Source organism: Bubalus kerabau, chromosome 16, assembly GCF_029407905.1.
Source record: "Bubalus kerabau isolate K-KA32 ecotype Philippines breed swamp buffalo chromosome 16, PCC_UOA_SB_1v2, whole genome shotgun sequence".
Taxonomy (NCBI): domain Eukaryota; kingdom Metazoa; phylum Chordata; class Mammalia; order Artiodactyla; family Bovidae; genus Bubalus; species Bubalus kerabau.
The window spans coordinates 578,040-866,397 of NC_073639.1; positions in this window are offsets into that span (position 1 = coordinate 578,040).

Below are 288,358 nucleotides of genomic sequence, written 5' to 3' on the forward strand. Positions count from 1 at the left end.
AACTCGAAAGGCAAGGGGAAATCCATTCCTCCACAGAAGACGAGGCGTGACTCTCTTCTCCATACTCTGCAGGTACCCTGCGACCCGAGTCAGAAATGGAGAGGACCCCTGAGGTTCCTGCCTCCATTTGAGATGAGGCCCTCTTCGATTGCACCAAACCCAGTTGAGTAACGAAGGGCCCCTCCCAAATCCACAGTGTCCCTGACTTCTCAGAGGCACCCTTAGAAGTTGCCTGAGGTCACCGACACAAATCAAGGGAACCCAGGGTTCGCTGCCGCAACCCGAGAAAGACCTCAAGAGTCCTTCTTCAATGCGTCTTGAGGCCCGATTCGCCTACTATGACTCGAGAGCAATCACGCACTCCCCTTCACCACACGCACGGAGACCTGACGTCCCTAGCACCACACGAGAGGCTCTCTGAGCTCCCCGTTGTACCTCGTGAGAAATCTGATACTGGCGCCGCAGCTGGAGAAAACCCACGAGATGCCCCCGTCATCGCGAGATGAGGGCCTTTTTTCCTGCATGGCCAGGAAAACAATCCCGAGTCATCTCCAAACTCCATAGGAGGCTTCACTCCCTTTACGCCACGCAGTGGGCTCCAAGAGATACCCGTCGCGACTCGACAGGAGAGCGGAGTCCGTTTTTTCCCCTCAAGACGAGGCCTGACTCTCCGGGTGAGTCGAGAATGCAACCCTGAGATCCCTGTTGGCCCAGTAGTGGAACACTAGGTCCTGGACACAAGCGTAGATGAGGTCTATTTTGCCCTGCAGTGACTGGAGAGCAATCCCCAGTTCTAACTTGCAACTCGAATGGAATACTGGATTTTCCTGGCACCACACAAGAGGCTCCCTGAGATCCCCGTGGTACTTCATGAGACACCCCACACTGGCGCCGCAGCTCGAGAAAACCCACGAGACGCCACCGTCATCTCGAGATGAGGGCCATCTTTTCCTGCATGGCCTGGAGTCCAATCCCGAGTCCTCTCTCCAAACTCCACAGGAGGCTTGACTCCCTTTAGTACACACATTGGGCTCCAAGAGATACCCATCGCGACTCGAGACGAGAGCGGAATTCTTTGCTTACCCTCGAGGTGAGAACTGACTCCCCGGATGAGTCTGGAATGCAAACCCGAGATCCCTGTCGCCCCTGGAGAGCAACGTTAGATCCCGGACACAAGCCTAGATTAGGTCTCTTTTGCCCTGCAGTGACTCTAGCGCAATCCCCATCTCCACCTCGCAACCCGAATGGAAGATTGGATTTCAAGGCCAACAAGAGGAAGCCTAAATTCCCGGTCATAACTCGAGAATCCCGCCGCAACTCGAGCAAAACCACGTGGTTCTCCCGTCATCGCAAGATGAGGCCCTTGCCCGCTACAGCATTTCAAAAGATGTCCCAGGTTCCGTCTTGAAATGCGAAACGGTACTTGGCACCCTTGATGCGACACCAAAAGTCCCCCAACACGCCGGTCTCACTCAAGGGAAACACCGAGGTTCCCGGCACCACTTCATTTAAGCCCCTTCTCCCCTCCTGATCGTGACCGGTGGGTCGATTCCCCTGCTTTGTCTGCAAGGGGGCCCGACCTTCCCTGCACAACTCAGGATGAGGCCGGTCTCATGGGGAAATTCGATACGTAGCTTTGTGGGTGGTGCCACTTGCTGAAAGACTCCAATTTCCCGGTCCGCTCTTGATAAGAATCCGATGCTCGGACACCTCTTGGAAGGCAGCCTTGAGTATGAAGGTACAACACGAAGGGGCACTAACACACCTGTGCATCATCCGGAAAAACAGGCAGGTTACACACACAGCTCGACAAGTGCCCTGTCACCTCGAGAACAACTCGAGAGGCAAGAGGAGTCCCATCCTCCAGAAAAGACGAGGCCTGACTCTCCTGTACCAACATGCAGGGACCTTGCGATCTGAGTCAGAAATGGAGAGGAACACTGAGGTTCCTGCTTCAACTCGAGATGAGTCCCTCTTACATTCCACCAAATGCAGAGGAGTCTCGAGAGGCCCCTCTAAACTGCACAGTATCCCTGACTTCTCAGAGGCACTCTGAGAAGCTCCCTGAGGTCGCAGGCAAAAGTCAAGGGAACCCTGGGTTTTATGCAGTGACCCGAGAAAGACCTCGAGAGTCCTTCTTCAACCCGTCTTGAGGCCCGATTACCCTACCATTACTCGAGAGCAATGACGAACTCCCCCTAGCAATCTCATGGGGACCTGACTTCCCTGGCGCCACACGAGAGGCTCCCTGAGCTCCCTCTCGTACCTCGTCAGAAACCCGGCACTAGCGCGGAAGTCTAGAAAACCCACAAGAGGCCTCCGTCATCGCGAGATGAGGGCCTTCTTTTCCTGCATGGCCTGGAGAGCAATCACGGGTCCTCTCTCCAAACGGAAGAGGAGGCTGGACTCCCTTGAGGCCGCTCAGGGGGCTCCAAGAGACCCGCGTCGCGACTCGAGAGGAGAGCGGAGTCCTTGGCTTCCCCACGAGACGAGGCCTGACTCCCCGGGGGAGCCTGGAATGCAACCCCGAGATCCCTGCCTTCCCTGGAGAGGAATATTAGGTCCCGGACACACGCCTAGGTGAGGTCTCTTCGGCCCTGCAGTGACTCGAGCGCAACCCCCAGCTTTCCCTCGCAACCCGAGGGGAAGATTGGGCTTCCCAGGGCCAACCCAAGGGGAAGGCTGAGATCCCCTTCTTAAATCGAGAATGCCGCCGCAACTCGAGAAAAACCACGGGGTTCCCACCTCTTGGCAAGATGAGGCCCTTGCCCGCGACGGCGTCTCAAGGGAAGTCCCCTGTTCCGCCCTGAAGGGCGAAACGGTCCCTGACAGCCTTCCTGCGACCCCCAAAAGTCCCCCGACACGCCGGGGTCCCCCGAGGGGAACACCGAGGGTCCCGGCACCGCTTCCTCTGAGCCCCTTCTCCCCTCCTGATCGCGACAGGAGAGGCGATTCCCCTGCGTGGTCTGGAAGGGGTTCCCGGCCTTCCCGGCGCACCTCAGGATGAGGCCGGTCTCACGAGGAAATTCGAGGCGAGCCACGTGGGTGGGGCCACAGGCCGAACGCCCCCGATTCCCCGGTCCGCTCTTGAGAAGGACCCGAGGCCCGGACCCATCTTCAAAGGCAACCCTGTGGGTGAAGGCACAACACGAAGGGGCACTGCCACCCCCGTGCATCGTCCGCAATGACCCACGGGTTCCACACACAGCTCGACGAGGGGCCTGAGACCCCCTGAGCAACTCGAGAGGCCAGCGGGGTTCCCTTCCTCAGACAAGACGAGGCCTGACTCTCCTGTCCCAACTCTGCAGGGACCCTGCGGTCGGAGTCCGAAACGCAGAGGAAGCCTGAGGTGCCTGCCTCCCCTCGAGGTGAGGCCCTCTTCCGTTGCGCCAGACCCAGCGGAGTCCCGAGGGGCCCCGCCACCTCCACAGGATCCCTCGCCTCTCAGAGGCACCCTGGGAAGTTCCCTAAGGTCCCCGGCAGAAGGCGAGGGAAACGAGGGTTTCCCGCCGCCCCCCGAGAAAGACCTCGAGAGTCCTTCTTCAACGCGTCTCGAGGCCCTAGTCCCCTCCCGTGACTCGAGAGCCAGGACGCGCTCCCCCTCGCCACGCGCATGGAGACCTGACTTCCCTGGCGCCGCACGAGAGGCTCCCTGAGATCCTCGTTGTGCCTCGGGAGAAAACCCCCACGGGCGCCGCAGCTCGAGGAAAGCCCTGAGACGCCCCCGTCCTCGCGAGCTGAGGGCCTTCTTTTCCTGCATGGCCTGGAGAGCAATCCCGGGTCCTCTCTCCAAACGGAAGAGGAGGCTGGACTCCCTTGAGGCCGCTCAGGGGGCTCCAAGAGACCCGCGTCGCGACTCGAGAGGAGAGTGGAGTCCTTGGCTTCCCCTCGAGACGAGGCCTGACTCCCCGGGGGAGCCTGGAATGCAACCCCGAGATCCCTGCCTTCCCTGGAGAGGAATATTAGGTCCCGGACACACGCCTAGGTGAGGTCTCTTCGGCCCTGCAGTGACCCGAACGCAACCCCCAGCTTTCCCTCGCAACTCGAGGGGAAGATTGGGCTTCCCAGGGCCAACCCAAGAGGAAGGCTGAGATCCCCGTCGTAACCCGAGAATCCCGCCGCAACAATAGAAAAACCACGTGGTTCCATCGTCTTCGCAGCATGAGGCCCTTGCCCGCGACGGCGTCTCAAGGGAAGTCCCACGTTCCGACTGAAGTGCAAAACGGTACTTGGCACCCATGATGGCACCCCCAAAGTTCCCCAACATACAGGCCTCTCTCTCGAGGGGAACACCCATGTTCCCCACACCACATCATTTGAGTCCCTTCTCCCCTCCTGATTGCAACAGTAGTGTCTATTCTCCTGCTTTGTCTGGAAGGGGTTACCGATCTTCCCAACGCACCTCAGGATGAGGCCGGTCTCACGAGGAAATTGGAGATGTAGCCTCTTGGTTGGTGCCACATGCGGAAAGACCGCATTTCCCGGTCAGCTATTAATAAGAATCCGATGCCTGTACACTTCTTCGAATGCATCCTGTTGGATGAAGGCACAACAAGGAGGGGCCCTGCACACCCGTGCATCTTTTGAAAATTCTGCAGGTTCCACATACAGCTCGGCAATTGACCTGTTACCTCGTGAAGAACTCGAGAGGCAAGCTAAGTTTCATTTCTCCACAGAATACGAGGCCTGACTCTCCTGTCCCAACTCTGCAGGAATCCTGAGATCGGAGTCTGAAATGGAGAGGAACCCTGAGTTTCCTTCCTCAACACGAGATGAGGCCCTCTTGCATTATACCACACCCAGTGGAGTCCCTAGAGGCCCCTCCCAACTCCACAGAATCCCTGACTTCTCAGAGGCACCATGTTAAACTCCCTGAGGTCACCAGAACAAGTCGAGAAAAACCAGGATTTCCTGCCACAACCGGAGAAAGACCTTGAGAGTCGTTCTTCAACGCCTCTTGAGGCCCGATGCCCCTGCCATGACTCAAGTGCAATGACGCGCTCCCCCTCCACACGTCCATGGAGACCTGACTTTCCTGTCACCACACGAGAGACTCCCTGAGCTCCCCATCGTATCTTGTGAGAAACCCCATCCTGGCACTGCACCTCGAGCAAACACACAAGACGCCCCCGTCATCACGATATGAGGGCCTTCTTTTCCTGCATGGCCTGGAGAGCAATCCCGAGTCCTCTCTCCAATCTCCACAGGAGGCTTGACTCCCTTTAGGCCACACAATGGGCTCTAAGAGATACCCGTCGCGACTCAAGAGGAGAGGGATGTCCATTCATTACCCTCGTGAAGAGGCCTGACTCCTCGAGAGGATCTGGAATGCAACTCCGAGATCCCTGTTGCCCCTTGAAAGGAACATTAGGTCCTAGACACAAGCCTAGATGAGGTCTCTTTTGCCCTGCAATAACTCGAACCAACCCCCAGCTCTAGCTCTCAACTCGTATGGAAATTTGGACTTCCCTGGGCCAACACAAGAGGAAGCCTGAATTCCCTGCCGCAACTCGAGAAAAACCACGTGGTTCCCCCGTCATCACAAGATGGGGCCCGTGCTCGCTACAGCGTCTCAAGAGAAGTCCCACGTTCCGTGTTGAAGTGCGAAATGTTACTTGGCACCCTTAATGCAACCCCAAATGTTCCCCGACACACCGGTTTCATTTGAGGGGAACACCGAGGTTCCCGGCACCACTTGTTTTGAGCCCCTTCTCCCCTCCTGATAGCGACAAGGGGGTCGATTCCCCTGCTTTGACTTAAAGGGGTTCCCGACATTCATGGCGCACCTCAGGATGAAGCTGGACTCATGGGAAATTTCGAGACGTGGCCTCGTGGGGGGTGCCACATGCTGAAAGACCCCAATTTCCCAGTACACTCTTGAGAAGAACCCGATGACCAGACACCTCTTTGAAGACAACCCTGTGGATGAAGGTACAACAAAAGGGGCACTGACACCCCTGTGCATCGTCCGGGAAAACCCTCAAGTTCCACATACAGCTCTACAAGAGGCCTGTCACCCCGTGAACAACTCGAGATGCAAGCGGATTTCCATTCCTCCACACAAGATGAGTCCTGACTCTCCTCTCCCAACTCTGCAGGAACATGCGATCCGAGTCAGAAATGAAGAGGAAACCTGATGTTCCTGCTTTATCTAAAGATGAGGCCTTTTTCCGTTTCACCAAACCCAGTGGGGTTCCGAGAGGTCACTCCCAACTCCACAGTATCCCTGATTTCTCAGAGGCACCTGAGAAGCTCCCTGACGTAACATGCATGAGTCGAGGGAACCCATGGTTTCCTGCCACAACCTGAGAAAGACCTTGAGAGTCCTTCTTCAATGCATCTTGAGGTCCAAATCCCCTATCATGACAAGAGAGCAATGACGCACTCCCCCTCGCCACGCGCATGGAGACCTGACTTCCCTGGCGCCACACATGATGCTCCCTGAGCTCCCAGCCTTACCACGTGGGAAACACCACACTTGTGCCTCAGCTCGAGAAAACCCACGAGATGCCCCTGTCATCGCGAGATGAGGGCCTTCTTTTTCTGCATGGCCTGGAGAGCAATACCGAGTCCTCTCTCCAAAATCCACAGGAAGCTTGGTTCCCTGTAGGCCACTCAGTGGGCTCCAAGAGATATCCGTCGCGACTCGAGAGGAGAGTGGAGTCATTTGCTTCCCCTCGAGACGAGGCCTGACTCCCCGGGTGAGTCTGGAATGCAACCCCGAGATCCCTGTCGCCCCTGGAGAGGAACATTAGATCCTGGACACAAGCCAAGATGAGGTCTTTTTTTCCCTACAGTGACTCGTGGGCAATCCCCAGCTCTCCCTCGCAACTCGAATTGAAGATTAGACTTCCCTGGGCCAACACAAGAGGAAGCCTGAAATCCCCGTCGTAACTCGAGAATCCCGCCGTAACTCGAGAAAAACCAAGTAGTTCCCCCATCATCGCAATATGAGGCACTTTCACGCTACAGCGTCTCAAGAGTAGTCCCACGTTCCATCTTGAAGTGCGAAACAGTACTTGGCACCCTTGATGTGACCCCAAAAGTTCCCCAACATACCGGTCTCACTTGAGGGGAACACCAAAGTTCCCGGCACCATTTCTTTTGAGCGCCTTCTCCCCTCCTGATCACGACAGGAGGATCGATTCCCCTGCTTTGTCTGCAAGGGTTTCCCGACCTTAACGGCGCACCTCAGGATGATGCCGGTCTCACGAGGAAGTTCGAGACGTAGCCTCGTGGGTGGTGCCACATGCCGAAAGACTCCGATTGCCCGGTCCGCTCTTGATAAGAACCCGATGCCTGGACACCCCTTAGAAGGCAATCCTGTGGATGAAGGCACAACACGAAGGGGCACAGACACACCCGTGCATCGTCCGGAAAAACCTACAGGTTCCACACACAGCTCTACCCGTGGTCTGTCACCCCGTGCACAACTCAAGAGGCAAGCTGAGTTCCATTCTCCACACAGGACAAGGCCTGACTCTCCTGTCCCAAATCTGCTGGGACCCTGTAATCCGAATCAGAAATGGAGAGGAACCCTGAGGTTCCTGCCTCAACTCGAGATGAGGCCCTCTTCCATAGCACCAAAACCACTGGAGTCCCAAGAGGTCCCTCCAACCCACAGTGTCCCTGACTTCTCAGAGGCACCCTGACAAGCTCCCTGAGATCTCCAGCACAAGTTGATGGAACCCAGGGTTTCCTGCCACAACCCGAGAAAGACTGGATAGTCCTTCTTTGATGTGTCTTGAGGCCCGATTCCCCTACCATGTCTCAAGATCAATGAAGCGCTCCCAGTACCCACGCGCATGGAGACTTAACTTCCCTGGCACCTCACGAGAGGCTCCCTGAGGTCCCCGTCGTACCTCGTGAGAAACCCCACACTGGCGCCGCAGCTCCAGAAAAAACACGAGACTCCCCCGACATCGCGAGATGAGGGCCTTCTTTTCGTGCATGGCCTGGAGAGCAATCCCGCGTGCTCTCTCCAAACTCTACAAGAGAGGAGCCAAGATTGCTGAAGAGTAGGATGGGGAGAACTCTTCCCCCCTCAAACAATTTCATCAAAAGAGCATTTAAACGTCGAGTAAATTCCGCAATACAACTTATGAATGCTGCCAGAGGACATCAGGCACCCAGAAAAGCAACCCAACTCTTGGAAAGTAGGTAGGAAAAAGTATAAAAGACAAAAAAAGAGACAAAAGAGGGAGGGAGGGATTTCCGTCCCGGGAAGATAGTCTTAAAAAGAGAAAAGTTTCCAAACACCAGAAAAGCTTTTCACTGCCAAATCTTTGCCAAGCTTTGGAAGCACAAAGGGCAACATAAGGGGGATAAAAATAAATAAACAATTAAAACTCGCAGATTGCAAGCCCTACGGTAACTCCCCCAGCCGCGAAGCAGTGCAGACGCCTGCTCACACCATTAGCAAGCAGGGGCTGGGCAGGGAGGCGCGGCACGGGCTGCATCGCTTAGAGTAAGAATCTGGCCTGAATACCATGAGCGCTATCTGAACGAAATAACTTGGGCTAGCAAACCAGACTCTGGGATATCTACCACGCAAAAAGCCAGCCCTAACCTAAGACACCGCCAGGCCCGGGCACGGAACAAAGGACTGAACAGAGGTAGCCGGCTGCAGACCTTCCCCCTCTGGTGACAGGCAGCCAGAGCCGGAAGGGGGCAATCGCAGCCCCAGAGAGACATTATCTATAAAACTGTAAGCAGGCTTCTTTGCTAACTAAAACTTCTTGGGGATCTGGACGGTCAACATCTGCCTGAGAAGGTGCGCCTGTTTTACACCCAGATAACCGAGTGGCAGGGAGGCGATAAGTCACAACATTGGCGCTCGCCAAACATCTCATCACCTGAGCTGCTCGGACCTGGGAAGAGCACAAAACGCAGGCCCAACTGAGCCTGTGCCTCTGAGGACTACCCGAGTGCCTGAACCTGAGTGGCTTGGACCTGGGAGGTGCATGCAGCCCAGGGCCAGCCTCGGATTGTTCCCGGTGGAACAACCTAGAGCCAGAGCAGTGTGGGCAGGGAGGCTACACGCGCCGTGAGCGGGGGCAGACCCAGTGTGGCTGAGGCACTGTGACCGCACGCCAGTGTTATTTGTTTGCAGCATCCCTCCCTCCCTCCCCACAGTGCAACTGAACAAGTGAGCCTAAAAAAAAAAGTGTCCTCCACCGTCCCCTTTGTGTCAGGGCGTAAACCAGACACTGAAGAGACCAGCAAACAAAAGAAGCTATAACAGAGGGAAACGCCTTGGAAGCTACAGGCAATAGATTAAAACCCTGTGGTTACTAGGACTACATAGGAAGGTGCCTATAGATCTTGAGAAATATAAGCCGGACCAAGGAACTAGCCAAAAATGAACTGAACCCACGATACTCACAACAAAACCAGAGAAAGTCCTAGATATATTTTTATGATCATTCTTTCTTTTTTTTAATTTTATTAATTTTAAGTCCTCTATTGTTCCTTTAATTTTCACTTTTATAACCTATTACTTTGCAAAAAAAAGACCCTATTTTTTTCTTCTTCAGCAAACTTCATATATATATATATATATATATATATATATATATATATATATATAATAATTTTTTGACCTTGTTTTTTTGTTTTGTTTTTTTTTTTCTTCTTTTAACATTGTATTTTTGAAATTCCAAGCTGTACTCTAGATTTTTAATTTATGCTTTTTGATATTTGATATCAATTTTGTACCTGTAGTTTCTTTATAATTTTTGTGACATTGCTTGTTTTTGTTTGTTTGTTTTCTCTTTAGTTTTCTTCTTCCTTTTTTTTAACATTGTATTTTTGAAATTCCAAATTCTACTCTAGATTTTTAATTTTTGCTTTTTGATATTAGTTATCAATTTTGTACCTGTATTTTCTTGATAATTTTTGCGACCTTGTTTGTTTTTCTTTGTTCGTTTTTTCTCTCTTTCTTTTCCTTCTTCTTTTCTTTAACATCGTATTTTTGAAATTCCAAACTCTACTCTAGATTTTTAATTTTTGCTTTTATGTATTTGTTACCAATTTTGTACCTTTAAGAACCCAATCTTCAGTACCCATTTTTCACTAGGGAGCGAGATTACTGGCTTGACTGCTCTCTCTCCCTTTGGACTCTCCTTTTTCTCCACCAGGTCGTCTGTGTCTCCTCCCTAACCCCTCTCTACTCTACCCAACTCTGTGAATTTCTGTGTATTCCAGACGGTGGAGAACACTTAGGGAACTGATTACTGGCTGGATCTGTCTCCCTCCTTTTCATTCCCCCCTTTTATCCTTCTGGCCACCTCTGTCTCCTTCCTCCTTCTTCTCGTCTCTGTATAACTCTGTGAACATCTCTGAGCGGTCCAGTTGTGGAGTGCACATAAGGAAGTGACTACTGGCCAGCCCACTCTCTCCACTATTGATTCCACCTGATCTCATTTGGGTCACCTCTAACTCCCTCCTCCCTCTTCTCTTCTCCATGTAACGCTGTGAACCTTTCTGAGTGACCCTCACAGTAGAGAAACTTTTCTTCTTTAACGTAGATGTTTTATCAATGGTGCTGTATAGAAGGAGAAGTTTTGAAACTACTGTAAAAGTAAGACAGATAACTGGAAGCAGGAGGCTTATGTCCAAACCCTGACTCCAGGGAACTCCTGACTCCAAGGAACATTAATTGACAGGAGCTCATCAAATGCCTCCATACCGACACTGAAATCAAGCACCACACAAGAGCCAACAAGTTCCAGGGCAAGACATACCAAGCAAATTCTCCAGCAACAAAGGAACACAGGAACATAGCCTTGAGCTTCAAGATACAGGCTGCCCAAAGTCACCCCAAAACCACAGACATCTCATAACTCATTACTGGACACTTCATTGCACTCGAGAGAGAAGAAATACAGCTCCACCCACCAGAACACGGACACAAGCTTCCCTAACCAGGAAACCTTGACAAGACACCTGTACAAACCCACACACAGCGAGGAAATGCCACAGTAAAGAACTCCACAAACTGCCAGAATACAGAAAGGACACCCCAAACTCAGCAATTTAAACAAGATGAGACAGAGGAATACCCAGCAGATAAAGGAACAGGATAAATGCCCACCAAACCAAACAAAAGAGGAAGAGATAGGGAATCTACCTGATAAAGAATTCCGAGTAAGGATAGTGAAATGGATCTAAAATCTTGAAATTAAAATGGAATCACAGATAAATAGCCTGGAGACAAGGATTGAGAAGATGCAAGAAAGGTTTAACAAGGACCTAGAAGAAAAAAAAAGAGTCAATATATAACGAATAATGCAATAAATGAAATTAAAAACACTCTGGAGGCAACAAATAGTAGAATAACAGAGGCAGAAGATAGGATTAGTGAATTCGAAGATAGAATGGTAGAAATAAATGAATCAGAGAGGATAAATGAAAAACGAATTAAAAGAAATGAGCACAATCTCAGAGACCTCCAGGACAATATTAAACGCTACAACATTCGAATCATAGGGGTCCCAGAAGAAGAAGACAAAAAGAAAGACCGTGAGAAAATACTTGAGGAGATAATAGTTGAAAACTTCCCTAAAATGGGGAAGGAAATACTCACTCAAGTCCAAGAAACCCAGAGAGTCCCAAACAGGATACAGCCAAGGCGAAACCCCCCAAGACACATATTAATCACATTAACAAAAATCAAACACAAAGAACAAATATGAAAAGCAGCAAGGGAAAAACAACAAATAACACACAAGGGAATTGCCATAAGGATAACAGCTGATCTTTCAATAGAAACTCTTCAAGCAAGGAGGGAATGGCAAGACATACTTAAAATGATGAAAGAAAATAACCTACAGCCCAGATTATTGTACCCAGCAAGGATCTCATTCAAGTATGAATGAGAAATCAAAAGCTTTTCAGACAAGCAAAAGCTGAGAGAATTCTGCACCACCAAACCAGCTCTCCAACAAATACTAAACAGGAAACACAAAAACGGTGTATAAATTCGAACCCCAAACAATAAAGTAAATGGCAATGGGATCATACTTATCAGTAATTACCTTAAACGTAAATGGGTTGAATGCTCCAACCAAAAGACAAAGACTGGCTGAATGGATACAAAAACAAGACCCCTACATATGTTGTCTACAAGAGACCCAACTCAAAACAGGGGATACATACAGACTGAAAGTGAAGGGCTGGAAAAAGATTTTCCATGCAAATAGGGACCAAAAGAAAGCAGGAGTAGCGATACTCATATCAGATAAAACAGACTTTAAAACAAAGGCTGTGAAAAGAGACAAAGAAGGTCACTACATAATGATCAAAGGATCAATCCAAGAAGAAGATATAACAATTATAAATATATATGCACCCAACGCGGGAGCACCACAGTATGTAAGACAAATGCTAACAAGTATGAAAGGAGAAATTAACACTAACACAATAATAGTTGGAGATTTTAATACCCCACTCACACCTATGGATAGATCAACTAAACAGAAATTTAACAAGGAAACACAAACTTTAAACGATACAATAGACCAGTTAGACCTAATTGATATCTATAGGACATTTCATCCCAAAACAATGAATTTCACCTTTTTCTAAAGTGCACATGGAACCTTCTCCAGGATAGATCACATCCTGGGCCATAAAGCTAGCCTTGGTAAATTCAAAAAAATAGAAATCATTCCAAGCATCTTTTCTGACCACAATGCAGTAAGATTAGATCTCAATTACAGGAGAAAAACTATTAAAAATTCCAACATATGGAGGCTGAACAACACGCTGCTGAATAACCAACAAATCACAGAAGAAATCAAAAAAGAAATCAAAATTTGCATAGAAACGGATGAAAATGAAAACACAACAACCCAAAACCTGTGGGACACGGTAAAAGCAGTCCTAAGGGGAAAGTTCATAGAAATACAGGCACACCTCAAGAAACAAGAAAAAAGTCAAATAAGTAACCTAACTCTACACCTAAAGCAACTAGAAAAGGAAGAAATGAAGAACCCCAGGGTTAGTAGAAGGAAAGAAATCTTAAAAATTAGAGCAGAAATAAATGCAAAAGAAACAAAAGAGACCATAGCAAAAATCAACAAAACCAAAAGCTGGTTCTTTGAAACGATAAATAAAATTGGCAAACCATTAGCCAGACTCATCAAGAAACAAAGGGAGAAAAATCAAATCAATACAATTAGAAATGAAAATGGAGAGATCACAACAGAAAACACAGAAATACAAAGGATCATAAGAGACTACTATCAACAATTATATGCCAATAAAATGGACAACGTGGAAGAAATGGACAAATTCTTAGAAAAGTACAACTTTCCAAAACTGGACCAGGGAAGAAATAGAAAATCTTAACAGACCCATCACAAGCACGGAAATTGAAACTGTAATCAAAAATCTTCCAGCCAACAAAAGCCCAGGTCCAGACGGCTTCACAGCTGAATTCTACGAAAAATTTAGAGAAGAGCTAACACCTATCCTGCTCAAACTCTTCCAGAAAATTGCAGAGGAAGGTAAACTTCCAAACTCATTCTATGAGGCCACCATCAGCCTAATACCAAAACCTGCCAAAGATCCCACAAAAAAAGAAAACTACAGGCCAATATCACTGATGAACATAGATGCAAAAATCCTTAACAAAATTCTAGCAATCAGAATCCAACAACACATTAAAAAGATCATACACCATGACCAAGTGGGCTTTATCCCAGGGATGCAAGGATTCTTCAGTATCCACAAATCAATCAATGTAATACACCACCTTAACAAATTGAAAAATAAAAACCATATGATTTTCTCAATAGATGCAGAGAAAGCCTTTGACAAAATTCAACGTCCATTTATGATAAAAACTCTCCAGAAAGCAGGAATAGAAGGAACATACCTCAACATAATAAAAGCTGTATATGACAAACCCACAGCAAACATTATCCTCAATGGTGAATAATTGGAAGCATTTCCTCTAAAGTCAGGAACAAGACAAGGGTGCCCACTTTCACCATTACTATTCAACATAGCTTTGGAAGTTTTGGCCACAGCAATCAGAGCAGGAAAAGAAACAAAAGGAATCCAAATTGGAAAAGAAGAAGTAAAACTCTCACTGTTTGCAGATGACATGATCCTCTACATAGAAAACCCTAAAGACTCCACCAGAAAATTACTAGAACTAGTCAATGACTATAGTAAAGTTGCAGGATATAAAATCAACACACAGAAATCCCTTGCATTCCTATACACTAATAATGAGAAAACAGAAAGTGAAATTAAGGAAACAATTTCATTCACCATTGCAACGGAAAGAATAAAATACTTAGGAATATACCTACCTAAAGAAACTAAAGACCTATATATAGAAAACTATAAAACACTGGTGAAAGAAATCAAAGAGGACACTAATAGATGGAGAAATATACCATGTTCATGGATTGGAAGAATCAATATAGTGAAAATGAGTATACGACCCAAGGCAATTTATAGATTCAATGCAATCCCTATCAAGCTACCAAAAGTATTCTTCACAGAGCTAGAACAAATAATTTCACAATTTGTATGGAAATACAAAAAACCTCGAATAGCCAAAGCAAACTTGAGAAAGAAGAATGGAACTGGAGGAATCAACCTACCTGATTTCAGGCTCCACTACAAAGCCACAGTTATCAAGACAGTATGGTACTGGCACAAAGACAGAAATATAGATTAGTGGAACAAAATAGAAAGCCCAGAGATAAATCCACACACATATGGACACCTTATCTTTGACAAAGGAGGCAAAAATATACAATGGATTAAAGACAATCTCTTTAACAAGTGGTGCTGGGAAATCTGGTCAACCATTTGTAAAAGAATGAAACTAGAACACTTTCTAACACAATACACAAAAATAAACTCAAAATGGATTAAAGATCTAAACGTAAGACCAGAAACTATAAAACTCCTAGAGGAGAACATAGGCAAAACACTCTCTGAAATACATCACAGCAGGATCCTCTATGACCCACCTCCCAGAATATTGGAAATAAAAACAAAAATAAACAAATGGGACCTAATTAACCTTAAAAGCTTCTGCACATCAAAGCAAACTATTAGCAAGGTGAAAAGACAGCCTTCAGAATGGGAGAAAATAATAGGAAATGAAGCAACTGACAAACAACTAATCTCAAAAATGTACAAGCAACTCCTACAGCTCAACTCCAGAAAAATAGATGACCCAATCAAAAAATGGGCCAAAGAACTAAATAGACATTTCTCCAAAGAAGACATACAGATGGCTAACAAACACATGAAAAGATGCTCAAAATCACTCATTATCATAGAAATGCAAATCAAAACCACTATGAGGTACCATTTCACGCCAGTCAGAATGGCTGCAATCCAAAAGTCTACAAATAATAAATGCTGGAGAGGGTGTGGAGAAAAGGGAACCCTCTTACACTGTTGGTGGGAATGCAAACTAGTACAGCCACTATGGAGAACAGTGTGGAGATTCCTTAAACAACTGGAAATAGAACTGCCTTATGATCCAGCAATCCCACTGCTGGGCATACACACTGAGGAAACCAGAAGGGAAAGAGACACGTGTACCCCAATGTTCATCGCAGCACTGTTTCTAATAGCCAGGACATGGAAGCAACCTAGATGTCCATCAGCAGATGAATGGATAAGAAAGCTGTGGTACATATACACAATGGAGTATTACTCCGCCATTAAAAAGAATAGAATGAATCAGTTCTAATGAGGTGGATGAAACTGGAGCCTATTATACAGAGTGAAGTAAGCCAGAAAGAAAAACACCAGTACAGTATACTAACGCATATATATGGAACTTTGAAAGACGGTAACAATAACCCTGAGTACGAGACAGCAAAAGAGACACTGATGTATAGAAGAGTCTTATGGACTCTGTGGGAGAGGGAGAAGGTGGGAAGATTTGGGAGAATGGCATTGAAACATGTAAAATATCATGTATGAAAAGAGTTGCCAGTCCAGGTTTGATGCATGACACTGGATGCTTGGGGCTAGTGCACTGGGACGACCCAGAGGGATGCTATGGGGGGGAGGAGGGAGGAGGGTTCAGGATGGGGAGCACATGTATACCTGAGGCGGATTCATTTTGATATTTGGAAAAACTAATACAATTATGTAAAGTTTAAAAATGAAATAAAATTTAAAAAAAATCCACAGGAGGCTTGACTCCCTTTAGGCCACTCAGTGGTCTCCAAGAAATATCCGTCGGGACTCGAGAGCAGAGCAGAGTCCTTTCCTTCCTCTCGAGATGAGGCCTGACTCCTCGGGTGCGTCTAAAATGCAACCCCGAGATCTCTGTCGCCCCTGGAGAGGAACATTAGGTCCTGGACACAAGCTTAGATGAGGTCTCTTTTGCCCTGAAGTGACTCGAGAGCAATCCCTAGCTCTCTCACGCAACTCGAATGGAAGATTGGACTTCCCTGGGCCAACACAAGAGGAAGCCTGAATTCCCCATCGTAACTCGAGAATCCCGCCGAAACTCGAGAAAAACCACATGGTTACCCCGTCATCGCAAGATGAGGCCCTTGCCCGCTACAGCGTCTAAAGAGAAGTCCCACGTTTCTTCTTGAAGTGTTTTCACACTTCAAGTGTGAAAACTCGGCACCCTTGATGTGATTCCAAAAGTTCCCCGACACCCTGGTCTCTCTCGAGGGGAACACCAAGGTTCCCGGTACGACTTCATCTGAGTCACTTCTCCCCTCCTGATTGCGACTGGAGGGTCGACTCCCGTGCTTTGTCTGGAAGGGGTTCCCAACCTTCCCGGCGCACCTCAGGATGAGGCCGGTCTAACGAGAATATTTGAGACGTAGCTTCATGGGTGGTAACACATGCCGAAAGACCCCGATTCCCCGGTCCGCTCTTGATAAGAACCCGATGCCCGGACACCTCTTCAAAGGCAACCCTGTGGAAGAAGGCACAACACGAAGGGGCACTGACACCATCGTGCATCGTCCGGAAAAACCCGCAGATTCCAAACACAGTTCGACAAGTTGCCTGTCACCGCGTGAATAACTCGAGAGGCAAGCGTAGTTCCATTCCTCCTTACAAGACGAGGCCTGACTCTCCTGTCCCAACTCTTCAGGGACCCTGCGATCAGAGTCAGAAATGGAGACGAACCCTGAGGTTCCTGCCTCCACTCGAGATGAGGCCCTCTTCTATTGCACCAAACCCAGTGGAGTCCCGAGAGGGCCCTCCCAACTCCAGGGTATCCCTGACTTCTCAGAAGCACACTGAGAAGCTCCCTGAGGCCACCGGCACTAGTCGAGGGAACCCAGGGTTTACTGCCGTGACCCAAGAAACACCTTGAAAGTCCTTCTTTAACGGTTCTTGAGGCCCGATACACCTACCATGACTCTAGAGCAATGACGCGCTCCCCCTCGCAATGCGCATGGAGACCTGACTTCCCAAGCGCCACATGAGAGGCTCCCTGAGCTCCCCGTAGTACCTCATGAGAAACCCCACACTGGCGCTGCAGCTCGAGAAAACCCATGAGACGCCCCCTTCATCGCGAGATGATGGCCTTCTTTTCCTGCATGGGCTGGAGAGCAATCCCGAGTCCTTTCTCCAAACTCCACAGGAGGCTTGAATCCCTTTAGGCCACTCAGTGGGCTCCAAGAGATACCCGTCGCAACTCGAGAGGAGAGCCGAGTCCTTTGCTTCCCCTCGAGACAAGGACTGACTCCCCGGGTGCATCAGGAAAGCAACCCCGAGATCCCTGTCCCCCCTGGAGACGAACATTATGTCCTGGACACAAGCCTAGATAAGGTCTCTTTTGCCCTGCAGTGACTCAAGCGCAATCCCTAGCTCTCCCTCGCAACTCGAATGGAAGACTGGACTTCCCTGGGCCAACACAAGAGGAAGCCTGAATTTCCTGACCTAACTCGAGAATCCCGCCACAACTCGAGAAAAACGACGTGGTTAACCCGTCACCACAAGATGAGGCCCTTGCCAGCTACAGCATCTCAAGAGAAATCTCACGTTCCGTCTTGAAGTTTGAAACGGTACTTAGCACCTTTGATGCGACCCCAAAAGTTCCCCGACATCCCAGTTTTACTCGAGGGGAACATCGAGGTTCCCGGCACCACTTCATCTGAGCCCCTTCTCCCCTCCTGATCGGGACAAGAGGGTCGATTCACTTGCTTTGTCTGAAAGGGTTACCGACCTTCCTGGTGCACCTCAGGTTGAGGTCCGTCTCAAGAAGAAATTCGAGACGTAGGCTTGTGGGTGGTGCCACATGCCGAAAGACCCTGATTTCCTGGTCTGCTCTTGATAAGAACCTGAAGGCTGGATACCTCTTCGAAGGCAACCCTGTGTATGAAGGCAAAAAACAAAGGGGAACTGACACCCCCATGCATCGTCCGGATAAAACCGCAGGTTCCACACACAGCTCGACAAGTGGCCTGTTATCCGGTGAACAACTCGAGAGTCCAGCGGAGTTCCATTCCTCCACACAAGACGAGGCCTGACTCTCCTGTCCTAACTCTGTAGGGACTCTGTGTTCAGAGTCAGAAATGGAGAGCAACCCTGAGGTTCCTGCTTCAAATCGAGATGAGGCCCTCTTCTGACAAGGTCCAGCCTCGGCTGGTCCAGGGTTTTTGAAGGGGAGACAGAGTAGGCGACCTATTGATTTATTTATCAAAGATATAAAGAGTAATAGAATGAGGATAGCTCAGTAGGAAAATTTAGTGGAGAAAAGAAGCTGAGTAGCTTGGTTTATGCGGAAAATCAGTATAACCCGTGACACCAGGTTAGCTCTGACCAAGGAGGCCGCAGGCTCCCTCTCGAATAGCGAAAAGTGCCCCACTTTAGACACCTTCTCAAGTGGTCATCGAAGCCCAGGCAAATAAATGGTCGCAGAGGATATCCGCGCTCCAGATGGACACTCATCTGAAAATTGAGGGGAAGAATGACATTAGGAGACTAAGCATTGGCAATCAAGGCCCGTAGCTTTATTTTCAACAGGGTTTTTTTTACCCTAAGTTACACATAGAGGATAATGGGGATGCAAAGTCAGCAGCCGTTGATCCTTATCAAAAACCAGGGTTTCTTTCCTGCAAATGTATCGTATACAAATGGTTTAGGTGATTTACATCATCTTCTAGCCAGAAGGCCTATTAACATTTTATGACTCTTGACAAAGACTTATCAACCGTAAGACTTATTTTCTCTAAGAGTAATTATTTTAAGGTTTGGCCCCATCTTTCGAAGATAAAATTGCATTCCTATAGGGCAGATGTGTAATGGGTTTACAACAAAGGAAAGAATTTATTACCTTAAGGGTCTAAAGTTAGTAACACAAAGGCCACTACTTATTTCTTCTACATACCAACTATATTAATTAATACACATTCAAGGATACAATTCAGGGGATGTGGAAACTTGGCAACAAGCATTGGTTCATCAATGAAATCTTTTACTAGTTTTATTCTGACAGTTTCTAACTCTCTGAGAGGCTCTAAGCTATTTGAATATCTTAAGCTTCCCGTGCCTCTCGAGGCTCGGAGACTGTAAACAATTGTATGCATTGCTGTAGGAGACCGGGTAAACTTGTCAGGCGAGTTAGAGAGCCATCTGACGTGTTTGGATTTAAACACTCCTAATTGCCCAGGAACTTTATTTAATTGGAGCTGTAAGTTAGCTCTTTGACAGAGAGAGTGAGATGGTGGTGGGGGACAGCCCCCAGTAAAGTCAGAGGTGAGAGCACAAAGCAATAAAGTAGGCAGACTCTGGTTTTGGGGGGTAGATGCTCAAGAATATCCGGGAGGACTCCCGAGGCTCGATCCCGCCTTTGTGTATGCCCAGCCTCCTTCCTCATGACCTTTGTCACGAGTGGAATGTCTCTTGACAGCTCCCGGCATCTCCCCATTTTTTATTTCTTAAAACAGCCAGATGTAGCTCAGTCGCAAGCCTCTGAATACTCTGCTGAAGAATCCTGACAATACAAGGAAGAATGATTATGAGAAGCAGAATTAAAGCAGCCACCCCAGCATAGCTAAAGACATTAGACAGAATATTCTTTCCTGAGATGTAGTTAGGGAAAGTATGGAAGAAATCATTTGCTGTTCCAGCAGCAGTAAAATCTAATCGGGAGTGCTCCATGGTTGCTATTTGATAGTGAAGTTTCCCTACGTCTCAAACAATGTCAGAGCTGTTCCAGATACCTGAAATATGGTTTTTAATCTTTTCCCATTCAAAATCTGTCTCATTTACTTTCAGGGGTGTTACACATATCCACCGATAGTCAGCATGACAAGACAATGTCATTTTCACCTTTAAAGCCTGCAATTCAGTCCCAATATGTATTACTGCTTCCTCTAGGGCGTCTACCCACATTTCTAATTTTCTCTCTATAGCTTTCTGTGTTGCCAATGTTAAAGAAACATTTTTGGACATAGAATCAACATATTGAGCAGTATGTACTTGTTGAGTCAATGATATTGCTGCCACAGTAACAGAAGTGATTGCACTTATCAAAGCTGCTGTTCCCAAGATAAGTAAGCCCACAAACCGTCGTGTTTGCATTAAATCCTGTAGTTGTTGTAATACAGCAAGACCATAATTCAATAAGTGGTTACATCATAAGATAAGGTGGATGTTGTAGCATTACAAAGGAGCAAACATTATATTGAGGGTTTAAACAAGATGAACCAGGGAGCAGCTGTAGGCGTCAGCCCAGGGGAGCAGTGTCCCCAGCATCAGGAGGCAGAATGCGAGCGGCAGGCTGTGGGCCAAGGCGCCTATGGCGGGCGGATGGGCAGGGTTCGTGGTTTAGGGCTAGCCGCCACCGCTTGGGCTCAAGGCGGTCCCCTCTTGCCAGTGGGGCCACGCTGGTCTGGATGGCACTCCGCGGGCGCGCTTTCCTCTCTGGCCCTCACTCGCTGCACAGACTTCTTTGCTCTAGGTCACGGGGTGCAGCGAGGAGGGTGCGAGGCGCTGCTGGTGGCACGGAGGCGAGAGCTGGCTGGGGGAGGGGGAGCCAGTGAGTGCACACGCCGCGAACCTGGTCTTTGGGGAATGTGACATGACGAATTTGTCTGAGATCCAAACCGGAGAATCTGCATTCTGTAGAAATATACAAGCATACCCTCTCCCACAAGTTAGCAACACATCTGGCTTTTTCACTCTCCCGTAAGGAGGCCTTTTTACTTGACCAGGGGCCGAGTCGTAGCCTGTAATTCAGGCATCTAGTGTCTCATCATTGTAGTCTGCCCCTGTGTGTTTACGTTTAAGTGATTAATTACAATTGGAACATAACTTCACTATTTGTCTAGCTGTTTCCCTATGGATATGTTAATTTAGGTCTACTGTTTAGATTAGGTCTCTGTATAAATTAAAGTAATAAATGTATAACCTCCTTATCTCATTTTGGTATACAGGTATACAGATATACCTAAATGCAAAATGCATTTATATATGTATTTATATATGGCAACAAGTATAAAGTTATTGACATATAATATATATAAATCAATATACTTGAATTAATCTTTATAATTAATATATTAATTAATATATATTACAGCAATACAACACATACACAGCTAATACCAACCAACGCAAACCAATATACTGTAATAATACATGTCACACATTTATAATTATACAGTATATAGAACATATATCATCACAGCACATCAATCCATACCAATTAATATCAGCCACACACACATTATATTACTGCCATATATATTTAATTATACAGTATATATATATGTGTGTGTATATAGTATACATATTAATTTATATACAAATTAATTAAGTATAGATCTATAAATAGAATTAGGTATACCTTTATTATATTTTATTTATACCCATACCTAATTAGGCAAACTGTAATTAGGCAAATATATTTATATTATGTATTTATAACAATATATAAAGTATTGTTAAATGTACCACCTGTACAGCATCTCCACCCCACATACCACTTTCTCTAATCCCACCAACTCATTTTCAGTATTATGTGTTGGCCAGGAGCTGGGCCAGTCTTTCCCAGCAATGTTAAGAGACGTCTGTTCCTGTGTCTAATAGCCCTGGCGTTTTATTCTCTTGAATTAAAAGATCTTTTAAAGGCCTTGGAACTGTAATTTCCTGCACCCAAAAGGCTAGATCACTAGATCCAAATGTTTTGTGGCTCTTAGCTTGAGAAGTCAAGTTTTTCCTTGTTTGATAGTAAGGTAAAAGTAAAAGCTGTGTTACTCTTTGACCTTTATTAATTTCTACAGTTTTGATAGGCAGTGAGATCAAGACTTTAATTTCTCAATATCATCAGAATCTACTACACCATGCACCAGCGAAATTTCTTTTCTTTCTTTTTTTTTTTTTTTTTAATTTTTTTTTTAAAAGAAAGCGAGCTACGCCCCAGGACAAATCTTACAATGTCCTCAGATAGGGGGCCAGCCACTCCGGTTGGAAATGGAGTAAGTGGCACATCAGGGGTTAATATTGTTATTAAATCTCCTTGCCTTTTCGCTTTTCTCCTAGCCTGGGTGAGACCCCCCTGAGGGAGTTTTCTCCAAGGAGCACGCTCTGAATATTGTGTACTAAAAGCTCCTTTGTTTAAAAAACTTTTTATCTTCCTCCGTCTTAGGCAACACTTTGGGAGGCTTTGGGGGCAAAGTGGGGAACTCCTGGGTCCTGGGAGGCACAATCGAAGGCGGTGGCGGTCACCTTAAATCAGAAAGTGGTGGATAAGTTTTTTAAAGGTTTGCGCAGAGGGGGAGGGAGCTCGCCAGGGCTCTCGGCCGCAGCGTCCTGTAAGCCCTCTCCTTCCTCGGGAGGTAGACCACTTTCTCCCTCCTTTTTTTTTTTTTTCAATGGCAGAAAATATGATCTGTGCAGTAAATGGAGACTCACCACCATCCACCTCTATAGCCTCCCCCATAGGCTATTTAACAGCCTCGTGACGGAGGTCCAGGACATTTCTAATCATATTCCACAGTCAATAAATATTTGTCTATTCTTTGATGCAGAGAAATCCATTTTTATTTTTTTTTTTAATTTTAGAGAATATTTTTATTTATTTTGTAACCTCTTTACCCTGGCTAAACTGCAGAGGGGACTAGAAAAGAAGCCTCAAGGTGAGGATCAAGTTCATCCTTGGGACTAGAGAAAATCCTTCTCCGGGAAACTCCTAGCGGTGGCCCTTTACCCTGACATGGAGGAGGAGGCATAGGGGGATGGGAGCATCCCGAAGTTTTCCTCTTCTCTTCCGGAGATCCTTTAACTGTTTGGTAACTAAATCTTACGAACTGTCTGATCGGGGATGTTTCCCTCAACCTCCTAGGAGCGGATGGTCTGATTAGGGATGTTTTCTTAAACTTTTAGGAGCATCTTTAGCTAAAAAAAACCCAATCCTCATCAGAATGGCATCGAGCTGCTGTTTCCTCTAAACCTTTTTCAAATTGAGGGGAGAGCTGATCTTTCTTTACATCCCTATCTTTTACATGCTCATTGGCAGTCATAGCGGCTAGCCATTCATTTAGCTGTCGATAGCTAGGTATAGCCTCTTCATTTTCACTTTTCTTTATAACAGGTACCTTTTCAGATTTGCTTTTTTGTTTAACAGGTACTTTTCCAACTTTACTTTCCTCTTTAACAGGTACCTTTTCAAATTCATGAGCTGGATCTAAAACATCTCTAGTCATATTCCACAGAGGAAAGGTGTAAGTAGGGATTTTTTCCAAACCTTGCTGAGCACAATAAGCTCTTAGCTGTCTTCCTAGTTTTTTCAAGATACCTAGGTTAACAGTGCCTTGTTGTAGAAACCAAGGGCAGTGGTCTTGTACAAATGTAAAAAATGATTGAATGGAAGATGTTTTAACCTTGATTCTTCTTTTACTTAATAACTGTAAAATTACTCCTATAAAGAGCTGTCTTTCATTTGATTCAGTGTTGCCCATGTCAGAAACTTAAGGATAGTAAAAGATTTTGCTTTTAGCTATCTAAAGATTAGGCCTTTTTTGTCAGCCTTTTTAGAAACCGTTTTTTCTCTCTAACTCTTCAACACTTCCCACTCCTCTCGCCCTGTCTATTCTACAGGGGGATCTGCAGCCCCCTAAGTGGGATCCTATCTGTCCCGAAAACTGAACACTGGGGGAATGGGGTTGGGGATTTACCTTCGAAATGCCTGTCTCGGGCGCCACCTGCAGAGGTCCAGCCCCAGCTGATCCAGGGTATTCGAAGGGAAGATGGAGTAGGCGACCTATTTATATATTTATTTATTCATCAAAGATATAAAGAGTAATAGAATGAGGATAGCTCAGTAGGAAAATTCAGTGGAGAAAAGCAGCTGAGTAGCTTGGTTTACGAGGAAAATCAATATAACCCGTGACACCAGGTTAGCTCTGACCACGGAGGCTGCAAGTGCCCTCTAGAATAGAGGAAGGTGCCCCACCTTAGACACCTTATCGAGTGGGTCTTCGAAGCCCAGGCAAATAAATGGTCGCAGAGGATATCCGCGCTCCAGATGGACACTCATCTGAAAATTGAGGGGAATAATGACATGGGGAGACCAAGCGTTGGCGAGCAAGGCCCGTAGCTTTATTTTCAACAAAGGTTTTAATACCCTAAGTTACACATAGAGGATAATAGGGGATGCAGAGTCAGCAGTCTTTAATCCTTATCAAAAACCAGGGTTTCTTTTCTGCAGATTTATCGTATAAAAATGGTTTAGATGATTTACATCATCTTCTGGCCAGAAGACCTATTAACATTTTATGACTCTTGACAAAGACTTATCAACCATAAGAGTTATTTTCTCTAAGAGTAATTGTTTAAGGTTTGGCGCCATCTTTCGAAGATAAAATTGCATTCCTATAGGGCGGATGTGTAATGGGTTTACAACAAAGAAAAAAATTTATTACCTTAAGGGTCTAAAGTTACCAACATCAAGGCCACTACTTATTTTTTCTACATACCAACTATATTAATTAACACACATTCAAGGATACAATTCAGGGGATGCGGAAACTTGGCAAAAAGCATTGGTTCATCAATGAAATCTTTTACTAGTTTTATTCTGACAGTTTCTAACTCTCTGAGAGGCTCTAAGCTATTTGAATATCTTAAACTTCCCGTGCATCTCGAGGCTGGGAGACTGTACACAATCGTATGCATAGCTGTAGGAGACCGGGTAAACTTGTCAGGCGAGTTAGAAAACCATCTGAGGGGTTTGGATTTAAACACTACTAATTGCACAGGAACATTATTAGTTGGAGCTGTAAGTTAGCTCTTTGACAGAGAGAGTGAGATGGTGGTGGGAGACATCCCCAGTAATGTCAGAGGTGAGAGAACAAAGCAATAAAGAAGGCAGACTTTGGTTTTGGGGGGTAGATGCTGAAGAATATACGGGGGAACTCCCGGAGGCTCGATCCCGCCTTTGCGTATGCCGAGACTCTTTCCTCATGACATTTGTCACGAGTGGAATGTCTCTCGCTGGCTCCCGGCAATCTTCCATTGCACCAAACGCAGTGGAGTCCCGAGAGGCCCCTCCCAACACCACAGTATCAGTGTCTTCTCAGAGGCACCCTGAGCAACTCCCTGAGGTCACCGGCACAAGTCGAGGGAACACAGGGTATCCTGCCGCAACCCGAGAAAGACCTCAAGAGTCCGTCTTCAACGCGTCTTGAGGCCAGATTCCCCTACCATGACTCGAGAGCAATGACACGCTCCCCCTCGCCATGCGCATGGACACCTGACTTCCCTGGCGCCACATGAGAGGCTCCCTGAGCTCCCCGTCATACCTCGTGAGAAACCCCACACTGGCGCCGCAGCTCAGGAAAACCCACGAGACGCCACCGTCATCGCGAGATTGGGGACTTCTTTTCCTGCCTGACCTGGAGAGCAATCCCTGGTCTTTTCTCCAAACTTCACAGGAGGCTTTACTCCCTTTAGGCCACTCAATGGGCTCCAAGAGATACCTGTCGCGACTTGAGAGGAGAGCAGAGTACTTTGTTTCCCCTCGAGACGAGGCCTGACTCCCTGGGTGAGTCTGGAATGCAACCCCGAGATCCCTGTTGCCCCTGGAGAGGAACATTATGTCCTGGACAAAAGCCTAGATGAGGTCTATTTTGCCCTACAGTGACTCGAGAGCAACACCCATCTCTCCCTCGCAATTCGAATGGAAGATTGGTCTTCATTGGGCCAACACAAGAGGAAGTCGGAATTTCCCGTTGTAACTCGAGAATCCCGCCGCAACTCTTAAAAACCACGTGGTTGCCCATTCATCGCAATATGAGGCCTTTGCCCGCTACAGAATCTCAAGAGAAGTCCCATGTTTCGTCATAAAGTTCGAAATGCTACTTGGCACCCTTGATGCGACCCCAAAAGTTCCCCAATATACCGGTCTCACTCCAAGGGAACACCGAAGTCCCTGGCACCACTTCATTTGAGCCCCTTCTCCCCTCCTGATCACGGCAGGAAGGTCGATTCCCCTGCTTTGTCTAGAAGGCGTTCACAATCTTCATGGCGCACCTCAGGATGAGGCCAGTCTCACGAAGAAATTCGAGACGTAGCCTCGTGTTGGTGCCACGTGCCGAAAGACCCCGATTTCTCGGTCTTGCTCTTGATAAGAACCCGATGCCCGGACACCTCTTCTTAGGCAACCCTGTGGATGAAGGCACTACATGAGGGGGCACTGGCAACCCTGTTCATCGTCCGGAAAACCCCACAGGATCCACATACAGCTCCACAACTGGCCTGTCACCCCTTAAACAACGAGAGAGGCAAGCGGAGTTCCCTTCCTCAGACAAGACGAGGCCTGAGTATCCAATCCCAACTCTGCAGGCACGCTTCGATCTGAGTCAGAAATGGAGAGGAAACCTGAGGTTCCTGCCTCAACCCGAGATGAGGCCCTCTTCCATTAAAACAAACCCAGTGGAGTCCCGAGAGGCCCCTCCCATCTCCACAGTATCCCTGACTTCTCCTAGGCATTCTGAGAAGCTCCTTGAGGCCACCGGCAAACGTCGAGGGAAATAAGGGTTCCCTGCCGCAACCCGAGAAAGACCTCAAGAGTCCTTCTTCAATGCGTCTTGAGGTCAGATTCCCCTACCATGGCTCGAGAGCAATAACCCGCTCCCCCTCACCATGCACATGGAGACCTGACTTCCCTGGCTCCACACGAGATGCTCCCTGAGCTCCCTGTTGTACCTCGTGTGAAACCCCACACTGGCGCCGCAGCTCGAGAAAACCCACAAGACCCCTCCGTCATCGCGAGATGAGGGCCATCTTTTCCTGTATGGCCTGGAGAGCAGTCCCAAGTCCTCTCTCCAAACTTCACAGGAGGCTTGACTCCCTTTAGGCCACAAAGTGGGTTCCAAGAGGTGCCCGTCGCGACTCGAAAGGAGAGCGGAGTCCTTTGCTTCCCTTCGACACGAGGCCTGACTCCCTGGGTGAGTCTGGAATGCAAACCTGAGATCCCTGTGGCCCTTGGAGAGGAACATTAGGTCCTGGACACAAGCCTAGATGAGGTCTCCTTTGCCCTGCAGTGACTCGAGCGCAACCCCCAGCTCTCCCTCGCAACTCGGATGGATGATTGGACTTCCCTGGCCCAACATAAGAGGAAGCCTGAAATCCCCGTGTAACTCGAGAATCCCACCGCAACTCGAGAAAAACCACGTGGCTCCCCCGTCATCGCAAGATGAGGCCCTTGGCCGCTACAGCGTATCAAGAGAAGTCCCACGTTCCATCCTGAAGTACAAAACGGTACTTGGCACCCTTGATGCGACCCCCAAAGTTCCCTGACATACCAGTCTCACTCGAGGGAAACACCAAAGTTCACGGCACCACTTCCTGTGAGCCCCTTCACCCCTCCTGATCGCGACAGAAGGGTCGATTCCCATGCTTTGTCTGCAAGGGGTTCCCGACGTTCCCCGCGAACCTCCGGATGAGGCTGGTCTCATGAGGAAATTCGAAAAGTAGCCTCATGGTTGGTGCCACATGCTGAAAGATCCCGAATTCCCGGTCCACTCTAGATAAGAACCTGAGGCCCGGACATCTCTTCGAAGGCAACCCTGTGGATGAAGGCACAACACGAAGGGACACTGACATCCCCATGCATCGTCTGGAAAAACCCGCAGATTCCACTCATAGCTCCAAATGTGGACTCTCACCCCGTGAACAACTCGAGAGGCAAGTGAAGTTGCATTCCTTCACACAAGACGAGGCCTTACTCTCCTGTCCCAACTCTTCAGGGACCCTGCGATCGGAGTCAGAAATGGAAAGGAACCCTGAGATTCCTGCCTCAACTAGAGAAGAGGCCCTCTTCCATTGAACCAAACTCAGTGGTGTCCCGAGAGGCCCCTCCCAACACCACAGTATCCCTGAATTCTCAGAGGCTCCCTGAGAAGCTACCTGAGGTCACTGGCACAAGTCGAGGGAACCCAGAGTTTCCTGAAGTAACCCGAGAAAGACTTGGAGAGTCCTTTTTCAACGTCTCTTGATGCCCGATTCCCCTACCATGACTCCAGAGCAAGGACGCGCTCCCCTCGCCACAAGCAGGAAAACTGACTTCCCTAGTACCACACAAGAGGCTCCCTGAGTACCCCATCGTACCTCGTGAGAAAACCCACAGTGGCGCCGCAGTTCGAGAAAAACCACAAGATGCCCCCGTCAAGGAGAGATGGGGGCCTTCTTTTCCTGCCTGACCTGGAGAGCAATCCCTGGTCCTCTCTCCAAACTTCACAGGAGGATTGACTCCCTTTAGGCCACTCAGTTGGGTCCAAGAAATACCCGGTGCGACTCGAGAGGAGAGCGGAGTCCTTTGCTTCCCTCGAGACGAGGCCTGACTCCCCGGGTGAGTTTGGAATGCAACCCCGAGATCCCTGTCGCCCCTGGAGTGGAACATTATGTCCTAGACACAAGCCTAGATGAGGTCTATTTTGCCCTACAGTGACTCGAGAGCAACCTCCATCTCTCCCTCACAATTTGAATGGAAGATTGGTCTTCCCACGGTCAACACAAGAGGAAGTCTGAATTTCCCATCCTAATTCGAGAATTCAGCCTCAAATCTTAAAAACCATGTGGTTCCCCCTTCATCGCAATATGAGGCCATTGCCAGCTAGAGTCTCAAGAGAAGTCCCACGTTCCATCTTAAAGTTCGAAATGCTACTTGGCACCCTTGATGCGACCCCAAAGTTCCCCAACATACAGGTCTCAATCCAGGGGAAAACCAAAGTTCCTGGCGTCTCCAGGAAAGTCCCATGTTCCGTCCTTACGTGCTAAACGGTACTTGACAACCTTGATGCGACCGCAAAAGTTCCCCGACACGCTGGGTTCCCTCGAGGGGAACACTGAGGGTCCCGGCACCACTTCATCTGAGCCCCTTCTCCCCTCCTGATCGCGACAGGAGAGTCGATTCCCCTGTTTTCTCTGGAAGGGGTTCCCGGCCTTCCTGGTGCACCTCAGGATGAGGCCGGTCTCAGGAGGAAATTCGAGACTAGCCACGTGTGAGGTGCCACGTGCCAAACGACCCCGATCTTCCAGTCCGCTCTTGATAAGAACCCGATGCACGGACACCTCTTCGAAGGCAACCCTGTGGATGAAGGCACAACACGAAGGGGCACTGACACCCCCGTGCATCATCCGGAAAAACCCGCAGGGTCTACACACAGCTCGACAAGGGGCCTGAGACTCCCGGAACAACTCGAGAGGCAACCAGAATTCTATTCCTCAGACAAGACTAGGCATGACTCTCCTGTCCCAACACTGCAGGGACCGTGCAGTCAGAGTCAGAATCGGAGAGGAATCCTGAGGTGCCTGCCTCCCCTCGAGATGAGGCCCTCTTCCATTGCGCTGAACCCAGCAGAGTCCCGAGAGGCCCTGCCAACTCCACAGGATCCCTCACCTCTCAGAGGCACCCTGGGAATTTCCGTAAGGTCCCCTGCAGAAGTCGAGGGAAACGAGGGTTTCCCGCCGCAACCCGAGAAAGACCTCGAGAGTCCTTTTTCAACGCGTCTTGAGGCCCTAGTCGCTTCCCATGACTCGAGAGTGATGACCAGCTCCCCCTCGTCATGCGCATGGAGACCTGACTTCCCTGGCGCCGCACGAGAGGCTCCCTGAGGTCCTCGTCGTGCCTCGTGAGAAAACCCCCACCGGCGCCGCAGCCTGAGGAAACACATGAGACCCCCTGTCATCGCGAGATGAGGGCCTTCTTTTCCTGCCTGGCCTGGAGAGCAATCCCGAGTCCTCTCTCCAAACGGAAGAGGAGGCTCGACACCCTTGAGTGCACTCAGTGGGCTCCAAGAGATCCGTGTCTCGACTTGAGAGGAAAGCGGAGTCATTTGCTTCCCCTCCAGGCGAGGCCTGACTCCCCGGGGGAGTCTGGAATGGAAACCCGAGATCCCTGTCTTCCATTGAGAAGAATATTAGGTCCTGGACACACGCCTCGATGAGGTCTCTTTGGCCCTGTAGTGACTCGAGCAGAACCCCCAGCTTTCCATCGCAACTCGAATTGAAGATTGGGCTTCCCAGGGCCAACCCAAGAGGAAGCCTGAAATCCCCGTCGTTTTCGAGAATCCCGACGCAACTCGAGAAAAAAGACGTGGTTCCAACGTCTTCACAGGATGAGGCCGTTGCCTGCTACAGCGTCTCCAAGGAAGTCCCATGTTCCGCCCTGAAGTGTGAAACGGCACGTGACACCCTTCATGCGACCCCCAAAAGTTCCCCGACACGCCAGGTTCCCTCGAGGGGAACACCGAGGGTCCCGGCACCACTTCATCTGAGCCCCATCTCTCCGCCTGATAGCGACAGGAGAGTCGATTCCCCTGCTTTGTGTGGAAGGTGTTCCTGGCCTTCCCGGCGCACCTCAGGATGATGCTGGTCTCACGAGGAAATTCGAGATGAGCCACGTGGGTGGTGCCACATGCCAAACGACCCCGATTTCCCGGTCCGCTCTTGAAATGAACCCAATGCCCGGACACCTCTTTGAAGGCAACCCTGTGGGGGAAGGCACAAAACGAAGGGGCACTGACTCCCCCATGCATCTTCTGGAAACACCCGCAGGTTCCACACACAGCTCGACAAGGGGCCTGAGACCCCCTGAATGACTCGAGAGGCAAGCAGAGTTTCATTACTCAGACAAGACGAGGCCTGACTCTCCTGTCCCAACTCTGCAGGGACCCTGCGGTCGGAGTCAGAAATTTAGAGCAAGCCTGAGGTTCCTGTCTCCAATCGAGATGAGGCCCTCTTTCATTTCGTCAAACCTAGCGGAGTCCCGAGAGGCCCCTCTAACTCCTCAGTATCCCTCACCACTCAGAGGCACCTGGAAAGTTCCCTAAGGTCCCCGGTAGAGGTCGAGGGAAACGAGTGTTTCCCGCCCCAACCCAAGAAAAACCTGGAGAGTCCTTCTTAAATGCGTCTTGAGGCCCTAGTCCCTCCCATGACTCGAGAGCAATGACGCGATCTGCCTGGCCACACGCATGGAGGCCTGACTTCTCTGGCGCTGCACGAGAGGCTCCCTGAGCTCCCCATCATATATCCGGAGAAACCACACACTGGCGCTGCAGCTCGAGAAAACCCATGAGATGCCCCCGTCATCACAAGAGGAGGGCCATCTTTAACTGCATGGTATGCAGATCAAGCGTGAACCTTCTGTCCAAGCTACACAGGACGCTTGAATCCCTTTAGGCCACTCATATGGCTCCAAGAGTTGCGCGTCGGGACTCGAGAGGATAGTGGAGTCCTTTGCTTCCACTCGAGACGAGGCGTGACCCACCGGGTGAGACTGGAATGCGACCCCGATATCCCTGTCGCCCCTGGAGAGGAACATTACGTCCTGGACCCAAGCCTAGATGAGGACTCTTTGCCCTGAAGTGACTCGAGAGCAACCCCCAGCTCTCTCTGACAAGTTGAATGGAAGATTGGACTTCCTGGGCCAACACAAGAGGAAGCCTGAATTCCCCGTCGTAACTCGAGAATCCCGCCTCAACTCGAGAAAAACCACGTGTTTCCCTCGTCATCGCAATATGAGGCCCTTGCCCGCTACAGCATCTCCAGAGAATTCCCACGTTCCATCTTGAAGTGCGAATCTGTACTTGGCACCCTTGATGCGACCTCAAAAGTGCCGTGACATACCGGTCTCACTCGAGGGGACCACCGAGGTTCCCGGCACCACTTCATCTGAGCCCCTTCTCCCCTTCTGATCGCGAGCGGTGGGTCGATTCCCCTGCTTTGTCTGCAAGGGGTTCCCAACCTTCCCGGCGCACCTCAGGATGAGGCCGGTCTCCCGAGGAAATTCGAGACATAGCCTCGTGGGTGGTACCACATGCTGAAAGACCCCAATTTTCCGGTACGCTCTTGAAAAGAACCCGATGCCCGGACACCTCTTTGAAGGCAACCCTTTGGATGAAGGCACAACACGAAGGGGCACTGACACCCCCGTGCATCGTCCGGAAAAACCCGCAGGTTCCACACACAGCTCAACAAGTGGCCTGTCACTCCGTGAACAACTCGAAAGGCAAGCGGAGATCCATTCCTCCACAGAAGACGAGGCGTGACTCTCTTGTCCATACTCGGCAGGTAGCCTGCGACCCGAGTCAGAAATGGAGAGGACCCCTGAGGTTCCGGCCTCCATTCGAGATGAGGTCCTCTTCGATTGCACCAAACCCAGTTGAGTAACGAAAGGCCCCTTCCAAATCCACAGTGTCCCTGACTTCTCAGAGGCACCCTTAGAAGTTGCCTGAGGTCACCGACACAAATCAAGGGAACCCAGGGTTCCCTGCCGCAACCCGAGAAAGACATCGAGAGTCCTTCTTCAATGCGTCTTGAGGCCCGATTCGCCTACTATGACTCGAGAGCAATCACGCACTCCTCTTCACCACACGCACGGAGACCTGACGTCCCTAGCACCACACGAGAGGCTCTCTGAACTCCCCGTCGTACCTCGTGAGAAATCTGATACTGGCGCCACAGCTGGAGAAAACCCACGAGACGCCCCCGTCATTGCGAGATGAGGGCCTTTTTTCCTGCATGGCCAGGAAAACAATCCCGAGTCATCTCTCCAAACTCCATAGGAGGCTTCACTCCCTTTACGCCACGCAGTGGGCTCCAAGAGATACCCGTCGCGACTCGACAGGAGAGTGGAGTCCTTTTTTTCCCCTCAAGACGAGGCCTGACTCTCCGGGAGAGTCGAGAATGCAACCCTGAGATCCCTGTCGGCCCAGTAGTGGAACACTAGGTCCTGGACACAAGCGTAGATGAGGTCTATTTTGCCCTGCAGTGACTGGAGAGCAATCCCCAGTTCTAACTCGCAACTCGAATGGAATACTGGATTTTCCTGGCGCCACACAAGAGGCTCCCTGAGATCCCCGTGGTACTTCATGAGACACCCCACACTGGCGCCGCAGCTCGAGAAAACCCACGAGACGCCACCGTCATCTCGAGATGAGGGCCTTCTTTTCCTGCATGGCCTGGAGTCCAATCCCGAGTCCTCTCTCCAAACTCCACAGGAGGCTTGACTCCCTTTAGTACACACAGTGGGCTCCAAGAGATACCCATCGTGACTCGAGACGAGAGTGGAATTCTTTGCTTACCCTCGAGGTGAGAACTGACTCCCCGGATGAGTCTGGAATGCAAACCCGAGATCCCTGTCGCCCCTGGAGAGCAACATTAGATCCTGGACACAAGCCTAGATTAGGTCTCTTTTACCCTGCAGTGACTCTAACGCAATCCCCAGCTCCCCCTCGCAACCCGAATGGAAGATTGGATTTCAAGGCCAACAAGAGGAAGCCTAAATTCCCGGTCATAACTCGAGAATCCTGCCGCAACTCGAGCAAAACCACGTGGTTCTCCCGTCATCGCAAGATGAGGCCCTTGCCCGCTACAGCGTTTCAAAAGATGTCCCAGGTTCCGTCTTAAAATGCGAAACGGTACTTGGCACCCTTGATGCGACCCCAAAAGTCCCCCAACACGCCAGTCTCACTCAAGGGGAACACCGAAGTTCCCGGCACCACTTCATTTAAGCCCCTTCTCCCCTCTTGATCGTGACCGGTGGGTCGATTCGCCTGCTTTGTCTGCAAGGGGACCCGACCTTCCCTGCACAACTCAGGATGAGGCCGGTCTCATGGGGAAATTCGATACGTAGCTTTGTGGGTGGTGCCACTTGCTGAAAGACTCCAATTTCCCGGTCCGCTCTTGATAAGAATCCGATGTTCAGACACCTCTTGGAAGGCAGCCTTGAGTATGAAGGTACAACACGAAGGGGCACTAACACACCTGTGCATAATCCGGAAAAACGGGCAGGTTACATACACAGCTCGACAAGTGGCCTGTCACCTCGAGAACAACTCGAGAGGCAAGAGGAGTCCCATCCTCCAGAAAAGATGAGGCCTGACTCTCCTGTACCAACATGCAGGGACCTTGCGATCTGAGTCAGAAATGGAGAGGAACACTGAGGTTCCTGCTTCAACTCGAGATGAGTCCCTCTTACATTCCACCAAATGCAGAGGAGTCTCGAGAGGCCCCTCCAAACTGCACAGTATCCCTGACTTCTCAGAGGCACTCTGAGAAGCTCCCTGAGGTCGCAGGCACAAGTCAAGGGAACCCTGGGTTTTATGCAGTGACCCGAGAAAGACCTTGAGAGTCCTTCTTCAACCCGTCTTGAGGCCTGATTACCCTACCATGACTCGAGAGCAATGACGAACTCCCCCTAGCCATCTCATGGGGACCTGACTTCCCTGGCGCCACACGAGAGGCTCCCTGAGCTCCCTCTCGTACCTCGTCAGAAACCCGGCACTAGCGCGGCAGTCTAGAAAACCCACGAGACGCCGCCGTCATCGCGAGATGAGGGCCTTCTTTTCCTGCATGGCCTGGAGAGGAATCCCGAGTCCTCTATCCAAACAGCACAGGAGGCTTGACTCCCTTTAGGGCACACAGTGGGCTCCAAGAGATACCCATCGCGACTCAAAAGGACAGCGGAGTTCTTTGCTTCCCCTCGAGACGAGGCCTGATTCCCCGGGTGAATCTGGTATGCAAGCCCGAGATCCCTGTCGCCCCTAGGGATGAACATTAAGTCCTGGACACAAGTCTAGATGAGGTCTATTTTGCCCTGCAGTGACTCGAGGGCAATCCCCAGCTCTCCCTTGAAACTCAAATGGAAGATAGGACTTCCCTGGGCCAACACATGAGGAAGACTGTATTCCCCGTCGAAACTCGAGAATCCCGCCACAACTCGAGAAACGCTACGTGGTTCCCCCGTCATCGCAAGATGAGGCCCTTGCCCCCTACAGTGTCTCAAGAGAAGTCCCACGTTCCGTCTTGAAGTGCGAAACGGTATTGGCACCCTTGATGCGACCTCAAAAGTTCCTCAACACACCGGTCTGACTCGAGGAGAAAACCGAGGTTCCCGGCACCACTACATCTGGGCCCCTTCTCCCCTCCTGATCGTGACAGGAGGGTCGATTCCCCTGTTTTGTCTTGAAGGGGTTCCCACTTTCCCGGTGCATCTCAGGATGAGGCCGGTCTCACGAGGATATTCGAGACATAGCCTCGTGGATGGTGACACATGCCGAAAGACCCCGATTTCCCAGTTCGCTCTTGATAAGATCCCAATGCCCGGACACCTCTTTGAAGATAACCCTTTTGATGAAGGCACAACACGAAGGGCCACTGACACCCCTGGGTGTCATCCGGAGAAACCCGCAGGTACCACACACAGCTCGAGAAGTGACCTGTCACCCCGTGAACAACTGGAGAGGCAAGCAGAGTTCCATTCCTCCACACAAGACGAGGCCTGACTCTCCTGTTCGAACTCTGCAGCGAAACTGTGATCCGAGTCAGATCTGGCCCAGGGGAAGTCAGGAGAGGAAACATGAGTTTCCTGCCTCCACTCGAGATGAGGCCCTCTTCCATTGCACCGAACCCAGTGGAGTCCCGAGAGACCCCTCCCAACTGCACAGTATCCCTGACTTCTCAGAGGCACCCTTAGACCTTCCTGAGATCATCGGCACAAGTCGAGGGAACCAAGGGTTTCCTGCCCCAACCCGTAAAAGACCTCGAGAGTCCTTCTTCAACGCGTCTTGAGGTGCGATTCCCCTACCATGACTCGAGAGCAATGACGCGCTCCCCCTAGCCACGCGCATAGAAACCTGACTTCCCTGGCGCCACAGGAGAGGCTCCCTGAGCTCCCCATTATACCTCGTGAGCAACACCACACTGGAGCCGCAGCTCGAGAATACCCACGAGACGCCCCAGTCCTCACGAGATGAGGGCCTTCTTTTGCTGTATGGCCTGGAGAGCAATCCTGAGTCCTCTCTCCAAACTCCACAGGAGACTTGACTCATTTTAGGCCACACAGTGAGCTCCAAGATATACCCGTCGCGACTCGACAGGAGAGTGGTGTCCTTGGCTTCCCCTCGAGACAAGGCCTGATTCCCAGGGTGAGTCGAGAATGCAATGCCGAGATCGCTGTCGCCCCAGCAGAGGAACATTAGGTCCTGGACACAAGCCTAGATGAGGTCTATTTGGCCCTGCAGTGTCTCGAGAGCAATCCCCAGTTCTAACTCGCAATTCGAATGAAAACTGGACTTCCCTGGGCCAGTTGAAGAGGAAGCCTGAATTCCCCGTCGTAACTCGAGAATCCCGCCGCAACTCAAGAAAAACCACGTGGTTCCCCCGTCATCGAAAGATGAGGCCCTTGCCCGCTACAGCGTCTCAAGAGAAGTCCCATGTTCCTTATTGAAGAGCGAAAAGTTACTTGGAACCCTTGATGCGACCCCAAAATTTCCCCGACATACCAGTCTCACTTGAGGAGAACACCGAGGTTCCCGGCACCACTTCATCTGAGACTCTTCTCCCCTCTTGATCGCGACAGGAGGTTCGATTCCCCTGCTTTGTCTGGAATGCGTTCCCGACCTTCCTGGCGCACATCAAGATGAGGCCAGTCTCACGAGGAAATTTGAGACATAGCCTCGTGGGTGGTGCAGCATGACAAAAGACCCCAATTCCCTGGTCCGCTCTTGATAAGAACCCGATGGCAGAACCCAACTCGAAGGCAATCCTGTGGAACAAGGCACAACACGAAGGGGCAGTGACACCCCGGTGCATTGTCCAGAAAAAACCGCAAGTTCCACATACAAATCGACAAGTGGCCTGTCACCCCATGAACAACGCGAGAGTCAAGCGGAGATCCATTCCTCCACACAAGATGAGGCCTGACTCTCCTGTCCCAACTCTGCAGGGACTCTGCGATCCGAGTCAGATCGGGCGCATTTGAAGCCAGGAGAGGAACCCTGTGGTTCCTGCCTCAACTTGTCATGAGGCCCTCTTCCATTGCAGCAAACCCAGTGGAGTTCCGAGAGGCCCCTCCCAACTCCACAGTGACCCTGACTTCTCAGAGGCACGCTGAGAAGCTTCCTGAGGTCACTGGCACAAGTTGATGGAACCCAGGGTTTCCGGCTGCAACCCAAGAAAGACCTTGAGAGTCCTTCTTTAACACGTCTTCAGGCCCAATTCCCCTACCATGACTCGAGAACAATGACGGGCTCCCTCTCACCACGTGCATAGAGACCTGACTGCCCTGGCACCACGTGAGAGGCTCACTGAGCTCCCAGTCTTACTTCGTGAGAAACCCCACACTAGCGCCACAGCTCGAGAAAACCTACAAGACGCCCCAGTCATCGGGAGATGAGGGCCTTCATTTCATGCATTGCCTGGAGAGCAATCCCGTGTCCTCCCTCCAAACACCAGAGGAGGTTTGACTCCCTTTAAGCCACTCAGTGGGCTCCAAGACATACCCGTCCGACTCGAGAGGAGAGCAGAGTCCTTTGCTTCCCCTCGAGACGAGGCCTGACTCCAAGGTGAGTCTGGAATGCAACCCCGAGATTTCTGTGGAGTCTTGACATGAACATTAGGTCCTGCACACAAGCCTTGGTGGGGTCTCTTTTGCCTTCAGTGACTAGAGCGCACCTCCAGCTCTTCCTCGAATCTCGAATGGAAGATAAGACTTTTGTGGGCCAACACAAGAGGAAGCATGAATTCACTGTGGTAACTCAAATATCCCACCGCAACTCGAGAAAAATCAAGTGGTTCCGCAGTCATTCCAAGATGAGGCCCTTGCCCGCTGGAGCACCCCAAGAGAAGTCCAACGTTCCATTTTGAAGAGGGAAACGGTACTTGGAACGCTTTATGCGACCCCAAAAGTTACCCGACATACCTGTCTCACTTGAGGGAAACACCGAGGTTCCCAGCAGCACTTCATCTGAGCCACTTCTCCCCTCCTGATCGCCACAGGAGGGTCGATTCCTCTGCTTTGTCTGGAAGAGTTTCATGACCTTCGCGGCACACCTCAGGATGAGGCCGGTTTCATGAGGAAATTCGAGACAACCCACGTGGGTGCTGCCAAATGCTGAACGAACCCGATTTCCCAGTCCTCTCTTCATAAGAACCCGATGCCCGGACACCTCTTCGAAGGCAACCCTGTGGATGAAGGCACAAATCGAAGGGTCAGTGACACCACCGTGCATCATCTGGAAAAACCTGCAGATTCCAAACACAGTTTGACAAGGGGCCTGAAACCCCATGAACAACTCGAGAGGCAAGCGGAGTTCCATTCCTCAGAAAAGACGTAGCCTGACTCTCCTGTCCCAACTCTCCAGGGACCCTGATGTCGGAGTCCGAAACAGAGAGGAAGACTGAGGTTCCTGCCTCCCCTCGAGATGAGGCCCTCTTCCATTGCGACAAACCCAGCGGAGTCCCGAGAGGCCCCACCAACTCCACAGTATCCATCAACTCTCAGAGACACCCTGGGAAGTCCCCTAAGGTCCCCGGCTGAAGGCGAGGGAAACGACTTTTCCCGCCACAACCCGAGAAAGACCTCGAGAGTCCCTATTCAACGCGTCTCGAGGCCCTAGTCCCCTCCCGTGACTCGAGAGCCATGACACGCTCCCCCTCGCCACGCGCAGGGAGACCTGACTTCCCTGGCGCCGCACGAGAGGCTCCCTGAGATCCTCGTCGTGCCTCGCGAGAAAACCCCCAAGGGCGCAGCAGCTCGAGGAAACCCCTGAGACGCCCCCGTCCTCACGAGGTGAAGGGCCTTCTTTTCCTGCATGGCCTGGAGAACAATCCCGAGCCCTCTCTCGAAATTGAAGAGGAGGCTTGACTTCATTGAGGCCACTAGGGGGCTCCAAGAGATCCGCGTCGCGACTCGGGAGGACAGCGGAGTCCTTTGCTTCCCCTCGAGACGAGGCCTGACACCCCAGGGGATCCTGGAATGCAACCCCGAGATCCCTGCCTTCCCTGGAGAGGAACATTAGGTCCTGGACACACGCCTAGATGAGGTCTCTTTGGCCCTGCAGTGACTCGAGCGCAGCCCCCAGCTTTCCCTCGCCACTCGAATGGAAGACTGGGCTTCCCAGGGCCAACAGAGGAGGAAGCCTGTAATCCCCGTCGTCACTCGAGAATCCCGCCGCAAATCGAGAAAAAACACGTGGTTCCAACGTCTTCGCAAGATGAGGCCCTTGCCCACTACGGCGTCTCAAGGGAAGTCCCATGTTCCGCCCTGAAGTGCGAAACGGTACCTGACACCCTTCGTGCGACACCCAAAAGTTCCCCGACACGCCGGGTTCCCTCGAGGGGAACACCGACAGTCCCGGCACAGCTTCATCTGATCTCCTTCTACCCTCCTGATCGCGACAGGAGAGTCGATTCCCCTGCGTGGTCCAGAAGGGGTTCCCGGCCTTCCCAGCGCACCTCAGGATGAGGCCGGTCTCACGGGGAAATTCGAGACGAGCCACGTGGGTGGTGCCACATGCCGAACGCCCCTGATTCCCCGGTCCGCTCTTGAGAAGGACCCGAGGCCCGGACCCCTCTTCGAAGGCAACCCTGTGGGTGAAGGTACCACTCGAAAGGGCACTGACACCCCCGTGAGTCGTCCGGAAAAACCCACGGTTTCCACACACAGCTCGACGAGGTGCGTGAGACACCCTGAGCAATTCGAGAGGCAAGCGGAGTTCCCTTCCTCAGACAAGACGAGGCCTGACTCTCCTGTCCCAACTCTGCAGGGACCCTGTGGTTGGAGTCCGAAAGGAGAGGAAGCCTAAGTTTCCTGTCTCCCCTCGAGATGAGGCCCTCTTCCATTGCGCCAAGCCCAGCGGAGTCCCGAGAGGCCCTGCCAACTCCACAGCATCCCTCACCTATCAGAGGCACCATGGGAAGTTCCCTCAGGTCCCCGGCAGAAGTCGAGGGAAATGAGGCTTTCCCGCCGCAACCCCAGAAAGACCTCGAGTGTCCTTCTTCAACGCGTCTGGAGGCCCTAGTCCTCTCCCATGACTCGAGAGCCATGACGCGCTCCCCCTCGCCACGCGCACAAAGACCTGACTTCCCTGGCACCGCATGAGAGGCTCCCTGAGATCCTCGTCTTGCCTCGTGAGAAAACCCCCACGGGCGCCGCAGCTCGAGGAAACCCCTGAGAAGCCCCCATCCTCGCGAGGTGAGGGCCTTCTTTTCCTGCCTGACCCAGAGCGCAATCCCGAGTCCTCTCTCCAAACTGAAGAGAAGGCCTGACTCCCTTGAGGCCACTCAGTGGGCTCCAAGAGATCTGCGTCGCGACTTGAGAGGAGAGCGGAATCCTTTGCTTGCCCTCGAGGCTAGGCCTGACTCCCCGGGGGAGTCTGGAACGCCACCCTGAGATCCCTGTCTTCCCTTGAGAGGAACGTTAAGTCCCGGACACAGGCCTAGATGAGGTCTCTTTGGCCCTGCAGTGACTCGAGTGCAACCCCAAGCTTTCCCTCGCAACTCGAATGGAAGATTAGGCTTCCTGGGGCCAACACAAGAGGAAGCCTGAAATCCCTGTCGTAACTCTAGAATCCCGCCGCAACTCGAGAAAATCCACATGGTTCCAACGTCTTCGCAAGATGAGGCCCTTGCCCGCTACGGCGTCTCAAGGGAAGTCCCAGGTTCTGTCCTGAAGTGCGAAACGGTACCTGACTCCTTTCATGCAACCCCCAAAAGTCCCCCACACGCCGGTTTCCCTCGAGGGTAACACCGAGGGTTCCGGCCCCACTTCATCTGAGCCCCTTCTCCCCTCCTGATGGCGACAGGAGAGTCGATCCCCCTGCGTTGTCTGGAAGGGTCCCCGGCCTTCCCGGCACACGTCAGGATGAAGCCGGCCTCACTAGGAAATTTGAGACTAGCCCCGTGGGTGGTCCTACATGCCGAAAGACCCCGATTTCCTTGTCCGCTCTTGAAAAGAACCCGAGGCCCAGACACCTCTTCGAAGGCAACCCAGTGGGTGAAGGCACAACACGAAGGGGCACTGTCACCATCGTGCATTTCCGGAAATACCCGCAGGTTCCACACACAGCTCAACAAGGGGCCTGAGACCCCCTGAGCACCTCGAGAGGCAAGCGGAGTTCCCTTCCTCAGACAAGACGATTCCTGACTCTCCTGTCCCAACTCTGCAGGGACCCTGCAGTCGGAGTCCGAAACGGAGAGGAAGACTGAGGTTCCTGCCTTCCCTGGAGATGAGGCCCTCTTCCATTGCGCCAAACCCAGCAGAGTCCTGAGAGGCCCCACCAACTCCTCAGCATCCCTGATCTGTCAGAAGCACACTGGGAAGTTCCCTAAGGTCACCGGTAAACTTTTATTGCACAAGGTCCCCATGAAAAGGCCCACGCAGCAGGACAGCCACAGATTCTGTCTGCCATTAAAGGGCAGTAAGGTGCCCTCCCCCCTTCTTTGCTGCCTCGGCGGCCACCAGGGTGCAATTCGCGTACCCTTCCCTTTCCCATCCTAGCAGGTGCTCCAGGGCCCGCTGGCCTACAAAGTGCCAGAAGCAGGGCTGGGCCAGCCGGCTAGAATTCAGGGTTCTGTCCCTTGGACTTCCAGCGGACACTAGGCTGCTTGGGAAAACCGCGCAGACTCTGAGGTTTTTCAGCAGAGGGGTGGAGCGGTAAAGGCCTTGACCCCAAAGACGAGGCCTTCCTGCGACTGCCAGGTTGGGGAGCTCTGAGACTGTGACAACACAGGGCGGAATACATGGTTCCCTGCTCCACGCAGTCCCCGTTCCCTTACCTGTGTTCCGCACCCCTCCGCTGTGGCCGATGGATGCCGATCCTTGGGGATCCAGGAGTTCACGAAATGGGCATTCCCAGCCGCAATGGCGACCCCCAACAGCACATCTGGAAAGCCCTCCCCCACCCCGGCCAGGAGCCGACCCCCACTGCGAACGGAACCCCACCCCGCCCCGCGCCGCCAGGTTTCGCCCCGGCCCTGCCGGGCTCCCGGCGGGTTCCCAGCCACATTGGCGACCCGCGGGAGCACAACAGGGACCGACCCCCCACCCACAGCGAGCGGAATCTCGACCTGTGCAGCCCAGGTTTACCCCACCCTGGCTGCGCTCCCGGCGCATTTCCAGCCGCAGTGGCCATCTCCGAGAGCACAACTGGGAAGCCCTCCCCTACCCCCGCCAGGAGCCGACACCCGCCCTGTGCCGCCCGGGTTCGCCCCGCCCCTGCCGCGCTCCAGGGGCGCTGCCCACCTTCACCAGCGGCTCTCGGTGAGCCCCGTCCCCACGCCCGGTTCCAGGAGAGGCTCTCGGACCTCGCTGCTGCCACCAGGTCAAACATGAGGACAATACATACACCCCACAGAGACAATCCAAGCTGTCTATGATTTAGGGATAAAACGAGGACTACAGAAAGGCAAGATGACCTGACCTAGGAGGGCCATGATATTCTATAGAACCAGACAAAGTTGGTTACCAAGGAAACTTTTTTCCTTGGAACCCGGAAAGCTGGTTCTTTGCATATGCAATGACCAACAATTAGCTTGTTACCCAAGCCTGCCTTACTGCCACCCCCATCCCCGCACTCCCCAGAAGACTGGCTCAAAGAAATATTTTAAATCTCAGGCGGAAACCTGGAAGATGTCTTGTCTGTCTGTTTGGATTAAGGTATGTGTCAGTGTGAGCCTTGTGTTTTTTGATAATATTGCTCAAGTTCTGTGTTCTGATTTCAGTGGTCTCAAGGCAAGACAGCCCTTCCAAATCAAACTGCTGGAAATACAAGAAAACATTGACCTAAATGAGTGTCAGAGTCCCGTGAACTGGGAACTAGTCAATATTAAATATCTAGTATTTTTGGTTTTGCTCCTCCATTATAGACATGTCTAAGAGTCAACAACATTAAGCACAACATGTTCATAGTGCCTAGGTTTCTTTTGAGGTAAAAATTGCTCTATTGTTATATGTGTCACAAGCTTGTCAGCAAGAAACTACCTGGAAACGACAACAACAAAAGTAAAAAATGTAAATGTGATATGAGCTTTTAGACAAACTCTTTACAATAATTATACTCTAAAATATCTGCCTCTCATAGTCTTGATTGAAGGCAGAGGAGAAGGGGATGACAGAGGATACGATGGTTGGATGGCATCACTGACTCGATGGACATGAGTTTGAGCAAGCCCCTGGAGCTGGTGACGGACACGGAAGCGTGGCGTCCTTCAGGCCACGGGGTCCCAAAGAGTCAGACACGACTGAGCAACTGAACTGAACTGAACTAACAAACGTTTCTCCAGGTGTTTTGGTTACCCGAGTTTCTATCCTTGTGACGACAGTGTATTGAATAGCTAGGTCATTTCCAAATAAATCAAAGTTCTGAAACATTCACGACTTGAAAGGACCTCCCTTTTACACAGAAACAAAAGAGATTTTTGACTCTCCATGAATAGTGTCTGGCACCATCCTGACATGTTAAATGTAAGAAAGGTTTTGTTTTGTTTTGTTCTGTTCTTGGGGATGGGGGGAGGGGGGCGGGCTATAGCCAATGCCAATATAAAAGTCAGTTCTTGGTTGCTGAAGGGAAATGTATGACTTGTTATATCAAGAAAGTATGTGGAATGCAATGGCACTTGAGGAAGGAAAACGAAGTAGTTCTGTCTTACAGGTGGCCGTTTCAGGATGGGAGAAGCAAAGGAATGGGTACAGAATGGGATAAGGAGGTTGTAGGGAAAGTGGACCCCCAGAAAAGAGTTCTGTGCCTAGCACAAGTTTTCTTGAGATGTCGAACTGCCTTTGCTAATGGAGTTTAAGTTTCTTTACCTCTTAAGTGATCTCTTCTAGGTTGACCTAGAACAGAAATCTTTGGTTAGCTTTGGCTAAGTGGAGAAGTAGTGTTTCACGGTGACATATGTGATCCTTCCTGACTGTTTGCAGCCCTTTTGATATCGATGCACTGCTTCTGCTGCTGCTGCCGCCGCTGCTGCTGCTAAGTCGTTTCAGTCGTGTCCGACTTTGTGCGACCCCATAGACGGCAGCCCACGAGGCCCCGCAGTCCCTGGGGTTCTCTAGGCAAGAACACTGGAGTGGGTTGCCATTTCCTCCTCCCATGCATGAAAGTGAAAAGTGAACGTGAAGTCGCTCAGTGGTGTCCGACTCTTAGCGACCCCATGGACTGCAGCCTACCAGGCTCCTCCATCCATGGGATTTTCCACGCAAGAGTACTGGAGTGGGGTGCCATTGCCTTCTCCCTTATCTATGCACAAGCCTGCCTAAATAATTGACTTCTAGCTAGCTTTGGGATGCCAATGACCATCCACCCTTACCAGGCAACAGAGAAGAGAAAAACACTTACCACAGGAGGTCCTGGTAAGGAACAAGGAACTAACAAGCTCCCGCCAACCAGGATTCTGCAGAGGTCAACAAGAGGTCAGTAAGAGATAGAAGACTGCAGTCCAGAGGTCCTAGCAACTTCCATCTTGCAGCAGAGACCCAGCATAGTCAAAACGAATTCAATGTTGCAAAAAATAAGTAAACAAATAAAGGACAGAAGTTCTTTGAACACATGACTGAGATTAGGGGTGAGGCAGTACATGTACGGTGCCCGGAAAATCTTAAAGTATGAGAAAGGAAAGAAATTAAAGATAACTATCAAGCTGTCTGAACTGATAAAAACGAAAGATTACACAGTTTTTTCTGTATATATTACCAGATAATAATCTGAAAAGGAATTAAAAAAAATTCCCTTTCAATAATGTCAACATGAATACAACACTTTGCCATGGATGTAACGAGGATGACAAGACTGGCACACTGGAAATTATACACCCTGGCTGAAAACTATCCTGAATACATGGACAGATATTCCATAACAATGGAAAGACTTAAGATGGCAATACCATGGAATGCATCTTCAATCTGAAATGAAGATTTGATATGATTTGATCGCTCAGAGCTTTTGTGTCATCAATTGTTATTAAAGTATAAATGAGATAGAGAAAGCTGCTGACTTAGATTTGAGGCGGGGTGTACGCCCTGCTGGTCTCTAGCCAGATATTCTACAGGCACTAGCAGTCAGCTAAGGAAAGAAAGGCACTGTCTCAGGGAATGGCACCAGGCCCCTCCCCCACGACATGCCTTGAGGTCACATTGGCAGCAGATGAGTCATCCTGGGCCAAAAACTGATTGACATGAATCTTGAAGAAAGGCAGTATTCCAGGCAAATATATCATTTCCTTAACATAGATTAGGAGAACAAGGTACGAGGAAAACATACTGTTTTGTTCAAGTCGCTTCTGAGGCTATTGGGGGAACCGACCTGAATCCAGAGTCCAGCAGATATACATAGGATATTTACATCGCTTAAGACAAACATTTCCTCAGGAACAAATGCATTGCTTAGCTCAAGGTTTGTCTGCGAAATTCTTACACATCAGGAGATGGCTCCGAGCTGGGTTTCTACACACAAGAACATGAATGCAAAGGACAAGCCTGCACAGCCCATCTGCCCCCCTCCCCCACAGCCAGCAGCATTTCCAAGTGACCTCCTAAGGCCTTCCCCAAAATACAGGGGCACCTCTGGGTTTCCTGTTTCCCTCACTTCAAACACTTTTCTTAAAAAAAAAAAAAATCCTGCACACTTCTTGATAGAATGCCACAGTGCAAGGAAAACAGGCCTTCAATACTTAAACCTCCCTGTGCCAAACACTTGGGGCTTGGTTTTGTTTTGTTTTGTTTTTTAATTACACCACCACATAATTTAAACTTTTTACAATTTCTAATTATTCAGTACCAAAACACCAAACTTTTATTGCACAAGGTCCCCATGAAAAGGCCCACGCGTCAGGACAGCCACAGATTCTGCCATGAAAGGGCAGCAAGGTGCCCTCCCCACTTCTTTGCTGCCTGGGCGGCCACCAGGGTTTGAAATCCATGCACCCTACTAACTTTCTAGGGTGCAATTCGCGGACCCTTCCCTTTCTCATCCTAGCAGGTGCTCCAGGGCCCGCTGGCCTACAAAGTGCCAGAAGCAGGGCTGGGCCAGCCGGCCAGAGTTCAGGGTTCTGTCCCTTGGACTTCCAGGGGACACTAGGCTGCTTGGGAAAACCGTGCAGACTGAGATTTTTCAGCAAAGGGGTGGAGCGGTAAAGGCCTTGACACCAAGGGCGAGGCCTTTCTGCAACTGCCAGGTTGGGGAGCTCCGAGAATGTGCCAACAGAGGGCGGAATACGTGGTTCCCTGCTCCAAGCAGTCCCAGTTCCCTGACCTGTGGCCCGCAGCCCTCCGCTGCACCCACTAGATGTGGATCCTTGGGGACACAGGAGCGTAGGAAATGGGCGTTCCTAGCCGCAGTGGCGACCCCCGAGAGCACAACTGGGACCGAACCCCCACCCACAGCCATCTAAATCTCGACCCGCGCAGCCCAGGTTTACCCCGCCCCGGGTGCGCTCCCGGCGCGTTTCCAGCCTCAGTGGCCACCACCGAGAGCACAACTGGGAAGCCCTCCCCCACCCCCGCCAGGAGCCGAACCCCGCCCCGCGCCACCCGGGTTCACCCCGCCCCTGCCGCACTCCCAGCGCGTTTCCAGCTGCAGTGGGGACCCCCGAGAGCACAACTGTTACCGCCCCTCACCCCCTCCCGACCAGAACCCCGACCCGCGCCGCCCGGGATCGCCCCGCCCCTGGCGCGCTCCCGGCGCGTTGCCCACTTCCACCAGGGGCTCCCGGTGAGCCCCGTCCCCACGCCCGGTTCCAGGAGAGGCTCTCGGACCTCGCTACTGCCACCAGGTCAAACACGAGGACAATACATCCACCCCACAGAGACAATCCAAGCTGTCTATGATTTAGGGATAAAACGAGGACTACAGAAAGGAAAGATGTCCTGACCTAGGAGGGCCATGAGAGTCTATAGATCCAAAAAAAATTGGGTACCAAGGAAACTTTTTTCCTTGGAACCCGGAAAGCTGGTTCTTTGCATATGCAATGACCAACAATTAGCTTGTTACCCAAGCCTGCCTCGCTGCCACCCCCACTCCCCCCCCCCCACTTCCCAGGAAAACGGCTCAAAGAAATATTTTAAATTTCAGGCGGAAAACTGGAAGATGTCTTGTCTGTCTGTCTGGATTAAGGTATGTGTCAGTGTGAGCCTTGTGTTTTTTGATAATATTGCTCAAGTTCTGTGTTCTGATTTCAATGGTCTCAAGACAAGGCAGCCCTTCCAAATCAAACTGCTGGAAATACAAGAAAACATTGACCTAAATGAATGTCAGAGTCCCGTGAACTGGGAACTAGTCAATATTAAATATCTAGTATTTTTGGTTTTGCTCCTCCACTATAGACATGTCTAAGAGTCAACAACATTAAGCACAACATGTTCATAGTGCCTAGGTTTCTTTTGAGGTAAAAATTGCTCTATTGTTATATGTGTCACAAGCTTGTCAGCAAGAAAGTACCTGGAAACAGCAACAACCAATGTAAAAAATGTAAATGTGATATGAGCTTTTAGATAAACTCTTAACAATAATTATACTCTAAAATATCTGCCTCTCATAGTCTTGATTGAAGGCAGAGGAGAAGGGGATGACAGAGGATAAGATGGTTGGATGGCATCACTGACTCGATGGACATGAGTTTGAGCAAGCCCCTGGAGTTGGTGATGGACACGGAAGCCTGGCGTCCTGCAGGCCAGGGGGTCCCAAAGAGTCAAACTCGACTGAGCAACTGAACTGAACTGAACTTACAATCGTTCCTCCAGGTGTTTTGGTTACCTGAGTTTCTATCCTGGTGCTAAACTAAGTGACGACAGTGTATTGAATAGCTAGGTCACTTCCAAATAAATGAAACTTCTTTAACATTCACGACTTGAAAGGACCTCCCTTTTACACAGAAACAAAAGAGATTTTTGACTCTGCATGAATAGTGACTGGCACCATCCGAACATATTAAATGTAAGAAAGCAATTTTTTTGTTTTGTTTTGTTTTGTTTTGTTCTGTTCTTGCAGGAAGCAGGGTGGGCGCTATTATCACTGATAGGTATGCTCACCAATCTATCAAATGCCAATATAAGAGTGAGTTCTTGGTTGCTGAAGGGAAATGTATGACTTGTTATTACAAGAATGTATGGAATGCAATCACACTTTAAGAAGGAAAACGAAGTAGTTCTGTCTTACAGGTGGCATTTTCAGGACGGGAGAAGCAAAGGAATGGGTACAGAATGGGATAAGGAGGTTGTAGGGAAAGTAGGCCCCCAGAAAAGAGTTTTGTGCCTAGCACAAGTTTTCTTGAGATGTTGAACTGCCTTTGCTAATGGAGTTTAAGTTTCTTTACCTCTTAAGTGATCTCTTCTAGGTTGACCTAGAACAGAAATCTTTCGTTAGCTTTGGCTAAGAGGAGAAGTATTGTTTCACGATGACATATGTGATCCTACCTGACTGTTCGCATCCCCTTTGATATCTATGCACTGCTGCTGCTGCTGCTGCAGCTGCTAAGTGGTTCAGTTGAGGCCGACCCTGTGCCACCCCATAGATGGCAGCTCACCAGGCCCCGCAGTCCCTGGGGTTCTCTAGGCAAGAACACTGGAGTGGGTTGCCATTTCCTCCTCCTATGCATGAAAGTGAAAAGTGAAAATGAAGTCACTCAGTGGTGTCCGACTCTTAGCCACCCCATGGACTGCAGTCTACCAGGCTCCTCCGTCCTTGGGATTTTCCAGGAGTGGGGTGCCATTGCCTTCTCCCATATCTATGCACAAGCCTGCCTAAATAATTGACTTCTAGCCAACTTTGGGATGCCCATGACCACCCACCCTTACCAGGCAACAGAGAAGAGAAAAACACTTACCACAGGAGGTTCTGATAAGGAACAAGGAACTAACAAGCTCCCACCTACCAGGAATCTGCAGAGGTCAACAAGAGGTCAGCAAGAGATGAGAGACTGCAGTCTAGAGGTCCTAGCTACTTCCATCTAGCAACAAACACCCAGCATAGTCAAAACGATTTCAATGTTAAAGAATAAATAAATAAATAAAAGGACAGAAGTTCTTTGAACACATGTCTGAATTTAGGGGTGAGGCATTACATATGTGTCCCAGGATAATCTTAAAGTGTCAGAAAGTAAAGAAATTAAAGACAACTATCAAGCTGTCCAAACTGATAAAAATGAATGATTACACAGTTTTATCTGTATACATTAGCATATAATAATCTGAAAAGGAATTTTAAAAAATTCCCTTTCAATAATATCAACATGAATAAAACACTTTGCCATGGATGTAAAGAGGATGACAAGACTGGCACACTGGAAATTATACACCCTGGCTGAAAACTATCCTGAATACATGGACAGATATTCCATAACGATGGAAAGACTTAAGATGGCAATACCATGGAATGCATCTTCAATCTGAAATGAAGATTTGATATGATTTGATCGCTCAGAGCTTTTGTGTCATCAAGGGTTATTAAAGTATTAAAGAGATAGAGAAAGCTGCTGACTTAGACTCGAGGCGGGGTGGGGGGGGTAGTAAGAGTACCCCCTGCTGGTCTTTAGCCAGATATTCTACAGGCACTAGCAGTCAGCTAAGGAAAGAAAGGAACTGTTTCAGGGAATGGCACCAGGCCTCTCCCCCACGACATGCATTGAGATAATATTGGCAGCAGGTGAGTCATCCCGGGCCAAAACTTGATTGACATGAATCTTGAAGAAAGGCAGTATTCCAGGCAAATATATCATTTCCTTAACATAGATAAGGAGAACAAGCTAGGAGGAAAACATGCTGTTTTGTTCAAATCGCTTCTGAGCCTTTTGGGGGAACCGACCTGAAGCCAGAGTCTAGCGGAAATACATAGGATATTTACATCGCTTAAGACAAACATTTTCTTAGGAAAAAATGCATTGCTTAGCTCAAGGTTTGTCTGCGAAATTCTTACACATCAGGAGATGGCTCCGAGCTGGGTTTCCACACACAAGAACATCCATGCAAAGGACAAGCCTGCACAGCCCATCTGCCCCCCTCCCAAACAGCCAGCAGCATTTCCAAGTGACCTCCTAAGGCTTTCCCCAAAATACAGGGGCACCTCTGGGTTTCCTGTTTCCCTCACTTCGAACACTTTTCTTAAAAAAAAAAAAATCCTGCACACTTCTTGATAGAATGCCACAGTGCAAGGAATACAGTCCTTCAATATTTAAACCTCCATTTGCAAAACACTTGGAGCTTGGTTTTGTTTTGTTTTGTTTTTTAATTACACCACCACATAATTTAAAGCTTTTACACGTTCTAATTATTCAGTTCCAAAACACCAAACTTTTATTGCACAGGGTCCTCATGAAAAGGCCCACGCAGCTGGACAACCACAGATTCTGCCATGATAGGGCAGCAAGGTGCCCTCCCCCCTTCTTTGCTGCCTGGGCGGCCACCAGGGTTTGAAATCCATGCACCCTACTAAGTTTCTAGGGTGCAATCCATGGACCCTTCCCTTTCCCATCCCAGCAGGTGCTCAAGGGCCCGCTGGCTTACAAAGTGCCAGAAGCATGGCTGGGCCAGATGGCCAGAGTTCAGTGTTCTGTCCCTTGGACTTCCAGCGGACACTAGGCTGCTTGGAAAAACCGCGCAGACTCAGATTTTTCAGCAGAGGGGTGGAGCGGTAAAGGCCTTGACCCCAAAGGCAAGGCCTTTCTGCGACCGCCAGGTTGGGGAGCTCCGAGAATGTGCCAACAGACGGCGGAATACTTGGTTCCCTGCTCCACGCAGTCCCAGTTCCCTTACCTGTGGTCCGCAGCCCTCCACTGCACCCACGGGATGGCGATCCTTGGGGACCCAGGAGCGGACGAAATGGGCGTTCCCAGCCGCAGTTGCAACCCCCGAGAGCGCAACTGGGAACCCCTCCCCATCCCCCCGTGAGCCGACCCCGCCCCGCTCCGCCAGGGTTAGCCCCGCCCCTGCCGCGCTCCCCGCGCGTTCCCAGCCGCAGTGGCGACCCCCGGGAGCACAACTGGGACCGACCCCCACCCAAAGCCATCTGAATCTCGACCCCCGCAGCCCGGGTTTACCCAGTCCCGGGTGCGCTCCCGGCGCGTTTTCAGCCTCAGTGTCCACCTCCGAGAGCACAACTGGGAAGCCCGCCCCCACCCCCGCCAGAAGCCGACCCCCGCCCCACGCCGCCCGCGTTCGCCCCGCCCCTGCACGGTCCAGGTACCTTCCCAGCTTCTAGCGTTCACGCCCGGGTAGGAGCAGGATGTAGGAGTATGGGAGATGTGTCTGGAGCCTGACAGCCTCAGCTCCGCTCTGGCCTGCCCTTTGGACCTAGGAGCCAGGCCAACTTGCAGAGGGCTTAGGGCCCCATTGTATGCAAACTACCAAGGCCTACCGCAAGGAGAGCTCTGTCCGAGGGAAGGGAAGCGCCCCAGGCTGCGTTCCCAATCTGTTGCTTGGCAATGCAGACTCAGCGGTAAACGGAGGGAATCAGGCTCTCTGTAGCCGCAGCTTCACACACAGGTGTGTCTCCGTAGGAATCAAGAAAGATCCTGACAGAGTGAGGTTCATTAGAGCTATACTAAAGAGCAAAGGCTTGTCCATGTGGTCTTGCCTTCCCCTGTGCCTTTGGGTCTCCAGGCTCGGCCCCAGCTCCGTGGAAACAACCCCTGAGAAAATATCTTCAAGATCCACTTTTCCCAGTGTCTGGGAACCGGGGTTCGTAGGAGGAGAGAAAAGCACGCCTCCATCGGGAACAAAAAGGCAGCCCACCTGCCTCTGTTTTGAAGCCTCTATTTGGAAGGAATGGGTTAGCTTCTCCTAAAGGAGACCTCCAGATCTGCTCAGAAGTCGGTAATTCCAGAGGCAGGGTACTGGTTCCTGACTGCCCTTTGCTAGCCTTGCAAAGATATTCCTAGATTCTAGAGTTATTTTCCATGAAGGAGCAGGCTTCGGGAATGTGTCAGACGGGACTGGCTCCTTATTGACCTCAGCTCAGCTATTGCCTTTCCATTCAAACTAGGACAAGGCCCTACTTTATGAAGGGTAAGGGTCTTCTTCTTTGCAAACTGCCAAGGGCTACAGCAATGAGACCTCTGTCAAGGTGAGGGAAGCCTAAGAGGATGGATTCTCAAGCAGGTGCTTTGCCACAAAGCATCAGCACCCCACGGAGAGAATCAAGCTCCCTGTGCACCAATGTTGGGAGTGTAGCTTCACACACAGAGTTGTCTCTACAGGAGCCAAGAATGTTCCTGAGAGATTAGGTTCACTAAACCTCTCCTACAGAGCATAGACCTGTCAATGTGGTTTTGCCTTCCCCTGTGAGTTGGGTCCCCGAGGTCCGCCACACCTCCGGGGAAACTGTCCCTGAGAAAAGATCTCCAGGAACCGCTTCGCCGAGGCTGGGAAATGCTGTTCACAGGAAGTAAGGCAAGCGAATCTCCTGCAGAGTAAAAGAGGCCTTACAGTCCCTGGAGTAGCAGGCTGCCAGAATGTGTGAAACCTGACTGTTGCCTTACTGGCCTCAGCTCCGCCATTGCCTGTTCATCCGAGCTAGCACCCAGGCCTACTTGGAAAAGCGTTTGGGTGCAGATTTCTACAAAGTGCCAAGGGCTACAGCAGTGAGAATTCTCTCGGTGGTAAGGGAGAGCATTTTATGGATTCTCAAGCTGTTTTCTGAAAGTCAGCGTCAAAATGAACAGAGAGAATCAGGCTCTCCATGCCCCTATGTTAGGTACGCAGCTTCACACACAGAGGTGTCTCTATAGGAGCCAAGAATGCTCCTGAGAGATGAGGTTCACTAGAGGTCTGCTACAGAGCATAGACCTGTCCATGTGGTCTTGCCTTCCCCTGTGCCTTTGGGCCCCGGGCTCGGCCCCAGCTCCGTGGAAACAACCCCTGAGAAAATATCTTCAAGATACGCTTTTCCCAGAGGCTGGGAACTGGAGTTCATAGGAGGAGAGGAAAGCAAGCCTCCTTCGGGCACGAAAGGCAGCCAACCTGCCTGTGTTTTGAAGCCTCTATTTGGAAGGAATGGGTTAGCTTCTCCTAAAGGAGACTTCCAGATCTGCTCAGAAGTCGGTAATTCCAGAGGCAGGGTGCTGGTTCCTGACTGCCCTTTGCCAGCCTTTCAAAGACATTCCAAGATTCTAGAGTTATATTCCATGAAGGAGCAGGCTTCGCGAATGTGTCAGAGGGGACTGGCTCCTTATTGGCCTCAGCTCAGCTATTGCCTTTCCATTCAAACTAGGACAAGGGCCTACTTTATGAAGGGTAAGTGTCTTCTTCTTTGCAAACTGCCAAGGGCTACAGCAATGAGACCTCTGTCAAGGCGAGCGAAGCATAAGAGGACGGATTCTCAAGCAGGTGCTTTACTACAAAGCATCAGCACCCCACGGAGAGAACCAAGATCACTGTTCCCCAATGTTGGGAGTGTAGCTTCACACACAGAGTTGTCCCTATAGGAGCCAAGAATGTTCCTGAGAGATTAGGTTCACTAAACCTCTCCTACAGAGCATAGACCTGTCCATGTGGTTTTTCCTTCCCCTGTGAGTTGGGTCCCCGAGGTCCGCCACACCTCCGGGGAAACTGTCCCTGAGAAAAGATCTCCAGGAACCGCTTCACTGAGGCTGGGAAACGCTGTTCACAGGAAGTAAGGCAAGCGAATCTCCTGCAGAGAAAAATAGTCCTTACTGTCCCTGGAGGAGCAGGCTGCCAGAGTGTGTGAAACCTGACTGTTGCCTTGCTGGCCTCAGTTCCACCATTGCCTGTTCCTCCGAACTAGGACCCAGGCCTATTTGGAGAAGCATTTGGGTGCGGATTTCTACAAAGTGCCTAGGGCTACAGCAGTGAGAATTCTCTCAGCGGTAAGGGAGAGCATTTTATGGATTCTCAAGCTGTTTTCTGAACGACAGGGTCAAAATGAACTGAGAAAATCAGGCTCTCTGTGCCCCTATGTTAGGTACGCAGCTTCACACACAGAAGTGTCTCTATAGGAGCCAAGAATGTTCCTGAGAGATGAGGTTCACTAGAAGTCTGCTACAGAGCATAGACCTGTCCATATGGTTTTGCCTTGCCCTGTGAGTTGGGTCCCTGAGGTCCGCCCCAGCTCAGGGGAAGGAGGCCCTGAGAAAAGATCTCCAGGGACCGCTATTCCCTCAGGCTGGCAAACGCAGTTCACAGGAGGTAACACAAGCGAGCCTCCTGCAAGGCACAACAGGCCTTAGTGTCCCTGGACGATCAGGCTGCCAGAGTGTGTGAGACCTGACTGGTGCCTTACTGGCCTCAGCTCCGCCATTGCATGTTCCTCCGAACTAGGACCCAGGCCTACTAGGAGAAGGGTTTGGGTATGGATTTCTAAATACTGCCAAGGGGTATAGCAATGAGAACTGTGTCACGGGTAAGGAAGAGCATTGTATGGATTTTCAAGCTGTTGTTTGAACGACAGCTTCAAAGCTGCACAGAGAGAATCAGACTCTGTGTCTCCATGTTCGGTACACAGCTTCACAGACAGGGGTGTCTCCATAGGAAACAAGAACGTTCCTGACAGAGTGAGGTTCACTAGAGCTCTCCTAGAGAGCAAAGACTTGTCCATGTGGTTTTTCTTCCCCTGTGCGTTTGGGGCTCCAGGCTCGGCCCCAGCTCCGTGGAAACAACCCCTGAGAAAAGATCTTCAAGATCCGCTTTTCCCAGAGGCTGGGATGTGGGGTTCATAGGAGGCGGGAAAAGCAGGCATCCTTCAGAGAGCAAGAGGCAGCCAAGCGGCCTGCGTTTGGAAGCCTCTATTTGGAAGAATGGGTTAGCTTCCCCTAAGGGAGACCTCCAGATCTGTTCAGAAGTCGGTAATTCCAGAGGCAGTGTGCAGGGTGCTGACTGCCCTTTGCCAGCCTTGCAAAGACATTCCTAGATTCTACAGTTATCTTCCTGAAGAAGCAGGCTTTGGGAATATGTCAGACTTGACTGGCGCCTTATTGGCCTCAGCTCAGCTATTGCCTTTCCATTCAAAGTAGGACAAGGCCCTACTTTATGAAGGGTAAGGGTCTTCTTCTTTCCAAACTGCCGAGGGCTACAGCAATGAGACCTCCGTAAATGCGAGGGAAGCATAAGCGGATGGATTATCAGGAAGGTTCTTTGCCACCAAGCATCAGCACCCCACGGAGAGAATCAGGCTCCCTTTGCCCCTATGTGGGGTGTGTAGATTCACAAACAGTGGTGTCTCTACAGGAGCCAAGAATGTTCCTGAGAGATGAGGCTCACAAGAGCTCTCCTACAGAGTGCTCACCTGTACATGTGGTTTCGCCTTCCCCTGTGAGTTGGGTGCCCGAGGTCCGCCCCAGCTCCGAGAAAACAGCCTCTGAGAAAAGATCTCCAGGAACCGCTTTTCGCCCAGGCTGGGAAAAGCTGTTCACAGGAAGTAAGGCAAGTGAGCCTCCTGCAGAGAAAAAGAAGCCTTACTGTCCCTGGAGGAGCAGGCTGCCAGAGTGTGTGAAAACTGACTGGTGCCATACTGGTCTTAGCTCCGCCATTGCTTGTTCCTCCGAACTGGGACTCAGGCCTACTTGGAGAAGGGTTTAGGTGCAGATTTCTACAAACTGCCAAGGGCTACTGCAATGAGAACTCTCTCAGAGGTAAGGGCGAGAATTGTATGGATTCTCAAGCTGTTTTCTGAACGACAGCATTAAACCTGCACAGAGAGAATCAGGCTCTCTGCCGCCATGTTGGGTACGCAGTTTCACACACAGAGGTGTCCGCATAGGAGCCAAGAACGTTCGTCAAAGACTGAGGTTCACTAGAGCTCTCTTAGAAAGCAAAGACTTGTTCATGTGGTTTTGCCTTCCCCTGTATGTGTGGGTCTCTGGGCACAACCCCAGCTCCGTGGAAACAACCCCTGAGCAAAGATCTCCAAGATCTGCTTTTCCCCCATGCTGGGAACCAGGGATCATAGGAGGCAGGAAAAGCAAGCCTCCTTCAGGCAAGAAGAGGCAGCCAACCGGCCTGTTTAGAAGCCTCTATTTGCAAGGAATGGGTTAGCTTCTCCAGAAGGAGACCTCCAGATCTGCTCAGAAGATAGAAATTCCAGAGGCAGGGTCGAGGTTCCTGACTGCCCTTTGCCAGCCTTGCAAAGACATTCCTAGATTCTAGCAATATTTTCCATGAAGGAGCAGGCATCGGGATTATGTCAGAGTTGACGGGTGCCTTACTGGCCTCAGCTCAGCTATTGCCTTTCCTTTCAAACTAGGATCAGGGCCTACTTGGTGAAGGGTAAGGGTCTACTTCTTTCCCAACTGCCAAGAGACACAGCAATGAGACCTCTGTCAAGGCGAGGGAAGCGTAAGCGGATGGATTCTCAAACAGGTGCTTTGCCACAAAGCATCAGTACCCCACGGAGAGAATCAGGCTCCCTGTGCCCCTATGTTCGGTGTGTAGCTTTACACACAGAGGTGTCTCTGTACGAGCCAAGAATGTTCCTAAGAGATGAGACACACTAACGTCTCCTACAGAGCATAGACCTGTCCATGTGGTTTTTCCTTCCCCTGTGAGATGGGTCCCCGAGGTCCACCCCAGCTCTGGGGATAGAGCCCCTGAGAAAAGGTCTCCAGGAACCGCTTTTTGCCCAGGCTGGGAAACGCAGTTCACAGGAGGCAAGGCAAGCGAGCCTCCTGCAGGGAAAAATAGGCCTTACTGTCCCTGGAGGAGCAGGCTGCCAGAGTGTGTGACACCTGACTGGTGCCTTACTGACCTCAGCTCCGCCATTGCATGGCCATCCAAACCAGGACCCAGGCCTACTTGGAGAAGGGTTTGGGTGCGGATTTGTAAAAACTGCCAAAGGCTACAGCAATGAGAAGTCTCTCAGAGGTAAGGGAGAGCATTCTATGGATTCTCAAGCTGTTGTTTGAACGACAGCTTCAAAGCTGCAAAGAGAGAATCAGGCCCTGTGTGCCCCCTTGTTGGGTACGCAGCTTCACACACAGGGGTGTCTCCATAGGAGTCAAGAATGTTCCTGACACAGTAAGTTTCACTTAGAGGTCTCCTGGAGAGCAAAGACTTGTCCATGTGGTTTTCCTTCCCCTGTGCGATTGGGTCTCTGGTCTCGGCCCCAGCTCCATGGAAACAACCCCTGAGAAAATATCTTCAAGATCCGCTTTTCCCAGAGGCTGGGAACAGGGCTTCATAGGATGCGAGAAAAGCAGGCCTCCTTCGGGCGCGAAGAGGCAGCCAACTGGCCTGTTTGGAAGCCTCTATTTGGAAAGAATGGGTTAGCTTCTCCTAAAGGAGACCTCCAGATCTGCTCAGAAGTCGGTAATTCCAGAGGCAGGGTGCTGGTTCCTGACTGCCCTTTGCCAGCCTTGCAAAGACATTCCCAGATTCTAGAGTTATTTTCCATGAAGGTGAAGGCTACGGGAGTATGTCAGACTTGGCAGGCACCTTATTGGCCTCAGCTCAGCTATTACCTTTCCATTCAAACTAGGACAAAGGCCTACTTTATGAAGGGTAAGGGTCTTCTTCTTTCCAAACTGCCAAGGGCTACAGCAATGGGACCTCTGTCAAGGCGAGGGAAGCCTAAGTGGATGGATTATCAAGCAGGTGCTTTGCCACAAAGCATCAGCACCCCACGGGGAGAATCAGGCTCCATTTGCCCCTATGTTGGGTGTGTAGCTTCACATACAGAGGTGTCTCTATAGGAGGCCAGAATGTTCCTGAGAGATGAGGTTCACTAGAGCTCTCCTACGGAGCATAGACCTGTCCATGTGCTTTTGCCTTCCCCTGTGAGTTGGGTCCTCGAGGTCCTCCCCAGCTCCGGGGAAGGAGCCCCTGAGAAAAGATCTCCAGGGACCTCTTTTCCCCCAGGCTGGGAAATGCAGCTCACAGGAGGGAAGTCAAGTGAGCCTCCTGCAGGGAAAAAGAGGGCTTACTGTCCCTGGACGATCAGGCTGCAAGAGTGTGTGAGACCTGACTGGTGCCTTACTGGCCTCAGCTCCGCCATTGCATGTTCCTCCGAACTAGGACCCAGGACTACTTGGAGAAGGGTTTGGGTGCGGATTTCTAAAAACTGCCAAGGGCTACAGCAATGAGAACTCTGTCACGGGTAAGGAAGAGCATTGTATGGATTTTCAAGGTGTTTTTTGAACGACATCTTTAAAGCTACACAGAGAGAATCAGGCTCTCTGTGCCCCCATGTTGGGTACGCACCTTCGCACACAGGGGTGTCTCCATATGAATCAAGAATGTTCGTGACAGAGTGAAGTTCACTAGGGCTCTCCTAGAGAGCAAAGACTTGTCCATGTGGTTTTTCTTCCCCTGTTAGTTTGGGTCTCCAGGCTTAGCCCCAGCTCCGTGGAAACAACCCCTGAGAAAAGATCTTCAAGATCCGCTTTTCCCAGAGCCTGGGAAGCTGGGTTCATAGGAGGCAGGAAAATCAAGCCTCCTTCGGGCACGAAGAGGCAGCCGACCGGCCTGTTTTTGGAAGTCTCAATATGGAAGGAATGAGTTAGATTCTCCTAAAGGAGACCTCCAGATCTGCTCAGAAATCGGTAATTCCAGAGGCAGGGTGCAGGCACCTGACTGCCCTTTGCCAGCCTTGCAGAGACATTCCTAGATTCCAGCGTTATTTTCCATGAAGGAGCAGGCTTCGGGAATATGTCAGACTTGACTGGCGCCTTATTGGCCTCAGCTCAGCTCTTGCCTTTCCTTTCAAACTAGGACAAGGGCCCACTTTATGAAAGGTAAGGGTCCTCTTCTTTCCAAACTGCCAAGGGCTACAGCAATGAGACCTCTGTCAAGGCGAGGGAAGCGTAAGCTGATGGATTCTCAAGCAGGTGCTTTGCCACAAAGCATCAGCACCCCACGGAAAGAATCTGGCTCCCTTTGCCCCTACGTTGCGTGTGTAGCTACACACACAGAGGTGTCTCGATAGGAGCCAAAAATGTTCCTGAGAGAGGAGGTTCACTGTTGGGGGCCAGAGTGAGACACTCTGCCCATGGCAAAGGTCATGAGGAAGGAGGCTCGACATATGCAAAGGTGGGATCAAGCCTCAGGAGTCCCCCTGGAAATCCTCGAGCATCTACCCCCATAACCAGAGCCTGCCTACCTTACTACTTTGTGCTCTCACCTACACCTCTGACTTTACGGGGGGCTGTCCCCCACCACCTCTTTCGGAGAAGGAGTTAACCTAGAGCTCCAGTTGATAAAAACCCCTGGGTGTGACAAGAGTGTTTTAACCTACAAACTCCTCTGAAGGTTCTCTAGCCTGCCTGACAGGCTTGTCCGGCCACATGTGATTGCTCACAGCCTCCCAACCATGAGAAGCACCAGATGCTTTAAACCTTCTAAAAACAGGTTCCTTAGAAAAGTTAGAAAATTATTAGTATAAGTATAATGGGCTGATTAGAAATCATATTGGTGAAGGGTTTTTCATTTGTTGAGCTGATGTTTACTGCTAAGTCTCCACATCCCCTGCCCTTATACACATTAATGAATATATAGAAGAAATAAGTATTAACCTTTGATATAAATCACGTTAGACCTTAGGCTAAGTAAATTCTTTCCTTAACTAAAACCCACTACACCCTCACCCTATAGGAATGTAACTTTATTTGGGTGGCGTCTGTTTTAAGAATAATCACCCCTGGAGAAATAAGTGTCCTGGTTGACTGACCGCTGTCACAAGGAGAGGGTCGTAAATTGTCAGCAGGCCCCCCGGCCAGAAGATGATGTAACACCCCTAAGACCTCTGTATACTTTTGTATGAAGCACCTGACTTTGATAAAAGTCAGGACTGCTGACCCCACGTGACTTTTGCATAACATCTCAGTGTATAAAAGTAGACCATGGAAAATAAAGAATTGGGATCAGTTTCTCGAAATACTGGTCTCCCCATGTCTCTCTCTCTCTCTCACTCTGGTTGAGTCTCCATCTGGAGCGCGGAACCCACCAAGCTTACTAATTTTGCCTGGGCTTCTAAGATCCGACCGGGGAGGCCTCAGTGTCTCCTCTCCTTCGGGAGAACGGAAGGACGCCTGCGGCCTACGTAAGTGGTGCAAGCTTCTTGTCTTGAAGTTTTATTGGTCCCCCGCGTAAACCAAGCTACTCAGCCTCTTTTCTCCACTGAATTTTCCTACTGAGCTATCCTCATTTTATTACTCTTTATATCCTTAATTAACGTTTAATTAAGCAGTTGTTCCCTGACCCTCGCCTACGCCGTCTCTGCTTCGAATACCCTGGATCAGCTGGGGCTGGACCCCGGCAGTTCACTAGAGATCTCCTACAGAGCATAGACCTGTCCATTTGGTTTTGCCTTCCCCTGTGAGTTGGGTCCCCGAGGTCCGCCCCAACTCCGGGGAAACAGCCCCTGAGAAAAGATCTCCAGGAACTGCTTTCCGCCCAGGCTGGGAAACGCTGTTCACAGGAAGTAAGGCAAGCGAGCCTCCTGAAGGGAAATAGAGGCCTTACTGTCCCTGGAGGAGCAGGCTGCCAGAGTGTGTGACACCTGACTGGTGCCTTACTGGCCTCAGCTCTGCTATTGCATGTTCATCTGAACTTGAACCCAGGCCTACTTGGAGAAGTGTTTGTGTGCCGATTTCCAGAAACTGTGAAGGGCTACAGCAATGATAACTCTCTCAGTGGTAAGGGAGAGCATTGTGTGGATTCTCAATTTGTTGTTTGAACGACAGCGTCAAAGCTGCACAGAGAGAATCAGGTCTCTGTGTCTCTATGTTGGCTATGCAGCTTCCCACACAGAGATGTCCCCGTTGGAGCCAAGAACATTCCGCATAGACTGAGGTTCACTAGAGCACTCCTAGAGAGCAAAGACTTATCCATGCGGTTTTCCCTTCCCCTGTGCGTGTGGGTCTCCGGGATCGGCCCCTGCTCCGTGGAAACAGCCTCTGAGAAAAGATCTCCAAGAACCTCTTATCCCCCAGGCTGGGAAGCGGAGTTCGCAGGAGGTGGGATAAGCAAGCTTCCTTCGGCAAGAAGAGACAGCCAACCGGCCTGTGTTTGGAAGCCTATATTTGCAAGGAATGGGTTAGTTTCTCCTGACCGAGACCGCCAGATGTGCTGAGAAGATAGAAATTCCAGAGGCAGGGTCGAGGTTCCTGACTGCCCTTTGCCAGCCTTGCAAAGACATTCCCAGATTCTAACGTTATTTTCCATGAAGGAGCAGGCATCGGGAATATGTCAGACTTGACTGGCGCCTTACTGGCCTCAGCTCAGCTACTGCCTTTCCATTCAAACATGGACAAGGGCCTACTTGGTGAAGGGTAAGGGTCTGCTTCTTTCCAAACTGCCAAGGACTACAGCAATGAGACCTCTGTCAAGGTGAGGGAAGCCTATGCGGATGGATTCTTAGCAGGTGCTTTGCCATAAAGCATCAGCACCCATGGAGAGAATCAGACTCCCTTTGCCACTATGTTGGGTGTGTAGCTTCATGCACAGAGGTGTCTCTGTAGAAGCCAAGAATGTTCCTGAGAGATGAGGTTCACTAGAGCTCTCCTACAGAGCATAGACCTGTCCATGTGGTTTTGTCTTCCCCTGTGAGTTGGGCCCCCGAAATCCGACCCAGCTCCAGGGAAACAGCCCCTGAGAAAAAATCTCCAGGAACAGCTTTGCGCCCAGGCTGGGAAATGCAGTTCACAGGAGGCAAGGCAAGCGAGCCTCCTGCAGCAAAAAAGAGGCCTTACTGCTCCTGGACGATCAGGCTGCAAGAGTGTGTGAGACCTCACTTGTGCCTTACTGGCCTCAGCTCCGCCGTTGCCTGTTGTTCCGAGCTAGGACCCAGGCCTACTTGGAGAAGGGTTAGGGTGCGGATTTCTACAAACTGTCAAGGACGACAGCAATGAGAATTCTCTTAGCAGTAAGGGAGAGCATTGTATGGATTCTCAAGCTGTTGTTTGAATGACAGCTTCAAAGCTACACAGAGAGAATCAGGCTCTCTGTTCCCCTATTTTGGCTGTGCAGCTTCACACACAGAATTTGACTCTGTTGGAGCCAGAAATATTCCTGAAAGATTTAGGCTCACCAAAGCTGTCCTCCAGAGCAAAGACATTGGATGTGGTTTTGCCTTCCCTTGTCAGTATGGGTCCCCTAGCTTGGCCCCAGCTCCGGGGATACAGCCTCTGAAAAAAATCTCCCAAGAAGCGATTTTTCCTCCAGGCTGTTAAGCAGAATTCGCAGTTTGCAAGTTAAGGAAGCCTGCTTCGTGGAAGAGCAAGCAGCCAACTGGCCCTGTGTTAGGAAGCCTGTATTTGAAAGGAATGGGTTAGCTTCTACAGCGGGAGAACCTCAGATCTGCTCAGGGGGCTGAAATACTAGAGTCAGGGTCGAGGTTCTCCCTTGTCCTTTGCGCACCTTGCAAAGACATTCCTAGCTTCTAGCGTTAGTGTCCCTGTAGTAGCAGGCTGCAGGAGCGTGTGATAAATGACTGCCGCGTTCCTGTCCTCAGCTCCGCTATTGACTTTCTATTCGAACTAGAACCCAGGCCTACTTTGAGAGGGGTTAGAGTCCAGTGTTTCCAAACTGCCAAGGGCTACGGCAATGCGAGCTCTGTCAGAGGTAAGAAAAGAGCAATTGGTTGGATTCTTCAGCTGCTGCGTGGCTGCACAGCTTCCGAGCCGCATGGAGAGCATGAGGCTCCTTGTGGCCCTATTTTGGGTACGCAGCAACATGCACACAGAGTGTCTGTGTTCACTTATGTACAGGCTTATGTACAATAGAGCTCTCCTACAGAGCAAAGACCACTCAGTGGGCTCCAAGAGATACCTGTCGCGACTCGAGAAGAGAGTGGAGTCCTTTGCTTCCCCTCGAGATGAGGCCTGACTCCCCGGGTGAGTATGGAATGCAACCCCAAATCCCTGTCGCCTATGGAGAGGAACATTAAGTCCTGGATACAGCCTAGATGAGGTCTAGTTTGCCCTTCAGTGAAAGGAGCCCAACCCCCAGCTCTCCCTGGCAACTCGAATGGAAGATTGGACTTCCTGGGCCAACACAAGAGGAAGCCTGAATTCCCCGTCGTAACTCGAGAATCCCACCGCAACTCGAGAAAAACCACGTGCTTCCCTCGTCATCGCAAAATGAGGCCCTTTGTCCGCTACAGCATCTCAAGAGAAGTCCCGCGTTCCATCCTGAAGTGCGAAACGGTACTTGGCACCCTTGATGCGACCCCAAAAGTTCCGCGACATACCAGACTCACTCAAGGGGAACACCGAGGTTCCCGGCACCACTTCATCTGAGCCCCTTCTCCTCTCCTGATTGCGACAGGAGGGTCGACTCCCCTTCTCTGTCTGCAAGGGGTTCCCGACCTTCCGGGCACACCTCAGGATGAGGCCGGTCTCATGAGGAAGTTCGAGACGTAGCCTCGTGGGTGGTGCCACATGCCGAAAGACCCCAATTTCACGGTCCACTCTTGAAAAGAACCCAATGCCAGCACACCTCTTTGAAGGAAAACCTGTCGATGAAGGCACAACACGAAGGGGCACTGACACCCGCGTGCATCGTCCAGAAAAACCCGCAGGTCCCACAGACATTTCGAAAAGTGGCGTGTCACCCTGTAAACAACTCGAAAGGCAAACGAAGGTCCATTCCTCAACAGAAGACTAGGTGTGACTCTCTTGTCCCTACTCTGCAGGGACCATGGGATCCGAGTCAGAAATGGAGAGGAAGCCTGAGGTTCCTGCGTCCACTCGAGATGAGGCCCTCTTCCATTGCACCACACCCAGTGGAGTCCCGAGAGGCCAATACCAACTCCACAGTATCCCTGAGTTGTCAGAGGCACAATGAGAAGCTCCCTGAGGTCACAGGCACAAGTCGAGGGAACCCTGGGTTTTCTGCCGCGACTCGAGAAAGACCTCGAGAGTGCTTCAAAATGTCTTGAGTCGCGATTCCCCTACAATGACTCGAGCGCCATGACACGCTCCCCCTCGCCATGCGCATGGAGACCTGACTAACCTGGCACTGCACGAGAGGCTCTCTGAGATCCTCATCGTACCTCGTGAGGAAATCCACAGTGGTGCGGCAGCTCGAGGAAACACATGAGACACCCCGGTCATCGCGAGATGAGGGCCTTATTTTCCTGCATGGTCTGGAGACCAATCACGACTCCACTCTCCAAACTGAAGAGGAGGCTGGACTCCCTTGAGGCCGCTCAGCAGGCTCCAAGAGATCCGCGTCATGACTCGAGAGGAGAGCGGAGTCCTTGGCTTCCCCTCGAGAAAAGGCCTGACTCCCCAGGGGAGCCTGGAATGCAACCCCGAGATCACTGCCTTCCATGGAGAGGAATATTAGGTCCCGGACACACGCCTAGGTGAGGTCTCTTCGGCCCTGCAGTGACTCGAGCGCAACCCCCAGCTTTCCCTCGAAATTCGAGGGGAAGATTGGGCTTCCCAGGGCCAACCCAAGAGGAAGCCTGAGATCCCCGTCGAAACTCGAGAATCCAGCCGCAACTCGAGAAAAACCACGTGGTTCCCAACACTTCGCAAGATGAGGCCCTTGCACGCGACGGCGTCTCAAGGGAAGTCCCCTGTTCCGCCCTGAAGGGCGAAACGGTACCTGCCAGCCTTCATGCGACTCCCAAAAAGTCCCTGACACGCCGGGTTCCCTCGAGGGGAACAGCGAGGGTCCCGGCACTGCTTCATCTGAGCCCCTTCTCCCCTCCTGATCGCCACAGGAGAGTCGATTCCCCTGCGTGGTCTGGAAGGGTTTCCCGGCCTTCCAGGCGCACCGCAGGAGGAGACCGGTCTCACGAGGAAATTCGAGACGAGCCACATGGGTAGTGCCACATGCCGAACGCCCCCGATTGCCCGGCCCGCTCTTGATAAGGACCCGTGGCCCGACTCCTCTTCGAAGGCAACCCTGTGGGTGAAGGCACAACACGAAGGGGCACTGCCACCCCCGTGCATCGTCCGCAAAGACCCGCGGGTTCCACACAGAGCTCCACGAGGGGCCTGAAGCCCCCTGAGCAACTCGAGAGGCAAGCGGGGTTCCCGTCCTCAGACACGACGAGGCCTGACTCTCCTGTCCCAACTCTGCAGGGACCCTGCGGTCGCAGTCCGAAACGGAGAGGAAGCCTGAGGTTCCTGCCTCCCTTCGAGGTGAGACCCTCTTCCGTTGCGCCAGACCCAGCGGAGTGCGGAGGGGCCCCGCCACCTCCACAGGATCCCTCGCCTCTCAGAGGCACCCTGGGAAGTTCCCTAAGGTCCCCGACAGAAGGCGAGGGAAACGAGGGTTTCCCGCCGCCCCCCGACAAAGACCTCGAGAGTCCTTCTTCAATGCGTCTCGAGGCCATAGTCCCCTCCTGTGACTCGAGAGCCATGACGCGCTCCCCCTCGCCACGCGCATGGAGACCTGACTTCCCTGGCGCCGCACGGGAGGCTCCCTGAGATCCTCGTCGTGCCTCGGGAGAAAACCCCCACGGGCGCCACAGCTCGAGGAAACCCCTGAGACGCCCCCGTCCTCGCGAGCTGAGGGCCTTCTTTTCCTGCATGGCCTGGAGAGCAATACCGGGTGCTCTCTCCAAACGGAAGAGGAGGCTGCACTCCCTTGAGGCCGCTCAGGGGGCTCCAAGAGACCCGCGCCGCGACTCGAGAGGAGAGCGGAGTCCTTGGCTTCCCCACGAGACGAGGCCTGACTCCCCGGGGGAGCCTGGAATGCAACCCCGAGATCCCTGCCTTCCCTGGAGAGGAATATTAGGTCCCGGACACACGCCTAGGTGACGTCTCTTCGGCCCTGCAGTGACCCGAGCGCAACCCCCAGCTTTCCCTCGCAACTCGAGGGGAAGATTGGGCATCCCAGGGCCAACCCAAGAGGAAGCCGGAGATCCCCGTCGTAACTCGAGAATCCCGCCGCAACTCGAGAAAAACAACGTGGTTCCCACGTCTTGGCAAGATGAGGCCCTTGCCCGCGACGGCGTCTCAAGGGAAGTCCCCTGTTCAGCCCTGAAGTGCGAAACGGTCCCTGACAGCCTTCCTGCGACCCCCAAAAGTTCCCCGACACGCCGGGTTCCCTCGAGGGGAACACCGAGGGTCCCGGCACCGCTTCATCTGAGCCCCTTCTCCCCTCCTGATCGCGACAGGAGAGGCGATTCCCCTGCGTGGTCTGGAAGGGGTTCCCGGCCTTTCAGGGGCACCTAAGGAGGAGGCCGGTCTCACGAGGAAATTCGAGACGAGCCACGTGGGTGGGGCCACATGCCGAACGCCCCCGATTCCCCGGTCCGCCCTTGAGAAGGACCCGAGGCCCGGACCCCTCTTCGAAGGCAACCCTGTGGGTGAAGGCACAACACGAAGGGGCGCTGCCACCCCCGTGCATCGTCCGCAAAGACCCGCGGGTTCCACACACAGCTCGACGAGGGGCCTGAGACCCCCTGAGCAACTCGAGAGGCCAGCGGGGTTCCCTTCCTCAGACAAGACGAGGCCTGACTCTCCTGTCCCAACTCTGCAGGGACCCTGCGGTCGGAGTCCGAAACGGAGAGGAAGCCTGAGGTTCCTGCCTCCCCTCGAGGTGAGGCCCTCTTCCGTTGCGCCAGACCCAGCGGAGTCCCGAGGGGCCCCGCCACCTCCACAGGATCCCTCGCCTCTCAGAGGCACCCTGGGAAGTTCCCTAAGGTCCCCGGCAGAAGGCGAGGGACACGAGGGTTTCCCGCCGCCCCCCGAGAGTCCTTCTTCGACGCGTCTCGAGGCCCTAGTCCCCTCCCTTTACTTGAGAGCCAGGACGCGCTCCCCCTCGCCACGCGCATGGAGACCTGACTTCCCTGGCGCCGCACGAGAGGCTCCCTGAGATCCTCGTCGTGCCTCGGGAGAAAACCCCCACGGGCGCCGCAGCTCGAGGAAACCCCTGAGACGCCCCCGTCCTCGCGAGCTCAGGGCCTTCTTTTCCTGCATGGCCTGGAGAGCAATCCCGGGTCCTCTCTCCAAACGGAAGAGGAGGATGGACTCCCTTGAGGCCGCTCAGGGGGCTCCAAGAACCCCGCGTCGCGACTCGAGAGGAGAGCAGAGTCCTTGGCTTCCCCTCGAGACGAGGCCTGACTCCCCGGGGGAGCCTGGAATGCAACCCCGAGATCCCTACCTTCCCTGGAGAGGAATATTAGGTCCCGGACACACGCCTAGGTGAGGTCTCTTCGGCCCTGCAGTGACTCGAGCGCAACCCCCAGCTTTCCCTCGCAACCCGAGGGGAAGATTGGGCTTCCCAGGGCCAACCCAAGGGGAAGGCTGAGATCCCCGTCGTAACTCGAGAATCCCGCCGCAACTCGAGAAAAACCACGTGGTTCCAACCTCTTGGCAAGATGAGGCCCTTGCCCACCATGGCGTCTCAAGGGAAGTCCCCTGTTCCGCCCTGAAGGGCGAAACGGTCCCTGACAGCCTTCCTGCGACCCCCAAAAGTCCCCCGACACGCCGGGTTCCCTCGAGGGGAACACCGAGGGTCCCGGCACCGCTTCCTCTAAGCCCCTTCTCCCCTCCTGATCGCGACAGGAGAGGCGATTCCCCTGCGTGGTCTGGAAGGGGTTCCCGGCCTTCCCTGCGCACCTCAGGATGAGGCCGGACTCACGAGGAAATTCGAGACGAGCCACGTGGTTGGGGCCACATGCCGAACGCCCCCGATTCCCCGGTCCGCCCTTGAGAAGGACCCGAGGCCCGGACCCCTCTTCGAAGGCAACCCTGTGGGTGAAGGCACAACACGAAGGGGCGCTGCCACCCCCGTGCATCGTCCGCAAAGACCCGCGGGTTCCACACACAGCTCGACGAGGGGCCTGAGACCCCCTGAGCAGCTCGAGAGGCCAGCGGGGTTCCCTTCCTCAGACAAGACGAGGCCTGACTCTCCTGTCCCAACTCTGCAGGGACCCTGCGGTCGGAGTCCGAAACACAGAGGAAGCCTGAGGTTCCTGCCTCCCCTCGAGGTGAGGCCCTCTTCCGTTGCGCCAGACCCAGCGGAGTCCCGAGGGGCCCCGCCACCTCCACAGGATCCCTCGCCTCTCAGAGGCACCCTGGGAAGTTCCCTAAGGTCCTCGGCAGAAGGCGAGGGAAACGATGGTTTCCCGCCGCCCCCCGAGGAAGACCTCGAGAGTCCTTCTTCAACGCGTCTCGAGGCCCTAGTCCCCTCCCGTGACTCGAGAGCCAGGATGCGCTCCCCCTCGCCACGCGCATGGAGACCTGACTTCCCTGGCGCCGCACGAGAGGCTCCCTGAGATCCTCGTCGTGCCTCGGGAGAAAACCCCCACGGGCGCCGCAGCTCGAGGAAAGCCCTGAGACGCCCCCGTCCTTGCGAGCTGAGGGCCTTCTTTTCCTGCATGGCCTGGAGAGCAATCCCGGGTCCTCTCTCCAAACGGAAGAGGAGGCTGGACTCCCTTGAGGCCGCTCAGAGGGCTCCAAGAGACCCGCGTCGCGACTCGGGAGGAGAGCGGAGTCCTTGGCTTCCCCTCGAGACGAGGCCTGACTCCCCGGGGGAGCCTGGAGTGCAACCCCGAGATCCCTGCCTTCCCTGGAGAGGAATATGAGGTCCCGGACACACGCCTAGGTGAGGTCTCTTCGGCCCCGAAGTGACTCGAGCGCAACCCCCAGCTTTCCCTCGCAACCCGAGGAGAAGCTTGGGCTTCCCAGGGCCAACCCAAGGGGAAGGCTGAGATCCCCGTCGTAACTCGAGAATGCCGCCGCAACTCGAGAAAAACCACGTGGTTCCCACTCTTGGCAAGATGAGGCCCTTGCCCGCCACGGCGTCTCAAGGGAAGTCCCCTGTTCCGCCCTGAAGGGCGAAACGGTCCCTGACAGCCTTCCTGCGACCCCCAAAAGTCCCCCGACACGCCGGGTTCCCTCGAGGGGAACACCGAGGGTCCCGGCACCGCTTCCTCTGAGCCCCTTCTCCCCTCCTGATCGCGACAGGAGAGGCGATTCCCCTGCGTGGTCTGGAAGGGGTTCCCGGCCTTCCCGGCGCACCTCAGGAGGAGGCCGGTCTCACGAGGAAATTCGAGACGAGCCACGTGGGTGGGGCCACATGCCGAACGCCCCCGATTCCCCGGTCCGCCCTTGAGAAGGACCCGAGGCCCGGACCCCTCTTCGAAGGCAACCCTGTGGGTGAAGGCACAACACGAAGGGGCACTGCCACCCCCGTGCATCGTCCGCAAAGACCCGCGGGTTCCACACACAGCTCGACGAGAGGCCTGAGACCCCCTGAGCAACTCGAGAGGCCAGCGGGGTTCCCTTCCTCAGACAAGACGAGGCCTGACTCTCCTGTCCCAACTCTGCAGGGACCCTGCGGTCGGAGTCCGAAACGGAGAGGAAGCCTGAGGTTCCTGCCTCCCCTCGAGGTGAGGCCCTCTTCCGTTGCGCCAGACCCAGCGGAGTCCCGAGAGGCCCCGCCACCTCCACAGGATCCCTCGCCTCTCAGAGGCACCCTGGGAAGTTCCCTAAGGTCCCCGGCAGAAGGCGAGGGACACGAGGGTTTCCCGCCAACCCCCGAGGAAGACCTCGAGAGTCCTTCTTCAACGCGTGTCGAGGCCCTAGTCCCCTCCCGTGACTCGAGAGCCAGGACGCGCTCCCCCTCGCCACGCGCATAGAGACCTGACTTCCCTGGCGCCGCACGAGAGGCTCCCTGAGATCCTCGTCGTGCCTAGGGAGAAAACCCCCACGGGCGCCGCAGCTCGAGGAAACCCCTGAGACGCCCCCGTCCTCGCGAGCTGAGGGCCTTCTTTTCCTGCATGGCCTGGAGAGCAATCCCGTGTCCTCTTTCCAAACGGAAGAGGAGCTGGACTCCCTTGAGGCCGCTCAGGGGGCTCCAAGAGACCCGCGTCGCGACTCGAGAGGAGAGCGGAGTCCTTGGCTTCCCCTCGAGACGAGGCCTGACTCCCCGGGGGAGCCTGGAATGCAACCCCGAGATCCCTGCCTTCCCTGGAGAGGAATATGAGGTCCCGGACACACGACTAGGTGAGGTCTCTTCGGCCCTGCAGTGACTCGAGCGCAACCCCCAGCTTTCCCTCGCAACCCGAGGGGAAGCTTGGGCTTCCCAGGGCCAACCCAAGGGGAAGGCTGAGATCCCCGTCGGAACTCGAGAATCCCGCCGCAACTCGAGAAAAACCACGTGGTTCCCACCTCTTGGCAAGATGAGGCCCTTGCCCGCCACGGCGTCTCAAGGGAAGTCCCCTGTTCCGCGCTGAAGGGCGAAACGGTCCCTGACAGCCTTCCTGCGACCCCCAAATGTCCCCCGACACGCCGGGTTCCCTCGAGGGCAACACCGAGGGTCCCGGCACCGCTTCCTCTGAGCCCCTTCTCCCCTCCTGATCGCGACAGGAGAGGCGATTCCCCTGCGTGGTCTGGAAGGGGTTCCCGGCCTTCCCGGCGCACCTCAGGAGGAGGCCGGTCTCACGAGGAAATTCGAGACGAGCCACGTGAGTGGGGCCACATGCCGAACGGCCCCGATTCCCCGGTCCGCCCTTGAGAAGGACCCGAGGCCCGGACCCCTCTTCGAAGGCAACCCTGTGGGTGAATGCACAACACGAAGGGGCACTGCCACCACCGTGCATCGTCCGCAAAGTCCCGCGGGTTTCACACACAGCTCGACGAGGGGCCTGAGACCCCCTGAGCAACTCGAGAGGCCAGCGGGGTTCCCTTCCTCAGACAAGACGAGGCCTGACTCTCCTGTCTCAACTCTGCAGGGACCCTGCGGTCGGAGTCCGAAACGGAGAGGAAGCCTGAGGTTCCTGCCTCCCCTCGAGGTGAGGCCCTCTTCCGTTGCGCCAGACCCAGCGGAGTCCCGAGGGGCCCCGCCACCTCCACAGGATCCCTTGCCTCTCAGAGGCACCCTGGGAAGTTCCCTAAGGTCCCCGGCAGAAGGCGAGGGAAACGAGGGTTTCCCGCCGCCCCCCGAGGAAGACCTCGAGAGTCCTTCTTCAACGCGTCTCGAGGCCCTAGTCCCCTCCCGTGACTCGAGAGCCAGGACGCGCTCCCCCTCGCCACGCGCATGGAGACCTGACTTCCCTGGCGCCGCACGAGAGGCTCCCTGAGATCCTTGTCGTGCCTCGGGAGAAAACCCCCACGGGCGCCGCAGCTCGAGGAAACCCCTGAGACGCCCCCGTCCTCGCGAGCTGAGGGCCTTCTTTTCCTGCATGGCCTGGAGAGCAATCGCGGGTCCTCTCTCCAAACGGAAGAGGAGGCTGGACTCCCTTGAGGCCGCTCAGGGGGCTCCAAGAGACCCGCGTCGCGACTCGAGAGGAGAGCGGAGTCCTTGGCTTCCCCTCGAGACGAGGCCTGACTCCCCGGGGGAGCCTGGAATGCAACCCCGAGATCCCTGCCTTCCCTGGAGAGGAATATCAGGTCTCGGACACACGCCTAGGTGAGGTCTCTTCGGGCCTGCAGTGACTCGAGCGCAACCCCCAGCTTTCCCTCGAAACCCGAGGGGAAGATTGGGCTTCCCAGGGCCAACCCAAGGGGAAGGCTGAGATCCCCGTCGGAACTCGAGAATCCCGCCGCAACTCGAGAAAACGAACGTGGTTCCCACCTCTTGGCAAGATGAGGCCCTTGCCCGCGACGGCGTCTCAAGGGAAGTCCCCTGTTCCGCCCTGAAGGGCGAAACGGTCCCTGACAGCCTTCCTGCGACCCCCAAAAGTCACCCGACACGCCGGGTTCCCTCGAGGGAAACACCGAGGGTCCCGACACCACTTCATCTGAGCCCCTTCTCCCCTCCTGATGGCGACAGGAGTGTCGATTCCCCTGCGTGGTCTCGAAGGGATTCCTGGCCTTCCCGGCGCATCTCAGGATGAGGCCGTCCGCACGAGGAAATTCGAGATGAGCCACGGGGGTGGTGCCACATGCCGATCGACCTCGATTTCCCTGTCCACTCTTGAGAAGAACCCGTTGCACGGACACCTCTTCGAAGGCAACCCTGTGGGTGAAGGCACAACACGAAGGGGCACTGACACTCCCGTGCATCGTCCAGAAACACCCGTGGGTTCCACACACAGCTCGAAGAGGGGCCTGAGACCCCCTGAGCAACTCGAGAGGCAAGCGGAGTTCCCTTCCTCAGACAAGACGAGGCCTAACTCTCCGCTCCCAACTCTGCAGGGACCCTGAGGTCGGAGGGTCGGAGTCAGAAACAGAGAGGAAGCCTGAGGTTCCTGCCTCCCCTCGAGATGAGGCCCTCTTCCATTGCGCCAACCCCAGTGGAGTCCCGAGAGGCCCCGCTAACTCCACAGCATCCCTCACCTCTCAGAGGCACCCTGGGAAGTTCCCTCAGGTCCCAGGCAGAAGTCGAGGGAAATAAGGGTTTCCTGCCGCCACTCGAGAAAGACCTCGATAGTCCTTCTTCAAAGTGTCTTGAGGCCCTTGTCCCCTCTCTGGACTAGAGAGCAATGATGGGCTCCGCTCGCCTCGCGCATGCAGACCTGGCTTCCCTGGCGCTGCACGAGAGGCTCCCTGAGATCCTCGTCGTGCCTCGGGAGAAAACCCCCACGGGCGCCGCAGCTCGAGGAAACCCCTGAGACGCCCCCGTCCTCGCGAGCTGAGGGCCTTCTTTTCCTTCCTGGCCTGGAGAGTAATCCCGAGCCTCTCTCCAAACTGAAGAGTAGGATGGATTCCCTTGAGGCGACTCAGTGGGCTCCAAGAGATCCGCGTCGCGGCTCGAGAGGAGATCACAGTCCCTTGCTTCCCCTCGAGGCGAGGCCTGAATCCCCGGGGGAGTCTGGAGTGCAATCCCGAGATCCTTGTCTTCCCTTGAGAGGACTATTAGGTCCTGGACACACGCCTAGATGACGTCTCTTTGGCCTTGCAGTGATTAGAGCACAACATCCAGCTTTCCCTCGCAACTCGAAGGGAAGTTTGGGCTTCCCAGGGCTAACACAAGAGGAAGCCTGAAATCCCCGTCGTAACTCGAGAATCCCGCCGCAACTCGAAAAAAACCACGTGGTTCCATCGTCTTCGCAGCATGAGGCCCTTGCCCGCCACAGCGTCTCAGGAGAAGTCCCACGTTCCTACTGAAGTGCAAAACGGTACTTGGCACCCATGATGGCACCCCCAAAGTTCCCCAACATACAGGCCTCACTCGAGGGTAACACCCATGTTCCCCGCACCACATCATTTGAGCCCCTTCTCCCCTCCTGATTGCAACAGGAGTGTCTTTTCTCCTGCTTTGTGTGGAAGGGGTTACCGATCTTCCCAGCGCACATCAGGATGAGGCCTGTCTCACGAGGAAATTGGAGATGTAGCCTCGTGGGTGGTGCCACATGCGGAAAGACCCCATTTCCCGGTCAGCTATTAATAAGAACCCGATGCCCGTACACTTCTTGGAATGCATCCCGTAGGATGAAGGCACAACAAGGAGGGACCCTGAACACCCGTGCATCTTTGGAAAATTCTGCAGGTTCCACATACAGCTCGACAAGTGACCTGTTACCTCGTGAACAACTCGAGAGGCAAGCTAAGTTTCATTTCTCCACAGAATACGAGGCCTGACTCTCCTGTCCCAACTCTGCAGGAATCCTGAGATCGGAGTCTGAAATGGAGAGGAACCCTGAGGTTCCTTCCTCAACACGAGATGAGGCCCTCTTGTATTATACCACACCCAGTGGAGTCCCTAGAGGCCCCTCCCAACTCCACAGTATCAGTGTCTTCTCAGAGGCACCCTGAGCAACTCCCTGAGGTCACCGGCACAAGTCGAGGGAACACAGGGTATCCTGCCGCAACCCGAGAAAGACCTCAAGAGTCCGTCTTCAACGCGTCTTGAGGCCGGATTCCCCTACCATGACTCGAGAGCAATGACACGCTCCCCCTCGCCATGCGCATGGACACCTGACTTCCCTGGCGCCACATGAGAGGCTCCCTGAGCTCCCCGTCATACCTCGTGAGAAACCCCACACTGGCGCCGCAGCTCGGGAAAACCCACCGTCATCGCGAGATTGGGGACTTCTTTTCCTGCCTGACCTGGAGAGCAATCCCTGGTCTTTTCTCCAAACTTCACAGGAGGCTTTACTCCCTTTAGGCCACTCAATGGGCTCCAAGAGATACCTGTCGCGACTTGAGAGGAGAGCAGAGTACTTTGTTTCCCCTCGAGACGAGGCCTGACTCCCTGGGTGAGTCTGGAATGCAACCCCGAGATCCCTGTTGCCCCTGGAGAGGAACATTATGTCCTGGACAAAAGCCTAGATGAGGTCTATTTTGCCCTACAGTGACTCGAGAGCAACACCCATCTCTCCCTCGCAATTCGAATGGAAGATTGGTCTTCATTGGGCCAACACAAGAGGAAGTCTGAATTTCCCGTTGTAACTCGAGAATCCCGCCGCAACACTTAAAAACCACGTGGTTCCCCATTCATCGCAATATGAGGCCTTTGCCCGCTACAGAGTCTCAAGAGAAGTCCCATGTTTCGTCATAAAGTTCGAAATGCTACTTGGCACCCTTGATGCGACCCCAAAAGTTCCCCAATATACCGGTCTCACTCCAAGGGAACACCGAAGTTCCTGGCACCACTTCATTTGAGCCCCTTCTCCGCTCCTGATCACGGCAGGAAGGTCGATCCCCCTGCTTTGTCTAGAAGGGGTTCCCGACCTTCATGGCACACCTCAGGATGAGGCCAGTCTCACGAAGAAATTCGAGACGTAGCCTCGTGTTGGTGCCACGTGCCGAAAGACCCCGATTTCTCGGTCTTGCTCTTGATAAGAACCCGATGCCCGGACACCTCTTCTAAGGCAACCCTGTGGATGAAGGCATTACACGAGGGGGCACTGGCAACCCTGTTCATCGTCCGGAAAAACCCGCAGGATCCACATACAGCTCCACAACTGGCCTGTCACCCCTTAAACAATGAGAGAGGAAAGCGGAGTTCCCTTCCTCAGACAAGACGAGGCCTGAGTATCCAATCCCAACTCTGCAGGCACGCTTCGATCTGAGTCAGAAATGGAGAGGAAACCTGAGGTTCCTGCCTCAACCTGAGATGAGGCCCTCTTCCATTAAAACAAACCCAGTGGAGTCCCGAGAGGCCCCTCCCATCTCCACAGTATCCCTGACTTCTCATAGGCATTCTGAGAAGCTCCTTGAGGCCACCGGCAAAAGTCGAGGGAAATAAGGGTTTCCTGCCACAACCGAAGAAAGACCTCGAGAGTCCTTCTTCAATGTGTCTTGAGGTCAGATTCCCCTACCATAGCTCGAGAGCAATAATGCGCTCCCCCTCGCCACGCACATGGAGACCTGACTTCCCTGGCGCCACACGAGAGGCTCCCTGAGCTCCCCGTCGTACCTCGTGTGAAACCCCACACTGGCGCCGCAGCTCGAGAAAACACACAAGATCCCTCCGTCATCGCGAGATGAGGGCCATCTTTTCCTGCATGGCCTGGAGAGCAGTCCCAAGTCCTCTCTCCAAACTTCACAGGAGGCTTGACTCCCTTTAGGCCACAAAGTGGGCTCCAAGAGGTGCCCGTCGTGACTCGAAAGGAGAGCGGAGTCCTTTGCTTCCCTTCGACATGAGGCCTGACTCCCTGGGTGAGTCTGGAATGCAAACCTGAGATCCCTGTGGCCCTTGGAGAGGAACATTAGGTCCTGGACACAAGCCTAGATGAGGTCTCCTTTGCCCTGCAGTGACTCGAGCGCAACACCCAGCTCTCCCTCGCAACTTGAATGGATGACTGGACTTCCCTGGCCCAACACAAGAGGAAGCCTGAAATCCCCGTCGTAACTCGAGAATCCCGCCGCAGCTCGAGAAAAACCACGTGGCTCCCCCGTCATCGCAAGATGAGGCCCTTGGCCGCTACAGCATATCAAGAGAAGTCCCACATTCCATCCTGAAGTACAAAACGGAACTTGGCACCCTTGATGCGACCCACAAAGATCCCTGACATACCGGTCTCACTCGAGGGAAACACCAAAGTTCACGGCACCACTTCCTGTGAGCCCCTTCACCCCTCCTGATCGCGACAGAAGGGTCGATTCCCATGTTTTGTCTGCAAGGGGTTCCCGATGTTCCCCGCGAACCTCCGGATGAGGCCGGTCTCATGAGGAAATTCGAAAAGTAGCCTCATGGTTGGTGCCATATGCTGAAAGATCCCGAATTCCCGGTCCACTCTAGATAAGAACCTGAGGCCCGGACATCTCTTCGAAGGCAACCCTGTGGATGAAGGCACAACACGAAGGGACACTGACATCCCCATGCATCGTCTGGAAAAACCCGCAGATTCCACTCACAGCTCCAAATGTGGACTGTCACCTCGTGAACAACTCGAGAGGCAAGTGAAGTTGCATTCCTTCACACAAGACGAGGCCTTACTCTCCTGTCCCAACTCTTCAGGGACCCTGCAATTGGAGTCAGAAATGGAGAGGAACCCTGAGATTCCTGCCTCAACTAGAGAAGAGGCCCTCTTCCATTGAACCAAACTCAGTGGTGTCCCGAGAGGCCCCTCCCAACACCACAGTATCACTGAATTCTCAGAGGCTCCCTGAGAAGCTACCTGAGGTCACTGGCACAAGTCGAGGGAACCCAGAGTTTCCTGAAGTAACCCGAGAAAGACTTGGAGAGTCCTTTTTCAACGTCTCTTGATGCCCGATTCCCCTACCATGACTCCAGAGCAAGGACGCGCTCCCCTCGCCACAAGCAGGAAAACTGACTTCCCTAGTACCACACAAGAGGCTCCCTGAGTACCCCATCGTACCTCGTGAGAAAACCCACAGTGGCGCCGCAGTTCGAGAAAAACCACGAGATGCCCCCGTCAAGGAGAGGTGGGGGCCTTCTTTTCCTGCCTGACCTGGAGAGCAATTCCTGGTCCTCTCTCCAAACTTCATAGGAGTATTGACTCCCTTTAGGCCACTCAGTTGGGTCCAAGAAATACCCGGTGCGACTCGAGAGGAGAGTGGAGTCCTTTGCTTCCCTGGAGACGAGGCCTGACTCCCCGGGTGAGTTTGGAATGCAACCCCGAGATCCCTGTCGCCCCTGGAGTGGAACATTATGTCCTAGACACAAGCCTAGATGAGGTCTATTTTGCCCTACAGTGACTCGAGAGCAACCTCCATCTCTCCCTCACAATTTGAATGGAAGATTGGTCTTCCCACGGTCAACACAAGAGGAAGTCTGAATTTCCCATCGTAATTCGAGAATTCAGCCTCAAGTCTTAAAAACCATGTGGTTCCCCCTTCATCGCAATATGAGGCCCTTGCCAGCTAGAGTCTCAAGAGAAGTCCCACGTTCCATCTTAAAGTTCGAAATGCTACTTGGCACCCTTGATGCGACCCCAAAGTTCCCCAACATACTGGTCTCACTCCAGGGGAACACCGAAGTTCCCGGTGTCTCCAGGGAAGACCCATGTTCCGCCCTGAAGGGCGAAACGGTACTTGACACCCTTGATGCGACCGCAAAAGTTCCCCGACACGCTGGGTTCCTTCGAGGGGAATACCGAGGGTCCAGGCACTACTTCATCTGAGCCCCTTCTCCCCTCCTGATCGCGACAGGAGAGTCGATTCCCCTGCTTTGTCTGGAAGGGGTTCCCGGCCTTCCTGGCGCGCCTCAGGATGAGGCCGGTCTCAGGAGGAAATTCGAGACTAGCCACGTGTGAGGTGCCACGTGCCGAACGACTCCGATTTTCCGGTCCACTCTTGATAAGAACCCGATGCCCGGACACCTCTTCGAAGGCAACCCTGTGAGTGAAGGCACAACACGAAGGGGCACTGACACCCCCGTGCATCATCCGGAAAAACCCGCAGGGTCTACACACAGCTCGACAAGGGGCCTGAGACTCCCGGAACAACTCGAGAGGCAACCAGAATTCCATTCCTCAGACAAGACGAGGCATGACTCTCCTGTCCCAACACTGCAGGGACCGTGTAGTCGGAGTCCGAAACCGAGAGGAAGCCTGAGGTTCCTGCCTCCCCTCGAGATGAGGCCCTCTTCCATTGCGCCGAACCCAGCAGAGTCCCGAGAGGCCCTGCCAACTACACAGCATCCCTCACCTCTCAGAGGCACCGTGGGAAGTTCCCTAAGGTCCCCTGCAGAAGTCGAGGGAAACGAGGGTTTCCCGCCGCAATCCGAGAAAGACCTCGAGAGTCCTTCTTCAACGCCTCTTGAGGACCTAGCCGTTTCCCATGACTCGAGAGTGATGACCAGCTCCCCCTCGCCATGCGCATGGAGACCTGACTTCCCTGGCGCCGCACGAGAGGCTCTCTGAGGTCCTCGTCGTGCCTCGTGTGAAAACCCCCATGGGCGCAGCAGCCTGAGGAAACCCATGAGGCGCCCCCGTCATCGCGAGCCGAGGGCCTTCTTTTCCTGCCTGGCCTGGAGAGCAATCCCGAGTCCTCTCTCCAAACTGAAGAGGAGGCTCGACACCCTTGAATCCACTCAGTGGGCTCCAAGAGATCCGTGTCGCGACTTGAGAGGAAAGCGGAGTCCTTTGCTTCCCCTCCAGGCGAGTCCTGACCCCCCGGGGGAGTCTGGAATGGAAACCCGTGATCCCTGTCTTCCCTTGAGAGGAATATTAGGTCCTGGACACACGCCTCGATGAGGTCTCTTTGGCCCTGTAGTGACTCGAGCAGAACCCCCAGCTTTCCATCGCAACTTGAATTGATGATTGGGCTTCCCAGGGCCAACCCAAGAGGAAGCCTGAAATTCCTGTCGTTTTCGAGAATCCCGATGCAACTCGAGAAAAACGACGTGGTTCCAACGTCTTCACAGGATGAGGCCCTTGCCCGCTACAGCGTCTCCAGGGAAGTCCCATGTTCCGTCCTGAAGTGGGAAACGGTACTTGGCTCCCTTGATGCGACCCCTAAAGTTCCCTGAAACGCCGGGTTCCCTCGAGTGGAACACCGAAGGTCCCGGCACCACTTCATCTGAGCCCCATCTCCCCTCCTGATAGCCACAGGAGAATCGATTCCCCTACTTTGTGTGGAAGGTGTTCCCGGCCTTCCCGGCGCACCTCAGGATGATACTGGTCTCACGAGGAAATTCAATATGAGCCACGTGGGTGGTGCCACATGCCGAATGACCCCGATTTCCCGGTCCGCTCTTGAAATGAACCCGATGCCCGGACACCTCTTTGAAGGAAACCCTGTGGGTGAAGGCACAAAACGAAGGGGCTCTGACACCCCCATGCATCTTTTGGAAACACCCGCAGGTTCCACACACAGCTTGTCAAGGGCCCTGAGACCCCCTGAACGACTCGAGAGGCAAGCAGAGTTCCGTTACTCAGACAAGACGAGGCCTGACTCTCCTGTCCCAACCCTGCAGGGACCCTGCGGTCGGAGTCAGAAATGGAGAGGAAGCCTGAGGTTCCTGCCTCCAATCGAGATGAGGCCCTCTTTCATTTCGTCAAACCTAGTGGAGTCCCGAGAGGTCCCTCTAACTCCTCAGTATCCCTCACCTCTCAGAGGCACCTGGGAAGTTCCCTAAGGTCCCCGGTAGAGGTCGAGGGAAACGAGTGTTTCCCGCCCCAACCCAAGAAAGACCTTGAGAGTCCTTCTTAAATGCCTCTTGAGGCCCTAGTCCCTCCCATGACTCGAGAGCAATGACGCGATCTGCCTGGCCACACGCATGGAGTCAGGCTTCTCTGGCGCCGCACGAGAGGCTCCCTGAACTCCCCATCATATCTCGTGAGAAACCCCACACTGGCGCCGCAGCTCGAGAAAACCCATGAGACGCCCCCGTCATCACGAGAGGAGGGCCATCTTTAACTGCATGGTATGCAGATCAAGTGTGAACCTTCTGTCCAAGCTACACAGGACGCTTGACTCCCTTTAGGCCACTCATTGGGCTCCAAGAGTTACGCGTCCCGACTCGAGAGGACAGTGGAGTCCTTTGCTTCCACTCGAGACGAGGCGTGACCCACCAGGTGAGACTGGAATGCGACCCCGATATCCCTGTCGCCCCTGGAGAGGAACATTACGTCCTGGACCCAAGCCTAGATGAGGACTCTTTGCCCTGAAGTGACTCGAGAGCAACCCCCAGCTCTCTCTGACAAGTTGAATGGAAGACTGGACTTCCTGGGCCAACACAAGAGGAAGCCTGAATTCCCCGTTGTAACTCGAGAATCCCGCCTCAACTCGAGAAAAACCACGTGTTTCCCTCGTCATCGCAATATGAGGCCCTTGCCCGCTACAGCATCTCCAGAGAATTCCCACGTTCCATCTTGAAGTGCGAATCTGTACTTGGCACCCTTGATGCGACCTCAAAAGTGCCGTGACATACCGGTCTCACTCGAGGGGACCACCGAGGTTCCCGGCACCACTTCATCTGAGCCCCTTCTCCCCTTCTGATCGCGAGCGGTGGGTCGATTCCCCTGCTTTGTCTGCAAGGGGTTCCCGACCTTCCCAGCGCACCTCAGGATGAGGCCGGTATCCCGAGGAAATTCAAGACGTAGCCTCGTGGGTGGTACCACATGCTGAAAGACCCCAATTTTCCGGTACACTCTTGAAAAGAACCCGATGCCTGGAAACGTCTTTGAAGGCAACCCTGTGGATGAAGGCACAACACGAAGGGGCACTGACACCCCCGTGCATTGTCCGGAAAAACCCGCAGGTTCCACACTCAGCTCAACAAGTGGCCTGTCACTCCGTGAACAACTCGAAAGGCAAGGGGAAATCCATTCCTCCACAGAAGACGAGGCGTGACTCTCTTCTCCATACTCTGCAGGTACCCTGCGACCCGAGTCAGAAATGGAGAGGACCCCTGAGGTTCCTGCCTCCATTCGAGATGAGGCCCTCTTCGATTGCACCAAACCCAGTTGAGTAACGAAGGGCCCCTCCCAAATCCACAGTGTCCCTGACTTCTCAGAGGCACCCTTAGAAGTTGCCTGAGGTCACCGACACAAATCAAGGGAACCCAGGGTTCGCTGCCGCAACCCGAGAAAGACCTCAAGAGTCCTTCTTCAATGCGTCTTGAGGCCCGATTCGCCTACTATGACTCGAGAGCAATCACGCACTCCCCTTCACCACACGCACGGAGACCTGACGTCCCTAGCACCACACGAGAGGCTCTCTGAGCTCCCCGTTGTACCTCGTGAGAAATCTGATACTGGCGCCGCAGCTGGAGAAAACCCACGAGATGCCCCCGTCATCGCGAGATGAGGGCCTTTTTTCCTGCATGGCCAGGAAAACAATCCCGAGTCATCTCCAAACTCCATAGGAGGCTTCACTCCCTTTACGCCACGCAGTGGGCTCCAAGAGATACCCGTCGCGACTCGACAGGAGAGCGGAGTCCGTTTTTTCCCCTCAAGACGAGGCCTGACTCTCCGGGTGAGTCGAGAATGCAACCCTGAGATCCCTGTTGGCCCAGTAGTGGAACACTAGGTCCTGGACACAAGCGTAGATGAGGTCTATTTTGCCCTGCAGTGACTGGAGAGCAATCCCCAGTTCTAACTTGAAACTCGAATGGAATACTGGATTTTCCTGGCGCCATACAAGAGGCTCCCTGAGATCCCCGTGGTACTTCATGAGACACCCCACACTGGCGCCGCAGCTCGAGAAAACCCACGAGACGCCACCGTCATCTCGAGATGAGGGCCATCTTTTCCTGCATGGCCTGGAGTCCAATCCCGAGTCCTCTCTCCAAACTCCACAGGAGGCTTGACTCCCTTTAGTACACACAGTGGGCTCCAAGAGATACCCATCGCGACTCAAGACGAGAGCGGAATTCTTTGCTTACCCTCGAGGTGAGAACTGACTCCCCGGATGAGTCTGGAATGCAAACCCGAGATCCCTGTCGCCCCTGGAGAGCAACGTTAGATCCCGGACACAAGCCTAGATTAGGTCTCTTTTGCCCTGCAGTGACTCTAGCGCAATCCCCATCTCCGCCTCGCAACCCGAATGGAAGATTGGATTTCAAGGCCAACAAGAGGAAGCCTAAATTCCCGGTCATAACTCGAGAATCCCGCCGCAACTCGAGCAAAACCACGTGGTTCTCCCTTCATCGCAAGATGAGGCCCTTGCCCGCTACAGCATTTCAAAAGATGTCCCAGGTTCCGTCTTGAAATGCGAAACGGTACTTGGCACCCTTGATGCGACCCCAAAAGTCCCCCAACACGCCGGTCTCACTCAAGGGAAACACCGAGGTTCCCGGCACCACTTCATTTAAGCCCCTTCTCCCCTCCTGATCGTGACCGGTGGGTCGATTCCCCTGCTTTGTCTGCAAGGGGGCCCGACCTTCCCTGCACAACTCAGGATGAGGCCGGTCTCATGGGGAAATTCGATACGTAGCTTTGTGGGTGGTGCCACTTGCTGAAAGACTCCAATTTCCCGGTCCGCTCTTGATAAGAATCCGATGCTCGGACACCTCTTGGAAGGCAGCCTTGAGTATGAAGGTACAACACGAAGGGGCACTAACACACCTGTGCATCATCCGGAAAAACAGGCAGGTTACACACACAGCTCGACAAGTGCCCTGTCACCTCGAGAACAACTCGAGAGGCAAGAGGAGTCCCATCCTCCAGAAAAGACGAGGCCTGACTCTCCTGTACCAACATGCAGGGACCTTGCGATCTGAGTCAGAAATGGAGAGGAACACTGAGGTTCCTGCTTCAACTCGAGATGAGTCCCTCTTACATTCCACCAAATGCAGAGGAGTCTCGAGAGGCCCCTCCAAACTGCACAGTATCCCTGACTTCTCAGAGGCACTCTGAGAAGCTCGCTGAGGTCGCAGGCACAAGTCAAGGGAACCCTGGGTTTTATGCAGTGACCCGAGAAAGACCTCGAGAGTCCTTCTTCAACCCGTCTTGAGGCCCGATTACCCTACCATTACTCGAGAGCAATGACGAACTCCCCCTAGCAATCTCATGGGGACCTGACTTCCCTGGCGCCACACGAGAGGCTCCCTGAGCTCCCTCTCGTACCTCGTCAGAAACCCGGCACTAGCGCGGAAGTCTAGAAAACCCACAAGAGGCCTCCGTCATCGCGAGATGAGGGCCTTCTTTTCCTGCATGGCCTGGAGAGCAATCACGGGTCCTCTCTCCAAACGGAAGAGGAGGCTGGACTCCCTTGAGGCCGCTCAGGGGGCTCCAAGAGACCCGCGTCGCGACTCGAGAGGAGAGCGGAGTCCTTGGCTTCCCCACGAGACGAGGCCTGACTCCCCGGGGGAGCCTGGAATGCAACCCCGAGATCCCTGCCTTCCCTGGAGAGGAATATTAGGTCCCGGACACACGCCTAGGTGAGGTCTCTTCGGCCCTGCAGTGACTCGAGCGCAACCCCCAGCTTTCCCTCGCAACCCGAGGGGAAGATTGGGCTTCCCAGGGCCAACCCAAGGGGAAGGCTGAGATCCCCTTCTTAAATCGAGAATGCCGCCGCAACTCGAGAAAAACCACGGGGTTCCCACCTCTTGGCAAGATGAGGCCCTTGCCCGCGACGGCGTCACAAGGGAAGTCCCCTGTTCCGCCCTGAAGGGCGAAACGGTCCCTGACAGCCTTCCTGCGACCCCCAAAAGTCCCCCGACACGCCGGGGTCCCCCGAGGGGAACACCGAGGGTCCCGGCACCGCTTCCTCTGAGCCCCTTCTCCCCTCCTGATCGCGACAGGAGAGGCGATTCCCCTGCGTGGTCTGGAAGGGGTTCCCGGCCTTCCCGGCGCACCTCAGGATGAGGCCGGTCTCACGAGGAAATTCGAGGCGAGCCACGTGGGTGGGGCCACATGCCAAACGCCCCCGATTCCCCGGTCCGCTCTTGAGAAGGACCCGAGGCCCGGACCCATCTTCAAAGGCAACCCTGTGGGTGAAGGCACAACACGAAGGGGCACTGCCACCCCCGTGCATCGTCTGCAATGACCCACGGGTTCCACACACAGCTCGACGAGGGGCCTGAGACCCCCTGAGCAACTCGAGAGGCCAGCGGGGTTCCCTTCCTCAGACAAGACGAGGCCTGACTCTCCTGTCCCAACTCTGCAGGGACCCTGCGGTCGGAGTCCGAAACGCAGAGGAAGCCTGAGGTGCCTGCCTCCCCTCGAGGTGAGGCCCTCTTCCGTTGCGCCAGACCCAGCGGAGTCCCGAGGGGCCCCGCCACCTCCACAGGATCCCTCGCCTCTCAGAGGCACCCTGGGAAGTTCCCTAAGGTCCCCGGCAGAAGGCGAGGGAAACGAGGGTTTCCCGCCGCCCCCCGACAAAGACCTCGAGAGTCCTTCTTCAACGCGTCTCGAGGCCCTAGTCCCCTCCCGTGACTCGAGAGCCAGGACGCGCTCCCCCTTGCCACGCGCATGGAGACCTGACTTCCCTGGCGCCGCACGAGAGGCTCCCTGAGATCCTCGTTGTGCCTCGGGAGAAAACCCCCACGGGCGCCGCAGCTCGAGGAAAGCCCTGAGACGCCCCCGTCCTCGCGAGCTGAGGGCCTTCTTTTCCTGCATGGCCTGGAGAGAAATCCCGGGTCCTCTCTCCAAACGGAGGAGGAGGCTGGACTCCCTTGAGGCCGCTCAGGGGGCTCCAAGAGACCCGCGTCGCGACTCGAGAGGAGAGCGGAGTCCTTGGCTTCCCCTCGAGACGAGGCCTGACTCCCCGGGGGAGCCTGGAATGCAACCCCGAGGTCCCTGCCTTCCCTGGAGAGGAATATTAGGTCCCGGACACACGCCTAGGTGAGGTCTCTTCGGCCCTGCAGTGACTCGAGCGCAACCCCCAGCTTTCCCTCGCAACCCGAGGGGAAGATTGGGCTTCCCAGGGCCAACCCAAGGGGAAGGCTCAGATCCCCTTCTTAAATCGAGAATGCCGCCACAACTCGAGAAAAACCACGTGGTTCCCACCTCTTGGCAAGATGAGGCCCTTGCCCGCGACGGCGTCTCAAGGGAAGTCCCCTGTTCCGCCCTGAAGGGCGAAACGGTCCCTGACAGCCTTCCTGCGACCCCCAAAAGTCCCCCGACACGCCGGGGTCCCCCGAGGGGAACACCGAGGGTCCCGGCACCGCTTCCTCTGAGCCCCTTCTCCCCTCCTGATCGCGACAGGAGAGGCGATTCCCCTGCGTGGTCTGGAAGGGGTTCCCGGCCTTCCCGGCGCACCTCAGGATGAGGCCGGTCTCACGAGGAAATTCGAGGCGAGCCACGTGGGTGGGGCCACATGCCAAACGCCCCCGATTCCCCGGTCCGCTCTTGAGAAGGACCCGAGGCCCGGACCCATCTTCAAAGGCAACCCTGTGGGTGAAGGCATAACACGAAGGGGAACTGCCACCCCCGTGCATCGTCCGCAATGACCCACGGGTTCCACACACAGCTCGACGAGGGGCCTGAGACCCCCTGAGCAAGTCGAGAGGCCAGCGGGGTTCCCTTCCTCAGACAAGACGAGGCCTGACTCTCCTGTCCCAACTCTGCAGGGACCCTGCGGTCGCAGTCCGAAACGGAGAAGAAGCCTGAGGTTCCTGCCTCCCCTCGAGGTGAGGCCCTCTTCCGTTGCGCCAGACCCAGCGGAGTCCCGAGGGGCCCCGCCACCTCCACAGGATCCCTCGCCTCTCAGAGGCACCCTGGGAAGTTCCCTAAGGTCCCCGACAGAAGGCGAGGGAAACGAGGGTTTCCCGCCGCCCCCCGAGAAAGACCTCGAGAGTCCTTCTTCAACGCGTCTCGAGGCCCTAGTCCCCTCCCGTGACTCGAGAGCCAGGACGCGCTCCCCCTCGCCACGCGCATGGAGACCTGACTTCCCTGCGCCGCACGAGAGGCTCCCTGAGATCCTCGTTGTGCCTCGGGAGAAAACCCCCACGGGCGCCGCAGCTCGAGGAAAGCCCTGAGACGCCCCCGTCCTCGCGAGCTGAGGGCCTTCTTTTCCTGCATGGCCTGGAGAGCAATCCCCGGTCCTCTCTCCAAATGGAAGAGGAGGCTGGACTCCCTTGAGGCCGCTCAGGGGGCTCCAAGAGACCCGCGTCGCGACTCGAGAGGAGAGCGGAGTCCTTGGCTTCCCCTCGAGACGAGGCCTGACTCCCCGGGGGAGCCTGGAATGCAACCCCGAGATCCCTGCCTTCCCTGGAGAGGAATATGAGGTCCCGGACACACGCCTAGGTGAGGTCTCTTCGGCCCTGCAGTGACCCGAACGCAACCCCCAGCTTTCCCTCGCAACTCGAGGGGAAGATTGGGCTTCCCAGGGCCAACCCAAGAGGAAGGCTGAGATCCCCGTCGTAACCCGAGAATCCCGCCGCAACAATAGAAAAACCACGTGGTTCCATCGTCTTCGCAGCATGAGGCCCTTGCCCGCGACGGCGTCTCAAGGGAAGTCCCACGTTCCGACTGAAGTGCAAAACGGTACTTGGCACCCATGATGGCACCCCCAAAGTTCCCCAACATACAGGCCTCTCTCGAGGGGAACACCCATGTTCCCCACACCACATCATTTGAGTCCCTTCTCCCCTCCTGATTTCAACAGTAGTGTCTATTCTCCTGCTTTGTCTGGAAGGGGTTACCGATCTTCCCAACGCACCTCAGGATGAGGCCGGTCTCACGAGGAAATTGGAGATGTAGCCTCTTGGTTGGTGCCACATGCGGAAAGACCGCATTTCCCGGTCAGCTATTAATAAGAATCCGATGCCTGTACACTTCTTCGAATGCATCCTGTTGGATGAAGGCACAACAAGGAGGGGCCCTGCACACCCGTGCATCTTTTGAAAATTCTGCAGGTTCCACATACAGCTCGGCAATTGACCTGTTACCTCGTGAAGAACTCGAGAGGCAAGCTAAGTTTCATTTCTCCACAGAATACGAGGCCTGACTCTCCTGTCCCAACTCTGCAGGAATCCTGAGATCGGAGTCTGAAATGGAGAGGAACCCTGAGGTTCCTTCCTCAACACGAGATGAGGCCCTCTTGCATTATACCACACCCAGTGGAGTCCCTAGAGGCCCCTCCCAACTCCACAGAATCCCTGACTTCTCAGAGGCACCATGTTAAACTCCCTGAGGTCACCAGAACAAGTCGAGAAAAACCAGGATTTCCTGCCACAACCGGAGAAAGACCTTGAGAGTCGTTCTTCAACGCCTCTTGAGGCCCGATGCCCCTGCCATGACTCAAGTGCAATGACGCGCTCCCCCTCCACACGTCCATGGAGACCTGACTTTCCTGTCACCACACGAGAGACTCCCTGAGCTCCCCATCGTATCTTGTGAGAAACCCCATCCTGGCACTGCACCTCGAGCAAACACACAAGACGCCCCCGTCATCACGATATGAGGGCCTTCTTTTCCTGCATGGCCTGGAGAGCAATCCCGAGTCCTCTCTCCAATCTCCACAGGAGGCTTGACTCCCTTTAGGCCACACAATGGGCTCTAAGAGATACCCGTCGCGACTCAAGAGGAGAGGGATGTCCATTCATTACCCTCGTGAAGAGGCCTGACTCCTCGAGAGGATCTGGAATGCAACTCCGAGATCCCTGTTGCCCCTTGAAAGGAACATTAGGTCCTAGACACAAGCCTAGATGAGGTCTCTTTTGCCCTGCAATAACTCGAACCAACCCCCAGCTCTAGCTCTCAACTCGTATGGAAATTTGGACTTCCCTGGGCCAACACAAGAGGAAGCCTGAATTCCCTGCCGCAACTCGAGAAAAACCACGTGGTTCCCCCGTCATCACAAGATGGGGCCCGTGCTCGCTACAGCGTCTCAAGAGAAGTCCCACGTTCCGTGTTGAAGTGCGAAATGTTACTTGGCACCCTTAATGCAACCCCAAATGTTCCCCGACACACCGGTTTCATTTGAGGGGAACACCGAGGTTCCCGGCACCACTTGTTTTGAGCCCCTTCTCCCCTCCTGATAGCGACAAGGGGGTCGATTCCCCTGCTTTGACTTAAAGGGGTTCCCGACATTCATGGCGCACCTCAGGATGAAGCTGGACTCATGGGAAATTTCGAGACGTGGCCTCGTGGGGGGTGCCACATGCTGAAAGACCCCAATTTCCCAGTACACTCTTGAGAAGAACCCGATGACCAGACACCTCTTTGAAGACAACCCTGTGGATGAAGGTACAACAAAAGGGGCACTGACACCCCTGTGCATCGTCCGGGAAAACCCTCAAGTTCCACATACAGCTCTACAAGAGGCCTGTCACCCCGTGAACAACTCGAGATGCAAGCGGATTTCCATTCCTCCACACAAGATGAGTCCTGACTCTCCTCTCCCAACTCTGCAGGAACATGCGATCCGAGTCAGAAATGAAGAGGAAACCTGATGTTCCTGCTTTATCTAAAGATGAGGCCTTTTTCCGTTTCACCAAACCCAGTGGGGTTCCGAGAGGTCACTCCCAACTCCACAGTATCCCTGATTTCTCAGAGGCACCTGAGAAGCTCCCTGACGTAACATGCATGAGTCGAGGGAACCCATGGTTTCCTGCCACAACCTGAGAAAGACCTTGAGAGTCCTTCTTCAATGCATCTTGAGGTCCAAATCCCCTATCATGACAAGAGAGCAATGACGCACTCCCCCTCGCCACGCGCATGGAGACCTGACTTCCCTGGCGCCACACATGATGCTCCCTGAGCTCCCAGCCTTACCACGTGGGAAACACCACACTTGTGCCTCAGCTCGAGAAAACCCACGAGATGCCCCTGTCATCGCGAGATGAGGGCCTTCTTTTTCTGCATGGCCTGGAGAGCAATACCGAGTCCTCTCTCCAAAATCCACAGGAAGCTTGGTTCCCTGTAGGCCACTCAGTGGGCTCCAAGAGATATCCGTCGCGACTCGAGAGGAGAGTGGAGTCATTTGCTTCCCCTCGAGACGAGGCCTGACTCCCCGGGTGAGTCTGGAATGCAACCCCGAGATCCCTGTCGCCCCTGGAGAGGAACATTAGATCCTGGACACAAGCCAAGATGAGGTCTTTTTTTCCCTACAGTGACTCGTGGGCAATCCCCAGCTCTCCCTCGCAACTCGAATTGAAGATTGGACTTCCCTGGGCCAACACAAGAGGAAGCCTGAAATCCCCGTCGTAACTCGAGAATCCCGCCGTAACTCGAGAAAAACCAAGTGGTTCCCCCATCATCGCAATATGAGGCACTTTCACGCTACAGCGTCTCAAGAGTAGTCCCACGTTCCATCTTGAAGTGCGAAACAGTACTTGGCACCCTTGATGTGACCCCAAAAGTTCCCCAACATACCGGTCTCACTTGAGGGGAACACCAAAGTTCCCGGCACCATTTCTTTTGAGCGCCTTCTCCCCTCCTGATCACGACAGGAGGATCGATTCCCCTGCTTTGTCTGCAAGGGTTTCCCGACCTTAACGGCGCACCTCAGGATGATGCCGGTCTCACGAGGAAGTTCGAGACGTAGCCTCGTGGGTGGTGCCACATGCCGAAAGACTCCGATTGCCCGGTCCGCTCTTGATAAGAACCCGATGCCTGGACACCCCTTAGAAGGCAATCCTGTGGATGAAGGCACAACACGAAGGGGCACAGACACACCCGTGCATCGTCCGGAAAAACCTACAGGTTCCACACACAGCTCTACCCGTGGTCTGTCACCCCGTGCACAACTCAAGAGGCAAGCTGAGTTCCATTCTCCACACAGGACGAGGCCTGACTCTCCTGTCCCAAATCTGCTGGGACCCTGTAATCCGAATCAGAAATGGAGAGGAACCCTGAGGTTCCTGCCTCAACTCGAGATGAGGCCCTCTTCCATAGCACCAAAACCACTGGAGTCCCAAGAGGTCCCTCCAACCCACAGTGTCCCTGACTTCTCAGAGGCACCCTGACAAGCTCCCTGAGATCTCCAGCACAAGTTGATGGAACCCAGGGTTTCCTGCCACAACCCGAGAAAGACTGGATAGTCCTTCTTTGATGTGTCTTGAGGCCCGATTCCCCTACCATGTCTCAAGATCAATGAAGCGCTCCCAGTACCCACGCGCATGGAGACTTAACTTCCCTGGCACCTCACGAGAGGCTCCCTGAGGTCCCCGTCGTACCTCGTGAGAAACCCCACACTGGCGCCGCAGCTCCAGAAAAACCACGAGACTCCCCCGACATCGCGAGATGAGGGCCTTCTTTTCCTGCATGGCCTGGAGAGCAATCCCGCGTGCTCTCTCCAAACTCTACAAGAGAGGAGCCAAGATTGCTGAGGAGTAGGATGGGGAGAACTCTTCCCCCCCCAAACAATTTCATCAAAAGAGCATTTAAACGTCGAGTAAATTCCGCAATACAACTTATGAATGCTGCCAGAGGACATCAGGCACCCAGAAAAGCAACCCAACTCTTGGAAAGTAGGTAGGAAAAAGTATAAAAGACAAAAAAAGAGACAAAAGAGGGAGGGAGGGATTTCCGTCCCGGGAAGATAGTCTTAAAAAGAGAAAAGTTTCCAAACACCAGGAAAGCTTTTCACTGCCAAATCTTTGCCAAGCTTTGGAAGCACAAAGGGCAACATAAGGGGGATAAAAATAAATAAACAATTAAAACTCGCAGATTGCAAGCCCTACGGTAACTCCCCCAGCCGCGAAGCAGTGCAGACGCCTGCTCACACCATTAGCAAGCAGGGGCTGGGCAGGGAGGCGCGGCACGGGCTGCATCGCTTAGAGTAAGAATCTGGCCTGAATACCATGAGCGCTATCTGAACGAAATAACTTGGGCTAGCAAACCAGACTCTGGGATATCTACCACGCAAAAAGCCAGCCCTAACCTAAGACACCGCCAGGCCCGCGCACGGAACAAAGGACTGAACAGAGGTAGCCGGCTGCAGACCTTCCCCCTCTGGTGACAGGCAGCCAGAGCCGGAAGGGGGCAATCGCAGCCCCAGAGAGACATTATCTATAAAACTGTAAGCAGGCTTCTTTGCTAACTAAAACTTCTTGGGGATCTGGACGGTCAACATCTGCCTGAGAAGGTGCGCCTGTTTTACACCCAGATAACCGAGTGGCAGGGAGGCGATAAGTCACAACATTGGCGCTCGCCAAACATCTCATCACCTGAGCTGCTTGGACCTGGGAAGAGCACAAAACGCAGGCCCAACTGAGCCTGTGCCTCTGAGGACTACCCGAGTGCCTGAACCTGAGTGGCTTGGACCTGGGAGGTGCATGCAGCCCAGGGCCAGCCTCGGATTGTTCCCGGTGGAACAACCTAGAGCCAGAGCAGTGTGGGCAGGGAGGCTACACGCGCCGTGAGCGGGGGCAGACCCAGTGTGGCTGAGGCACTGTGACCGCACGCCAGTGTTATTTGTTTGCAGCATCCCTCCCTCCCTCCCCACAGTGCAACTGAACAAGTGAGCCTAAAAAAAAAAGTGTCCTCCACCGTCCCCTTTGTGTCAGGGCGTAAACCAGACACTGAAGAGACCAGCAAACAAAAGAAGCTATAACAGAGGGAAACGCCTTGGAAGCTACAGGCAATAGATTAAAACCCTGTGGTTACTAGGACTACATAGGAAGGTGCCTATAGATCTTGAGAAATATAAGTCGGACCAAGGAACTAGCCAAAAATGAACTGAACCCACGATACTCACAACAAAACCAGAGAAAGTCCTAGATATATTTTTATGATCATTCTTTCTTTTTTTTAATTTTATTAATTTTAAGTCCTCTATTGTTCCTTTAATTTTCACTTTTATAACCTATTACTTTGCAAAAAAAAGACCCTATTTTTTTCTTCTTCAGCAAACTTCATATATATATATATATATATATATATATATATATAATAATTTTTTGACCTTGTTTTTTTGTTTTGTTTTTTTTTTTCTTCTTTTAACATTGTATTTTTGAAATTCCAAGCTGTACTCTAGATTTTTAATTTATGCTTTTTGATATTTGATATCAATTTTGTACCTGTAGTTTCTTTATAATTTTTGTGACATTGCTTGTTTTTGTTTGTTTGTTTTCTCTTTAGTTTTCTTCTTCCTTTTTTTTAACATTGTATTTTTGAAATTCCAAATTCTACTCTAGATTTTTAATTTTGGCTTTTTGATATTAGTTATCAATTTTGTACCTGTATTTTCTTGATAATTTTTGCAACCTTGTTTGTTTTTCTTTGTTCGTTTTTTCTCTCTTTCTTTTCCTTCTTCTTTTCTTTAACATCGTATTTTTGAAATTCCAAACTCTACTCTAGATTTTTAATTTTTGCTTTTATGTATTTGTTACCAATTTTGTACCTTTAAGAACCCAATCTTCAGTACCCATTTTTCACTAGGGAGCGAGATTACTGGCTTGACTGCTCTCTCTCCCTTTGGACTCTCCTTTTTCTCCACCAGGTCGCCTGTGTCTCCTCCCTAACCCCTCTCTACTCTACCCAACTCTGTGAATTTCTGTGTATTCCAGACGGTGGAGAACACTTAGGGAACTGATTACTGGCTGGATCTGTCTCCCTCCTTTTCATTCCCCCCTTTTATCCTTCTGGCCACCTCTGTCTCCTTCCTCCTTCTTCTCGTCTCTGTATAACTCTGTGAACATCTCTGAGCGGTCCAGTTGTGGAGTGCACATAAGGAAGTGACTACTGGCCAGCCCACTCTCTCCACTATTGATTCCACCTGATCTCATTTGGGTCACCTCTAACTCCCTCCTCCCTCTTCTCTTCTCCATGTAACGCTGTGAACCTTTCTGAGTGACCCTCACAGTAGAGAAACTTTTCTTCTTTAACGTAGATGTTTTATCAATGGTGCTGTATAGAAGGAGAAGTTTTGAAACTACTGTAAAAGTAAGACAGATAACTGGAAGCAGGAGGCTTATGTCCAAACCCTGACTCCAGGGAACTCCTGACTCCAAGGAACATTAATTGACAGGAGCTCATCAAATGCCTCCATACCGACACTGAAATCAAGCACCACACAAGAGCCAACAAGTTCCAGGGCAAGACATACCAAGCAAATTCTCCAGCAACAAAGGAACACAGGAACATAGCCTTGAGCTTCAAGATACAGGCTGCCCAAAGTCACCCCAAAACCACAGACATCTCATAACTCATTACTGGACACTTCATTGCACTCGAGAGAGAAGAAATACAGCTCCACCCACCAGAACACGGACACAAGCTTCCCTAACCAGGAAACCTTGACAAGACACCTGTACAAACCCACACACAGCGAGGAAATGCCACAGTAAAGAACTCCACAAACTGCCAGAATACAGAAAGGACACCCCAAACTCAGCAATTTAAACAAGATGAGACAGAGGAATACCCAGGAGGTAAAGGAACAGGATAAATGCCCACCAAACCAAACAAAAGAGGAAGAGATAGGGAATATACCTGATAAAGAATTCCGAATAAGGATAGTGAAATGGATCTAAAATCTTGAAATTAAAATGGAATCACAGATAAATAGCCTGGAGACAAGGATTGAGAAGATGCAAGAAAGGTTTAACAAGGACCTAGAAGAAAAAAAAAGAGTCAATATATAACGAATAATGCAATAAATGAAATTAAAAACACTCTGGAGGCAACAAATAGTAGAATAACAGAGGCAGAAGATAGGATTAGTGAATTCGAAGATAGAATGGTAGAAATAAATTAATCAGAGAGGATAAATGAAAAACGAATTAAAAGAAATGAGCACAATCTCAGAGACCTCCAGGACAATATTAAACGCTACAACATTCGAATCATAGGGGTCCCAGAAGAAGAAGACAAAAAGAAAGACCGTGAGAAAATACTTGAGGAGATAATAGTTGAAAACTTCCCTAAAATGGGGAAGGAAATACTCACTCAAGTCCAAGAAACCCAGAGAGTCCCAAACAGGATACAGCCAAGGCGAAACCCCCCAAGACACATATTAATCACATTAACAAAAATCAAACACAAAGAACAAATATGAAAAGCAGCAAGGGAAAAACAACAAATAACACACAAGGGAATTGCCATAAGGATAACAGCTGATCTTTCAATAGAAACTCTTCAAGCAAGGAGGGAATGGCAAGACATACTTAAAATGATGAAAGAAAATAACCTACAGCCCAGATTATTGTACCCAGCAAGGATCTCATTCAAGTATGAATGAGAAATCAAAAGCTTTTCAGACAAGCAAAAGCTGAGAGAATTCTGCACCACCAAACCAGCTCTCCAACAAATACTAAACAGGAAACACAAAAACGGTGTATAAATTCGAACCCCAAACAATAAAGTAAATGGCAATGGGATCATACTTATCAGTAATTACCTTAAACGTAAATGGGTTGAATGCTCCAACCAAAAGACAAAGACTGGCTGAATGGATACAAAAACAAGACCCCTACATATGTTGTCTACAAGAGACCCAACTCAAAACAGGGGATACATACAGACTGAAAGTGAAGGGCTGGAAAAAGATTTTCCATGCAAATAGGGACCAAAAGAAAGCAGGAGTAGCGATACTCATATCAGATAAAACAGACTTTAAAACAAAGGCTGTGAAAAGAGACAAAGAAGGTCACTACATAATGATCAAAGGATCAATCCAAGAAGAAGATATAACAATTATAAATATATATGCACCCAACGCGGGAGCACCACAGTATGTAAGACAAATGCTAACAAGTATGAAAGGAGAAATTAACACTAACACAATAATAGTTGGAGATTTTAATACCCCACTCACACCTATGGATAGATCAACTAAACAGAAATTTAACAAGGAAACACAAACTTTAAACGATACAATAGACCAGTTAGACCTAATTGATATCTATAGGACATTTCATCCCAAAACAATGAATTTCACCTTTTTCTAAAGTGCACATGGAACCTTCTCCAGGATAGATCACATCCTGGGCCATAAAGCTAGCCTTGGTAAATTCAAAAAAATAGAAATCATTCCAAGCATCTTTTCTGACCACAATGCAGTAAGATTAGATCTCAATTACAGGAGAAAAACTATTAAAAATTCCAACATATGGAGGCTGAACAACACGCTGCTGAATAACCAACAAATCACAGAAGAAATCAAAAAAGAAATCAAAATTTGCATAGAAACGGATGAAAATGAAAACACAACAACCCAAAACCTGTGGGACACGGTAAAAGCAGTCCTAAGGGGAAAGTTCATAGAAATACAGGCACACCTCAAGAAACAAGAAAAAAGTCAAATAAGTAACCTAACTCTACACCTAAAGCAACTAGAAAAGGAAGAAATGAAGAACCCCAGGGTTAGTAGAAGGAAAGAAATCTTAAAAATTAGAGCAGAAATAAATGCAAAAGAAACAAAAGAGACCATAGCAAAAATCAACAAAACCAAAAGCTGGTTCTTTGAAACGATAAATAAAATTGGCAAACCATTAGCCAGACTCATCAAGAAACAAAGGGAGAAAAATCAAATCAATACAATTAGAAATGAAAATGGAGAGATCACAACAGAAAACACAGAAATACAAAGGATCATAAGAGACTACTATCAACAATTATATGCCAATAAAATGGACAACGTGGAAGAAATGGACAAATTCTTAGAAAAGTACAACTTTCCAAAACTGGACCAGGGAAGAACTAGAAAATCTTAACAGACCCATCACAAGCACGGAAATTGAAACTGTAATCAAAAATCTTCCAGCCAACAAAAGCCCAGGTCCAGACGGCTTCACAGCTGAATTCTACGAAAAATTTAGAGAAGAGCTAACACCTATCCTGCTCAAACTCTTCCAGAAAATTGCAGAGGAAGGTAAACTTCCAAACTCATTCTATGAGGCCACCATCAGCCTAATACCAAAACCTGCCAAAGATCCCACAAAAAAAGAAAACTACAGGCCAATATCACTGATGAACATAGATGCAAAAATCCTTAACAAAATTCTAGCAATCAGAATCCAACAACACATTAAAAAGATCATACACCATGACCAAGTGGGCTTTATCCCAGGGATGCAAGGATTCTTCAGTATCCACAAATCAATCAATGTAATACACCACCTTAACAAATTGAAAAATAAAAACCATATGATTTTCTCAATAGATGCAGAGAAAGCCTTTGACAAAATTCAACATCCATTTATGATAAAAACTCTCCAGAAAGCAGGAATAGAAGGAACATACCTCAACATAATAAAAGCTGTATATGACAAACCCACAGCAAACATTATCCTCAATGGTGAATAATTGGAAGCATTTCCTCTAAAGTCAGGAACAAGACAAGGGTGCCCACTTTCACCATTACTATTCAACATAGCTTTGGAAGTTTTGGCCACAGCAATCAGAGCAGGAAAAGAAACAAAAGGAATCCAAATTGGAAAAGAAGAAGTAAAACTCTCACTGTTTGCAGATGACATGATCCTCTACATAGAAAACCCTAAAGACTCCACCAGAAAATTACTAGAACTAGTCAATGACTATAGTAAAGTTGCAGGATATAAAATCAACACACAGAAATCCCTTGCATTCCTATACACTAATAATGAGAAAACAGAAAGTGAAATTAAGGAAACAATTTCATTCACCATTGCAACGGAAAGAATAAAATACTTAGGAATATACCTACCTAAAGAAACTAAAGACCTATATATAGAAAACTATAAAACACTGGTGAAAGAAATCAAAGAGGACACTAATAGATGGAGAAATATACCATGTTCATGGATTGGAAGAATCAATATAGTGAAAATGAGTATACTACCCAAGGCAATTTATAGATTCAATGCAATCCCTATCAAGCTACCAAAAGTATTCTTCACAGAGCTAGAACAAATAATTTCACAATTTGTATGGAAATACAAAAAATCTCGAATAGCCAAAGCAAACTTGAGAAAGAAGAATGGAACTGGAGGAATCAACCTACCTGATTTCAGGCTCCACTACAAAGCCACAGTTATCAAGACAGTATGGTACTGGCACAAAGACAGAAATATAGATTAGTGGAACAAAATAGAAAGCCCAGAGATAAATCCACACACATATGGACACCTTATCTTTGACAAAGGAGGCAAAAATATACAATGGATTAAAGACAATCTCTTTAACAAGTGGTGCTGGGAAATCTGGTCAACCACTTGTAAAAGAATGAAACTAGAACACTTTCGAACACAATACACAAAAATAAACTCAAAATGGATTAAAGATCTAAACGTAAGACCAGAAACTATAAAACTCCTAGAGGAGAACATAGGCAAAACACTCTCTGAAATACATCACAGCAGGATCCTCTATGACCCACCTCCCAGAATATTGGAAATAAAAACAAAAATAAACAAATGGGACCTAATTAACCTTAAAAGCTTCTGCACATCAAAGCAAACTATTAGCAAGGTGAAAAGACAGCCTTCGGAATGGGAGAAAATAATAGGAAATGAAGCAACTGACAAACAACTAATCTCAAAAATATACAAGCAACACCTACAGCTCAACTCCAGAAAAATAGATGACCCAATCAAAAAATGGGCCAAAGAACTAAATAGACATTTCTCCAAAGAAGACATACAGATGGCTAACAAACACATGAAAAGATGCTCAAAATCACTCATTATCATAGAAATGCAAATCAAAACCACTATGAGGTACCATTTCACGCCAGTCAGAATGGCTGCAATCCAAAAGTCTACAAATAATAAATGCTGGAGAGGGTGTGGAGAAAAGGGAACCCTCTTACACTGTTGGTGGGAATGCAAACTAGTACAGCCACTATGGAGAACAGTGTGGAGATTCCTTAAACAACTGGAAATAGAACTGCCTTATGATCCAGCAATCCCACTGCTGGGCATACACACTGAGGAAACCAGAAGGGAAAGAGACACGTGTACCCCAATGTTCATCGCAGCACTGTTTCTAATAGCCAGGACATGGAAGCAACCTAGATGTCCATCAGCAGATGAATGGATAAGAAAGCTGTGGTACATATACACAATGGAGTATTACTCCGCCATTAAAAAGAATAGAATCAATCAGTTCTAATGAGGTGGATGAAACTGCAGCCTATTATACAGAGTGAAGTAAGCCAGAAAGAAAAACACCAGTACAGTATACTAACGCATATATATGGAACTTTGAAAGACGGTAACAATAACCCTGAGTACGAGACAGCAAAAGAGACACTGATGTATAGAAGATTCTTATGGACTCTGTGGGAGAGGGAGAAGGTGGGAAGATTTGGGAGAATGGCATTGAAACATGTAAAATATCATGTATGAAAAGAGTTGCCAGTCCAGGTTTGATGCATGACACTGGATGCTTGGGGCTAGTGCACTGGGACGACCCAGAGGGATGCTATGGGGGGGAGGAGGGAGGAGGGTTCAGGATGGGGAGCACATGTATACCTGAGGCGGATTCATTTTGATATTTGGAAAAACTAATACAATTATGTAAAGTTTAAAAATGAAATAAAATTTAAAAAAAATCCACAGGAGGCTTGACTCCCTTTAGGCCACTCAGTGGTCTCCAAGAAATATCCGTCGGGACTCGAGAGCAGAGCAGAGTCCTTTCCTTCCTCTCGAGATGAGGCCTGACTCCTCGGGTGCGTCTAAAATGCAACCCCGAGATCTCTGTCGCCCCTGGAGAGGAACATTAGGTCCTGGACACAAGCTTAGATGAGGTCTCTTTTGCCCTGAAGTGACTCGAGAGCAATCCCTAGCTCTCTCTCGCAACTCGAATGGAAGATTGGACTTCCCTGGGCCAACACAAGAGGAAGCCTGAATTCCCCATCGTAACTCGAGAATCCCGCCGAAACTCGAGAAAAACCACATGGTTACCCCGTCATCGCAAGATGAGGCCCTTGCCCGCTACAGCGTCTAAAGAGAAGTCCCACGTTTCTTCTTGAAGTGTTTTCACACTTCAAGTGTGAAAACTCGGCACCCTTGATGTGATTCCAAAAGTTCCCCGACACCCTGGTCTCTCTCGAGGGGAACACCAAGGTTCCCGGTACGACTTCATCTGAGTCACTTCTCCCCTCCTGATTGCGACTGGAGGGTCGACTCCCGTGCTTTGTCTGGAAGGGGTTCCCAACCTTCCCGGCGCACCTCAGGATGAGGCCGGTCTAACGAGAATATTTGAGACGTAGCTTCATGGGTGGTAACACATGCCGAAAGACCCCGATTCCCCGGTCCGCTCTTGATAAGAACCTGATGCCCGGACACCTCTTCAAAGGCAACCCTGTGGAAGAAGGCACAACACGAAGGGGCACTGACACCCTCGTGCATCGTCCGGAAAAACCTGCAGATTCCAAACACAGTTCGACAAGTTGCCTGTCACCGCGTGAATAACTCGAGAGGCAAGCGTAGTTCCATTCCTCCTTACAAGACGAGGCCTGACTCTCCTGTCCCAACTCTTCAGGGACCCTGCGATCAGAGTCAGAAATGGAGACGAACCCTGAGGTTCCTGCCTCCACTCGAGATGAGGCCCTCTTCTATTGCACCAAACCCAGTGGAGTCCCGAGAGGGCCCTCCCAACTCCAGGGTATCCCTGACTTCTCAGAAGCACACTGAGAAGCTCCCTGAGGCCACCGGCACTAGTCGAGGGAACCCAGGGTTTACTGCCGTGACCCAAGAAACACCTTGAAAGTCCTTCTTTAACGGTTCTTGAGGCCCGATACACCTACCATGACTCTAGAGCAATGACGCGCTCCCCCTCGCAATGCGCATGGAGACCTGACTTCCCAAGCGCCACATGAGAGGCTCCCTGAGCTCCCCGTAGTACCTCATGAGAAACCCCACACTGGCGCTGCAGCTCGAGAAAACCCATGAGACGCCCCCTTCATCGCGAGATGATGGCCTTCTTTTCCTGCATGGGCTGGAGAGCAATCCCGAGTCCTTTCTCCAAACTCCACAGGAGGCTTGAATCCCTTTAGGCCACTCAGTGGGCTCCAAGAGATACCCGTCGCAACTCGAGAGGAGAGCCGAGTCCTTTGCTTCCCCTCGAGACAAGGACTGACTCCCCGGGTGCATCAGGAAAGCAACCCCGAGATCCCTGTCCCCCCTGGAGACGAACATTATGTCCTGGACACAAGCCTAGATAAGGTCTCTTTTGCCCTGCAGTGACTCAAGCGCAATCCCTAGCTCTCCCTCGCAACTCGAATGGAAGACTGGACTTCCCTGGGCCAACACAAGAGGAAGCCTGAATTTCCTGACCTAACTCGAGAATCCCGCCACAACTCGAGAAAAACGACGTGGTTAACCCGTCACCACAAGATGAGGCCCTTGCCAGCTACAGCATCTCAAGAGAAATCTCACGTTCCGTCTTGAAGTTTGAAACGGTACTTAGCACCTTTGATGCGACCCCAAAAGTTCCCCGACATCCCAGTTTTACTCGAGGGGAACATCGAGGTTCCCGGCACCACTTCATCTGAGCCCCTTCTCCCCTCCTGATCGGGACAAGAGGGTCGATTCACTTGCTTTGTCTGAAAGGGTTACCGACCTTCCTGGTGCACCTCAGGTTGAGGTCCGTCTCAAGAAGAAATTTGAGACGTAGGCTTGTGGGTGGTGCCACATGCCGAAAGACCCTGATTTCCTGGTCTGCTCTTGATAAGAACCTGAAGGCTGGATACCTCTTCGAAGGCAACCCTGTGTATGAAGGCAAAAAACAAAGGGGAACTGACACCCCCATGCATCGTCCGGATAAAACCGCAGGTTCCACACACAGCTCGACAAGTGGCCTGTTATCCGGTGAACAACTCGAGAGTCCAGCGGAGTTCCATTCCTCCACACAAGACGAGGCCTGACTCTCCTGTCCTAACTCTGTAGGGACTCTGTGTTCAGAGTCAGAAATGGAGAGCAACCCTGAGGTTCCTGCTTCAAATCGAGATGAGGCCCTCTTCTGACAAGGTCCAGCCTCGGCTGGTCCAGGGTTTTTGAAGGGGAGACAGAGTAGGCGACCTATTGATTTATTTATCAAAGATATAAAGAGTAATAGAATGAGGATAGCTCAGTAGGAAAATTTAGTGGAGAAAAGAAGCTGAGTAGCTTGGTTTATGCGGAAAATCAGTATAACCCGTGACACCAGGTTAGCTCTGACCAAGGAGGCCGCAGGCTCCCTCTCGAATAGTGAAAAGTGCCCCACTTTAGACACCTTCTCAAGTGGTCATCGAAGCCCAGGCAAATAAATGGTCGCAGAGGATATCCGCGCTCCAGATGGACACTCATCTGAAAATTGAGGGGAAGAATGACATTAGGAGACTAAGCATTGGCAATCAAGGCCCGTAGCTTTATTTTCAACAGGGTTTTTTTTACCCTAAGTTACACATAGAGGATAATGGGGATGCAAAGTCAGCAGCCGTTGATCCTTATCAAAAACCAGGGTTTCTTTCCTGCAAATGTATCGTATACAAATGGTTTAGGTGATTTACATCATCTTCTAGCCAGAAGGCCTATTAACATTTTATGACTCTTGACAAAGACTTATCAACCGTAAGACTTATTTTCTCTAAGAGTAATTATTTTAAGGTTTGGCCCCATCTTTCGAAGATAAAATTGCATTCCTATAGGGCAGATGTGTAATGGGTTTACAACAAAGGAAAGAATTTATTACCTTAAGGGTCTAAAGTTAGTAACACAAAGGCCACTACTTATTTCTTCTACATACCAACTATATTAATTAATACACATTCAAGGATACAATTCAGGGGATGTGGAAACTTGGCAACAAGCATTGGTTCATCAATGAAATCTTTTACTAGTTTTATTCTGACAGTTTCTAACTCTCTGAGAGGCTCTAAGCTATTTGAATATCTTAAGCTTCCCGTGCCTCTCGAGGCTCGGAGACTGTAAACAATTGTATGCATTGCTGTAGGAGACCGGGTAAACTTGTCAGGCGAGTTAGAGAGCCATCTGACGTGTTTGGATTTAAACACTCCTAATTGCCCAGGAACTTTATTTAATTGGAGCTGTAAGTTAGCTCTTTGACAGAGAGAGTGAGATGGTGGTGGGGGACAGCCCCCAGTAAAGTCAGAGGTGAGAGCACAAAGCAATAAAGTAGGCAGACTCTGGTTTTGGGGGGTAGATGCTCAAGAATATCCGGGAGGACTCCCGAGGCTCGATCCCGCCTTTGTGTATGCCCAGCCTCCTTCCTCATGACCTTTGTCACGAGTGGAATGTCTCTCGACAGCTCCCGGCATCTCCCCATTTTTTATTTCTTAAAACAGCCAGATGTAGCTCAGTCGCAAGCCTCTGAATACTCTGCTGAAGAATCCTGACAATACAAGGAAGAATGATTATGAGAAGCAGAATTAAAGCAGCCACCCCAGCATAGCTAAAGACATTAGACAGAATATTCTTTCCTGAGATGTAGTTAGGGAAAGTATGGAAGAAATCATTTGCTGTTCCAGCAGCAGTAAAATCTAATCGGGAGTGCTCCATGGTTGCTATTTGATAGTGAAGTTTCCCTACGTCTCAAACAATGTCAGAGCTGTTCCAGATACCTGAAATATGGTTTTTAATCTTTTCCCATTCAAAATCTGTCTCATTTACTTTCAGGGGTGTTACACATATCCACCGATAGTCAGCATGACAAGACAATGTCATTTTCACCTTTAAAGCCTGCAATTCAGTCCCAATATGTATTACTGCTTCCTCTAGGGCGTCTACCCACATTTCTAATTTTCTCTCTATAGCTTTCTGTGTTGCCAATGTTAAAGAAACATTTTTGGACATAGAATCAACATATTGAGCAGTATGTACTTGTTGAGTCAATGATATTGCTGCCACAGTAACAGAAGTGATTGCACTTATCAAAGCTGCTGTTCCCAAGATAAGTAAGCCCACAAACCGTCGTGTTTGCATTAAATCCTGTAGTTGTTGTAATACAGCAAGACCATAATTCAATAAGTGGTTACATCATAAGATAAGGTGGATGTTGTAGCATTACAAAGGAGCAAACATTATATTGAGGGTTTAAACAAGATGAACCAGGGAGCAGCTGTAGGCGTCAGCCCAGGGGAGCAGTGTCCCCAGCATCAGGAGGCAGAATGCGAGCGGCAGGCTGTGGGCCAAGGCGCCTATGGCGGGCGGATGGGCAGGGTTCGTGGTTTAGGGCTAGCCGCCACCGCTTGGGCTCAAGGCGGTCCCCTCTTGCCAGTGGGGCCACGCTGGTCTGGATGGCACTCCGCGGGCGCGCTTTCCTCTCTGGCCCTCACTCGCTGCACAGACTTCTTTGCTCTAGGTCACGGGGTGCAGCGAGGAGGGTGCGAGGCGCTGCTGGTGGCACGGAGGCGAGAGCTGGCTGGGGGAGGGGGAGCCAGTGAGTGCGCACGCCGCGAACCTGGTCTTTGGGGAATGTGACATGACGAATTTGTCTGAGATCCAAACCGGAGAATCTGCATTCTGTAGAAATATACAAGCATACCCTCTCCCACAAGTTAGCAACACATCTGGCTTTTTCACTCTCCCGTAAGGAGGCCTTTTTACTTGACCAGGGGCCGAGTCGTAGCCTGTAATTCAGGCATCTAGTGTCTCATCATTGTAGTCTGCCCCTGTGTGTTTACGTTTAAGTGATTAATTACAATTGGAACATAACTTCACTATTTGTCTAGCTGTTTCCCTATGGATATGTTAATTTAGGTCTACTGTTTAGATTAGGTCTCTGTATAAATTAAAGTAATAAATGTATAACCTCCTTATCTCATTTTGGTATACAGGTATACAGATATACCTAAATGCAAAATGCATTTATATATGTATTTATATATGGCAACAAGTATAAAGTTATTGACATATAATATATATAAATCAATATACTTGAATTAATCTTTATAATTAATATATTAATTAATATATATTACAGCAATACAACACATACACAGCTAATACCAACCAACGCAAACCAATATACTGTAATAATACATGTCACACATTTATAATTATACAGTATATAGAACATATATCATCACAGCACATCAATCCATACCAATTAATATCAGCCACACACACATTATATTACTGCCATATATATTTAATTATACAGTATATATATATGTGTGTGTATATAGTATACATATTAATTTATATACAAATTAATTAAGTATAGATCTATAAATAGAATTAGGTATACCTTTATTATATTTTATTTATACCCATACCTAATTAGGCAAACTGTAATTAGGCAAATATATTTATATTATGTATTTATAACAATATATAAAGTATTGTTAAATGTACCACCTGTACAGCATCTCCACCCCACATACCACTTTCTCTAATCCCACCAACTCATTTTCAGTATTATGTGTTGGCCAGGAGCTGGGCCAGTCTTTCCCAGCAATGTTAAGAGACGTCTGTTCCTGTGTCTAATAGCCCTGGCGTTTTATTCTCTTGAATTAAAAGATCTTTTAAAGGCCTTGGAACTGTAATTTCCTGCACCCAAAAGGCTAGATCACTAGATCCAAATGTTTTGTGGCTCTTAGCTTGAGAAGTCAAGTTTTTCCTTGTTTGATAGTAAGGTAAAAGTAAAAGCTGTGTTACTCTTTGACCTTTATTAATTTCTACAGTTTTGATAGGCAGTGAGATCAAGACTTTAATTTCTCAATATCATCAGAATCTACTACACCATGCACCAGCGAAATTTCTTTTCTTTCTTTTTTTTTTTTTTTTAATTTTTTTTTTAAAAGAAAGCGAGCTACGCCCCAGGACAAATCTTACAATGTCCTCAGATAGGGGGCCAGCCACTCCGGTTGGAAATGGAGTAAGTGGCACATCAGGGGTTAATATTGTTATTAAATCTCCTTGCCTTTTCGCTTTTCTCCTAGCCTGGGTGAGACCCCCCTGAGGGAGTTTTCTCCAAGGAGCACGCTCTGAATATTGTGTACTAAAAGCTCCTTTGTTTAAAAAACTTTTTATCTTCCTCCGTCTTAGGCAACACTTTGGGAGGCTTTGGGGGCAAAGTGGGGAACTCCTGGGTCCTGGGAGGCACAATCGAAGGCGGTGGCGGTCACCTTAAATCAGAAAGTGGTGGATAAGTTTTTTAAAGGTTTGCGCAGAGGGGGAGGGAGCTCGCCAGGGCTCTCGGCCGCAGCGTCCTGTAAGCCCTCTCCTTCCTCGGGAGGTAGACCACTTTCTCCCTCCTTTTTTTTTTTTTTCAATGGCAGAAAATATGATCTGTGCAGTAAATGGAGACTCACCACCATCCACCTCTATAGCCTCCCCCATAGGCTATTTAACAGCCTCGTGACGGAGGTCCAGGACATTTCTAATCATATTCCACAGTCAATAAATATTTGTCTATTCTTTGATGCAGAGAAATCCATTTTTATTTTTTTTTTTAATTTTAGAGAATATTTTTATTTATTTTGTAACCTCTTTACCCTGGCTAAACTGCAGAGGGGACTAGAAAAGAAGCCTCAAGGTGAGGATCAAGTTCATCCTTGGGACTAGAGAAAATCCTTCTCCGGGAAACTCCTAGCGGTGGCCCTTTACCCTGACATGGAGGAGGAGGCATAGGGGGATGGGAGCATCCCGAAGTTTTCCTCTTCTCTTCCGGAGATCCTTTAACTGTTTGGTAACTAAATCTTACGAACTGTCTGATCGGGGATGTTTCCCTCAACCTCCTAGGAGCGGATGGTCTGATTAGGGATGTTTTCTTAAACTTTTAGGAGCATCTTTAGCTAAAAAAAACCCAATCCTCATCAGAATGGCATCGAGCTGCTGTTTCCTCTAAACCTTTTTCAAATTGAGGGGAGAGCTGATCTTTCTTTTCATCCCTATCTTTTACATGCTCATTGGCAGTCATAGCGGCTAGCCATTCATTTAGCTGTCGATAGCTAGGTATAGCCTCTTCATTTTCACTTTTCTTTATAACAGGTACCTTTTCAGATTTGCTTTTTTGTTTAACAGGTACTTTTCCAACTTTACTTTCCTCTTTAACAGGTACCTTTTCAAATTCATGAGCTGGATCTAAAACATCTCTAGTCATATTCCACAGAGGAAAGGTGTAAGTAGGGATTTTTTCCAAACCTTGCTGAGCACAATAAGCTCTTAGCTGTCTTCCTAGTTTTTTCAAGATACCTAGGTTAACAGTGCCTTGTTGTAGAAACCAAGGGCAGTGGTCTTGTACAAATGTAAAAAATGATTGAATGGAAGATGTTTTAACCTTGATTCTTCTTTTACTTAATAACTGTAAAATTACTCCTATAAAGAGCTGTCTTTCATTTGATTCAGTGTTGCCCATGTCAGAAAATTAAGGATAGTAAAAGATTTTGCTTTTAGCTATCTAAAGATTAGGCCTTTTTTGTCAGCCTTTTTAGAAACCGTTTTTTCTCTCTAACTCTTCAACACTTCCCACTCCTCTCGCCCTGTCTATTCTACAGGGGGATCTGCAGCCCCCTAAGTGGGATCCTATCTGTCCCGAAAACTGAACACTGGGGGAGTGGGGTTGGGGATTTACCTTCGAAATGCCTGTCTCGGGCGCCACCTGCAGAGGTCCAGCCCCAGCTGATCCAGGGTATTCGAAGGGAAGATGGAGTAGGCGACCTATTTATATATTTATTTATTCATCAAAGATATAAAGAGTAATAGAATGAGGATAGCTCAGTAGGAAAATTCAGTGGAGAAAAGCAGCTGAGTAGCTTGGTTTACGCGGAAAATCAATATAACCCGTGACACCAGGTTAGCTCTGACCACGGAGGCTGCAAGTGCCCTCTAGAATAGAGGAAGGTGCCCCACCTTAGACACCTTATCGAGTGGGTCTTCGAAGCCCAGGCAAATAAATGGTCGCAGAGGATATCCGCGCTCCAGATGGACACTCATCTGAAAATTGAGGGGAATAATGACATGGGGAGACCAAGCGTTGGCGAGCAAGGCCCGTAGCTTTATTTTCAACACAGGTTTTAATACCCTAAGTTACACATAGAGGATAATAGGGGATGCAAAGTCAGCAGTCTTTAATCCTTATCAAAAACCAGGGTTTCTTTTCTGCAGATTTATCGTATAAAAATGGTTTAGATGATTTACATCATCTTCTGGCCAGAAGACCTATTAACATTTTATGACTCTTGACAAAGACTTATCAACCATAAGAGTTATTTTCTCTAAGAGTAATTGTTTAAGGTTTGGCGCCATCTTTCGAAGATAAAATTGCATTCCTATAGGGCGGATGTGTAATGGGTTTACAACAAAGAAAAGAATTTATTACCTTAAGGGTCTAAAGTTACCAACATCAAGGCCACTACTTATTTTTTCTACATACCAACTATATTAATTAACACACATTCAAGGATACAATTCAGGGGATGCGGAAACTTGGCAAAAAGCATTGGTTCATCAATGAAATCTTTTACTAGTTTTATTCTGACAGTTTCTAACTCTCTGAGAGGCTCTAAGCTATTTGAATATCTTAAACTTCCCGTGGGTCTCGAGGCTGGGAGACTGTACACAATCGTATGCATAGCTGTAGGAGACCGGGTAAACTTGTCAGGCGAGTTAGAAAACCATCTGAGGGGTTTGGATTTAAACACTACTATTTGCACAGGAACATTATTAGTTGGAGCTGTAAGTTAGCTCTTTGACAGAGAGAGTGAGATGGTGGTGGGAGACATCCCCAGTAATGTCAGAGGTGAGAGAACAAAGCAATAAAGAAGGCAGACTTTGGTTTTGGGGGGTAGATGCTGAAGAATATACGGGGGAACTCCCGGAGGCTCGATCCCGCCTTTGCGTATGCCGAGACTCTTTCCTCATGACATTTGTCACGAGTGGAATGTCTCTCGCTGGCTCCCGGCAATCTTCCATTGCACCAAACGCAGTGGAGTCCCGAGAGGCCCCTCCCAACACCACAGTATCAGTGTCTTCTCAGAGGCACCCTGAGCAACTCCCTGAGGTCACCGGCACAAGTCGAGGGAACACAGGGTATCCTGCCGCAACCCGAGAAAGACCTCAAGAGTCCGTCTTCAACGCGTCTTGAGGCCAGATTCCCCTACCATGACTCGAGAGCAATGACACGCTCCCCCTCGCAATGCGCATGGACACCTGACTTCCCTGGCGCCACATGAGAGGCTCCCTGAGCTCCCCGTCATACCTCGTGAGAAACCCCACACTGGCGCCGCAGCTCAGGAAAACCCACGAGACGCCACCGTCATCGCGAGATTGGGGACTTCTTTTCCTGCCTGACCTGGAGAGCAATCCCTGGTCTTTTCTCCAAACTTCACAGGAGGCTTTACTCCCTTTAGGCCACTCAATGGGCTCCAAGAGATACCTGTCGCGACTTGAGAGGAGAGCAGAGTACTTTGTTTCCCCTCGAGACGAGGCCTTACCTCGGGTGAGTCTGGAATGCAACCCCGAGATCCCTGTTGCCCCTGGAGAGGAACATTATGTCCTGGACAAAAGCCTAGATGAGGTCTATTTTGCCCTACAGTGACTCGAGAGCAACACCCATCTCTCCCTCGCAATTCGAATGGAAGATTGGTCTTCATTGGGCCAACACAAGAGGAAGTCGGAATTTCCCGTTGTAACTCGAGAATCCCGCCACAACTCTTAAAAACCACGTGGTTGCCCATTCATCGCAATATGAGGCCTTTGCCCGCTACAGAATCTCAAGAGAAGTCCCATGTTTCGTCATAAAGTTCGAAATGCTACTTGGCACCCTTGATGCGACCCCAAAAGTTCCCCAATATACCGGTCTCACTCCAAGGGAACACCGAAGTTCCTGGCACCACTTCATTTGAGCCCCTTCTCCCCTCCTGATCACGGCAGGAAGGTCGATTCCCCTGCTTTGTCTAGAAGGGGTTCACAACCTTCATGGCGCACCTCAGGATGAGGCCAGTCTCACGAAGAAATTCGAGACGTAGCCTCGTGTTGGTGCCACGTGCCGAAAGACCCCGATTTCTCGGTCTTGCTCTTGATAAGAACCCGATGCCCGGACACCTCTTCTAAGGCAACCCTGTGGATGAAGGCACTACACGAGGGGGCACTGGCAACCCTGTTCATCGTCCGGAAAACCCCACAGGATCCACATACAGCTCCACAACTGGCCTGTCACCCCTTAAACAACGAGAGAGGCAAGCGGAGTTCCCTTCCTCAGACAAGACGAGGCCTGAGTATCCAATCCCAACTCTGCAGGCACGCTTCGATCTGAGTCAGAAATGGAGAGGAAACCTGAGGTTCCTGCCTCAACCCGAGATGAGGCCCTCTTCCATTAAAACAAACCCAGTGGAGTCCCGAGAGGCCCCTCCCATCTCCACAGTATCCCTGACTTCTCCTAGGCATTCTGAGAAGCTCCTTGAGGCCACCAGCAAACGTCGAGGGAAATAAGGGTTCCCTGCCGCAACCCGAGAAAGACCTCAAGAGTCCTTCTTCAATGCGTCTTGAGGTCAGATTCCCCTACCATGGCTCGAGAGCAATAACCCGCTCCCCCTCACCATGCACATGGAGACCTGACTTCCCTGGCTCCACACGAGATGCTCCCTGAGCTCCCTGTTGTACCTCGTGTGAAACCCCACACTAGCGCCGCAGCTCGAGAAAACCCACAAGACCCCTCCGTCATCGCGAGATGAGGGCCATCTTTTCCTGTATGGCCTGGAGAGCAGTCCCAAGTCCTCTCTCCAAACTTCACAGGAGGCTTGACTCCCTTTAGGCCACAAAGTGGGTTCCAAGAGGTGCCCGTCGCGACTCGAAAGGAGAGCGGAGTCCTTTGCTTCCCTTCGACACGAGGCCTGACTCCCTGGGTGAGTCTGGAATGCAAACCTGAGATCCCTGTGGCCCTTGGAGAGGAACATTAAGTCCTGGACACAAGCCTAGATGAGGTCTCCTTTGCCCTGCAGTGACTCGAGCGCAACCCCCAGCTCTCCCTCGCAACTCGAATGGATGATTGGACTTCCCTGGCCCAACATAAGAGGAAGCCTGAAATCCCCGTCGTAACTCGAGAATCCCACCGCAACTCGAGAAAAACCACGTGGCTCCCCCGTCATCGCAAGATGAGGCCCTTGGCCGCTACAGCGTATCAAGAGAAGTCCCACGTTCCATCCTGAAGTACAAAACGGTACTTGGCACCCTTGATGCGACCCACAAAGATCCCTGACATACCAGTCTCACTCGAGGGAAACACCAAAGTTCACGGCACCACTTCCTGTGAGCCCCTTCACCCCTCCTGATCGCGACAGAAGGGTCGATTCCCATGCTTTCTCTGCAAGGGGTTCCCGACGTTCCCCGCGAACCTCCGGATGAGGCTGGTCTCATGAGGAAATTCGAAAAGTAGCCTCATGGTTGGTGCCACATGCTGAAAGATCCCGAATTCCCGGTCCACTCTAGATAAGAACCTGACGCCCGGACATCTCTTCGAAGGCAACCCTGTGGATGAAGGCACAACACGAAGGGACACTGACATCCCCATGCATCGTCTGGAAAAACCCGCAGATTCCACTCATAGCTCCAAATGTGGACTCTCACCCCGTGAACAACTCGAGAGGCAAGTGAAGTTGCATTCCTTCACACAAGACGAGGCCTTACTCTCCTGTCCCAACTCTTCAGGGACCCTGCGATCGGAGTCAGAAATGGAAAGGAACCCTGAGGTTCCTGCCTCAACTAGAGAAGAGGCCCTCTTCCATTGAACCAAACTCAGTGGTGTCCCGAGAGGCCCCTCCCAACACCACAGTATCCCTGAATTCTCAGAGGCTCCCTGAGAAGCTACCTGAGGTCACTGGCACAAGTCGAGGGAACCCAGAGTTTCCTGAAGTAACCCGAGAAAGACTTGGAGAGTCCTTTTTCAACGTCTCTTGATGCCCGATTCCCCTACCATGACTCCAGAGCAAGGACGCGCTCCCCTCGCCACAAGCAGGAAAACTGACTTCCCTAGTACCACACAAGAGGCTCCCTGAGTACCCCATCGTACCTCGTGAGAAAACCCACAGTGGCGCCGCAGTTCGAGAAAAACCACAAGATGCCCCCGTCAAGGAGAGATGGGGGCCTTCTTTTCCTGCCTGACCTGGAGAGCAATCCCTGGTCCTCTCTCCAAACTTCACAGGAGGATTGACTCCCTTTAGGCCACTCAGTTGGGTCCAAGAAATACCCGGTGCGACTCGAGAGGAGAGCGGAGTCCTTTGCTTCCCTCGAGACGAGGCCTGACTCCCCGGGTGAGTTTGGAATGCAACCCCGAGATCCCTGTCGCCCCTGGAGTGGAACATTATGTCCCAGACACAAGCCTAGATGAGGTCTATTTTGCCCTACAGTGACTCGAGAGCAACCTCCATCTCTCCCTCACAATTTGAATGGAAGATTGGTCTTCCCACGGTCAACACAAGAGGAAGTCTGAATTTCCCATCCTAATTCGAGAATTCAGCCTCAAATCTTAAAAACCATGTGGTTCCCCCTTCATCGCAATATGAGGCCGTTGCCAGCTAGAGTCTCAAGAGAAGTCCCACGTTCCATCTTAAAGTTCGAAATGCTACTTGGCACCCTTGATGCGACCCCAAAGTTCCCCAACATATAGGTCTCACTCCAGGGGAAAACCAAAGTTCCTGGCGTCTCCAGGAAAGTCCCATGTTCCGTCCTTACGTGCTAAACGCTACTTGACACCCTTGATGCGACCGCAAAAGTTCCCCGACACGCTGGGTTCCCTCGAGGGGAACACTGAGGGTCCCGGCACCACTTCATCTGAGCCCCTTCTCCCCTCCTGATCGCGACAGGAGAGTCGATTCCCCTGTTTTCTCTGGAAGGGGTTCCCGGCCTTCCTGGTGCACCTCAGGATGAGGCCGGTCTCAGGAGGAAATTCGAGACTAGCCACGTGTGAGGTGCCACGTGCCAAACGACCCCGATCTTCCAGTCCGCTCTTGATAAGAACCCGATGCACGGACACCTCTTCGAAGGCAACCCTGTGGATGAAGGCACAACACGAAGGGGCACTGACACCCCCGTGCATCATCCGGAAAAACCCGCAGGGTCTACACACAGCTCGACAAGGGGCCTGAGACTCCCGGAACAACTCGAGAGGCAACCAGAATTCTATTCCTCAGACAAGACTAGGCATGACTCTCCTGTCCCAACACTGCAGGGACCGTGCAGTCAGAGTCAGAATCGGAGAGGAAGCCTGAGGTGCCTGCCTCCCCTCGAGATGAGGCCCTCTTCCATTGCGCTGAACCCAGCAGAGTCCCGAGAGGCCCTGCCAACTCCACAGGATCCCTCACCTCTCAGAGGCACCCTGGGAATTTCCGTAAGGTCCCCTGCAGAAGTCGAGGGAAACGAGGGTTTCCCGCCGCAACCCGAGAAAGACCTCGAGAGTCCTTTTTCAACGCGTCTTGAGGCCCTAGTCGCTTCCCATGACTCGAGAGTGATGACCAGCTCCCCCTCGTCATGCGCATGGAGACCTGACTTCCCTGGCGCCGCACGAGAGGCTCCCTGAGGTCCTCGTCGTGCCTCGTGAGAAAACCCCCACCGGCGCCGCAGCCTGAGGAAACACATGAGACCCCCTGTCATCGCGAGATGAGGGCCTTCTTTTCCTGCCTGGCCTGGAGAGCAATCCCGAGTCCTCTCTCCAAACGGAAGAGGAGGCTCGACACCCTTGAGTGCACTCAGTGGGCTCCAAGAGATCCGTGTCTCGACTTGAGAGGAAAGCGGAGTCATTTGCTTCCCCTCCAGGCGAGGCCTGACTCCCCGGGGGAGTCTGGAATGGAAACCCGAGATCCCTGTCTTCCATTGAGAAGAATATTAGGTCCTGGACACACGCCTCGATGAGGTCTCTTTGGCCCTGTAGTGACTCGAGCAGAACCCCCAGCTTTCCATCGCAACTCGAATTGAAGATTGGGCTTCCCAGGGCCAACCCAAGAGGAAGCCTGAAATCCCCGTCGTTTTCGAGAATCCCGACGCAACTCGAGAAAAAAGACGTGGTTCCAACGTCTTCACAGGATGAGGCCGTTGCCTGCTACAGCGTCTCCAAGGAAGTCCCATGTTCCGCCCTGAAGTGTGAAACGGCACGTGACACCCTTCATGCGACCCCCAAAAGTTCCCCGTCACGCCAGGTTCCCTCGAGGGGAACACCGAGGGTCCCGGCACCACTTCATCTGAGCCCCATCTCTCCGCCTGATAGCGACAGGAGAGTCGATTCCCCTGCTTTGTGTGGAAGGTGTTCCTGGCCTTCCCGGCGCACCTCAGGATGATGCTGGTCTCACGAGGAAATTCGAGATGAGCCACGTGGGTGGTGCCACATGCCAAACGACCCCGATTTCCCGGTCCGCTCTTGAAATGAACCCAATGCCCGGACACCTCTTTGAAGGCAACCCTGTGGGGGAAGGCACAAAACGAAGGGGCACTGACTCCCCCATGCATCTTCTGGAAACACCCGCAGGTTCCACACACAGCTCGACAAGGGGCCTGAGACCCTCTGAATGACTCGAGAGGCAAGCAGAGTTTCATTACTCAGACAAGACGAGGCCTGACTCTCCTGTCCCAACTCTGCAGGGACCCTGCGGTTGGAGTCAGAAATTTAGAGCAAGCCTGAGGTTCCTGTCTCCAATCGAGATGAGGCCCTCTTTCATTTCGTCAAACCTAGCGGAGTCCCGAGAGGCCCCTCTAACTCCTCAGTATCCCTCACCACTCAGAGGCACCTTGAAAGTTCCCTAAGGTCCCCGGTAGAGGTCGAGGGAAACGAGTGTTTCCCGCCCCAACCCAAGAAAAACCTGGAGAGTCCTTCTTAAATGCGTCTTGAGGCCCTAGTCCCTCCCATGACTCGAGAGCAATGACGCGATCTGCCTGGCCACACGCATGGAGGCCTGACTTCTCTGGCGCTGCACGAGAGGCTCCCTGAGCTCCCCATCATATATCCGGAGAAACCACACACTGGCGCTGCAGCTCGAGAAAACCCATGAGATGCCCCCGTCATCACGAGAGGAGGGCCATCTTTAACTGCATGGTATGCAGATCAAGCGTGAACCTTCTGTCCAAGCTACACAGGACGCTTGAATCCCTTTAGGCCACTCATATGGCTCCAAGAGTTGCGCGTCGGGACTCGAGAGGATAGTGGAGTCCTTTGCTTCCACTCGAGACGAGGCGTAACCCACCGGGTGAGACTGGAATGCGACCCCGATATCCCTGTCGCCCCTGGAGAGGAACATTACGTCCTGGACCCAAGCCTAGATGAGGACTCTTTGCCCTGAAGTGACTCGAGAGCAACCCCCAGCTCTCTCTGACAAGTTGAATGGAAGATTGGACTTCCTGGGCCAACACAAGAGGAAGCCTGAATTCCCCGTCGTAACTCGAGAATCCTGCCTCAACTCGAGAAAAACCACGTGTTTCCCTCGTCATCGCAATATGAGGCCCTTGCCCACTACAGCATCTCCAGAGAATTCCCACGTTCCGTCTTGAAGTGCGAATCTGTACTTGGCACCCTTGATGCGACCTCAAAAGTGCCGTGACATACCGGTCTTACACGAGGGGACCACCGAGGTTCCCGGCACCACTTCATCTGAGCCCCTTCTCCCCTTCTGATCGCGACCCGTGGGTCGATTCCCCTGCTTTGTCTGCAAGGGGTTCCCAACCTTCCCGGCGCACCTCAGGATGAGGCCGGTCTCCCGAGGAAATTCGAGACATAGCCTCGTGGGTGGTACCACATGCTGAAAGACCCCAATTTTCCGGTACGCTCTTGAAAAGAACCCGATGCCCGGACACCTCTTTGAAGGCAACCCTTTGGATGAAGGCACAACACGAAGGGGCACTGACACCCCCGTGCATCATCCGGAAAAACCCGCAGGTTCCACACACAGCTCAACAAGTGGCCTGTCACTCCGTGAACAACTCGAAAGGCAAGCGGAGATCCATTCCTCCACAGAAGACGAGGCGTGACTCTCTTGTCCATACTCGGCAGGTAGCCTGCGACCCGAGTCAGAAATGGAGAGGACCCCTGAGGTTCCGGCCTCCATTCGAGATGAGGCCCTCTTCGATTGCACCAAACCCAGTTGAGTAACGAAAGGCCCCTTCCAAATCCACAGTGTCCCTGACTTCTCAGAGGCACCCTGAGAAGTTGCCTGAGGTCACCGACACAAGTCGAGGGAACCCAGGGTTCCCTGCCGCAACCCGAGAAAGACCTCGAGAGTCCTTCTTCAATGCGTCTTGAGGCCCGATTCGCCTACTATGACTCGAGAGCAATCACGCACTCCCCTTCACCACACGCACGGAGACCTGACGTCCCTAGCACCACACGAGAGGCTCTCTGAGCTCCCCGTTGTACCTCGTGAGAAATCTGATACTGGCGCCGCAGCTGGAGAAAACCCACGAGACGCCCCCGTCATTGCGAGATGAGGGCCTTTTTTCCTGCATGGCCTGGAGAGCAATCCCGGGTCCTCTCTCCAAACGGAAGAGGAGGCTGGACTCCCTTGAGGCTGCTCAGGGGGCTCCAAGAGACCCGCGTCGCGACTCGAGAGGAGAGCGGAGTCCTTGGCTTCCCCTCGAGACGAGGCCTGACTCCCCGGGGGAGCCTGGAATGCAACCCCGAGATCCCTGCCTTCCCTGGAGAGGAAAATTAGGTCCCGGACACACGCTTAGGTGAGGTCTCTTAGGCCCTGCAGTGACTCGAGTGCCACCCCCAGCTTTCCCTCGCAACCCGAGGGGAAGATTGGGCTTCCAAGGGCCAACCCAAGGGGAAGGCTGAGATCCCCGTCGTAACTCGAGAATGCCGCCGCAACTCGAGAAAAACCATGTGGTTCCCACCGCTTGGCAAGATTAGGCCCTTGCCCGCGACGGCGTCTCAAGGGAAGTCCCCTGTTCCACCCTGAGGGCGAGACGGTCCCTGACAGCCTTCCTTCGACCCCCAAAAGTCCCCCGACACGCTGGTTCCCCCGAGGGGAACACAGAGGGTCCCGGCACCGCTTCCTCTGAGCCCCTTCTCCCTTCCTGATCGCGACAGGAGAGGCGATTACCCTGCGTTGTCTGGAAGGGGTTCCCGGCCTTCCCGGCGCACCTCAGGATGAGGCCGGTCTCACGAGGAAATTCGAGACGAGCCACGTGGGTGGGGCCACATGCCGAACGCCCCCGATTCCCCGGTCCGCCCTTGAGAAGGACCCGAGGCCCGGAGCCCTCTTCGAAGGCAACCCTGTGGGTGAAGGCACAACACGAAGGGGCACTGCCACCCCCGTGCATCGTCCGCAAAGACCCGCGGGTTCCACACACAGCTCGACGAGGGGCCTGAGACCCCCTGAGCAACTCGAGAGGCCATCGGGGTTCCCTTCCTCAGACAAGACGAGGCCTGACTCTCCTGTCCCAACTCTGCAGGGACCCTGCGGTCGGAGTCCGAAACGGAGAGGAAGCCTGAGGTTCCTGCCTCCCCTCGAGGTGAGGCCCTCTTCCGTTGCACCAGACCCAGCGGAGTCCCGAGGGGCCCCGCCACCTCCACAGGATCCCTCCCCTCTCAGAGGCACCCTGGGAAGTTCCCTAAGGTCCCCGGCAGAAGGCGAGGGACAAGAGGGTTTCCCGCCGCCCCCCGAGGAAGACCTCGAGAGTCCTTCTTCAACGCGTCTCGAGGCCCTAGTCCCCTCCCGTGACTCGAGAGCCAGGACGCGCTCCCCCTCACCACGCGCATGGAGACCTGACTTCCCTGGCGCCGTACAAGAGGCTCCCTGAGATCCTCGTCGTGCCTCGGGAGAAAACCCCCACGGGCGCCGCAGCTCGAGGAAACCCCTGAGACGCCCCCGTCCTCGCGAGCTGAGGGCCTTCTTTTCCTGCATGGCCTGGAGAGCAATCCTGGGTCCTCTCTCCAAACGGAAGAGGAGGCTGGACTCCCTTGAGGCCGCTCAGGGGGCTCCAAGAGACCCGCGTCGCGACTCGAGAGGAGAGCGGAGTCCTTGGCTTCCCCTCGAGACGAGGCCTGACTCCCCGGGGGAGGCTGGAATGCAACCCCGAGATCCCTGCCTTCCCTGGAGAGGAATATTAGGTCCCGGACACACGCCTAGGTGAGGTATCTTCGGCCCTGCAGTGACTCAAGCGCAACCCCCAGCTTTCCCTCGCAACCCGAGGGGAAGATTGGGCGTCCCAGGGCCAACCCAAGGGGAAGGCTGAGATCCCCGTCGTAACTCGAGAATCCCGCCGCAACTCGAGAAAAACCACGTGGTTCCCACCTCTTGGCAAGATGAGGCCCTTGCCCGCCACGGCGTCTCAAGGGAAGTCCCCTGTTCCGCCCTGAAGGGCGAAACGGTCCCTGACAGCCTTCCTGCGACCCCCAAAAGTCCCCCAACACGCCGGGTTCCCTCGAGGGGAACACCGAGGGTCCCGGCACCGCTTCCTCTGAGCCCCTTCTCCCCTCCTGATCGTGACAGGAGAGGCGATTCCCCTGCGTGGTCTGGAAGGGGTTCCCGGCCTTCGCGGCGCACCTCAGGATGAGGCCGGTCTCACGAGGAAATTCGAGACGAGCCACGTGGGTGGGGCCACATGCCGAACGCCCCCGATTCCCCGGTCCGCCCTTGAGAAGGACCCGAGGCCCGGACCCCTCTTCGAAGGCCACCGTGTGGGTGAAGGCACAACACGAAGGGGCACTGCCACCCCCGTGCATCGTCCGCAAAGACCCGCGGGTTCCACACACAGCTCGACGAGGGGCCTGAGACCCCCTGAGCAACTCGAGAGGCCAGCGGGGTTCCCTTCCTCAGACAAGACGAGGCCTGACTCTCCTGTCCCAACTCTGCAGGGACCCTGCGGTCGGAGTCCGAAACGCAGAGGAAGCCTGAGGTTCCTGCCTCCCCTCGAGGTGAGGCCCTCTTCCATTGCGCCAGACCCAGCGGAGTCCCGAGGGGCCCCGCCACCTCCACAGGATCCCTCGCCTCTCAGAGGCACCCTGGGAAGTTCCCTAAGGTCCCCGGCAGAAGGCGAGGGACACGAGGGTTTCCCGCCGCCCCCCGAGAAAGACCTCGAGAGTCCTTCTTCAACGCGTCTCGAGGCCCTAGTCCCCTCCCGTGACTCGAGAGCCAGGACGCGCTCCCCCTCGCCACGCGCATGGAGACCTGACTTCCCTGGCGCCGCACGAGAGGCTCCCTGAGATCCTCGTCGTGCCTCGGGAGAAAACCCCCACGGGCGCCGCAGCTCGAGGAAACCCTTGAGACGCCCCCATCCTCGCGAGCTGAGGGCCTTCTTTTCCTGCATGGCCTGGAGAGCAATCCCGGGTCCTCTCTCCAAACGGAAGAGGAGGCTGGACTCCCTTGAGGCCGCTCAGGGGGCTCCAAGAGACCCGCGTCGCGACTCGAGAGGAGAGCGGAGTCCTTGACTTCCCCTCGAGACGAGGCCTGACTCCCCGGGGGAGCCTGGAATGCAACCCCGAGATCCCTGCCTTCCCTGGAGAGGAATATTAGATCCCGGACACACGACTAGGTGAGGTCTCTTCGGCCCTGCAGTGACTCGAGCGCAACCCCCAGCTTTCCCTCGCAACCCGAGGGGAAGATTGGGCTTCCCAGGGCCAATCCAAGGGGAAGGCTGAGATCCCCGTCGTAACTCGAGAATCCCGCCGCAACTCGAGAAAAACCACGTGGTTCCCACCTCTTGGCAAGATGAGGCCCTTGCCCGCCATGGCGTCTCAAGGGAAGACCCCTGTTCCGCCCTGAAGGGAGAAACGGTCCCTGACAGCCTTCCTGCGACCCCCAAAAGTCCCCCGACACGCCGGGTTCCCTCGAGGGGAACACCGAGGGTCCCGGCACCGCTTCCTCTGAGCCCCTTCTCCCCTCCTGATCGCGACAGGAGAGGCGATTCCCCTGCGTGGTCTGGAAGGGGTTCCCGGCCTTCCCGGCGCACATCAGGATGAGGCCGGTCTCACGAGGAAATTCGAGACGAGCCACGTGGGTGGGGCCACATGCCGAACGCCCCCGTTCCCCGGTCCGCCCTTGAGAAGGACCCGAGGCCCGGACCCCTCTGCGAAGGCCACCCTGTGGGTGAAGGCACAACACGAAGGGGCACTGCCATCCCCGTGCATCGTCCGCAAAGACCCGCGGGTTCCACACACAGCTCGACGAGGGGCCTGAGACCCCCTGAGCAACTCGAGAGGCCAGCGGGGTTCCCTTCCTCAGACAAGACGAGGCCTGACTCTCCTGTCCCAACTCTGCAGGGACCCTGCGGTCGGAGTCCGAAACGCAGAGGAAGCCTGAGGTTCCTGCCTCCCCTCGAGGTGAGGCCCTCTTCCATTGCGCCAGACCCAGCGGAGTCCCGAGGGGCCCCGCCACCTCCACAGGATCCCTCGCCTCTCAGAGGCACCCTGGGAAGTTCCCTAAGGTCCCCGGCAGAAGGCGAGGGACACGAGGGTTTCCCGCCGCCCCCCGACAAAGACCTCGAGAGTCCTTCTTCAACGCGTCTCGAGGCCCTAGTCCCCTCCCGTGACTCGAGAGCCAGGACGCGCTCCCCCTCGCCACGCGCATGGAGACCTGACTTCCCTGGCGCCACACGAGAGGCTCCCTGAGATCCTCGTCGTGCCTCGGGAGTAAACCCCCACGGGCGCCGCAGCTCGAGGAAACCCCTGAGACGCCCCGTCCTCGCGAGCTGAGGGCCTTCTTTTCCTGCATGGCCTGGAGAGCAATCCCGGGTCCTCTCTCCAAACGGAAGAGGAGGCTGGACTCCCTTGAGGCCGCTCAGGGTGCTCCAAGAGACCCGCGTCGCGACTCGAGAGGAGAGCGGAGTCCTTGGCTTCCCCTCGAGACGAGGCCTGACTCCCCGGGGGAGCCTGGAATGCAACCCCGAGATCCCTGCCTTCCCTGGAGAGGAAAATTAGGTCCCGGACACACGCTTAGGTGAGGTCTCTTCGGCCCTGCAGTGACTCGAGCGCCACCCCCAGCTTTCCCTCGCAACCCGAGGGGAAGATTGGGCTTCCCAGGGCGAATCCAAGGGGAAGGCTGAGATCCCCGTCGTAACTCGAGAATGCCGCCGCAACTCGAGGAAAACCACGTGGTTCCCACCGCTTGGCAAGATGAGGCCCTTGCCCGCGACGGCGTCTCTAGGGAAGTCCCCTGTTCCGCCCTGAAGGGCGAGACGGTCCCTGACAGCCTTCCTGCGACCCCCAAAAGTCCCCCGACACGCCGGGTTCCCCCGAGGGGAACACCGAGGGTCCCGGCACCACTTCCTCTGAGCCCCTTCTCCCCTCCTGATCGCGACAGTAGAGGCGATTCCCCTGCGTGGTCTGGAAGGGGTTCCCGGCCTTCCCTGCGCACCTCAGGATGAGGCCGGTCTCACGAGGAAATTCGAGACGAGACACGTGGGTGTGGCCACATGCCGAACGCCCCCGATTCCCCGGTCCGCTCTTGAGAAGGACCCGAGGCCCGGACCCCTCTTCGAAGGCCACCCTGTGGGTGAAGGCACAACACGAAGTGGCACTGCCACCCGCGTGCATCGTCCGCAAAGACCCCCGGGTTCCACACACAGCTCGACGAGGGGCCTGAGACCCCCTGAGCAACTCGAGAGGCCATCGGGGTTCCCTTCCTCAGACAAGACGAGGCCTGACTCTCCTGTCCCAACTCTGCAGGGACCCTGCGGTCGGAGTCCGAAACGGAGAGGAAGCCTGAGGTTCCTGCCTCCCCTCGAGGTGAGGCCCTCTTCCGTTGCGCCAGACCCAGCGGAGTCCCGAGGGGCCCCGCCACCTCCACAGGATCCCTCGCCTCTCAGAGGCACCCTGGGAAGTTCCCTAAGGTCCCCGGCAGAAGGCGAGGGACAAGAGGGTTTCCCGCCGCCCCCCGAGGAAGACCTCGAGAGTCCTTCTTCAACGCGTCTCGAGGCCCTAGTCCCCTCCCGTGACTCGAGAGCCAGGACGCGCTCCCCCTCGCCACGCGCATGGAGACCTGACTTCCCTGGCGCCGTACAAGAGGCTCCCTGAGATCCTCGTCGTGCCTCGGGAGAAAACCCCCACGGGCGCCGCAGCTCGAGGAAACCCCTGAGACGCCCCCGTCCTCGCGAGCTGAGGGCCTTCTTTTCCTGCATGGCCTGGAGAGCAATCCCGCGTCCTCTCTCCAAACGGAAGAGGAGGCTGGACTCCCTTGAGGCCGCTCAGGGGGCTCCAAGAGACCCGTGTCGCGACTCGAGAGGAGAGCGGAGTCCTTGGCTTCCCCTCGAGACGAGGCCTGACTCCCCGGGGGAGCCTGGAATGCAACCCCGAGATCCCTGCCTTCCCTGGAGAGGAAAATTAGGTCCCGGACACACGGTTAGGTGAGGTCTCTTAGGCCCTGCAGTGAATCGAGCGCAACCCCCAGCTTTCCCTCGCAACCCGAGGGGAAGATTGAGCTTCCCAGGGCCAACCCAAGGGGAAGGCTGAGATCCCCGTCGTAACTCGAGAATGCCGCCGCAACTCGAGTAAAACCACGTGGTTCCCACCGCTTGGCAAGATGAGGCCCTTGCCCGCGACGGCGTATCAAGGGAAGTCCCCTGTTCCGCCCTGAAGGGCGAGACGGTCCCTGACAGCCTTCCTGCGACCCCCAAAAGTCCCCCGACACGCCGGGTTCCCCCGAGGGGAACACCGAGGGTCCCGGCGCCGCTTCCTCTGAGCCCTTTCTCCCCTCCTGATCGCGACAGGAGAGGCGATTCCCCTGCGTGGTCTGGAAGGGGTTCCCGGCCTTCGCGGCGCACCTCAGGATGAGGCCGGTCTCACGAGGAAATTCGAGACGAGCCACGTGGGTGGGGCCACAGGCCGAACGCCCCCGATTCCCCGGTCCGCTCTTGAGAAGGACCCGAGGCCAGGACCTCTCTTCGAAGGCAACCCTGTGGGTGAAGGCACAACACGAAGGGGCAATGCCACCCCCTTGCATCGTCCGCAAAGACCCGCGGGTTCCACACACACCTCGACGAAGGGCCTGAGACCCCCTGAGCAAGTCGAGAGGCCAGCGGGGTTCCCTTCCTCAGACAAGACGAGGCCTGACTCTCCTGTCCCAACTCTGCAGGGACCCTGCGGTCGGAGTCCGAAACGGAGAGGAAGCCTGAGGTTCCTGCCTCCCCTCGAGGTGTGGCCCTCTTCCGTTGCGCCAGACCCAGCGGAGTCCCGAGGGGCCCCGCCACCTCCACAGGATCCCTCGCCTCTCAGAGGCACCCTGGGAAGTTCCCTAAGGTCCCCGGCAGAAGGCGAGGGACACGAGGGTTTCCCGCCGCCCCCCAAGAAAGACCTCGAGAGTCCTTCTTCAACGCGTCTCGAGGCCCTAGTCCCCTCCCGTGACTCGAGAGCCAGGACGCGCTCCCCCTCGCCACGCGCATGGAGACCTGACTTCCCTGGCGCCGCACGAGAGGCTCCCTGAGATCCTCGTCGTGCCTCGGGAGAAAACCCCCACGGGCGCCGCAGCTCGAGGAAACCCCTGAGACGCCCCGTCCTCGCGAGCTGAGGGCCTTCTTTTCCTGCATGGCCTGGAGAGCAATCCCGGGTCCTCTCTCCAAACGGAAGAGGAGGCTGGACTCCCTTGAGGCCGCTCAGGGTGCTCCAAGAGACCCGCGTCGCGACTCGAGAGGAGAGCGGAGTCCTTGGCTTCCCCTCGAGACGAGGCCTGACTCCCCGGGGGAGCCTGGAATGCAACCCCGAGATCCCTGCCTTCCCTGGAGAGGAATATTAGGTCCCGGACACACGCCTAGGTGAGGTCTCTTCGGCCCTGCAGTGACTCGAGTGCAACCCCCAGCTGTCCCTCGCAACCCGAGGATAAGATTGGGCTTCCCAGGGCCAACCCAAGGGGAAGGCTGAGATCCCCGTCGTAACTCGAGAATCCCGCCGCAACTCGAGAAAAAACACGTGGTTCCCACCTCTTGGCAAGATGAGGCCCTTGCCCGCCACGGCGTCTCAAGGGAAGTCCCCTGTTCCGCCCTGAAGGGCGAAACGGTCCCTGACAGCCTTCCTGCGACCCCCAAAAGTCCCCCGACACGCCGGGTTCCCCCGAGGGGAACACCGAGTGTCCCGGCACCGCTTCCTCTGAGCCCCTTCTCCCCTCCTGATCGCGACAGGAGAGGCGATTCCCCTGCGTGGTCTGGAAGGGGTTCCCGGCCTTCCCGGCGCACCTCAGGATGAGGCCGATCTCACGAAGAAATTCGAGAGGAGCCACGTGGGTGGGGCCACATGCCGAACGCCCCCGATTCCCCGGTCCGCTCTTGAGAAGGACCCGAGGCCCGGACCCCTCTTCGAAGGCAACCCTGTGGGTGAAGGCCCAACACGAAGGGGCACTGCCACCCCCGTGCATCGTCCGCAAAGACCCGCGGGTTCCACACACAGCTCGACGAGGGGCCTGAGACCCCCTGAGCAACTCGAGAGGCCAGCGGAGTTCCCTTCGTCAGACAAGACGAGGCCTGACTCTCCTGTCCCAACTCTGCAGGGACCCTGCGGTCGGAGTCCGAAACGGAGAGGAATCCTGAGGTTCCTCTCTCCCCTCCAGGTGAGGCCCTCTTCCATTGCACCAAACCCAGATGAGTCGCGAGAGGCCCCTCCCAACTACACAGTATCCCTGAATTCTCAGAAGCACCTTGAGAATCTACCTGAGGTCACCGGCTCAAGTCCAGGGAACCCAGGGTTTCCTGCTGCGACCCGAGAAAGTCCTTGAGAGTCCTTCGGCGCGTCTTGAGGCCCGATTCCCCTACCATGACTCGAGAGTAAAGACCCGCTCCACATCGCCATGCGCATGGAGACCTGACTTCCCTGACTCCTGAAGAGAGTCTCCCTGAGCTCCCCGTCGTACCTCTTCGGAAACCCCATTCAGGCACCGCAGCTCGAGAAAACCCACGATACGCCCCCGTCATCACGAGATGAGGGACTTGTTTCCTGCCTGGCATGGAGAGCAAAACAGAGTCCTCTCTCCAGACTCCACAGGAGGCTTGACTCTCTTTAGGCCTCTCAGTTGGCTCCAAGAGATACCTGTCAGGACCTGAAGGGAGAGCAGAGTCCTTTGCTTCCCCTCGAGACGAGGCCTGACTCCCCGTGTGAGTCTGGAATGCAACCCCGAGTTCCTGTCACACCTTGGGAGGAAAACTCGGTCCTGGACACAAGCCTAGATGAGGTCTATTTTGCACTGCAATTACTAGAGAGCAATCGCCAGCTCTCCCTTGCAAATCGAATTGAAGATTGGACTTCCCTGGGCCAATACAATTGGAAGCCTGAATTCGACATCGTAACTCGAGAATCCCGCCGAAACTCGAGAAAATCCACGTGGTTCCCCCATCAGCGCTAGATGAGGCCCTTGCCCGCTACAGCGACTCAAGAGAAGTCCCACTTTCTGTCTTGAAGTGCGAAACGGTACTTGGCACCCTTGATGCAATCTCAAAATTCCCCGACATACCGGTCTCACTCGAAAGGAACACCGAGGTTCCCGGAACCACTTCATTTGAGCTCCTTCTCCCCTCGTGATCGCGACAGGAGTGTCGATTCCCCTGCTATGTCTGGAAGGGGTTCCCGACCTTTCCAGCGCGCCTAAGGATGAGGCAGGTCTCACGAGGAAATTCGAGACATAGCCTCGTGGGTGGTGCCACAAGCCGAAAGACCCCGATTTCCCGGTCTGCTCTTAATAAGAACCCGATGCCAGGACACCTCTTCGAAAGCAAACCTGTGGATGAATGCACAACACGAAGGGGTACTGACATCCCCATGCATAGTACGGAAAATCACGTAGATTCCAAACACAGATCGACAAGTGTCCTGTCATCCCTTGAAGAACTAGAGAGGCATGCGGAGTTCCGTCCCTGCACACAAGAGAAGGCCTGACTCTCCTTTCCCAACTCTGCAGGATGCCCTGACACCTTTACGAAGGAAAACCTGTGGATGAAAGCACAACACGAAGGGGCACTGACACCCCCGTGCATCGTCCAGAAAAACCTGCAGGTTACAAACACAGTTCAACAAGTGGTCTGTCACCCCGTGAACAACTCGACAGGCAAGTGGAGTTCCATTCCTCCACACAAGACGAGACCTGATTTTCTGTACCAACTCTGCAGGGAAACTGCGATCCGAGTCAGTACCAGCGACAGGAAACCCAGGAGAGGAAACATGAGGTTCCTGCCTCCACTCGAGATGAGGCTCTCATCCATTGCACCAAACCCAGTGGAGTCCAGAGAGGCCCCTCCCAACTCCACAGTACCCCTGACTTCTCAGAGGCACCCGGAGAAGCTCCATGAGGTCACCGGCACATGTCGAGGGAACCCAGGGTTTCCTGCCACAATGGGAAAAAGACCTCGAGAGTCCTACTTCAACGTGTCTTGAAGACCGAATCTGCTTCCATGGCTCTCTAGAAATGACACGCACCCCCTCGCCACGCACATGGAGACCTGACTTCCCTGGCGCCATAAGAGAGGCTCCCTGAGCTCCCTGTCGTACCTCGTGAGAAACCCCACACTGACGCCGCAGCTTGAGAAAACTCACCATACGCCCCTGTCATCACGAGATGAGGGCCTTCTTTTCCTGCATGACCTGGAGAGGAATCCCGAATCCTCTTTCCAAACTCCACAGGAGGCTTGACTCCCTTTAGGCCACTTAGTGGGCTCCAAGAGATACCCGTCGCGACTCGAGAGGAGAATTGAGTCCTTTGCTTCCCCTCGAGACAAGGCCTGACTCACCAGGTGGGTCTGGAATGCAACCCCGAGATCCCTGTCTCCCCTGGAGAGGAACATTAGGTCCTGGAAACAAGCCTAGATGAGGTCTCTTTTGCCCTTCTGTAACTCCAGAGCAATCTCCCGCTCTCCCTGACAACTCCAATGGAAGATTGGACTTCCCTGGGCCAACACAAGAGGAAGCCTGAATTCCCCTTCGTAACTCGAGAATCCCGCCGCAACTCGAGAAAAAGCACTTGGTTCCCTCGTCATCACAAGATGAGGCCCTTGCCCGCTACAGCTTCTCAAGAAAAGTCCCACGTTCCGTCTTGAAGTGCAAAACGATACTTGACACCCTTGATGTGACCCCAAAAGTTCCCCAAAATATCGGTCTCACTTGAGGTGAACACCGAGGTTCCCGGCACCAGTTTATCTGAGCCCCTTCTCCCCTCCTGTTCGTGATAGGAGGGTCACTTCCCCTGCTTTGTTTGTAAGGGGTTCCTGACCTTCACGGGGCACTTCAGGATGAGGCCAGTCTCACGAGGAAATTCGAGACGTAGCTTGCGGTGGTACCACATGCCTAAAGACTATGATTTCCCGGTACGCTCTTGATAAGAACCCGATTCCTGGACACCTCTTCGAAGGCAACCCTGTGGATGAAGGCACAACACAAAGGGGCACTGACACCCTCGTGCATCGTCCGGAAAAACCCGCAGGTTCCACATACAGCTAAACAAGTGGCTTGTCACCCCTGAAGAACTCGAGAGGCAAGTGGGGTTTCATTCCTCTACACAAGACGATGCCTGACTCTCCTGTCCCAACTCTGCAGGGACTTTGCGATCCGAATCAGACCAGCGCCAGTGAAGTCACGAGAGGAACGCTGAGGTTCCTGCCTTCACTCGAGATTAGGACCTCTTCCATTGCACGAAACCCAGTGGAGTCCCGAGAGACGCGTCCCAGCTCCACAGTATCCCTGACTTCTCAGAGGCACCCTGAGAAGCTCCCTGAAGTCACCAGCACAATTCGAGTGAGCCCAGGGTTTACTGCCGCCACCATAGAAAGAACTCAAGAGTCCTTCTTCAACGCATTTTGAGGCCTGATTCTCCTACCATGACTCGAGGGCAATGACGCGCTCCCTCTGCTACACTCATGAAGCCCTGACTTCCCTGGCGCCACACGAGAGGCTCCCTGAGCTCCCCGTCATACCTCGTGAGAAACCAAACACTGGCGCCACAGATAGAGAAAACCCACGAGACGCCCCCATTTTCGCGACATGACGGCCTTCTTTTCTAGCATGGCCTGGAGAGCAATCCCGAGTCCTCTCTCCAAACTCCACAGTAGGCTTGACTCCCTTTTGGTCGCTCAGTGGACTCCAAGACATACCGGTCGCGACTCGAGAGGAGAGCGGAGTCTTTTCCTTCCCCTCGAGGCGAGGCCTGACTCCTCGGGTGTGTCTGATATGTGAACCTGAGATCCCTGTCGCCCCTGGAGAGAAACATTAGGTCCTGGACACAAGCCTAGATGAGGTCTCTTTTTTCCTGCAGTGACTCGAGAGCAATCCCCAACTCTCCCTCGCAACTCGAATGGAAGACTGGACTTCCCTGGGCCAACAGAAGAGGAAGCCTGAATTTCCCGTTGTAACTCAAGAATCCCGCCACAACTCGAGAAAAACCACGTCGTTCCCTCTTCATCGCAAGATGCGGCCATTGCCGCTACAGCGTCTCAAAAGAAGTCTTACGTTCCATCTTGAAGTGCGATCCGGTACTTGGCACCTTTGATGCGACCCCAAAAGTTCCCCAACACACTGGTCACACTGGAGGGGAACACCGAGGTTCCCGGCATCACCTCATCTGTGCCCCTTCTCCCCTCCTGATCGAGACAGGAGGGTCGATTCCCCTGCTTTGTCTGCAAGGGGTTCCGACCTTCCCGGCGCACCTCAGGATGAGGCCGGTCTCACGAGGAAATTCGAGACGTAGCCTGGTGGGTGGTGCCACATGCGGAAAGACCCCGATTTCCCGGTCCGCTCTTAATAAGAACCCGATGCCAGGACACCTCTTCGAAAGCAAACCTGTGGATGAATGCACAACACGAAGGGGTACTGACATCCCCATGCATAGTACGGAAAATCACGCAGATTCCAAACACAGATCGACAAGTGTCCTGTCATCCCTTGAAGAACTAGAGAGGCATGCGGAGTTCCGTTCCTCCACACAAGAGAAGGCCTGACTCTCCTTTCCCAACTCTGCAGGGACCGTGCGATCGGAGTCAGAAATGTAGATGAAACCTGACGTTCCTGCATCAACTCGAAATGAGGCCCTCTTCCATTGCGCCATACCCAGTGGAGTCCCGAGAGGCCCCTAAAACTCCACAGTATCCCTGATTCTCAGAGGCACCCTCAGAAGCTCTCTGCGGTCACTGGCACAAGTCGAGTGAACCCAGGGTTTCCTGCTGCATTCTGAGAAAGACCTTGAGAGTCCTTCTTTACTGCGTCTTGAGGCCCGATACCCTACCATGACTGGAGAGCAATGACGCATTCCCCTCGCCACGCCCATTGAAACCTAACTTCCCTGGCGCCACACGAGAGGCTCCCTGCGCTCCCCGTCCTACCTCATGAAAACCCCACACTGGCACCGCCGCTCGAGAAAACTCACGAGACGCCCCCATCATCGTAAGATGAGGGCCTTCTTTTCCTACATGACCTAGAGAGCAATCCCGAGTCCACTCTCCAAACTCCACTGGAGGCCTGACTCCCTTTAGGCCACTCAGTAGCCTCCAAGAGATACACGTCGCTACTCTAGAGGAGAGCAGAGTCCGTTGCTTCCCCTCGAGCCGAGGCCTGACTACTTGGGTGAGTCTGGAATGGGATCCCGAGATCCGTGTTGCCCCTGTAGAGGAAAACTCGGTCCTGGACACAAGCCTAAATGAGGTCTTTTTTGTCCTGCATTGACTCAAGTGCAATCCCCAGCTCTCCCTCGCAACTCGAATGGATGATTGGACTTCCCTGGGCCAACACAAGAGGAAGCCTGTATTCCCCATTGTAATTCGAGAATCCCGCGGCAACCGGAGAAAAACAACGTGGCTCCTCCGTCATCGAAATATGAGGCCCCTGTCAGCTATAGCGTCTCCAGGGAAGTCCCATGTTCCGTCTTGAAGTGTGAAACGGTACTTGGCACCCTTGATGCGACCCCCAAATTTCCCTGACACCCCGGTCTCACTCGAGGAGAACATGGAGGTTCTCAGCACCGCTTCAGCTGAGCCTCTTCTCCCCTCCTGATGGCGACAGGAGGGTCGATTCCCCTGCTTTGTCTGGAAGGGGTTCCCAGACTTCCCGGCAAACCTCAGGATGAGGCCAGTCTCACGAGGGAAGTCGAGACGTAGCCTCGTGGGTTGTGCCACATGCCGAAAGACCCCGATTTCCTGGTCCGCTATTGATAAGATCCCGATGCCCGGTCACCTCTTCGAAGGTAACCCTGTGGATGAAGGCACAACACGAAGGGGCACTGACACCCCTGTGCATCGTCCCCCAAAAGCGCAGGTTCCACATACAACTCGACAGGTGGCCTGTCATCCCGTGAACAACTCGAGAGGCAAGCGGAGTTCCATTACTCCACACAAGACGAGGTCTGACTCTCCTGTCCCAACTCTGCAGGGACCCTGCTATCCGAGTCAGAAATGGAGAGGAACCCTGACGTTACTGCCTCAATCCGAGATTAGGTCCTCTTCAATTGCACCAGTCCCTGTGATGTCCCGAGAAGCCCCTCTCAACTCCACAGTATCCCTGACTTCTCAGAGGAACCCCGCTAAGCTCCCTGAGGTCATGGGCACAAGTCGAGGGAACCCAGGGTTTCCTGCCACACCCCGAGAAAGACCTCGAGAGTTCTTCTTCGAAGCGTCTTGAGGCTTGATTCCCCTACCATGACTCGAGAGCAATGAGGCGCTCCCCCACGCCACGTCCATGGAGACCTGACTTCCGTGGCACCACAGGAGTCTCCCTGAGCTCCCCGTCCTATCTCGTGAGAAACCCCAACCAGGCACTGCACCTTGAGAAAACCCACGAGACGCCCCCGTCATCGCGAGATGAGGGCCTTCTTTTCCTGCATGGCCTAGAGAGCAATCCCGAGTCCTCTCTCCAAACTCCACAGGAGGCTTAACTCCATTTAGGCCACTCTTGGGCTCCAAGGGATACCCGTCGCGACTCGAGAGGAGAGCGGAGTCCATTCATTCCCTTCGAGACGAGGCCTGACTCCCCGGGTGAGTCTGGAATGCAACCCCGAGATCCCTGTCGCCCCTGGAGAGAAAAACTCGGTCCTGGACACAAACCTAGATGAGCTCTATTTTGCCCTTCAGTGACTCGAGAGCAATCTCCAGCTCTCACTTGCAACTCGAATGGAAGATTGGACTTCCCTGGGCCAACACAAGAGGAAACCTGTATTCCCCATCGTAACTCAAGAATCCTGCCGCAACTCGAGAAAAAACACGTGGGTCCCCCGTCAGCGCTAGATGAGGCCCTTGCCCACTACAGCATCTCAAGAGAAGTCCCAGGTTCCGTCTTGAAGTGCGAAACGGTACTTGGCACCCTTGATGCAACCAGAAAAGTTACCCAACTTTCACTCAAGGAGAGCACCGAGGTTCCCGGCACTACTTCATCTGAGCCCTTTCTCTCCTCCTGATCCCGAAAGTAGGGTCGATTCCCCTGCTTTGTTTGGAAAGGGTTCCCGGACTTTCCTGCGCGCCTCAGGATGAGGCCGGTCTCACGAGAAAATTCGAGACGTAGCCTAGTGGGTGGTGCAACATGCTGAAAGACCCCAATTTCCCGGTCCGCACTTGAGGAGAACACGATGCCCGGACACCTCTTCGAAGGCAACCCTGTGGATGAAGGCACAACACGAAGGAGCACTGACGCCCCCGTGCATCTCCGAAAAACCCGCAGGTTCCACACACATCACGAAAAGTGGTGTTATCCTTGAACAACTTGAGATGTAAGCGGAGTTCCATTCCTCCGCAGAACACGAGACCTGACACTCCTGAGCAAACTCAACAGGGACCCTGCGATCTGAGTCAGATCCGGCCTCCAGGAAGTCAGGAGCAGAACCCTGAGGTTCCTGCCTCAACTCGAGATGAGGCCCACTTCCATTGCACCAAACCCAGAGAAGTCCCGAGAGGCCTCTCCCAAATCCACAGTATCCCTGACTTCTCAGAGGCACCCTGAGACGCTCCCTGAGGTCACCGGCACAAGTCAAGGGAACCCAGGGTTTCCTGCCGCAACCCTAGAAAGACATCGAGAGTTCTTTTTCAACCCGTCATGAGGCCCGATTCCCCTACCCTGACTTGAGAACAATGACGCGCTCCCCCTTGCCCCGCCCATGGAGACCTGACTTCCCTGTTGCCACACGAGAGGCTACCTGAACTCCCCGTCGTACCTCGTGAGAAACCCCACACTGGAGCCGCAGCTCGAGAAAACCCACGAGACGCCCCCGTCATCTCGAGATGTGGGCCTTCTTTTCCTGCATGGCCTGGAGAGCAATCCCGAGTCCTCTCTCCAAACTGAAGAGGAGGGTTGACTCCCTTTAGACCACTCAGTGGGCTCCAAGAGATACGCGTCGCAACTCGAGAGGATAGCCGAGTCCTTTGCTTCCCCTCGAGACGAGGCCTAACTCCCCGGGTGAGTCTGTAATGCAAACCCGAGATCCCTGTCGCCCTTGGAGAGGATCATTGGGTCCTGAACACAAGGCTAGATGAGGTCGCTTTTGCCCTGCAGTAACTCGAGAGCACTCCCCAGCTTTCCCTCGCAACCCGAATGGAAGATTGGACCTCCCTGGGCCAACACAAGAGGAAGCCTGAATTCCCAGTAGTAATTCGAGAATTCCGCCTCAACTTGAGAAAAACCACGTGGTTCCCCCGTCATTGCAAGATGAAGCCCTTGCCCGCTCCAGCGTCTCAAGAGTAGTCCCACGTTCTGTCTTCAAGTGCGAAATGATATTTGGCACCCTTAATGCTACCCCAAAAGTTCCTCGACATACGGGTCGCACTAGAGGGGAACACCGAGGTTCCTGGCACCACTTCATCTGAGCCCCTTCTCCCCTCCTGATCGCGAAAGGAGGGTCAATTCCCCTGCTTTGTCTGCAAGGGGTTCCCGACCTTCTCCACGCACCTCAGATGAGGCTGTCTCACGAGGAAATTCGAGACGTAGCCTCGATGGTGGTGCCACATGCCGAAAGACCACGATTTCCCGATCCGCTCTTGATAAGAACGCGATGCCCAGACACCTATTCGAAGATAGTGTGGATGAAGGCACAACACGAAGGGGCACTGACACCCCCGTGCATCGTCCGGAAAAGACCGCAGGTTACTCATACAGCTCAACAAGTGCCTGTCACCCAGTGAACAACTCGAGAGGCAAGCGGAGGTCCATTCCTGCACACAAGACAAGGCCTGACTCACCTCTCCCAACTATGAAGGGGGCTGCGATCGGAATCAGAAATGGAGAGGAACCCTGAGGTTCCTGTCTCCCCTCGAGATGAGGCCCCCTTCCATTTCACCAAACCCAGTGGAGTCCCGAGAGGTCTTTCCCAACTCCATAGTATCCCTGACTTCTCAGAGGCACCCGGAGAATCTCCCTGAGGTCACCGGCACAAGTCAAGGGAACCCAGGTATTCTTGCCAAGACCCGAGAGAGATCTTGAGAGTCCTTCAACGCGTCTAGAGGCCTGATTCCCCTACCATGACTCGAGAGCAATGACGCGCTCCCCCTCGCCACACGCATCGAGACCTAACTTCCCTGGCGCCACACAAGAGGCTCCCTGAGCTCCGCGTCGTACCTCCTGAGAAACCAACACAGGCGCTGCAGCTCGGTAAAACCACCGAGACCCCCCCCCCGTCATCGTGAGATGAGGGCCTTCTTTTCCTGCATGTCCTGGAGTGCAATCCCGAGTCCTCTCTCCAAACTCTAGAGGAGGCTTGACTCCCTTTAGTCCACTCAGTGGGCTCCAAGAAATACCCGTCGCGACTCGAGAAGAGAGAGAAGTCCTTTGTTTCCCCTCGAGAGGACGCCTGACTCCTGGGTGAGTCTAGAATGCAACCCCAAGATCCCAGTCATCCCTTGAGAGGAACATTAGGTCCTAGACACAAGCCTGGATGAGGTTTCTTTTGCCCTGCAGTGACTCGAGCGCAACCCCCAGCTCTCCCTCGCAACTCGAATGGAAGATTGGGCTTCCTTGGGCCAACACAAGAGGAAGCCAGAAATCCCCTTCGTAACTCGAGAATCCCGCCGCAACTCGAGAAAAACCACATGTTTCCAACGTCATCCCAAGATGAGGCCCTTGCTGCTATGGCGTCTCAAGAAAAGAACCACGTTCTGTCTTGAAGTGCGAAACGGTACTTTGCACCCTTGATGCGACACCAAATGTTCCCGGACACGCCGGTCTCACTCGACAGGAACACCGAGGTTCCCGCACCACTTCATCTGAGCACCTTCTCCCCTCCTGTTCGAGACAGGAGGGTCTATTCCCCTGCTTTGTTTGGAAGGGGTTCCTCACATTCCCGGCGCACCTAAGGATGAGGCCGGTCTCACGAGTAAATTTGAGACATAGCGTCGTGGGTGGTGTCACATGCCGAAATACCCCGATTTCCCGGCCCACTCTTGAGAAGAACCCGATGCCCGGACACCTCTTCGAAGGCAACCCTGTGGACGAAGGCACAAAACGAAGGGTCACTGACACTCCCGTGCATCATTCGGTAAAAGCCGCAGGTTCCACACACAGCTCGACAAGAGGCCTGTCATCCCATGAACAACTCGAGAGGCAAGCAGAGTTCCATTCCTCCACTCAAGACGAGGCCTGACTCTCCGGTCCCAACTCTGAAGGGACCCTGCGATCGGAGTCCGAAATGGAGAGGAACCCTGAGGTTCCTGACTCCACTCGAGATGAGGCCCTCTTCCATTACACCAAAAACAGTGGAGGCCCGAGAGTCCCCTCCCAAATCCACAGTATCGCGACTTCTCAGAGGCACCCTTAGAAGCTCCCTGAGGTCACTGGCACAAGTCGAGAGAACACAGGGTTTCCTGACGCAACCCGAGAAAGACCTCGAAAATCCTCCTTCAACGCATCTTGAATCCCGATTCCCCTACCATGACTCGAGAGCAATGACGCGTTCCCCCTCGCCACTCGCATGGAGACTTGACTTCCCTGGCGCCACAGGAGAGGCTCCCTGAGCTCCCCGTCATACCTCGTGAGAAATCCCACACTGGCTCCCCAGCTCCAGAAAACCCACGAGACGCCTCCGTCATCGCGAGATGAAGGCCTTCTTTTCCTGCATGGCCTGGAGAGCAATCTCGAGGCCTCTCTTCAAACTCCACAGGAGGCCTGACTCCCTTTAGGCCACTCTGTGGGCTCCAAGAGATACCCGTTGGGACTCGAGAGGAGAGCGGAATTCTTTGCTTCCCCTATATACCAGGCCTGACTCCTCAGGTGAGTCTGGAATGCAACCCCGAGATCCCTGTCGCCCCTGGAGAGGAACATTAGGTCCTAGACACAAGCATAGATGAGGTCTCATTTGCCCTGAAGTGACTCGAGAGCAAACCCCTGCTCTCCCTCGCACCTCGAATGGAAGAATGGACTTCCCTGGGACAACACAAGAGGAAACCTGAATTCCCCATCGTAATTCGAAAATCCCGCTGCAACTCGAGAAAAACCACGTGGTTCCCCTGTCATCGCAAGATGAGGCCCTTGCCAGCTACAGCGTCTCAGGAGAAGCCCTACGTTCCATCTTGAAGTTTAAAACGATAATTGGCAACCTTGATGTTAGCACAAAAGTTCCCCGACACCCTGGTCTCACTCGAGGGGAACACCAAGGTTCGGTGCACCGCTTGTTCAGAGCCCCTTATCCCCTCCTGATCGCGATGGGAGGGTCGATTACCCTGCTTTGTCTGGAAGGGGTTCCGGACCTTCCCGGCGCACCTCAGGATGAGGCCGGTCTCACGAGGAAATTCGAGACGTAGCCTTGTGGTTGGTGCCACACGCCGAAAGACCCCGATTTCCCTGTCTGCTCTTGATAAGAACCCAATGCTAGGACACCTCTTCGAAGGCAATCCTGTGGACGAAGGCACAAAACGAAGGGGTCTGACACCCTCCTGCATCGTTGGAAAAGCCCGCAAGTTCCACATACAGATCAACAAGTGGCCTGTCACCCCGTGAACAACTCGAGAGGCAAGAGGAGTTAAATTCCTCCACACAAGACGAGGCCTGACTCTCCTGTCCCAACTCTGCATGGACACTGAGATCCGATTCAGAAATGGAGAGGAACCATGAGGTTCCTGCCTCAACTCGAGATAAGGCCCTCTTCTACTGCACCAAACCCAGTGGAGTTCGGAGCGGCCCCTCCCAACTGCACAGTATCCCTGACTTCTCAGAGGCACCCTGAAAAGCTCCCTGAGGTCACGGGCATAAGTCGACGGAACCCAGGGTTTCCTGCCGCAACCCGAGAAAGACCTTGAGAGTCCTGCTTTAACGTGTCTTGAGGCCCGATTCCCGTATCATATCTCGAGAGCAATGACGCGCTCCCCCTTGCCATGCGCATGGAGACCTGAATTCCCTGGTGCCACACGAAAGGCTCCCTGAGCTTTCCGTCCCACCTCGTCAGAAACCGCACACTGGCACCGCAGCTCGAGAAAACCAACAAGACGCCCCTGTCATCGCGAGATGAGGGTCTTCTTTTCCTGCATGGCCTGGAGAGCAATCCTGAGTCCTCTCTCCAAACTCCACAGGGGGCTTGACTCCCTTTAGGCCACTCAGTGGGCTCCAAGAGACACCTGTGGTGACTCGAGAGGAGAGCGGGGTCCTTTGCTTCCCCTCGAGTCGAGCTCTGACTCCCAGGATGCGTCTGGAAGGCAACCCCGAGATCGCTGTCGGCCCTGGAGAGGAATATTAGGTCCTGGACACAAGCCTAGATGAGGTCTCTTTTGCCCTGCAGTGACTCAAGAGCAAACCCCAGCTCTCCCTCGAAACTCGAATGGAAGATTGGACTTCCCTGGGCCAACACAAGAGGAAGCCTGAATTCCCCGTCGTAACTCGAGAATCCCGCCGCACCTTGAGAAAAACCACGTGATTCCCCCGTCATCCCAAGATGAGGCCCTTGCCCTCTACAGCGTGTCAAGAGAAGCCCCAAGTCCGTATTGAAGTGCAAAACGGTACTTGGCACCCTTGAAGTGACCCCAAAAGTTTCCCGACACACCGGTCCCACTCGAGGGGAACACCGAGGTTCCCGGCACGACTTCAACTGAGCCCTTTAACTCCTCCTGATCGCGACAAGATGGTCGATTCCCCTGCTTTGTCTGGAAGGGGTTCCCGATCTTCATGGCGCACCTCAGGATGACACCAGTCTAACGAAGAAATTCGAGACGTAGCCTCATGGATGGTGCCACGTTCTGAAAGACCCCGATTTCCTGCTCTGCTATTGATAAGAACCCGATGTCCGGACACCTCTTTGAAGGCAACCCTGTGGATGAAGGCACAACACGAAGGGGCACTGACCCCCTCATGCATCTTATGGAAAAAACCGAAGGTTCCACTCACAGCTCGACAAATGGTCTGTTATCCTGTGAACAACTCGAGAGGCAAGTGGAGTTCCATTCCTCCACACAAGACGAGGCCTGACTCTCCTGTCCCAACTCTTCAGGGACCCTGTGGTCGGAGTTTTAAATGGAGAGGAACCCTTAGGTTCCTGCCTCAACTCGAGATGAGAACCTTTGCCATTGCACCAAACCCAGTGGAGTTCCGAGAGCGCCTCCCAAGTCCACAGTATGCCTGACTTCTCAGAGGCACGCTGAGAAGCTCCCTGAGGTCACCGGTACAAGTCGAGGGAACCCAGGGTTTCCTGCCGCAACCTGAGAAAGACCTCGAGACTCCTTCTTCAACGCGTCTTGAGTCCCGATTTCCCTACCATGACTCGAGAGCATTTATGGGCTCCTCCTCATCACACGCATAGACACCTGACTTTCCTGGCGCCACACGAGAGGCTCCCTGAGCTCCCCGTCGTACCTCGTGAGAAAACTCATACTTGCGCTCCAACTCGAGAAAACCCACAAGACGCCCCCGTCATTGCGAGCTGAGGGCCTTCTTTCCAGTATGGCCTGGAGAGCAATCCCGAGTCCTCTCTCCAACTCCACAGGAGGCTTGACTCCCTGGAGGCCACTCAGTGGGCTCCAAGAGATACCTATCGCGACCCAGGAGGATATCAGAATCCTTTGCTTCCCCTCGAGCCGAGGCCTGACTCACTGGGTGAGTCTGGAATGCGTCCCCGTGATCCCTATCGCCCCTGGAGAGGAACATTAGGCCCTGGACACAAGCCTAGATGAGGTCTATTTTGACCTGCCATGACTCGAGAGCAATTCCCACCCAGCTCTCCCTGGCAACTCGAATGGAAGAATGGACTTCCCTGGGCCAACAGAAGAGGAAGCCTGAATTCCCCGTCGTAAGTCAACAATCCCATCGCAACTCGAAAAAAACCACGTGGTTTCCCCTTCATCACAAGATGAGGCCCTTGCCCGCCACAGCGTCTCAAGAGAAGTCCCACGTTTCATCTTGAAGTTTGAAACAGTATTTGGCAAGCTTCGTGAGACCCCAAAAGTTCCCTGACATACCGGTCTCACTCAAGGGGAACACCGAGGTTCCCGGCACCACTTCATCTGAGCCCCTACTCCCCACCTGATCGCGACAGTAGGGTCGATTAACCTGCTTTGTCTGGAAGGCTTTCCTGACCTTCCAGGGGCACCTCAGCATGAGGCCCGTCTCACGAGGAAATTCGAGACGTGAGACGTAGCCTCGTGTGTGGTGCCGCATTCCAAAAGACCCCGATTTCCTGGTCCGCTCTTGATAAGAACCCGATGCCTGCACACCACTTCGAAGGCAACCCTGTGGATGAAAGCACATCACGAAGGGGCACTGACACCCCCGTGCATTGTCTGGAAAAAACCGCAGGTTCCACACACAGCTCGACAAGTGGCCTGTCACTCCTTGAACAACTCGAGAGGCAAGCGGAGTTCCATTCCTCCACACAAGACGAGGCCTGACTCTCCTGTCCCAACTCTGCAGGGACCCTGCAGTCTGAGTCAGAAATGGAGAGGAACCCTGAGGTTCCTTCCTGATCTCGAGATTAGGCCCTCTTCCATTGCAGCAAACCCAGTGGAGTCCCGAGAGGCCTCTCCCAGCTCCATAGTATCCCTGACTTCTCAGAGGCACCCTGAGAAGCTACCTGAGGTCACAGGCACAAGTCGAGGGAACCCAGGGTTTCCTGCCGCAACCCGAGAAAGACCTCAAGCGTCCTTTTTCATTGCGTTGAGCCCTGATTCCACTACCATGACTCGAGAGCAATGACGTGCGCCCCCTCACCACTCGTATGGAGACTTGACTTCCCTGACACCACACGAGAGGCTCCCTGAGCTCCCGGTCGTACCTTGTGAGAAACCCCACACTGGCACCGCAGCTCCAGAAAAACCACGAGACTCCCCCGACATCGCGAGATGAGGGCCTTCTTTTCCTGCATGGCCTGGAGAGCAATCCCGCGTGCTCTCTCCAAACTCCACAAGAGAGGAGCCAAGATTGCTGAGGAGTAGGACGGGGAGAACTCTTTCCCCCCCAAACAATTTCATCAAAAGAGCATTTAAACTTCGAGTAAATTCCACAATACAACTTATGAATGCTGCCAGAGGACATCAGGCACCCAGAAAAGAACCCAACTCTTGGAAAGTAGGTAGGAAAAAGTATAAAAGACAAAAAAAGAGACAAAAGAGGGAGGGAGGGATTTCCGTCCCGGGAAGATAGTCTTAAAAAGAGAAAAGTTTCCAAACACCAGGAAAGCTTTTCACTGCCAAATCTTTGCCAAGCTTTGGAAGCACAAAGGGCAACATAAGGGGGATAAAAATAAATCAACAATTAAAACTCGCAGATTGCAAGCCCTACGGTAACTCCCCCAGCCGCGAAGCAGTGCAGACGCCTGCTCACACCATTAGCAAGCAGGGGCTGGGCAGGGAGGCGCAGCGCGGGCTGCATCGCTTAGAGTAAAAATCTGGCCTGAATACCCTGAGCGCTATCTGAACGAAATAACTTGGGCTAGCAAACCAGACTCTGGGATATCTACCACGCAAAAAGCCAGCCCTAACCTAAGACACCGCCAGGCCCGCGCACGGAACAAAGGACTGAACAGAGATAGCCGGCTGCAGACCTTCCCCGTCCGGTGACAGGCAGCCAGAGCCGGAAGGGGGCAATCGCAGCCCCAGAGAGACATTATCTATAAAACTGTAAGCAGGCTTCTTTGCTAACTAAAACTTCTTGGGGATCTGGACGGTCAACATCTGCCTGAGAAGGTGCACCTGTTTTACACCCAGATAACCGAGTGGCGGGGAGGCGATAAGTCACAACATTGGCGCTCGCCAAACACCTCATCACCTGAGCTGCTCGGACCTGGGAAGAGCACAAAATGCAGGCCCAACCGAGTCTGTGCCTCTGAGGACTACCCGAGTGCCTGAACCTGAGCGGCTTGGACCTGAGAGGTCCATGCAGCCCAGGGCCAGCCTCGGATTGTTCCCGGTGGAACAACCTAGAGCCCGAGCAGTGTGGGCAGGGAGGCTACACGTGCAATGAGCGGGGGCAGACCCAGTGTGGCTGAGGCACTGCGAGCACACGCCAGTGTTATTTGTTTGCAGCATCACTCCCTCCCTCCCTCCCCACAGCGCAACTGAACAAGTGAGCCTAAAAAAAAAAAAGTGTCCTCCACCGTCCCCTTTGTGTCAGGGCGTAAACCAGACACTGAAGAGACCAGCAAACAAAAGAAGCTATAACAGAGGGAAACGCCTTGGAAGCTACAGGCAATAGATTAAAACCCTGTGGTTACTAGGACTACATAGGAAGGCGCCTATAGATCTTGAGAAATATAAGTCGGACCAAGGAACTAGCCAAAAATGAACCGAACCCACGATACTCACAACAAAACCAGAGAAAGTCCTAGATATATTTTTATGATCATTCTTACTTTTTTTTAATTTTTTTAATTTTAAGTTCTCTATTGTTCATTTAATTTTCACTTTTATAACCTATTACTTTGCAAAAAAAAAGACCCTATTTTTTTCTTCTTCAGCAAACTTCATATATATATATATAAAATAATTTTTTGACCTTGTTTTTTTGTTTTGTTTTTTTTTCTTCTTTTCTTTAACATTGTATTTTTGAAATTTCAAACTGTACTCTAGATTTTTAATTTATGCTTTTTGATATTTGATATCAATTTTGTACCTGTAGTTTCTTTATAATTTTTGCGACATTGCTTGTTTTTGTTTGTTTGTTTTCTCTTTAGTTTTCTTCTTCCTTTTTTTTAACATTGTATTTTTGAAATTCCAAACTCTACTCTAGATTTTTAATTTTTGCTTTTTGGTATTAGTTATCAATTTTGTACCCGTATTTTCTTGATAATTTTTGCGACCTTGTTTGTTTTTCTTTGTTCGTTTTTTCTCTCTTTCTTTTCCTTCTTCTTTTCTTTAACATCGTATTTTTGAAATTCCAAACTCTACTATAGATTTTTAATTTTTGCTTTTATGTATTTGTTACCAATTTTGTACCTTTAAGAACCCAATCTTCAGTACCCATTTTTCACTAGGGAGCGAGATTACTGGCTTGACTGCTCTCTCTCCCTTTGGACTCTCCTTTTTCTCCACCAGGTCGCCTGTGTCTCCTCCCTAACCCCTCTCTACTCTACCCAACTCTGTGAATTTCTGTGTATTCCAGACGGTGGAGAACACTTAGGGAACTGATTACTGGCTGGATCTGTCTCCCTCCTTTTCATTCCCCCCTTTTATCCTTCTGGCCACCTCTGTCTCCTTCCTCCTTCTTCTCATCTCTGTATAACTCTGTGAACATCTCTGAGCGGTCCAGTTGTGGAGTGCACATAAGGAAGTGACTACTGGCCAGCCCACTCTCTCCACTATTGATTCCACCTGATCTCATTTGGGTCACCTCTAACTCCCTCCTCCCTCTTCTCTTCTCCATGTAACGCTGTGAACCTTTCTGAGTGGCCCTCACAGTAGAGAAACTTTTCTTCTTTAACGTAGATGTTTTATCAATGGTGCTGTATAGAAGGAGAAGTTTTGAAACTACTGTAAAAGTAAGACAGATAACTGGAAGCAGGAGGCTTAAGTCCAAACCCTGACTCCAGGGAACTCCTGACTCCAAGGAACATTAATTGACAGGAGCTCATCAAATGCCTCCATACCGACACTGAAATCAAGCACCACACAAGGGCCAACAAGTTCCAGGGCAAGACATACCAAGCAAATTCTCCAGCAACAAAGGAACGCAGCCCTGAGCTTCAAGATACAGGCTGCCCAAAGTCACCCCAAAACCACAAACATCTCATAACTCATTACTGGACACTTCATTGCACTCCAGAGAGAAGAAATACAGCTCCACCCACCAGAACACGGACACAAGCTTCCCTAACCAGGAAACCTTGACAAGACACCTGTACAAACCCACACACAGCGAGGAAATGCCACAGTAAAGAACTCCACAAACTGCCAGAATACAGAAAGGACACCCCAAACTCAGCAATTTAAACAAGATGAGACAGAGGAATACCCAGCAGATAAAGGAACAGGATAAATGCCCACCAAACCAAACAAAAGAGGAAGAGATAGGGAATCTACCTGATAAAGAATTCCGAGTAAGGATAGTGAAATGGATCTAAAATCTTGAAATTAAAATGGAATCACAGATAAATAGCCTGGAGACAAGGATTGAGAAGATGCAAGAAAGGTTTAACAAGGACCTAGAAGAAATAAAAAAAGAGTCAATATATAATGAATAATGCAATAAATGAAATTAAAAACACTCTGGAGGCAACAAATAGTAGAATAACAGAGGCAGAAGATAGGATTAGTGAATTCGAAGATAGAATGGTAGAAATAAATGAATCAGAGAGGATAAATGAAAAACGAATTAAAAGAAATGAGCACAATCTCAGAGACCTCCAGGACAATATTAAACGCTACAACATTCGAATCATAGGGGTCCCAGAAGAAGAAGACAAAAAGAAAGACCGTGAGAAAATACTTGAGGAGATAATAGTTGAAAACTTCCCTAAAATGGGGTAGGAAATACTCACTCAAGTCCAAGAAACCCAGAGAGTCCCACACAGGATAAAGCCAAGGCGAAACCCCCCAAGACACATATTAATCACATTAACAAAAATCAAACACAAAGAACAAATATGAAAAGCAGCAAGGGAAAAACAACAAATAACACACAAGGGAATTGCCATAAGGATAACAGCTGATCTTTCAATAGAAACTCTTCAAGCAAGGAGGGAATGGCAAGACATACTTAAAATGATGAAAGAAAATAACCTACAGCCCAGATTATTGTACCCAGCAAGGATCTCATTCAAGTATGAATGAGAAATCAAAAGCTTTTCAGACAAGCAAAAGCTGAGAGAATTCTGCACCACCAAACCAGCTCTCCAACAAATACTAAACAGGAAACACAAAAACGGTGTATAAATTCAAACCCCAAACAATAAAGTAAATGGCAATGGGATCATACTTATCAGTAATTACCTTAAACGTAAATGGGTTGAATGCTCCAACCAAAAGACAAAGACTGGCTGAATGGATACAAAAACAAGACCCCTACATATGTTGTCTACAAGAGACCCACCTCAAAACAGGGGATACATACAGACTGAAAGTGAAGGGCTGGAAAAAGATTTTCCATGCAAATAGGGACCAAAAGAAAGCAGGAGTAGCGATACTCATATCAGATAAAACAGACTTTAAAACAAAGGCTGTGAAAAGAGACAAAGAAGGTCACTACATAATGATCAAAGGATCAATCCAAGAAGAAGATATAACAATTATAAATATATATGCACCCAACGTGGGAGCACCACAGTATGTAAGACAAATGCTAACAAGTATGAAAGGAGAAATTAACACTAACACAATAATAGTTGGAGATTTTAATACCCCACTCACACCTATGGATAGATCAACTAAACAGAAATTTAACAAGGAAACACAAACTTTAAATGATACAATAGACCAGTTAGACCTAATTGATATCTATAGGACATTTCATCCCAAAACAATGAATTTCACCTTTTTCTAAAGTGCACATGGAACCTTCTCCAGGATAGATCACATCCTGGGCCATAAAGCTAGCATTGGTAAATTCAAAAAAATAGAAATCATTCCAAGCATCTTTTCTGACCACAATGCAGTAAGATTAGATCTCAATTACAGGAGAAAAACTATTAAAAATTCCAACATATGGAGGCTGAACAACACGCTGCTGAATAACCAACAAATCACAGAAGAAATCAAAAAAGAAATCAAAATTTGCATAGAAACGGATGAAAATGAAAACACAACAACCCAAAACTTGTGGGACACGGTAAAAGCAGTCCTAAGGGGAAAGTTCATAGCAATACAGGCACACCTCAAGAAACAAGAAAAAAGTCAAATAAATAAACTAACTCTACACCTAAAGCAACTAGAAAAGGAAGAAATGAAGAACCCCAGGGTTAGTAGAAGGAAAGAAATCTTAAAAATTAGAGCAGAAATAAATGCAAAAGAAACAAAAGAGACCATAGCAAAAATCAACAAAACCAAAAGCTGGTTCTTTGAAACGATAAATAAAATTGACAAACCATTAGCCAGACTCATCAAGAAACAAAGGGAGAAAAATCAAATCAATAAAATTAGAAATGAAAATGGAGAGATCACAACAGAAAACACAGAAATACAAAGGATCATAAGAGACTACTATCAACAATTATATGCCAATAAAATGGACAACGTGGAAGAAATGGAAAAATTCTTAGAAAAGTACAACTTTCCAAAACTGGACCAGGGAAGAAATAGAAAATCTTAACAGACCCATCACAAGCACGGAAATGGAAACTGTAACCAAAAATCTTCCAGCCAAAAAAAGCCCAGGTCCAGACGGCTTCACAGCTGAATTCTACGAAAAATTTAGAGAAGAGCTAACACCTATCCTGCTCAAACTCTTCCAGAAAATTGCAGAGGAAGGTAAACTTCCAAACTCATTCTATGAGGCCACCATCAGCCTAATACCAAAACCTGACAAAGATCACACAAAAAAAAGAAAACTACAGGCCAATATCACTGATGACATAGATGCAAAAATCCTTAACAAAATTCTAGCAATCAGAATCCAACAACACATTAAAAAGATCATACACCATGACCAAGTGGGCTTTATCCCAGGGATGCAAGGATTCTTCAATATCCGCAAATCAATCAATGTAATACACCACCTTAACAAATTGAAAAATAAAAACCGTATGATTTTCTCAATAGATGCAGAGAAAGCCTTTGACAAAATTCAACATCCATTTATGATAAAAACTCTCCAGAAAGCAGGAATAGAAGGAACATACCTCAACATAATCAAAGCTATATATGACAAACCCACAGCAAACATTATCCTCAATGGTGAAAATTTGAAAGCATTTCCTCTAAAGTCAGGAACTAGACAAGGGTGCCCACTTTCACCATTACTATTCAACATAGCTTTGGAAGTTTTGGCCACAGCAATCAGAGCAGAAAAAGAAACAAAAGGAATCCAAATTGGAAAAGAAGAAGTAAAACTCTCACTGTTTGCAGATGACATGATCCTCTACATAGAAAACCCTAAAGACTCCACCAGAAAATTACTAGAACTAGTCAATGACTATAGTAAAGTTGCAGGATATAAAATCAACACACAGAAATCCCTTGAATTCCTATACACTAATAATGAGAAAACAGAAAGAGAAATTAAGGAAACAATTTCATTCACCATTGCAACGGAAAGAATAAAATACTTAGGAATATACCTACCTAAAGAAACTAAAGACCTATATATAGAAAACTATAAAACACTGGTGAAAGAAATCAAAGAGGACACTAATAGGTGGAGAAATATACCATGTTCATGGATTGGAAGAATCAATATAGTGAAAATGAGTATACTACCCAAGGCAATTTATAGATTCAATGCAATCCCTATCAAGCTACCAACGGTATTCTTCACAGAGCTAGAACAAATAATTTCACAATTTGTATGGAAATACAAAAAACCTCGAATAGCCAAAGCCATCTTGAGAAAGAAGAATGGAACTGGAGGAATCAACCTACCTGATTTTAGGCTCCGCTACAAAGCCACAGTTATCAAGACAGTATGGTACTGGCACAAAGACAGAAATATAGATTAGTGGAACAAAATAGAAAGCCCAGAGATAAATCCACACACATATGGACACCTTATCTTTGACAAAGGAGGCAAAAATATACAATGGATTAAAGACAATCTCTTTAACAAGTGGTGCTGGGAAATCTGGTCAACCACTTGTAAAAGAATGAAACTAGAACACTTTCTAACACAATACACAAAAATAAACTCAAAATGGATTAAAGATCTAAATGTAAGACCAGAAACTATAAAACTCCTAGAGGAGAACATAGGCAAAACACTCTCTGAAATACATCACAGCAGGATCCTCTATGACCCACCTCCCAGAATATTGGAAATAAAAACAAAAATAAACAAATGGGACCTAATTAACCTTAAAAGCTTCTGCACATCAAAGCAAACTATTAGCAAGGTGAAAAGACAGCCTTCGGAATGGGAGAAAATAATAGGAAATGAAGCAACTGACAAACAACTAATCTCAAAAATATACAAGCAACACCTACAGCTCAACTCCAGAAAAATAGATGACCCAATCAAAAAATGGGCCAAAGAACTAAATAGACATTTCTCCAAAGAAGACATACAGATGGCTAACAAACACATGAAAAGATGCTCAAAATCACTCATTATCATAGAAATGCAAATCAAAACCACTATGAGGTACCATTTCACGCCAGTCAGAATGGCTGCAATCCAAAAGTCTACAAATAATAAATGCTGGAGAGGGTGTGGAGAAAAGGGAACCCTCTTACACTGTTGGTGGGAATGCAAACTAGTACAGCCACTATAGAGAACAGTGTGGAGATTCCTTAAAAAACTGGAAATAGAACTGCCTTATGATCCAGCAATCCCACTGCTGGGCATACACACTGAGGAAACCAGAAGGGAAAGAGACACGTGTACCCCAATGTTCATCGCAGCACTGTTTCTAATAGCCAGGACATGGAAGCAACCTAGATGTCCATCAGCAGATGAATGGATAAGAAAGCTGTGGTACATATACACAATGGAGTATTACTCCGCCATTAAAAAGAATAGAATGAATCAGTTTTAATGAGGTGGATGAAACTGGAGCCTATTATACAGAGTGAAGTAAGCCAGAAAGAAAAACACCAATACAGTATACTAACGCATATATATGGAACTTTGAAAGACGGTAACAATAACCCTGAGTACGAGACAGCAAAAGAGACACTGATGTATAGAAGAGTCTTATGGACTCTGTGGGAGAGGGAGAAGGTGGGAAGATTTGGGAGAATGGCATTGAAACATGTAAAATATCATGTATGAAAAGAGTTGCCAGTCCAGGTTTGATGCATGACACTGGATGCTTGGGGCTAGTGCACTGGGACGACCCAGAGGGATGCTATGGGGGGGAGGAGGGAGGAGGGTTCAGGATGGGGAGCACATGTATACCTGAGGCGGATTCATTTTGATATTTGGAAAAACTAATACAATTATGTAAAGTTTAAAAATAAAATAAAATTAAAAAAAAAAATCCACAGGAGGCTTGACTCCCTTTAGGCCACTCAGTGGTCTCCAAGAAATACTCGTCGGGACTCGAGAGCAGAGCAGAGTCCTTTCCTTCCTCTCGAGATGAGGTCTGACTCCTCGGGTGCGTCTAAAATGCAACCCCGAGATCTCTGTCGCCCCTGGAGAGGAACATTAGGTCCTGGACACAAGCTTAGATGAGGTCTCTTTTGCCCTGAAGTGACTCGAGAGCAATCCCTAGCTCTCTCTCGCAACTCCAATGGAAGATTGGACTTCCCTGGGCCAACACAAGAGGAAGCCTGAATTCCCCATCGTAACTCGAGAATCCCGCCGAAACGCGAGAAAAACCACATGGTTACCCTGTCATCGCAAGATGAGGCCCTTGCCCGCTACAGCGTCTAAAGAGAAGTCCCAGGTTTCTTCTTGAAGTGTTTTCACACTTCAAGTGTGAAAACTTGGCACCCTTGATGCGATTCCAAAAGTTCCCCGACACCCTGGTCTCTCTCGAGGGGAACACCGAGGTTCCCGGTACGACTTCATCTGAGCCACTTCTCCCCTCCTGATTGCGACTGGAGGGTCGACTCCTGTGCTTTGTCTGGAAGGGGTTCCCAACCTTCCCGGCGCACCTCAGGATGAGGCCGGTCTAACGAGAATATTTGAGACGTAGCTTCATGGGTGGTAACACATGCTGAAAGACCCCGATTCCCCGGTCCACTCTTGATAAGAACCCGATGCCCGGACACCTCTTGAAAGGCAACCCTGTGGAAGAAGGCGCAACACGAAGGGGCACTGACACCCTCGTGCATCGTCCGGAAAAACCCGCAGATTCCAAACACAGTTCGACAAGTTGCCTGTCACCCCGTGAATAACTCGAGAGGCAAGCGGAGTTCCATTCCTCCTTACAAGACGAGGCCTGACTCTCCTGTCCCAACTCTTCAGGGACCCTGCGATCAGAGTCAGAAATGGAGACGAACCCTGAGGTTCCTGCCTCCACTCGAGATGAGGCCCTCTTCTATTGCACCAAACCCAGTGGAGTCCCGAGAGGGCCCTCCCAACTCCAGGGTATCCTTGACTTCTCAGAGGCACACTGAGAAGCTCCCTGAGGCCACCGGCACTAGTCGAGGGAACCCAGGGTTTACTGCCGTGACCCAAGAAACACCTTGAAAGTCCTTCTTTAACGGTTCTTGAGGCCCGATACACCTTCCATGACTCTAGAGCAATGACGCGCTCCCCCTCGCAATGCGCATGGAGACCTGACTTCCCAAGCGCCACATGAGAGGCTCCCTGAGCTCCCCGTAGTACCTCATGAGAAACCCCACACTGGCGCTGGAGCTCGAGAAAACCCACGAGACGCCCCCTTCATCGCGAGATGATGGCCTTCTTTTCCTGCATGGCCTGGAGAGCAATCACGAGTCCTCTCTCCAAACTCCACAGGAGGCTTGACTCCCTTTAGGCCACTCAGTCGGCTCCAAGAGATACCCGTCGCAACTCGAGAGGAGAGCGCAGTCCTTCGCTTCCCCTCGAGACAAGGACTGACTCCCCGGGTTCATCAGGAAAGCAACCCCGAGATCCCTGTCCCCCCTGGAGACGAACATTATGTCCTGGACACAAGCCTAGATAAGGTCTCTTTTGCCCTGCAGTAACTCAAGTGCAATCCCTAGCTCTCCCTCGCAACTCGAATGGAAGACTGGACTTCCCTGGGCCAACACAAGAGGAAGCCTGAATTTCCTGACCTAACTCGAGAATCCCGCCACAACTCGAGAAAAACGACGTGGTTAACCCGTCACCACAAGATGAGGCCCTTGCCAGCTACAGCGTCTCAAGAGAAGTCTCACGTTCTGTCTTGAAGTTTGAAACGGTACTTAGCACCTTTGATGTGACTCCAAAAGTTCCCCGACATCCCAGTTTTACTCGAGGGGAACATCGAGGTTCCCGGCACCACTTCATCTGAGCCCCTTCTCCCCTCCTGATCGGGACAAGAGGGTCGATTCACTTGCTTTGTCTGAAAGGGTTACCGACCTTCCTGGTGCACCTCAGGTTGAGGTCCGTCTCAAGAAGAAATTCGAGACGTAGGCTTGTGGGTGGTGCCACATGCCGAAAGACACTGATTTCCTGGTCTGCTCTTGATAAGAATCTGAAGGCTGGATACCTCTTTGAAGGCAACCCTGTGTATGAAGGCAAAAAACGAAGGGGAACTGACACCCCCATGCATCGTCCGGATAAAACCGCAGGTTCCACACACAGCTCGACAAGTGGCCTGTTATCCGGTGAACAACTCGAGAGTCCAGCGGAGTTCCATTCCTCCACACAAGACGAGGCCTGACTCTCCTGTCCTAACTCTGTAGGGACTCTGTGTTCAGAGTCAGAAATGGAGAGCAACCCTGAGGTTCCTGCTTCAAATCGAGATGAGGCCCTCTTCTGACAAGGTCCAGCCTCGGCTGGTCCAGGGTTTTCGAAGGGGAGACAGAGTAGGCGACCTATTGATTTATTTATCGAAGATATAAAGAGTAATAGAATGAGGATAGCTCAGTAGGAAAATTTAGTGGAGAAAAGAAGGTGAGTAGCTTGGTTTATGCGGAAAATCAGTATAACCCGTGACACCAGGTTAGCTCTGACCACGGAGGCCGCAGGCTCCCTCTCGAATAGCGAAAAGTGCCCCACCTTAGACACCTTGTCAAGTGGTCTTCGAAGCCCAGGCAAATAAATGGTCGCAGAGGATATCCGCGCTCCAGATGGACACTCATCTGAAAATTGAGGGGAAGAATGACTTAGGAGACTAAGCGTTGGCAATCAAGGCCTGTAGCTTTATTTTCAACAGGGGTTTTTATACCCTAAGTTACACATAGAGGATAATGGGGATGCAAAGACAGCAGCCTTTGATCCTTATCAAAAACCAGAGTTTCTGTCCTGCAAATGTATCGTATACAAATGGTTTAGGTGATTTACATCATCTTCTAGCCAGAAGACCTATTAACATTTTATGACTCTTGACAAAGACTTATCAACCGTAAGACTTATTTTCTCTAAGAGTAATTATTTTAAGGTTTGGCCCCATCTTTCGAAGATAAAATTGCATTCCTATAGGGCAGATGTGTAATGGGCTTACAACAAAGGAAATAATTTATTACCTTAAGGGTCTAAAGTTAGTAACACCAAGGCCACTACTTATTTCTTCTGCATACCAACTATATTAATTAGCACACATTCAAGGATACAATTCAGGGGATGTGGAAACTTGGCAACAAGCATTGGTTCATCAATGAAATCTTTTACTAGTTTTATTCTGACAGTTTCTAACTCTCTGAGAGGCTCTAAGCTATTTGAATATCTTAAGCTTCCCGTGCCTCTCGAGGCTCGGAGACTGTAAACAATTGTATGCATTGCTGTAGGAGACCGGGTAAACTTGTCAGGCGAGTTAGAGAGCCATCTGACGTGTTTGGATTTAAACACTCCTAATTGCCCAGGAACTTTATTAATTGGAGCTGTAAGTTAGCTCTTTGACAGAGAGAGTGAGATGGTGGTGGGGGACAGCCCCCAGGAAAGTCAGAGGTGAGAGCACAAAGCAATAAAGTAGGCAGACTCTGGTTTTGGGGGGTAGATGCTCAAGAATATCCGGGAGGACTCCCGAGGCTCGATCCCGCCTTTGTGTATGCCCAGCCTCCTTCCTCATGACCTTTGTCACGAGTGGAATGTCTCTCGCCGGCTCCCGGCATCTCCCCGTTTTTTATTTCTTAAAACAGCCAGATGTAGCTCAGTCGCGAGCCTCTGAATACTCTGCCGAAGAATCCTGACAATACAAGGAAGAATGATTATGAGAAGCAGAATTAAAGCAGCCACCGCAGCATAGCTAAAGACATTAGACAGAATATTCTTTCCTGAGATGTAGTTAGGGAAAGTATGGAAGAAATCATTTGCTGTTCCAGCAGCAGTAAAATCTAATCGGGAGTGCTCCATGGTTGCTATTTGATAGTGAAGTTTCCCTACGTCTCAACCAATGTCAGAGCTGTTCCAGATACCTGAAATATGGTTTTTAATCTTTTCCCATTCAAAATCTGTCTCATTTACTTTCAGGGGTGTTACACATATCCACCGATAGTCAGCATGACAAGACAATGCCATTTTCACCTTTAAAGCCTGCAATTCAGTCCCAATATGTATTACTGCTTCCTCTAGGGCGTCTACCCTCATTTCTAATTTTCTCTCTATAGCTTCCTGTGTTGCCAATGTTAAAGAAACATTTTTGGACATAGAATCAACATATTGAGCAGTATGTACTTGTTGAGTCAATGATATTGCTGCCACAGTAACAGAAGTGATTGCACTTATCAAAGCTGCCGTTCCCAAGATAAGTAAGCCCACAAACCGTCGTGTTTGCATTAAATCCTGTAGTTGTTGTAATACAGCAAGACCATAATTCAATAAGTGGTTACATCATAAGATAAGGTGGATGTTGTAGCATTACAAAGGAGCAAACATTATATTGAGGGTTTAAACAAGATGAACCAGGGAGCAGCTGTAGGCGTCAGCCCGGGGGAGCAGTGTCCCCAGCATCAGGAGGCAGAACGCAAGCGGCAGGCTGTGGGCCAAGGCGCCTATGGTGGGCGGAGGGGCAGGGTTCGTGGTTTAGGGCTAGCCGCCACCGCTTGGGCTCAGGGCGGTCCCCTCTCGCCGGTGGGGCCACGCTGGTCTGGACGGCACTCCGCGGGCGCGCTTTCCTCTCTGGCCCTCACTCGCTGCACAGACTTCTTTGCTCTAGGTCACGGGGTGCAGAGAGGTGGGTGCGAGGCGCTGCTGGTGGCACGGAGGCGAGAGCTGGCTGGGGGAGGGGGAGCGAGCGAGTGCGTGCGCCGCGAACCTGGTCTTTGGGGAATGTGACATGACGAATTTGTCTGAGATCCAAACCGGAGAATCTGCATTCTGTAGAAATATACAAGCATACCCTCTCCCACAAGTTAGCAACACATCTGGCCTTTTTCACTCTCCCGTAAGGAGGCCTTTTTACTTGACCAGGGGCCGAGTCGTAGCCTGTAATTCAGGCATCTAGTGTCTCATCATTGTAGTCTGCCCCTGTGTGTTTACGTTTAAGTGATTAATTACAATTGGAACATAACTTCACTATTTGTCTAGCTGTTTCCCTATGGATATGTTAATTTAGGTCTAATGTTTAGTTTAGGTCTCTGTATAAATTTAAGTAATAAATGTATAACCTCCTTATCTCATTTTGGTATACAGGTATACAGATATACCTAAATGCAAAATGCATTTATATATGTATTTATATATGGCAACAAGTATAAAGTTATTGACATATAATATATATAAATCAATATACTTGAATTAATCTTTATAATTAATACATTAATTAATATATATTACAGCAATACAACACATACACAGCTAATACCAACCAACACAAACCAATATACTGTAATAATACATGTCACACATTTATAATTATACAGTATATAGAACATATATCATCACAGCACATCAATCCATACCAATTAATATCAGCCACACACACATTATATTACTGCCATATATATTTAATTATACAGTATATATATATATGTGTGTGTATATAGTATACATATTAATTTATATACAAATTAATTAAGTATAGATCTATAAATAGAATTAGGTATACCTTTATTATATTTTATTTATACCCATACCTAATTAGGCAAACTGTAATTAGGCAAATACATTTATATTATGTATTTATAACAATATATAAAGTATTGTTAAATGTACCACCTGTACAGCATCTCCACCCCACATACCACTTTCTCTAATCCCACCAACTCATTTTCAGTATTATGTGTTGGCCAGGAGCTGGGCCAGTCTTTCCCAGCAATGTTAAGAGAGGTCTGTTCCTGTGTCTAATAGCCCTGGCGTTTTATTCTCTTGAATTAAAAGATCTTTTAAAGGCCTTGGAACTGTAATTTCCTGCACCCAAAAGGCTAGATCACTAGATCCAAATGTTTTGTGGCTCTTAGCTTGAGAAGTCAAGTTTTTCCTTGTCTGATAGTAAGGTAAAAGTAAAAGCTGTGTTACTCTTTGACCTTTATTAATTTGTACAGTTTTGATAGGCAGTGAGATCAAGACTTTAATTTCTCAATATCATCAGAATCTACTACACCATGCACCAGCGAAATTTCTTTTCTTTCTTTTTTTTTATTTAATTTTTGTTTTAAAAGAAAGCAAGCTACGCCCCAGGACAAATCTTACAATGTCCTCAGATAGGGGGCCAGCCACTCCGGTTGGAATTTGAGTAAGCGGCACATCGGGGGTTAATATTGTTATTAAATCTCCTTGCCTTTTCGCTTTTCTCCTAGCCTGGGTGAGACCCCCCTGAGGGAGTTTTCTCCAAGGAGCACGCTCTGCATATTGTGTACTAAAAGCTCCTTTGTTTAAAAAACTTTTTATCTTCCTCAGTCTTAGGCAACACTTTGGGAGGCTTTGGGGGCAAAGTGGGGAACTCCTGGGTCCTGGGAGGCACAATCGAAGGCGGTGGCAGTCGCCTTAAATCAGAAAGTGGTGGATAAGTTTTTTAAAGGTTTGCACATAGGGGGAGGGAGCTCGCCAGGGCTCTCGGCCGCAGCGTCCTGTAAGCCCTCTCCTTCCTCGGGAGGTAGACCACTTTCTCCCTCCTTTTTTTTTTTTTTCAATGGCAGAAAATATGATCTGTGCAGTAAATGGAGACTCACCACCATCCACCTCTATAGCCTCCCCCATAGGCTATTTAACAGCCTCGTGACGGAGGTCCAGGACATTTCTAATCATATTCCACAGTCAATAAATATTTGTCTATTCTTAGATGCAGAGAAATCCATTTTTAATTTTTTTTTTAATTTTAGAGAATATTTTTATTTATTTTGTAACCTCTTTACCCTGGCTAAACTGCAGAGGGGACTAGAAAAGAAGCCTCAAGGTGAGGATCAAGTTCATCCTTGGGACTAGAGAAAATCCTTCTCCGGGAAACTCCTAGCGGTGGCCCTTTACCCCGACATGGAGGAGGAGGCATAGGGGGATGGGAGCGTCCCGAAGTTTTCCTCTTCTGTTCCGGAGATCCTTTAACTGTTTGGTAACTAAATCTTACGAACTGTCTGATCGGGGATGTTTCCCTCAACCTTCTAGGAGCGGATGGTCTGATTAGGGATGTTTTCTTAAACTTTTAGGAGCATCTTTAGCTTAAAAAAAAAAAAAAATCCTCATCAGAATGGCATCGAGCTGCTGTTTCCTCTAAACCTTTTTCAAATTGAGGGGAGAGCTGATCTTTCTTTTCATCCCTATCTTTTACATGCTCATTGGCAGTCATAGCGGCTAGCCATTCATTTAGCTGTCGATAGCTAGGTATAGCCTCTTCATTTTCACTTTTCTTTATAACAGGTACCTTTTCAGATTTGCTTTTTTGTTTAACAGGTACTTTTCCAACTTTACTTTCCTCTTTAACAGGTACCTTTTCAAATTCATGAGCTGGATCTAAAACATCTCTAGTCATATTCCACAGAGGAAAGGTGTAAGTAGGGATTTTTTCCAAACCTTGCTGAGCACAATAAGCTCTTAGCTGTTTTCCTAGTTTTTTCAAGATATCTAGGTTAACAGTGCCTTGTTGTAGAAACCAAGGGCAGTGGTCTTGTACAAATGTAAAAAATGATTGAATGGAAGATGTTTTAACCTTGATTCTTCTTTTACTTAATAACTGTAAAATTACTCCTATAAAGAGCTGTCTTTCATTTGATTCAGTCTTGCCCATGTCAGAAACTTAAGGATAGTAAAAGATTTTGCTTTTAGCTATCTAAAGATTAGGCCTTTTTTGTCAGCCTTTTTAGAAACCGTTTTTTCTCTCTAACTCTTCAACACTTCCCACTCCTCTCGCCCTGTCTATTCTACAGGGGGATCTGCAGCCCCCTAAGTGGGATCCTATCTGTCCCGAAAACTGAACACTGGGGGAATGGGGTTGGGGATTTACCTTCGAAATGCCTGTCTCGGGTGCCACCTGCAGAGGTCCAGCCCCAGCTGATCCAGGGTATTCGAAGGGAAGATGGAGTAGGCGACCTATTTATATATTTATTTATTCATCAAAGATATAAAGAGTAATAGAATGAGGATAGCTCAGTAGGAAAATTCAGTGGAGAAAAGCAGCTGAGTAGCTTGGTTTACGTGGAAAATCAATATAACCCGTGACACCAGGTTAGCTCTGACCACGGAGGCTGCAAGTGCCCTCTAGAATAGAGGAAGGTGCCCCACCTTAGACACCTTATCGAGCGGGTCTTCAAAGCCCAGGCAAATAAATGGTCGCAGAGGATATCCGCGGTCCAGATGGACACTCATCTGAAAATTGAGGGGAATAATGACATGGGGAGAACAAGCGTTGGCGAGCAAGGCCCGTAGCTTTATTTTCAACACAGGTTTTAATACCCTAAGTTACACATAGAGGATAATAGGGGATGCAAAGTCAGCAGTCTTTAATCCTTATCAAAAACCAGGGTTTCTTTTCTGCAGATTTATCGTATAAAAATGGTTTGGATGATTTACATCATCTTCTGGCAAGAAGACCTATTAACATTTTATGACTCTTGACAAAGACTTATCAACCATAAGAGTTATTTTCTCTAAGAGTAATTGTTTAAGGTTTGGCGCCATCTTTCGAAGATAAAATTGCATTCCTATAGGGAGGATGTGTAATGGGTTTACAACAAAGAAAAGAATTTATTACCTTAAGAGTCTAAAGTTACCAACATCAAGGCCACTACTTATTTTTTCTACATACCAACTATATTAATTAGCACACATTCAAGGATACAATTCAGGGGATGTGGAAACTTGGCAAAAAGCATTGGTTCATCAATGAAATCTTTTACTAGTTTTATTCTGACAGTTTCTAACTCTCTGAGAGGCTCTAAGCTATTTGAATATCTTAAACTTCCCGTGGGTCTCGAGGCTGGGAGACTGTACACAATCGTATGCATAGCTGTAGGAGACCGGGTAAACTTGTCAGGCGAGTTAGAAAACCATCTGAGGGGTTTGGATTTAAACACTCCTAATTGCCCAGGAACATTATTAGTTGGAGCTGTAAGTTAGCTCTTTGACAGAGAGAGTGAGATGGTGGTGGGGGACATCCCCAGTAATGTCAGAGGTGAGAGAACAAAGCAATAAAGAAGGCAGACTTTGGTTTTTGGGGGTAGATGCTGAAGAATATACGGGGGAACTCCCGGAGGCTCGATCCCGCCTTTGCGTATGCCGAGACTCTTTCCTCATGACATTTGTCACGAGTGGAATGTCTCTCGCTGGCTCCCGGCAATCTTCCATTGCACCAAACGCAGTGGAGTCCCGAGAGGCCCCTCCCAACACCACAGTATCAGTGTCTTCTCAGAGGCACCCTGAGCAACTCCCTGAGGTCACCGGCACAAGTCGAGGGAACACAGGGTATCCTGCCGCAACCCGAGAAAGACCTCAAGAGTCCGTCTTCAACGCGTCTTGAGGCCGGATTCCCCTACCATGACTCGAGAGCAATGACACGCTCCCCCTCGCCATGCGCATGGACACCTGACTTCCCTGGCGCCACATGAGAGGCTCCCTGATCTCCCCGTCATACCTCGTGAGAAACCCCACACTGGTGCCACAGCTCGGGAAAACCCACGAGACGCCACCGTCATCGCGAGATTGGGGACTTCTTTTCCTGCCTGACCTGGAGAGCAATCCCTGGTCCTTTCTCCAAACTTCACAGGAGGCTTTACTCCCTTTAGGCCACTCAATGGGCTCCAAGAGATACCTGTCGCGACTTGAGAGGAGAGCAGAGTACTTTGTTTCCCCTCGAGATGAGGCCTTACCTCGGGTGAGTCTGGAATGCAACCCCGAGATCCCTGTTGCCCCTGGAGAGGAGCATTATGTCCTGGACAAAAGCCTAGATGAGGTCTATTTTGCCCTACAGTGACTCGAGAGCAACACCCATCTCTCCCTCGCAATTCGAATGGAAGATTGGTCTTCACTGGGCCAACATAAGAGGAAGTCTGAATTTCCCGTTGTAACTCGAGAATCCCGCCGCAACTCTTAAAAACCACGTGGTTCCCCATTCATCGCAATATGAGGCCTTTGCCCACTACAGAGTCTCAAGAGAAGTCCCATGTTTCGTCATAAAGTTCGAAATGCTACTTGGCACCCTTGATGCGACCCCAAAAGTTCCCCAATATACCGGTCTCACTCCAAGGGAACACCGAAGTCCCTGGCACCACTTCATTTGAGCCCCTTCTCCCCTCCTGATCACGGCAGGAAGGTCGATTCCCCTGCTTTGTCTAGAAGGGGTTCACGACCTTCATGGCGCACCTCAGGATGAGGCCAGTCTCACGAAGAAATTCGAGACGTAGCCTCGTGTTGGTGCCACGTGCCAAAAGACCCCGATTTCTCGGTCTTGCTCTTGATAAGAACCCGATGCCCGGACACCTCTTCTAAGGCAACCCTGTGGATGAAGGCACTACACGAGGGGGCACTGGCAACCCTGTTCATCGTCCGGAAAATCCCACAGGATCCACATACAGCTCCACAACTGGCCTGTCACCCCTTAAACAACGAGAGAGGCAAGCGGAGTTCCCTTCCTCAGACAAGACGAGGCCTGAGTATCCAATCCCAACTCTGCAGGCACGCTTCGATCTGAGTCAGAAATGGAGAGGAAACCTGAGGTTCCTGCCTCAACCCGAGATGAGGCCCTCTTCCATTAAAACAAACCCAGTGGAGTCCCGAGAGGCCACTCCCATCTCCACAGTATCCCTGGCTTCTCATAGGCATTCTGAGAAGCTCCTTGGGGCCACCGGCAAACGTCGAGGGAAATAAGGGTTTCCTGCCACAACCGAAGAAAGACCTCGAGAGTCCTTCTTCAACGCGTCTTGAGGTCAGATTCCCCTACCATGGCTCGAGAGCAATAACGCGCTACACCTCGCCACGCACATGGAGACCTGACTTCCCTGGCGCCACAGGAGAGGCTCCCTGAGCTACCTGTCGTACCTCGTGTGAAACCCCACACTGGCGCCGCAGCTCGAGAAAACCCACAAGACCCCTCCGTCATCGCGAGATGAGGGCCATCTTTTCCTGCATGGCCTGGAGAGCAGTCCCAAGTCCTCTCTCCAAACTTCACAGGAGGCTTGACTCCCTTTAGGCCACAAAGTGGGCTCCAAGAGGTGCCTGTCGCAACTCGAAAGGAGAGCAGAGTCCTTTGCTTCCCTTCGACATGAGGCCTGACTCCCTGGGTGAGTCTGGAATGCAAACCTGAGATCCCTGTGGCCCTTGGAGAGGAACATTAGGTCCTGGACACAAGCCTAGATGAGGTCTCCTTTGCCCTGCAGTGACTCGAGCGCAACCCCCAGCTCTCCCTCGCAACTCGAATGGATGATTGGACTTCCCTGGCCCAACACAAGAGGAAGCCTGAAATCCCCGTCGTAACTCGAGAATCCCGCCGCAACTCGTGAAAAACCACGTGGCTCCCCCGTCATCGCAAGATGAGGCCCTTGGCCGCTACAGCGTATCAAGAGAAGTCCCACGTTCCATCCTGAAGTACAAAACGGTACTTGGCACCCTTGATGCGACCCCCAAAGTGCCCTGACATACCGGTCTCACTCGAGGGAAACACCAAAGTTCATGGCACCACTTCCTGTGAGCCCCTTCACCCCTCCTGATCGCGAAAGGAGGGTCAATTCCCATGTTTTGTCTGCAAGGGGTTCCCGACGTTCCCCTCGAACCTCCGGATGAGGCCGGTCTCATGAGGAAATTCGAAAAGTAGCCTCATGGTTGGTGCCACATGTTGAAAGATCCCGAATTCCCGGTCCACTCTAGATAAGAACCTGACGCCCGGACATCTCTTCGAAGGCAACCCTGTGGATGAAGGCACAACACGAAGGGACACTGACATCCCCATGCATCGTCTGGAAAAACCCGCTGATTCCACTCACAGCTCCAAATGTGGACTGTCACCCCATGAACAACTCGAGAGGCAAGTGAAGTTGCATTCCTTCACACAAGACGAGGCCTTACCCTCCTGTCCCAACTCTTCAGGGACCCTGCGATCAGAGTCAGAAATGGAGAGGAACCCTGAGGTTCCTGCCTCAACTAGAGAAGAGGCCCTCTTCCATTGAACCAAACTCAGTGGTGTCCCGAGAGGCCCCTCCCAACACCACAGTATCCCTGAATTCTCAGAGGCTCCCTGAGAAGCTACCTGAGGTCACTGGCACAAGTCGAGGGAACCCAGAGTTTCCTGAAGTAACCCGAGAAAGACTTGGAGAGTCCTTTTTCAACGTCTCTTGATGCCCGATTCCCCTACCATGACTCCAGAGCAAGGACGCGCTCCCCTCGCCACAAGCAGGAAAACTGACTTCCCTAGTACCACACAAGAGGCTCCCTGAGTACCCCATCGTACCTCGTGAGAAAACCCACAGTGGCGCCGCAGTTCGAGAAAAACCACAAGATGCCCCCGTCAAGGAGAGATGGGGGCCTTCTTTTCCTGCCTGACCTGGAGAGCAATCCCTGGTCCTCTCTCCAAACTTCACAGGAGGATTGACTCCCTTTAGGCCACTCAGTTGGGTCCAAGAAATACCCGGTGCGACTCGAGAGGAGAGCGGAGTCCTTTGCTTCCCTCGAGACGAGGCCTGACTCCCCGGGTGAGTTTGGAATGCAACCCCGAGATCCCTGTCGCCCCTGGAGTGGAACATTATGTCCCAGACACAAGCCTAGATGAGGTCTATTTTGCCCTACAGTGATCGAGAGCAACCTCCATCTCTCCCTCACAATTTGAATGGAAGATTGGGCTTCCCACGGTCAACACATGAGGAAGTCTGAATTTCCCATCGTAATTCGAGAATTCAGCCTCAAGTCTTAAAAACCATGTGGTTCCCCCTTCATCGCAATATGAGGCCCTTGCCAGCTAGAGTCTCAAGAGAAGTCCCACGTTCCATCTTAAAGTTCGAAATGCTACTTGGCACCCTTGATGCGACCCCAAAGTTCCCCAACATACCGGTCTCACTCCAGGGGAACACCGAAATTCCCGGCGTCTCCAGGGAAGTCCCATGTTCTGTCCTTAAGTGCGAAACGGTACTTGACACCCTTGATGCGACCGCAAAAGTTCCCCGACACGCTGGGTTCCCTCGAGGGGAACACCAAGGGTCCCGGCACCACTTCATCTGAGCCCCTTCTCCCCTCCTGATCGCGACAGGAGAGTCGATTCCCCTGCTTTCTCTGGAAGGGGTTCCCGGCCTTCCTGGTGCACCTCAGGATGAGGCCGGTCTCAGGAGGAAATTCGAGACTAGCCACGTGTGAGGTGCCACGTGCCGAACGACACCGATTTTCCGGTCCGCTCTTGATAAGAACCCGATGCCCGGACACCTCTTCGAAGGCAACCCTGTGAGTGAAGGCACAACATGAAGGGGCACTGACACCCCCGTGCATCATCCGGAAAAACCCGCAGGGTCTGCACACAGCTCGACAAGGGGCCTGAGACTCCCGGAACAACTCAAGAAGCAACCAGAATTCCATTCCTCAGACAAGACGAGGCATGACTCTCCTGTCCCAACACTGCAGGGACCGTGCAGTCGGAGTCAGAATCAGAGAGGAAGCCTGAGGTTCCTGCCTCCCCTCGAGATGAGGCCCTCTTCTATTGCGCCGAATCCAGCAGAGTCCCGAGAGGCCCTGCCAACTCCACAGCATTCCTCACCTCTCAGAGGCACCCTGGTAAGTTCCCTATAGTCCCCTGCAGAAGTCGAGGGAAACGAGGGTTTCCCGCCGCCACCCGAGAAAGACCTCAAGAGTCCTTCTTCAACGCGTCTTGAGGCCCTAGTCACTTCCCATGACTCGAGAGTGATGACCAGCTCCTCCTCGCCATGCGCATGGAGACATGAGTTCCCTGGTGCCGCACGAGAGGCTCCCTGAGGTCCTCGTTGTGCCTCGTGAGAAAACCCCCACGGGCGCCACAGCCTGAGGAAACCCATGAGATGCCCCCGTCATCGCGAGATGAGGGCCTTCTTTTCCTGCCTGACCTGGAGAGCAATCCCGAGTCCTCTCTCCAAACTGAAGAGGAGGCTCGACACCCTTGAGTCCACTCATTGGGCTCCAAGAGATCCGTGTCGCGACTTGAGAGGAAAGTGGAGTCCTCTGCTTCCCCTCGAGGCGAGGCCTGACTCCCCGGGGGAGTCTGGAATGGAAACCCGAGATCTCTGTCTTCCCTTGAGAGGAATATTAGGTCCTGGACACACGCCTCGATGAGGTCTCTTTGGCCCTGTAGTGACTCGAGCAGAACCCCCAGATTTCCCTCGCAACTCCAGGGGAAGATTGGGCTTCCCAGGGCCAACCCAAGAGGAAGCCTGAAATCCCCGTCGTTTTCGAGAATCCAGACGCAACTCGAGAAAAACGACGTGGTTCCAACGTCTTCACAGGATGAGGCCCTTGCCCGCTACAGCGTCTCCAGGGAAGTCCCATGTTCCGTCCTGAAGTGGGAAACGGTACTTGGCTCCCTTGATGCGACCCCTAAAGTTCCCTGAAACGCCGGGTTCCCTCGAGTGGAACACCTAGAGTCCCGGCCCCACTTTATCTGAGCCCCATCTCCCCTCCTGATCGCGACAGGAGAGTCGATTCCCCTTCTTTGAGTGGAAGGTGTTCCCGGCCTTCCCGGCGCACCTCAGGATGATGCTGCTCTCACGAGGAAATTCGAGATGAGCCACGTGGGTGGTGCCACATGTCGAACGACCCCGATTTCCCGGTCCGCTCTTGCAATGAACCTGATGCCCGGACACCTCTTTGAAGGCAACCCTGTGGGGGAAGGCACCAAATGAAGGGGCAATGACACCCCCGTGCATATTCTGGAAACACCCGCAGGTTCCACACACAGCTCGACAAGGGGCCTGAGACCCACTGAACGACTCGAGAGGCAAGCAGAGTTCCATTACTCAGACAAGACGAGGCCTGACTCTCCTGTCCCAACCCTGCAGGGACCCTGTGGTCGGAGTCAGAAATGGAGAGGAAGCCTGAGGTTCCTGCCTCCAATCGAGATGAGGCCCTCTTTCATTTCGTCAAACCTAGTGGAGTCCCGAGAGGCCCCTCTAACTCCTCAGTATCCCTCACCTCTCAGAGGCACCTGGGAAGTTCCCTAAGGTCCCCGGTAGAGGTCGAGGGAAACGAGTGTTTCCCGCCCCAACCCAAGAAAGACCTCGAGAGTCCTTCTTAAATGCGTCTTGAGGCCCTAGTCCCTCCCATGACTCCAGAGCAATGACGCGATCTGCCTGGCCACACGCATGGAGGCCTGACTTCTCTGGCGCCGCACGAGAGGCTCCCTGAGCTCCCCATCATATCTCGTGAGAAACCCCACACTGGCGCCGCAGCTCGAGAAAACCCATGAGACGCTCCCGTCATCACGAGAGGAGGGCCATCTTTAACTGAATTGTATGCAGATCAAGCGTGAACCTTCTGTCCAAGCTACACAGGACGCTTGACTCCCTTTAGGCCACTCATTGGGCTCCAAGAGTTACACGTCGCGACTCGAGAGGATAGTGGAGTCCTTTGCTTCCACTCGAGACGAGGCATGACCCACCGGGTGAGACTGGAATGCGACCCCGATATCCCTGTTGCCCCTGGAGAGGAACACTACGTCCTGGACCCAAGCCTAGATGAGGACTCTTTGCCCTGAAGTGACTCGAGAGCAACCCACAGCTCTCTCTGACAAGTTGAATGGAAGATTGGACTTCCTGGGCCAACACAAGAGGAAGCCTGAATTCCCCGTCGTAACTCGAGAATCCCGCCGCAACTCGAGAAAAACCACGTGTTTCCCTCGTCATCGCAATATGAGGCCCTTGCCCGCTAGAGCATCTCCAGAGAATTCCCACGTTCCGTCTTGAAGTGCGAAACTGTACTTGGCACCCTTGATGCGACCTCAAAAGTGCCGTGACATACCGGTCTCACTCGAGGGGACCACCGAGGTTCCCGGCACCACTTCATCTGAGCCCCTTCTCCCCTTCTGATCGCGACCGGTGGGTCGATTCCCCTGCTTTGTCTGCAAGGGTTCCCTACCTTCCCGGCGAACCTCAGGATGAGGCCGGTCTCCCGAGGAAATTCGAGACATAGCCTTGTGGGTGGTACCACATGCTGAAAGACCCCAATTTTCTGGTACGCTCTTGAAAAGAACCTGATGCCCGGACACCTCTTTGAAGGCAACCCTGTGGATGAAGGCACAACACGAAGGGGCACTGACACCCCTGTGCATCGTCCGGAAAAACCCGCAGGTTCCACACACAGCTCAACAAGTGGCCTGTCACTCCGTGAACAACTCGAAAGGCAAGCGGAGATCCATTCCTCCACGGAAGACGAGGCGTGACTCTCTTGTCCGTACTCCGGCAGGTACTCTGCGACCCGAGTCAGAAATGGAGAGGACCCCTGAGGTTCCTGCCTCCATTCGAGATGAGGCCCTCTTCGATTGCACCAAACCCAGTTGAGTAACGAAAGGCCCCTCCCAAATCCACAGTGTCCCTGACTTCTCAGAGGAACCCTGAGAAGTTGCCTGAGGTCACCGACACAAGTCGAGGGAACCCAGGGTTCCCTGCCGCAACCCGAGAAAGACCTCGAGAGTCCTTCTTCAATGCGTCTTGAGGCCCGATTCGCCTACTATGACTCGAGAGCAATCACGCACTCCCCTTCACCACACGCACGGAGACCTGACGTCCCTAGCACCACACGAGAGGCTCTCTGAGCTCCCCGTAATACCTCGTGAGAAATCTGATACTGGCGCCGCAGATGGAGAAAACCCACGAGACACCCCCGTCATCGCGAGATGAGGGCCTTTTTTCCTGCATGGCCAGGAAAACAATCCCGAGTCATCTCTCCAAACTCCATAGGAGGCTTCACTCCCTTTACGCCACGCAGTGGGCTCCAAGAGATACCCGTCGCGACTCGACAGGAGAGCGGAGTCCTTTTTTTCCCCTCAAGACGAGGCCTGACTCTCCGGGTGAGTCGAGAATGCAACCCTGAGATCCCTGTTGGCCCAGTAGTGGAACACTAGGTCCTGGACACAAGCGTAGATGAGGTCTATTTTGCCCTGCAGTGAATGGAGAGCAATCCCCAGTTCTAAATTGCAACTCGAATGGAATACTGGATTTTCCTGACGCCACACAAGAGGCTCCCTGAAATCCCTGTGGTACTTCATGAGACACCCCACACTGGCGCCGCAGCTCGAGAAAACCCACGAGACGCCACCGTCATCTCGAGATGAGGGCCTTCTTTTCCTGCATGGCCTGGAGTCCAATCCCGAGTCCTCTCTCCAAACTCCACAGGAGGCTTGACTCCCTTTAGTACACACATTGGGCTCCAAGAGATACCCATCGCGACTCGAGACGAGAGCGGAATTCTTTGCTTACCCTCGAGGTGAGAACTGACTCCCCGGATGAGTCTGGAATGCAAACCCGAGATCCCTGTCGCCCCTGGAGAGCAACGTTAGATCCTGGACACAAGCCTAGATTAGGTCTCTTTTGCCCTGCAGTGACTCTAGCGCAATCCCCAGCTCCCCCTCGCAACCCGAATGGAAGATTGGATTTCAAGGCCAACAAGAGGAAGCCTAAATTCCCGGTCATAACTCGAGAATCCCGCCGCAACTCGAGCAAAACCACGTGGTTCTCCCGTCATCGCAAGATGAGGCCCTTGCCCGCTACAGCGTTTCAAAAGATGTCCCAGGTTCCGTCTTGAAATGCGAAACGGTACTTGGCACCCTTGATGCGACCCCAAAAGTCCCCCAACACGCCGGTCTCACTCAAGGGGAACACCGAGGTTCCCGGCACCACTTCATTTAAGCCCCTTCTCCCCTCCTGATCGTGACCCGTGGGTCGATTCCCCTGCTTTGTCTGCAAGGGGGCCCGACCTTCCCTGCACAACTCAGGATGAGGCCGGTCTCATGGGGAAATTCGATACGTAGCTTTGTGGGTGGTGCCACTTGCCGAAAGACTCCAATTTCCCGGTCCGCTCTTGATAAGAATCCGATGCTCGGACACCTCTTGGAAGGCAGCCTTGAGTATGAAGGTACAACACGAAGGGGCACTAACACACCTGTGCATCATCCGGAAAAACGGGCAGGTTACACACACAGCTCGACAAGTGGCCTGTCACCTCGAGAACAACTCGAGAGGCAAGAGGAGTCCCATCCTCCAGAAAAGACGAGGCCTGACTCTCCTGTACCAACATGCAGGGACCTTGCGATCTGAGTCAGAAATGGAGAGGAACACTGAGGTTCCTGCTTCAACTCGAGATGAGTCCCTCTTACATTCCACCAAATGCAGAGGAGTCTCGAGAGGCCCCTCCAAACTGCACAGTATCCCTGACTTCTCAGAGGCACTCTGAGAAGCTCCCTGAGGTCGCAGGCACAAGTCAAGGGAACCCTGGGTTTTATGCAGTGACCCGAGAAAGACCTCGAGAGTCCTTCTTCAACCCGTCTTGAGGCCCGATTACCCTACCATGACTCGAGAGCAATGACAAACTCCCCCTAGCCATCTCATGGGGACCTGACTTCCCTGGCGCCACACGAGAGGCTCCCTGAGCTCCCTCTCGTACCTCGTCAGAAACCCGGCACTAGCGCGGTAGTCTAGAAAACCCACAAGTCGCCGCCGTCATTGCGAGATGAGGGCCTTCTTTTCCTGCATGGCCTGGAGAGGAATCCCGAGTCCTCTATCCAAACACCACAGGAGGCTTGACTCCCTTTAGGGCACACAGTGGGCTCCAAGAGATACCCATCGCGACTCAAAAGGACAGCGGAGTTCTTTGCTTCCCCTCGAGACGAGGCCTGATTCCCCGGGTGAGTCTGGTATGCAAGCCCGAGATCCCTGTCGCCCCTAGGGATGAACATTAAGTCCTGGACACAGGCCTAGATGAGGTCTATTTTGCCCTGCAGTGACTCGAGGGCAATCCCCAGCTCTCCGTTGAAACTCGAATGGAAGATAGGACTTCCCTGGGCCAACACATGAGGAAGACTGTATTCCCCGTCGAAACTCGAGAATCCCGCCACAACTCGAGAAACGCTACGTGGTTCCCCCGTCATCGCAAGATGAGGCCCTTGCCCCCTACAGCGTCTCAAGAGAAGTCCCACGTTACATCTTGAAGTGCGAAACGGTATTGGCACCCTTGATGCGACCTCAAAAGTTCCTCGACACACTGGTCTGACTCGAGGAAAACACCGAGGTTCCCGGCACCACTACATCTGGGCCCCTTCTCCCCTCCTGATCGCGACAGGAGGGTCGATTCCCCTGTTTTGTCTTGAAGGGGTCCCGCCTTTCCCGGTGCATCTCAGGATGAGGCCGGTCTCACGAGGATATTCGAGACATAGCCTCGTGGATGGTGACACATGCCGAAAGACCCCGATTTCCCGGTTCGCTCTTGATAAGATCCCAATGCCCGGACACCTCTTTGAAGATAACCCTTTTGATGAAGGCACAACACTTAGGGGCACTGACACCCCCGGGTATCGTCCGGAGAAACCCGCAGGTACCACACACAGCTCGAGAAGTGACCTGTCACCCCGTGAACAACTGGAGAGGCAAGCAGAGTTCCATTCCTCCACACAAGACGAGGCCTGACTCTCCTGTTCGAACTCTGCAGCGAAACTGCGATCCGAGTCAGATCTGGCCCAGGGGAAGTCAGGAGAGGAAACATGAGTTTCCTGCCTCCACTCGAGATGAGGCCCTCTTCCATTGCACCGAACCCAGTGGAGTCCCGAGAGGCCCCTCCCAACTGCACAATATCCCTGACTTCTCAGAGGCACCCTTAGACCTTCCTGAGATCACCGGCACAAGTCGAGGGAACCAAGGGTTTCCTGCCCCAACCCGTAAAAGACCTCGAGAGTCCTTCTTCAACGTGTCTTGAGGTGCGATTCCCCTACCATGACTCGAGAGCAATGACGCGCTCCCCCTAGCCACGCGCATAGAAACCTGACTTCCCTGGCGCCACAGGATAGGCTCCCTGAGCTCCCCATTATACCTCGTGAGCAACACCACACTGGAGCCGCAGCTCGAGAATACCCACGAGACGCCCCAGTCCTCACGAGATGAGGGCCTTCTTTTGCTGTATGGCCTGGAGAGCAATCCTGAGTCCTCTCTCCAAACTCCACAGGAGGCTTGACTCATTTTAGGCCACACAGTGAGCTCCAAGATATACCCGTCGCGACTTGACAGGAGAGCGGTGTCCTTGGCTTCCCCTCGAGACGAGGCCTGATTCCCCGGGTGAGTCGAGAATGCAATGCCGAGATCGCTGTCGCCCCAGCAGAGGAACATTAGGTCCTGGATACAAGCCTAGATGAGGTCTATTTGGCCCTGCAGTGTCTCGAGAGCAATCCCCAGTTCTAACTCGCAATTCGAATGAAAACTGGACTTCCCTGGGCCAGTTGAACAGGAGGCCTGAATTCCCCGTCATAACACGAGAATCCCGCCCCAACTCAAGAAAAACCACGTGGTTCCCCCGTCATCGAAAGATGAGGTCCTTGCCCGCTACAGCGTCTCAAGAGAAGTCCCACGTTCCGTATTGAAGAGCGAAAAGTTACTTGGAACCCTTGATGCGACCCCAAAAGTTCCCCAACATACCAGTCTCACTTGAGGAGAACACCGAGGTTCCCGGCACCACTTCATCTGAGACTCTTCTCCCCTCTTGATCGCGACAGGAGGTTCGATTCCCCTGCTTTGTCTGGAAGGCGTTCCCGACCTTCCTTGCGCACATCAAGATGAGGCCAGTCTCACGAGGAAATTTGAGACATAGCCTCGTGGGTGGTGCGGCATACCAAAAGACCCATATTCCCTGGTCCGCTCTTGATAAGAACCCGATGGCAGAACCCAACTCGAAGGCAATCCTGTGGATCAAGGCACAACACGAAGGGGCAGTGACACCCCGGTGCATCGTCCAGAAAAACCCGCAAGTTCCACATACAAATCGACAAGTGGCCTGTCACCCCATGAACAACGCGAGAGTCAAGCGGAGTTCCATTCCTCCACACAAGATGAGGCCTGACTCTCCTGTCCCAACTCTGCAGGGACTCTGCGATCCGAGTCAGATCCGGCACATTCGAAGCCAGGAGAGGAACCCTGAGGTTCCTGCCTCAACTTGTCATGAGGCCCTCTTCCATTGCACCAAACCCAGTGGAGTTCCGAGAGGCCCCTCCCAACTACACAGTGACCCTGACTTCTCAGAGGCACGCTGAGAAGCTTCCTGAGGTCACTGGCACAAGTCGATGGAACCCAGGGTTTCCTGCTGCAACCCAAGAAAGACCTCGAGAGTCCTTCTTTAACACGTCTTCAGGCCCAATTCCCCTACCATGACTCGAGAACAATGACGGGCTCCCTCTCACCACGTGCATAGAGACCTGATTGCCCTGGCACCACGTGAGAGGCTCACTGAGCTCCCAGTCTTACTTCGTGAGAAACCCCACACTAGCGCCACAGCTCGAGAAAACCTACGAGACGCCCCAGTCATTGGGAGATGAGGGCCTTCATTTCATGCATTCCCTGGAGAGCAATCCCGTGTCCTCCCTCCAAACACCAGAGGAGGTTTGACTCCCTTTAAGCCACTCAGTGGGCTCCAAGATATACCCGTGCGACTGGAGAGGAGAGCAGAGTCCTTTGCTTCCCCTCGAGACGAGGCCTGACTCCAAGGTGAGTCTGGAATGCAACCCCGAGATTTCTGTCGAGCCTTGACATGAACATTAGGTCCTGCACACAAGCCTTGGTGGGGTCTCTTTTGCCTTCAGTGACTAGAGCGCACCTCCAGCTCTTCCTCGAATCTCGAATGGAAGATAAGACTGTTGTGGGCCAACACAAGAGGAAGCATGAATTCCCTGTGGTAACTCAAATATCCCACCGCAACTCGAGAAAAACCAAGTGGTTCCGCAGTCATTCCAAGATGAGGCCCATGCCCGCTGAAGCACCCCAAGAGAAGTCCAACGTTCCATTTTGAAGAGCGAAATGGTACTTGGAACGCGTTATGCGACCCCAAAAGTTACCCGACATACCTGTCTCACTTGAGGGAAACACCGAGGTTCCCAGCAGCACTTCATCTGAGCCACTTCTCCCCTCCTGATCGCCACAGGAGGGTCGATTCCTCTGCTTTGTCTGGAAGAGTTTCATGACCTTCGCGGCACACTTCAGGATGAGGCCGGTTTCATGAGGAAATTCGAGACAACCCACGTGGGTGGTGCCAAATGCTGAACGACCCCGATATCCCGGTCCGCTCTTCATAAGAACCCGATGCCCGGACACCTCTTCGAAGGCAACCCTGTGGATGAAGACAAAAAACGAAGGGTCACTGACACCCCCGTGCATCGTCTGGAAAAACCTGCAGATTCCACACACAGTGTGACAAGGGGCCTGAAACCCCATGAACAACTTGAGAGGCAAGCCGAGTTCCATTCCTCAGAAAAGACGTAGCCTGACTCTCCTGTCCCAACTCTGCAGGGACCCTGATGTCGGAGTCTGAAACAGAGAGGAAGTCTGAGGTTCCTGCCTCCCCTCGAGATGAGCCCCTCTTCCATTGCGACAAACCCAGCGGAGTCCCGAGAGGCACCGCCAACTCCACAGTATCCCTCAACTCTCAGAAACACCCTGGGAAGTTCCCTAATGTCCCCGGCAGAAGTCGAGGGAAACGACTTTTTCCCGCCACAACCCGAGAAAGACCTCGAGAGTCCCTCTTCAACGCGTCTTGAGGCCCTAGTCCCCTCCCATTACTCGAGAGCCACAATGCGCTCCTCCTCGCTACGCGCAGGGAGACCTGACTTCCCTGGCGCCGCACGAGAGGCTCCCTGAGATCCTCGCCGTGACTCGCGAGAAAACCCCCACGGGTGCCGCAGCTCGAGGAAACCCCTGAGACGCCCCCGTCCTCGCGAGGTGAAGGGCCTTCTTTTCCTGCATGGCCTGGAGAACAATCCCGAGCCCTCTCTCCAAAATGAAGAGGAGGCTTGACTCCATTGACGCCACTAGGGGGCTCCAAGAGATCCGCGTCGCGACTCGGGAGGACAGCGGAGTCCTTTGCTTCTGCTCGAGACGAGGCCTGACACCCAGGGGGATCCTGGAATGCAACCCCGAGATCCCTGCCTTCCCTGGAGAGGAACATTAGGTCCTGGACACAAGCCTAGATGAGGTCTCTTTGGCCCTGCAGTGACTCGAGCGCAACCCCCAGCTTTCCCTCGCCAATCAAATGGAAGACTGGGCTTCCCAAGGCCAACAGAGGAGGAAACCTGTAATCCCCATCGTCACTCGAGAATCCCGCCGCAACTCGAGAAAAAACACGTGGTTCCAACGTCTTCGCAAGATGAGGCCCTTGCCCACTACAGCGTGTCAAGGGAAGTCCCATGTTCCGCCCTGAAGTGCGAAACAGTACCTGACACCCTTCGTGCGACCCCCAAAAGCTCCCCGACACATCGGGTACCCTCGAGGGAACACCGAGAGTCCTGGCACAGCTTCATCTGAGCCCGTTCTCCCCTCCTGATCACGACAGGAGAGTCGATTCCCCTGCATGGTTCAGAAGGGGTTCCCGGCCTTCCCGGTGCACCTCAGGATGAGGCCGGTCTCACAGGGAAATTCGAGATGAGCCACATGGGTGGTGCCACATGCCAAATGCCCCCGATTCCCCGGTCCGCTTTTGAGAAGGACCCGAGGCCCGGACCTCTCTTCGAAGGCAACCCTGTGGGTGAAGGCACAACACGAAGGGGCACTGACACCCCCGGGCATCGTCCGCAAAGACCCGCGGGTTCCACACACAGCTCGACCAGGGGCCTGAAAACCCCTGACAACTCGAGAGGCAAGCGGGGTTCCCTTCCTCAGACAAGACGAGGCATGACTCTCCTGTCCCAACTCTGCAGGGACCCTGTGGTCGGAGCCGAAACGGAGAGGAAGCCTGAGGTTCATGCCTCCCCGCGAGGTGAGGCCCTCTTCCGTTGCGCCAGACCCAGCGTAGTCCCGAGAGGCCCCGCCAACTACACAGGATCCCTCGCCTCTCAGAGGCACCCTGGGAAGTTCCCTAAGATCCCCGGCAGAAGGCGAGGGAAACGAGGGTTTCCTGCCGCCACCTGAGAAAGACCTCGAGAGTCCTTCTTCAATGCGTCTCGAGGCCCTAGTCCCCTCCCGTGCCTCAAGAGCCATGACGCGCTCCCCCTCGCCACGCGCATGGAGACCTGACTTCCCTGGCGCCGCACGAGAGGCTCCCTGAGATCCTCGTCGTGCCTCGGGAGAAAACCCCCACGGGCGCCGCAGCTCGAGGAAACCCCTGAGACTCCCCCGTCCTCGCGAGCTGAGAGTCTTCTTTTCCTGCATGGCCTGGAGAGCAATCCCGGGTCCTCTCTCCAAACTGAAGAGGAGGCTGGACTCCCTTGAGGCCACACAGTGGGCTCCAAGAGATCCGCGTCGCCACTCGAGTGGAGAGCGGAGTCCTTGGCTTCCCCTCGAGACGAGGCCTGACTCCCCGGGGGAGCCTGAAATGCAACCCCGAGATCCCTGCCTTCCCTGGAGAGGAATATTAGTTCCCCAACACACGCCTTGATGAGGTCTCTTTGGCCCTGCAGTGACTCGAGCGCTACCCCCAGATTTCCCTCGCTACTTGAATGGGAGATGGGGCTTCCCAAGGCCAACCCAAGAGGAAGCCTGAAATCCTCGTCGAAACTCGAGAATCCTGCCACAACTCGAGAAAAACCACGTGGTTTCAACGTCTTCGCAAGATGAGGCCCTTGCCCGGTACGGCGTCTCAAGGGAAGTCCCATGTTCCGTCGTGAAGTGAGACACGGTGCCTGACACCCTTCATGCGACATCCAAAAGTTCCCCGACATGCCGGGTTCCCTTGAGGGGAACACCGAGATTCCCGGCACCACTTCCTCTGAGCTCCTTCTCCTCTCCTGTTCGCGACAGCAGAGTTGATTCCCCTGCGTGGTCTGGAAGGGGTTCCCGGCCTTCCCGGCGCCCCTCAGGATGAGGCCGGCCTCGCGAGGAAATTCGAGACAAGCCCCGTGGCTGGTGCCCCATGTTGAACAGCCCTGATTTCCCGGTCCGCAGTTGAGGAGAACCCGATGCCCGGACACCTCTTCGAAGGCCACCCTGTGAGTGAAGGAACAACACGAAGGGGCACTGACACTCCCGTGCATCGTCCGGAAACACCCGCGGTTTCCACACACAGCTCCACGAGGGGACTGAGGCTCCCTGAGCAACTCGAGAGGCAAGCGGAGTTCCCTTCCTCAGACAAGACGAGGCCTGACTCTCCTGCCCCAACGCTGCAGGGACACTGCTGTCGGAGTACGAAACGGAGAGGAAGCCTGAGGTCCTGTCTCCCCTCGAGATGAGGCCCTCTTCGATTGCGCCAAACCCAGAGGAGTCCCGAGATGGCCCACCAACTCCACAGCATCCCTCACCTCTAAGAGGAACCCTGGGAAGTTCCCTCAGGTCACCGGGAGAAGTCGAGGGAAACGAGGGTTTCCCGCTGCAAGCCGAGAAAGACCTCGAGAGTCCTTCTTCTACACGCCTTGATGCCCTAGTCCCCTCCCAGGACTCGAGAACAATGACGCGCTCCCCCTCGCCACGCTCATGGAGACCTGACTTCCCTGGCGCCGCACGAGAGGCTCCCTGAGAACCTCGTCGTGCCTCGTGAGAAAAGCCCCACGGACGCCGCAGCTCGAGGAAACCCCTGAGAAGCCCCCGTCCTTGCGAGGTGAGGGCCTTCTTTTCCTGCCTTTCCTGGAGAGCAATCCCGAGTCCTCTCTCCAAACTGAAGATTAGGCTTGACTCCCTTGAGGCCACTCAGAGGGCTCCAAGAAATCCACGTCATGGCTCAAGAGAAGAACGGAGTCCTTTGCTTCCCCTCGAGGCGAGGCCTGACTCCACGGGGGACTCTGGAGTGCAAACCCGGGATCCCCTTCTTCCCTTGAGAGTACTACTAGGTCCTGGACACACGCCTAGATGAGGTCTCTTGGGCCCTGCAGTGACTCGAGCGCAACCTCCAGCTTTCCCTCGCAACTCGAATGGAAGATGGGGCTTCCCAGGGCCAACCCAAGAGGAAGCCTGAAATCCCCGTCGTAACTCGAGGATCCCGCCGCAACTCGAGAAAAACCACGTGGTCCCAACGTCTTCGCAAGATGGGGCCCTTGCCCGCTATGGCGTCTCAAGGGAAGTCTCACGTTCTGTCCTGAGTTGCGAAACGGTACCTGACACCCTTCATGCGACCTCCAAAATTTCCCAGACACGCCGGGTTCCCTCGAGGGGAACACCGAGGGTCCTGGCACCCCTTCATCTGAGCCCCTTCTCCCCTCCTCATCACGACAGGAGAGTCGATTCCCCTGCATATTCTGGAAGGGGTTCCCGGCTTTCCCGGCACACCTCAGGATGAGGCCGGCCTCCCGAGGAAATTCTAGACGAGCCCTGTGGGTTGTGCCACATGCCGAACGACCCCGATTTCCCAGTCCGCTCTGGATAAGAACCCGATGCCCGGACACCTCTTCGAAGGCAACCCTGTGGGTGAAGTTACCATTCGAAGGGGAACTGACACCCCCGTGTGTCGTCCGGAAAAACCCGCGGTTTCCACACACAGCTCGACGAGGTGCGTGAGACACCCTGAGCAATTCGAGAGGCAAGCGGAGTTCCCTTCCTCAGACAAGACGAGGCCTGACTCTCCTGTCCCAACTCTGCAGGGACCCTGTGGTTGGAGTCCGAAAAGGAGAGGAAGCCTAAGTTTCCTATCTCCCCTCGAGATGAGGCCCTCTTCCATTGCGCCAAGCCCAGCGGAGTCCCGAGAGGCCCCGCCAACTCCACAGCATCCCTCACCTATCAGAGGCACCATGGGAAGTTCCCTCAGGTCCCCGGCAGAAGTCGAGGGAAACGAGGCTTTCCCGCCGCAACCCCAGAAAGACCTCGAGTGTCCTTCTTCAACGCGTCTGGAGGCCCTAGTCCTCTCCCATGACTGGAGAGCCATGACGCGCTCCCCCTCGCCACGCGCACAGAGACCTGACTTCCCTGGCACCGCACGAGAGGCTCCCTGAGATCCTCATCTTGCCTCGTGAGAAAACCCCCACGGGCGCCGCAGCTCGAGGAAACCCCTGAGAAGCCCCCATCCTCGCGAGGTGAGGGCCTTCTTTTCCTGCCTGACCCAGAGCACAATCCCGAGTCCTCTCTCCAAACTGAAGAGAAGGCCTGACTCCCTTGAGGCCACTCAGTGGGCTCCAAGAGATCTGCGTCGCGACTTGAGAGGAGAGCGGCATCCTTGGCTTGCCCTCGAGGCGAGGCCTGACTCCCCGGGGGAGTCTGGAACGCCACCCTGAGATCCCTGTCTTCCCTTGAGAGGAACGTTAAGTCCCGGACACAGGCCTAGATGAGGTCTCTTTGGCCCTGCAGTGACTCGAGTGCAACCCTCAGCTTTCCCTCGCAACTCGAATGGAAGATTAGGCTTCCCGGGGCCAACACAAGAGGAAGCCTGAAATCCCCGTCGTAACTCTAGAATCCCGCCGCAACTCGAGAAAATCCACATGGTCCCAACGTCTTCGCAAGATGAGGCCCTTGCCCGCTACGGCGTCTCAAGGGAAGTCCCAGGTTCTGTCCTGAAGTGCGAAATGGTACCTGACTCCTTTCATGCAACCCCCAAAAGTCCTCCACACGCCGGTTTCCCTCGAGGGTAACACCGAGGGTTCCTTCCCCACTTCATCTGATCCCCTTCTCCCCTCCTGATGGCGACAGGAGAGTCGATCCCCCTGCGTTGTCTGGAAGGGTCCCCGGCCTTCCCAGCACACCTCAGGATGAAGCCGGCCTCACTAGGAAATTTGAGACTAGCCCCGTGGGTGGTCCCACATGCCGAAAGACCCCGATTTCCCTGTCCGCTCTTGAAAAGAACGCGAGGCCCGGACACCTCTTCGAAGGCAACCCAGTGGGTGAAGGCACAACACGAAGGGGCAGTCACCGTCGTGCATTTCCGGAAACACCCGCAGGTTCCACACACAGCTCAACAAGGGGCCTGAGACCCCCTGAGCACCTCGAGAGGCAAGCGGAGTTCCCTTCCTCAGACAAGACGATTCCTGACTCTCCTGTCCCAACTCTGCAGGGACCCTGCGGTCGGAGTCCGAAACGGAGAGGAAGCCTGAGGTTCCTGCCTTCCCTGGAGATGAGGCCCTCCTCCATTGCGCCAAACCCAGTGGAGTCCTGAGAGGCCCCGCCAACTCCACAGCATCCCTCATCTGTCAGAAGCACACTGGGAAGTTCCCTAAGGTCACCGGTAAACTTTTATTGCACAAGGTCCCCATGAAAAGGCCCACGCAGCAGGACAGCCACAGATTCTGTCTGTAATTAAAGGGCAGTAAGGTGCCCTCCCCACTTCTTTGCTGCCTCGGCGGCCACCAGGGTGCAATTCGCGTACCCTTCCCTTTCCCATCCTAGCAGGTGCTCCAGGGCCCGCTGGCCTACAAAGTGCCAGAAGCAGGGCTGGGCCAGCCGGCCAGAATTCAGGGTTCTGTCCCTTGGACTTCCAGCGGACACTAGGCTGCTTGGGAAAACCGCGCAGACTCTGAGGTTTTTCAGCAGAGGGGTGGAGTGGTAAAGGCCTTGACCCCAAAGACGAGGCCTTTCTGCGACCGCCAGGTTGGGGAGCTCTGAGACTGTGCCAACACAGGGCGGAATACATTGTTCCCTGCTCCAGGCAGTCCCCGTTCCCTTACCTGTATTCCGCACCCCTCCGCTGTGGCCAATGGATGCCGATCCTTGGGGATCCAGGAGTTCACGAAATGGGCATTCCCAGCCGCAATGGCGACCCCCAACAGCACATCTGGAAAGCCCTCCCCCACACCCGCCAGGAGCCGACCCCCTCTGCGAACGGAACCCCACCCCGCCCCGCACCGCCAGGTTTCGCCCCGGCCCTGTCGGGCTCCCAGCGGGTTCCCAGCCATATTGGTGACCCCCGGGAGCACAACAGGGACCGACCCCCCACCCACAGCGAGCGGAATCTCGACCTGTGCAGCCCAGGTTTACCCCGCCCTGGCTGCCCTCCCGGCGCGTTTCCAGCTGCAGTGGCCATCTCCGAGAGCACAAATGGGAAGCCCTCCCCTACCCCCGCAAGGAGCCGACACCCGCCCTGTGCCGCCCGGGTTCGCCCCGCCCCTGCCGCGCTCCAGGGGCGCTGCCCACCTTCACCAGTGGCACTCGGTGAGCCCCGTCCACATGCCCGGTTACAGGAGAGGCTCTCGGACCTCGCTGCTGCCGCCAGGTCAAACATGAGGACAATACATACACCCCACAGAGACAATCCAAGCTGTCTATGATTTAGGGATAAAACGAGGACTACAGAAAGGCAAGATGACCTGACCTAGGAGGGCCATGATATTCTATAGAACCAGACAAAGTTGGTTACCAAGGAAACTTTTTTCCTTGGAACCCGGAAAGCTGGTTCTTTGCATATGCAATGACCAACAATTAGCTTGTTACCCAAGCCTGCCTTACTGCCACCCCCATCCCCCCACTCCCCAGAAGACTGGCTCAAAGAAATATTTTAAATCTCAGGCGGAAACCTGGAAGATGTCTTGTCTGTCTGTTTGGATTAAGGTATGTGTCAGTGTTAGCCCTGTGTTTTTTGATAATATTGCTCAAGTTCTGTGTTCTGATTTCAATGGTCTCAAGACAAGGCAGCCCTTCCAAATCAAACTGCTGGAAATACAAGAAAACATTGACCTAAATGAATGTCAGAGTCCCGTGAACTGGGAACTAGTCAATATTAAATATCTAGTATTTTTGGTTTTGCTCCTCCATTATAGACATGTCTAAGAGTCAACAACATTAAGCACAACATGTTCATAGTGCCTAGGTTTCTTTTGAGGTAAAAATTGCTCTATTGTTATATCTGTCACAAGCTTGTCAGCAAGAAACTACCTGGAAACGACAACAACAAAAGTAAAAAATGTAAATGTGATATGAGCTTTTAGACAAACTCTTTACAATAACTATACTCTAAAATATCTGCCTCTCATAGTCTTGATTGAAGGCAGAGGAGAAGGAGATGACAGAGGATAAGATGGTTGGATGGCATCACTGACTCGATGGACATGAGTTTGAGCAAGCCCCTGGAGCTGGTGACGGACACGGAAGCCTGGCGTCCTTCAGGCCACGGGGTCCCAAAGAGTCAGACACGACTGAGCAACTGAACTGAACTGAACTAACAAACGTTTCTCCAGGTGTTTTGGTTACCCGAGTTTCTATCCTTGTGACGACAGTGTATTGAATAGCTAGGTCATTTCCAAATAAATGAAAGTTCTGAAACATTCACGACTTGAAAGGACCTCCCTTTTACACAGAAACAAAAGAGATTTTTGACTCTCCATGAATAGTGTCTGGCACCATCCTGACATGTTAAATGTAAGAAAGCAATTGTTTTGTTTTGTTTTGTTCTGTTCTTGGGGGTGGGGGGAGGGGGGCGGGCTATAGCGAATGCCAATATAAAAGTCAGTTCTTGGTTGCTGAAGGGAAATGTATGACTTGTTATTACAAGAAAGTATGTGGAATGCAATGGCACTTGAGGAAGGAAAACAAAGTAGTTCTGTCTTACAGGTGGCCGTTTCAGGATGGGAGAAGCAAAGGAATGGGTACAGAATGGGATAAGCAGGTTGTAGGGAAAGTGGACCCCCAGAAAAGAGTTCTGTGCCTAGCACAAGTTTTCTTGAGATGTCGAACTGCCTTTGCTAATGGAGTTTAAGTTTCTTTACCTCTTAAGTGATCTCTTCTAGGTTGACCTAGAACAGAAATCTTTTGTTAGCTTTGGCTAAGTGGAGAAGTAGTGTTTCACGGTGACATATGTGATCCTTCCTGACTGTTTGCCGCCCTTTTGATATCGATGCACTGCTTCTGCTGCTGCTGCCGCCGCTGCTGCTGCTAAGTCGTTTCAGTCGTGTCCGACTCTGTGCGACCCCATAGACGGCAGCCCACGAGGCCCCGCAGTCCCTGGGGTTCTCTAGGCAAGAACACTGGAGTGGGTTGCCATTTCCTTCTCCCATGCATGAAAGTGAAAAGTGAACGTGAAGTCGCTCAGTGGTGTCCGACTCTTAGCGACCCCATGGACTGCAGCCTACCAGGCTCCTCCATCCATGGGATTTTCCACGCAAGAGTACTGGAGTGGGGTGCCATTGCCTTCTCTCATATCTATGCACAAGCCTGCCTAAATAATTGATTTCTAGCTAGCTTTGGGATGCCAATGACCATCCACCCTTACAAGGCAACAGAGAAGAGAAAAACACTTACCACAGGAGGTCCTGGTAAGGAACGAGGAACTAACAAGCTCCCACCAACCAGGATTCTGCAGAGGTCAACAAGAGGTCAGTAAGAGATGGAAGACTGTAGTCCAGAGGTCCTAGCAACTTCCATCTTGCAGCGGAGACCCAGCATAGTCAAAACGAATTCAATGTTGCAAAAAATAAGTAAACAAATAAAGGACAGAAGTTCTTTGAACACATGACTGAGATTAGGGGTGAGGCAGTACATGTACGGTGCCCAGAAAATCTTAAAGTATGAGAAAGGAGAGAAATTAAAGACAACTATCAAGCTGTCCAAACTGATAAAAACGAAAGATTACACAGTTTTTTCTGTATATATTACCAGATAATAATCTGAAAAGGAATTAAAAAAAATTCCCTTTCAATAATGTCAACATGAATACAACACTTTGCCACGGATGTAACGAGGATGACAAGACTGGCACACTGGAACTTATATACCCTGGCTGAAAACTATCCTGAATACATGGACAGGTATTCCATAACAATGGAAAGACTTAAGATGGCAATACCATGGAATGCATCTTCAATCTGAAATGAAGATTTGATATGATTTGATCTCTCAGAGCTTTTGTGTCATCAATTGTTATTAAAGTATAAATGACCTAGAGAAAGCTGCTGACTTAGACTTGAGGCGGGGTGTGCGCCCTGCTGGTCTCTAGCCAGATATTCTACAGGCACTAGCAGTCAGCTAAGGAAAGAAAGGCACTGTCTCAGGGAATGGCACCAGGCCCCTCCCCCACGACATGCCTTGAGGTCACATTGGCAGCAGGTGAGTCATCCTGGGCCAAAAACTGATTGACATGAATCTTGAAGAAAGGCAGTATTCCAGGCAAATATATCATTTCCTTAACATAGATTAGGAGAACAAGGTACGAGGAAAACATACTGTTTTGTTCAAGTCGCTTCTGAGCCTATTGGGGGAACCGACCTGAAGCCAGAGTCCAGCAGATATACATAGGATATTTACATCGCTTAAGACAAACATTTCCTCAGGAACAAATGCATTGCTTAGCTCAAGGTTTGTCTGCGAAATTCTTACACATCAGGAGATGGCTCCGAGCTGGGTTTCTACACACAAGAACATGAATGCAAAGGACAAGCCTGCACAGCCCATCTGCCCCCCTCCCCCACAGCCAGCAGCATTTCCAAGTGACCTCCTAAGGCCTTCCCCAAAATACAGGGGCACCTCTGGGTTTCCTGTTTCCCTCACTTCGAACACATTTCTTAAAAAAAAAAAATCCTGCACACTTCTTGATAGAATGCCACAGTGCAAGGAAAACAGGCCTTCAATACTTAAACCTCCCTGTGCCAAACACTTGGGGCTTGGTTTTGTTTTGTTTTGTTTTTTAATTACACCACCACATAATTTAAACTTTTTACAATTTCTAATTATTCAGTACCAAAACACCAAACTTTTATTGCACAAGGTCCCCATGAAAAGGCCCACGCATCATGACAGCCACAGATTCTGCCATGAAAGGGCAGCAAGGTGCCCTCCCCCCTTCTTTGCTGCCTGGGCGGCCACCAGGGTTTGAAATCCATGCACCCTACTAAGTTTCTAGGGTGCAATCCGTGGACCCTTCCCTTTCCCATCCCAGCAGGTGCTCAAGGGCCCGCTGGCTTACAAAGTGCCAGAAGCAGGGCTGGGCCAGCCGGCCAGAGTTCAGTGTTCTGTCCCTTGGACTTCCAGGGGACACTAGGCTGCTTGGGAAAACCGTGCAGACTGAGATTTTTCAGCAAAGGGGTGGAGCGGTAAAGGCCTTGACACTAAGGGCGAGGCCTTTCTGCAACCGCCAGGTTGGGGAGCTCCGAGAATGTGCCAGCAGAGGGCGGAATACTTGGTTCCCTGCTCCAAGCAGTCCCAGTTCCGTGACCTGTGGCCCGCAGCCCTCCGCTGCACCCACTAGATGTGGATCCTTGGGGACACAGAAGCGTAGGAAATGGGCGTTCCTAGCCGCAGTGGCGACCCCCGAGAGCACAACTGGGACCGAACCCCCACCCACAGCCATCTAAATCTCGACTCGCGCAGCCCAGGTTTACCCCGCCCCGGGTGCGCTCCCGGCGCGTTTCCAGCCGCAGTGGCCACCACCGAGAGCACAACTGGGAAGCCCTCCCCCACCCCCGCCAGGAGCCGAACCCCGCCCAGCACCACCCGGGTTCACCCCGCCCCTGCCGCACTCCCAGCGCGTTTCCAGCTGCAGTGGGGACCCCCGAGAGCACAACTGTTACCGCCCCCCACCCCCTCCCGACCAGAACCCCGACCCGCGCCGCCCGGGATCGCCCCGCCCCTGGCGCGCTCCCGGGGCGTTGCCCACTTCCACCAGGGGCTCCTGGTGAGCCCCGTCCCCACGCCCGGTTCCAGGAGAGGCTCTCGGACCTCGCTACTGCCACCAGGTCAAACACGAGGACAATACATCCACCCCACAGAGACAATCCAAGCTGTCTATGATTTAGGGATAAAACGAGGACTACAGAAAGGAAAGATGTCCTGACCTAGGAGGGCCATGAGAGTCTATAGATCCAAACAAAATTGGGTACCAAGGAAACTTTTTTCCTTGGAACCCGGAAAGCTGGTTCTTTGCATATGCAATGACCAACAATTAGCTTGTTACCCAAGCCTGCCTCGCTGCCACCCCCACTCCCCCCCCCACTCCCCAGGAAAACGGCTCAAAGAAATATTTTAAATCTCAGGGGGAAAACAGGAAGATGTCTTGTCTGTCTGTCTGGATTAAAGTATGTGTCAGTGTGAGCCTTGGGTTTTTTGATAATATTGCTCAAGTTCTGAGTTCTGATTTCAATGGTCTCAAGACAAGGCAGCCCTTCCAAATCAAACTGCTGGAAATACAAGAAAACATTGACCTAAATGAATGTCAGAGTCCCGTGAACTGGGAACTAGTCAATATTAAATATCTAGTATTTTTGGTTTTGCTCCTCCACTATAGACATGTCTAAGAGTCAACAACATTAAGCACAACATGTTCATAGTGCCTAGGTTTCTTTTGAGGTAAAAATTGCTCTATTGTTATATGTGTCACAAGCTTGTCAGCAAGAAAGTACCTGGAAACAGCAACAACCAATGTAAAAAATGTAAATGTGATATGAGCTTTTAGATAAACTCTTAACAATAATTATACTCTAAAATATCTGCCTCTCATAGTCTTGATGGAAGGCAGAGGAGAAGGGGATGACAGAGGATAAGATGGTTGGATGGCATCACTGACTCGATGGACATGAGTTTGAGCAAGCCCCTGGAGTTGGTGATGGACACGGAAGCCTGGCGTCCTGCAGGCCACGGGGTCACAAAGAGTCAGACTCGACTGAGCAACTGAACTGAACTGAACTTACAATCGTTCCTCCAGGTGTTTTGGTTACCTGAGTTTCTATCCTGGTGCTAAACTAAGTGACGACAGTGTATTGAATAGCTAGGTCACTTCCAAATAAATGAAACTTCTTAAACATTCACGACTTGAAAGGACCTCCCTTTTACACAGAAACAAAAGAGATTTTTGACTCTGCATGAATAGTGACTGGCACCATCCGAACATATTAAATGTAAGAAAGCAATTTTTTTGTTTTGTTTTGTTTTGTTCTGTTCTTGCAGGAAGCGGGGTGGGCGCTATTATCACTGATAGGTATGCTCACCAATCTATCAAATGCCAATATAAGAGTCAGTTCTTGGTTGCTGAAGGGAAATGTATGACTTGTTATTACAAGAATGTATGGAATGCAATCACACTTTAAGAAGGAAAACGAAGTAGTTCTGTCTTACAGGTGGCATTTTCAGGACGGGAGAAGCAAAGGAATGGGTACAGAATGGGATAAGGAGGTTGTAGGGAAAGTAGGCCCCCAGAAAAGAGTTTTGTGCCTAGCACAAGTTTTCTTGAGATGTTGAACTGCCTTTGCTAATGGAGTTTAAGTTTCTTTACCTCTTAAGTGATCTCTTCTAGGTTGACCTAGAACAGAAATCTTTTGTTAGCTTTGGCTAAGAGGAGAAGTATTGTTTCACGGTGACATATGTGATCCTACCTGACTGTTCTCATCCCCTTTGATATCTATGCACTGCTGCTGCTGCTGCTGCAGCTGCTAAGTGGTTCAGTTGAGGCCGACCCTGTGCCATGCCATAGATGGCAGCCCACCAGGCCCCGCAGTCCCTGGGGTTCTCTAGGCAAGAACACTGGAGTGGGTTGCCATTTCCTCCTCCTATGCATGAAAGTGAAAAGTGAAAATGAAGTCGCTCAGTGGTGTCCGACTCTTAGCCACCCCATGGACTGCAGCCTACCAGGCTCCTCCGTCCTTGGGATTTTCCAGGAGTGGGGTGCCATTGCCTTCTCCCATATCTATGCACAAGCCTGCCTAAATAATTGACTTCTAGCCAACTTTGGGATGCCCATGACCACCCACCCTTACCAGGCAACAGAGAAGAGAAAAACACTTACCACAGGAGGTTCTGATAAGGAACAAGGAACTAACAAGCTCCCACCTAGCAGGAATCTGCAGAGGTCAACAAGAGGTCAGCAAGAGATGAGAGACTGCAGTCCAGAGGTCCTAGCTACTTCCATCTAGCAACAAACACCCAGCATAGTCAAAACGATTTCAATGTTAAAGAATAAATAAATAAATAAATAAATAAAAGGACAGAAGTTCTTTGAACACATGTCTGAATTTAGGGGTGAGGCATTACATATGTGTCCCAGGATAATCTTAAAGTGTCAGAAAGTAAAGAAATTAAAGACAACTATCAAGCTGTCCAAACTGATAAAAATGAATGATTACAGTTTTATCTGTATCCATTAGCAGATAATAATCTGAAAAGGAATTTTAAAAAATTCCCTTTCAATAATATCAACATGAATAAAACACTTTGCCATGGATGTAACGAGGATGACAAGACTGGCACACTGGAAATTATACACCCTGGCTGAAAACTATCCTGAATACATGGACAGATATTCCATAACGATGGAAAGACTTAAGATGGCAATACCATGGAATGCATCTTCAATCTGAAATGAAGATTTGATATGATTTGATCGCTCAGAGCTTTTGTGTCATCAAGTGTTATTAAAGTATTAAAGAGATAGAGAAAGCTGCTGACTTAGACTCGAGGCGGGGTGGGGGGGGTAGTAAGAGTACCCCCTGCTGGTCTTTAGCCAGATATTCTACAGGCACTAGCAGTCAGCTAAGGAAAGAAAGGAACTGTTTCAGGGAATGGCACCAGGCCCCTCCCCCACGACATGCATTGAGATAATATTGGCAGCAGGTGAGTCATCCCGGGCCAAAACTTGATTGACATGAATCTTGAAGAAAGGCAGTATTGCAGGCAAATATATCATTTCCTTAACATAGATAAGGAGAACAAGCTAGGAGGAAAATATGCTGTTTTGTTCAAATCGCTTCTGAGCCTTTTGGGGGAACCGACCTGAAGCCAGAGTCTAGCGGAAATACATAGGATATTTACATCGCTTAAGACAAACATTTTCTTAGGAAAAAATGCATTGCTTAGCTCAAGGTTTGCCTGCGAAATTCTTACACATCAGGAGATGGCTCCGAGCTGGGTTTCCACACACAAGAACATCCATGCAAAGGACAAGCCTGCACAGCCCATCTGCCGCCCTCCCGCACAGCCAGCAGCATTTCCAAGTGACCTCCTAAGGCCTTCCCTAAAATACAGGGGCACCTCTGGGTTTCCTGTTTCCCTCACTTCGAACACTTTTCTTAAAAAAAAAAAAATCCTGCACACTTCTTGATAGAATGCCACAGTGCAAGGAATACAGTCCTTCAATATTTAAACCTCCATTTGCAAAACACTTGGAGCTTGGTTTTGTTTTGTTTTGTTTTTTAATTACACCACCACATAATTTAAAGCTTTTACACGTTCTAATTATTCAGTTCCAAAACACCAAACTTTTATTGCACAGGGTCCTCATGAAAAGGCCCACGCAGCTGGACAACCACAGATTCTGCCATGAAAGGGCAGCAAGGTGCCCTCCCCCCTTCTTTGCTGCCTGGGCGGCCACCAGGGTTTGAAATCCATGCACCCTACTAAGTTTCTAGGGTGCAATCCGTGGACCCTTCCCTTTCCCATCCCAGCAGGTGCTCAAGGGCCCGCTGGCTTACAAAGTGCCAGAAGCAGGGCTGGGCCAGCCGACCAGAGTTCAGTGTTCTGTCCCTTGGACTTCCAGCGGACACTAGGCTGCTTGGAAGAACCGCGCAGACTCTGAGATTTTTCAGCAGAGGGGTGGAGCGGTAAAGGCCTTGACCCCAAAGGCAAGGCCTTTCTGCGACCGCCAGGTTGGGGAGCTCCGAGAATGTGCCAACAGACGGCGGAATACTTGGTTCCCTGCTCCACGCAGTCCCAGTTCCCTTACCTGTGGTCCGCAGCCCTCCACTGCACCCACGGGATGGCGATCCTTGGGGACCCAGGAGCGGACGAAATGGGCGTTCCCAGCCGCAGTTGCAACCCCCGAGAGCGCAACTGGGAACCCCTCCCCATCCCCCCCATGAGCCGATCCCCGCCCCGCGCCCCCAGGTTTAGCCCCGCCCCTGCCGCGCTCCCTGCGCGTTCCCAGCCGCAGTGGCGACCCCCGGGAGCACAACTGGGACCGACCCCCACCCAAAGCCATTGGAATCTCGACCCGCGCAGCCCGGGTTTACCCAGTCCCGGGTGCGATCCCGGCGCGTTTTCAGCCTCAGTGTCCACCTCAGAGAGCACAACTGGGAAGCCCGCCCCCACCCCCGCCAGAAGCCGACCCCCGCCCCACGCCGCCCGCGTTCGCCCCGCCCCTGCACGGTCCAGGTAACTTCCCAGCTTCTAGCGTTCACGCCCGGGTAGGAGCAGGATGTAGGAGTATGGGAGATGTGTCTGGAGCCTGACAGCCTCAGCTCCGCTCTGGCCTGCCCTTTGGACCTAGGAGCCAGGCCAACTTGCAGAGGGCTTAGGGCCCCATTGTATGCAAACTACCAAGGCCTACCGCAAGGAGAGCTCTGTCCGAGGGAAGGGAAGCGCCCCAGGCTGCATTCCCAAGCTGTTGTTTAGCCGCCCAGACTCAGCGCTGCACAGGGGTAATCAGGCTCTCTGTGCCCGCAGCTTCACACACAGGTGTGTCTCCGTAGGAATCAAGAAAGATCCTGACAGAGTGAGGTTCATTAGAGCTATACTAAAGAGCAAAGGCTTGTCCATGTGGTCTTGCCTTCCCCTGTGCCTTTGGGTCTCCAGGCTCGGCCCCAGCTCCGTGGAAACAACCCCTGAGAAAATATCTTCAAGATCCACTTTTCCCAGTGTCTGGGAACCGGGGTTCATAGGAGGAGAGAAAAGCAAGCCTCCATAGGGAACGAAAAGGCAGCCCACCTGCCTGTGTTTTGAAGCCTCTATTTGGAAGGAATGGGTTAGCTTCTCCTAAAGGAGACCTCCAGATCTGCTCAGAAGTCGGTAATTCCAGAGGCAGGGTACTGGTTCCTGACTGCCCTTTGCTAGCCTTGCAAAGATATTCCTAGATTCTAGAGTTATTTTCCATGAAGGAGCAGGTTTCGGGAATGTGTCAGATGGGACTGGCTCCTTATTGACCTCAGCTCAGCTATTGCCTTTCCATTCAAACTAGGACAAGGCCCTACTTTATGAAGGGTAAGGGTCTTCTTCTTTGCAAACTGCCAAGGGCTACAGCAATGAGACCTCTGTCAAGGTGAGGGAAGCCTAAGAGGATGGATTCTCAAGCAGGTGCTTTGCCACAAAGCATCAGCACCCCACGGAGAGAATCAAGCTCCCTGTGCACCAATGTTGGGAGTGCAGCTTCACACACAGAGTTGTCTCTATAGGAGCCAAGAATGTTCCTGAGAGATTAGGTTCACTAAACCTCTCCTACAGAGCATAGACCTGTCCATGTGGTTTTGCCTTCCCCTGTGAGTTGGGTCCTCGAGGTCCGCCACACCTCCGGGGAAACTGTCCCTGGGAAAAGATCTCCAGGAACCGCTTCGCTGAGGCTGGGAAATGCTGTTCACATGAAGTAAGGCAAGCGAATCTCCTGCAGAGTAAAAGAGGCCTTACAGTCCCTGGAGGAGCAGGCTGCCAGAATGTGTGAAACCTGACTGTTGCCTTACTGGCCTCAGCTCCACCATTGCCTGTTCATCCGAGCTAGCACCCAGGCCTACTTGGAAAAGCGTTTGGGTGCAGATTTCTACAAAGTGCCAAGGGCTACAGCAGTGAGAATTCTCTCGGTGGTAAGGGAGAGCATTTTATGGATTCTCAAGCTGTTTTCTGAATGACAGCGTCAAAATGAACAGAGAGAATCAGGCTCTCTCTGCCCCTATGTTAGGTACGCAGCTTCACACACAGAGGTGTCTCTGTAGGAGGCAAGAATGCTCCTGAGAGATGAGGTTCACTAGAGGTCTGCTACAGAGCATAGACCTGTCCATGTGGTCTTGCCTTCCCCTATGCCTTTGGGGCCCGGGCTCGGCCCCAGCTCCGTGGAAACAACCCCTGAGAAAATATCTTCAAGATACGCTTTTCCCAGAGGCTGGGAACTGGGGTTCATAGGAGGAGAGAAAAGCAAGCCTCCTTCGGGCACGAAAGGCAGCCAACCTGCCTGTGTTTTGAAGCCTCTATTTGGAAGGAATGGGTTAGCTTCTCCTAAAGGAGACCTCCAGATCTGCTCAGAAGTCGGTAATTCCAGAGGCAGGGTGCTGGTTCCTGACTGCCCTTTGCCAGCCTTTCAAAGACATTCCAAGATTCTAGAGTTATATTCCATGAAGGAGCAGGCTTCGGGAATGTGTCAGAGGGGACTGGCTCCTTATTGGCCTCAGCTCAGCTATTGCCTTTCCATTCAAACTAGGACAAGGGCCTACTTTATGAAGGGTAAGGGTCTTCTTCTTTGAAACTGCCAAGGGCTACAGCAATGAGACCTCTGTCAAGGCGAGGGAAGCCTAAGAGGATGGATTCTCAAGCAGGTGCTTTACTACAAAGCATCAGCACCCCACGGAGAGAACCAAGATCCCTGTTCCCCAATGTTGGGAGTGTAGCTTCACACACAGAGTTATCTCTATAGGAGCCAAGAATGTTCCTGAGAGATTAGGTTCACTAAACCTCTCCTACAGAGCATAGACCTGTCCATGTGGTTTTTCCTTCCCCTGTGAGTTGGGTCCCCGAGGTCCGCCACACCTCCGGGGAAACTGTCCCTGAGAAAAGATCTCCAGGAACCGCTTCGCTGAGGCTGGGAAACGCTGTTCACAGGAAGTAAGGCAAGCGAATCTCCTGCAGAGAAAAAGAGGCCTTACTGTCCCTGGAGGAGCAGGCTTCCAGAGTGTGTGAAACCTGACTGTTGCCTTACTGGCCTCAGTTCCACCATTGCCTGTTCCTCAGAACTAGGACCCAGGCCTATTTGGAGAACCGTTTGGGTGCGGATTTCTACAAAGTGCCAAGGGCTACAGCAGTGAGAATTCTCTCAGCGGTAAGGGAGAGCATTTTATGGATTCTCAAGCTGTTTTCTGAACGACAGGGTCAAAATGAACTGAGAGAATCAGGCTCTCTGTGCCCCTATGTTAGGTACGCAGCTTCACACACAGAAGTGTCTCTATAGGAGCCAAGAATGTTCCTGAGAGATGAGGTTCACTAGAAGTCTGCTACAGAGCATAGACCTGTCCATATGGTTTTGCCTTGCCCTGTGAGTTGGGTCCCTGAGGTCCGCCCCAGCTCAGGGGAAGGAGCCCCTGAGAAAAGATCTCCAGGGACCGCTATTCCCCCAGGCTGTCAAACGCAGTTCACAGGAGGTAACACAAGCGAGCCTCCTGCAAGGCACAACAGGCCTTAGTCTCCCTGGACGATCAGGCTGCCAGAGTGTGTGAGACCTGACTGGTGCCTTACTGGCCTCAGCTCCGCCATTGCGTGTTTCTCCGAACTAGGACACAGGCCTACTAGGAGAAGGGTTTGGGTATGGATTTCTAAATACTGCCAAGGGGTATAGCAATGAGAACTGTGTCACGGGTAAGGAAGAGCATTGTATGGATTTTCAAGCTGTTTGAACGACAGCTTCAAAGCTGCACAGAGAGAATCAGACTCTGTGTCTCCATGTTCGGTACACAGCTTCACAGACAGGGGTGTCTCCATAGGAAACAAGAACGTTCCTGACAGAGTGAGGTTCACTAGAGCTCTCCTAGAGAGCAAAGACTTGTCCATGTGGTTTTTCTTCCCCTGTGCGTTTGGGGCTCCAGGCTCGGCCCCAGCTCCGTGGAAACAACCCCTGAGAAAAGATCTTCAAGATCCGCTTTTCCCAGAGGCTGGGATGTGGGGTTCATAGGAGGCGGGAAAAGCAGGCCTCCTTCAGAGAGCAAGAGGCAGCCAAGCGGCCTGCGTTTGGAAGCCTCTATTTGGAAGAATGGGTTAGTTTCCCCTAAGGGAGACCTCCAGATCTGTTCAGAAGTCGGTAATTCCAGAGGCAGGGTGCAGGCTCCTGACTGCCCTTTGCCAGCCTTGCAGAGACATTCCTAGATTACAGCGTTATTTTCCATGAAGGAGCAGGCTTCGGGAATATGTCAGACTTGACTGGCGCCTTATTGGCCTCAGCTCATCTCTTGCCTTTCCTTTCAAACTAGGACAAGGGCCCACTTTATGAAAGGTAAGGGTCCTCTTCTTTCCAAACTGCCAAGGGCTACAGCAATGAGACCTCTGTCAAGGCGAGGGAAGCCTATGCGGATGGATTCTTAGCAGGTGCTTTGCCACAAAGCATCAGCACCCACGGAGAGAATCAGACTCCCTTTGCCACTATGTTGGGTGTGTAGCTTCATGCACAGAGGTGTCTCTGTAGAAGCCAAGAATGTTCCTGAGAGATGAGGTTCACTAGAGCTCTCCTACAGAGCATAGACCTGTCCATGTGGTTTTTTCTTCCCCTGTGAGTTGGGCCCCCGAGTTCCGACCCAGCTCCAGGGAAACAGCCCCTGAGAAAAAATCTCCAGGAACAGCTTTGCGCCCAGGCTGGGAAATGCAGTTCACAGGAGGCAAGGCAAGCGAGCCTCCTACAGGGAAAAAGAGGCCTTACTGCTCCTGGACGATCAGGCTGCAAGAGTGTGTGAGACCTCACTTGTGCCTTACTGGCCTCAGCTCCGCCGTTGCCTGTTATTCCGAGCTAGGACCCAGGCCTACTTGGAGAAGGGTTAGGATGCGGATTTCTACAAACTGTCAAGGACTACAGCAATGAGAATTCTCTTAGCAGTAAGGGAGAGCATTGTATGGATTCTCAAGCTGATGTTTGAATGACAGCTTCAAAGCTACACAGAGAGAATCAGGCTCTCTCTTCCCCTATTTTGGCTGTGCAGCTTCACACACAGAATTTGACTCTGTTGGAGCCAGAAATATTCCTGAAAGACTTAGGCTCACCAAAGCTGTCCTCCAGAGCAAAGACATTGGATGTGGTTTTGCCTTCCCTTGTCAGTATGGGTCCCCTAGCTTGGCCCCAGCTCCGGGGATACAGCCTCTGAAAACAATCTTCCAAGAAGCGATTTTCCTCCAGGCTGTTAAGCGGAATTTGCAGTTTGCAAGTTAAGGAAGCCTGCTTTGTGGAAGAGCAAGCAGCCAACTGGCCCTGTGTTAGGAAGCCTGTATTTGAAAGGAATGGGTTAGCTTCTACAGCGGGAGAACCTCAGATCTGCTCAGGGGACTGAAATACTAGAGTCAGGGTCGAGGTTCTCCCTTGTCCTTTGCGCACCTTGCAAAGACATTCCTGGCTTCTAGCGTTAGTGTCCCTGTAGTAGCAGGCTGCAGGAGCGTGTGATAAATGACTGCCGCGTTCCTGTCCTCAGCTCCGCTATTGACTTTCTATTCGAACTAGAACCCAGGCCTACTTTGAGAGGGGTTAGGGTCCAGTGTTTTCAAACTGCCAAGGGCTACGGCAATGCGAGCTCTGTCAGAGGTAAGAAAAGAGCAATTGATTGGATTCTTCAACTGCTGCGTGGCTGCACAGCTTCCGCGCCGCATGGAGAGCATGAGGCTCCTTGTGGCCCTATTTTGGGTATGCAGCAACATGCACACAGAATGTCTGTGTTCACTTATGTACAGGCTTATGAACACTAGAGCTCTCCTACAGAGCAAAGACCACTCAGTGGGCTCCAAGAGATACCTGTCGCGACTCGAGAAGAGAGTGGAGTCCTTTGCTTCCCCTCGAGATGAGGCCTGACTCCCCGGGTGAGTATGGAATGCAACCCCAAATCCCTGTCGCCTATGGAGAGGAACATTAAGTCCTGGATACAAGCCTAGATGAGGTCTAGTTTGCCCTTCAGTGAATGGAGCCCAATCCCCAGCTCTCCCTGGCAACTCGAATGAAAGATTAGACTTCCTGGGCCAACACAAGAGGAAGCCTGAATTCCCCGTCGTAACTCGAGAATCCCACCGCAACTCGAGAAAAACCACGTGCTTCCCTCGTCATCGCAAGATGAGGCCCTTTGTCCGCTACAGCATCTCAAGAGAAGTCCCACGTTCCATCCTGAAGTGTGAAACGGTACTTGGCACCCTTGATGCGACCCCAAAAGTTCCGCGACATACCAGACTCACTCAAGGGGAACACCGAGGTTCCCGGCACCACTTCATCTGAGCCCCTTCTCCTCTCCTGATTGCGACAGGAGGGTCGACTCCCCTTCTCTGTCTGCAAGGGGTTCCCGACCTTCCGGGCGCACCTCACGATGAGGCCGGTCTCATGAGGAAGTTCGAGACGTAGCCTCGTGGGTGGTGCCACATGTCGAAAGACCCCAATTTCACGGTCCACTCTTGAAAAGAACCCGATGCCAGCACACCTCTTTGAAGGAAAACCTGTGGATGAAGGCACAACACGAAGGGGCACTGACACCCGCGTGCATCGTCCAGAAAAACCCGCAGGTCCCACAGACATTTCGACAAGTGGCCTGTCACCCTGTAAACAACTCGAAAGGCAAACGAAGGTCCATTCCTCAACAGAAGACTAGGTTTGACTCTCTTGTCCTTACTCTGCAGGGACCATGGGATCCGAGTCAGAAACGGAGAGGAAGCCTGAGGTTCCTGCGTCCACTCGAGATGAAGCCCTCTTCCATTGCACCACATCCAGTGGAGTCCCGAGAGGCCCCTACCAACTTCACAGTATTCCTGAGTTCTCAGAGGCACAATGAGAAGCTCCCTGAGGTCACAGGCACAAGTCGAGGGAACCCTGGGCTTTCTGCCGTGACTCGAGAAAGACCTGGAGAGTGCTTCAAAATGTGTTGAGTCGCGATTCCCCTACCATGACTCGAGAGCCATGACACGCTCCCCCTCGCCACACGCATGGAGACCTGACTAACCTGGCACTGCATGAGAGGCTCCATGAGTTCCTCATCGTACCTCGTGAGGAAACCCACACTGGCGGGGCAGCTCGAGGAAACACATGAGACACCCCGGTCATCGCGAGATGAGGGCCTTATTTTCCTGCATGGCCTGGAGACCAATCACGAGTCCTCTCTCCAAACTGAAGAGGAGGCTGGACTCCCTTGAAGCCGCTCAGGGGGCTCGAAGAGACCCGCGTCGCGACTCGAGAGGAGAGCGGAGTCCTTGGCTTCCCCTCGAGATGAGGCCTGACTCCCCGGGGGAGCCTGGAATGGAACCCCGAGATCCCCGCCTTCCCTGGAGAGGAATATTAGGTCCCGGACACACGACTAGGTGAGGTCTCTTGGCCCCTGCAGTGACTCGAGCGCAACCCCCAGCTTTCCCTCGCAACTCGAGGGGAAGATTGGGCTTCCCAGGGCCATCCCAAGAGGAAGTCTGAGATCCCCGTCGTAACTCGAGAATGCCGCCGCAACTCGAGAAAAACCACGTGGTTCCCACCTCTTGGCAAGATGAGGCCCTTGCCTGGGACGGCGTCTCAAAGGAAGTCCCCTGTTCCGCCCTGAAGGGTGAAACGGTCCTTGACAGCCTACCTGCGACCCCCAAAGGTTCCCCGACACGCCGAGTTCCCTCAAGGGGAACACCGAGTGTCCCGGCACAGCTTCCTCTGAGACCCTTCTCCCCTCCGGAACGCGACAGGAGAGTCGATTCCCCTGCGTGGTCTGGAAGGGGTTCCCGGCCTTCCCGGCGCACCTCAGGATGAGGCCGTCTTCACGAGGAAATTCGAGACCAGCCACGTGGGTGGTGACACATGCCGAACGCCCCCGATTCCCCGGTCCGCTCTTGAGAAGGACCCGAGGCCCAGACCCCTCTTCGAAGGCAACCCTGTGGGTGAAGGCACAACACGAAGGGGCACTGCCACCCCCGTGCATCGTCCGCAAAGACCCGCGGGTTCCACACACAGCTCGACGAGGGGCCTGAGACCCCCTGAGCAACTCGAAAGGCCAGCGGGGTTTCCTTCCTCAGACAAGACGAGGCCTGACTCTCGTGTCCCAACTCTGCAGGGACGCTGCGGTCGGAGTCCGAAATGGAGAGGAAGCCTGATGTTCCTGCCTCCCCTCGAGGTGAGGCCCTCTTCCGTTGCGCCAGACCCAGCGGAGTCCCGAGGGGCCCCGCCACCTCCACAGGATCCCTCGCCTCTCAGAGGCCCCTTGGGAAGTTCCCTAAGGTCCCTGGCAGAAGGCGAGGGAAACGAGGGTTTCCCGTCGCCCTCCGAGAAAGACCTCGAGAGTCCTTCAACGCGTCTCGAGGACCTAGTCCCCTCCCGTGACTCGAGAGCAATGAAGCGCTCCCCCTCGCCACGCGCATGGAGACCTGACTTCCCTGGCGCCACACGAGAGGCTCCCTGAGATCCTCGTCGTGCCTCGGGAGAAAACCCCCACGGGCGCCGCAGCTCGTGGAAACCCCTGAGACGCCCCCGTCCTCGCGAGCTGTGGGCCTTCTTTTCGTGCATGGCCTGGAGAGCAATCCCGGGTCCTCTCTCCAAACGAAAGAGGAGGCTGGAATCCCTTGAGGCCACTCGGGCTCCAAGAGAACCGTGTCGCGACTCGAGAGGAGAGCGGACTCCTTGGCTTCCCCTCGAGACGAGGCCTGACTCCCCGGGGGAGCCTGGAATGCAACCCCGAGATCCCTGCCTTCCCTGGAGAGGAATATTAGGTCCCGGACACACGCCTAGGTGAGGTCTCTTCGGCCCTGCAGTGACCCGAGCGCAACCCCCAACTTTCCCTCGCAACTCAAGGGGAAGATTGGGCTTCCCAGGGCCAACCCAAGAGGAACCTGAGATCCCCGTCGTAACTCGAGAATCCCCCCGCAACTCGAGTAAAACCACGTGGTTCCCGCCTCTTGGCAAGATGAGGCCCTTGCCCGCCACAGCGTCTCAAGGGAAGTCCCCTGATCCGCCCTGAAGGGCGAAACGGTCCCTGACAGCCTTCCTGCGACCCCCAAAAGTCCTCTGACACGCCGGTTTCCCCCGAGGGCAACACCGAGGGTCCCGGCACCGCTTCCTCTAAGACCCTTCTCCCCTCCTGATCGCGACAGGAGAAGCGATTACCCTGCGTGGTCTTGGAAGGGGTTCCCGGCCTTCCCGGCGCACCTCAGGATGAGGCCGGTCTCACGAGGAAATTCGAGACGAGCCACGTGGGTGGTGCCACATGCGGAATGCCCCCTATTCCCCGGTCCGCTCTTGAGAAGGACCCGAGGCCCAGACCCCTCTCCGAAGGCAACACTGTGGGTGAAGGCACAACACGAAGGGGCACTGCCACCCCCGTGCATTGTCCGCAAAGACCCGCGGGTTCCACACACAGCCCGACGAGGGGCCTGAGACCCCCTGAGCAACTCGAGAGGCCAGCGGGGTTCCCTTCCTCAGACAAGACGAGGCCTGACTCTCCTGTCCCAAATCTGCAGGGACCCTGCGGTCGGAGTCCGAAACGGAGAGGAAGCCTGAGGTTCCTGCCTCCCCTCGAGGTGAGGCCCTCTTCAGTTGCGCCAGACCCAGCGGAGTCCCGAGGGGCCCCGCCACCTCCACAGGATCCCTCGCCTCTCAGAGGCACCCTGGGAAGTTCCCTAAGGTCCCCGGCAGAAGGCGAGGGAAACGAGGGTTTCCCGCCGCCCCCCGAGAAAGACCTCGAGAGTCCTTCTTCAACGCGTCTCGAGGCCCTAGTCCCCTCCCATGACTCGAGAGCCAGGACGTGCTCCCCCTCGCCACGCGCATGGAGACCTGACTTCCCTGGCGCCGCACGAGAGGCTCCCTGAGATCCTCGTCGTGCCTCGGGAGAAAACCCCCACGGGCGCCGCAGCTCGAGGAAACCCCTGAGACGCCCCCGTCCTCGCGAGCTGAGGGCCTTCTTTTCCTGCATGGCCTGGAGAGCAATCCAGGGTCGTCTCTCCAAACGGAATAGGAGGCTGGACTCCCTTGAGGCCGCTCAGGTGGCTCCAAGAGACCCGCTTCGCGACTCGAGAGGAGAGCGGAGTCCTTGGCTTCCCCTCGAGACGAGGCCTGACTCCCCGGGGGAGCCTGGAATGCAACCCCGAGATCCCTACCTTCCCTGGAGAGGACTATTAGGTCCTGGACACACGCCTAGATGAGGTCTCTTTGGCCCTGCAGTGACTCGAGCACAACCCCCAGCTTTCGCTCGCAACTCGAAGGGAAGTTGGGCTTCCCAGGGCCAACACAAGAGGAAGCCTGAAATCCCCGTCGTAACTCGAGAATCCCGCCGCAACTCGAGAAAAACCACGTGGTTCCATCGTCTTCGCAGCATGAGCCCCTTGCCCGCCACAGCGTCTCAAAAGAAGTCCCACGTACCTACTGAAGTGCAAAATGGTACTCTGCACTCATGATGGCACCCGCAAAGTTCCCCAACGTACATTCCTCACTCGAGGGGAACACCCATGTTCCCCACACCACATTATTTGAGCCCCTTCTCCCCTCCTGATTGCAACAGGAGTGTCGATTCTCCTGCTTTGTCTGGAAGGTGTTACCGATCTTCCCAGCGCACCTCAGAATGAGGCCGGTCTCACGAGGAAATTGGAGGTGTAGCCTCGTGGGTGGTGCCACATGCGGAAAGACCCCATTTCCTGGTCCGCTATTAATAAGAACCCGATGCTCGTACACTTCTTCGAATGCATCCCGTTGGATGAAGGCACATTAAGGAGGGGCCCTGCACACCCATGCATCTTTTGGAAAATTCTGCAGGTTCCACATACAGCTCGACAAGTGATCTGTTACCTCGTGAACAACTCGAGAGGCAAGCTAAGTTTCATTTCTCCACAGAATACGAGGCCTGACTCTCCTGTCCCAACTCTGCAGGAATCCTGAGATCGGAGTCTGAAATGGAGAGGAACCCTGAGGTTCCTTCCTCAACACGAGATGAGGCCCTCTTGCATTATACCACACCCAGTGGTGTCCCGAGTGGCCCCTCCCAACTCTACAGAATCCCTGACTTCTCAGAGGCACCATGTTAAGCTCCCTGAGGTCACCGGCACAGGTCGAGAAAAACCAGGGTTTCCTGCCGCAACCGGAGAAAGACCTTGAGAGTCGTTCTTCAACGCCTCTTGAGGCCCGATGCCCCTACCATGACTCGAGAGCAATGACGCGCTCCCCCTCCACACGTGCATGGAGATCTGACTTTCCTGTCACCACACGAGAGACTCCCTGAGCTCCCCATCGTATCTTGTGAGAAACCCCATCCTGGCACCGCACCTCGAGAAAATGCACAAGACGCCCCTGTCATCACGATATGAGGGCCTTCTTTTCCTGCATGGCCTGGAGAGCAATCCCGAGTCCTCTCTCCAATCTCCACAGGAGGCTTGACTCCCTTTAGGCCACACAATGGGCTCTAAGAGATACCCGTCGCGACTCAAGAGGAGAGGGGAGTCCATTCATTACCCTCTTGAAGAGGCCTGACTCCTCGGGAGGATCTGGAATGCAACTCCGAGATCCCTGTTGCCCCTTGAAAGGAACATTAGGTCCTAGACACAAGCCTAGATGAGGTCTCTTTTGCCCTGCAATAACTCGAACCAACCCCCAGCTCTAGCTCTCAACTCGTATGGAAATTTGGACTTCCCTGGGCCAACACAAGAGGAAGCCTGAATTCCCTGCCGCAACTCGAGAAAAACCACGTGGTTCCCCCGTCATCACAAGATGGGGCCCGTGCTCGCTACAGCGTCTCAAGAGAAGTCCCACGTTCTGTGTTGAAGTGCGAAACGTTACTTGGCACCCTTAATGCGACCCCAAATGTTCCCCGACACACCGGTTTCATTTGAGGGGAACACCGAGGTTCCCGGCACCACTTCTTTTGAGCCCCTTCTCCCCTCCTGATAGCGACAAGAGGGTCGATTCCCCTGCTTTGACTTAAAGGGGTTCCCGACATTCACGGCGCACCTCAGGATGAAGCCGGACTCATGGGAAATTTCGAGACGTGGCCTCGTGGGGGGTGCCACATGCCGAAAGACCCCGATTTCCCAGTACACTTTTGAGAAGAACCCGATGACCAGACACCTCTTTGAAGACAACCCTGTGGATGAAGGTACAACAAAAGGGGCATTGACACCCCTGTGCATCGTCCAGAAAAACCCACAGGTTCCACATACAGCTCTACAAGAGGCCTGTCACCCCGTGAACAACTCGAGATGCAAGCGGATTTCCATTCCTCCACACAAGATGAGTCCTGACTCTCCTCTCCCAACTCTGCAGGAACATGCGATCCGAGGCAGAAATGAAGAGGAAACCTGATGTTCCTGCTTTATCTAAAGATGATGCCTTTTTCCATTTCACCAAACCCAGTGGAGTTCCGAGAGGTCACTCCCAACTCCACAGTATCCCTGATTTCACAGAGGCACCTGAGAAGCTCCCTGACGTAACATGCATGAGTCGAGGGAACCCATGGTTTCCTGCCACAACCTGAGAAAGACCTTGAGAGTCCTTCTTCAATGCGTCTTGAGGTCCAAATCCCCTATCATGACAAGAGAGCAATGACGCACTCCCCCTTGCCACGCGCATGGAGACCTGACTTCCCTGGCGCCGCACAAGATGCTCCCTGAGCTCCCAGCCTTACCACGTGGGAAACACCACACTTGTGCCTCAGCTCGAGAAAACCCACGAGATGCCCCTGTCATCGCGAGATGAGGGCCTTCTTTTTCTGCATGGCCTGGAGAGCAATACCGAGTGCTCTCTCCAAAATCCACAGGAAGCTTGGCTCCCTGTAGGCCACTCAGTGGGCTCCAAGAGATATCCGTCGTGACTCGAAAGGAGAGTGGAGTCATTTGCTTCCCCTCGAGACGAGGCCTGACTCCCCGGGTGAGTCTGGAATGCAACCCCGAGATCCCTGTCGCCCCTGGAGAGGAACATTAGATCCTGGACACAAGCCAAGATGAGGTCTCTTTTTCCCTACAGTGACTCGTGCGCAATCCCCAGCTCTCCCTCGCAACTCGAATTGAAGATTGGACTTCCCTGGGACAACACAAGAGGAAGCCTGAAATCCCCGTCGTAACTCGAGAAAAACCAAGTGGTTGCCCCATCATCGCAATATGAGGCACTTTCCCGCTACAGCGTCTCAAGAGTAGTCCCACGTTCCATCTTGAAGTGCGAAACAGTACTTGGCACCCTTGATGCGACCCCAAAAGTTCCCCAACATACCAGTCTCACTTGAGGGGAACACTGAAGTTCCCGGCACCATTTCTTTTGAACGCCTTCTCCCCTCCTGATCACGACAGGAGGGTCGATTCCCCTGCTTTGTCTGCAAGGGTTTCCCGACCTTAACGGCGCACCTCAGGATGATGCCGGTCTCACGAGGAAGTTCGAGACGTAGCCTCGTGGGTGGTGCCACATGCCGAAAGACTCCGATTGCCCGGCCCGCTGTTGATAAGAACCCGATGCCTGGACACCCCTTAGAAGGCAACCCTGTGGATGAAGGCACAACACGAAGGGGCACAGACACACCCGTGCACCGTCCGGAAAAACCTACAGGTTCCACACACAGCTCGACACGTGGTCTGTCACCCCGTGCACAACTCGAGAGGCAAGCTGAGTTCCATTCTCCACACAGGACGAGGCCTGACTCTCCTGTCCCAAATCTGCTGGGACCCTTCAATCCGAATCAGAAATGGAGAGGAACCCTGAGGTTCCTGCCTCAACTCAAGATGAGGCCCTCTTCCATAGCACCAAAACCACTGGAGTCCCGAGAGGTCCCTCCAACCCACAGTGTCCCTGACTTCTCAGAGGCACTCTGACAAGCTCCCTGAGATCTCCGGCACAAGTTGATGGAACCCAGGGTTTCCTGCCGCAACCCGAGAAAGATTGGATAGTCCTTCTTTGATGCATCTTGAGGCCCGATTCCCCTACCATGTCTCAAGAGCAATGAAGCGCTCCCAGTACCCATGCGCATGGAGACTTAACTTCCCTGGCACCTCACGAGAGGCTCCCTGAGGTCCCCGTCGTACCTCGTGAGAAACCCCACACTGGCGCCGCAGCTCGAGAAAACCCACGAGACGCCCCCGTTATAGTGAGATGAGGGCCATCATTAACTGCATGGCCTGGAGGGCAATCCCGAGTCGTCTCTCCAAACTCCACGGGAGGCTTGACTCACTAAGGCTACTCAGTGCGCTCAATAGGTACCCGTCGCAACTCGAGAGGAAACAGGAGTACTTTGCTTCCCCTAGAAACAAGGCCGGACTTCCCGGGTGAGTCTGGAATGCCACCCCGAGATCACTGTCACCCCTGGAGAGGAATATTCGGTCCTGGACACAAGCCTAGATATGGTCTATTTTGCCCCGCAGTGACTCGAGTGGGATCCCAGCTCACCCTCGAAACTCGAATGGAAGATTGGACTTCCATGGGCCAACACAGGAGGAAATCTGAATCCCCCGTCGAAACTCGAGACTCCCGCCGCAATGCGAGAAAAACCACGTGGTTCACTCGTCATCCCAAGATGAGGCCCTGGCCCGCTACAGCGTCTCAAGTGAAGTCCCACGTTCCGTCTTGAAGTGCGAAATGCTACTTTTCACCCTTGATGTAACCCCAAAAGTTCCCCGACACACCGTTCTCACCGAGGGTAACACCGAAGTTCCCGGCACCACTTCATCTGATCACTTTCTCCCCTCCTGATCACGACAGGAGGGTAAATTCCCCTGCTTTGCCTGGAAGGAGTTCACGCCCATCCCGGCGCACCTAAGGATGAGGCCTTTCTCAGGAGGAAATTCGAGACGTAGCCTCGTGGGTGGTGCCACATGCCAAAAGACCCCGATTGTTTGGTCCACTCTGGATAAGAACCCGATGCCCGGACACCACTTCGAAGGCAACCCTGTGGATGAAGGCACAACACAAGGGTTACTAAAACTCCCGTGCATCGTACAGAAAAACACGCAGGTTCTACACACAGCTCGACAAGTGGAATGTCACCCCATGAACAACTCGATAGGCAAGCAGAGTTCGTTTCCTCCACACAAGACGAGGCCTGACTCTCCTGTCCCAACTCTTCAGGGACCCTGCCATCCGAGTCAGAAATGGAGAGGAAACCTGAGGTTCCTGCCTCAACTCGAGATGAGGCCCTCTTCCATTGCACCAAACCCAGATGAGTCGCGAGAGGCCCCTCCCAACTCCACAGTATCCCTGAATTCTCAGAGGCACCTTGAGAATCTACCTGAGGTCACCGGCACAAGTCGAGGGAACCCAGTGTTTCCTGCTGCGACCCGAGAAAGACCTTGAGAGTCCTTCGGCGCGTCTTGAGGCCCGATTCCCCTACCATGACTCGAGAGCAAAGACCCGCTCCCCATCGCCATGCGCATGGAGACCTGACTTCCCTGACTCCTGAAGAGAGTCTTCCTGAGCTCCCCGTCGTACCTCTTCGGAAACCCCATTCAGGCACCGCAGCTCGAGAAAACCCACGATACGCCCCCGTCATCACGAGATGAGAGACATCTTTCCTGCCTGGCATGGAGAGCAAAACCGAGTCCTCTCTCCAGACTCCACAGGAGGCTTGACTCTCTTTAGGCCTCTCAGTTGGCTCCAAGAGATACCTGTCAGGACTTGAAGGGAGAGCGGAGTCCTTTGCTTCCCCTCGAGACGAGGCCTGACTCCCCGTGTGAGTCTGGAATGCAACCCCGAGTTCCTGTCGCACCTGGAGAGGAAAACTCGGTCCTGGACACAAGCCTAGATGAGGTCTATTTTGCACTGCAGTTACTAGGGAGCAATCGCCAGCTCTCCCTCGCAAATCGAATGGAAGATTGGACTTCCCTGGGCCAATACAATTGGAAGCCTGAATTCGACACCGTAACTCGAGAATCCCACCGAAACTCGAGAAAATCCACGTGGTTCCCCCATCAGCGCTAGATGAGGCCCTTGCCCGCTAAAGCGACTCAAGAGAAGTCCCACGTTCTGTCTTGAAGTGCGAAATGGTATTTGGCACCCTTGATGCAATCTCAAAATTCCCCGACATACCGGTCTCACTTGAAAGGAACACCGAGGTTCCCGGAACCACTTCATTTGAGCTCCTTCTCCCCTCGTGATCGCGACAGGAGTGTCGATTCCCCTGCTATGTCTGGAAGGCGTTCCCGACCTTTCCAGCGCGCCTAAGGATGAGGCAGGTCTCACGAGGAAATTCGAGACATAGCCTCGTGGGTGGTGCCACAAGCCGAAAGACCCCGATTTCCCGGTCTGCTCTTGATAAGAACGTGATGCCCTGACACCTTTACGAAGGAAAACCTGTGGATGAAAGCACAACACGAAGGGGCACTGACACCCCCGTGCATCGTCCAGAAAAACCCGCAGGTTACAAACACAGTTCGACAAGTGGTCTGTCAGCCCGTGAACAACTCGACAGGCAAGTGGAGTTCCATTCCTCCACACAAGACGAGACCTGATTTTCTGTACCAACTCTGCAGGGAAACTGCGATCCGAGTCAGTACCAGCGACAGGAAACCCAGGAGAGGAAACATGAGGTTCCTGCCTCCACTCGAGATGAGGCTCTCATCCATTGCACCAAACCCAGTGGAGTCCAGAGAGGCCCCTCCCAACTCCACAGTACCCCTGACTTCTCAGAGGCACCCGGAGAAGCTCCAGGAGGTCACCGGCACATGTCGAGGGAACCCAGGGTTTCCTGCCACAATGCGAGAAAGACCTCGAGAGTCCTACTTCAACGTGTCTTGAAGCCCGAATCTGCTTCCATGGCTCTATAGAAATGACACGCCCCCTCTCGCCACACACATGGAGACCTGACTTCCCTGGCGCCATAAGAGAGGCTCCCTGAGCTCCCTGTCGTACCTCGTGAGAAACCCCACACTGACGCCGCAGCTCGAGAAAACCCACCATACGCCCCTGTCATCGCGAGATGAGGGCCTTCTTTTCCTGCATGGCCTGGAGAGGAATCCCGAATCCTCTTTTCAAACTCCACAGGAGGCTTGACTCCCTTTAGGCCACTTAGTGGGCTCCAAGAGATACCCGTCGCAACTCGAGAGGAGAATGGAGTCCTTTGCTTCCCCTCGAGACAAGGCCTGACTCACCAGGTGGGTCTGGGATGCAACCCCGAGATTCCTATCTCCCCTGGAGAGGAACATTAGGTCCTGGAAACAAGCCTAGATGAGGTCTCTTTTGCCCTTCTGTAACTCGAGAGCAATCCCCCGCTCTCCCTAACAACTCGAATGGAAGATTGGACTTCCCTGGGCCAACACAAGAGGAAGCCTGAATTCCCCTTCGTAACTCGAGAATCCCGCCGCAACTCGAGAAAAAGCACTTGGTTCCCTCGTCATCGCAAGATGAGGCCCTTGCCCGCTACAGCTTCTCAAGAAAAGTCCCACGTTCCGTCTTGAAGTGCGAAACGATACTTGACACCCTTGATGTGACCCCAAAAGTTCCCCGAAATATCAGTCTCACTCGAGGTGAACACCGAGGTTCCCGGCACCAGTTTATCTGAGCCCCTTCTCCCCTCCTGTTCGAGATAGGAGGGTCACTTCCCCTGCTTTGTTTGTAAGGGGTTCCCGACCATCACGGGGCACTTCTGGATGAGGCCGGTCTCACGAGGAAATTCGAGACGTAGCTCGCGGGTGGTGCCACATGCCAAAAGACTATGATTTCCCGGTATGCTCTTGATAAGAACCCGATGCCTGGACACCTCTTCGAAGGCAACCCTGTGGATGAAGGCACAACACAAAGGGGCACTGACACCCTCGTGCATCATCTGGAAAAACCCGCAGGTTCTACATACAGCTCAACAAGTGGCTTATCACCCCTGAAGAACTCGAGAGGCAAGTGGGGTTTCATTCCTCTACACAAGACGAGGCCTGACTCTCCTGTCCCAACTCTGCAGGGACTTTGCGATCCGAATCAGACCAGCGCCAGTGAAGTCACGAGAGGAACGCTGAGGTTCCTGCCTCCACTCGAGATTAGGACCTCTTCCATTGCACGAAACCCAGTGGAGTCCCAAGAGACGCGTCCCAGCTCCACAGTATCCCTGACTTCTCAGAGGCACCCTGAGAAGCTCCCTGAGGTCACCAGCACAATTCGAGTGAACCCAGGGTTTATTGCCGCCACCATAGAAAGAACTCAAGAGTCCTTCTTCAACACGCTTTGAGGCCTGATTACCCTACCATGACTCGAGGGCAATGACGCACTCCCTCTGCTATACTCATGAAGCCCTGACTTCCCTGGCGCCACACGAGAGGCTCCCTGAGCTCCCCGTCATACCTCGTGAGAAACCCCACACTGGCGCCGCAGATAGAGAAAACCCACGAGATGCCCCCGTTTTCGCGACATGACGGCCTTCTTTTCTAGCACGGCCTGGAGAGCAATCCCGAGTCCTCTCTCCAAACTCCACAGTAGGCTTGACTCCCTTTTGGTCACTCAGTGGACTCCAAGACATACTCGTCGCGACTCGAGAGGAGAGCGGAGTCTTTTCCTTCCCCTCGAGGCGAGGCCTGACTCCTCGGGTGAGTCTGATATACGAACCGGAGATCCCTGTCGCCCCTGGAGAGAAACATTAGGTCCTGGACACAAGCCTAGATGAGGTCTCTTTTTTCCTGCAGTGACTCGAGAGCAATCCCCAACTCTCCCTCGAAACTGGAATGGAAGACTGGACTTCCCTGGGCCAACAGAAGAGGAAGCCTGAATTTCCCGTTGTAACTCAAGAATCCCGCCACAACTCGAGAAAAACCACGTCGTTCCCTCTTCATCGCAAGATGCGGCCATTGCCGCTACAGCGTCTCAAAAGAAGTCTTACGTTCCATCTTGAAGTGCGATCCGGTACTTGGCACCTTTGATGCGACCCCAAAAGTTCCCCAACACACTGGTCTCACTGGAGGGGAACACCGAGGTTCCCGGCATCACCTCATCTGTGCCCCTTCTCCCCTCCTGATCGAGACAGGAGGGTCGATTCCCCTGCTTTGTCTGCAAGGGGTTCCGACCTTCCCGGCGCACCTCAGGATGAGGCCGGTCTCACGAGGAAATTCGAGACGTAGCCTGGTGGGTGGTGCCACATGCGGAAAGACCCCGATTTCCCGGTGCGCTCTTAATAAGAACCCGATGCCCGGGCACCTCTTCGAAAGCAAACCTGTGGATGAATGCACAACACGAAGGGGTACTGACATCCCCATGCATAGTACGGAAAAACACGCAGATTCCAAACACAGATCGACAAGTGTCCTGTCATCCCTTGAAGAACTAGAGAGGCATGCGGAGTTCCGTCCCTGCACACAAGAGAAGGCCTGACTCTCCTTTCCCAACTCTGCAGGGACCGTGCGATCGGAGTCAGAAATGTAGATGAAACCTGACGTTCCTGCATCAACTCGAAATGAGGCCCTCTTCCATTGCGCCATACCCAGTGGAGTCCCGAGAGGCCCCTCCCAACTCCACAGTATCCCTGACTTCTCAGAGGCACCCTCAGAAGCTCTCTGCGGTCACTGGCACAAGTCGAGTGAACCCAGGGTTTCCTGCTGCATTCTGAGAAAGACCTCGAGAGTCCTTCTTTACCGCGTCTTGAGGCCCGATACCCTACCATGACTGGAGAGCAATGACGCATTCCCCTCGCCACGCCCATTGAAACCTAACTTCCCTGGCGCCACACGAGAGGCTCCCTGCGCTCCCCGTCCTACCTCATGAAAACACCACACTGGCACCGCCGCTCGAGAAAACTCACGAGACGCCCCCGTCATCGTAAGATGAGGGCCTTCTTTTCCTACATGACCTAGAGAGCAATCCCGAGTCCACTCTCCAAACTCCACTGGAGGCCTGTCTCCCTTTAGGCCACTCAGTAGCCTCCAAGAGATACACGTCGCTACTCTAGAGGAGAGCAGAGTCCGTTGCTTCCCCTCGAGCCGAGGCCTGACTACTTGGGTGAGTCTGGAATGGGATCCCGAGATCCGTGTCGCCCCTGTAGAGGAAAACTCATTCCTGGACACAAGCCTAAATGAGGCCTTTTTTGTCCTGCATTGACTCAAGTGCAATCCCCAGCTCTCCCTCGCAACTCGAATGGATGATTGGACTTCCCTGGGCCAACACAAGAGGAAGCCTGTATTCCCATTGTAATTCGAGAATCCCGCGGCAACTGGAGAAAAACAACGTGGCTCCTCCGTCATCGAAATATGAGGCCCCTGTCAGCTATAGCGTCTCCAGGGAAGTCCCATGTTCCGTCTTGAAGTGTGAAACGGTAATTGGCACCCTTGATGCGACCCCCAAATTTCCCTGACACCCCGGTCTCACTCGAGGAGAACACGGAGGTTCCCAGCACCGCTTCAGCTGAGCCTCTTCTCCCCTCCTGATGGCGACAGGAGGGTCGATTCCCCTGCTTTGTCTGGAAGGGGTTCCCAGACTTCCTGGCGAACCTCAGGATGAGGCCAGTCTCACGAGGGAATTCGAGACGTAGCCTCGTGTGTTGCGCCACATGCCGAAAGACCCCGATTTCCTGGTCCGCTATTGATAAGATCCCGATGCCCGGTCACCTCTTCGAAGGTAACCCTGTGGATGAAGGCACAACACGAAGGGGCACTGACACCCCTGTGCATCGTCCCCCAAAACCGCAGGTTCCACATACAACTCGACAGGTGGCCTGTCATCCCGTGAACAACTCGAGAGGCAAGCGGAGTTCCATTACTCCACACAAGACGAGGTCTGACTCTCCTGTCCCAACTCTGCAGGGACCCTGCTATCCGAGTTAGAAATGGAGAGGAACCCTGACATTACTGCCTCAATCTGAGATTAGGTCCTCTTCAATTGCACCAGTCCCTGTGAAGTCCCGAGAAGCCCCTCTCAATTCCACAGTATCCCTGACTTCTCAGAGGAACCCCGCTAAGCTCCCTGAGGTTATGGGCACAAGTCGAGGGAACCCAGGATTTCCTGCCACACCCCGAGAAAGACCTCGAGAGTTTTTCTTCGAAGCGTCTTGAGGCTCGATTCCCCTACCATGACTTGAGAGCAATGAGGCGCTCCCCCTCGCCACGTCCATGGAGACCTGACTTCCGTGGCACCACAGGAGTCTCCCTGAGCTCCCCGTCCTATCTCGTGAGAAACCCCAACCAGGCACTGCACCTTGAGAAAACCCACGAGACGCCCTCGTCATCGCGAGATGAGGGCCTTCTTTTCCTGCATGGCCTAGAGAGCAATCCCGAGTCCTCTCTCCAAACTCCACAGGAGGCTTAACTCCATTTAGGCCACTCTTGGGCTCCAAGGGATACCCGTCGCGACTCGAGAGGAGAGCGGAGTCCATTCATTCCCTTCGAGACGAGGCCTGACTCCCCGGGTGAGTCTGGAATGCAACCCCGAGATCCCTGTCGCCCCTGGAGAGAATAACTCGGTCCTGGACACAAACCTAGATGAGCTCTATTTTGCCCTGCAGTGACTCGAGAGCAATCTCCAGCTCTCACTTGCAACTCGAATGGAAGATTGGACTTCCCTGGGCCAACACAAGAGGAAACCTGTATTCCCCGTCGTAACTCAAGAATCCGGCCGCAACTCGAGAAAAAACACGTGGGTCCCCCGTCAGCGCTAGATGAGGCCCTTGCCCACTACTGCGTCTCAAGAGAAGTCCCAGGTTCCATCTTGAAGTGCGAAACGGTACTTGGCACCCTTGATGCAACCCGAAAAGTTACCCGACTTACCAGTTTCACTCAAGGGGAGCACCGAGGTTCCCGGCACTACTTCATCTGAGCCCTTTCTCTTCTCCTGATCCCGAAAGGAGGGTCGATTCCCCTGCTTTGTCTGGAAAGGGTTCCCAGACTTTCCTGCGCACCTCAGGATGAGGCCGGTCTCACGAGGAAATTCGAGACGAAGCCTAGTGGGTGGTGCAACTTGCTGAAAGACCCCGATTTCCCGGTCCGCACTTGAGGAGAACCCGATGCCCGGACACCTCTTCGAAGGCAACCCTGTGGATGAAGGCACAACAGGAAGGAGCACTGACGCCCCCGTGCATCTCCAAAAAACCCGCAGGTTCCACACACATCACGAAAAGTGGTGTCATCCTTGAACAACTTGAGATGTAAGCGGAGTTCCATTCCTCCGCAGAACACGAGACCTGACACTCCTGAGCAAACTCAGCAGGGACCCTGCTATCTGAGTCAGATCCTGCCTCCAGGAAGTCAGGAGCAGAACCCTGAGGTTCCTGCCTCAACTCGAGATGAGGCCCTCTTCCATTGCACCAAACCCAGAGGAGTCCCGAGAGGCCTCTCCCAAATCCACAGTATCCCTGCCTTCTCAGAGGCACCCTGAGAAGCTCCCTGAGGTCACCGGCACAAGTCAAGGGAACCCAGGGTTTCCTGCCGCAACCCTAGAAAGACATCGAGAGTCCTTTTTCAACCCGTCATGAGGCCCGATTCCCCTACCCTGACTGGAGTGCAATGACGCGCTCCCCCTTGCCCCGCCCATGGAGACCTGACTTCCCTGGCGCCACACGAGAGGCTACCTGAACTCCCCGTCATACCTCGTGAGAAATCCCACACTGGCTCCCCAGCTCGAGAAAACCCACGATACGCCTCCGTCATCGCGAGATGAAGGCCTTCTTTTCCTGCATGGCCTGGAGAGCAATCCTGAGTCCGCTCTCCAAACTCCACAGGGGGCTTGACTCCCTTTAGGCCACTCAGTGGGCTCTAAGATACACCTGTGGCGACTCAAGAGGAGAGCGGGGTCCTTTGCTTCCCCTCGAGTCGAGCTCTGACTCCCAGGATGTGTCTGGAATGCAACCCCGAGATCGCTGTCGGCCCTGGAGAGGAATATTAGGTCCTGGACACAAGCCTAGATGAGGTCTCTTTTGCCCTGCAGTGACTCAAGAGCAAACCCCAGCTCTCCCTCGAAACTCGAATGGAAGTTTGGACTTCCCTGGGCCAACACAAGAGGAAGCCTGAATTCCCCGTCGTAACTCGAGAATCCCTCCGCACCTTGAGAAAAACCACGTGATTCCCCCGTCATCCCAAGATGAGGCCCTTGCCCTCTACAGCATGTCAAGTGAAGCCCCAAGTCCGTATTGAAGTGCAAAACGGTACTTGGCACCCTTGAAGCGACCCCAAAAGTTTCCCGACACACCGGTCCCACTCGAGGGGAACACCGAGGTTCCCGGCACGACTTCAACTGAGCCCTTTCACTCCTCCTGGTCGCGACAAGATGGTCGATTCCCCTGCTTTGTCTGGAAGGGGTTCCCGATCTTCATGGCGCACCTCAGGATGACACCAGTCTAACGAAGAAATTCGAGACGTAGCCTCATGGATGGTGCCACGTTCTGAAAGACCCCGATTTCCTGCTCCGCTTTTGATAAGAACCCGATATCCGGACACCTCTTTGAAGGCAACCCTGTGGATGAAGGCACAACACGAAGGGGCACTGACCCCCTCATGCATCTTACGGAAAAAACCGAAGGTTCCACTCACAGCTCGACAAATGGTCTGTTATCCTGTGAACAACTCGAGAGGCAAGCGGAGTTCAATTCCTCCACACAAGACGAGGCCTGACTCTCCTGTCCCAACTCTTCAGGGACCCTGTGGTCGGAGTTTGAAATGGAGAGGAAACCTTAGGTTCCTGCCTCAACTCGAGATGAGAACCTTTGCCATTGCACCAAACCCAGTGGAGTTCCGAGAGCCCCTCCCAAGTCCACAGTATGCCTGACTTCTCAGAGGCACCCTGAGAAGCTCCCTGAGGTCACCGGTTCAAGTCGAGGGAACCCAGGGTTTCCTGTCGCAACCTGAGAAAGACCTCGCGACTCCTTCTTCAACGCGTCTTGAGTCCCGATTTCCCTACCATGACTCGAGAGCATTTATGGGCTCCTCCTCATCACACGCATAGACACCTGACTTCCCTGGCGCCACACGAGAGGCTCCCTGAGCTCCCCGTCGTACCTCGTGAGAAAACTCATACTTGCGCCCCAACTCGAGAAAACCCACACGACGCCCCCGTCATTGCGAGCTGAGGGCCTTCTCTTCCTGTATGGCCTGGAGAGCAATCCCGAGTCCTCTCTCCAACTCCACAGGAGGCTTGACTCCCTGGAGGCCACTCAGTGGGCTCCAAGAGATACCTATCGCGACCCAGGAGGATATCAGAATCCTTTGCTTCCCCTCAAGCCGAGGCCTGACTCACTGGGTGAGTCTGGAATGCGTCCCCGTGATCCCTATCGCCCCTGGAGAGGAACATTAGGTCCTGGACACAAGCCTAGATGAGGTCTATTTTGACCTGCCGTGACTCGAGAGCAATTCCCACCCAGCTCTCCCTGGCAACTCGAATGGAAGATTGGACTTCCCTGGGCCAACACAAGAGGAAGCCTGAATTCCCCGTCGTAAGTCAACAATCCCATCGCAACTCGAGAAAAACCACGTGGTTTCCCCTTCATCACAAGATGAGGCCCTTGCCCGCCACAGCGTCTCAAGAGAAGTCCCACGTTTCGTCTTGAAGTTTGAAACAGTATTTGGCAAGCTTCATGTGACCCCAAAAGTTCCCTGACATACTGGTCTCATTCGAGGGGAACACCGAGGTTCCCGGCACCACTTCATCTGAGCCCCTTCTCCCCTCCTGATCGCGACAGGAGGGTCGATTAACCTGCTTTGTCTGGAAGGCTTTCCCCACCTTCCAGGGGCACCTCAGCATGAGGCCCGTCTCACGAGGAAATTCGAGACGTAGCCTCGTGTGTGGTGCCGCATTCCAAAAGACCCCGATTTCCCGGTCCGCTCTTGATAAGAACCCGATGCCCGCACACCACTTCGAAGGCAACCCTGTGGATGAAAGCACATCACGTAGGGGCACTGACACCCCCATGCATTGTCTGGAAAAAACCGCAGGTTCCACACACAGCTCGCCAAGTGGCCTGTCACTCCTTGAACAACTCGAGAGGCAAGCGGAGTTCCATTCCTCCACACAAGACGAGGCCTGACTCTCCTGTCCCAACTCTGCAGGGACCCTGCGATCTGAGTCAGAAATGGAGAGGAACCCTGAGGTTCCTTCCTGATCTCGAGATTAGGCCCTCTTCCATTGCAGCAAACCCAGTGGAGTCCCGAGAGGCCTCTCCCAGCTCCATAGTATCCCTGACTTCTCAGAGGCACCCTGAGAAGCTACCTGAGGTCACAGGCACAAGTCGAGGGAACCCAGGGTTTCCTGCTGCAACCCGAGAAAGACCTCGAGCGTCCTTTTTCATTGTGTTGAGCCCTGATTCCACTACCATGACTCGAGAGCAATGACATGCGCCCCCTCGCCACTCGTATGGAGACTTGACTTCCCTGACACCACACGAGTGGCTCCCTGAGCTCCCGGTTGTACCTTGTGAGAAACCCCACACTGGCACCGCAGCTCCAGAAAAACCACGAGACTCCCCCGACATCGCGAGATGAGGGCCTTCTTTTCCTGCATGGCCTGGAGAGCAATCCCTTGTGCTCTCTCCAAACTCCACAAGAGAGGAGCCAAGATTGCTGAGGAGTAGGACGGGGAGAACTCTTTCCCCCCCCAAACAATTTCATCAAAAGAGCATTTAAACGTCGAGTAAATTCCACAATACAACTTATGAATGCTGCCAGAGGACATCAGGCACCCAGAAAAGCAACCCAACTCTTGGAAAGTAGGTAGGAAAAAGTATAAAAGACAAAAAAAGAGACAAAAGAGGGAGGGAGGGATTTCTGTCCCGGGAAGATAGTCTTAAAAAGAGAAAAGTTTCCAAACACCAGGAAAGCTTTTCACTGCCAAATCTTTGCCAAGCTTTGGAAGCACAAAGGGCAACATAAGGGGGATAAAAATAAATAAACAATTAAAACTCGCAGATTGCAAGCCCTACGGTAACTCCCCCAGCCGCGAAGCAGTGCAGACGCCTGCTCACACCATTAGCAAGCAGGGGCTGGGCAGGGAGGTGCGGCGCGGGCTGCATCGCTTAGAGTAAGAATCTGGCCTGAATACCCTGAGCGCTATCTGAACGAAATAACTTGGGCTAGCAAACCAGACTCTGGGATATCTACCACGCAAAAAGCCAGCCCTAACCTAAGACACCGCCAGGCCCGCGCACGGAACAAAGGACTGAACAGAGATAGCCGGCTGCAGACCTTCCCCCTCCGGTGACAGGCAGCCAGAGCCGGAAGGGGGCAATCGCAGCCCCAGAGAGACATTATCTATAAAACTGTAAGCAGGCTTCTTTGCTAACTAAAACTTCTTGGGGATCTGGACGGTCAACATCTGCCTGAGAAGGTGCGCCTGTTTTACACCCAGATAACCGAGTGGCGGGGAGGCGATAAGTCACAACATTGGCGCTCGCCAAACACCTCATCACCTGAGCTGCTCGGACCTGGGAAGAGCACAAAATGCAGGCCCAACCGAGTCTGTGCCTCTGAGGACTACCCGAGTGCCTGAACCTGAGCGGCTTGGACCTGGGAGGTGCATGCAGCCCAGGGCCAGCCTCGGATTGTTCCCAGTGGAACAACCTAGAGCCCGAGCAGTGTGGGCAGGGAGGCTACACGCGCCGTGAGCGGGGGCAGACCCAGTGTGGCTGAGGCACTGCGAGTGCACGCCAGTGTTATTTGTTTGCAGCATCCCTCCCTCCCTCCCCACAGCGCAATTGAACAAGTGAGCCTAAAAAAAAAAAGTGTGCTCCACCGTCCCCTTTGTGTCAGGGCGTAAACCAGACACTGAAGAGACCAGCAAACAAAAGAAGCTATAACAGAGGGAATCGCCTTGGAAGCTACAGGCAATAGATTAAAACCCTGTGGTTACTAGGACTACATAGGAAGGCGCCTATAGATCTTGAGAAATATAAGTCGGACCAAGGAACTAGCCAAAAATGAACTGAACCCACGATACTCACAACAAAACCAGAGAAAGTCCTAGATATATTTTTATGATCATTCATTCTTTTTTTAAATTTTTTTTAATTTTAAGTCCTCTATTGTTCTTTTAATTTTCACTTTTATAACCTATTACTTTGCAAAAAAAAGACCCTATTTTTTTCTTCTTCAGCAAACTTCATATATATATATATATATATATATATATATATATATATAAAATAATTTTTTGACCGTGTTTTTTTGTTTTGTTTTTTTTTCTTCTTTTCTTTATCATTGTATTTTTGAAATTCCAAAACCTACTCTAGATTTTTAATTTATGCTTTTTGGTATTTGATATCAAATTTGTACCTGTAGTTTCTTTATAATTTTTGCGACACTGCTTGTTTTTGTTTGTTTGTTTTCTCTTTAGTTTTCTTCTTCCGTTTTTTTAACATTGTATTTTTGAAATTCCAAACTCTACTCTAGATTTTTAATTTTTGCTTTTTGGTATTAGTTATCAATTTTGTACCTGTATTTTCTTGATAATTTTTGCGACCTTGTTTGTTTTTCTTTGTTCGTTTTTTCTCTCTTTCTTTTCCTTCTTCTTTTCTTTAACATCGTATTTTTGAAATTCCAAACTCTACTCTAGATTTTTAATTTTTGCCTTTATGTATTTGTTACCAATTTTGTACCTTTAAGAACCCAATCTTCAGTACCCATTTTTCACTAGGGAGCGAGATTACTGGCTTGACTGCTCTCTCTCCCTTTGGACTCTCCTTTTTCTCCACCAGGTCGCCTGTGTCTCCTCCCTAACCCCTCTCTACTCTACCCAACTCTGTGAATTTCTGTGTACTCCAGACGGTGGGGAACACTTAGGGAACTGATTACTGGCTGGATCTGTCTCCCTCCTTTTCATTCCCCCCTTTTATCCTTCTGGCCACCTCTGTCTCCTTCCTCCTTCTTCTCGTCTCTGTATAACTCTGTGAACATCTCTGAGCGGTCCAGTTGTGGAGTGCACATAAGGAAGTGACTACTGGCCAGCCCACTCTCTCCACTATTGATTCCACCTGATCTCATTTGGGTCACCTCTAACTCCCTCCTCCCTCTTCTCTTCTCCATGTAACGCTGTGAACCTTTCTGAGTGGCCCTCACAGTAGAGAAACTTTTCTTCTTTAACGTAGATGTTTTATCAATGGTGCTGTATAGAAGGAGAAGTTTTGAAACTACTGTAAAAGTAAGACAGATAACTGGAAGCAGGAGGCTTAAGTCAAAACGCTGACTCCAGGGAACTCCTGACTCCAAGGAACATTAATTGACAGGAGCTCATCAAATGCCTCCATACCGACACTGAAATCAAGCACCACACAAGGGCCAACAAGTTCCAGGGCAAGACATACCAAGCAAATTCTCCAGCAACAAAGGAACGCAGCCCTGAGCTTCGAGATACAGGCTGCCCAAAGTCACCCCAAAACCACAAACATCTCATAACTCATTACTGGACACTTCATTGCACTCCAGAGAGAAGAAATACAGCTCCACCCACCAGAACACGGACACAAGCTTCCCTAACCAGGAAACCTTGACAAGACACCTGTACAAACCCACACACAGCGAGGAAATGCCACAGTAAAGAACTCCACAAACTGCCAGAATACAGAAAGGACACCCCAAACTCAGCAATTTAAACAAGATGAGACAGAGGAATACCCAGCAGATAAAGGAACAGGATAAATGCCCACCAAACCAAACAAAAGAGGAAGAGATAGGGAATCTACCTGATAAAGAATTCCGAGTAAGGATAGTGAAATGGATCTAAAATCTTGAAATTAAAATGGAATCACAGATAAATAGCCTGGAGACAAGGATTGAGAAGATGCAAGAAAGGTTTAACAAGGACCTAGAAGAAATAAAAAAAGAGTCAATATATAATGAATAATGCAATAAATGAAATTAAAAACACTCTGGAGGCAACAAATAGTAGAATAACAGAGGCAGAAGATAGGATTAGTGAATTCGAAGATAGAATGGTAGAAATAAATGAATCAGAGAGGATAAATGAAAAACGAATTAAAAGAAATGAGCACAATCTCAGAGACCTCCAGGACAATATTAAACGCTACAACATTCGAATCATAGGGGTCCCAGAAGAAGAAGACAAAAAGAAAGACCGTGAGAAAATACTTGAGGAGATAATAGTTGAAAACTTCCCTAAAATGGGGAAGGAAATACTCACTCAAGTCCAAGAAACCCAGAGAGTCCCACACAGGATAAAGCCAAGGCGAAACCCCCCAAGACACATATTAATCACATTAACAAAAATCAAACACAAAGAACAAATATGAAAAGCAGCAAGGGAAAAACAACAAATAACACACAAGGGAATTGCCATAAGGATAACAGCTGATCTTTCAATAGAAACTCTTCAAGCAAGGAGGGAATGGCAAGACATACTTAAAATGATGAAAGAAAATAACCTACAGCCCAGATTATTGTACCCAGCAAGGATCTCATTCAAGTATGAATGAGAAATCAAAAGCTTTTCAGACAAGCAAAAGCTGAGAGAATTCTGCACCACCAAACCAGCTCTCCAACAAATACTAAACAGGAAACACAAAAACGGTGTATAAATTCAAACCCCAAACAATAAAGTAAATGGCAATGGGATCATACTTATCAGTAATTACCTTAAACGTAAATGGGTTGAATGCTCCAACCAAAAGACAAAGACTGGCTGAATGGATACAAAAACAAGACCCCTACATATGTTGTCTACAAGAGACCCACCTCAAAACAGGGGATACATACTGACTGAAAGTGAAGGGCTGGAAAAAGATTTTCCATGCAAATAGGGACCAAAAGAAAGCAGGAGTAGCGATACTCATATCAGATAAAATAGACTTTAAAACAAAGGCTGTGAAAAGAGACAAAGAAGGTCACTACATAATGATCAAAGGATCAATCCAAGAAGAAGATATAACAATTATAAATATATATGCACCCAACGCAGGAGCACCACAGTATGTAAGACAAATGCTAACAAGTATGAAAGGAGAAATTAACACTAACACAATAATAGTTGGAGATTTTAATACCCCACTCACACCTATGGATAGATCAACTAAACAGAAATTTAACAAGGAAACACAAACTTTAAATGATACAATAGACCAGTTAGACCTAATTGATATCTATAGGACATTTCATCCCAAAACAATGAATTTCAACTTTTTCTAAAGTGCACATGGAACCTTCTCCAGGATAGATCACATCCTGGGCCATAAAGCTAGCATTGGTAAATTCAAAAAAATAGAAATCATTCCAAGCATCTTTTCTGACCACAATGCAGTAAGATTAGATCTCAATTACAGGAGAAAAACTATTAAAAATTCCAACATATGGAGGCTGAACAACACGCTGCTGAATAACCAACAAATCACAGAAGAAATCAAAAAAAGAAATCAAAATTTGCGTAGAAACGGAAGAAAATGAAAACAGAACAACCCAAAACTTGTGGGACACGGTAAAAGCAGTCCTAAGGGGAAAGTTCATAGCAATACAGGCACACCTCAAGAAACAAGAAAAAGGTCAAATAAATAACCTAACTCTACACCTAAAGCAACTAGAAAAGGAAGAAATGAAGAACCCCAGGGTTAGTTGAAGGAAAGAAATCTTAAAAATTAGAGCAGAAATAAATGCAAAAGAAACAAAAGAGACCATAGCAAAAATCAACAAAACCAAAAGCTGGTTCTTTGAAACGATAAATAAAATTGACAAACCATTAGCCAGACTCATCAAGAAACAAAGGGAGAAAAATCAAATCAATACAATTAGAAATGAAAATGGAGAGATCACAACAGAAAACACAGAAATACAAAGGATCATAAGAGACTACTATCAACAATTATATGCCAATAAAATGGACAACGTGGAAGAAATGGACAAATTCTTAGAAAAGTACAACTTTCCAAAACTGGACCAGGGAAGAACTAGAAAATCTTAACAGACCCATCACAAGCACGGAAATTGAAACTGTAATCAAAAATCTTCCAGCCAACAAAAGCCCAGGTCCAGACGGCTTCACAGCTGAATTCTACGAAAAATTTAGAGAAGAGCTAACACCTATCCTGCTCAAACTCTTCCAGAAAATTGCAGAGGAAGGTAAACTTCCAAACTCATTCTATGAGGCCACCATCAGCCTAATACCAAAACCTGACAAAGATCCCACAAAAAAAGAAAACTACAGGCCAATATCACTGATGACATAGATGCAAAAATCCTTAACAAAATTCTAGCAATCAGAATCCAACAACACATTAAAAAGATCATACACCATGACCAAGTGGGCTTTATCCCAGGGATGCAAGGATTCTTCAATATCCGCAAATCAATCAATGTAATACACCACCTTAACAAATTGAAAAATAAAAACCATATGATTTTCTCAATAGATGCAGAGAAAGCCTTTGACAAAATTCAACATCCATTTATGATAAAAAATCTCCAGAAAGCAGGAATAGAAGGAATATACCTCAACATAATAAAAGCTATATATGACAAACCCACAGCAAACATTATCCTCAATGGTGAAAAATTGAAAGCATTTCCTCTAAAGTCAGGAACAAGACAAGGGTGCCCACTTTCACCATTACTATTCAACATAGCTTTGGAAGTTTTGGCCACAGCAATCAGAGCAGAAAAAGAAACAAAAGGAATCCAAATTGGAAAAGAAGAAGTAAAACTCTCACTGTTTGCAGATGACATGATCCTCTACATAGAAAACCCTAAAGACTCCACCAGAAAATTACTAGAACTAGTCAATGACTATAGTAAAGTTGCAGGATATAAAATCAACACACAGAAATCCCTTGAATTCCTATACACTAATAATGAGAAAACAGAAAGAGAAATTAAGGAAACAATTTCATTCACCATTGCAACGGAAAGAATAAAATACTTAGGAATATACCTACCTAAAGAAACTAAAGACCTATATATAGAAAACTATAAAACACTGGTGAAAGAAATCAAAGAGGACACTAATAGGTGGAGAAATATACCATGTTCATGGATTGGAAGAATCAATATAGTGAAAATGAGTATACTACCCAAGGCAATTTATAGATTCCATGCAATCCCTATCAAGCTACCAACAGTATTCTTCACAGAGCTAGAACAAATAATTTCACAATTTGTATGGAAATACAAAAAACCTCGAATAGCCAAAGCGATCTTGAGAAAGAAGAATGGAACTGGAGGAATCAACCTACCTGATTTCAGGCTCCACTACAAAGCCACAGTTATCAAGACAGTATGGTACTGGCACAAAGACAGAAATATAGATTAGTGGAACAAAATAGAAAGCCCAGAGATAAATCCACACACATATGGACACCTTATCTTTGACAAAGGAGGCAAAAATATACAATGGATTAAAGACAATCTCTTTAACAAGCGGTGCTGGGAAATCTGGTCAACCACTTGTAAAAGAATGAAACTAGAACACTTTCTAACACAATACACAAAAATAAACTCAAAATGGATTAAAGATCTAAAGGTAAGACCAGAAACTATAAAACTCCTAGAGGAGAACATAGGCAAAACACTCTCTGAAATACATCACAGCAGGATCCTCTATGACCCACCTCCCAGAATATTGGAAATAAAAACAAAAATAAACAAATGGGACCTAATTAACCTTAAAAGCTTCTGCACATCAAAGCAAACTATTAGCAAGGTGAAAAGACAGCCTTCAGAATGGGAGAAAATAATAGGAAATGAAGCAACTGACAAACAACTAATCTCAAAAATATACAAGCAACACCTACAGCTCAACTCCAGAAAAATAAATGACCCAATCAAAAAATGGGCCAAAGAACTAAATAGACGTTTCTCCAAAGAAGACATACAGATGGCTAACAAACACATGAAAAGATGCTCAAAATCACTCATTATCATAGAAATGCAAATCAAAACCACTATGAGGTACCATTTCACGCCAATCAGAATGGCTGCAATCCAAAAGTCTACAAATAATAAATGCTGGAGAGGGTGTGGAGAAAAGGGAACCCTCTTACACTGTTGGTGGGAATGCAAACTAGTACAGCCACTATGGAGAACAGTGTGGAGATTCCTTAAACAACTGGAAATAGAACTGCCTTATGATCCAGCAATCCCACTGCTGGGCATACACACTGAGGAAACCAGAAGGGAAAGAGACACGTGTACCCCAATGTTCATCGCAGCACTGTTTCTAATAGCCAGGACATGGAAGCAACCTAGATGTCCATCAGCAGATGAATGGATAAGAAAGCTGTGGTACATATACACAATGGAGTATTACTCCGCCATTAAAAAGAATAGAATGAATCAGTTCTAATGAGGTGGATGAAACTGGAGCCTATTATACAGAGTGAAGTAAGCCAGAAAGAAAAACACCAATACAGTATACTAACGCATATATATGGAACTTTGAAAGACGGTAACAATAACCCTGAGTACGAGACAGCAAAAGAGACACTGATGTATAGAAGAGTCTTATGGACTCTGTGGGAGAGGGAGAAGGTGGGAAGATGTGGGAGAATGGCATTGAAACATGTAAAATATCATGTATGAAAAGAGTTGCCAGTCCAGGTTTGATGCATGACACTGGATGCTTGGGGCTAGTGCACTGGGACGACCCAGAGGGATGCTATGGGGGGGAGGAGGGAGGAGGGTTCAGGATGGGGAGCACATGTATACCTGAGGTGGATTCATTTTGATATTTGGAAAAACTAATACAATTATGTAAAGTTTAAAAATAAAATAAAATTTAAAAAAAAATCCACAGGAGGCTTGACTCCCTTTAGGCCACTCACTGGTCTCCAAGAAATACCCGTGGGGACTCGAGAGCAGAGCAGAGTCCTTTCCTTCCTCTCGAGATGAGGCCTGACTCCTCAGGTGCGTCTAAAATGCAACCCCGAGATCTCTGTCGCCCCTGGAGAGGAACATTAGGTCCTGGACACAAACTTAGATGAGGTCTCTTTTGCCCTGAAGTGACTCGAGAGCAATCCCTAGCTCTCTCTCACAACTCCAATGGAAGATTGGACTTCCCTGGGCCAACACAAGAGGAAGCCTGAATTCCCCATCGTAACTCGAGAATCCCGCCGAAACTCGAGAAAAACCACATGGTTACCCCGTCATCGCAAGATGAGGCCCTTGCCCGCTACAGAGTCTAAAGAGAAGTCCCAGGTTTCTTCTTGAAGTGTTTTCACACTTCAAGTGTGAAAACTTGGCACCCTTGATGCGATTCCAAAAGTTCCCCGACACCCTGGTCTCTCTCGAGGGGCACACCGAGGTTCCCGATACGACTTCATCTGAGCCACTTCTCCCCTCCTGATTGCGACTGGAGGGTCGACTCCCGTGCTTTGTCTGGAAGGGGTTCCCAACCTTCCCGGCGCACCTCAGGATGAGGCCGGTCTAACGAGAATATTTGAGACGTAGCTTCATGGGTGGTAACACATGCCGAAAGACCCCGATTCCCCGGTCCGCTCTTGATAAGAACCCGATGCCCGGACACCTCTTCAAAGACAACCCTGTGGAAGAAGGCACAACACGAAGGGGCACTGACACCCTCGTGCATCGTCCGGAAAAACCCGCAGATTCCAAACACAGTTCAACAAGTTGCCTGTCACCCCGTGAATAACTCGAGAGGCAAGCGGAGGTCCATTCTTCCTTACAAGACGAGGCCTGACTCTCCTGTCCCAACTCTGCAGGGACCCTGCGATCAGAGTCAGAAATGGAGATGAACCCTGAGGTTCCTGCCTCCACTCGAGATGGGGCCCTCTTCTATTGCACCAAACCCAGTGGAGTCCCGAGAGGGCCCTCCCAACTCCAGGGTATCCTTGACTTCTCAGAGGCACACTGAGAAGCTCCCTGAGGCCACCGGCACTAGTCGAGGGAACCCAGGGTTTACTGCCGTGACCCAAGAAACACCTTGAAAGTCCTTCTTTAACGGTTCTTGAGGCCCGATACACCTTCCATGACTCTAGAGCAATGACGCGCTCCCCCTCGCAATGCGCATGGAGACCTGACTTCCCAAGCGCCACATGAGAGGCTCCCTGAGCTCCCCGTACTACCTCATGAGAAACCCCACACTGGCGCTGCAACTCGAGAAAACCCACGAGACGCCCCCTTCATCGCGAGATGATGGCCTTCTTTTCCTGCATCGCCTGGAGAGCAATCCTGAGTCCTCTCTCCAAACTCCACAGGAGGCTTGACTCCCTTTAGGCCACTCAGTGGGCTCCAAGAGATACCCGTCGCAACTCGAGAGGAGAGCGGAGTCCTTCGCTTCCCCTCGAGACAAGGACTGACTCCCCGGGTGCATCAGGAAAGCAACCCCGAGATCCCTGTCCCCCCTGGAGACGAACATGATGTCCTGGATACAAGCCTAGATAAGGTCTCTTTTGCCCTGCAGTAACTCAAGCGCAATCCCTAGCTCTCCCTCGCAACTCGAATGGAAGACTGGACTTCCCTGGGCCAACACAAGAGGAAGCCTGAATTTCCCGTCGTAACTCGAGAATCCCGCCGCAACTCTTAAAAACCACGTGGTTCCCCATTAATCGCAATATGAGGCCTTTGCCCGCTACAGAGTCTCAAGAGAAGTCCCATGTTTCGTCATAAAGTTCGAAATGCTACTTGGCACCCTTGATGCGACCCCAAAAGTTCCCCAATATGCCGGTCTCACCGAAGGTCCTGGCACCACATCATTTGAGCCCCTTTTGCCCTCCTGATCACGGCAGGAAGGTCTATTCCCCTGCTTTGTCTAGAAGGGGTTCCCGACCTTCATGGCGCACCTCAGGATGAGGCCAGTCTCACGAAGAAATTCGAGACGTAGCCTCGTGTTGGTGCCACGTGCCGAAAGACCACGATTTCTCGGTCTTGCTCTTGATAAGAACCCGATGCCCGGACACCTCTTCTAAGGCAACCCTGTGGATGAAGGCACTACACGAGGGGGCACTGGCAACTCTGTTCATCGTCTGGAAAATCCCACAGGATCCACATACAGCTCCACAACTGGCCTGTCACCCCTTAAACAACGAGAGAGGCAAGCGGAGTTCCCTTCCTCAGACAAGACGAGGCCTGAGTATCCAATCCCAACTCTGCAGGCACGCTTCGATCTGAGTCAGAAATGGAGAGGAAACCTGAGGTTCCTGCCTCAACCCGAGATGAGGCCCTCTTCCATTAAAACAAACCCAGTGGAGTCCCGAGAGGCCACTCCCATCTCCACAGTATCCCTGACTTCTCATAGGCATTCTGAGAAGCTCCTTGAGGCCACCGGCAAACCTCGAGGGAAATAAGGGTTTCCTGCCACAATCGAAGAAAGACCTCGAGAGTCCTTCTTCAATGCGTCTTGAGGTCAGATTCCCCTACCATGGCTCGAGAGCAATAACGCGCTCCCCCTCGCCACGCACATGGAGACCTGACTTCCCTGGCGCCACATGAGAGGCTCCCTGAGCTCCCTGTCGTGCCTCGTGTGAAACCCCACACTGGCGCCGCAGCTCGAGAAAACCCACAAGACCCCTCCGTCATCGCGAGATGAGGGCCATCTTTTCCTGCATGGCCTGGAGAGCAGTCCCAAGTCCTCTCTCCAAACTTCACAGGAGGCTTGACTCCCTTTAGGCCACAAAGTGGGCTCCAAGAGGTGCCCGTCGCCACTCAAAAGGAGAGTGGAGTCCTTTGCTTCCCTTCGACACGAGGCCTGACTCCCTGGGTGAGTCTGGAATGCAAACCTGAGATCCCTGTGGCCCTTGGAGAGGAACATTAGGTCCTGGACACAAGCCTAGATGAGGTCTCCTTTGCCCTGCAGTGACTCGAGCGCAACCCCCAGCTCTCCCTCGCAACTCGAATGGATGATTGGGCTTCCCTGGCCCAACACAAGAGGAAGCCTGAAATCCCCGTCGTAACTCGAGAATCCCGCCGCAGCTCGAGAAAAACCACGTGGCTCCCCCGTCATCGCAAGATGAGGCCCTTGGCCGCTACAGCATATCAAGAGAAGTCCCACGTTCCATCCTGAAGTACAAAACGGTACTTGGCACCTTTGATGCGACCCCCAAAGTTCCCTGACATACCGGTCTCACTCGAGGGAAACACCAAAGTTCACGGCACCACTTCCTGTGAGCCCCTTCACCCCTCCTGATCGCGACAGGAGGGTCGATTCCCATGCTTTGTCTGCAAGGGGTTCCCGACGTTCCCCGCGAACCTCCGGATGAGGCCGGTCTCATGAGGAAATTCGAAAAGTAGCCTCATGGTTGGTGCCACATGCTGAAAGATCCCTAATTCCCGGTCCACTCTAGATAAGAACCTGACGCCCGGACATCTCTTCGAAGGCAACCCTGTGGATGAAGGCACAACACGAAGGGACACTGACATCCCCATGCATCGTCTGGAAAAACCCGCAGATTCCACTCACAGCTCCAAATGTGGACTGTCACCCCGTGAACAACTCGAGAGGCAAGTGAAGTTGCATTCCTTCACACAAGACGAGGCCTTACCCTCCTGTCCCAACTCTTCAGGGACCCTGCAATTGGAGTCAGAAATGGAGAGGAACCCTGAGGTTCCTGCCTCAACTAGAGAAGAGGCCCTCTTCCATTGAACCAAACTCAGTGGTGTCCCGAGAGGCCCCTCCCAACACCACAGTATCCCTGAATTCTCAGAGGCTCCCTGAGAAGCTACCTGAGGTCACTGGCACAAGTCGAGGGAACCCACAGTTTCCTGAAGTAACCCAAGAAAGACTTGGAGAGTCCTTTTTCAACGTCTCTTGATGCCCGATTCCCCTACCATGACTCCAGAGCAAGGACGCGCTCCCCTCGCCACAAGCAGGAAAACTGACTTCCCTAGTAACACACAAGAGGCTCCCTGAGTACCCCATCATACCTCGTGAGAAAACCCACAGTGGCGCAGCAGTTCGAGAAAAACCTTGCCCCCGTCAAGGAGAGATGGGGGCCTTCTTTTCCGGCCTGACCTGGAGAGCAATCCCTGGTCCTCTCTCCAAACTTCACAGGAGGATTGACTCCCTTTAGGCCACTCAGTTGGGTCCAAGAAATACCCGGTGCGACTCGAGAGGAGAGCGGAGTCCTTGGCTTCCCCTCGAGACGAGGCCTGACTCCCCGGGGGAGCCTGGAATGCAACCCCGAGATCCCTGCCTTCCCGGGAGAGGAATGTTAGGTCCTGGACACACGCCTCGATGAGGTCTCTTTGGCCCTGTAGTGACTCGAGCAGAAAGGGAAACCCCCAGCTTTCCCTCGCAACTCCAGGGGAAGATTGGGCTTCCCAGGGCCAACCCAAGAGGAAGCCTGAAATCCCCGTCGTTTTCGAGAATCCAGACGCAACTCGAGAAAAACGATGTGGTTCCAACGTCTTCACAGGATGAGGCCCTTGCCCGCTACAGCGTCTCCAGGGAAGTCCCATGTTCCGTCCTGAAGTGGGAAACGATACTTGGCTCCCTTGATGCGACCCCTAAAGTTCCCTGAAACGCCGGGTTCCCTCGAGTGGAACACCTAGAGTCCCGGCCCCACTTCATCTGAGCCCCATCTCCCCTCCTGATCGCGACAGGAGAGTCGATTCCCCTGCTTTGTGTGGAAGGTGTTCCCGGCCTTCCCGGCGCACCTCAGGATGATGCTGGTCTCACGAGGAAATTCGAGATGAGCCACGTGGATGGTGCCACATGCCGAACGACCCCGATTTCCCGGTCCGCTCTTGAAATGAACCCAATGCTCGGACACCTCTTTGAAGGCAACCCTGTGGGGGAAGGCACCAAATGAAGGGGCAATGACACCCCCGTGCATCTTCTGGAAACACCCGCAGGTTCCACACACAGCTCGACAAGGGGCCTGAGACCCACTGAACGACTCGAGAGGCAAGCAGAGTTCCATTACTCAGACAAGACGAGGCCTGACTCTCCTGTCCCAACCCTGCAGGGACCCTGCGGTCGGAGTCAGAAATGGAGAGGAAGCCTGAGGTTCCTGCCTCCAATCGAGATGAGGCCCTCTTTCATTTCGTCAAACCTAGTGGAGTCCCGAGAGGCCCCTCTAACTCCTCAGTATCCCTCACCTCTCAGAGGCACCTGGGAAGTTCCCTAAGGTCCCCGGTAGAGGTCGAGGGAAACGAGTGTTTCCCGCCCCAACCCAAGAAAGACCTCGAGAGTCCTTCTTAAATGCGTCTTGAGGCCCTAGTCCCTCCCATGACTCCAGAGCAATGACGCGATCTGCCTGGCCACACGCATGGAGGCCTGACTTCTCTAGCGCTGCACGAAAGGCTCCCTGATCTCCCCATCATATCTCGTGAGAAACCCCACACTGGCGCCGCAGCTCGAGAAAAACCCATGAGACGCTCCCGTCATCAGGAGAGGAGGGCCATCTTTAACTGAATTGTATGCAGATCAAGCGTGAACCTTCTGTCCAAGCTACACAGGACGCTTGACTCCCTTTAGGCCACTCATTGGGCTCCAAGAGATACACGTCGCACTCGAGAGGATAGTGGAGTCCTTTGCTTCCACTCGAGACGAGGCGTGACCCAACGGGTGAGACTGGAATGCGACCCCGATATCCCTGTTGCCCCTGGAGAGGAACACTACGTCCTGGACCAAAGCCTAGATGAGGACTCTTTGCCCTGAAGTGACTCGAGAGCAACCCACAGCTCTCTCTGACAAGTTGAATGGAAGATTGGACTTCCTGGGCCAACACAAGAGGAAGCCTGAATTCCCCGTCGTAACTCGAGAATCCCGCCACAACTCGAGAAAAACCACGTGTTTCCCTCGTCATCACAATATGAGGCCCTTGCCCGCTAGAGCATCTCCAGAGAATTCCCACGTTCCGTCTTGAAGTGCGAAACGATACTTGGCACCCTTGATGTGACCTCAAAAGTGCCGTGACATACCGGTCTCACTCGAGGGGACCACCGAGGTTCCCAGCACCACTTCATCTGAGCCCCTTCTCCCCTTCTGATCGCGACCGGTGGGTCGATTCCCCTGCTTTGTCTGCAAGGGGTTCCCTACCTTCCCGGCGCACCTCAGGATGAGGCCGGTCTCCCGAGGAAATTCGAGACGTAGCCTCGTGGGTGGTACCACATGCTGAAAGACCCCAATTTTCTGGTACGCTCTTGAAAAGAACCCAATGCCCGGACACCTCTTTGAAGGCAACCCTGTGGATGAAGGCACAACACGAAGGGGCACTGACACCCCTGTGCATCGTCCGGAAAAACCCACAGGTTCCACGCACAGCTCAACAAGTGGCCTGTCACTCTGTGAACAACTCGAAAGGCAAGCGGAGATCCATTCCTCCACAGAAGACGAGGCGTGACTCTGCTGTCCATACTCGGCAGGTAGCCTGCGACCCGAGTCAGAAATGGAGAGGACCCCTGAGGTTCCTGCCTCCATTCGAGATGAGGCCCTCTTCGATTGCACCAAACCCAGTTGAGTAACGAAAGGCCCCTCCCAAATCCACAGTGTCCCTGACTTCTCAGAGGCACCCTGAGAAGTTGCCTGAGGTCACCGACACAAGTCGAGGGAACCCAGGGTTCCCTGCCGCAACCCGAGAAAGACCTCGAGAGTCCTTCTTCAATGCGTCTTGAGGCCCGATTCGCCTACTATGACTCGAGAGCAATCACGCACTCCCCTTCACCACACGCACGGAGACCTGACGTCCCTAGCACCACACGAGAGGCTCTCTGAGCTCCCCGTCATACCTCGTGAGAAATCTGATACTGGCGCCGCAGCTGGAGAAAACCCACGAGACGCCCCCGTCATCGCGAGATGAGGGCCTTTTTTCCTGCATGGCCAGGAAAACAATCCCGAGTCATCTCTCCAAACTCCATAGAAGGCTTCACTCCCTTTACACCACGCAGTGGGCTCCAAGAGATACCCGTCGCGACTCGACAGGAGAGCGGAGTCCTTTTTTTCCCCTCAAGACGAGGCCTGACTCTCCGGGTGAGTCGAGAATGCAACCCTGAGATCCCTGTCGGCCCAGTAGTGGAACAGTAGGTCCTGGACACAAGCGTAGATGATGTCTATTTTGCCCTGCAGTGACTGGAGAGCAATCCCCAGTTATAACTTGCAACTCGAATGGAATACTGGATTTTCCTGGCGCCACACAAGAGGCTCCCTGAGATCCCCGTGGTACTTCATGAGACACCCCACACTGGCGCCACAGCTCGAGAAAACCCACGAGACGCCACCGTCATCTCGAGATGAGGGCCTTCTTTTCCTGCATGGCCTGGAATCCAGTCCCGAGTCCTCTCTCCAAACTCCACAGGAGGCTTGACTCCCTTTAGTACACACATTGGGTTCCAAGAGATACCCATCGCGACTCGAGACGAGAGCGGAATTCTTTGCTTACCCTCGAGGTGAGAACTGACTCCCCGGATGAGTCTGGAATGCAAACCCGAGATCCCTGTCGCCCCTGGAGAGCAACGTTAGATCCTGGACACAAGCCTAGATTAGGTCTCTTTTGCCCTGCAGTGACTCTAGCGCAATCCCCAGCTCCCCCTCGAAACCCGAATGGGAGATTGGATTTCAAGGCCAACAAGAGGAAGCCTAAATTCCCGGTCATAACTCGAGAATCCCGCCGCAACTCGAGCAAAACCACGTGGTTCTCCCGTCATCGCAAGATGAGGCCCTTGCCCGCTACAGCGTTTCAAAAGATGTCCCAGGTTCCGTCTTGAAATGCGAAACGGTACTTGGCACCCTTGATGCGACCCCAAAAGTCCCCCAACACGCCGGTCTCACTCAAGGGGAACACCGAGGTTCCCGGCACCACTTCATTTAAGCCCCTTCTCCCCTCCTGATCGTGACCGGTGGGTCGATTCCCCTGCTTTGTCTGCAAGGGGGCCCGACCTTCCCTGCACAACTCAGGATGAGGCCGGTCTCATGGGGAAATTCGATACGTAGCTTTGTGGGTGGTGCCACTTGCCGAAAGACTCCAATTTCCCGGTTCGCTCTTGATAAGAATCCGATGCTCAGACACCTCTTGGAAGGCAGCCTTGAGTATGAAGGTACAACACGAAGGGGCACTAACACACCTGTGCATCATCCGGAAAAACGGGCAGGTTACATACACAGCTCGACAAGTGGCCTGTCACCTCGAGAACAACTCGAGAGGCAAGAGGAGTCCCATCCTCCAGAAAAGACGAGGCCTGACTCTCCTGTACCAACATGCAGGGACCTTGCGATCTGAGTCAGAAATGGAGAGGAACACTGAGGTTCCTGCTTCAACTCGAGATGAGTCCCTCTTACATTCCACCAAATGCGGAGGAGTCTCGAGAGGCCCCTCCAAACTGCACAGTATCCCTGACTTCTCAGAGGCACTCTGAGAAGCTCCCTGAGGTCGCAGGCACAAGTCAAGGGAACCCTGGGTTTTATGCAGTGACCCGAGAAAGACCTCGAGAGTCCTTCTTCAACCCGTCTTGAGGCCCGATTACCCTACCATGACTCGAGAGCAATGACGAGCTCCCCCTAGCCATCTCATGGGGACCTGACTTCCCTGGCGCCACACGAGAGGCTCCCTGAGCTCCCTCTCGTACCTCGTCAGAAACCTGGAACTAGCGCGGCAGTCTAGAAAACCCACGAGATGCCACCGTCATCGCGAGATGAGGGCCTTCTTTTCCTGCATGGCCTGGAGAGGAATCCCGAGTCCTCTATCCAAACACCACAGGAGGCTTGACTCCCTTTAGGGCACAGAGTGGGCTCCAAGAGATACCCATCGCGACTCAAAAGGACAGCGGAGTTCTTTGCTTCCCCTCGAGACGAGGCCTGATTCCCCGGGTGAGTCTGGTATGCAAGCCCGAGATCCCTGTCGCCCCTAGGGATGAACATTAAGTCCTGGACACAAGCCTAGATGAGGTCTATTTTGCCCTGCAGTGACTCGAGGGCAATCCCCAGCTCTCCCTTGAAACTCGAATGGAAGATAGGACTTCCCTGGGCCAACACATGAGGAAGACTGTATTCCCCTTCGAAACTCGAGAATCCCGCCACAACTCGAGAAACGCCACGTGGTTCCCCCGTCATCGCAAGATGAGGCCCTTGCCCCCTACAGCGTCTCAAGAGAAGTCCCACGTTCCGTCTTGAAGTGCGAAACGGTATTGGCACCCTTGATGCGACCACAAAAGTTCCTCGACACACTGTTCTGACTCGAGGAGAACACCGAGGTTCCCAGCACCACTACATCTGGGCTCCTTCTCCCCTCCTGATCACGACAGGAGGGTCGATTCCCCTGTTTTGTCTTGAAGGGGTTCCCGCCTTTCCCGGTGCATCTCAGGATGAGGCTGGTCTCACGAGGATATTCGAGACATAGCCTCGTGGATGGTGACACATGCCGAAAGACCCCGATTTCCCGGTTCGCTCTTGATAAGATCCCAATGCCCGGACACCTCTTTGAAGATAACCCTTTTGATGAAGGCGCAACACGAAGGGGCACTGACACCCCCGGGTATCGTCCGGAGAAACCCGCAGGTACCACACACAGCTCGAGAAGTGACCTGGCACCCCGTGAACAACTGGAGAGGCAAGCAGAGTTCCATTCCTCCACACAAGACGAGGCCTGACTCTCCTGTTCGAACTCTGCAGCGAAACTGCGATCTGAGTCAGATCTGGCCCAGGGGAAGTCAGGAGAGGAAACATGAGTTTCCTGCCTCCACTCGAGATGAGGCCCTCTTCCATTGCACCGAACCCAGTGGAGTCCCGAGAGGCCCCTCCCAACTGCACAGTATCCCTGACTTCTCAGAGGCACCCTTAGACCTTCCTGAGTTCACCGGCACAAGCCGAGGGAAGCAAGGGTTTCCTGCCCCAACCCGTAAAAGACCTCGAGAGTCCTTCTTCAACGCGTCTTGAGGTGCGATTCCCCTACCATGACTCGAGAGCAATGACGCGCTCCCCCTAGCCACGCGCATAGAAACCTGACTTCCCTGGCGCCACAGGAGAGGCTCCCTGAGCTCCCCATTATACCTCGTGAGCAACACCACACTGGAGCCGCAGCTCGAGAATACCCACGAGACGCCCCAGTCCTCACGAGATGAGGGCCTTCTTTTGCTGTATGGCCTGGAGAGCAATCCTGAGTCCTCTCTCCAAACTCCACAGGAGGCTTGACTCATTTTAGGCCACACAGTGAGCTCCAAGATATACCCGTCGCGACTTGACAGGAGAGCGGTGTCCTTGGCTTCCCCTCGAGATGAGGCCTGATTCCCCGGGTGAGTTGAGAATGCAATGCCGAGATGGCTGTCGCCCCAGCAGAGGAACATTAGGTCCTGGACACAAGCCTAGATGAGGTCTATTTGGCCCTGCAGTGTCTCGAGAGCAATCCCCAGTTCTAACTCGCAATTCGAATGAAAACTGGACTTCCCTGGGCCAGTTGAAGAGGAAGCCTGAATTCCCCGTCATAACTCGAGAATCCCGCCGCAACTCAAGAAAAACCACGTGGTTCCCCCGTCATCGAAAGATGAGGCCCTTGCCCGCTACAGCGTCTCAAGAGAAGTCCCATGTTCCTTATTGAAGAGCGAAAAGTTACTTGGAACCCTTGATGCGACCCCAAAAGTTCCCCAACATACCAGTCTCACTTGAGGAGAACACCGAGGTTCCCGGCACCACTTCATCTGAGACTCTTCTCCCCTCTTGATCGCGACAGGAGGTTCGATTCCCCTGCTTTGTCTGGAAGGCGTTCCCGACCTTCCTGGCGCACATCAAGATGAGGCCAGTCTCACGAGGAAATTCGAGACATAGCCTCGTGGGTGGTGCGGCATGCCAAAAGACCCCGATTCCCTGGTCCGCTCTTGATAAGAACCCGATGGCAGAACCCAACTCGAAGGCAATCCTGTGGATGAAGGCACAACACGAAGGGGCAGTGACACCCCGGTGCATCGTCCAGAAAAACCCGCAAGTTCCACATACAAATCGACAAGTGGCCTGTCACCCCATGAACAACGCGAGAGTCAAGCGGAGTTCCATTCCTCCACACAAGACGAGGCCTGACTCTCCTGTCCCAACTCTGCAGGGACTCTGCGATCCGAGTCAGATCTGGCGCATTCGAAGCCAGGAGAGGAACCCTGAGGTTCCTGCCTCAACTTGTCATGAGGCCCTCTTCCATTGCACCAAACCCAGTGGAGTTCCGAGAGGCCCCTCCCAACTCCACAGTGACCCTGACTTCTCAGAGGCACGCTGAGAAGCTTCCTGAGGTCACTGGCACAAGTCGATGGAACCCAGGGTTTCCTGCTGCAACCCAAGAAAGACCTCGAGAGTCCTTCTTTAACACGTCTTCAGGCCCAATCCCCTACCATGACTCGAGAACAATGACGGGCTCCCTCTCACCACGTGCATAGACACCTGACTGCCCTGGCACCACGTGAGAGGCTCACTGAGCTCCCAGTCTTACTTCGTGAGAAACCCCACACTAGCACCACAGCTCGAGAAAACCTACGAGATGCCCCAGTCATCGGGAGATGAGGGCCTTCATTTCATGCATTGTCTGGAGAGCAATCCCGTGTCCTCCCTCCAAACACCAGAGGAGGTTTGACTCCCTTTAAGCCACTCAGTGGGCTCCAAGAGACCCGTGTCGCGACTTGAGAGGAGAGCGGAGTCCTTTGCTTCCCCTCGAGACGAGGCCTGACTCCAAGGTGAGTCTGGAATGCAACCCCGAGATTTCTGTCGAGCCTTGACATGAACATTAGGTCCTGCACACAAGCCTTGCAGGGGTCTCTTTTGCCTTCAGTGACTAGAGCGCACATCCAGCTATTCCTCGAATCTCGAATGGAAGATAAGACTTTTGTGGGCCAACACAAGAGGAAGCATGAATTCCCTGTGGTAACTCAAATATCCCACCGCAACTCGAGAAAAACCAAGTGGTTCCGCAGTCATTCCAAAATGAGGCCCTTGCCCGCTGGAGCACCCCAAGAGAAGTACAACTTTCCATTTTCAAGAGCGAAACGGTACTTGGAACGCTTTATGCGACCCCAAAAGCTACCCGACATATCTGTCTCACTTGAGGGAAACACCGAGGTTCCCAGCAGCACTTCATCTGAGCCACTTCTCCCCTCCTGATCGCCACAGGAGGGTCGATTCCTCTGCTTTGTCTGGAAGAGTTTCATGACCTTCGCGGCACACCTCAGGATGAGGCCGGTTTCATGAGGAAATTCGAGACTAGCCACGTGGGTGGTGCCAAATCCTGAACGACCCCGATTTCCCGGTCCGCTCTTCATAAGAACCCGATGCCCGGACACCTCTTCGAAGGCAACCCTGTGGATGAAGACAAAAAACGAAGGGTCACTGACACCCCCGTGCATCGTCTGGAAAAACCTGCAGATTCCACACACAGTTTGACAAGGGGCCTGAAACCCCATGAACAACTCTAGAGGCAAGCGGAGTTCCATTCCTCAGAAAAGACGTAGCCTGACTCTCCTGTCCCAACTCTGCAGGGACCGTGATGTCGGAGTCCGAACAGAGAGGAAGTCTGGGGTTTCTGCCTCCCCCCGAGATGAGGCCCTCTTCCATTGCGCCAAACCCTGCGGAGTCCCGAGAGGCCCCGCCAACTCCACAGGATCCCTTGCCTCTCAGAGGCAGCCTGGGAAGTTCCCTAAGGTACCCGGCAGAAGGCGAGGGAAAAGAGGTTTTCCCGCCGCCCCCCAAGAAAGACCTCGAGAGTCCTTCATCAAAGCGTCTCGAGGCCCTAGTCCCCTCCCGTGATTCGAGAGCCATGACGCGCTCCCCCTCGCCACGCGCATGGAGACCTGACTTCCCTGGCGCCGCACGAGAGGCTCCCTGAGATCCTCGTCGTGCCTCGGGAGAAAACCCCCAAGGGCGCCGCAGCTCGAGGAAACCCCTGAGACGCCCCCGTCCTCGCGAGCTGACGGCCTTCTTTTCCTGCATGGCCTGGAGAGCAATCCCGGGTCCTCTTTCCAAACGGAAGAGGAGGCTGGACTCCCTTGAGGCCGATCAGGGGGCTCCAAGAGACCCGCGTTGCGACTCGAGAAGAGAGCGGAGCCCTTGGCTTCCCCTCGAGACGAGGCCTGACTCCCCGGGGGAGCCTGGAATGCAACCCCGAGATCCCTGCCTTCCCTGGAGAGGAATATTAGGTCCCGGACACAAGCCTAGGTGCGGTCTCTTCGGCCCTGCAGTGACTCGAGCGCAACCCCCAGCTTTCCTCGCAACTCGAGGGGAAGATTGCGCTTCCCAGGGCCAACCAAAGAGGAAGCCTGAGATCCCCGTCATAACTCGAGAATCCCGCCGCAACTCGAGAAAAACCACGTGGTTCCCACCTCTTCGCAAGATGAGGCCCTTGCACGCGACGGCGTTTCAAGGGAAGTCCCCTGTTCCGCCCTGAAGGGCGAAAGGGTCCCTGACAGCTTTCATGCGACCCCCAAAGCTCCCCGACACACCGGGTTCCCTCGAGGGGAACACCGAGGGTCCCGTCACCTCTTCATCTGAGCCCCTTCTCCCCTCCTTATCGCGACAGGAGAGTCGATTCCCCTGCGTGGTCTGGAAGGGGTTCCCGGCTTTCCCGGCACACCTCAGGATGAGGCCGGCCTCCCGAGGAAATTCGAGACGAGCCCCATGGGTGGTGCCACATGCCGAACGACCCCGATTTCCCAGTCCGCTCTGGATAAGAACCCGATGCCCGGACACCTCTTCGAAGGCAACCCTGTGGGTGAATGTACCACTCGAAGGGGCACTGACACCCCCATGCATCGTCCGGGATACCCCGCGGTTTCCACACACAGCTCTACGAGGTGCCTGAGACACCCTGAGCAATTCGAGAGGCAAGCGGAGTTCCCTTCCTCAGACAAGACGAGGCCTGACTCTCCTGTCCCAACTCTGCAGGGACCCTGTGGTCAGAGTTCGAAAAGGAGAGGAAGCCTAAGGTTCCTGCCTCCCCTCGAGGTGAGGCCCTCTTCCTTTGCGACAAGCCCAGCGGAGTCCCGAAAGGCCCCGCCAACTCCACAGGATCCCTCACCTATCAGAGGCACCATGGGAAGTTCCCTAAGGTCCCCGGCAGAAGTCGAGGGAAACGAGGCTTTCCCGCCCCAACCCCAGAAAGACCTCGAGTGTCCTTCTTCAATGCCTCTGGAGGCCCTAGTCCTCTCCCATGACTCGAGAGCCATGACGCGCTCCCCCTCGCCACGGGCACGGAGACCTGACTTCCCTGGCACCGCACGAGAGGCTCCCTGAGATCTTCGTCTTGCCTCGGGAGAAAACCCCCACGGGCGCCGCAGCTCGAGGAAACCCCTGAGAAGCCCCCGTCCTCGCGAGGTGAGAGCCTTCTTTTCCTGCCTTACCCAGAGGGCAATCCCGAGTCCTCTCTCCAAACTGAAGAGGAGGCCTGACTCCCTTGAGGCCACTCAGTGGGCTCCAAGAGATCTGGGTCGCGACTTGAGAGGAGAGCGGCATCCTTTGCTTGCCCTCGAGACGAGGCCTGACTCCCCAGGGGAGTCTGGAACGCCACCGCGAGATCCCTGTCTTCCCTTGAGAGGAACCTTAAGTCCCGGACACAGACCTAGATGAGTTCTCTTTGGCCCTGCAGTGACTCGAGTGCAACCCCCAGCTTTCCCTTGCAACTCGAATGGAAGATTAGGCTTCCCAGGCCAATACAAGAGGAAGCCTGAAATCTCCGTCGTAACTCTAGAATCCCGCCGCAACTCGAGAAAATCCACATGGTTCCAACGTCTTCGCAAGATGAGGCCCTTGCCCGCTACGGCGTCTCAAGGGAAGTCCTAGGTTCTGTCCTGAACTGCGAAACGGTACCTGACTCCTTTCATGCATCCCCCAAAAGTCCCTCACACGCCGGTTTCCCTCGAGGGTAACACCGAGGGTTCCAGCCCCACTTCATCTGAGCCCCTTCTCCCCTCCTGATGGCGACAGGAGAGTCGATCCCCCTGCGTTGTCAGGAAGGGTCCTCGGCCTTCCCGGCACACCTCAGGATGAAGCCGGCCTCACTAGGAAATTTGAGACTAGCCCCGTGGGTGGTCCCACATGCCGAAAGACCCCGATTTCCCTGTCCGCTCTTGAAAAGAACCCGAGGCCCGGACACCTCTTCGAAGGCAAGCCAGTGGGTGAAGGCACAACACGAAGGGGCACTGTCACTGTCATGCATTGTCCGGAAACACCCGCAGGTTCCACACACAGCTCAACAAGGGGCCTGAGACCCCCTGAGCACCTCGAGAGGCAAGCCGAGTTCCCTTCCTCAGACAAGACGATTCCTGACTCTCCTGTCCCAACTCTGCATGGACCCTGCTGTCGGAGTCCGAAACAGAGAGGAAGCCTGAGGTTCCTGCCTTCCCTGGAGATGAGGCCCTCTTCCATTGCGCCAAACCCAGTGGAGTTCTGAGAGGCCCCGCCAACTCCTCGGCATCCCTCAACTGTCAGAAGCACACTGGGAAGTTCCCTAAGGTCACCGGTAAACTTTTATTGCACAAGGTCCACATGAAAAGGCCCACGCAGCAGGACAGCCACAGATTCTGTCTGCCATTAAAGGGCAGTAAGGTGCCCTCCCCACTTCTTTGCTGCCTGGGCGGCCACCAGGGTGCAATTCGCGTACCCTTCCCTTTCCCATCCTAGCAGGTGCTCCAGGGCCCGCTGGCCTACAAAGTGCCAGAAGCAGGGCTGGGCCAGCCGGCCAGAATTCAGGGTTCTGTCCCTTGGACTTCCAGCGGACACTAGGCTGCTTGGGAAAACCGCGCAGACTCTGAGGTTTTTCAGCAGAGGGGTGGAGCGGTAAAGGCCTTGACCCCAAAGACGAGGCCTTTCTGCGACCGCCAGGTTGGGGAGCTCTGAGACTGTGCCAACACAGGGCAGGATACATGGTTCCCTGCTCCACGCAGTCCCAGTTCCCTTACCTGTGTTCCGCACCCCTCCGCTGTGGCCAATGGATGCCGATCCTTGGGGATCCAGGAGTTCACGAAATGGGCATTCCCAGCCGCAATGGCGACCCCCAACAGCACATCTGGAAAGCCCTCCCCCACCCCCGCCAGGAGCCGACCCCCGCTGCGAACGGACCCCCACCCCGCCCCGCGCCGCCAGGTTTCGCCCCGGCCCTGCCGGGCTCCCGGCGGGTTCCCAGCCACATTGGCGACCCCCGGGAGCACATCAGGGACCGACCACCCACCCACAGCGAGCTGAATCTCGACCTGTGCAGCCCAGGTTTACCCCGCCCTGGCTGTGCTCCCGGTGCGTTTCCAGCTGCAGTGGCCATCTCCGAGAGCACAACTGGGAAGCCCTCCCCCAACCCCGCCAGGAGCCGACACCCGCCCTGCGCCGCCCGGGTTCGCCCCGCCCCTGCCGCGCTCCAGGGGAGCTGCCCACCTTCACCAGTGGCTCCCGGTGAGCCCCGTCCCCACGCCCGGTTCCAGGAGAGGCTCTCGGACCTCGCTGCTGCCTCCAGGTCAAACATGAGGACAATACATACACCCCACAGAGACAATCCAAGCTGTCTATGATTTAGGGATAAAACGAGGACTACAGAAAGGCAAGATGACCTGACCTAGGAGGGCCATGATATTCTATAGAACCAGACAAAGTTGGTTACCAAGGAAACTTTTTTCCTTGGAACCCGGAAAGCTGGTTCTTTGCATATGCAATGACCAACAATTAGCTTGTTACCCAAGCCTGCCTTACTTCCACCCCCATCCCCCCACTCCCCAGAAGACTGGCTCAAAGAAATATTTTAAATCTCAGGCGGAAACCTGGAAGATGTCTTGTCTGTCTGTTTGGATTAAGGTATGTGTCAGTGTGAGCCTTGTGTTTTTTGATAATATTGCTCAAGTTCTGTGTTCTGATTTCAGTGGTCTCAAGACAAGGCAGCCCTTCCAAATCAAACTGCTGGAAATACAAGAAAACATTGACCTAAATGAATGTCAGAGTCCCGTGAACTGGGAACTAGTCAATATTAAATATCTAGTATTTTTGGTTTTGCTCCTCCATTATAGACATGTCTAAGAGTCAACAACACTAAGCACAACATGTTCATAGTGCCTAGGTTTCTTTTGAGGTAAAAACTGCTCTATTGTTATATCTGTCACAAGCTTGTCAGCAAGAAACTACCTGGAAACGACAACAACAAAAGTAAAAAATGTAAATGTGATATGAGCTTTTAGACAAACTCTTTACAATAATTATACTCTAAAATATCTGCCTCTCATAGTCTTGATTGAAGGCAGAGGAGAAGGGGATGACAGAGGATAAGATGGTTGGATGGCATCACTGACTCGATGGACATGAGTTTGAGCAAGCCCCTGGAGCTGGTGACGGACACGGAAGCCTGGCGTCCTTCAGGCCACGGGGTCCTAAAGAGTCAGACACGACTGAGCAACTGAACTGAACTGAACTAACAAACGTTTCTCCAGGTGTTTTGGTTACCCGAGTTTCTATCCTTGTGACGACAGTGTATTGAATAGCTAGGTCATTTCCAAATAAATGAAAGTTCTGAAACATTCACGACTTGAAAGGACCTCCCTTTTACACAGAAACAAAAGAGATTTTTGACTCTCCATGAATAGTGTCTGGCACCATCCTGACATGTTAAATGTAAGAAAGCAATTGTTTTGTTTTGTTTTGTTCTGTTCTTGGGGGTGGGGGGAGGGGGGCGGGCTATAGAGAATGCCAATATAAAAGTCAGTTATTGGTTGATGAAGGGAAATGTATGACTTGTTATTACAAGAAAGTATGTGGAATGCAATGGCACTTGAGGAAGGAAAACGAAGTAGTTCTGTCTTACAGGTGGCAGTTTCAGGATGGGAGAAGCAAGGGAATGGGTACAGAATGGGATAAGGAGGTTGTAGGGAAAGTGGACCCCCAGAAAAGAGTTCTGTGCCTAGCACAAGTTTTCTTGAGATGTCGAACTGCCTTTGCTAATGGAGTTTAAGTTTCTTTACCTCTTAAGTGATCTCTTCTAGGTTGACCTAGAACAGAAATCTTTGGTTAGCTTTGGCTAAGTGGAGAAGTAGTGTTTCACGGTGACATATGTGATCCTTCCTGACTGTTTGCAGCCCTTTTGATATCGATGCTCTGCTTCTGCTGCTGCTGCCACCGCCGCTGCTGCTAAGTCGTTTCAGTCGTGTCCGACTCTGTGCGACCCCATAGAAGGCAGCCCACCAGGCCCCGCAGTCCCTGGGGTTCTCTAGGCAAGAACACTGGAGTGGGTTGCCATTTCCTCCTCCCATGCATGAAAGTGAAAAGTGAACGTGAAGTCGCTCAGTGATGTCCGAGTCTTAGCGACCCCATGGACTGCAGCCTACCAGGCTCCTCCATCCATGGGATTTTCCACACAAGAGTACTGGAGTGGGGTGCCATTGCCTTCTCGCTAGCTTTGGGATGCCAATGACCATCCACCCTTACAAGGCAACAGAGAAGAGAAAAACACTTACCACAGGAGGTCCTGGTAAGGAACAAGGAACTAACAAGCTCCCGCCAACCAGGATTCTGCAGAGGTCAACAAGAGGTCAATAAAAGATGGAAGACTGCAGTCCAGAGGTCCTAGCAACTTCCATCTTGCAGCAGAGACCCAGCATAGTCAAAACGAATTCAATGTTGCAAAAAATAAGTAAACAAACAAAGGACAGAAGTTCTTTGAACACATGACTGAGATTAGGGGTGAGGCAGTACATGTACGGTGCCCGGAAAATCTTAAAGTATGAGAAAGGAAAGAAATTAAAGACAATTATCAAGCTGTCCAAACTGATAAAAACGAAAGATTACACAGTTTTTTTTCTGTATATATTAGCAGATAATAATCTGAAAAGGAATTAAAAAAAATTCCCTTTCAATAATGTCAACATGAATACAACACTTTGCCATGGATGTAACGAGGATGACAAGACTGGCACACTGGAACTTATACACCCTGGCTGAAAACTATCCTGAATACATGGACAGATATTCCATAACAATGGAAAGACTTAAGATGGCAATACCATGGAATGCATCTTCAATCTGAAATGAAGATTTGATATGATTTGATCGCTCAGAGCTTTTGTGTCATCAATTGTTATTAAAGTATAAATGAGATAGAGAAAGCTGCTGACTTAGACTTGAGGCGGGGTGTGCGCCCTGCTGGTCTCTAGCCAGATATTCTACAGGCACTAGCAGTCAGCTAAGGAAAGAAAGGCACTGTCTCAGGGAATGGCACCAGGCCCCTCCCCCACGACATGCCTTGAGTTCACATTGGCAGCAGGTGAGTCATCCTGGGCCAAAAACTGATTGACATGAATCTTGAAGAAAGGCAGTATTCCAGGCAAATATATCATTTCCTTAACATAGATTAGGAGAACAAGGTACGAGGAAAATATACTGTTTTGTTCAAGTCGCTTCTGAGCCTACTGGGGGAACCGACCTGAAGCCAGAGTCCAGCAGATATACATAGGATATTTACATCGCTTAAGACAAACATTTCCTCAGGAACAAATGCATTGCTTAGCTCAAGGTTTGTCTGCGAAATTCTTACACATCAGGAGATGGCTCCGAGCTGGGTTTCTACACACAAGAACATGAATGCAAAGGACAAGCCTGCACAGCCCATCTGCCCCCCTCCCCCACAGCCAGCAGCATTTCCAAGTGACCTCCTAAGGCCTTCCCCAAAATACAGGGGCACCTCTGGGTTTCCTGTTTCCCTCACTTCGAACACATTTCTTAAAAAAAAAAAATCCTGCACACTTCTTGATAGAATGCCACAGTGCAAGGAAAACAGGCCTTCAATACTTAAACCTCCCTGTGCCAAACACTTGGGGCTTGGTTTTGTTTTGTTTTGTTTTTTAATTACACCACCACATAATTTAAACTTTTTACAATTTCTAATTATTCAGTACCAAAACACCAAACTTTTATTGCACAAGGTCCCCATGAAAAGGCCCACGCATCATGACAGCCACAGATTCTGCCATGAAAGGGCAGCAAGGTGCCCTCCCCCCTTCTTTGCTGCCTGGGCGGCCACCAGGGTTTGAAATCCATGCACCCTACTAACTTTCTAGGGTGCAATTCGCGGACCCTTCCCTTTCTCATCCTAGCAGGTGCTCCAGGGCCCGCTGGCCTACAAAGTGCCAGAAGCAGGGCTGGGCCAGCCGGCCAGAGTTCAGGGTTCTGTCCCTTGGACTTCCAGGGGACACTAGGCTGCTTGGGAAAACCGTGCAGACTGAGATTCTTCAGCAAAGGGGTGGAGCGGTAAAGGCCTTGACACCAAGGACGAGGCCTTTCTGCAACCTCCAGGTTGGGGAGCTCCGAGAATGTGCCAAAAGAGGGTGGAATACGTGGTTCCCTGCTCCACGCAGTCCCAGTTCCCTTACCTGTGGTCCGCAGCCCTCCGCTGCACCCACGGGATGGCGATCCTTGGGGACCCAGGAGCGGACGAAATGGGCGTTCCCAGCCGCAGTTGCAACCCCCGAGAGCGCAATTGGGACCGACCCCCACCTAAAGCCATCGGAATCTCGACCCGCGCAGCCCGGGTTTACCCAGTCCCGGGTGCGCTCCCGGCGCGTTTTCAGCCTCAGTGTCCACCTCCGAGAGCACAACTGGGAAGCCCGCCCCCACCCCCGCCAGAAGCCGAACCCCGCCCCACGCCGCCCGCGTTCGCCCCGCCCCTGCACGGTCCAGGTACCTTCCCAGCTTCTAGCGTTCACGCCCGGGTAGGATCAGGATGCAGGAGTATGGGAGATGTGTCTGGAGCCTGACAGCCTCAGCTCCGCTCTGGCCTGCCCTTTGGACCTAGGAGCCAGGCCAACTTGCAGAGGGCTTAGGGCCCCATTGTATGCAAACTACCAAGGCCTACCGCAAGGAGAGCTCTGTCCGAGGGAAGGGAAGCGCCCCAGGCTGCGTTCCCAAGCTGTTGCTTGGCAATGCAGACTCAGCGGTAAACGGAGGGAATCAGGGTCCTAGTGCCCCTGTCTTGGGGAGGAAGCTCCACAGCCAGAGTGTTCCTCCCTTTGTGCCCAGAAAGCGCCTGCCAGACTGGGCTTCCCCGGAGCTCTGTTGCAGAGCAGAGATGTGTGGATGTGTTTTGGGGCCTTGACATGTGCGTTTGGGCTCCCTAGCACAGCCCCAGCGTAGGGGAACCAGCCCCTGAGCAAAGAGCTCCAGGCAGTGCTTTGTGCCCAGGCCTGGATGCCCAGTCCCAGCACGCGGGAGAGATGAGTTAGGCTGCCGGCGGGTCCTTGCAAGCCTGTATTGGAAAGGACCAAGTGAGCTTCCACACCGGCGGAGCTGCAGACCTGCGCCCAGGTGCGATAGGACAGAGCCCCTGTCGAGAGGCTGCTCTGCCTGGGCGAGCCTCGCCAAGCCCTTCCCAGCTTCTAGCGTTTGCGCCTGCAAAGGAGCAGGCTGCGGGAGTGTGGGCGACATGACTGGCTCCTGACTGGCCTCAGCTCCGCTCTTGCCTTCCCTTTGGACCTAGGAGCCAGGCCTCCTTGCAGACGGCTTAGGGCACGGGGGTGTGCAAACTGCGAAAGCCTCCCGCAGGGAGACCTCTGTCTGAGGGAAGGGAAATGCCCCAGGTTGCATTCCCAAGCTGTTGCTTGGTAGCCCAGACTCAGCGCTGAACGGAGGGAATCAGGGTCCCAGTGCCCCTGTCATGGGGAGGGAGCTCCACAGCCAGAGTGTTCCTCCGTTTGTGTTCAGAAACCGCCTTACAGACTGGGCTTCCCCGGAGCTCAGCTCCAGAGCAGAGTCGTGTGCATGTGGTTTGGGGCCTTCCCCTGTGCCTTTGGGTTCCCTAGCACAGTCCCAGCGCAGGGGAACCAGCCCCTGAGCAGAGAGCTCCAGGCAGTGCTCTGTGCCCTGGATTGGAAGCCCACTCCCAGCACGCGGGAGAATAGAGTCAGGCCGCCGTCGGGTGCTTGCAAGCCTGTATTGGGAAGGACCGAATGAGCTTCCACTCCGGCGGAGCTCCAGATCTGCGCCCAGGCGCGATATCGCAGAGCCCCGGCCTAGAGGCTGCTCTGCCTGGGCGGGCCTCGCCAAGCCCTTCCCAGCTTCTAGCTTTCGCGCAGGGGAAGGAACAGACTGCGGAGGTGGGGGAGACGTGACTGGCGGGCGCCTTACTGGCCTCAGCTCCGCTCTTCCCTTCCCTTTGCACCTATGATCCATGCCTCCTTGCAGAGGGCTTAGGGCCCGAAGGAGAGCTCTCTCAGAGGGAAGGGAAGCGCCCCAGGCTGCATTCCCAAGCTGTTGTTTAGCCGCCCAGACTCAGCGCTGCACAGGGGTAATCAGGCTCTCTGTGGCCGCAGCTTCACACACAGGTGTGTCTCCGTAGGAATCAAGAAAGATCCTGACAGAGTGAGGTTCATTAGAGCTATACTATAGAGCAAAGTCTTGTCCATGTGGTCTTGCCTTCCCCTGTGCCTTTGGGTCTCCAGGCTCGGCCCCAGCTCCGTGGAAACAACCCCTGAGAAAATATCTTCAAGATACGCTTTTCCCAGTGTCTGGGAACCGGGGTTCGTAGGAGGAGAGAAAAGCACGCCTCCATCAGGAACGAAAAGGCAGCCAACCTGCCTGTGTTTTGAAGCCTCTATTTGGAAGGAATGGGTTAGCTTCTCCTAAAGGAGGCCTCCAGATCTGCTCAGAAGTCGGTAATTCCAGAGGCAGGGTACTGGTTCCTGACTGTCCTTTGCTAGCCTTGCAAAGATATTCCTAGATTCTAGAGTTATTTTCCATGAAGGAGCAGGCTTCGGGAATGTGTCAGACGGGACTGGCTCCTTATTGACCTCAGCTCAGCTATTGCCTTTCCATTCAAACTAGGGCAAGGCCCTACTTTATGAAGGGTAAGGGTCTTCTTCTTTGCAAACTGCCAAGGGCTACAGCAATGAGACCTCTGTCAAGGTGAGGGAAGCCTAAGAGGATGGATTCTCAAGCAGGTGCTTTGCCACAAATCATCAGCACCCCACGGAGAGAATCAAGCTCCCTGAGCACCAATGTTGGGAGTGTAGCTTCACACACAGAGTTGTCTCTATAGGAGCCAAGAATGTTCCTGAGAGATTAGGTTCACTAAACCTCTCCTACAGAGCATAGACCTGTCCATGTGGTTTTGCCTTCCCCTGTGAGTTGGGTCCTCGAGGTCCGCCACACCTCCGGGGAAACTGTCCCTGAGAAAAGATCTCCAGGAACCGCTTCGCCGAGGCTGGAAAATGCTGTTCACAGGAAGTAAGGCAAGCGAATCTCCTGCAGAGTAAAAGAGGCCTTACAGTCCCTGGAGGAGCAGGCTGCCAGAGTGTGTGAAACCTGACTGTTGCCTTACTGGCCTCAGCTCCGCCATTGCCTGTTCATCCGAGCTAGCACCCAGGCCTACTTGGAAAAGCGTTTGGGTGCAGATTTCTACAAAGTGCCAAGGGCTACAGCAGTGAGAATTCTCTCAGTGGTAAGGGAGAGCATTTTATGGATTCTCAAGCTGTTTTCTGAACGACAGCGTCAAAATGAACAGAGAGAATCAGGCTCTCTGTGCCCCTATGTTAGGTACGCAGCTTCACACACAGAGGTGTCTCTATAGGAGCCAAGAATGCTCCTGAGAGATGAGGTTCACTAGAGGTCTGCTACAGAGCATAGACCTGTCCATGTGGTCTTGCCTTCCCCTGTGCCTTTGGGCCCCGGGCTCGGCCCCAGCTCCATGGAAACAACCCCTGAGAAAATATCTTCAAGATACGCTTTTCCCAGAGGCTGGGAACTGGGGTTCATAGGAGGAGAGAAAAGCAAGCCTCCTTCGGGCATGAAAGGCAGCCAACCTGCCTGTGTTTTGAAGCCTCTATTTGGAAGGAATGGGTTAGCTTCTCCTAAAGGAGACCTCCAGATCTGCTCAGAAGTCGGTAATTCCAGAGGCAGGGTGCTGGTTCCTGACTACCCTTTGCCAGCCTTGCAAAGACATTCCAAGATTCTAGAGTTATATTCCATGAAGGAGCAGGCTTCGGGAATGTGTCAGAGGGGACTGGCTCCTTATTGGCCTCAGCTCAGCTATTGCATTTCCATCCAAACTAGGACAAGGGCCTACTTTATGAAGGGTAAGGGTCTTCTTCTTTGAAACTGCCAAGGGCTACAGCAATGAGACCTCTGTCAAGGCGAGGGAAGCCTAAGAGGACGGATTCTCAAGCAGGTGCTTTACTACAAAGCATCAGCACCCCACGGAGAGAACCAAGATCCCTGTTCCCCAATGTTGGGAGTGTAGCTTCACACACAGAGTTGTCTCTATAGGAGCCAAGAATGTTCCTGAGAGAGTAGGTTCACTAAACCTCTCCTACAGAGCATAGACCTGTCCATGTGGTTTTGCCTTCCCCTGTGAGTTGGGTCCCCGAAGTCCGCCACACCTCCGGGGAAACTGTCCCTGAGAAAAGATCTCCAGGAACCGCTTCACTGAGGCTGGGAAACGCTGTTCACAGGAAGTAAGGCAAGCGAATCTCCTGCAGAGAAAAAGAGGCCTTACTGTCCCTGGAGGAGCAGGCTGCCAGAGTGTGTGAAACCTGACTGTTGCCTTGCTGGCCTCAGTTCCACCATTGCCTGTTCCTCCGAACTAGGACCCAGGCCTATTTGGAGAAGCGTTTGGCTGCGGATTTCTACAAAGTGCCAAGGGCTACAGCAGTGAGAATTCTCTCAGCGGTAAGGGAGAGCATTTTATGGATTCTCAAGCTGTTTTCTGAACGACAGTGTCAAAATGAACTGAGAGAATCAGGCTCTCTGTGCCCCTATGTTAGGTACGCAGCTTCACACACAGAAGTGTCTCTATAGGAGCCAAGAATGTTCCTGAGAGATGAGGTTCACTAGAAGTCTGCTACAAAGCATAGACCTGTCCATATGGTTTTGCCTTGCCCTGTGAGTTGGGTCCCCGAGGTCCGCCCCAGCTCAGGGGAAGGAGCCCCTGAGAAAAGATCTCCAGGGACCGCTATTCCCGCAGGCTGGCAAACGCAGTTCACAGGAGGTAACGCAAGCGAGCCTCCTGCAAGGCACAACAGGCCTTAGTGTCCCTGGACGATCAGGCTGCCAGAGTGTGTGAGACCTGACTGGTGCCTTACTGGCCTCAGCTCCGCCATTGCATGTTCCTCCGAACTAGGACCCAGGCCTACTAGGAGAAGGGTTTGGGTATGGATTTCTAAATACTGCCAAGGGGTATAGCAATGAGAACTGTGTCACGGGTAAGGAAGAGCATTGTATGGATTTTCAAGCTGTTGTTTGAACGACAGCTTCAAAGCTGCACAGAGAGAATCAGACTCTGTGTCTCCATGTTCGGTACACAGCTTCACAGACAGGGGTGTCTCCATAGGAAACAAGAACGTTCCTGACAGAGTGAGGTTCACTAGAGCTCTCCTAGAGAGCAAAGACTTGTCCATGTGGTTTTTCTTCCCCTGTGCGTTTGGGGCTCCAGGCTCGGCCCCAGCTCCGTGGAAACAACCCCTGAGAAAAGATCTTCAAGATCCGCTTTTCCCAGAGGCTGGGATGTGGGGTTCATAGGAGGCGGGAAAAGCAGGCCTCCTTCAGAGAGCAAGAGGCAGCCAAGCGGCCTGCGTTTGGAAGCCTCTATTTGGAAGAATGGGTTAGCTTCCCCTAAGGGAGACCTCCAGATCTGTTCAGAAGTCGGTAATTCCAGAGGCAGTGTGCAGGGTCCTGACTGCCCTTTGCCAGCCTTGCAAAGACATTCCTAGATTCTACAGTTATCTTCCTGAAGAAGCAGGCTTTGGGAATATGTCAGACTTGACTGGCGCCTTATTGGCCTCAGCTCAGCTATTGCCTTTCCATTCAAAGTAGGACAAGTCCCTACTTTATGAAGGGTAAGGGTCTTCTTCTTTCCAAACTGCCGAGGGCTACAGCAATGAGACCTCCGTAAATGTGAGGGAAGCATAAGCGGATGGATTATCAGGAAGGTTCTTTGCCACCAAGCATCAGCACCCCACGGAGAGAATCAGGCTCCCTTTGCCCCTATGTGGGGTGTGTAGATTCACACACAGTGGTGTCTCTACAGGAGCCAAGAATGTTCCTGAGAGATGAGGCTCACAAGAGCTCTCCTACAGAGTGCTCACCTGTACATGTGGTTTCGCCTTCCCCTGTGAGTTGGGTCCCCGAGGTCCGCCCCAGCTCCGAGAATACAGCCTCTGAGAAAAGATCTCCAGGAACCGCTTTTCGCCCAGGCTGGGAAAAGCTGTTCACAGGAAGTAAGGCAAGTGAGCCTCCTGCAGAGAAAAAGAAGCCTTACTGTCCCTGGAGGAGCAGGCTGCCAGAGTGTGTGAAAACTGACTGGTGCCATACTGGTCTTAGCTCCGCCATTGCTTGTTCCTCCGAACTGGGACTCAGGCCTACTTGGAGAAGGGTTTAGGTGCAGATTTCTACAAACTGCCAAGGGCTACTGCAATGAGAACTCTCTCAGAGGTAAGGGCGAGAATTGTATGGATTCTCAAGCTGTTTTCTGAACGACAGCATTAAACCTGCACAGAGAGAATCAGGCTCTCTGCCGCCATGTTGGGTACGCAGTTTCACACACAGAGGTGTCCGCATAGGAGCCAAGAACGTTCGTCAAAGACTGAGGTTCACTAGAGCTCTCTTAGAAAGCAAAGACTTGTTCATGTGGTTTTGCCTTCCCCTGTATGTGTGGGTCTCTGGGCACAACCCCAGCTCCGTGGAAAAAACCCCTGAGCAAAGATCTCCAAGAATCTGCTTTTCCCCCATGCTGGGAACCAGGGATCATAGGAGGCAGGAAAAGCAAGCCTCCTTCAGGCAAGAAGAGGCAGCCAACCGGCCTGTGTTTGGAAGCCTCTATTTGCAAGGAATGGGTTAGCTTCTCCAGAAGGAGACCTCCAGATCTGCTCAGAAGATAGATATTCCAGAGGCAGGGTCGAGGTTCCTGACTGCCCTTTGCCAGCCTTGCAAAGACATTCCTAGATTCTAGCAATATTTTCCATGAAGGAGCAGGCATCGGGAATATGTCAGAGTTGACAGGTGCCTTACTGGCCTCAGCTCAGCTATTGCCTTTCCTTTCAAACTAGGATCAGGGCCTACTTGGTGAAGGGTAAGGGTCTGCTTCTTTCCAAAGTGCCAAGAGACACAGCAATGAGACCTCTGTCAAGGCGAGGGAAGCGTAAGCGGATGGATTCTCAAACAAGTGCTTTGCCACAAAGCATCAGCACCCCACAGAGAGAATCAGGCTCCCTGTGCCCCTATGTTCGGTGTGTAGCTTTACACACAGAGGTGTCTCTGTACGAGCCAAGAATGTTCCTAAGAGATGAGACACACTAACGTCTCCTACAGAGCATAGACCTGTCCATGTGGTTTTTCCTTCCCCTGTGAGATGGGTCCCCGAGGTCCACCCCAGCTCTGGGGATAGAGCCCCTGAGAAAAGATCTCCAGGAACCGCTTTTTGCCCAGGCTGGGAAACGCAGTTCACAGGAGGCAAGGCAAGCGAGCCTCCCGCAGGGAAAAATAGGCCTTACTGTCCCTGGAGGAGCAGGCTGCCAGAGTGTGTGACACCTGACTGGTGCCTTACTGACCTCAGCTCCGCCATTGCATGGCCATCCAAACCAGGACCCAGGCCTACTTGGAGAAGGGTTTGGGTGCGGATTTGTAAAAACTGCCAAGGGCTACTGTAATGAGAAGTCTCTCAGAGGTAAGGGAGAGCATTGTATGGATTCTCAAGCTGTTGTTTGAACGACAGCTTCAAAGCTGCAAAGAGAGAATCAGGCCCTGTGTGCCCCCTTGTTGGGTATGCAGCTCCACACACAGAGGTATCCCCGTAGAATCCAAGACTTTCCTCACATACTGAGGTTAACTAGAGTTCTCCTACAGAGCAAGACTTGTCCAGGTGGTTTTGCCTTCCTCTGTGCATGTGGGTCTCCGGGCTCGGCTCCAACTCCGTTGAAATAGCCCCTGAAAAAAGATCTCCAAGAACCACTTTTCCCCCAGGCGGGAAGCGGAGTTCACAGGAAGCGGAACAAGCAAGCCTCCTTCGGGCAAGTAGAGGCAGCCAACTAGCCTGTGTTTGGAAGCCTCTCTTTGGAAGGAATGGTTAGCTTCTCCAAAAGAAGACCTCCAGATCTGCTCAGAAGATGGAAATTCCAGAGGCAGGGTCGAGGTTCCTGACTGTCCTTTGCCAGCCTTGCAAAGACATTTCTAGATTCTAGCGTTATTTTCCATGAAGGAGCAGGCTTCAGGAATATGTCAGACTTCACTGGCGCCTTACTGGCCTCAGCTCAGCTATCGCCTTTCCGTTCAAACTAGGACAAGGGCCTACTTGGTGAAGGGTAAGGCTCTGCTTCTTTCCAAACTGCCAAAGGCTACAGCAAAGAGACCTCTGTCAAAGAGAGGGAAGTGGAAGCGGATGGACTCTCAAACAGGTGCTTTGCCACAAAGCATCTGCACCCCACGGAGAGAATCAGGCTGCATTTGCCCCTATGTTGGGTGTGTAGCTTCAAACACAGAGGTGTCTCTATAGGAGCAAAGAATGTTCCTGGGAGATGAGGTTCACTAGAGCTCTGCTACAGAGCATAGACCTGTCCATATGGTTTTGCCTTCCCCTGTGAGTTGGGTTCCCGATGTTCGCCCCAGCTCCGAGGAAGAAACCCCTGAGAAAACACCTCCAGGAACTGCTTTTCGTCCAGACTGGGAAACGCAGTTCACAGGAGGCAAGGCAAGCGAGCCTCCTGCAGAGAAAAAGAGGCCTTACTGCCCCTTGGAGGAGCAGGCTGCAAGAGTGTGTGAGACCTGACTGGTGCCTTACTGGCCTCAGCTCCGCCATTGCATGTTCCTCCGAACTAGGACCCAGGCCTACTAGGAGAAGGGTTTGGGTGCGGATTTCTAAAAAACTGCCAAGGGCTACAGCAATGAGAACTCTCTCAGAGGTAAGGGAGAGCATTGTATGGATTCTCTAGCTGTTGTTTGAATGACAGCTTCAAAGCTGCAAAGAGAGAATCAGTCTCTCTGTGCCCCCTTGTTGGGTACGCAGCTTCACACACAGGGGTGTCTCCATAGGAGTCAAGAACGTTCCTGACAGAGTAAGTTTCACTTAGAGGTCTCCTGGAGAGCAAAGACTTGTCCATGTGGTTTTCCTTCCCCTGTGCGATTGGGTCTCTGGTCTCAGCCCCAGCTCCATGGAAACAACCCCTGAGAAAATATCTTCAAGATCCGCTTTTCCCAGAGGCTGGGAACAGGGCTTCATAGGATGTGAGAAAAGCAGGCCTCCTTCGGGCGCGAAGAGGCAGCCAACCGGCCTGTTTGGAAGCCTCTATTTGGAAAGAATGGGTTAGCTTCTCCTAAAGGAGACCTCCAGATCTGCTCAGAAGTCGGTAATTCCAGAGGCAGGGTGCTGGTTCCTGACTGCCCTTTGCCAGCCTTGCAAAGACATTCCCAGATTCTAGAGTTATTTTCCATGAAGGTGAAGGCTACGGGAGTATGTCAGACTTGGCAGGCACCTTATTGGCCTCAGCTCAGCTATTACCTTTCCATTCAAACTAGGACAAAGGCCTACTTTATGAAGGGTAAGGGTCTTCTTCTTTCCAAACTGCCAAGGGCTACAGCAATGGGACCTCTGTCAAGGCGAGGGAAGCCTAAGTGGATGGATTCTCAAGCACGTGCTTTGCCACAAAGCATCAGCACCCCACGGAGAGAATCAGGCTCCATTTGCCCCTATGTAGGGTGTGTAGCTTCACACAGAGAGGTGTCTCTATAGGAGGCCAGAATGTTCCTGAGAGATGAGGTTCACTAGAGCTCTCCTACAGAGCATAGACCTGTCCATGTGCTTTTGCCTTCCCCTGTGAGTTGGGTCCTCAAGGTCCTCCCCAGCTCCGGGGAAGGAGCCCCTGAGAAAAGATCTCCAGGGACCCCTTTTCCCCCAGGCTGGGAAATGCAGCTCACAGGAGGGAAGTCAAGTGAGCTTCCTGCAGGGAAAAAGAGGGCTTACTGTCCCTGGACGATCAGGCTGCCAGAGTGTGTGAGACCTGACTGGTGCCTTACTGGCCTCAGCTCTGCCATTGCATGTTCCTCCAAACTAGGACCCAGGACTACTTGGAGAAGGGTTTGGGTGCGGATTTCTAAAAACTGCCAAGGGCTACAGCAATGAGAACTCTGTCACGGGTAAGGAAGAGCATTGTATGGATTTTCAAGGTGCTTTTTGAACGACATCTTTAAAGCTACACAGAGAGAATCAGGCTCTCTGTGCCCCCATGTTGGGTACGCAGCTTCGCACACAGGGGTGTCTCCATATGAATCAAGAATGTTCGTGACAGAGTGAAGTTCACTAGAGCTCTCCTAGAGAGCAAAGACTTGTCCATGTGGTTTTTCTTCCCCTGTGAGTTTGGGTCTCCAGGCTTAGCCCCAGCTCCGTGGAAACAACCCCTGAGAAAAGATCTTCAAGATCCGCTTTTCCCAGAGCCTGGAGAGCTGGGTTCATAGGAGGCAGGAAAAGCAAGCCTCCTTCGGGCACGAAGAGGCAGCCGACCGGCCTGTTTTTGGAAGTCTCAATATGGAAGGAATGAGTTAGATTCTCCTAAAGTAGACCTCCAGATCTGCTCAGAAATCGGTAATTCCAGAGGCAGGGTGCAGGCTCCTGACTGCCCTTTGCCAGCCTTGCAGAGACATTCCTAGATTCCAGCGTTATTTTCCATGAAGGAGCAGGCTTCGGGAATATGTCAGACTTGACTGGCGCCTTATTGGCCTCAGCTCAGATCTTGCCTTTCCTTTCAAACTAGGACAAGGGCCCACTTTATGAAAGGTAAGGGTCCTCTTCTTTCCAAACTGCCAAGGGCTACAGCAATGAGACCTCTGTCAAGGCGAGGGAAGCGTAAGCTGATGGATTCTCAAGCAGGTGCTTTGCCACAAAGCATCAGCACCCCACGGAAAGAATCTGGCTCCCTTTGCCCCTACGTTGCGTGTGTAGCTACACACACAGAGGTGTCTCGATAGGAGCCAAGAATGTTCCTGAGAGAGGAGGTTCACTGTTGGGGGCCAGAGTGAGGCACTCCGCCCATGGCAAAGGTCATGAGGAAGGAGGCTCGACATACGCAAAGGTGGGATCGAGCCTCAGGAGTCCCCCTGGAAATCCTCGAGCATCTACCCCCATCACCAGAGCCTGCCTACCTTACTATTTTGTGCTCTCACCTACACCTCTGACTTTACTGGGGGCTGTCCCCCACCACCTCTTTCGGAGAAGGAGTTAACCTAGAGCTCCAGTTGATAAAAACCCCTGGGTGTGACAAGAGTGTTTTAACCTACAAACTCCTCTGAAGGTTCTCTAGCCTGCCTGACAGGCTTGTCCGGCCACATGTGATTGCTCACAGCCTCCCAACCATGAGAGGCACGAGATGCTTTAAACCTTCTAAAAACAGGTTCCTTAGAAAAGTTAGAAAATTATTAGTATAAGTATAATGGGCTGATTAGAAATCATATTGGTGAAGGGTTTTTCATTTGTTGAGCTGATGTTTACTGCTAAGTCTCCACATCCCCTGCCCTTATACACATTAATGAATATATAGAAGAAATAAGTATTAACCTTTGATATAAATCACGTTAGACCTTAGGCTAAGTAAATTCTTTCCTTAACTAAAACCCACTACACCCTCACCCTATAGGAATGTAACTTTATTTGGGTGGCGTCTGTTTTAAGAATAATCACCCCTGGAGAAATAAGTGTCCTGGTTGACTGACCGCTGTCACAAGGAGAGGGTCGTAAATTGTCAGCAGGCCCCCCGGCCAGAAGATGATGTAACACCCCTAAGACCTCTGTATACTTTTGTATGAAGCACCTGACTTTGATAAAAGTCAGGACTGCTGACCCCACGTGACTTTTGCATAACATCTCAGTGTATAAAAGTAGACCATGGAAAATAAAGAATTGGGATCAGTTTCTCGAAATACTGGTCTCCCCATGTCTCTCTCTCTCTCTCTCACTCTGGTTGAGTCTCCATCTGGAGCGCGGAACCCACCAAGCTTACTAATTTTGCCTGGGCTTCTAAGATCCGACCGGGGAGGCCTCAGTGTCTCCTCTCCTTCGGGAGAACGGAAGGACGCCTGCGGCCTACGTAAGTGGTGCAAGCTTCTTGTCTTGAAGTTTTATTGGTCCCCCGCGTAAACCAAGCTACTCAGCCTCTTTTCTCCACTGAATTTTCCTACTGAGCTATCCTCATTTTATTACTCTTTATATCCTTAACTAACGTTTAATTAAGCAGTTGTTCCCTGACCCTCGCCTACGCCGTCTCTGCTTCGAATACCCTGGATCAGCTGGGGCTGGACCCCGGCAGTTCACTAGAGATCTCCTACAGAGCATAGACCTGTCCATTTGGTTTTGCCTTCCCCTGTGAGTTGGGTCCCCGAGGTCCACCCCAACTCCGGGGAAACAGCCCCTGAGAAAAGATCTCCAGGAACTGCTTTGCGCCCAGGCTGGGAAACGCTGTTCACAGGAAGTAAGGCAAGCGAGCCTCCTGAAGGGAAATAGAGGCCTTACTGTCCCTGGAGGAGCAGGCTGCCAGAGTGTGTGACACCTGACTGGTGCCTTACTGGCCTCAGCTCCGCTATTGCATGTTCATCTGAACTTGAACCCAGGCCTACTTGGAGAAGTGTTTGTGTGCCCATTTCCAGAAACTGCGAAGGGCTACAGCAATGATAACTCTCTCAGTGGTAAGGGAGAGCATTGTGTGGATTCTCAATTTGTTGTTTGAACGACAGCGTCAAAGCTGCACAGAGAGAATCAGGTCTCTGTGTCTCTATGTTGGCTATGCAGCTTCCCACACAGAGATGTCCCCGTTGGAGCCAAGAACATTCCCCATAGAGTGAGGTTCACTAGAGCACTCCTAGAGAGCAAAGACTTATCCATGCGGTTTTCCCTTCCCCTGTGCGTGTGGGTCTCCGGGATCAGCCCCTGCTCCGTGGAAACAGCCTCTGAGAAAAGATCTCCAAGAACCTCTTATCACCCAGGCTGGGAAGCGGAGTTCGCAGGAGGTGGGATAAGCAAGCTTCCTTTGGCAAGAAGAGACAGCCAACCGGCCTGTGTTTGGAAGCCTATATTTGCAAGGAATGGGTTAGTTTCTCCTGACCGAGACCGCCAGATGTGCTGAGAAGATAGAAATTCCAGAGGCAGGGTCGAGGTTCCTGACTGCCCTTTGCCAGCCTTGCAAAGACATTCCCAGATTCTAACGTTATTTTCCATGAAGGAGCAGGCATCGGGAATATGTCAGACTTGACTGGCGCCTTACTGGCCTCAGCTCAGCTACTGCCTTTCCATTCAAACAAGGACAAGGGCCTACTTGGTGAAGGGTAAGGGTCTGCTTCTTTCCAAACTGCCAAGGACTACAGCAATGAGACCTCTGTCAAGGTGAGGGAAGCCTATGCGGATGGATTCTTAGCAGGTGCTTTGCCACAAAGCATCAGCACCCACGGAGAGAATCAGACTCCCTTTGCCACTATGTTGGGTGTGTAGCTTCATGCACAGAGGTGTCTCTGTAGAAGCCAAGAATGTTCCTGAGAGATGAGGTTCACTAGAGCTCTCCTACAGAGTATAGACCTGTCCATGTGGTTTTGTCTTCCCCTGTGAGTTGGGCCCCCGAGGTCCGACCCAGCTCCAGGGAAACAGCCCCTGAGAAAAAATCTCCAGGAACAGCTTTGCGCCCAGGCTGGGAAATGCAGTTCACAGGAGGCAAGGCAAGCGAGCCTCCTGCAGGGAAAAAGAGGCCTTACTGCTCCTGGACGATCAGGCTGCAAGAGTGTGTGAGACCTCACTTGTGCCTTACTGGCCTCAGCTCCGCCGTTGCCTGTTGTTCCGAACTAGGACCCAGGCCTACTTGGAGAAGGGTTAGGGTGCGGATTTCTACAAACTGTCAAGGACGACAGCAATGAGAATTCTCTTAGCAGTAAGGGAGAGCATTGTATGGATTCTCAAGCTGTTGTTTGAATGACAGCTTCAAAGCTACACAGAGAGAATCAGGCTCTCTGTTCCCCTATTTTGGCTGTGCAGCTTCACACACAGAATTTGACTCTGTTGGAGCCAGAAATATTCCTGAAAGACTTAGGCTCACCAAAGCTGTCCTCCAGAGCAAAGACATTGGATGTGGTTTTGCCTTCCATTGTCAGTATGGGTCCCCTAGCATGGCCCCAGCTCCGGGGATACAGCCTCTGAAAAAAATCTTCCAAGAAGCGATTTTCCTCCAGGCTGTTAAGCGTAATTCGCAGTTTGCAAGTTAAGGAAGCCTGCTTCGTGGAAGAGCAAGCAGCCAACTGGCCCTGTGTTAGGAAGCCTGTATTTGAAAGGAATGGGTTAGCTTCTACAGCGGGAGAACCTCAGATCTGCTCAGGGGGCTGAAATACTAGAGTCAGGGTCGAGGTTCTCCCTTGTCCTTTGCGCACCTTGCAAAGACATTCCTAGCTTCTAGCATTAGTGTCCCTGTAGTAGCAGGCTGCAGGAGCGTGTGATAAATGACTGCCGTGTTCCTGTCCTCAGCTCCGCTATTGACTTTCTATTCGAACTAGAACCCAGGCCTACTTTGAGAGGGGTTAGGGTCCAGTGTTTCCAAACTGCCAAGGGCTACAGCAATGCGAGCTCTGTCAGAGGTAAGAAAAGAGCAATTGGTTGGATTCTTCGGCTGCTGCGTGGCTGCACAGCTTCCGCGCCGCATGGAGAGCATGAGGCTCCTTGTGGCCCTATTTTGGGTACGCAGCAACATGCACACAGAGTGTCTGTGTTCACTTATGTACAGGCTTATGTACACTAGAGCTCTCCTACAGAGCAAAGACCACTCAGTGGGCTCCAAGAGATACCTGTCGCGACTCAAGAAGAGAGTGGAGTCCTTTGCTTCCCCTCGAGATGAGGCCTGACTCCCCGGGTGAGTATGGAATGCAACCCCAAATCCCTGTCGCCTATGGAGAGGAACATTAAGTCCTGGATACAAGCCTAGATGAGGTCTAGTTTGCCCTTCAGTGAATGGAGCCCAATCCCCAGCTCTCCCTGGCAACTCGAATGGAAGATTAGACTTCCTGGGCCAACACAAGAGGAAGCCTGAATTCCCCGTCGTAACTCGAGAATCCCACCGCAACTCGAGAAAAACCACGTGCTTCCCTCGTCATCGCAAGATGAGGCCCTTTGTCCGCTACAGCATCTCAAGAGAAGTCCCACGTTCCATCCTGAAGTGCGAAACGGTACTTGGCACCCTTGATGCGACCCCAAAAGTTCCGCGACATACCAGACTCACTCAAAGGGAACACCGAGGTTCCCGGCACCACTTCATCTGAGCCCCTTCTCCTCTCCTGATTGCGACAGGAGGGTCGACTCCCCTTCTCTGTCTGCAAGGGGTTCCCGACCTTCCGGGCGCACCTCAGGATGAGGCCGGTCTCATGAGGAAGTTCGAGACGTAGCCTCGTGGGTGGTGCCACATGCCAAAAGACCCCAATTTCACGGTCCACTGTTGAAAAGAACCCGATGCCAGCACACCTCTCTGAAGGAAAACCTGTGGATGAAGGCAGAACACGAAGGGGCACTGACACCCGCGTGCATCATCCAGAAAAACCCGCAGGTCCCACAGACATTTCGACAAGTGGCCTGTCACCCTGTAAACAACTCGAAAGGCAAACGAAGGTCCATTCCTCAACAGAAGACTAGGTGTGACTCTCTTGTACCTACTCTGCAGGGACCATGGGATCCGAGTCAGAAACGGAGAGGAAGCCTGAGGTTCCTGCGTCCACTCGAGATGAGGCCCTCTTCCATTGCACCACACCCAGTGGAGTCCCGAGAGGCCCCTACCAACTCCACAGCATCCCTGAGTTCTCAGAGGCACAATGAGAAGCTCCCTGAGGTCACAGGCACAAGTTGAGGGAACCCTGGGTTTTCTCCCGCATCTCGAGAAGACCTCGAGAGTGCTTCAAAATGTCTTGAGTCGCGATTCCCCTACCATGACTGAAGAGCCATCACGCTCCCCCTCGCCACGCGCATGGAGACCTGACTAACCTGGCACTGCACTAGAGGCTCCCTGAGATCCTCATCGTACCTCGTGAGGAAACCCACACTGGCGCGGCAGCTCAAGGAAACACATGAGACACCTTGGTCATCGTGAGCTGAGGGCCTTCTTTTCCTGCATGGCCTGGAGAGCAATCCCGGGTCCTCTCTCCAAACGGAAGAGGAGGCTGGACTCCCTTGAGGCCGCTCAGGGGGCTCCAAGAGATCCGCGTCGCGACTCGAGAGGAGAGCGGAGTCCTTGGCTTCCCCTCGAGACGAGGCCTGACTCCCCGGGGGAGCCTGGAATGCAACCCCGAGATCCCTGCCTTCCCTGGAGAGGAATATTAGGTCCCGGACACACGCCTAGGTGAGGTCTCTTCGGCCCTGCAGTGACTCGAGCGCAAACCCCAGCTTTCCCTCACAACTCGAGGGGAAGATTGGGCTTCCCAGGCCCAACCCAAGAGGAAGCCTGAGATCCCAGTCGTAGCTCGAGAATCCCGCCGCAACTCGAGAAACACCACGTGGTTCCCACCTCTTGGCAAGATGAGGCCCTTGCCCGCGACGGGGTCTCAAGGGAAGTCCCCTGTTCCGCCCTGAAGGGCGAAACGGTCCCTGACAGCCTTCCTGCGACCCCCAAAAGTTCCCCGACACGCCGGGTTCCCTCGAGGGGAACACCGAGTATCCCGGCACTGCTTCATCGGAGCCCCTTCTCTCCTCCTGATCGCGACAGGAGAGGCGATTCCCCTGCGTGGTCTGGAAGGGGTTCCCGGCCTTCCCGGCGCACCTCAGGATGAGGCCGGTCTCACGAGGAAATTCGAGACGAGCCACGTGTGTGGTGCCACATGCCGAACGCCCCCGATTCCCCGGTCCGCACTTGAGAAGGACCCGAGGCCCGGACCCCTCTTCGAAGGCAACCCTGTGGGTGAAGGCACAACACGAAGGGGCACTGCCACCCCCGTGCATCGTCAGCAAAGACCCGTGGGTTCCACACACATCTCGACGAGGGGCCTGAGACCCCCTGAGCAACTCGAGAGGCCAGCGGGGTTCCCTTCCTCAGACAAGACGAGGCCTGACTCTCCTGTCCCAACTCTGCAGGGACCCTGCGGTCGGAGTCCAAAACGGAGAGGAAGCCTGAGGTTCCTGCCTCCCCTCGAGGTGAGGCCCTCTTCCGTTGCGCCAGACCCAGCGGAGTCCCGAGGGGCCCCGCCATCTCCACAGGATCCCTGGCCTCTCAGTGGCACCCTGGGAAGTTCCCTAAGGTCCCCGGCAGAAGGCGAGGGAAACGAGGGTTTCCAGCCGCCCCCCGACAAAGACGTCGAGAGTCCTTCTTCAATGCGTCTCGAGGCCCTAGTGCCCTCCCGTGACTCGAGAGCCATGACGCGCTCCCCCTCGCCATGCTAGGAGACATGACTTCCCTGGCGCCGCACGAGAGGCTCCCTGAGATCCTCGTCGTGCCTCGGGAGAAAACCCCCACGGGCGCCGCAGCTCGAGGAAACCCCTGAGACGCCCCCGTCCTCGCGAGCTGAGGGCCTTCTTTTCCTGCATGGCCTGGAGAGCAATCCCGGGTACTCTCTCCAAACGGAAGAGGAGGCTGCACTCCCTTGAGGCCGCTCAGGGGGCTCCAAGAGACCCGCGTCGCGACTCGAGAGGAGAGCGGAGTCCTTGGCTTCCCCTCGAGACGAGGCCTGACTCCCCGGGGGAGCCTGGAATGCAACCCCGAGATCCCTGCCTTCCCTGGAGAGGAATCTTAGGTCCCGGACACACGCCTAGGTGAGGTCTCTTCGGCCCTGCAGTGACCCGAGCGCAACCACCAGCTTTCCCTCGCAACTCGAGGGGAAGATTGGGCTTCCCAGTGCCAACCCAAGAGGAAGCCTGAGATCCCCGTCGTAACTCGAGAATCCCGCCGCAACTCGAGAAAAACCACGTGGTTCCCACCTCTTGGCAAGATGAGGCCCTTGCCCGCTACAGCTTCTCAAGAAAAGTCCCACGTTCCGTCTTGAAGTGCGAAACGATACTTGACACCCTTGATGTGACCCCAAAAGTTCCTCAAAATATCGGTCTCACTCGAGGTGAACACCGAGGTTCCCGGCACCAGTTTATCTGAGCCCCTTCTCCCCTCCTGTTCGTGATAGGAGGGTCACTTCCCCTGCTTTGTTTGTAAGGGGTACCCGACCTTCACGGGGCACTTCAGGATGAGGCCGGTCTCACGAGGAAATTCAAGACATAGCTCGCGGGTGGTGCCACATGCCAAAAGACTATGATTTCCCGGTACGCTCTTCATAAGAACCTCATGCCTGGACACCTCTTCGAAGGCAACCCTGTGGATGAAGGCACAACACAAAGGGGCACTGAGACCCTCGTGCATCGTCCGGAAAAACCCGCAGGTTCCACATACAGCTCAACAAGTGGCTTGTCACCCCTGAAGAACTCGAGAGGCAAGTGGGGTTTCATTCCTCTACACAAGACGAGGCCTGACTCTCCTGTCCCAACTCTGCAGGGACTTTGCAATCTGATTCAGACCAGCGCCAGTGAAGTCACGAGAGGAACGCTGAGGTTCCTGCCTCCACTCGAGATTAGGACCTCTTCCATTGCATGAAACCCAGTGGAGTCCCGAGAGACGCGTCCCAGCTCCACAGTATCCCTGACTTCTCAGAGGCACCCTGAGAAGCTCCCTGAGGCCACCAGCACAATTCGAGTGAACCCAGGGTTTACTGCCACTACCATAGAAAGAACTCAAGAGTCCTACTTCAACGCGTTTTGAGGCCTGATTCCCCTACCATGACTCGAGGGCAATGACGCGCTCCCTCTGCTACACTCATGAAGCCCTGACTTCCCTGGCGCCACACGAGAGGCTCCCTGAGCTCCCCGTCATACCTCGTGAGAAACCCCACACTGGCGCCGCAGATAGAGAAAACCCACGAGACGCCCCCGTTTTCGCGACATGACGGCCTTCTTTTCTAGCATGGCCTGGAGAGCAATCCTGAGTCCTCTCTCCAAACTCCACAGTAGGCTTGACTCCCTTTTGGTCACTCAGTGGACTCCAAGACATACCCGTCGCGACTCGAGAGGAGAGCGGAGTCTTTTCCTTCCCCTCGAGGCGAGGCCTGACTCCTCGGGTGAGTCTGATATGGGAACCGCAGATCCCTGTCGCCCCTGGAGAGAAACATTAGATCCTGGACACAAGCCTAGATGAGGTCTCTTTTTTCCTGCAGTGACTCGAGAGCAATCTTCAGCTCTCACTTGCAACTCGAATGGAAGATTGGACTTCCCTGGGCCAACACAAGAGGAAACCTGTATTCCCCATCGTAACTCAAGAATCCTGCCGCAACTCGAGAAAAAACACGTGGGTACCCCGTCAGCGCTAGATGAGGCCCTTGCCCACTACAGCGTCTCAAGAGAAGTCCCAGGTTCCGTCTTGGAGTGCGAAACGGTACTTGGCACCCTTGATGCAACCCGAAAAGTTACCCGACTTACCAGTTTCTCTCAAGGGGAGCACCGAGGTTCCTGGCACTACTTCATCTGAGCCCTTTCTCTCCTCCTGATCCCGAAAGGAGGGTCGATTCCCCTGCTTTGTCTGGAAAGGGTTCCCGGACTTTCCTGCACGCCTCAGGATGAGGCCGGTCTCACGAGGAAATTCGAGACGTAGCCTCGTGGGTGGTGCAACATGCTGAAAGACCCCGATTTCCCGGTCCGCACTTGAGGAGATCCCGATGCCCGGACAACTCTTCGAAGGCAACCCTGAGGATGAAGGCACAACAGGAAGGAGCACTGACCCCCCCGTCATCTCCGAAATACCCGCAGGTTCCACACACATCAAGAAAAGTGGTGTCATCCTTGAACAACTTGAGATGTAAGCGGAGTTCCATTCCTCCGCAGAACACGAGACCTGACACTCCTGAGCAAACTCAACAGGGACCCTGCGATCTGAGTCAGATCTGGCTCCAGGAAGTCAGGAGCAGAACCCTGAGGTTCCTGCCTCAACTCAAGATGAGGCCCTCTCCCATTGCACCAAACCCAGAGGAGTCCCGAGAGGCCTCTCCCAAATCCACAGTATCCCTGACTTCTCAGAGGCACCCTGAGAAGCTCCCTGAGTTCACCAGCACAAGTCAAGGGAACCCAGGGTTTCCTGCCGCAACCCTAGAAAGACATCGAGAGTCCTTTTTCAACCCGTCATGAGGCCCGATTCCCCTACCCTGACTTGAGAGCAATGACGCGCTCCCCCTTGCCCCGCCCATGGAGACCTGACTTCCCTGTTGCCACACGAGAGGCTACCTGAACTCCCCGTCGTACCTCGTGAGAAACCCCACACTGGCGCCACAGCTCGAGAAAACCCACGAGACGCCCCCATCATCTTGAGATGTGGGCCTTCTTTTCCTGCATGGCCTGGAGAGCAATACCGATTCCTCTCTCCAAACTGCAGAGGAGGCTTGACTCCCTTTAGACCAGTCAGTGGGCTCCAAGAGATACACGTCGCAACTCGAGAGGAGAGCCGAGTCCTTTGCTTCCCCTCGAGACGAGGCCTAACTCCCCGGGTGAGTCTGTAATGCAAACCCGAGATCCCTGTCGCCCTTGGAGAGGATCATTGGGTCCTGAACACAAGGCTAGATGAGGTCGCTTTTGCCCTGCAGTAACTCGAGAGCACTCCCCAGCTTTCCCTCGCAACCCGAATGGAAGATTGGACCTCCCTGGGCCAACACAAGAGGAAGCCTGAATTCCCAGTAGTAATCGAGAATTCCGCCTCAACTTGAGAAAAACCACGTGGTTCCCCCGTCATTGCAAGATGAGGCCCTTTCCCGCTCCAGTGTCTCAAGAGTAGTCCCACGTTCCGTCTTGAAGTGCGAAATGATATTTGGCACCCTTAATGCTACCCCAAAAGTTCCCCGACATATGGGTCGCACTCGAGGGGAACACCGAGGTTCCTGGCACCACTTCATCTGAGCCCCTTTTCCCCTCCTGATCGCGAAAGGAGGGTCGATTCCCCTGCTTTGTCTGCAAGGGGTTCCCGACCTTCTCCGCGCACCTCAGATGAGGCTGTCTCACGAGGAAATTCGAGACGTAGCCTCGATGGTGGTGCCACATGCCGAAAGACCGCGATTTCGTGATCTGCTCTTGATAAGAACGCGATGCCCAGACACCTATTCGAAGATAGTGTGGATGAAGGCACAACACGAAGGGGCACTGACACCCCCGTGCATCGTCCGGAAAAGACCGCAGGTTACTCATACAGCTCAACAAGTGCCTGTCACCCAGTGAACAACTCGAGAGGCAAGCGGAGGTCCATTCCTGCACACAAGACAAGGCCTGACTCACCTCTCCCAACTATGCAGGGGGCTGCGATAGGAATCAGAAATGGAGAGGAACCCTGAGGTTCCTGCCTCCCCTCGAGATGAGGCCCCCTTCCATTTCACCAAACCCAGTGGAGTCCCGAGAGGTCTTTCCCAACTCCATAGTATCCCTGACTTCTCAGAGGCACCCGGAGAATCTCCCTGAGGTCACCGGCACAAGTCGAGGGAACCCAGGTATTCTTGCCAAGACCTGAGAGAGATCTTGAGAGTCCTTCTTCAACGCATCTAGAGGCCTGATTCCCCTACCATGACTCGAGAGCAATGACGCGCTCCCCCTCGCCACACGCATCGAGACCTAACTTCCCTGGCGCCACACAAGAGGCTCCTTGAGCTCCCCGTCGTACCCCCTGAGAAACCAACACAGGCGCTGCAGCTCGGTAAAACCACCGAGACCCCCCTGTCTTCGTGAGATGAGGGCCTTCTTTTCCTGCATGTCCTGGAGTGCAATCCCGAGTCCTCTCTCCAAACTCCTGAGGAGGCTTGACTCCCTTTAGTCCACTCAGTGGGCTCCAAGAAATACCCGTCGCGACTCGAGAAGAGAGAGAAGGCCTTTGTTTCCCCTCGAGACGACGCCTGACTCCCGGGTGAGTCTGGAATGCAACCCCAAGTTCCCAGTCATCCCTTGAGAGGAACATTAGGTCCTAGACACAAGCCTGGATGAGGTCTCTTTTGCCCTGCAGTGACTCGAGCGCAACCCCCAGCTATCCCTCGCAACTCGAATGGAAGGTTGGACTTCCCTGGGCTAACACAAGAGGAAGCCTGAATTCCCCGTCGTAACTCGAGAATCCCGCCGCACCTTGAGAAAAACCACGTGATTCCCCCATCATCCCAAGATGAGGCCCTTGCCCTCTACAGCGTCTCAAGAGAAGCCCCAAGTCCGTCTTGAAGTGCAAAACGGTACTTGGCACCCTTGAAGTGACCCGAAAAGTTTCCCGACACACCGGTCCCACTCGAGGGGAACACCGAGGTTCCTGGCACGACTTAAACTGAGCCCTTTCACTCCTCCTGATCGCGACAAATGGTCGATTCCCCTGCTTTGTCTGGAAGGGGTTCCCGATCTTCATGGTGCACCTTAGGATGACACCAGTCTAACGAAGAAATTCGAGACGTAGCCTCATGGATGGTGCCACGTTCTGAAAGACCCCGATTTCCTGCTCTGCTATTGATAAGAACCCGATGTCCGGACACCTCTTTGAAGGCAACCCTGTGGATGAAGGCACAACACGAAGGGGCACTGACTCCCTCATGCATCTTACGGACAAAAACGAAGATTCCACTCACAGCTCGACAAATGGTCTGTTATCCTGTGAACAACTCGAGAGGCAAGCGGAGTTCCATTCCTCCACACAAGACGAGGCCTGACTCTCCTGTCCCAACTCTTCAGGGACCCTGTGGTCGGAGTTTGAAATGGAGAGGAACCCTTAGGTTCCTGCCTCAACTCGAGATGAGAACCTTTGCCATTGCACCAAACCCAGTGGAGTTCCGAGAGCCCCTCCCAAGTCCACAGTATGCCTGACTTCTCAGAGGCACCCTGAGAAGCTCCCTGAGGTCACCGGTACAAGTCGAGGGAACCCAGGGTTTCCTGCCGCAACCTGAGAAAGACCTCGAGACTCCTTCTTCAGCGCGTCTTGAGTCCCGATTTCCCTACCATGACTCGAGAACATTTATGGGCTCCCCCTCGTCACACACATAGAGACCTGACTTTCCTGGCACTACACGAGAGGCTCCCTGAGCTCCCCGTCGTACCTCGTGAGAAAACTCATAATTGTGCCCCAACTCGAGAAAACCCACAAGACGCCCCCGTCATTGCGAGCTGAGGGCCTTCTCTTCCTGCATGGCCTGGAGAGCAATCCCGAGTCCTCTCTCCAACTCCACAGGAGGCTTTACTCCGAGTAGGCCACTCAGTGGGCTCCAAGACATACCCGACGCGACTCGAGAAGAGAGTGGAGTCCTTTGCTTTCCTTCGAGAAGAGGCCTGACTCCCTGTGTGAGTCTGGAATGCAACTCCGAGATCCCTGTCACCCCTGGAGAGGAAAATTAAGTCCTGGGCACAGGCCTAGATGAAGTATATTTTGCCCTGTAGTGACTCGAGAGAAATCCCAGCTCTCCCTCGAAACTCGAATGGAAGATTGGACTTCCCTGGACCAACACAAGAGGAAGCCCGAATTCCCCGTTGTAACGCGAGAATCCTGCTGCAACTCGAAGGAAACCACGTAGTTCCCCCCTCATCTCAAGATGAAGCCCTTTCACGTTAGAGCGTCTCAAGAAAAGTCTCACGTTCATGTTGAAGTTTGAAACATTACTTGGCACCCTTCATCAGACTCCAAAAGTTCCCTGACATACCGGTCTCACTCGAGGGGAACCCCGAGGTTCCCAGCACCACTTCATCTGAGCCCCTTCTCCCCTCCTGATCGCGACAGGAGGGTCGATTAACCTGCTTTGTCTGGAAGGCTTTCTCGACCTTCCCAGCGCACCTCAGGATGAGCCCAGTGTCAAGAGGAAATTCGAGAGGTAGCCTCGTGTGTGGTGCCACATGCCAAAAGACCCCGATTCTCTGGTCCTCTCTTCATAAGAACCCATGCCCGGACACCTCTTCGAAGGCAACCCTGTGGATGAAGTCACAACACGAAGGGGCATTGACAACCCCGTGCATCATCTGGAAAAACCCACAGGTTCCACATACAGCTCGACAAGTGGCCTGTCACCTCGTGAACAACTTGGGAGGCAAGCAGAGTTCCATTCCTCCACACAGCACGAGCCCTGAGTCTCCTGTCCCAACTCAGCAGGGACGCTGCAATCGGTGTCTGAAATGGAGAGAAACAGTAAGGTTCCTGCATCAACTCTAAATGAGGCCCTCTTCCATTGCACCAAACCCAGTGGAGTCCCGAGAGGCCCCTCCCAACTCCACAGTATCCCTGACTTCCCAGAGGCAACCTGAGTAGCTCTCTGAGGTCACCGGCAGAAGTTGAGGGAACCCAGCGTTTCCTGCCACAACCCCAGAAAGACCTCGAAAGATCTTCTTCAACGCGTCTTGAGGCCGGATTCCCCTAACATGACTCGAGAGCAATTACCCGCTCCCCCTCACCACGGGCATGGAGACCTGACTTCCCTGGTGCTGCACGAGAGGCCCCCTGAGCTCTCCATCGTACCTCGTGAGAAACACAACGTGGCGCCCCAGCTGGATTAAACCCACGAGACGTCCACGTCATCGCGAGATGTGGGCTTTCTTTTATTGCATACCCTGGAGAGCAATCCGGAGTCCTCTCTCCAAACTCCACAGGAGGCTTGACTCCCTGGAGGCCACTCAGTGGGCTCCAAGAGATAACTATCGCGACCCAGGAGGATATCAGAATCCTTTGCTTCCCCTCGAGCCGAGGCCTGACTCACTGGGTGAGTCTGGAATGCGTCCCCGTGATCCCTATCGCCCCTGGAGAGGAACATTAGGTCCTGGACACAAGCCTAGATGAGGTCTATTTTGACCTGCCGTGACTCGAGAGCAATTCCCACCCAGCTCTCCCTGGCGACTCGAATGGAAGAATGGACTTCCCAGGGCCAACACAAGAGGAAGCCTGAATTCCCCGTCGTAAGTCAACAATCCCATCGCAACTCGAGAAAAACCACGTGGTTTCCCCTTCATCACAAGATGAGGCCCTTGCCCACCACAGCGTCTCAAGAGAAGTCCCACGTTTCACCTTGAAGTTTGAAACAGTATTTGGCAAGCTTCATGAGACCCCAAAAGTTCCCTGACATACCGGTCTCACTCGAGGGGAACACCGAGGTTCCCGGCACCACTTCATCTGAGCCCCTTCTCACCTCCTGATCACGACAGTAGGGTCGATTTACCTGCTTTGTCTGGAAGGCTTTCCCGACCTTCCAGGGACACCTCAGCATGAGGCCCGTCTCACGAGGAAATTCGAGACGTAGCCTCGTGTGTGTTGCCGCATTCCAAAAGACCCCGATTTCCTGGTCCGCTCTTGATAAGAACCCGATGCCCGCACACCACTTCGAAGGCAACCCTGTGGATGAAAGCACATCACGAAGGGGCACTGACACCGCCGTGCATTGTCTGGAAAAAACCGCAGGTTCCACACACAGCTCGACAAGTGGCCTGTCACTCCTTGAACAACTCGAGAGGCAAGCGGAGTTCCATTCCTCCACACAAGACGAGGCCTGACTCTCCTGTCCCAACTCTGCAGGGACCCTGCAATCTGAGTCAGAAATGGAGAGGAACCCTGAGGTTCCTTCCTGATCTCGAGATCAGGCCCTCTTCCATTGCAGCAAACCCAGTGGAGTCCCAAGAGGCCTGTCCCAGCTCCATAGTATCCCTGACTTCTCAGAGGCACCCTGAGAAGCTACCTGAGGTCACAGGCACAAGTCGAGGGAACACAGGGTTTCCTGCCGCAACCCGAGAAAGACCTCGAGCGTCCTTTTTCATTGCGTTGAGCCCTGATTCCACTACCATGACTCGAGAGCAATGACGTGCGCCCCCTTGCCAATCGTATGGAGACTTGACTTCCCTGACACCACACGAGAGGCTCCCTGAGCTCCCGGTCGTACCTTGTGAGAAACCCCACACTGGCACCGCAGCTCTAGAAAAACCACGAGACTCCCCCGACATCGCGAGATGAGGGCCTTCTTTTCCTGCATGGCCTGGAGAGCAATCCCGCGTGCTCTCTCCAAACTCCACAAGAGAGGAGCCAAGACTGCTGAGGAGTAGGACGGGGAGAACTCTTTTCCCCCCCAAACAATTTCATCAAAAGAGCATTTAAACGTCGAGTAAATTCCACAATACAACTTATGAATGCTGCCAGAGGACATCAGGCACCCAGAAAAGCAACCCAACTCTTGGAAAGTAGGTAGGGAAAAGTATAAAAGACAAAAAAAGAGACAAAATAGGGAGGGAGGGATTTCCGTCCTGGGAAGATAGTCTTAAAAAGAGAAAAGTTTCCAAACACCAGGAATGCTTTTCACTGCCAAATCTTTGCCAAGCTTTGGAAGCACAAAGGGCAACATAAGGGGGATAAAAATAAATAAACAATGAAAACTCGCAGATTGCAAGCCCTACGGTAACTCCCCCAGCTGCGAAGCAGTGCAGACGCCTGCTCACACCATTAGCAAGCAGGGGCTGGGCAGGGAGGCGCGGCGCGGTCTGCATCACTTAGAGTAAGAATCTGGCCTGAATACCCTGAGCGCTATCTGAACGAAATAACTTGGGCTAGCAAACCAGACTCTGGGATATCTACCACGCAAAAAGCCAGCCCTAACCTAAGACACCGCCAGGCCCGCGCACAGAACAAAGGACTGAACAGAGATAGCCGGCTGCAGACCTTCCCCCTCTGGTGACAGGCAGCCAGAGCCGGAAGGGGGCAATCGCAGCCCCAGAGAGACATTATCTATAAAACTGTAAGCAGGCTTCTTTGCTAACTAAAACTTCTTGGGGATCTGGACGGTCAACATCTGCCTGAGAAGGTGCGCCTGTTTTACACCCAGATAACCGAGCGGCAGGGAGGCGATAAGTCACAACATTGGCGCTCGCCAAACATCTCATCACCTGAGCTGCTCGGACCTGGGAAGAGCACAAAACGCAGGCCCAACCGAGCCTGTGCCTCTGAGGACTACCCGAGTGCCTGAACCTGAGTGGCTTGGACCTGGGAGGTGCATGCAGCCCAGGGCCAGCCTCGGATTGTTCCCGGTGGAACAACCTAGAGCCAGAGCAGTGTGGGCAGGGAGGCTACACGCGCCGTGAGCGGGGGCAGACCCAGTGTGGCTGAGGCACTGTGACCGAACGCCAGTGTTATTTGTTTGCAGCATCCCTCCCTCCCTCCCCACAGTGCAACTGAACAAGTGAGCCTAAAAAAAAAAGTGTCCTCCACCGTCCCCTTTGTGTCAGGGCGTAAACCAGACACTGAAGAGACCAGCAAACAAAAGAAGCTATAACAGAGGGAATCGCCTTGGAAGCTACAGGCAATGGACTAAAACCCTGTGGTTACTAGGACTACATAGGAAGGTGCCTATAGATCTTGAGAAATATAAGTCGGACCAAGGAACTAGCCAAAAATGAACTGAACCCACGATACTCACAACAAAACCAGAGAAAGTCCTAGATATATTTTTATGATCATTCTTTCTTTTTTTTAATTTTTTTAATTTTAAGTCCTCTATTGTTCCTTTAATTTTCACTTTTATAACCTATTACTTTGCAAAAAAAAAAAGACCCTATTTTTTTCTTCTTCAGCAAACTTCATATATATATATATATATATATATATATAATAATTTTTTGACCTTGTTTTTTTGTTTTGTTTTTTTTTTTCTTCTTTTAACATTGTATTTTTGAAATTCCAAACTCTACTCTAGATTTCTAATTTATGCTTTTTGGTATTTGATATCAATTTTGTACCTGTAGTTTCTTTATAATTTTTGCGACATTGCTTGTTTTTGTTTGTTTGATTTCTCTTTAGTTTTCTTCTTCCTTTTTTTTAACATTGTATTTTTGAAATTCCAAACTCTACTCTAGATTTTTAATTTGTGCTTTTTGATATTAGTTATCAATTTTGTACCTGTATTTTCTTGATAATTTTTGCGACCTTGTTTTTTTTCTTTGTTCGTTTTTTCTCTCTTTCTTTTCCTACTTCTTTTCTTTAACATCGTATTTTTGAAATTCCAAACTCTAGTCTAGATTTTTAATTTTTGCTTTTATGTATTTGTTACCAATTTTGTACCTTTAAGAACCCAATCTTCAGTACCCATTTTTCACTAGGGAGCGAGATTACTGGCTTGACTGCTCTCTCTCCCTTTGGACTCTCCTTTTTCTCCACCGGGTCGCCTGTGTCTCCTCCCTAACTCCTCTCTACTCTACCCAACTCTGTGAATTTCTGTGTATTCCAGACGGTGGAGAACACTTAGGGAACTGATTACTGGCTGGATCTGTCTCCCTCCTTTTCATTCCCCCTTTTATCCTTCTGGCCACCTCTGTCTCCTTCCTCCTTCTTCTCGTCTCTGTATAACTCTGTGAACATCTCTGAGCGGTCCAGTTGTGGAGTGCACATAAGGAAGTGACGACTGGCCAGCCCACTCTCTCCACTATTGATTCCACCTGATCTCATTTGGGTCACCTCTAACTCCCTCCTCCCTCTTCTCTTCTCCATGTAACGCTGTGAACCATTCTGAGTGGCCCTCACAGTAGAGAAACTTTTCTTCTTTAACGTAGATGTTTTATCAATGGTGCTGTATAGAAGGAGAAGTTTTGAAACTACTGTAAAAGTAAGACAGATAACTGGAAGCAGGAGGCTTAAGTCCGAACCCTGACTCCAGGGAACTCCTGACTCCAAGGAACATTAATTGACAGGAGCTCATCAAATGCCTCCATACCGACACTGAAATCAAGCACCACACAAGAGCAAACAAGTTCCAGGGCAAGACATACCAAGCAAATTCTCCAGCAACAAAGGAACACAGCCTTGAGCTTCAAGATACAGGCTGCCCAAAGTCACCCCAAAACCACAGACATCTCATAACTCATTACTGGACACTTCATTGCACTCCAGAGAGAAGAAATACAGCTCCACCCAGCAGAACACGGACACAAGCTTCCCTAACCAGGAAATCTTGACAAGACACCTGTACAAACCCATACACAGCGAGGAAATGCCACAGTAAAGAACTCCACAAACTGCCAGAATACAGAAAGGATACCCCAAACTCAGCAATTTAAACAAGATGAGACAGAGGAATACCCAGCAGGTAAAGGAACAGGATAAATGCCCACCAAACCAAACAAAAGAGGAAGAGATAGGGAATCTACCTGATAAAGAATTCCGAATAAGGATAGTGAAATGGATCTAAAATCTTGAAATTAAAATGGAATCACAGATAAATAGCCTGGAGACAAGGATTGAGAAGATGCAAGAAAGGTTTAACAAGGACCTAGAAGAAAAAAAAAAAGAGTCAATATATAACGAATAATGCAATAAATGAAATTAAAAACACTCTGGAGGCAACAAATAGTAGAATAACAGAGGCAGAAGATAGGATTAGTGAATTCGAAGATAGAATGGTAGAAATAAATGAATCAGAGAGGATAAATGAAAAACGAATTAAAAGAAATGAGCACAATCTCAGAGACCTCCAGGATAATATTAAACGCTACAACATTCGAATCATAGGGGTCCCAGAAGAAGAAGACAAAAAGAAAGACCGTGAGAAAATACTTGAGGAGATAATAGTTGAAAACTTCCCTAAAATGGGGAAGGAAATACTCACTCAAGTCCAAGAAACCCAGAGAGTCCCAAACAGGATAAAGCCAAGGCGAAACCCCCCAAGACACATATTAATCACATTAACAAAAATCAAACACAAAGAACAAATATGAAAAGCAGCAAGGGAAAAACAACAAATAACACACAAGGGAATTGCCATAAGGATAACAGCTGATCTTTCAATAGAAACTCTTCAAGCAAGGAGGGAATGGCAAGACATACTTAAAATGATGAAAGAAAATAACCTACAGCCCAGATTATTGTACCCAGCAAGGATCTCATTCAAGTATGAATGAGAAATCAAAAGCTTTTCAGACAAGCAAAAGCTGAGAGAATTCTGCACCACCAAACCAGCTCTCCAACAAATACTAAACAGGAAACACAAAAACGGTGTATAAATTCGAACCCCAAACAATAAAGTAAATGGCAATGGGATCATACTTATCAGTAATTACCTTAAACGTAAATGGGTTGAATGCTCCAACCAAAAGACAAAGACTGGCTGAATGGATACAAAAACAAGACCCCTACATATGTTGTCTACAAGAGACCCACCTCAAAACAGGGGATACATACAGACTGAAAGTGAAGGGCTGGAAAAAGATTTTCCATGCAAATAGGGACCAAAAGAAAGCAGGAGTAGCGATACTCATATCAGATAAAATAGACTTTAAAACAAAGGCTGTGAAAAGAGACAAAGAAGGTCACTACATAATGATCAAAGGATCAATCCAAGAAGAAGATATAACCATTATAAATATATATGAACCCAACGCGGGAGCACCACAGTATGTAAGACAAATGCTAACAAGAATGAAAGGAGAAATTAACACTAACACAATAATAGTTGGAGATTTTAATACCCCACTCACACCTATGGATAGATCAACTAAACAGAAATTTAACAAGGAAACACAAACTTTAAATGATACAATAGACCAGTTAGACCTAATTGATATCTATAGGACATTTCATCCCAAAACAATGAATTTCACCTTTTTCTAAAGTGCACATGGAACCTTCTCCAGGATAGATCACATCCTGGGCCATAAAGCTAGCCTTGGTAAATTCAAAAAAATAGAAATCATTCCAAGCATCTTTTCTGACCACAATGCAGTAAGATTAGATCTCAATTACAGGAGAAAAACTATTAAAAATTCCAACATATGGAGGCTAAACAACACGCTGCTGAATAACCAACAAATCACAGAAGAAATCAAAAAAGAAATAAAAATTTGCATAGAAACGGATGAAAATGAAAACACAACAACCCAAAACCTGTGGGACACGGTAAAAGCAGTCCTAAGGGGAAAGTTCATAGCAATACAGGCACACCTCAAGAAACAAGAAAAAGGTCAAATAAATAACCTAACTCTACACCTAAAGCAACTAGAAAAGGAAGAAATGAAGAACCCCAGGGTTAGTAGAAGGAAAGAAATCTTAAAAAATTAGAGCAGAAATAAATGCAAAAGAAACAAAAGAGACCATAGCAAAAATCAACAAAACCAAAAGCTGGTTCTTTGAAACGATAAATAAAATTGACAAACCATTAGCCAGACTCATCAAGAAACAAAGGGAGAAAAATCAAATCAATAAAATTAGAAATGAAAATGGAGAGATCACAACAGAAAACACAGAAATACAAAGGATCATAAGAGACTACTATCAACAATTATATGCCAATAAAATGGACAACGTGGAAGAAATGGACAAATTCTTAGAAAAGTACAACTTTCCAAAACTGGACCAGGGAAGAACTAGAAAATCTTAACAGACCCATCACAAGCACGGAAATTGAAACTGTAATCAAAAATCTTCCAGCCAACAAAAGCCCAGGTCCAGACGGCTTCACAGCTGAATTCTACGAAAAATTTAGAGAAGAGCTAACACCTATCCTGCTCAAACTCTTCCAGAAAATTGCAGAGGAAGGTAAACTTCCAAACTCATTCTATGAGGCCACCATCAGCCTAATACCAAAACCTGACAAAGATCCCACAAAAAAAGAAAACTACAGGCCAATATCACTGATGAACATAGATGCAAAAATCCTTAACAAAATTCTAGCAATCAGAATCCAACAACACATTAAAAAGATCATACACCATGACCAAGTGGGCTTTATCCCAGGGATGCAAGGATTCTTCAATATCCACAAATCAATCAATGTAATACACCACCTTAACAAATTGAAAAATAAAAACCATATGATTTTCTCAATAGATGCAGAGAAAGCCTTTGACAAAATTCAACATCCATTTATGATAAAAACTCTCCAGAAAGCAGGAATAGAAGGAACATACCTCAACATAATAAAAGCTATATATGACAAACCCACAGCAAACATTATCCTCAATGGTGAAAAATTGGAAGCATTTCCTCTAAAGTCAGGAACAAGACAAGGGTGCCCACTTTCACCATTACTATTCAACATAGCTTTGGAAGTTTTGGCCACAGCAATCAGAGCAGAAAAAGAAACAAAAGGAATCCAAATTGGAAAAGAAGAAGTAAAACTCTCACTGTTTGCAGATGACATGATCCTCTACATAGAAAACCCTAAAGACTCCACCAGAAAATTACTAGAACTAGTCAATGACTATAGTAAAGTTGCAGGATATAAAATCAACACACAGAAATCCCTTGAATTCCTATACACTAATAATGAGAAAACAGAAAGTGAAATTAAGGAAACAATTTCATTCACCATTGAAATGGAAAGAATAAAATACTTAGGAATATACCTACCTAAAGAAACTAAAGACCTATACATAGAAAACTATAAAACACTGGTGAAAGAAATCAAAGAGGACCCTAATAGATGGAGAAATATACCATGTTCATGGATTGGAAGAATCAATATAGTGAAAATGAGTATACGACCCAAGGCAATTTATAGATTCAGTGCAATCCCTATCAAGCTACCAAAAGTATTCTTCACAGAGCTAGAACAAATAATTTCACAATTTGTATGGAAATACAAAAAACCTCGAATAGCCAAAGCGATCTTGAGAAAGAAGAATGGAACTGGAGGAATCAACCTACCTGATTTCAGGCTCCACTACAAAGCCACAGTTATCAAGACAGTATGGTACTGGCACAAAGACAGAAATATAGATTAGTGGAACAAAATAGAAAGCCCAGAGATAAATCCACACACATATGGACACCTTATCTTTGACAAAGGAGGCAAAAATATACAATGGATTAAAGACAATCTCTTTAACAAGTGGTGCTGGGAAATCTGGTCAACCACTTGTAAAAGAATGAAACTAGAACACTTTCTAACACAATACACAAAAATAAACTCAAAATGGATTAAAGATCTAAACGTAAGACCAGAAACTATAAAACTCCTAGAGGAGAACATAGGCAAAACACTCTCTGAAATACATCACAGCAGGATCCTCTATGACCCACCTCCCAGAATATTGGAAATAAAAACAAAAATAAACAAATGGGACCGAATTAACCTTAAAAGCTTCTGCACATCAAAGCAAACTATTAGCAAGGTGAAAAGACAGCCTTCAGAATGAGAGAAAATAATAGGAAATGAAGCAACTGACAAACAACTAATCTCAAAAATATACAAGCAACACCTACAGCTCAACTCCAGAAAAATAAATGACCCAATCAAAAAATGTGCCAAAGAACTAAATAGACATTTCTCCAAAGAAGACATACAGATGGCTAACAAACACATGAAAAGATGCTCAAGATCACTCATTATCATAGAAATGCAAATCAAAACCACTATGAGGTACCATTTCACGCCAGTCAGAATGGCTGCAATCCAAAAGTCTACAAATAATAAATGCTGGAGAGGGTGTGGAGAAAAGGGAACCCTCTTACACTGTTGGTGGGAATGCAAACTAGTACAGCCACTATGGAGAACAGTGTGGAGATTCCTTAAACAACTGGAAATAGAACTGCCTTATGATCCAGCAATCCCACTGCTGGGCATACACACTGAGGAAACCAGAAGGGAAAGAGACACGTGTACCCCAATGTTCATCGCAGCACTGTTTCTAATAGCCAGGACATGGAAGCAACCTAGATGTCCATCAGCAGATGAATGGATAAGAAAGCTGTGGTACATATACACAATGGAGTATTACTCCGCCATTAAAAAGAATAGAATGAATCAATTCTAATGAGGTGGATGAAACTGGAGCCTATTATACAGAGTGAAGTAAGCCAGAAAGAAAAAAACCAATACAGTATACTAACACATATATATGGAATTTTGAAAGACGGTAACAATAACCCTGAGTACGAGACAGCAAAAGAGACACTGAGGTATAGAAGAGTCTTATGGACTCTGTGGGAGAGGGAGAAGGTGGGAAGATTTGGGAGAATGGCATTGAAACATGTAAAATATCATGTATGAAAAGAGTTGCCAGTCCAGGTTTGATGCATGACACTGGATGCTTGGGGCTAGTGCACTGGGACGACCCAGAGGGATGCTATGGGGGGGAGGAGGGAGGAGGGTTCAGGATGGGGAGCACATGTATACCTGAGGCGGATTCATTTTGATATTTGGAAAAACTAATACAATTATGTAAAGTTTAAAAATAAAATAAAATTAAAAAAAAAATCCACATGAGGCTTGACTCCCTTTAGGCCACTCAGTGGTCTCCAAGAAATACCCGTCGGAACTCGAGAGCAGAGCAGAGTCCTTTCCTTCCTCTCGAGATGAGGTCTGACTCCTCGGGTGCGTCTAAAATGCAACCCCGGGATCTCTGTCGCCCCTGGAGAGGAACATTAGGTCCTGGACACAAGCTTAGATGAGGTCTCTTTTGCCCTGAAGTGACTCGAGAGCAATCCCTAGCTCTCTCTCTCAACTCCAATGGAAGATTGGACTTCCCTGGGCCAACACAAGAGGAAGCCTGAATTCCCCATCATAACTCGAGAATCCCGCCGAAACTCGAGAAAAACCACATGGTTACCCCGTCATCGCAAGATGAGGCCCTTGCCCGCTACAGCGTCTAAAGAGAAGTCCCAGGTTTCTTCTTGAAGTGTTTTCACACTTCAAGTGTGAAAACTTGGCACCCTTGATGCGATTCCAAAAGTTCCCCGACACCCTGGTCTCTCTCGAGGGGAACACCGAGGTTCCCGGTACGACTTCATCTGAGCCACTTCTCCCCTCCTGATTGCGACTGGAGGGTCGACTCCCGTGCTTTGTCTGGAAGGGGTTCCCAACCTTCCCGGCGCACCTCAGGATGAGGCCGGTCTAACGAGAATATTTGAGACGTAGCTTCATGGGTGGTAACACATGCTGAAAGACCCCGATTCCCCGGTCCACTCTTGATAAGAACCCGATGCCCGGACACCTCTTGAAAGGCAACCCTGTGGAAGAAGGCACAACACGAAGGGGCACTGACACCCTCGTGCATCGTCTGGAAAAACCCACAGATTCCAAACACAGTTCGACAAGTTGCCTGTCACCGCGTGAATAACTCGAGAGGCAAGCGTAGTTCCATTCCTCCTTACAAGACGAGGCATGACTCTCCTGTCCCAACTCTGCAGGGACCCTGCGATCAGAGTCAGAAATGGAGACGAACCCTGAGGTTCCTGCCTCCACTCGAGATGAGGCCCTCTTCTATTGCACCAAACCCAGTGGAGTCCCGAGAGGGCCCTCCCAACTCCAGGGTATCCCTGACTTCTCAGAGGCACACTGAGAAGCTCCCTGAGGCCACCGGCACTAGTCGAGGGAACCCAGGGTTTACTGCCGTGACCCAAGAAACACCTTGAAAGTCCTTCTTTAACGGTTCTTGAGGCCCGATACACCTACCATGACTCTAGAGCAATGACGCGCTCCCCCTTGCAATGCGCATGGAGACCTGACTTCCCAAGCGCCACATGAGAGGCTCCCTGAGCTCCCCGTAGTACCTCATGAGAAACCCCACACTGGCGCTGCAGCTCGAGAAAACCCACGAGATGCCCCCTTCATCGCGAGATGATGGCCTTCTTTTCCTGCATGGCCTGGAGAGCAATCCCGAGTCCTCTCTCCAAACTCCACAGGAGGCTTGACTCCCTTTAGGCCACTCAGTGGGCTCCAAGAGATACCCGTCGCAACTCGAGAGGAGAGCCGAGTCTTTTGCTTCCCCTTGAGACAAGGACTGACTCCCCGGGTGCATCAGGAAAGCAACCCCGAGATCCCTGTCCCCCCTGGAGAGGAACATTATGTCCTGGACACAAGCCTAAATAAGGTCTCTTTTGCCCTGCAGTGACTCAAGCGCAATCCCTAGCTTTCCCTCGCAACTCGAATGGAAGACTGGACTTCCCTGGGCCAACAGAAGAGGAAGCCTGAATTTCCTGACCTAACTCGAGAATCCCGCCACAACTCGAGAAAAACGACGTGGTTAACCCGTCACCACAAGATGAGGCCCTTGCCAGCTGCAGCGTCTCAAGAGAAATCTCACGTTCCGTCTTGAAGTTTGAAACGGTACTTAGCACCTTTGATGCGACCCCAAAAGTTCCCCGATATCCCAGTTTTACTCGAGGGGAACATCGAGGTTCCCGGCACCACTTCATCTGAGCCCCTTCTCCCCTCCTGATCGGGACAAGAGGGTCAATTCACTTGCTTTGTCTGAAAGGGTTACCGACTTTCCTGGTGCACCTCAGGTTGAGGTCCGTCTCAAGAAGAAATTCGAGACGTAGGTTGTGGGTGGTGCCACATGCCGAAAGACCCTGATTTCCTGGTCTGCTCTTGATAAGAACCTGAAGGCTGGATACCTCTTCGAAGGCAACCCTGTGTATGAAGGCAAAAAACAAAGGGGAACTGACACCCCCATGCATCGTCCGGATAAAACCACAGGTTCCACACACAGCTCGACAAGTGGCCTGTTATCCGGTGAACAACTCGAGAGTCCAGCGGAGTTCCATTCCTCCACACAAGACGAGGCCTGACTCTCCTGTCCTAACTCTGTAGGGACTCTGTGTTCAGAGTCAGAAATGGAGAGCAACCCTGAGGTTCCTGCTTCAAATCGAGATGAGGCCCTCTTCTGACAAGGTCCAGCCTCGGCTGGTCCAGGGTTTTTGAAGGGGAGACAGAGTAGGCGACCTATTGATTTATTTATCAAAGATATAAAGAGTAATAGAATGAGGATATCTCAGTAGGAAAATTTAGTGGAGAAAAGAAGCTGAGTAGCTTGGTTTATGCGGAAAATCAGTATAACCCGTGACACCAGGTTAGCTCTGACCACAGAGGCCGCAGGCTCCCTCTCGAATAGCGAAAAGTGCCCCACCTTAGACACCTTCTCAAGTGGTCATCGAAGCCCAGGCAAATAAATGGTCGCAGAAGATATCCGCGCTCCAGATGGACACTCATCTGAAAATTGAGGGGAAGAATGACATTAGGAGACTAAGCGTTGGCAATCAAGGCCCGTAGCTTTATTTTCAACAGGGGTTTTTTTTACCCTAAGTTACACATAGAGGATAATGGGGATGCAAAGTCAGCAGCCTTTGATCCTTATCAAAAACCAGGGTTTCTTTCCTGCAAATGTATCGTATACAAATGGTTTAGGTGATTTACATCATCTTCTAGCCAGAAGGCCTATTAACATTTTATGACTCTTGACAAAGACTTATCAACCGTAAGACTTATTTTCTCTAAGAGTAATTATTTTAAGGTTTGGCCCCATCTTTCGAAGATAAAATTGCATTCCTATAGGGCGGATGTGTAATGGGTTTACAACAAAGGAAAGAATTTATTACCTTAAGGGTCTAAAGTTAGTAACACCAAGGCCACTACTTATTTCTTCTACATACCAACTATATTAATTAATACACATTCAAGGATACAATTCAGGGGATGTGGAAACTTGGCAACAAGCATTGGTTCATCAATGAAATCTTTTACTAGTTTTATTCTGACAGTTTCTAACTCTCTGAGAGGCTCTAAGCTATTTGAATATCTTAAGCTTCCCGTGACCCTCGAGGCTCGGAGACTGTAAACAATTGTATGCCTTGCTGTAGGAGACCGGGTAAACTTGTCAGGAGAGTTAGAGAGCCATCTGACGTGTTTGGATTTAAACACTCCTAATTGCCCAGGAACTTTATTAATTGGAGCTGTAAGTTAGCTCTTTGACAGAAAGAGGGAGATGGTGGTGGGGGACAGCCCCCAGGAAAGTCAGAGGTGAGAGCACAAAGCAATAAAGTAGGCAGACTCTGGTTTTGGGGGGTAGATGCTCAAGAATATCCGGGAGGACTCCCGAGGCTCGATCCCGCCTTTGTGTATGCCCAGCCTCCTTCCTCATGACCTTTGTCACGAGTGGAATGTCTCTCGCCGGCTCCCGGCATCTCCCCGTTTTTTATTTCTTAAAACAGCCAGATGTAGCTCAGTCGCGAACCTCTGAATACTCTGCTGAAGAATCCTGACAATACAAGGAAGAATGATTATGAGAAGCAGAATTAAAGCAGCCACCCCAGCATAGCTAAAGACATTAGACAGAATATTCTTTCCTGAGATGTAGTTAGGGAAAGTATGGAAGAAATCATTTGCTGTTCCAGCAGCAGTAAAATCTAATCGGGAGTGCTCCATGGTTGCTATTTGATAGTGAAGTTTCCCTACGTCTCAATGTCAGAGCTGTTCCAGATACCTGAAATATGGTTTTTAATCTTTTCCCATTCAAAATCTGTCTCATTTACTTTCAGGGGTGTTACACATATCCACCGATAGTCAGCATGACAAGACAATGCCATTTTCACCTTTAAAGCCTGCAATTCAGTCCCAATATGTATTACTGCTTCCTCTAGGGCATCTACCCTCATTTCTAATTTTCTCTCTATAGCTTTCTGTGTTGCCAATGTTAAAGAAACATTTTTGGACATAGAATCAACATATTGAGCAGTATGTACTTGTTGAGTCAATGATATTGCTGCCACAGTAACAGAAGTGATTGCACTTATCAAAGCTGCTGTTCCCAAGATAAGTAAGCCCACAAACCGTCGTGTTTGCATTAAATCCTGTACTTGTTGTAATACAGCAAGACCATAATTCAATAAGTGGTTACATCATAAGATAAGGTGGATGTTGTAGCATTACAAAGGAGCAAACATTATATTGAGGGTTTAAACAAGATGAACCAGGGAGCAGCTGTAGGCGTCGGCCCGGGGGAGCAGTGTCCCCAGCATCAGGAGGCAGAACGCGAGCGGCAGGCTGTGGGCCAAGGCGCCTATGGCGGGCAGAGGGGCAGGGTTCATGGTTTAGGGCTAGCCGCCACCGCTTGGGCTCAAGGTGGTCCCCTCTTGCCAGTGGGGCCACGCTGGTCTGGATGGCACTCCGCAGGCGCGCTTTCCTCTCTGGCCCTCACTCGCTGCACAGACTTCTTTGCTCTAGGTCACGGGGTGCAGCGAGGAGGGTGCGAGGCGCTGCTGGTGGCATGGAGGCGAGAGCTGGCTGGGGGAGGGGGAGCAAGTGAGTGCGCACGCCACGAACCTGGTCTTTGGGGAATGTGACATGACGAATTTGTCTGAGATCCAAACTGGAGAATCTGCATTCTGTAGAAATATACAAGCATACCCTCTCCCACAAGTTAGCAACACATCTGGCTTTTTCACTCTCCCGTAAGGAGGCCTTTTTACTTGACCAGGGGCCAAGTCGTAGCCTGTAATTCAGGCATCTAGTGTCTCATCATTGTAGTCTGCCTCTGTGTGTTTACGTTTAAGTGATTAATTACAATTGGAACATAACTTCACTATTTGTCTAGCTGTTTCCCTATGGATATGTTAATTTAGGTCTAATGTTTAGTTTAGGTCTCTGTATAAATTAAAGTAATAAATGTATAACCTCCTTATCTCATTTTGGTATACAGGTATACAGATATACCTAAATGCAAAATGCATTTATATATGTATTTATATATGGCAACAAGTATAAAGTTATTGACATATAATATATATAAATCAATATACTTGAATTAATCTTTATAATTAATATATTAATTAATATATATTACAGCAATACAACACATACACAGCTAATACCAACCAACACAAACCAATATACTGTAATAATACATGTCACACATTTATAATTATACAGTATATAGAACATATATCATCACAGCACATCAATCCATACCAATTAATATCAGCCACACACACATTATATTACTGCCATATATATTTAATTATACAGTATATATATGTGTGTGTATATAGTATACATATTAATTTATATACAAATTAATTAAGTATAGATCTATAAATAGAATTAGGTATACCTTTATTAAATTTTATTTATACCCATACCTAATTAGGCAAACTGTAATTAGGCAAATATATTTATATTATGTATTTATAAAAATATATAATGTATTGTTAAGTGTACCACCTGTACAGCATCTCCACCCCACATACCACTTTCTCTAATCCCACCAACTCATTTTCAGTATTATGTGTTGGCCAGGAGCTGGGCCAGTCTTTCCCAGCAATGTTAAGAGACGTCTGTTCCTGTGTCTAATAGCCCTGGCGTTTTATTCTCTTGAAGTAAAAGATCTTTTAAAGGCCTTGGAACTGTAATTTCCTGCACCCAAAAGGCTAGATCACTAGATCCAAATGTTTTGTGGCTCTTAGATTGAGAAGTCAAGTTTTTCCTTGTCTGATAGTAAGGTAAAAGTAAAAGCTGTGTTACTCTTTGACCTTTATTAATTTGTACAGTTTTGATAGGCAGTGAGATCAAGACTTTAATTTCTCAATATCATCAGAATCTACTACACCATGCACCAGCGAAATTTCTTTTCTTTCTTTTTTTTTTTTTTGTTTAATTTTTTTTTTAAAAGAAAGCGAGCTACGCCCCAGGACAAATCTTACAATGTCCTCAGATAGGGGGCCAGCCACTCTGGTTGGAATTGGAGTAAGCGGCACATCAGGGGTTAATATTGTTATTAAATCTCCTTGCCTTTTCGCTTTTCTCCTAGCCTGGGTGAGACCCCCCTGAGGGAGTTTTCTCCAAGGAGCACGCTCTGAATATTGTGTACTAAAAGCTCCTTTGTTTAAAAAACTTTTTATCTTCCTCAGTCTTAGGCAACACTTTGGGAGGCATTTGGGGCAAAGTGGGGAACTCCTGGGTCCTGGGAGGCACAATCGAAGGCGGTGGCGGTCTCCTTAAATCAGAAAGTGGTGGATAAGTTTTTTAAAGGTTTGCGCAGAGGGGGAGGGAGCTCGCCAGGGCTCTCGGCCGCAGCGTCCTGTAAGCCCTCTCCTTCCTCGGGAGGTAGACCACTTTCTCCCTCCTTTTTTTTTTTTCAATGGCAGAAAATATGATCTGTGCAGTAAATGGAGACTCACCACCATCCACCTCTATAGCCTCCCCCATAGGCTATTTAACAGCCTCGTGACGGAGGTCCAGGACATTTCTAATCATATTCCACAGTCAATAAATATTTGTCTATTCTTTGATGCAGAGAAATCCATTTTTAATTTTTTTTTTTAATTTTAGAGAATATTTTTATTTATTTTGTAACCTCTTTACCCTGGCTAAACTGCAGAGGGGACTAGAAAAGAAGCCTCAAGGTGAGGATCAAGTTCATCCTTGGGACTAGAGAAAATCCTTCTCCGGGAAACTCCTAGCGGTGGCCCTTTACCCTCACATGGAGGAGGAGGCATAGGGGGATGGGAGCGTCCCGAAGTTTTCCTCTTCTGTTCCGGAGATCCTTTAACTGTTTGGTAACTAAATCTTACGAACTGTCTGATCGGGGATGTTTCCCTCAACCTCCTAGGAGCGGATGGTCTGATTAGGGATGTTTTCTTAAACTTTTAGGAGCATTTTTAGCCAAAAAGAAAACAATCCTCATCAGAATGGCATCGAGCTGCTGTTTCCTCTAAACCTTTTTCAAATTGAGGGGAGAGCTGATCTTTCTTTTCATCCCTATCTTTTACATGCTCATTGGCAGTCATAGCGGCTAGCCATTCATTTAGCTGTCGATAGCTAGGTATAGCCTCTTCATTTTCACTTTTCTTTATAACAGGTACCTTTTCAGATTTGCTTTTTTGTTTAACAGGTACTTTTCCAACTTTACTTTCCTCTTTAACAGGTACCTTTTCAAATTCATGAGCTGGATCTAAAACATCTCTAGTCATATTCCACAGAGGAAAGGTGTAAGTAGGGATTTTTTCCAAACCTTGCTGAGCACAATAAGCTCTTAGCTGTCTTCCTAGTTTTTTCAAGATACCTAGGTTAACAGTGCCTTGTTGTAGAAACCAAGGGCAGTGGTCTTGTACAAATGTACAAAATGATTGAATGGAAGATGTTTTAACCTTGATTCTTCTTTTACTTAATAACTGTAAAATTACTCCTATAAAGAGCTGTCTTTCATTTGATTCAGTGTTGCCCATGTCAGAAAATTAAGGATAGTAAAAGATTTTGCTTTTAGCTATCTAAAGATTAGGCCTTTTTTGTCAGCCTTTTTAGAAACCGTTTTTTCTCTCTAACTCTTCAACACTTCCCACTCCTCTCGCCCTGTCTATTCTACAGGGGGATCTGCAGCCCCCTAAGTGGGATCCTATCTGTCCCCAAAACTGAACACTGGGGGAATGGGGTTGGGGAATTACCTTCAAAATGCCTGTCTCGGGCGCCACCTGCAGAGGTCCAGCCCCAGCTGATCCAGGGTATTCGAAGGGAAGATGGAGTAGGCGACCTATGTATTTATTTATTTATTCATCAAAGATATAAAGAGTAATAGAATGAGGATAGCTCAGTAGGAAAATTCAGTGGAGAAAAGCAGCTGAGTAGCTTGGTTTACGTGGAAAATCAATATAACCCGTGACACCAGGTTAGCTCTGACCACGGAGGCTGCAAGTGCCCTCTAGAATAGAGGAAGGTGCCCCACCTTAGACACCTTATCGAGTGGGTCTTCGAAGCCCAGGCAAATAAATGGTCGCAGAGGATATCCGCGCTCCAGATGGACACTCATCTGAAAATTGAGGGGAATAATGACATGGGGAGACCAAGCGTTGGCGAGCAAGACCCGTAGCTTTATTTTCAACACAGGTTTTAATACCCTAAGTTACACACAGAGGATAATAGGGGATGCAAAGTCAGCAGTCTTTAATCCTTATCAAAAACCAGGGTTTCTTTTCTGCAGATTTATCGTATAAAAATGGTTTAGATGATTTACATCATCTTCTGGCCAGAAGACCTATTAACATTTTATGACTCTTGACAAAGACTTATCAACCATAAGAGTTATTTTCTCTAAGAGTAATTGTTTAAGGTTTGGCGCCATCTTTCGAAGATAAAATTGCATTCCTATAGGGAGGATGTGTAATGGGTTTACAACAAAGAAAAGAATTTATTACCTTAAGGGTCTAAAGTTACCAACATCAAGGCCACTACTTATTTTTTCTACATACCAACTATATTAATTAACACACATTCAAGGATACAATTCAGGGGATGCGGAAACTTGGCAAAAAGCATTGGTTCATCAATGAAATCTTTTACTAGTTTTATTCTGACAGTTTCTAACTCTCTGAGAGGCTCTAAGCTATTTGAATATCTTAAACTTCCCGTGCGTCTCGAGGCTGGGAGACTGTACACAATCGTATGCATAGCTGTAGGAGACCGGGTAAACTTGTCAGGCGAGTTAGAAAACCATCTGAGGGGTTTGGATTTAAAAACTACTAATTGCACAGGAACATTATTAGTTGGAGCTGTAAGTTAGCTCTTTGACAGAGAGAGTGAGATGGTGGTGGGAGACATCCCCAATAATGTCAGAGGTGAGAGAAAAAGCAATAAAGAAGGCAGACTTTGGTTTTTGGGGGTAGATGCTGAAGAATATACGGGGGAACTCCCGGAGGCTCGATCCCGCCTTTGCGTATGCCGAGACTCTTTCCTCATGACATTTGTCACGAGTGGAATGTCTCTCGCTGGCTCCCGGCAATCTTCCATTGCACCAAACGCAGTGGAGTCCCGAGAGGCCCCTCCCAACACCACAGTATCAGGGTCTTCTCAGAGGCACCCTGAGAAACTCCCTGAGGTCACCGGCACAAGTCGAGGGAACACAGGGTGTCCTGCCGCAACCCGAGAAAGACCTCAAGAGTCCGTCTTCAACGCGTCTTGAGGCCGGATTCCCCTACCATGACTCGAGAGCAATGACACGCTCCCCCTCGCCATGCGCATGGACACCTGACTTCCCTGGCGCCACATGAGAGGCTCCCTGAGCTCCCCGTCATACCTCGTGAGAAACCCCACACTGGCGCCGCAGCTCGGGAAACCCACGAGACGCCACCGTCATCGCGAGATTGGGGACTTCTTTTCCTGCCTGACCTGGAGAGCAATCCCTGGTCCTTTCTCCAAACTTCACAGGAGGCTTTACTCCCTTTAGGCCACTCAATGGGCTCCAAGAGATACCTGTCGCGACTTGAGAGGAGAGCAGAGTACTTTGTTTCCCCTCGAGATGAGGCCTTACCTCGGGTGAGTCTGGAATGCAACCCCGAGATCCCTGTTGCCCCTGGAGAGGAACATTATGTCCTGGACAAAAGCCTAGATGAGGTCTATTTTGCCCTACAGTGACTCGAGAGCAACACCCATCTCTCCCTCGCAATTCGAATGGAAGATTAGTCTTCATTGGGCCAACACAAGAGGAAGTCTGAATTTCCCGTTGTAACTCGAGAATCCCGCCACAACTCTTAAAAACCACGTGGTTCCCCATTCATCGCAATATGAGGCCTTTGCCCACTACAGAATCTCAAGAGAAGTCCCATGTTTCGTCATAAAGTTCGAAATGCTACTTGGCACCCTTGATGCGACCCCAAAAGTTCCCCAATATACCGGTCTCACTCCAAGGGAACACCAAAGTTCCTGGCACCACTTTATTTGAGCCCCTTCTCCCCTCCTGATCATGGCAGGAAGGTCGATTCCCCTGCTTTGTCTAGAAGGGGTTCACAACCTTCATGGCGCACCTCAGGATGAGGCCAGTCTCGCGAAGAAATTCGAGATGTAGCCTCATGTTGGTGCCACGTGCCGACAGACCCCGATTTCTCGGTCTTGCTCTTGATAAGAACCCGATGCCCGGACACCTCTTCTAAGGCAACCCTGTGGATGAAGGCACTACACGAGGGGGCACTGGCAACCCTGTTCATCGTCCGGAAAATCCCGCAGGATCCACATACAGCTCCACAACTGGCCTGTCACCCCTTAAACAACGAGAGAGGCAAGCGGAGTTCCCTTCCTCAGACAAGACGAGGCCTGAGTATCCAATCCCAACTCTGCAGGCACGCTTCGATCTGAGTCAGAAATGGAGAGGAAACCTGAGGTTCCTGCCTCAACCCGAGATGAGGCCCTCTTCCATTAAAACAAACCCAGTGGAGTCCCGAGAGGCCCCTCCCATCTCCACAGTATCCCTGACTTCTCCTAGGCATTCTGAGAAGCTCCTTGAGGCCACCGGCAAAAGTCGAGGGAAATAAGGGTTTCCTGCCACAACCGAAGAAAGACCTCGAGAGTCCTTCTTCAATGCGTCTTGAGGTCAGATTCCCCTACCATGGCTCGAGAGCAATAACCTGCTCCCCCTCGCCACGCACAAGGAGACCTGACTTCCCTGGCGCCACACGAGAGGCTCCCTGAGCTCCCTGTCGTACCTCGTGTGAAACCCCACACTGGCGCCGCAGCTCGAGAAAACCCACAAGACCCCTCCGTCATCGCGAGATGAGGGCCATCTTTTCCTGCATGGCCTGGAGACCAGTCCCAAGTCCTCTCTCCAAACTTCACAGGAGGCTTGACTCCTTTTAGGCCACAAAGTGGGTTCCAAGAGGTGCCCGTCGCGACTCGAAAGGAGAGTGGAGTCCTTTGCTTCCCTTCGACACGAGGCCTGACTCCCTGGGTGAGTCTGGAATGCAAACCTGAGATCCCTGTGGCCCTTGGAGAGGAACATTAGGTCCTGGACACAAGCCTAGATGAGGTCTCCTTTGCCCTGCAGTGACTCGAGCGCAACCCCCAGCTCTCCCTCGCAACTCGAATGGATGATTGGACTTCCCTGGCCCAACACAAGAGGAAGCCTGAAATCCCCGTTGTAACTCGAGAATCCCGACACAACTCGAGAAAAACCACGTGGCTCCCCCGTCATCGCAAGATGAGGCCCTTGGCCGCTACAGCGTATCAAGAGAAGTCCCACGTTCCATCCTGAAGTACAAAACGGTACTTGGCACCCTTGATGCGACCCCCAAAGTTCCCTGACATACCAGTCTCACTCGAGGGAAACACCAAAGTTCACGGCACCACTTCCTGTAAGCCCCTTCACCCCTCCTGATCGCGACAGGAGGGTCGATTTCCATGCTTTGTCTGCAAGGGGTTCCCGACGTTCCCCGTGAACCTCCGGATGAGGCCGGTCTCATGACGAAATTCGAAAAGTAGCCTAATGGTTGGTGCCACATGCTGAAAGATCCCGAATTCCCAGTCCACTCTAGATAAGAACCTGACGCCCGGACATCTCTTCGAAGGCAACCCTGTGGATGAAGGCACAACATGAAGGGACACTGACATCCCCATGCATCGTCTGGAAAAACCCGCCGATTTCACTCACAGCTCCAAATGTGGACTGTCACCCCGTGAACAACTCGAGAGGCAAGTGAAGTTGCATTCCTTCACACAAGACGAGGCCTTACTCTCCTGTCCCAAAACTTCAGGGACCCTGCGATCGGAGTCAGAAATGGAAAGGAACCCTGAGGTTCCTGCCTCCAATCAAGATGAGGCCCTCTTTCATTTCGTCAAACCTAGCGGAGTCCCGAGAGGCCCCTCTAACTCCTCAGTATCCCTCACCACTCAGAGGCACCTGGGAAGTTCCCTAAGGTCCCCGGTAGAGGTCGAGGGAAACGAGTGTTTCCCGCCCCAACCCAAGAAAAACCTGGAGAGTCCTTCTTAAATGCGTCTTGATGTCCTAGTCCCTCCCATGACTCGAGAGCAATGACGCGATCTGCCTGGCCACACGCATGGAGGCCTGACTTCTCTGGCGCCGCACGAGAGGCTCCCTGAGCTCCCCATCATATATCGTGAGAAACCCCACACTGGCGCCGCAGCTCGAGAGAACCCATGAGACACCCCCGTCATCACGAGAGGAGGGCCATCCTTAACTGCATGGTATGCAGATCAAGCGTGAACCTTCTGTCCAAGCTACACAGGACGCTTGAATCCCTTTAGGCCACTCATATGGCTCCAAGAGTTACGCGTCGGGACTCGAGAGGATAGTGGAGTCCTTTGCTTCCACTCGAGACGAGGCATAACCCACCGGGTGAGACTGGAATGCGACCCCGATATCCCTGTCGCCCCTGGAGAGGAACATTACGTCCTGGACCCAAGTCTAGATGAGGACTCTTTGCCTTGAAGTGACTCGAGAGCAACCCCCAGCTCTCTCTGACAAGTTGAATGGAAGATTGGACTTCCTGGGCCAACACAAGAGGAAGCCTGAATTCCCCGTCGTAACTGGAGAATCCCGCCTCAACTCGAGAAAAACCACGTGTTTCCCTCGTCATCGCAATATAAGGCCCTTGCCCGCTACAGCATCTCCAGAGAATTACCACGTTCCATCTTGAAGTGCGAAACTGTACTTGGCACCCTTGATGCGACCTCAAAAGTGCCGTGACATACCGGTCTCACACGAGGGGACCACCGAGGTTCCCGGCACCACTTCATCTGAGCCCCTTTTCCCCTTCTGATCGTGACCGGTGGGTCGATTCCCCTGCTTTGTCTGCAAGGGGTTCCCAACCTTCCCGGCGCACCTCAGGATGAGGCCGGTCTTCCGAGGAAATTCGAGATATAGCCTCGTGGGTGGTACCACATGCTGAAAGACCCCAATTTTCTGGTACGCTCTTGAAAAGAACCCGATGCCCAGACACCTCTTTGAAGGCAACCCTTTGGATGAAGGCACAACACGAAGGGGCACTGACACCCCCGTGCATCGTCCGGAAAAACCCGCAGGTTCCAAACACAGCTCAACAAGTGGCCTGTCACTCTGTGAACAACTCGAAAGGCAAGCGGAGATCCATTCCTCCACAGAAGACGAGGCGTGACTCTCTTGTCCATACTCTGCAGGTAGCCTGCGACCCGAGTCAGAAATGGAGAGGACCCCTGAGGTTCCTGCCTCCATTCGAGATGAGGCCCTCTTCGATTGCACCAAACCCAGTTGAGTAACGAAAGGCCCCTCCCAAATCCACAGTGTCCCTGACTTCTCAGAGGCACCCTGAGAAGTTGCCTGAGGTCACCGACACAAGTCGAGGGAACCCAGGGTTCCCTGCCGCAACCCGAGAAAGACCTCGAGAGTCCTTCTTCAATGCGTCTTGAGGCCCGATTCGCCTACTATGACTCGAGAGCAATCACGCACTCCCCTTCACCACACGCACGGAGACCTGACGTCCCTAGCACCACACGAGAGGCTCTCTGAGCTCCCCGTCATACCTCGTGAGAAATCTGATACTGGCGCCACAGCTGGAGAAAACCCACGAGACGCCCCCGTCATTGCGAGATGAGGGCCTTTTTTCCTGCATGGCCAGGAAAACAATCCCGAGTCATCTCTCCAAACTCCATAGGAGGCTTCACTCCCTTTACGCCACGCAGTGGGCTCCAAGAGATACCCGTCGCGACTCGACAGGAGAGCGGAGTTCTTTTTTTCCCCTCAAGATGAGGCCTGACTCTCCGGGTGAGTCGAGAATGCAACCCTGAGATCCCTGTCGGCCCAGTAGTGGAACACTAGGTCCTAGACACAAGCGTAGATGATGTCTATTTTGCCCTGCAGTGACTGGAGAGCAATCCCCAGTTCTAACTTGCAACTCGAATGGAATACTGGATTTTCCTGGCGCCACACAAGAGGCTCCCTAAGATCCCCGTGGTACTTCATGAGACACCCCACACTGGCGCCGCAGCTCGAGAAAACCCACGAGACGCCACCGTCATCTCGAGATGAGGGCCTTCTTTTCCTGCGTGGCCTGGAGTTCAATCCCGAGTCCTCTCTCCAAACTCCACAGGAGGCTTGACTCCCTTTAGTACACACATTGGGCTCCAAGAGATACCCATCGCGACTCGAGACGAGAGCGGAATTCTTTGCTTACCCTCGAGGTGAGAACTGACTCCCCGGATGAGTCTGGAATGCAAACCCGAGATCCCTGTCGCCCCTGGAGAGCAACGTTAGATCCTGGACACAAGCCTAGATTAGGTCTCTTTTGCCCTGCAGTGACTCTAGCGCAATCCCCAGCTCCCCCTCGCAACCTGAATGGAAGATTGGATTTCAAGGCCAACAAGAGGAAGCCTAAATTCCCGGTCATGACTCGAGAATCCCGACGCAACTCGAGCAAAACCACGTGGTTCTCCCGTCATCGCAAGATGAGGCCCTTGCCCGCTACAGCGTTTCAAAAGATGTCCCAGGTTCCGTCTTGAAATGCGAAACGGTACTTGGCACCCTTGATGCGACCCCAAAAGTCCCCCAACACGTCGGTCTCACTCAAGGGGAACACCGAGGTTCCCGGCACCACTTTCATTTAAGCCCCTTCTCCCCTCCTGATCGTGACCGGTGGGTCGATTCCCCTGCTTTGTCTGCAAGGGGGCCCGACCTTCCCTGCACAACTCAGGATGAGGCCGGTCTCATGGGGAAATTTGCCACTTGCCGAAAGACTCCAATTTCCCGGTCCGCTCTTGATAAGAATCCGATGCTCGGACACCTCTTGGAAGGCAGGCTTGAGTATGAAGGTACAACACGAAGGGGCACTAACACACCTGTGCATCATCCGGAAAAATGGGCAGGTTACACACACAGCTCGGCAAGTGGCCTGTCACCTCGAGAACAACTCGAGAGGCAAGAGGAGTCCCATCCTCCAGAAAAGACGAGGCCTGACTCTCCTGTACCAACATGCAGGGACCTTGCGATCTGAGTCAGAAATGGAGAGGAACACTGAGGTTCCTGCTTCAACTCGAGATGAGTCCCTCTTACATTCCACCAAATGCAGAGGAGTCTCGAGAGGCCCCTCCAAACTGCACAGTATCCCTGACTTCTCAGAGGCACTCTGAGAAGCTCCCTGAGGTCGCAGGCACAAGTCAAGGGAACCCTGGGTTTTATGCAGAAAGACCTCGAGAGTCCTTCTTCAACCCGTCTTGAGGCCCGATTACCCTACCATGACTCGAGAGCAATGACGAGCTCCCCCTAGCCATCTCATAGGGACCTGACTTCCCTGGCACCACACGAGAGGCTCCCTGAGCTCCCTCTCGTACCTCGTCAGAAACCCGGCACTAGCGCGGCAGTCTAGAAAACCCACGAGACGCCGCCGTCATTGCAAGATGAGGGCCTTCTTTTCCTGCATGGCCTGGAGATGAATCCCGAGTCCTCTATCCAAACAGCACAGGAGGCTTGACTCCCTTTAGGGCACACAGTGGGCTCCAAGAGATACCCATCGCGACTCAAAAGGACAGCGGAGTTCTTTGCTTCCCTCGAGACAAGGCCTGATTCCCCGGGTGAGTCTGGTATGCAACCCCCAGATCCCTGTCGCCCCTAGGGACGAACATTAAGTGCTAGACACAAGCCTAGATGAGGTCTATTTGGCCCTGCAGTGTCTCGAGAGCAATCCCCAGTTCTAACTCGCAATTCGAATGAAAACTGGACTTTCCTGGGCCAGTTGAAGAGGAAGCCTGAATTCCTCGTCGTAACTTGAGAATCCCGCCGCAACTCAAGAAAAACCACGTGGTTCCCCCGTCATCGAAAGATGAGGCCCTTGCCCGCTACAGCGTCTCAAGAGAAGTCCCACGTTCCGTATTGAAGAGCGAAAAGTTACTTGGAACCCTTGATGCGACCCCAAAAGTTCCCCGACTTACCAGTCTCACTTGAGGAGAACACCGAGGTTCCTGGCACCACTTCATCTGAGACTCTTCTCCCCTCTTGATCGCGACAGGAGGTTCGATTCCCCTGCTTTGTCTGGAAGGCGTTCCCGACCTTCCTGGCGCACATCAAGATGAGGCCAGTCTCACGAGGAAATTCGAGACATAGCCTCGTGGGTGGTGCGGCATGCCAAAAGACCCCAATTCCCTGGTCCGCTCTTGATAAGAACCCGATGGCAGAACCCAACTCGAAGGCAATCCTGTGGATGAAGGCACAACACGAAGGGGCAGTGACACCCCGGTGCATCATCCAGAAAAACCTGCAAGTTCCACATACAAATCGACAAGTGGCCTGTCACCCCATGAACAACGCGAGAGTCAAGCAGAGTTCCATTCCTCCACACAAGACGAGGCCTGACTCTCCTGTCCCAACTCTGCAGGGACTCTGCGATCCGAGTCAGATCCGGCGCATTCGAAGCCAGGAGAGGAACCCTGTGGTTCCTGCCTCAACTTGTCATGAGGCCCTCTTCCATTGCACCAAACCCAGTGGAGTTCCGAGAGGCCCCTCCCAACTCCACAGTGACCCTGACTTCTCAGAGGCACGCTGAGAAGCTTCCTGAGGTCACTGGCACAAGTCGATGGAACCCAGGGTTTCCTGCTGCAACCCAAGAAAGACCTCGAGAGTCCTTCTTTAACACGTCTTCAGGCCCAATTCCCCTACCATGACTCGAGAACAATGACGGGCTCCCTCTCACCACGTGCATAGATACCTGACTGCCCTGGCACCACGTGAGAGGCTC